This window comes from Giraffa tippelskirchi, chromosome 1, assembly GCF_054371585.1.
Source record: "Giraffa tippelskirchi isolate mGirTip1 chromosome 1, T2T-mGirTip1v1.2.pri, whole genome shotgun sequence".
NCBI lineage: Eukaryota > Metazoa > Chordata > Mammalia > Artiodactyla > Giraffidae > Giraffa > Giraffa tippelskirchi.
The window spans coordinates 195317491-195599725 of NC_137275.1; the positions used below are offsets into that span (position 1 = coordinate 195317491).

Genomic DNA, 282235 nt, shown 5'->3' on the forward strand with positions numbered 1-282235 from the left:
CAGTGACACATCCAGATAATCCAGGATAATGTCCTTGTTTTGAAGCTGGTTGGTAACTTTACATACATCTGCACAACCCTTCAGCAGTACCTAGATGAGTGTCTGAATAACCATGAATGGAAATCCTGGACACATCACTAGAGTTCTGCCAACCACACTCTTCTTCCCTTCCCCTTTGCTAACTTGGTTTTTAGTTTAATTTTCTTCTTTGCATAGATGGAGATTCAAGCACTTTTAATAAGAATTTCACTTCCTTTCCACTCTTCTGATTTGAGGGGTGTTGGAGTGGCAGCATCTCTACCAAGGCAGGTAAAGCACTAGACTTGCCACCAGATGTGTGGGCAAGTGCCTGGGCCCTGGTGTTCATATCAGGATGACCTGCGCATGTCATTTTCACCTGCCAAGACAGTCTCCTCAGCTGTGAAATGGGGTAATGATACACTACTTACAGAATGGTTACAACAATTTAACAAGGTAATATACCTGGAAGTGCTTTGTAATTCTGCACTGCTGTATATGCACGTACAGACATGGATGCACACACAAACTCTTGATTCAGTTCAAATACCACCTCTCTTGTGACGTCATGTGAAGAGTTGACTCATTGGAAAAGACCCTAATGCTGGGAAGGACTGGGGGCAGGAGGAGAAGGGGATGACAGAGGATGAGATGGTTGGATGGCATCACCGACTCAATGGACATGGGTTTGGGTAAACTCTGGGAGTTGGTGATGGACAGGGAGGCCTGGCGTGCTGCAATTCATGGGGTCGCAAAGAGTCGGACACGACTGAGCGACTGAACTGAACTGAACTTGTGACGTCTTCCCCAACCTCTGAAGGCAGAGCTCCTGGGGCTGGGCATGCTGCCATCCTGAATAAAATCAGGACCCTCTTTCAGAGGGAGAACAGAGCACGTTGTTGCCCCAGTAGTTAAGTATCGTGCAGATACAGCTGGTATCTCATAATAATCAGTGACACACAAACTTGTTTCAGAGAAAACAAGCAAAATCACACCCAAAAATCTCCAACACATAAAATACACACAAGCGGAGCTTCTCTGCCTCAGCCAGCGTTGGTGGGGGGAAGTACTTTGGACCCCCACCCGTTTAGCCTCCCCCTCACATTACCTATCAGTAAATGTGAGCATGAACCACACACACCACACACACATACCCCACGCAATCGCACATACAGATCACACCCCACACATACACACACACCACATATACATACACACACACACACACATCTCTTAACAGGAGATAAGCTAGAAACTTTCAAATTAGGAATAAAGTATATAAAAATGGTGGTATCATTTGTTCAAATAACTTGGTTATAAGGAAATTTTTCATAAAGACAGGTATTTTTCCTTAGAGAGAAGTGGCTGAAGTCATTCTGACAGGAGGAATACTCCTGCATGGCAAGGATGTCATCTCTGGTGAGGAGCTGGTTGTGGTGATGCACACTTGTGCTTGTCTTTAGGTCTTTTAGGCTCGGGTGTAGAGAAAGTCATTCCCCCACCCCCCAGAGCTGACGTCCCGGCCTTGTCCCAGCCCACTACCTACTCTCAGATCCAGAACTTGCTCCTGCTCCACTGTGGATTTAGCCAGTATTCACACTGAAATGAAGAGTTCTGAAGGCAGGGGAGATCTTGGGGAGCGAGGGGTCCTCACTCCAGGTGAGGTCTAGGAGAGTGGGTGGGGCCCCGGACAGTGAGAGGAGCGGGGCGGGGGCGGGGCGGGGCGGGGCGGGGGCGGGGCGGGGCGCAAGAGAGACACAGAGGGTGGGGCCCACAGAGGAGAGAGCCTGGTGCTCCCGTAGCCCCAAGAAGTGGAGAGAGAAATCGGGGCCGGACTCCTGTTTTTCTCACTTCCTTCTGATCCCCATTACAGGGCACAGGCACACTTCTAAACATCTCAGTAGAGATGCTGTGAAACCTCAGCAGGCTGGGGTGCATTCTCACTGGGATTCGAAGAGCCAGAGACAGGACCCCAGGTGCTGACCTGTCTGCAGAGGACCAGGGTCAAGTTCCCTCCTGGTGGATACAAAGGAGGCGGCCTGCCTCACAGATTTCCCAGAGGTGAGCAGGACGCGGATGATGGCCTGAAACAAGGCAGATGGTAAGGCATGGAGGATGGGAGCCCCCAGATCTGACCTTCCTCCTCCTTCTTCTCCTCCCTCTCCTTCTCCCTGCCCTACCACTCTCTTTTCTCCTTCCTTCCTCAGGCCTACTCAACAGTAGATGTTAAGCCAACATTTTCATTCCCAGTCCCACTAAGAGAGATTCTAGAGTTTTGGTTCTGTGAGTCAAGTTCAATGTGAGATTAATAGTAACAGTAACAGTAGTAACAACAGGCCAAAGTACTGCTCAGAACACTTGACATACATGTTCTCCATTAGTCCTCAGAGCAAGGTAATGAGGAGGCACGTCTGTCTTTGCCAAGTTGGGTACAGCCAGCTGTTCTGTCAACAATGCTGCCTGACAAACCAAACCTCGGTGGCCTTCAACCATGAGCACTTTTTCTTGCATTCACAGATCTGTAGGTGGACTCTCTGGTTCAACGGATGTAGCCTGGGCTCAGCTGGGCATCTGCTCAGGCTGCCCATGAGCTACACTGGGCTCCATGTGCATCTGCTAGGCTATAGGGACAGTGACTGCAGTGCTTTCACTTGGACAAACATCTCCTCTCCTCGGAAGCAACAGAATACAAAGAAACTATAGCACTGAAACATATATATTACCATATGTAAAACAGATGATGAGTGCGAGTTTGATGTATAAAGCAGGGCACCCAAAGCCAGTGTTCTGTGACAACCTGGGAGGGAACACATGTATACCTATGGCTGAGCCATACTGATGTATGGCAAAAACCATCACAATATTGTAAAGTAATTATCCCCCTGTGAAGGACAGGGAAGCCTGGCATGCTGCAGTCCTTGGGGTCTCAAAGAGTCAGACACAACTGAGCGACTAAACAATTATCCTCCAATTAAAATAAATAAATTTTTAAAAATAAATAAAAATTAAAAATAACTGCGCATGCAGGGCAAATTACAAACAGCAAGTTATAAAAAGGACAAAACCCAGCTGCCAGTTCTGAGGTGTAGGGAGCAAAAGCAGGGTCCTTCACATGATCCCTGCACACAGCACCACCAAGGAGTGGTTAGACCACCTAGGCTCCGCCTCCTGCCCCACCAACCAACTCCCCCACTTACCCTCACTCCATTTAAGGGACCAGCTCACTGCCCAGGAAGCGAGCAAGGAAGCCTGTTACCTGTTTTTGCTCCCTCATATTCCAAGCACATCTTCATGTCTTGAACAGAAGCACGGGTAACTCTGGTGCGACTGTCCCTGTCCATTTTCCCCCTTGGGCTATGGAGCAGGCTGCAGCAGGCCCTGGCTCAGAGGGTGGGCCTGTTTCTGAGGGCTCCTTGTGAGCTTGTCATTCACGGGCAGCTAGTGGCCTGAGGGAGCTGGGGGTCAGCTACAAACTGAACCCCAAAAATGGGAGTTGTGAGGCAAACCTAAGAAACCCAATTGGCTGTTGAATCCAAAAGTGAAATCAGGGGTTGATACCCTTCCAGTCATTCTTTATCTTTCTAAAATGTAATACTAATCCCATTATTTATTTGCTTAAGATCCTTCTGTAGCTCCCCATTGGCTTATGGATACAAACTCTGCAGCATAGCTTCCTAGTCACTTCATGACCTGAGCACCCTTCCCCCACCTCTCTTCACCTGCCCGCCACCAGCCTCTGTGCATCTCGTTCTCTCCACCTGGAATACCTCCCCACCACCCTCATCCCCGTTACCAGCTCCCTTCTCCACCTTTCAAGCCCCCACATCCTTTAAGATCCAGCTGGTCTCACATCCCTGTACCTTTCCCAGAGGCCTACTTGGGGATTGGTCATTCCCATGTGCCCCTTGGCAATCTTGTCCCTGCAAAATTAGCATCGTTGTTTATTGAAGCCAGGCCTATCTCCTCCATGGGACTCCGAGTTCCTTGTAGATAAGAACCAAGTCTTACTCACTTTCACATTCCTTTCACTTGCCACAGTACCATGTACATCATTACTTAGTAAAAGTTTGACAGATGAATGAGTGAATGAACACTCTCAACTAAGAGCTGCCAAGCTCATAAGCAGATTTTCTACATGTCTGAAATCAAAAGGCAGCTGGAATTTCTCTTCAAAGAACAGAACCATTAAATCACTGAGGCAATAGGAAAAAAACAAACAAAAATTTTTGGATAGACCCACAAACAATAGAAAGTGCAGCTTCTAAACATGGGATGCTAAGTCACTTCAGTCGTGTCCGACTCTGTGTGATCCCATAGATGGCAGCCCACCAGGCTCCTCTGTCCCTGGGATTTTCCAGGCAAGAATACTGGAATGGGTTGCCATTTAAAGCTTTGGGGGAAAAATAATCAGTCCTGAGGTTATTTTTTCTACAATTCTGCAAAATAATCAAAATCTTAACCAATATTTGGGCCTTTTGGCATTTTATGCCTTTCAAAATACAGAATGTACCAGCATAACCATGGACCAATGATCAGACAAGAAGTGTCACTGAAAAGTCCATTACCAAATCCCATTTGCCCAGATTTCTCTCATTTCACATGAGCTATCATCTTGCTCCTCTCCTATCTCACCTCTTAAAAGCCTCATTATTAGGCATGGGGAGTGCATATTTGGATGGTAGAGTATTTGCAATTATCCTTTAAGGTGCTTCCCAAAGCTATCAAGTCAGAGCTATAAATGGCAAGATGGGCAATGTAATTGTCAACAGAATATGAAACAACTCTGAAACTGAGTCAGTTCTGCTCAGCCTACACTGATGGTGTCAGTAGAGTGTATGTATCAGGGGGATCTGATAAAGGGGGTTCAGGGAGCCGAGTCAGAAAATGGGGTGGCCTAAGGCAAGCCTCTTACCCTCTCTTGGACTGAATTCATCTAAAACAGAATGAGAGACTTGGTGACCTCTGAGGGCCTTTTCGGCACTAAGGATTCTACAGAAGGACAGAAAATTTCTGAAATACTAAGTAGAATAAACGAAATAGAGTCAAATGGGCCACCACCCACAGGTTACACTATTTACTAAGCTGTTATTTTGTCCTGGGCTTTGTACTTCACACCGTACAAATCCGGGTTTCTACAACCTCACAAGCTATAACAATATTTGGTGAATGAATTAAATACACAGTAAATCCAAGCTAATATAGTACACCTATGAAAGGGCATCCTCAGCCCCACAGGTTATTTAAATCAGATTCTACACAACAGTGTGAGAGACTCTTCAAGCCCTCCCAGTAAGCCTTGTGAGGCTTACTCAAAAGGAGGCACATGGCAGGGGACAGCCCATAAACAGAGATGATACTCCTGAGAAGGTAAATGTGATGGCCATCCTGCTATAGTTCCCGAATTAGCGAGGGGCCTGAGGTTGGACTTAGTAGTGTTCCACTGTACCTGTTCCTTGGGGGTATAAGCAAAATGACAGGTCCACATACATACGCCATGCTTGAACCATACTGGTCATGAAATGTACTCCCTGGTGAGATACTGTGGAATCTGGGATGAAATTTTGTAAAATCTCTAATACGGTAGTCCTCAGTAGCCACTTTCCTGATCAACTAAAGAATCAATTGATGTCCCAACATTTATTAATTGTATGATCTTTAGCAAGTTAGCTTCCTCATCTATGAAATGAGGATAATAGTACCTGTCATAGGGTTGTTGTGAAGACTAAATAGGCATATAGACAGTACACAAGTCAGTGCCTATAACATCGTAGGTGCTCTGCAAATGCTAGCCTTTATTATCATCAAAGTGAAAAGCATTATTTTATTCACTCCAAGCGTAGGACAGATGGACATGCTTTGGAGTGGTATTACTAAAAGGTTTTGTAAATTTGATGGGCTTAAAGATGGGCCAAGAAGTCAATCATAAACTAATATAAATATAAGGTTGGAGTGTTTGGGTCATCTTATTCTTGTCTGATATTATAAAAGGCTATATTCCTCTAACTAAAATTCAATCTAGAAAGACAGGTTAAAAAACAGCTTATTTCTAAAGCTTATTGATTGGCCCTCAGTTAAAGTGATAAAAAAGAAGAAAGTATCTTCCTGGTAAAAATATAATTTTTTTAAAATGTACTTTAGGTTAAGTCTATGAGATATGACTAACTTTGCTGCTGCTGCTGCTGCTAAGTCACTTCAGTCGTGTCCAACTCTGTGCGACCCCATAGATGGCAGCCCACCAGGCTCCCTCGTCCCTAGCATTCTCCAGGCAAGAACACTGGAGTGGGTTGCCATTTCCTTCTCCAATGCATGAAAGTGAAAAGTGAAAATGAAGTCGCTCAGTCGTGTCCGACTCTGAGCGACCCCATGGACTGCAGCCTACCAGCCTCCTCTGTCCATGGGATTTTCCAGGCACGAGTACTGGAGTGGGTTGCTTAGGTAAGTAGATTAGACAAAAATCTTTTCCCTCACCATTATAGTTAGAAAAGCAGCCTTAAGAGAAAGCAGAAAAGACAGAGAAAGACTTGTACAAAACCATTACCTATTTGATTAAACATAAAATAAAAAAGACTCCAGACTCTTTCCTTAAAAAAAAAAAAAATATATATATATATATATATATGTATGTAATTGTTAGAAACAAAAACTGGATGGACTGCCGTCCTCCCAACTATCCATAAAAATACTGGTTTGGAAAATATGAGAATCATTCCATAGGCTAAAAGAGATGTTTCCATTGAGATTGTTTTCTTGAAGCACCCAGCAGAGTGCCTCAGGCACACCCGATCCTGTCAGGTTTCGCTCTGCCCACCTGCCTGAGGAAGCCTGTGATGCGCAGTGGTAACACAGCTGCCTATTTTCCCAGTGTCATCGAACTCCCTACACAAGGCTGATGGGCCAGCCTGCTCACAGAGGCGGCACAGGCCGCGGGTTACCACCTGTGAGGGAAGTGGAGGTGGTCGGCGGAGGCGCCCAAGGCGGGTCTGAGTCTCTGCTCTGCTACACACTGAAGTCCAGGTAAATCATATGGCCTGTCAAAGCCCTGGGTTCCTCACATATTAAATGGAAATGCTAATGTCTCTGTTTATTAATAGTGTTTTTGTGAAGCTCAAATGAGAAACTTAGAAAAGAACTTCTTAAATTTTAAAGAGCTGTTGAAATGCTCTTTAACTATGCATCACCTGTGGATGAAAGGCAGGGATTTGCAGTTCCAAGCAGTGGCTGGATGGAAATTGCTTTGAGATTAGTAACTGAGTAATATTACAACTTCATCCCATTATATGTGCTCCTTGGTCTAACTGATGTAACTCAACAAAGGGAGCTCTGTTGCCTCTCAGCTCGCTCCATGGGTCCACCTTGTTGTATGACGCACCACAGAAAAGGTACTCACTTTCAATATTAATAGTTCACAACATTTGTGTCCTCCACTACTACAGAGAACTTTCAAGATACTGAAAAGTCAGCTCTTGGGATAATATTCTCTTGGGACAAGCCAGTAACAACAGGCTTCATCACTGAGGAAATAATCTCTGAGTTTCAAGTAGGCAATGACAAAAATATGACTCCTTTCTTGCCTGGTATACACAAAATAAACATGAGTTTGTCGACATGAGGGGCTTCCCTTGTGGCTCGGCTGATCAAGAATTCACCTGCAATGTGGGAGATCTAGGTTCGATCTCTGGGTTGGAAAGATCCCTGGAGAAGGGAAAGGCTACCCACTACAGTGTTCTGGTCTAAAGAAGTCCATAGACTATACCTATGGGGTCGCAAAAAGTTGGACATGACTGAGCGACTTTCACTTTCTGTCTGACATGTGTGAGTGAATATCTGCTGTTTTGACCTTTCAGGTGTCTTTCCCTTGTAACTTCTCTAAAGACATGTGCTTTGCACGGAGCCACCCCTTAAGGGATGGACACTGAAGATGCCTGGGTTTTCAGGTACGTTTCAGACATATATACCTGTGTAACAGACATAGCCTTTCCAGTATCAGAAAATTCAGTTTAAATAGCCTAAACTCAGAAGGCAATTTATAGGCCCATGTAACTGATGCAATTGAGGTTTCCTGTACAGCTTGATGCGGGACTGAAGTGAGAAAAAGACTCAGTTTCTCCATGTCTTTTCCCTTTGATGTTGGCTGTCTCGGGCGCACTCTCCTCTCAGGGCTGGATGGTGGCTGCCAGCGGAATACCCTTTATTACCAAGGCAGGGTCTTTGTTCCAGCACTGCCTTCGCCAAGTCCCAACATTCTGTTTGGACTAGTTTAGATCATGTGCCCACTGCAGATGCTCAGCAGAAAGAGCAGACTGACTCGGCTCAGGTCATGTGCTCCACTCCGGAAGTTGGCAACCTCGGAACACACATTTTGAAGGCTGGTGAGGGCAAAGGGGAGACTGGGTGTGCCCTCCCCATCCTGTAAGTGATCTGGGTTAGACAGTGGTTTAGTTTTTGTTATTTTTTCATCTTGTGTAGCTCTTCCGGAGGGGGAAATAAAGGTTGGCAAAGATAGTTATGCATTGGACTTTCTTCTATGTGAAATGCAAATTATAATCCCTTAATATGATTTATTTTTTTAGATTCTGAAGTTTATCCTATCCAATCTATGCACTCTGTTTCAAGTGCTCACATTTTGAAAGAAAAAGAAAAGAGATGAAATGTCAAACATTTCTAAGAATTAAAAGGAGGAAAAACAATCATAGATAATACAAAGACTAGGAAAGTATAAATAATTTTTTAAAATGACACTGTAAACAGAGTACATAACTTGACTTTACTATTTTACCATGAGCACTGAACATGAAAATATGGTCTTAAAATTTCCTACTTAATTACACCTTCAGCTAGAGAAAATAAGCTTACAGAGAAGTTGACCTATTTTCAAAGGTGTAGACTTCATATTTATTAAACACTAGCTAGCCTTTCTACTTTAATTTTCAATAATGAGCATCTCTGCCTTTTATAATTTCTTCACATTTGTCATTTATCATGGATCTTTATGTGGTTTAAAAGTACATTAAAAGTAATTGGAAGATCAGCATCAGAATCACTCTGAGCAGATTTTTCCTGATCCTCACCTCATCTTCACTCGGCACTCTATCAGTGATGTCTTTGAGATGGATAGTATCATACATTTGATATTATAAAAATAAACCTTTCTAAATACTCAGAGCCAGATCTCTTCAGCTCTTTAAAGCTGTCTGGGTTTGCAGTTAGAAAGGTACCACAAATCCATTTCCATTTCACAGGGGTGACCATCTTCTGCACAAATGCACACCCACAGAGACCCTGTCCACACTCACCAGTGTCAACCATGTCCCAGACTCCCAAATAACACTCTGACTGGCCTGCATGATGCCTCCCATGCCACCAAAACAGGGCCATTCATTTGGATTTAGGCACTGCCTGCTTAGAAGACTCAAACTGAAAAAAAAATAAAAGGTCTAATGACTCAATACCCTCAACAACCAACCAAGCTCTGAAGACTTGATCGGATTTGACAGAGGGTGCCAGCAGGTCCAAGCTCCTGAGTATAGAGAAGAAGACATCTGAGGTGGGGCGGGAAGAATAAGTGGCCACGGACCTAAGCTACTGTTCGGGTCTAGAAAGAGAAGGGCACCCCAAAGGCAGACTTCCCACGGCCAGTGTCAGCCCAGTACAGGCAACAAGTGCTTTATAAATATCATTAATAGTGAGAAACCACTGAAGTGTAACATTTCAAAGACTAAATCTTCAAAACACTAATCATCATAAAGAAAATGACACTTTCTTCTTCTGAGTTTCCCTTTTTCAATGTGGGAATTTAAATATGCTTTCACCAGAGAAATATTTACTTGATAACTAATGATAATATTCTGTCATGTAAAGTAGAATTGATGGATGCTACTAGCTCAGTCATGTCTGACTCTTTGCAACCCCATGGACTGTAACCCCCCAGGCTCTTCTGTCCATGGAATTTTCCAGGCAAGAATACTGGAATGGGCTGCCATTTCCTTCTCCAGGGGATCTTCCTGACCCAGGGATCGAACCCAGGTCTTCTAGCATTGCAGGCAGTCTTTACTGTCTGAGACACCAGGGAAGCAATAATTAATGATAACATTCTGTCATGTAAAATAGAATTGATGGGTTAGTGTGCATGCTCAGTTGCTCAGTCATGTCTGACTCTTTGTAATCCCATGGACTGTAGCCCGCCACTCTCCTCTGTCTATGGAATTCTCTAGGCAAGAATACTGTAGTGGGTTGCCATTTCCTTCTCCAGGGGATCTTCCCAACACAGAGATCAAACCTGTGTCTCTTGAATTGGCAGGCAGGTTCTTTACCACTAGCGCCACCTGGGAAGCCTTTCAATTAAAATATCGCTTCTACAGGTTTTTCCCTAATGGAAAGAACTAGGGTTTAACCTTTCACCAAAATAAGAGAAAAGTTCACTAATTTTCAATTAATATTTTGTAATTATTAAAATAAATATAGGAAAGCAAATGGATTTATAAAGACACATTTATCATCTCATTACTGTAATTTCTGGATCATGCACAAAAACAACTCCATTAGTACACTTATTACCCATTTCAGTGCTTATATTAAATATGATTACCTTAATTTGGATAATTGATATTTAGAAGTATCATATTCACTGTGGTTAATGTACTATCCAAAGTGGAACTCCAGCTTACTTATTTGTAATTGGGATTCAGACAAATTTCCATGTTTCTAAACACCACACAAAAACTGGCAGAAGTGGCAGAGACTGATTAAGAATGATACTTAATCCAGAACAAAATCCTGTATTCAAACAACACTATGACTGCAATAAATAAAAAGCTATTGTGAAACGTAGGATTTTGCCAGATGAATTTTATAAACTCAAGAAAGACCGACCCTCAAGCTTTTAACATTCCTCACTTTCGGGGGAAAGGCAAAGGACAGCATCTCCTTTTTTGGTAAGAACATGAGACTAGTTGTCAAGAGACCTGGGCTAAAGCCCCAGCTCTGCCCCTCAGTCATCTTCTTGATCTCTGCCTATTTTCTTGATTCTACAAATTATCTTGCTCTAACTCATCTCTGGTGCTGACTTCCAAGTCATAGGTCCTGTGATTCTTAGGAAACTGTGATGCAAACAGAGCATCAGATCATATCAGCAGTTCTTACACTGTGACTCCAGTAACATCACCACCTGAGAATTTTTAAGAAATGCACATTTGGGGGCCCTGCCCCAGATCCACAGAATCAGTCAACTGTGTTTTGAGAAGCAAGTCCTCCAGGTGATTCTGATGCACACAATATATACACAATTTGAGAACCAATGGGTTAGATCAAAACTATAGTTATGAAATTCACAGTTCCAAATGTGAAGTAAATAAGTCTAAATTCATTTATTAGACTTGGTTTATCAACTACGCTTCTCAGATAGCTCAGTTGGTAAAGAATCTACCTGCGATGCAAGAGACCCTGGTTTGATTCCTGGGTTGGAAAGATCCGCTGGAGAAGGGATATGCTACCCACTCCAGTATTCCTCGGCTTCCCTTGTGGCACAGCTGGTAAAGAATCCACCTACAATGCAGGAGGCGTGGGTTCGATCCCTGGGTTAGGAAGGTCCCCTGGAGAAGGGAAAGGCTACCCACTCCAGTATTCTGGCCTGGAAAATTCCATGGACTGTATAATCCATAGGGTCACAAAGAGTCGGACACGACTGAGTGACTTTCACTTTCACTTTATCAGCCACATTCATTATCAGGATTATGGCACTGAAGGCATCTTATTTTATGAAAATCTAAAAAGATAAAGGTAAAATTTAGGGCATATTTAGCTACAAATAGCCAATGAAATTTAGTTTACCCCTAATTAGAAAAGTTCACTGCAGATGGTGATTGCAGCCATGAAATTAAAAGATGCTTACTCCTTGGAAGGAAAGTTATGACCAATCTAGATAGCATAGTAAAAAGCAGAGACATTACTTTGTCAGCAAAGGTCTGTCTAGTCAAGGCCATGGTTTTTCCAGTGGTCAGGTATGGATGTGAGAGTTGGACTATAAAGAAAGCTGTGCACTGAAGAATTGATGCTTTTGAACTATGGTGTTGGAGAAGACTCTTGAGAGTCCCTTGCGTGCAAGGAGATCCAACCAGTCCATCCTAAAGGAGATCAGTCCTGGGTATTCATTGGAAGGACTGATGTTGAAGCTGAAACTCCAATACTTTGGCCACTTCATATGAAGAGTTGACTCATTGGAAAAGACCTTGATGCTGGGAAGGATTGGGGGCAGGAGGAGAAGGGGACGACAGAGGATGAAATGGCTGGATGGCATCACCAACTCAATGGACATGAGTTTGGGTGAACTCCGGGAGTTGGTGATGGACACGGAGGCCTGGCGTGCTGCAATTCATGGGGTCACAAAGAGTCAGACATGACTGAGCGATTGAACTGAACTGAATTAGAAAAGTTAGAATTTAAATTATTTCTCACTTTTCTAAAGTTATTTATTGTTAGTCATCTCGTAACTATAAAGAACTTCTCTTCAATCTTATGAATAATTATTTAATAAAAAGCATGTTCAGGTGTACAACATACACTAAAAGATATGCCTCATCAATATACAGTATGATAGCAGCATATGGTAAGAGGTTTTTATACTGCTAACATAAGAAACACACACTCTGAGTTATTCTGCATATTCTAGTAGCTGCAGTTGCCTTTTATATAAGACTTTTCTTATTTTTAATTTCTAGTTTTGTAAGATCCAAGAAAAGTTCACATACAGACATAGTGGCTCTATAATCTACCCTCTGAAAAAATTATAGTTATATATGTAATTACTTTCTATTAATATATAAAATAATAATTAATTTTACAAATCATTAATTATCAAATAAATAATGCTTTACTTTGCTAAAGTATCCTGATATTTCCTAAATCAGGTCACCATACACTAAGAGGGCTAGTTCGACTTCACAATCTATTTAGTCTTTACTTTCTGAGATTAGTAAGAATTAGGCTATTTAGAGATAAGACCTCAATAGTATTGCCCCTTGCTATGTTTTTAAACATGGTTCCTCTGGTGCCAAAAAGAAGCCACACTGTTGGTGAAATGTCTCAAATAAGATAATGAAAATCATTGATTTGGAAAGTGCAAAAATCTGAAACACTTTTATAATTTCTTTTTCATTATTACAAGTCTCTAAAGAAAGATTTTGAAAAATTTTCCAGAATATGTGACGATAACATGCCAAAACTGAAGCATCCAAGCCCTGGCAAGTCTGTTCATACACTATCTTTTTGGATTTGTTTTGTTACAACAGAAACTTAGTTCTTAGAGCATTTATCCAAAGTCATTGGACTTGTTTTATTTTGCTCCATAAATAAGGATGAAGTCATTCCTGCAGCAGGACAGCTTAAACTTGGGAAGATGTCACTAAAAAAAAGGCTGAAATTCACTGCCTTTTCTAGGACTCAGTTACAGTGTCAGCATGCCCTAAATGAATTCACTTCAGTACACTTAATAACTGTACACCTCAGGAGATGCAGCATAAGCTTCATATATATTTAACACTGGCTCATACTTTCACTACAGTTTTAAAGCTTTTTAACAGTTTGCAGCAGCAGACTTTAGGTGCACCAATGAGACGCAATTTTGGAGAAAAGAGCTGTTCAAATATATTTTTTACAATAGGTATGCCTATACTATGTAAACAACGCTAGTAAATTAAGCATTTTTTCCACAAATTTTTATCAATGTATTCAGATGTTAGATTATTATAATATTTCCTCAAAGATTCCACATAATCTGAGCTGGTTAAAAAGGATGACAAAATGAATGCAACATTTAATATAGTTTTTATTTGTTTAATTTGGTAAATGTAGAATGTAATGGTTTCAAGGCAAACTCGGGATGATTTCAGTCACAACTCAACAGTTAACATGATTGTGAAGAACAGTCTTATCTTCAATATCTACCCATCCTTACACAGACACGTCTACAGGAATTCAGGTACATATATATTAGTTTTCAGTAACTCAGGATTCTCAACAACTCTGGAATTTAGACTTTATATTCTCACGCACTTCAAAATTATCCATTTGATGCAGGATATACAACCATAAGGAGATTAAAAACTCATGCAGTGACACTCAGGGTTTTTTTTTAAAAAGTAAATCCAATATTTGATACTTCAATGCTATGGAAAGTGCATTGAATATCTAAAATAAAACAAGTGCCAATTTTATCATGAATTAATAACATATTTATTGTCTTGAAACCAAACAGGTCCAAGATGCTTTCTGTGTTTCTGAGTCAGCTTTCTATGTCATTTCTCTCAAACTTCCTATGTAACAAAAACCAAGATATTTCACTTCCTCTTTGCAATTAATAAGTGATGGCAAGGGCTCAAGATAGGTATATTCTTGATTCAGAGTCAGAAAGTACTTCTTCTTGGGCAGAAGGTTCATAGTCTCCTGTGTTTTCAGCCAATTCAATATCTAAGTCATCATTACTTTCTGCACTGTAATCAACTTCTTCAAGGAATCGAGGTTCATCTTCATCCAAAACATAAGTGGTGGGGCTGTAGCCAAAGCATACAGAACACATAAGACTTAGTTAGGTTACAAGGCTCTAAAATAAGATTATTTGACTATACTGGATTAACTTTGATTTCAATACAATACAAGTAGTAATTTGGGTTAATTTTTAAAATGTTATCCAAATGAACGAATTAAGAGATTTGTAATAGCTGAAAATAATTACATTGATAATACAGAGTGAAATGCTAACTTTTAATTATCTGACAAGAGTATCAATATATATCCTACAATTAGATAGCTAAAAAAAAAAAAATGGACTCTCTCAGTAGGTTACTTCATTGGAGGATTTCATCAATTTGTAGGCTTAGGAGTTTATTTTGATTACTATAAATCAAGTAAAAGATAATTTCAAGAGGCTTTATAAGAAACTGTGGTATCTAATTGGCTCCTTCAGCAATACCCCGAAACCACTTATTCTAAGCCTACAATCATTTGCCATAAGAACAGCCCATATACCCATCCTCACAGTTTCCACAGGTCAAGAATAAAAATAAAAACAAGGGAACATTCCATACCCAGATTAATTACTTTCCTTTGGGACACAGAAGAAGATACTTGCTTAAAAGCGCTAAGTGCTTCTAAATATTTCATTAGGTAGGCTGTTTGGGATTAAGGCAACCCTTCCACTAGGTAACATATTGTTTCCTCTTCAAAAAAATCACATATTCTGATTTCTCCCCATTTGGGAGACTTTACACACACACACACACACACACACACACTCATACTCGAAGAAACACTACAGAAACATCTTAACATCCCCCTTTTGTGACCAAAACGATCTAAGTTTCATATAGATGTATTTTTGTTTATAACCTACCTACTTCCAAAAAAGAATTTCCTATTGCTGATGCAATTAAAAGCTATAAAATCAGACAATAAAAAGGGAACAATAATATTTTCAAATGAGCAGAGAAGCTGATGTTATTAGGCACCAAAAATGAAAGAATTCCTGCAACTGAATACTAAATTCAGTTCAAATATCTGAAGTTTAAACGGAAAAGACAAGTTAATGGATTACATGGTTCTAATTTTATGAGAAGGCAAAACTCATCTGATGAGAGTATAATTTTTCCTAGAATTGTTTTAATATTGCTCATTAAAGGAAAGAGAAAAATATATTGCAAAATCAACTTGATCTTGTATAGTCAACTTCCTCTTAAACGCTCAGAGCTTGCACCGTGACACAGTAGTACTAATAAATCAGGCTGAGTAGTTTGGAGGACTGTAAGACTTTACAACACATCTAACGTTCATAAGAACAATTTCATTGTTACACAACTAAAATATCATCACTCTGTTAGGATTTTAAGGAAAAAAGTTGAATTAATTATTTGCCTTTAAAATGACAATTATTCTTTTACTTTCAAAAACCTGTGACTCATTCTATTTTGATCACGGTGCTTCAAATTTTCAGGGTGTTTTTCTCTCTCTGCAATTTTTTGGAAGAGTTTGAGCAGATAGGTGTTAGTGCTTCTCTGGCTCTGGGCTTTTGTTTGCTGGAAGATTTTTTTGATCACAGATTTTATTTCAGAGCTTGTGATTGATCTGTTCATATATGTCTTCCTGGTTCAGTCTTGGAAGGTTGTACGTTTCTAAGAATTTGTCCATTTCTTTCAGGCTGTCCATTTTATTGGCTTATAGTTGCTTGTAGTAGCCTCTTATGATGTTTTGTATTCCTGTGGTGTCAGTTGTAACTTCTCCTTTTTCATTTCTAATGTTATTGACTTGATTATTCTCTTTTTTTTCTGATGAATCTGGCTAATGGTTTGTCAAGTTCGTTCATCTTCTCAAAAAACCAGCTTTTAGTTTTACTGATCTTTGCTGCTGTTTTCTTCATTTCTTTTTCACTTATTCCTGCTGACCTTTAGGATTTATTTCCTTCTATTAATTTTGTGGGGTTTTTGTTCTTTTTCTAGTTGCCTTGGGTATAAGGTTAGGCTGCTTATTTGATGATTTTCTTGTTTCTTGAGGTAGGGTTGTATTACTATAAACTTCTCGCTTAGTACTGCTTTTGCTGCATCCCATAGGCTTTGGGTTGTGTTTTTGCTGTCATCTGTTTCTAGCTGTTTATTCATTTCCTCTTTGACTTCTTCAGTGACCTCTTGGTTATTTAGAAGCATATTGTTTAGCCTCCATGTGTTTGTATTTTTTTTTTACAGTTTTCCCCCTGTAACTGATATCTAATTTCATAGCATTGTGGTAAAAAAAAAAATGCTTGATATGATTTCAATTTTCTTAAATTTACCAAAGCTTGATTTGTGACCCAAGATGTAATCTCTCCTTAAGAATGTTCCATGTGCACTAGAGGAAAAAACATATATTTTGCTGCTTTTGAATGGAATATCCTGTAGATATCAATTAGGTTCATCTGACCTAATGTGTTATTTAGGCTTATGTTTCCTTATTAATTTTGTTTGGATGATCTGTCCATTGGTGTGAGTTAAGTGTTATAGTCCCCCACTATTATTTGTGTTACTGTTGATTTCCCCTTTTATAGCTGTTAGCATTTGCTTTATATATTGAGGTGCTCCTTTGTTGGGTGCACATATTTTTATAATTGTTATATCTTCTTGTTGGATTGATTCCTTGATCAATAAGTACTGTTCTTCCTACATAACAGTCTTTATTCTAAAGTCTATTTTATGTGGGATGAGTATTGCTACTCCAGCTTCCTTTGGATATCCATTTGCATGGAATATTTTTTTCCAGCTCCTCACTTTCAGTCTGTATTGTTTCCCTAGGTCTGAAGTGGGTCTCTTGTACATAGCATATATATGGATCTTGCTTTTGTATCCATTCAGCCAGTCTGTGTCTTTTGTCTGGAACATTTAATCCACTTATATTTAAAGTAATTATTGATATTATGATCTTATTACCATTTGCTTTATTGTTTTAGGTTGGTTTTTGCAGGTCTTTTCTTTCTACTGTGTTTCCTGCCTAGAGAAGTTCCCTTAGCACTTGTAAAGCTGGTTTGGAGAGTGCTGAATTCTCTTAACTTTTGATTTCTCTGTCGAATCTGAATGAGACCCTTGCTGGATAGAATGATCTTGGTTGTAGGTTTAGTGATTTGCTAGGAAGATTTACAAGATTCAGCACAGAGTTATACTCAAAGCTATTACTTATTACACTGAAGCTATACAAAGCAAAATCAACCAAGAGAAAAGGTGCATGGGGCAAAGTCCAGAGGAAACCAAGGCCCAGCAAGAGGCACAGCCAAGAGGTAGAGTAGTCATCAATGCTTTCAGCAATTTCAAAAGAATGGAGGCAAAAGCTGGAGTCCCAGGCTGCCAAGTTTTCTGAAAGAAAGGAGTTACAGAGATGTGACACCCAACAGTTTTTCTCTAGTGGCATTTGACAAATTCTTAAAATACACAGAGCAAGAAGCTGAAAAGCCAAGTAGAAAGCAGCAAAACAAATACAACAGAAAATAACAGAATTTGGGCCAATCTTGTGAGAAACCTGGGCCTACAACTGTGACCTCTGGAGGGCGACAACTTAGAAAGGGGGGAGGGATGAATGAAGAATTACATGTTTCATAAGTTTTACAAACCTACCTCAAATCAGCTCAGTTCCTCACTAAATTGGGGCAATCTGCCCTACACTATGGCCTGTCAGAGGAGAGAATGAATTCTCTTCAAATGAATATGTGCTCTTCCTGATTCTAACAGTCTTATTTTGAAGTTTCAAATAGACATCTATGTGAGAAGAATAATTTTATTCTTTTTCTTAAGTTTTTTTTTTTGATGTGGACTGTTTTTTTTAAAAAGTCTTTATTAAATTTGTTACAATATTGCTTCTGTTTTATGTTTTGTTTTTTTGGCCATGAGGCATGTGGAATCTCAGCTCCCCAACCAGGTATCAAACCCACACCCCACTGGAAATGCTGCTTAATAGTATGAGGATCTCCTCTGGACAGATGATTTTAAAAAAAAATGGTATTAGATAGAGGTGATTGATGGTTGTACAATATTGTGAACATACTAAATGCCATTAAATTGTTCATTTTAAAATGGTAAACTTTATGCTGTGTGAATTTCATCTCAATTTTTTAAAAAATCCAGACATTATTTGATTATAAGATAGAAAATAGGCTTCATTTTAAACATGGCTGTATTTTTAATTACAATAAAACACTGTATACAGTTTGGTATTTTTCAACTTTACTTTCCCATAATATTTTAAAACATATACTTAAACTTAAAATCATATGCTTAATATCCTGAAATTTAGTCATCATCACAAATCCTAATGAGAAATATTATTAAATGTTTTATCAGTTCTCAAATCCTTTAAGAGAGGGTCACTAAAAATACTGTTTAATAGTTCACTTTTAAAAATAGTTTAAAAGCACTTTTGCTGGGGACTTCCCTGGTGGTCCAATGATTTAAGACACTACACTCCCAATGCAAGCAGCCCAGGTTCAAACCCTGGTTAGGAAGCTACAGCCTGCATGCTGCAACTAAGCCCACAAATGGCAATGAAGATTCCGAGTGTTGCAACTAAGACTCAGTGCAGCCAAATTTAAAAAAAAATTTTGCTAAGTTCAAAAACACTATGTGGCTGTGTGTGGTCGGGCCACTCAAGATGGCTTTACTCCTGCTCTGTGTACATCCCCACTCAAGGAGTCTTTGCCTCACCCATAGCCTGTTCACATGACTAACCTTCCCTCTTAATCATAGAGCCTAATCAATAACTTGCCCCACTTCCCATCCCTCCACTCCTAGCTAGTGACTGTTCTACTTTTTGGATCAGAATGGCTCCAGTTCAGTTCAGTTGCTCAGTCACGTCTTACTCTTTGTGACCCCATGGACTGAAGCATGCCAGGGCTCCCTGTCCATCACCAACTCCCGGAGTTTACTCCAACTCTTGTCCATTGAGTCAGTGATGCCATCTAACCATCTCATCCTCTGTCGTCCGCTTCTCCTCCCGCCTTCAATCTTTTCCAGCATCAGGGTCTTTTCTAATGAGTCAGTTCTTTGCAAGAGGTGGCTAAAGTATTGGAGTTTCAGCTTCAACATCAGTCCTTCCAATGAACACCCAGGACTGATCTCCTTTAGGATAGACTGGTTGGATCTCCTTGCAGTCCAAGGGACTCTCAAGAGTCTTCTCCAACACCACAGTTCAAAAGCATCAATTCTTTGGCTCTCAGCTTTCTTTATAGTCCAACTCTCACATCCATACATGACTACTGGAAAAACCATAGTTTTGACCAGATGGACCTTTGTCGGCAAAATATTGTCTCTGCTTTTTAATATGCTATCTAGGTTGGTCATAACTTTTCTTCCAAGGAGTAAGCGTCTTGTAATTTCATGGCTGCAGTCACCATCTGCAGTGATTTTGGAGCCCCCCAAAATAAAGTCTGTCACTGTTTCCCCATCTATTTCCCATGAAGTGATGGGATGAGATGCCATGATCTTAGTTTTCTGAATGTTGAGCTTTAAGGATGGCTCCACCCACTATGGATAGTTTATCAAAGTGGTGATGAGGAACAGGCCCTTTTGCTGGTTTCCCTAGTAACTGATGAGACAACCTGACACCAGTTCCCTGTAAAACTGGTAACACCCACCCCCACCACCATAGCAAAAACTGCTGCCATGTCCTGCTCACTGTCTGCTCTCCAGGAACTTACATCAGGCGTGTTAAGACTCACTATCGAAGAAAACCACTGATCTCTCTAGTTATCTCTGGGTGCTTTATTTGGTCTTACGGCTGGGCAATTACAAGAATTACAGGCCTATAGGGTGCAGCCCAACAAGGTTTAAGTTCTTAAATGATTTTCACCACAGTCCCAGCTCTGACCTAGAAGAAACACACTCCCTAGGAAAGATATAAGGCAGACTTGGTGTTGTATGAAATGGAATTTTTATTATACAACAAATACAGTTGGGTAAAATTAAAATGATTTCTGTGTGGTAATTTCCAACAAATGCCCTAACAATATAAAATATAATTAAATTATAATTTCTTTTCGTTTCACTGAAAAAAAAGTTGTATAACTTATGATAAACATAGTGGATCTCAAAAGCCACTAGGATGACAGAAAAAATAACTTTTTAAAAAGGATAAATACATAAAAAAAGAAAACTGAAGAGATAATAGCAAAGAAGAGATATCAACAAAATGTTGGAAGACGGAGGAAGATGGATGAAAACAGGAAGCTTGAGTTCTAACTTGCTCCCCTTTGCTGAGCATCTACAGTACGGGAGGCCAAGAAAAAAATGCCAATTTGTATCACAAAGCACTAGAAAAATTCAGGAATTGAAGATAATGGCTATCAGGGGAAATCGAAAACAGAATTGGTTAAAAGGCTTTATAAGAGCAATCAACGTTCAGAAAACTAAGATCATGGCATCTGGTCCCATCACTTCATGGGAAATAGATGGGGAAACAGTGGAAACAGTGTCAGACTCTATTTTTTTGGGCTCCAAAATCACTGCTGATGGTGATTGCAGCCATGAAATTAAAAGATGCTTACTCCTTGGAAGGAAGGTTATGGCCAGCCTAGATAGCATATTGAAAAGCAGAGACATTACTTTGCCAACAAAAGTCCATCTAGTCAAGGCTATGGTTTCTCCAGTGGTCATGTATGGATGTGAGAGTTGGATGGTGAAGAAAGCTGAGCGCCGCAGTATTGATGCTTTTGAACTGTGGTGTTGGAGAAGACTCTTGAGAGTCCCTTGGACTGCAAGGAGATCCAATCAATCCATCCTAAAGGAGATCAATCCTGGGTGTTCACTGGAAGGACTGATGTTGAAGCTGAAACTCCAATACTTTGGCCACCTCATGTGAAGAGTTGACTCACTGGAAAAGACCCTAATGCTGGGTAGGATTGGGGGCAGGAGGAGAAGGGGACGACAGAGGATGAGATGGTTGGATGGCATCATTGACTCAATGGACATGGGTTTGGGTAGACTCCAGGAGTTGGTGATGGACAGAGAGGCCTGGTGTGCTGCAATTCATGGGGTCGCAAAGAGTCGGACACGACTGAGTGACTGAACTGAACTGAACTGAAGAGCAATTGAACCTTTAGATCTCCTTGCTTAGGCCATCCCCTAATCCAAGTAGAAGGAAGCTTTTTCAAGGATGTTTTTATCAGAGATGCTATTCACTTAGAGTCAAAAGGCAGAAAGGGAGTGAAGTGAGAAGAGTAAGTAAAAGTCTCCTCCAAATAAGTTCTACTGGGCTCCCACAATGCTGGACTTAGGAGCCTAGGCAATATTTTATCAATTTTTAAAAATCATCCTCCTGAGTCTTTTTTTTTTTTTTTAGTTTCTTTCCCCCAATCTCCCTTTAATTCATTACAATTAAGAATTTTATTTTTTGTGTGCCATCTTACACTGTTGATTTTTATTTTTAATTAATTTAATTTTAATTGGAGGATAATTATAATATTGTGGTGGTTTTTGCCATACATCAACATGAATTGGCCATATGTGTCCTCCTCATCCTAATCCCCCTTCTCCACCCTATCCCAGAGCACTGGCTTTGGGTGCCCTGCTTCACACATCAAACTTGCACTGATCATCTATTTTATATATGGTAATGTACATGTTTCAGTGCTATTCTCTCAAATGATCCCACCCTCGCCTTCTCCCACTGAGTCTAAATGTTTGTTTCTTACATCTGTGTCTCCTTTGCTGCCTGAATGTAGAATCATCGGTACTGTCTTTCTAAATTCCATATATATGTGTTAATATACAGCAGTTGTTTTTCTCTTTCTGACTTATTTCACTCTGTATAATAGGCTCTAGGTTCATCCATCTCATTAGAACTGACTCAAATGTGTTCCTTTTTATAGCTGAGTAATATTCCATTGTGTATATGTACCACAGCTTCCTTATCCATTCATCTGCTGATGGATATCTAGGTTGTTTCCATGTCCTAGCTATTGTAAATACTGCTGTAATGAACACTGGGGTATATATGTCTCTTTCAATTCTGATTTCCTCATGGCACATGCCCAGCAGTGGGATTGCTGGGTTGTATGGCAGTTCTATTCCCTTTTAAGGAATCTCCACTGTTCTCCATAGTGGCTGTACCAGTTTGCATTCCCACTGACAATGTAAGAGGGTTCCCCTTTTTCCACACCCTCTCCAGCATTTATTGTTTGTAGACTTTTTGATGATGGCCATTCTGACCTGTGTGAAATGATACCTCATTGTGGTTTTGCATTTCTCTGAAAGTGAGTGCTGTTGAGCATCTTTTCATGTGTTTATTAGTTATCTGTATGTCTTCTTTGAAGAAATGTCTGTTTAGTTCTTTGGCCCACTTTTTGATTGGGTTGTTCATTTTTCTGGTATTGAGCTGCATGAGCTGCTTGTATATTTTGGAGATTAATTCTTTGTTAGTTGTTTCATTTGTCATTATTTGCTCCCACTCTGAGGGCTGTCTTTTCACTTTGCTTATAGTTCCCTTTGTTGTGCAAAAGCTTTTAAATTTAATTAGGTCCCATTTGTTTATTTTTGTTTTTATTTCCATTACTCTGGGAGGTAGGTCATAGAGAATCTTGCTGTGATTTATGTCAGAGAGTGTTCTGTCTATGTTTTCCACTAAGAGTCTTATAGTTTCTGTTCTTACAGTTAGGTCTTTAATCCATTGTGAGCTTTTATCTTTTAGTTTGTTAATTTGGTGCATCACACTGATTAATTTGAAGATATTGAAGAATCCTTGCATCCCTAGAATAAAGCACACTTGATCACAATGTATGATCTTTTTAATATGGTGTTGGATTCTGTTTGCTAGGATTTTGTTGAGGATTTTTGTATCTATGTTCATCAGTGATATTGGCCTGTAGTTTTCTTTTTTTGTAGCATCTTTGTCTACTTTTGGTAGAAGGGTGATGGTGGTGGCCTTGTAGAATGAGTTTGAGAGTTTTCCTTCCTCTGCAATTTTTTGGAAGAGTTCAAGTAGTATAGGTGGTAGCTCTTCTCTAAATTTTTGGTAGAATTCACCCGTGAAGCCGTCTGGTCCTGGGCTGTTGTGGGTTGGAAGATTTTTTATTACAGTTTTGATTTCTGTGCTTGTGATTGGTCTGTTCAACTTTTCTATTTCTTCCTGGTTCAGTTTTGGAAGGTTATATTTTTCTAAGAATTTGTCCATTTCTCCCAAGTTATATATATGTAATTCTACTACATATTAGGTCAGACATACCTGACAAGATATATAGCACATGCTTTCCAACAGAAAAAAAAAAAAAAGCATATTCTCCTCAAGCACATATGGAACATTATGCAGGGTAAATCATATCTTAGCCCACAAACAAGCCTTAATTAAGTTAAGAAGACTGAAATCATATTAAGCCCAACCACAACAATACAAAACTCAAAATCAATTGGGAATTCCCTGGCTGTCCAGTGGTTAGGACTCCGCACTCTCAATGCTGAGGGCCTGGGTTCAATTGCTGGTTTGAGAAACAAGATCCTACAAATTGTATGGTGTGGCCAGAAAAGAAAAGTAGAAATCAATTAGGAAAACTGGAAAATTCACAAATATGTGGAGATTACACAACATGTTCCTGAACAACCAATGAGTAAAAGAGAAATCAAAAAATATCTTGCGAGAAGTGAAAATGGAAATACAACATACCAAAACTGATGACATGCAGCAAAATCAGTTCTAAGAGGGAAGTTTATAACAATAAAGGTCTACATGAAGAAACAAGAAATCTCAAATAAACAACCCAATTTTACATCTCAAGGAACTAGAAAAATAAGAATAAATAAACCTAGAGTTAGCAGAAGGTAAAAAATAACAAAAATCAGACAGACATAAATAAAATACAGACTAAAAAGATAAAAAGATCCATGAAATTTAGAGTTAATTTTTTTAAAAAAAGAACAGATAAACTGTTAAGACTTTCTAAAAAAAATAATGGAGAAATGATAAATGAAAGAGACATCACAAAAGATACATAAAAAAATACAAAGGATCATAAGAGACTACTATGAACAATTATGCACCAACAAATTGGACAACCAAGAACACATGGAAAAAATTTCTAGAAAGATACAACCTACCAAGACTGAATCATGAAGAAATAAATAGAAAATCTGAACATAGCAATTATGAATGAGGAGACTGCATCAATACTCAAAAATCTCCCAAGAAAGAAAATCCCAGGGTCAGATGGCTTCAATGATGAACTCTACCAACCATTTAAAGAATAAATAATAGCAATTATTTTCAAACTCTTCCCAAATTAAAAGAAGGAACAATTCCAAATTCATTTTATAAGGTCAGCATTACCTTATTCAGAGAAAGAACTTTTAAAAAAGAAAAGGTCAATATCTCTGATGAACTTAGAAGCAAGTCCTCAATAAAATGTATTAGGAAATCAAATTCAATAATACATTAAAAGACTCATGCATAAATCATGATCACCTTGCACCTTTGTTCAACATATGCAAATCAATCAATGTGATTTACCACATTAACGAAATGAAGGATAAAAATCATATAATCATCTCAATAGATGCAGAAAAGCATTTGACAAAATTCATCATCCATTCATTCAACTCTCAACAAACCAGGTAAAGAGAAAATGCACTCTTGTATAATAAAAGCTATACACAACAAGCTCACAGCTAACCATGAAATACTAAAAGCTTTTCTTCTAAGATAAGGAACAAAGCAAGGATGCCCACTCTCACCACAGTACTGGCTTAAGCAATTAGACAAGAAAAGAAATAAAAGTCACCCAAATAAGAAAGGAAAAAGTAAATTTTCTCTATTTGCAATAGACAAGACATCATATAGAACCCGTAAAAATACCACCAGCTGCATTTCTGTTCACTAACAATGAAACATCAGGAACAGAAATCAAGAAAACAATTTCACTTACTATAGAATCAAAAACAATAGTTAGGAATAAATTAACCAAGAAAGTGGAAGATCTGTACACTGAAAACCATTAAGATACTGTACTCTTATGTTCAAAGCAGTATTATTCACATAGTCGAAGTATGAAAACTATCTAACTGACCATCAACAGATGAATGGATATATAGAAAAGATAAGATATATAGAAAAGATATAGATAGATGTAAAGAAAAGCTATGACAAACCTAGGCAGCATATTAAAAAGCAGAGATAATACTTTGCCAACAAAGGTGCATCTAATCAAAGCTATGGTTTTTCCAGTAGTCATGTATGGATATGAGAGTTGGACCATAAAGAAGGCTGAGCACCAAAGAACTGTTGCTTTTGAACTGTGGTGTTGGAGAAGACTCTTGAGAGTCCCTTGGACTAGTCCATCCTAAAGGAAATCAGTCCTGACTATTCACTGGAAGGACTGATGCTGAAGCTGAAGCTCCAATACTTTGGCTACCTGATGCAAAGAACTGACTCCCTGATGCTGGGAAAGACTGAAGGCAGGAGGAGACGGGGACAATAGAGGATGAGACGGTTGGTTGGCATCACCGACTCAATGGACACGAGTTTAAGCAAGCTCTGGGAGCTGGTGATGGACAGGGAAGCCTGGCATGCTGCAGCCCATTAAGTTGCAAAGAGTTGGACATGACTGAGCAACTGAACTGAACTGATACAATGGAATATTATTCAGCCTTAAAAAAAAAGGAAATCCTTTCATTTGCTACAACATGGATGAAACTGGAGGGCATTATGCTAAGTGAAATAAGCCAAACAAAGAGAATACTGCTTGGTGTCATTTACATGTGAAATGTAAAAAAAAAAAAAAAAAAATGAAACAACTCATAGAAACAGAGAGTAGCAAAGTGGTTGCCAGGGGGTAGGAGGCAGGCAGAGGAGGCAATAGAGAGAGGTAAAAATAATACAAACTTTCAGTTGTTGAGATAAATAAGGTCTGAGGAAGTAATGAATAACATGGTGGCTATACTAGATAACGCTGGATTGTGTAATTGAAATCTGCTAGGAGAGTAGAACTGAAAAATGTTTCCCAACACACATACACAAAAGTAAATATGTGATGCGATATATGGACATGTTAATAACTCAATGGGGGAAATCCTTTCACAGTGTATACATACATAAACCAAATCATCACATTGTATACTTTAAATATCTTACAATTTTATTTGTGAATTTTACCTCCATAAAGAGGTAACACCAACAATGAAACATTAGGAACAGAAATCAAAAATACATAAAATAAATTAAAAGGAAGCTTCTAAACATCAATGAGAACAACTTTATTCATATTTATTTAATAAATAAATATATTTATAATTATTTCCATTATTGTTTACCAAGTGTTTTGAAGTGTAGAGAATGCAGATAATCACTATCTCAGTTATCACATTATATAAAAATAGAATTCTAATTAATGTTTTACTATACTTAAAACTGTTAAGTTGATACATACAACAGAGCCTGGCAATAAATTAACAAATCTGATGTCAATGTCTATGAATAAAAACCATGAAGATTCCATAAAATGGTACTATCTCTACCTATATGTATCAAACTATAAAATGTTAAACTCTAGTATTATGATTAAGAAATATGATATCAAATTATCTCTGAGCCTGTATCTGATCAAAATTTATATACATTGAATTTTAGGAACAAAAGATTACCTACTTAGAAAATACTTGTCACATGTAGTTAAATTTTCAGAGTGATACTAAATTAGCTGTTTCTAGTAGATGTAACCAGAAGTTATTGGAAAGCCATTTGATGTGTACAGATTATCAACAAAATAAAATTTCTTTTGAAGTATGAATTTTGGCTCCAAGCATTCTTAACTTATATATTATCTGATATATGCTTGCGTTTGAGTTAAAAGTAAATCATTTAGATTACTAAAATAGCATTTCAAATATAAGGGTAATTCACTAAAATTTTATCCAAATACCAATGTTAAAAGAATCAAGAATATTATCACATTTTGGAACATACATTAGATGTGCAAACTTACTTCTATAAACTCTAAAAATGCTTTTGACTGTCAAAATCTCTGTGCCTTTCCTCTTAGTTAACTATAAAGTCTAACAGTATACTACCATATAACAAAAGAATAAAACAAGTGTGTCTTACCTAGTTACTTTGCAGCTTGATTCAATCAAGTCATTCTCAAAGTCAAGCAGGCTGGAAGGCAGATTATATTCCAATGGGGATGTCAGTCTTTTCAAACGTAACAGACCAACACAAAATTTTGCCCCCATCTCTTCCAATTCTCGAGTACCAATCTGTAAACCCTGGAAATAAAGCAATAATAAACATGTACCCAGGACATTTGCTATCCTCTGGCTATATCTCATTAAAATTACATAAAAGGAATTTGAAGCTATATTAATAAAATAAAAGCCTGTTACTTTGTATGAACCTACAACTCATAAGCACAGTGTCTTAACAATATAAGATTATTTTAAGTCAAAAAGGAAACCATCTTAAAAAAAATTTCTAAAATGTCTAATTTCATTTACTGTGTGCAAAATATTTTCACCAACACACTGGGAAGGGGAAAAAAAGCAGATAACTATCTTGAATGTAAGTTATTCTTGGAGCTCATGTGTAAAAGTATATTTTTACAAGATCTTGCTAGTACTTGTAATCTACTACTTGGATGCTGATGTTGAAATAGTGTTACAATCAAGGCTCCAACCTGTATACTTGAATATTAGTTTATACATACTTCTTCTACATGATGAATAGAAACCAGTGAGTAAAAAACAAACAAAAGAAAGGTAACTGTGTCAAAAAAAAAAAAAAGAATCAAACAAATCTAAGCCAATGAGGTAGAAGTAAAATACACTCTCATGTTTCACGTCAGTTAAGAATACCCATTTCAAATTTAGTCTAATAAAGCAAAAACAAAATTTTACCACAACACTTTTTAATCTAATAATTTCCCAATGAACAATATAAGGTTTAGCAAAAGTTAAACATTACCACATAAAGGATAAAAATTGACTATTGTAAATCAAGATACTGTTTATCATTTACTTTTCAGATAAAAATGAAACTCTAAAGTAAATAAAATCCTTACACCAACAAAGGCTGCAGGTATACATAAGAGCAGACTTGACTTTCAATGACCATCTAAAACCATACAGCAACTGAAGAGATAAATTATAAAAACTGTTATTTACTCTATGAAACACATGCCTTTAAAATAATGATTGACTGACTGTTTAAATAGTCTGGCCACCTCCAAATACTCTAGGAAATGCAACCTAACTAACTTTATTAGAAAATGCATTTGCCTTGTTAATCTAAGAGGTTTAGAAAGGCTATGCCTATTCCTGAATTAGCTCATCAAAAATAAAGAATATTTGAAACCTAAAATTCAGTAATATAAGAACATTCTTGAGGGTGAAAAGATTTGTTTCTTAAAATATTATTAGACTCACACAACTTATTAGCTAATATTAACAAGTTTGAAAAGTATACAATTATGTGGTGGGAGGGGAGGGTTTTTAAAAGTTAAAATTTTATTTTATTTTTAAAAGTTAAAACTAATAATTTTTACAAAACTTGTCTAACATTTTATGTTTCAAAATACATTTTAGATATTTTATGTGGTTTTTCAATGACCTTTATCAATGCAAAAACAGAACATTTAAAATAACCCAATGAAAGTCTATAAGTAGAATACAAATCTACTAAGAAAATACTGCGGTTATTATGCCACAGGTGATTTCAAGGGACATTCCAGTTTCAGCCTCCCTGACATCCTCTCTCCCTATCCCCAGAGACTAGTTTCACAGACACTGATGCTTTTAGTTTCCTTTTCCAACCCGACTGCATAAAGTATCTCTTTAAGAAAAAATAATTTACAATCTGTTTCCCTAAATCTCAAAGTACAAGATTTTTTTTTCCTGTGGTCATTTACAAAAGTAACCGTCAAGCTTTTCCCATCCCACACACATACAGTCCACTAAAGCAATGACCATGAGGCACGATTTGCGGGCTGCGGTACTCAAGCTCCTCTCTCACCACAACCATGACTTTGGGAGTCTAGAAGTCACTGCTTTACAATATTTGGAGAGATGTGAAAAGATAGCACATTCTGAAAGAAGAATATTCTGAGGTCAACCTAAAGTCACCAGGGAAAAGTCACTCTCCACAAAGTACTGGAATTTCACCAAGTTCTACCCATCTAGGGCCCCAAAGTTTGAACGTCAGTTGTAAAATCTACACCTTTTTTTTTTTTTTCCAGTTTGTTACAGAATGGAAAAGTCACAAAGTTCTCCACTTAAAGAGTCTGGCATCAACCATAATATGTTTACATTTTTAATACTAACCACCTGGAAGATTTTTAACTCCTTCTAAACATAAAGCTATAATTGCGTTTATGTGAGATATGTGAAAATCACCATGAGATTCACTTTCCTCTTGTACCACATCAAAAAAATAAGACACAACTAAACAGAATAACAGTTGTTTTACCTAAGGTCTACTTATTTCCTATGACATTATCAATCTTTAAAAAATTCAAAGTCACCTAACATTTGTTGTGTGTGTTAGCCACTCAGTTGTGTCCGACTCTGTGCGACCCCATGGACAGTAGCCCGCCAGGCTCCTCTCTCCATGGAATTCTCCAGGCACGAATACTGGAGTAGGTTGCCATTCCCATCACCAGGGGATCTTCCTGACCCAGGGATCAAATCTGGGTCTCCTGCACTGCAGGTGTATCTTTACCCTCTGAGCCACCAGGGAAGTTACTCTTAAATTTACTCTTAAATTTCAAAAGTAGTCTGAACTTTCTTCCAATAAAAGCCTATGGCAACACAGAAGAGTTTTAGAAAAGAAAAAAAAATTAGTGAAGGGATATGCATTGAAAGGGCTTCTCTGGTGACTCAGATGATAAAGAATCTGCCTGCAATGCAGGAGACCCAGGTTCGATTCCAGGGTTGTGAAGATCCCCTGGAGAAGAGAATAGCAACGCACTCCAGTATTACTGCCTGGAGAATTCCACGGACAGAGGAGCCTGGCTGGCTACATTCCATGGGGTTGCAAAGAGTCAAACACAACTGAGTGACTAACAAACACTTCATGCATTTATGTCACATGTGCACAAAATCTAAATATAAAAAAAACTTTATAAATAAATGTAATATGTCTATTTCTAAATGTAATGTGTCTATTTCTAAATGTATAAAAATATACTTACATTCAATAAATTTAAATGATAGAACTTTTTATTAGTAATGTACTACCTGCAGAGTTCATTATAAATCATAAACCACTAATCATTATTTAAATGTGTACTACAGTGTACTTTCTTAAAAATTATTAATATAAATAGACTCAACTAAGACTTCATAAGGACCCAAAGCAAGCTATTTAGTTCAGAGAATTAAAAAAAACAGAGACTGTTCTTAAGACTGCATAGGATTCAATTCCATTATTGCAAATTACATGTAACTCAGTATAACAAACACATCACTTAATATACACTTGAAAACTACTAGAGTATATATGAAAGGACAGTCTTGAAATATTTCTATGGTAGAGATCCTGAGATGTTTTACCTTATATTTTCCCTGGTCACAGCCACACAAAGTACTCTCCATGGTATAGCTTCTTTGCACTCCTATCTCTCTCCAAACTACAACACGAGCTGTAGATTCTTTTGATTTCTCCACTACGAAGCTACAGCTGCTCATGCAAAATGCTGGGGCGATATGGCTTAGAATCTTAGGCAAAGTCTGCAAAGATAAAAATGATGAAATATTTCAAGAGCTTTCTTTTTCTGTCAATTTTTTTTAATTTCAAAAATAATTTTTTTTATGAAAACACAGTTATTACAGCAGTCATGTGGATCTTCTTCCTATATCCCCTGCTATCCAAAACATCAAAGTAATCCTTTTACTAAGTCAGATTTTTCTGCTTTCCCAGACAAAGAGTAGTCAGAAAATAGAATGAAAAAGTAATATTCACAGTAATAACCAATAAGTGAAATAAAACTATGTAAGAAAACCATGTTTTAAAATATTAAGAAAAACATATTTTAAAATGAATATGTCATGAAGATGTTTTGACTTTAGTCATGAAGATGTTTTGACTAAGAGATTTAACACTGTAAAAGTTCAGCTCAGTTCAGTTGCTCAGTCGTGTCCGACTCTTGGCGACCCCATGAACCACAGCACGCCAGGCCTCCCTGTCCATCACCAATTCTCGGAGTTCACCCAAACTCACGTCCAGCGAGTCGGTGATGCTCTCCAACCATCTCATCCTCTGTTGTCCCCATCTTCTCCTGCCCTCAATCTTTCCCAGCATCAGGGTCTTTTCCAAGGAGTCAGCTCTTCGCATCAGGTGGCCAAAGTATTGGAGTTTCAGCTTCAACATCAGTACTTCCAATGAACACCCAGGACTGATCTCCTTCAGGATGGAATGGTTGGATCTCCTTGCTGTCCAAGGGACTCTCAAGAGTCTTCTTCAACACCACAGTTCAAAAGCATCAATTCTTCAGTGCTCAGCTTTCTTTATAGTCCAACTCTCACATCCATACATGACTACTGGAAAAACCATAGCCTTGACTAGACGGACCTTTGTTGACAAAGTAACATCTCTGCTTTTTAATATGCTGTCTAGGTTGGTCATAACTTTTCTTCCAAGGAGTAAGCGTCTTTTAATTTCATGGCTGCAATCACCATCAGCAGTGATTTTGGAGCCCCAAAAATAAAGTCTGACAGTGTTTCCACTGTTTCCCCATCTATTTGCCATGAAGTGATGGGACCAGATGCCATGATCTTAGTTTTCTGAATGTTGATTTTTAAGCCAACTTTTTCACTCTCCTCTTTCACTTTCATCAAGAGGCTTTTTAGGTCCTCTTCACTTTCTGCCATAAGGGTGGTGTCATCTGCATATCTGAGGTTATTGATATTTCTCCCAGCAATCTTGATTCCAGCTTGTGCTTCTTCCAGGCCAGCGTTTCTCATGATATACTCTGCATATAAGTTAAATAAGCAGGGTGACAATATACAGCCTTGATGTACTCCTTTTCCTATTGGGAACCAGTCTGTTGTTCCATGTCCAGTTCTAACTGTTGCTTCCTGACCTGCATACAGGTTTCTCAAGAGGCAGGTCAGGTGGTCTGGTATGCCCATCTCTTGAAGAATTTTCCACAATTTATTGTGATCCACACAGTTAAAGGCTTTGGCTTCGTCAATAAAGCAGATATAGATGTTTTTCTGGAACTCTCTTGCTTTTTCGATGATCCAGCGAATGTTGGCAATTTGATTTCTGGTTCCTCTGCCTTTTCTAAAACCAGCTTGAACATCTGGAAGTTCATGGCTCATGTATTGCTGAAGCCTGTCTTGGAGAATTTTGTGCATTACTTTACTAGGGTGTGAGATGAGTACATTTGTGTGGTAGTCTGAGCATTCTTTGGCATTGCCTTTCTTTGGGATTGAAATGAAAACTGATCTTATCCAATCCTGTGGCCACTGCTGAGTTTTCCAAATTTGCTGACATATTGAGTACAGCACTTTCACAGCATCATCTTTTAGGATTTGAAATAGCTCAACTGGAATTCCATCACCTCCACTAGCTTTGTTCATAGTGATGCTTCCTAAGGCCCACTTGACTTCCCATTCCAGGATGTCTGGCTCTAGGTGAGTGATCACACCATCGTGATTATCTGGGTCATGAAGATCTTTTTTGTACAGTTCTTCTGTGTATTCTTGCCACCTCTTCTTAATATCTTCTGCTTCTGTTAGGTTCATACTATTTCTGCCCTTTATTGAGCCTATCTCTGCATGAAATATTCCCTCGGAATCTCTAATTTTCTTGAAGAGATCTCTAGTAATTCCCATTCTATTGTTTTCCTCTATTTCTTTGCATTAACATTGTAAATGTTAATCATCCCTAAATTAATCAATAAAGCTAAGTAAATCACAATCTAAATGTCCACATTTTTGCAACTTAAAATTATTCTCAAATTCAACTGAAAATAAAATATAGAATTCCCTGCAGAATTCTCAATCAAAGGCTATGACTAGAGAAATAATCCAACAGATAAATATATATCTAACAGAAGTTAAATGGTGATACTGGTGTAGGAATAGTACATCTTTAGAAAGAGAGTTCAGAATTAAAATCAAAGGTATTTGTTAAAGTTAGTATTATTAGTTAGGAAGATTGATCATTCACAAAATGCTGACACAACTGCTCAGCCAGCCACTGAGAAAAAACAGCTAAAGTCACTTTCTATCAAATTAAACTCGAATGAGATTGAGAATTTAAATTTTAAATTAGTAAGTTAAATTTTTAAACGAAACTAAAATCTCTAAAGTAAATATGAAACTCTACTTTTAAAATCTTAGAATGAGAAAAATCTTTCTAAGCCTCAAAAGAAGAAACCACTTTAAAAAAATTAACAAATATGACAGAAGTTTTAAACTACTGCATATCATAAAAAAATTTAATATAATACATTCAAAACAATAATTAGGTGACTTATACAAAGCAAAGAGAGAATATGAAAAGGCCATTTTTAAAAAATAGAGATCATAATTGGATCAAACATAGGATCAAAAATAGGGATCAAACATAGGAAAAGATACTTGATCTCATATATTTATAATTACAGACACAAACTAAAACCATCAGATATTTTTTCACCTGGCAAAGGTGACAGTAAGATGTTTAGAGAAGCAGCACTATCATTCATTGGGGAGTATTGATTTGTACAATCTTTATGAAAGGCAATTTGGCAATACTAACGAAGTTGCCACCAACAAGGGAAACTGAATAAATAATTTATGCTATATACATACAATGATAACAAAAATACACAATGAAAATCTTGTGTAATTGTCAAAAAGAGACAGAGATGGATATAAAGATGAAAAGATGGTCATCAAAAATTATGTGAAAAAAAACTGCTGTGGAGTGTTAAAAAATTTTCAAACTTTATATACTATGTTTACATACACCTATGAACGAATGTGCTTATAGGCAAGTCTCACAATACACATTGTGAAAGTGATTAATTAGTGATTGAGGGAAGATAACTTTTACTTATTACTTTATATTTGTGAAGTGTTTCTATTTTTAATATGACTCTACTCATTTATTTTGGAAAGGAGAAGAAGAGAGAGGATACCAAAAAGAAAAAGTGCTTTGAAGTTCTGCTAAGGGTAGTGGTATGTTACTGAGACCTGTTTTCGAAAATAACCTGGGGTGCTGATTTAGGCATAAATATGGTAGGAGAGACACTGGGACAGAATGAAAAGCAGACAAGATGCAAAGCAAAGATCTCACTTCAATCCTAGGCATACCTCAAAACACACTCATACATGGGAAACAAGGTATATAACAGAAGGCTTTATAAAATCTGCACAGAAAAGAGGTACTGTTTAATAAACAGCACTGACACAACTGGTTACACATGGGGAAACAAAAGTTATATCCCTCCATCTCATACAAAAATAAATTCCAAATAGAATAAAAATCTAAGTGTGAAAAGTACTTATAGAGGAAAAGTGTTCAGTTTTTCACTGCTGAGTGTATTAGTGTGGGTTTGTTATAAACAGCCTTTATTATGTTGAGATATGTTCTCTCTATGCCAGCTTTGATGAGAATCTTTAACATGAATGGATGAATTTTGTCAAATGCTTTTTTCTGCATCTATTGAGATAATCATGTGATTTTTATCCTTCCTTTTGTTAATGTGGTATATTACAATGATTGATTTGTGGATTTTGAACCCTTCTTACAATCTTAGAATAAATCCCACTTGATCATGGTGTATGATTCTTTTCATGTATTCTTGGATTCAGTTTGCTAATTTTTTTTTGAGGATTTTTGCATCTACATTCATCAGAGATACTGGCCTATAATCTTTTCTGCAGTGTCGTTGGATTTCAGTATCAGGGCAATGTTGGTTGGCCTCACAGGATGAATTTAGGTGTTCTCTCCTCTTCATTTTTTTGAAATAGTTTGAGAAAGATATGTATTACCTCTTCTATGTATGCCTGGTAGAATTCCCCCATGAAGTCATCAAGCCCTGGACTTCTGTTTGCTAGGTGTTTTTTGATTACAGATTCAATTTTACTACTGGTGATCAATCTGTTTGGGTTATTTATTTCTTCCTGATTCAGTTCTGGAAGACTGTATATTTCTAGGAATTTATCCATTTCTCTAGGTCTTCCAATATTGTTGGCATAAAACTGTTCATAGTTTTCTCTTATGGTTTTTTTGTATCTCTATGATATCAGTTGACATTTCTCCTCTTTATTTTGTTTACTGGGACCTCTTCTTAATGAGCCTGGCTATTTTTTTTTTTTTTTACAAAAACAAAAAAAATCAACTCTTGGCTTCACTGAAATTTTCTATTTGGAGAAGATGTGGCAGGGTCTCAATTTTATTTCTGCTCTTTATTATTTCTTTTCTTTTGCTGACTTTGACCTTTCTTCTAATTAATGTGGATGGCAAGTTAGGTTGTTTATTTGGGATTTTTCTTATAAAGGATCAAGATCAGACTACAAAAATCTGCTGCTTTTCTATACACTAAAAAACTATCATTTAGTTCAGGAATCCAAAGCTAATTACACTCTAGATCTTATAAAAAAAAAATCTAGGAATAAACCGAAAGACCTATACCCTGACAATCAGAACACTGATGAAGGCAACTGAAGATGATACAAAAAAATGGAAAGACATCCCTGTTCATGAATTGGAAGAATTAATATTGCTCAACTATCCATACTACTCAAAGCAATCTACAGATTTAATGCAATCATTATCAAAATACCCAGAATACATAGGGTATTTTTCACAGAAGTGCAACAAATAATCCTAAAATTTATATGGAACCTCAAAAGACCATAAAAACAACCTTGAGGGAAAAAAAAAAGCTGAGGGTATCACTGACTTCCTGACTTCAGACTATACTACAGACTATACTACAAAGCTACAGTAATCAAAACAGGATAGTACTGGCACAAAAAAACAAACACACAGGTCAGTGGAACAGAATAGGGAGCCTTACGGAGAGGAGCTAAGTTACCTTGCTGAAATTTGAACAATAAAAGTATAAAATAAGCAGTACAGAAGTTAAATACAGGAGATATCATGAGGCAAAAGCAGTAAAACTCTGCACAAAGAAATACATACCACAGTCTTGCATAATTATGAAAGGCAAATTACAGATTTGGTGCCATGACTATAGTTTTACTCCAGCTATTTGTCTCTAATAAATAAATAGATCCTGTTACTGATTTGTATATCAGTTTTCTACTGTTTAGATCTTTTAAGTTAGAATCCTGGAGAAGGGAAAGGCTACCCACTCCAGTATTCTGCCCTGGAGAATTCCCCAGACTGTATAGTCCACGGGGTCACAAAGAGTCGGACACGACTGAGTGACTTTCCCTTCCCTTCACAATAAAACTCACAGCAGAAAACATAGGCAGAACACTTTCACATAAGTAGCAGCAATATTTTTTTTAATTTGTCTCTTCAGGTAAAGAAAACAAAAGCAAAGATAAATAACTAGGACCTAATTAAATTTAAAAGTTTTCACACAGTAAAGGAAATGACTGACAAAATGTAAAGACAACCTGTGTAATGGGAGAAAATATCTGCAAATGACTAAGGGGGCTAATATCCAAAATATATAAATAGTTCATACAATTAAATATTAAAAAATAAACAACCCAATTAAAAAGTGGGCAGAAAAACCAAATGGACAGAAAATGGGTATTTTTCCAGTGGAGACATACAGATGGCCAATAGGCACATGAAAAGATGCTCAACATCACTAATTTGTAGAGAAATGCAAATCAAAACCACACAAGCTATCATTTCATCTGGGTTACAATGGCCATCATCAAAAATTTTACAAATAATAAATGCTGGAGAGGGTATGGAGAAAAGGGAACCCTCCTACACTGTTGATGGGAATGTAAATTGATGGAGCCACTACAGATAGCAGTAAAAAAACAAAAATAAAGCTACCATATGATCCAGCAATCCTATTCCTGGGCATATACCCAGAAAACATGAAAACTAATTCAAAAAGGCACATACATCCCAATGATTATAACCGCACAATTTATAATAGCCAAGACATGGAAGTAATCTAAGTGTGCATCAACAGATGAATGGATCAAGAAGATGTGGTACATATAAACAATGGAAAATCATTCAGTCATAAAAAATGAAATTTTGCCATTTGTAACAACATGGATGGACCTGGAGAATATTATGTTTAGTGAAATAAGTCAGACAGAGAAAGACAAATACTGTATATTATCATTTATATGTGACACCCAAAAAAATAAAACAAATGACTGTATATAACAAAACAGAAACAGACTCAAAGATATAAAGAAGCTAGTTGTTACCAGTAGCGAGAGGGATGGGGGTAGTGGCAAGATTAGGATAACGGATTAAGAGATACATACTACTATGTATACAATAAACAAATAAACAATACAAGGATATACTGTACAGCACAGAGAATACAGTCAACATTTTATAATAACTTTAAATGGAGCATAATCTATAAAAATACCAAATAACCACCTAATGCATCCAAAACTAATATAATATTGTAAATCAAGCATACTTTAATTTAAAAAAACATGAAAAGCAAAAACTTTTAGAAGAAACATTTCAAACAAAAAACCTGAAACAGAATAGCAAAATGGCAACATTTACTGATTCTAAATAATTTCTATATGTTTTGTGTTCTGTAGTTTTATGCATGTTTGAAATTCAAAACTATCTGCCTTATCTATAATAATTACCCTGTATCCCACATCTTCCACAACATCACATGACGCTGCATTGTCATTTGTATGCCACACCGTCTCTTTGATGCTGCAGCCATACATAAATACATTCTTCTTTCGGGAGTGACCATGATAATCACAATAAACCTTGAAAAGACAATATATTTTTAAAATTAAAATCCTTCAAATTCATGCATTGCCAAGTAAAGCTAGCTAGCATGAAGCCAATAATCAGGTCTGTGTTTCTTGGTCATTTTATTGTAAATAAGCCACCATTTAATAGGTAGAATTCATAAAAGTAATAGTACATATCTACCTTTGGAAAGGATTTATGATTAATACTAGAATGGCTAAATCCTTTGCACACATGTCCTGCATCAAGCCATCAGTTTCACTCTTTCTTCTGTATCTACTATCCATCATTTAAAAAATAATAAATACAATTTTAGGTCAAATCTACAGCTGCATTCATCATTGCCCCAAGGGTTGTTAAAATACTTACTTAACTTAAGAGAATGTAAAAATGCTCTCATGAAAAACACTTTTTTTAAAGGGGGTGGAGGGCATGGTTTTAAGAGCATCATTTTCAAAATGGAAAACGGTCAGACCTGCATGCCAATTTTGCCGCTCTGCAAAATATTCCATCTTTCCCAAAGGAAGATTAAGGCTTAACATGATGGAAACATTCAAAACAAAAGTTGCTGAAAACAGAAGAAATACATATGCACAGGTCTCCTACCATGCCTATACTACCTTTCCTATGTGATACTCAAGACCTACCAGCTTTAGAACTGGCTAAAGAGCTCAAAAATAAGCTCCTAGTACTTTGAGAACTTGGAAGATACATACTTTTACCCTCGTGTTGTTTAAACTGTGCAGTCAAATACCTACAGCTTACAACCAGGAGTGATCAATGTTCATAAACAATAAAGAAAAATAAAAGGTTAATGAGAATTATAAAAATTAAACCTAATGAAATAAGAATACGGATACACTGTATTAGATACCACAATTAATATACAAGTGACTGATGACAAAGATACTTTAAAGAAACTGCTTTTGAAACTAACACACAGCTTTTATAATCAGACAATTATTTACAAAATACCAAGCTACTGATCAACAAAATCACCTCTTTGATTATACAAACAAACAATGCCACTTACCAGTGGTAAACGCTTCACGGCAGCCAGGTACTGTAGCAGACCCTTGGCGTGATAAATTGTAGGGTGTAAGTCTGGATTTGGACTTTGCCATTGTCTATTCAAATCCTCTCCACTTAAGGAACAGCGGTGACTATATACATGTAAACACAACAATAGATAAACACTGGTATCAATAAATTCTTATATGCACTCGATTTATTTTATGATTCTATTTCACTAAGTATTTCAAACAAGTGTAAGTGGTGGGCTCACCAAAATGCATGTTATAATCATTAAGTAAACATCTATTTAGCATTTGCCATGTGCCATATCGTGGGTTACATGCATTTAAACTGTGGTAAGCTTGCAGTTTTACAGGTCAAAATTTTCAGGCTATAGGAAAAATTCTCCATTCTGGGGTTTTGTTCCTTACACCATAAAATGTATTCATGGTCATATTTTCCATTCTGACTACATTTCTAATGCTAACATTCTGTACTTTGATTGTATTAATTATTATTAAATGTGCTTTCTGGACCCTCCTTCTAAGAAAGATAAGTATATAAAAAGTACACATTCTAATAAAAATTCAAACACATTTTCATTTAATTGTAGGTTTTAAGTATTAAACTCACTGAGCAAAAATTTAAGCAAACAGAAGGTGCTAACAGAAATATAAACAGAATTCTAACTGGTCAATATGTTTCTGAATTAAAACTAGACATAAAAGCTCATTTTAGTTCCATAATCATACTATCTAGAAAAATTATTCTATTTTTTTAATTCAAACATTTCCTAAAACATGATAAATATTCATGGTACTCTTACTGAATAAATAAAGTATACCCTCAACTTTGGAGATGCTCATGACAGCTAGACAAAATCCCACTTTTCAGAAGCACTAAAGAGACCTTGGTCTAATTAACACAATAAATGAACTGTACTAAACAATGAGCCACCTCCACTTAAAAAGTAATCTTCCAGTATTTCCACTTTAAAGAATTCTTCCTCATATCAGGAAGAAGTTAGCAGATGGAGCTAATTCTATACCAGTGGAAAGAGATCCCAGAAAATTCTAAACCTTAGAACAACCAAGATCATGCCACTGATAAAAAAGAAAGGAGACTACAAGAGGATGATGTGTTAAAAATCTTTCTCATATCCTAATTCTGTGATTTTCCTAAAACGATTCAAGCAAAACACACATTTTATGAAACTATATTCTCATGAATAGATACAGAATTTCTCAAAACATATTACTACTAGCATACAGTTTAATTTTCATTTAAAAATTTATCACAGATTAATTCTTCACTAAATTTTTTTGTTGTTCTAGAAAAATCATGAGATTTGCTTTCCAAATTAACCTGGATGCTATTATTTCAACAAGTTTACACAGGACAGCCACAAAAATCTAGAATTTCTCTATAACTATTGCTCAACTTACTTTCCATTGATGACACCATCTGGATTTAGCATAGGGACAATTTTAAAAATATAGGATTCTCGTAAGCTCTGAGCAGTAGGGTTATTACTCATGAGATACTCCAGTGTTCCTTTCATTACCCAACTTGCATTAGTTTCTCCAGGATGTACTCGAGCAGATAAGAAAATATACGGACGATTTCCTAAAGTGTACATAAAATCTCAAATTAAAATGAACAGCTACTTAAGTATACATAATGTTTGACTTTGGAGCTTTAGAAATATTTCTACTCAATTGTGAATACTGATATAAAATCAAATTAGAACTCACTATGCACCTACTATTTATAAGTACTGCACTAGGCCCTCTAGAGAAAACAGATATAAAACCCATGTAAGCCACGTCTTATATGAAAATAACACATTAAATAGTATTTGAGTCACTTGTTTATTTCCTAGTGATTAATCTAAATATAAAATTAGTTCTTTAATATTACCTTGATTTCATAAAGAATAAGTAGCTGGTGAAATAGAGATGAAATATAAGTTTTTCATAAAGTCATGGGGAAAATAAGGAAAATATCATCCTATTCCTGTTTTATAGTTACTATGATAAGCACAGAACAACAGATATATCTGCTCAGAGATTTACAAAGAAACTAAACATTTAGACATACAAGTCTACAAAATAACCACTCAGTTCACCTGCTCACATTTTCATGAATAGCAAGTTCTTTCTCTTTCTTGAAAACACCTTCTTATCAAAATTAGAACAGTTCTCTTATATACGTATATGTATCTTTTTTACCACAGCTGTACATTTGAGACAACTTAAAAAATATAAATGACGGGGAAAAACAAGTAGCTATTCATTCAATATTAGCACCAAAACACTTGGGGGTTTTTGATAGTTTTATTTATAAATAAAATTAACTGTAAATTCTTAAACGGATGGTATAACTTGTTATATTATACTTTGAGTATGACTTCTAAGAATAAGAACTACGGTATATCAATATCAAAAGAGACCTTAGAGGTCACCTCAGGCAGCTCCCTCATATTCAAGATGAGGAAACAGAGACCTAGAAGTGGGCCCAGGGCTAAGCAGCAACAAGACCCAGACTAGCACCCAAGGCTTCTGATGCCCATTCCCAGTACTACAGACCTTACATAATATTCATGAAGCAAAGAAAAGTAAGTAATAATGATTGGTATTGCGAGTGAAGAAGACAAACTTACTGAATTGACAGATATGTTCATAATAATTAGACTCTGGCATTGCTGTTATAGTCACCAAGGGACAGCTGTTTCCAGACAGGGTTTCACATAACACATCTTTTCGAAAATAGATTTGCTGAGGATTGTGTGCTGACTCCAATTTTTGAAGATGCATCTTAATAAAAATTTAAAAGCAAAGTATACAATCATTTAAAACCTCCCTATGATAAATAGGAATAAATGCATCCAGATCTCAAACAGAACTAAAACTGAATCAGATCAGGTTCCTAACCCCTTCTCCAAAACCCTCAAGGATCCAGATGCACTTTAACATCAGTATTCGGGGAACTTGAGAAAGGGGACAGATACGGTTTGGATAACGTTAATAGTGCAATATAACCAGTGGAGCTGGCGGCAGCAGCCTGTAATCAGCACGTTATTATTCCCGCGGCAAAACCTATGAAGAGTCACTCTAAGTGGAATCAATATTCTAAATAAGCTCACATCAGGCCAGGCTTTGCTGACAAATGGGTTATGAAAATACTTTTGGTTTCAAAGCCTTCTGAATTTTGAAATTTTGTGACTGCAGATCTGTTAACAGCAACCTAAAATATGGAGAATGAAAATCATGTAGCACACATTTTTAAAATTTTTTTCCTGATTTCAAGATTAATATAGGCTCATTATAAAATGTCTGGAAAATACAAAAAGTACAGGAAAAAATTTAGAATACCTGTGATTGTATCACCTAGAGTACTACTAACAATAGCCCATGTATATAAATGAAACTGTAATTACATGGAAGACTTATTATAATTTGATTTTACCACTTGGTAATTTATACATAAATATAAATATATTAATAATTATAAATACTATATCATATCATTAAATATGTTCAATATATGTCTTTTGAAAACACAAGTTTTTTATACACCAAATATAAACTGTTCACTCCATTATATTAAAGACACTTAGCTGGTTTCCAACTTTTGCCTATGTTCATTCACATAATCATGATTTACTGTGTGATCACTATTTCTTGGATGGAAACTGTGCCAGACACTGGAGATACAACAATGAATAAACAGACTCTGCCCCCGAAAAATACAGAGTGCTATGAGGGCTTATAAAAAGGGAGAGGAACCTTGTAGAATCTGGGCAGTGAGGAAAGGTCTTCCAGAAAAAATTACATTTAAAGTGAGATCCAAAGGATGAGTGAAATGGATATAAAGTGTACTGTAGGCAGAAGAAAAGTATACAGGAGGACCATGAAATAATAATTTTTAAAAAAGGACATAGCCAGAACAGAAAGAAACAAATCGAGAATTTAACACAGAAGGAAGGGCTTGGTAGACCAGTCCTTCCCAAACCACAGTATTTGCACTACTGGTAATTAAGACAACTAAATGGTATGTGGATAATCTTCAAAAATTTTAAATAGATATATATTTTACTGTGAGTTAAAAAAAAGTTTAGCACATTAAACCAGTTATTCCACAGATATTAACTCAGAATGAGGATAATCTTTAATATTCAAAGATAAATATTAAGTAAATAACAGTTCATACAGTACAAAGAAATGGCAAAATCTGTGCAAAATAGTAGAGAAATGACTAAATGTGCCATGGTAAGAATTACAGACTTCATACACATGGCAAGAGAAATCACTAAGGAGTTTTAAGCAGGGGATCTATATGACTAGACATGCCACCAAAGAGTCTTCCTGCTATAGTGTGGTAAAACACTGATGAAGGAGAAAGGGGGTACAAGCGAAATTTAGGACAAAAGTTACAAAGAGGTTGACACAAGTCCAAGTGAGAAACAATGGTAATGCCTGGAAAAGATCATGGTAGTGGGACTGGAAGAAAGCAGGGACACTTAAAATGTATTAAAAAGGTGATATTAGTAAAGAACAGAAACAAAATACTATGTAAATAACAACACTATGTTTCTGATGCTATGTTATTCAGCACAATAAAATACCTATTTATACTTTTACTGCCGATTGTAACTTTATTAAAATAAAGTGAGCTCATTTAATGCTCTCAGCCTTGGTATTTCTTTGACTCTATGGACTATGTTTTCCTCTCATTTTCCTCCTCCCTAACAACTTGGAAGCTTCTTTCTAATCATAGTGTTCCAATTTCTTTCAAATGATCATATGAAGCTTCATGATCCTTGATCATTAGGACAGACATTCTGTTCTGAGTATAAATCTGTCACAGTAATTACTTGAATTGTTTGTTTTAAAATGCAAATAATCAAAAAATCTTAAAAGAACCCACAAAACAACTCTTACACCCCATATTCTAAGCAATCTGGATCTAAGAATCCATATGAAATCATTAAAAGAAATGAATTCACTACAGAAAAACTTAAATTGCATCCACATTGTCTGCTGTTATATTTTCTATGAGATTCAATGCTTCTCATTAAACAAGTTGAAATTTCACCTAGTTAAAATTTATAAATTGGAATTTGGAGATTTCTACTCAAAAATAGAAAGCAAAAACTGTGTCATTTCTCTAGTATTTCTATTAAATAAAAATAAAGACTACATTCCGATTTTACTTTAATGATTTCAACAAATACTGTATTATTTTCTAAAATTGTCAACCCTGGACCTTTTTATTACCTTATTGATTTATTAAAGCAATATTTCTTTTATTATCTAACACATATACATACAATAACAGTGTTAATACAACTTAATGAGTTCTCACCTGTAAAGTTGAATATGTATACGGATAATGATAAGCAAAATAGCACACATCATCTTTATGTGGAAAATTGACAGTGAATGTAATTGTATAGTAGGATTTTCCCTTTTGCCCACCTGCAGCAATTGAACTTCTTGAGAAGTGATTTCTGCAATAGAAAAGCATAAAACATGTTTATTCATCCACACAAAAATTCTGACTTTTTTCTTGCTATTTTATTAAACAGAACTTTAGGGGGGAAAAAAAGAAAAACCATGGTTTGTAAAAAGTTTAATTTAAATATTCTTAAAAATTAGACTTGGTATTAATAAAGCAGTTAATTGCTTTCAGCCAACATCATGACTTTCCATTTCTGGATTTACTAATTAAACAGAGCTCCTATTTTATGCATCAATAGAAGTTTTAGACCCCCATTCTTTGACAGGTTTACACATTACTGGATCTAGGCAGTGATCAGCAATGGCTGCTAAAAACACTGGATGAAGGCTGACAGATCAGACAGCAATATCTGAGTTCACTGATCAGTTTTAAGATTACAAAAAAAAGAAATAACCAGAAATGTTATGTTTCCTGATGTGATACAACAGGAATTTCCTGCACCCTCTGTGAAGTATTCTTGTCAGAAATGAAACCTGAAGTTGACCAAGCTTCTAAATCTAACTATGAGATTAGAAAACTGGTGAGAGAGAATTTAGAAGAATTTATTAACACCACAGGGATACAATCAGCAAAATCCAAAATATGGGAAATCCAGTATGACAAATGATTTAGTTTCTTCAATACATAGAGGAGAAATTTAGAAAGAGAGAAAAATGAAGCCTATAAAGTAAGAGACTTGAGGGATATATCAAGAAAAATCAAATGCAATGTGTGGTCCTTTGGTTGGTCTGATTTAAACAAACCAACTATAAAGTTACATTTATGAGACAAGTAAGTCTGAACACTGACTGGATATTTTATCACATTTAGGGATTTTCTTTGCTGTGCTAATGATATTGCAGATAGATTGCCTTAAATATGTAGCACTAAATGAAAAAGACTTTTGAAGTATTTACGGATAAAATATATCTGAAAATGCCTTTAAAGATTCAGGGTGGAGGTAGGGGTGAAAGCATAGCTAAAATAAAACCATGTGTTGATAATTATTGAAACTTAGAGATGAATACATAGGGCCTCATCATTCTACTATTCACTTTTGTAAATGTTTGGAGATTTCAATGATAAAAAAATTGTAAAACTATATTACTTTCCAGACTTTAAATATCACTGAGATATGATGACTTAATTTCTCCCAACTTAATTTCTAAAATTCCAAATCACCTTGCATTATTTAAGCCATGAACTGAAGAAAAGCCATGCCCTAGATATTATTTACTCATGCACACAGACATTCAAAGTAGGTCACATCCTTAGAACTACCCTGGAATCAGGCTTTCTAATGTAATCTCCAAGCCAGGCTTCAACAATACATGAACCGTGAACTTCCAGATGTTTAAGCTGCTTTTAGAAAAGGCAGAGGAACCAGAGACCAAATTGCCAACATCCGCTGGATCATAGAAAAAGCAAGAGTTCCAGAAAAACATCTATTTCTGCTTTATTCCCTATGCCAAAGCCTTTGTGTGGATCACAATAAACTGTGGAAAATTCTGAAAGAGATGGGCATACCAGACCACCTGACCTGCCTCTTGAGAAACCTGTATGCAGGTCAGGAAGCAACAGTTAGAACTGGACATGGAACAACAGACTGGTTCCCAATAGGAAAAGGAGTACATCAAGGCTGTATATTGTCACCCTGCTTATTTAACTTATATGCAGAGTATATCATGAGAAACGCTGGCCTGGAAGAAGCACAAGCTGGAATCAAGATTGCCAGGAAAAATATCAATAACCTCAGATATGCAGATGACACAACCCTTATGGCAGAAAGTGAAGAGGAACTAAAAAGCCTCTTGATGAAAGTGAAAGAGGAGAGTGAAAAGGTTGGCTTAAAGCTCAACATTCAGAAAACTAAGATCATGGCATCTGGTCCCATCACTTCGTGGGAAATAGATGGGGAAACAGTGTCAGACTTTATTTTTCTGGGCTCCAAAATCACTGCTGATGGTGATTGCAGCCATGAAATTAGAAGACGCTTACTGCTTGGAAGGAAAGTTATGACCAATCTAGACAGCACAGTAAAAAGTAGAGACATTACTTTGTCAACAAAGGTCTGTCTAGTCAAGGCTACGGTTTTTCCAGTAGTCATGTATGGATGTGAGAGTTAGACTGTGAAGAAAGCTGAGCGCCGAAGAATTGATGCTTTTGAACTGTGGTGTTGGAGAAGACTCTTGAGAGTCCCTTGGACTGCAAGGCGATCCAACCAGTCCATCCTAAAGGAGATCAGTCCTGGGTATTCATTGGAAGGACTAATGTTGAAGCTGAAACTCCAATACTTTGGCCACCTCATGTGAAGAGTTGACTCACTGGAAAAGACCCTGATGCTGGGAAGGATTGGGGGCAGGAGGAGAAGGGGACTACAGAGGATGAGATGGCTGGATGGCATCACCAACTCGATGGACATGAGTTTGGGTAAACTCTGGGAGTTGGTGATGGACAGGGAGGCCTGGTGTGCTGCAATTCATGGGGTCGCAAAGAGTCGGACACGACTGAATGACTGAACTGAACTGAATTGAATGTAATCTTATGAGAATAAAGCTTGTAATTAATGCAAACAAAAGAACATTGACCTAAAAAACGGTACAGTTTTCATTAACTTAGCCACTATATTGGAGAAGGAAATGGCAACTCACTCCGGTACTCTTGCCTAGAGAATCCCATGGACAGAGGAGCCTGGTGGGCCACTGTCAATGGGGTCGGACAGAGTCAGACATGACTGAAGCGACTTAGCATGCATCCATGCATTGGAGAAGGAAATGGCAACCCACTCCAGTATTCTTGCCTGGAGAATCCCAGGGACAGAGGAGCCTGGTGGGCTGCGGTCTATGCGGTCACACAGAGTCAGACACGACTGAAGCGACTTAGCAGCAGCAGCAGCAGCCACTATATCTTGAATAGATACTCAGTGACAAGGTGCTAAGAGTTGAGGAAAATGCAAAATAAGGTCCAGAAGTAGATCTTGCCAACTCTTTTCCTCTCAAAGTGTAATATCTATTTGGGGGTATTCATGCCACCACATTACAGCTATGGATTTTATAGGTTATATTTTCTCATATACTCATGGAAGGTAGTTTTATTCTCATTTTACAGATGAGACAAACAAGCAGCAGAGGACAATGCAAAAATAGAAGTTTTTAATACCCTTATCTAGATTTCAGGCTTGAGGAAAGCAACTAGAGTAGTGTGTGTTACATAGAAAGTGGTTAATAAATATCTGTTGAATTAGCCTGAATTCCCATTCCGGATTTGAAAGTAGCCAAAAGAAAAAAATAAAAACTAAAGAAACAAAAATCCTTGCCATCACTTCTTACATAGAAAAGAAAAACAACCCGAGATGTTATGACCATTCACTTTACAATGTAAAAAAGAAAAGCATTCATTGATGATTTTTATTGTATAGAAGACAAACATGAAGGAAATAATACTTTTTGAAAACCACTGTTTCACCCTTTAACATTTTAAATCAATCTGCCAAAATCTAACCAAACACTTCCCAGACTCACTGCTCCACTTCACCTTAAAAGGAAGAAATAAATGATGAGGGTGTATTTTTATAATAGCCTAACATGAAAAGAAATATGAAATTTATTCAGGTGAAAAATAATTACATATAATATTATACTTCCATTCCTCATTTATTTACTATTTATTTTGCTAAAAAAAAAAAAATGTGGGAAACTCTACTGAAATTAATCCCAAGGAACATTTCTTTCTTAGAAAGTAACAGCACTTAAGATCTAGGTTTTTCCAAAGCCCTATCTAAATCATTAAAAACAGCTTAATTTTAGAAGTCTTCATCTACCTGGTAAAACTATAAGAAATGGCATACTAGAGCTAGTTAAGCACAATATAAAATATTAAAAAGTCAAAATCCATTAAACAGAAATCTCAGGATTAAGATTAATAAGAGCAAAGAAACAGGGATGTTAAGTGCACTCAAGAGCAGACAGAAGTTATCCTGAAATGTATTACATGCAGAAACAGTAAAAATGGGAAAGCAAAGCATATGATAATCCTAGATTACTTAGTCATGAAGTTGAGGAATAATCGAATTATGCCACTAAAGCAATAAATGATTTCTAGCACTTACTTCTAACTTGATAAATAGATCACCTGTTTGAAGTCAAAGTTGAACTGGTTAAGCTGAAGCAACCTAACTATAGACTACATCTCCAACTAAAACACTGGAAGTTAAAATGAGGTAAACATTTGTGTGAAGAAAAAAATTATACTTAATATCATCAGAACAACAACAACAAAAAACACTGTAAATTATTTCCTAGAGTTTCTAATTTTAGTCTTCCTCAATGAGGTTCCCAAAGTTTTATAGCTATAAAAGAGCTGAGAACATATCTAAGCGGGAGAAGCAAGAATGGACATATGTCTGTCTATAAAACACATTTTATTGCCACTAAATATATCCCCTAAAATGAATCTCAAATTATAAAAAAAGAAAACCTTTTCTGTTAGAAGTAATACTAAAGCATATCATAATTCAGAGAACACAGTATCTCCTTTATCCCTAAACTGAAATAGGATGAACTAATTTTCCTTCTATAAACTGTTGTCCTATTATTGTCAGAATACTTACTTATAGTAACAAATGTCAGTCCCCACACGAATCCACCATGGTCTAGCATTTAACGCTTCCTGAACCGAATACATGAGTGGTTGCATACCTTTGATAGAAAGAAAAAAGAGAGAAAATTCTTTTCAGAATTTTTGAGTTAAAAATTAATCTGGTCATTATAGAAAGCACTAAACATTCATGAAAGTTAATGAATATACATTTTGGTATTTCAACATGTATTTTTAAAAAATCTGAGATTTTGTGTGTGTGTGTGTGTGTGCACGCTCAGGCATGTTTGACTCTTTGTGACCCCGTGGACTGTAGCCCACCATGCTCCTCTGTCCATGGAATTTTCCAGGCAAAAATACTGGAGTGGGTTGCCATTTCCTACTCCAGGAGATCTTCCCAACCCAGGGATCAAACCTATATCTCCAGTGTCTCCTGCATTGGTAGGCAGATTCTTTACCACTGAGCCACCTGGGAAGCCTGAGATCTTTCAAGAAGATCTAAGAACTGATGCTTCTGAACTGTGGTGTTGGAGAAGACTCTTGAGAGTCCCTTGGACTGCAAGGAGATCAAAGCAGTCCATCCTAAAGGAAATCAGCCCTGAATATTCATGGAAGGACTGATGCTGAAGCTGAAATTCCAATATTTTGGCCAACTGCTGTGAAGAACTGACTCATTAGAAAAGACCCTGATGCTGGGAAAGATTGAAGGCAGGAGGAGAAGGGGACGACAGAGGATGAGATAGTTGGATGGCACCATGAACTCAATGGACATGACTTTGAGCAAGCTCTGGGAGATAGTGATGGACAGGGAAGCCTGGAGTGCTGTGGTCCACAGGGTCACAAAGAGTTGGGCACGACTGAGCGACTGAAATGAACTGAACTTCTTTATCCATTTATTCATTAGTGGACATTTAAGTTCCTTCCATGTGTTGGCTATTGTAGGTAATGATGCATTAAACATGATAGGGAGTTGTGTATGTCTTTTTGAGTTAGTTTTTTAAGAATAAATACCCAGAAGTGGAAATGCTGGATCAAATGCTACTAGTGCTATTTTTTCGTTTTTTGAGGAACTGCCATACTGTTTTCCACAGTGAGTGCACCAATTTACATTCCCACCAACGATGCACAAGGGTTCTCTTTTCTCTACATTCTCACCAACACTTCTTTGTCCTTTTGATAGCAGCCATTTCAAGTAGGTGTGAGGTGAAATCTCATTGTGGTTTTAATTTGCATTTTCCCGATGATTAGTGATGTTGAGTACCTTTACATTTACCTGTTGGCCATATGTATATCTTTAGAAAAATGTCCATTCAGATCCTTTGTCCACTTTTTAGTTGTTTGTGTGTTTTTTTGCTATCGAGTTATAGGAGCTCTTCATATATTTTGGGTGTTAACCCTTTACGTGATTTAGGATTTACAGATATTTTCTCCCATTTATTAGGCTGCCATTTCATTTTGTTGGTGGTTTCATTTGCTGTACAGAACACTAACCTTTATACAAATACAATAATCATAACCACATGGCACTCACATAGCTAGAACAAAAGCTCCAAGAAATATAGTGTGATTAAAAGACAGTTGTTGTAAGAATTTAAAATTCAGTTCTTGAGGCAATAGGCCTATTTGCTGTGCTCAGTAGCCACACATGGCTAGTGGCCACCACAATGGACAGTGCGGGTATGGAACATTTCCATTCTTGCAGAAAGTTCAGTTGGATGGCTCTGATCTAGAAAGTACAGCAAAGGAGAACTCTATCGACTTATGGGACATAGCTAAACTGCTATTTGGAGGAAAACTGAATGCCTTTAATAACTGCATTATTTAAAATAAAAAAGACTGAAAATAAGTTACTTTGATACTCAAGATATTTTGAGTATTAATTAAAAGCATTAAAAGTACTCAAGATATTAGAAAAACAAAAAATAAAACCAAAAGAAAGTAAGAAAATATTAAAAAATTATGAAAATGAGATAGAAATAGAACAAACAGAACAAATAGGACCAAAGAGAAATACTGAAACTGATTGAAAAAAGTAGAGATACTGAACAGACTGCAACTGTTGAAAAGGAAATTAAAAATGTATTTATTAGTCACCATATCAGGATGATATTCCAACTGATTTGTATTTACTTCTAAAAATAGATTTTTCTTTTATTCTAATAAATGATGGATACCTTTTAAATATGTTTTTCTGAAGCTAGTATAATATTATACCAATATTCCATTTGGAAGCTTTCTATTGTGCTTTTTCAACTCCATTTCTCATCCTCACAATTATGATTAACTTTATGTGTAGACATTTCTCTAGCACTATATTATATTAAATAAGCAATCCAACCAAGACAAGTTAGCATTTACTCCTCTCATATCACTCTTTTTATAACATTTTCACTTAACACAATTTATAAATTCTAAGTCTTCTATCTTGATATCTTTTTCATTTATTTTTCTCAGCGAGGGTTCAGGGTAATATATTTTCTGAATTCTACATACACAAACATGCAGTCTGTTGGCAGTGACAAACAAACGACAGATTTTGCAAAAGACATTTGGCTCTCCTCTAGCTTCCACAGATGAGGGTCCAATACTAACCTGTTTTTCACACAGAGAACAACATAGTGATTAAGAGCACACAGTCTGTAACCAGACTATCTAGGTCTGAACTCCAATTCACTACGTGCCACATGCATGATCCTGGCAGGTTACTAAATCACTCATGCCTCCTTTTTCTCTTCCGTGGATAACAATCTTACTGGATTGTTTGTTGTGTGAATGAGGAGTATCACATGTGTTAGCACTTAAAGAAGCCCTGGCACATGATACATTTTTCAATAAATGTTAGCTCTTATTACTATTATTTAAGTACTGTAGCCAGTTCTATACCCAAAACTCAAATATTTCACTGGTATGTATAAAAGATTCCTGTCTTCCTTATTTCTTTCTAGGAGTCAGTGACTTATTTCAATCTGAAACTTCAACCTCTTCCAGGCACACAAAATTCTTAATAAATGGTTAATTATAGTAAGGCAGAACAAGGTTCAGGCTGAGATCAAAGGGCATAACAGATTTATCTGAAGTGTTCTAATTTTATACAAGACAATGTATTCTGTTATTACTTTTAAAATGATGGTTAATTCTTGTCACAGTGAAGGGAGCTTTATTTGAAAATTCTGATTATAATGAAGATCATCTGAACAAAACAGGGTGTCCCAGAAAGAATCAATCAAATGAGGTAACTCAAACTGAATAAACCACAATCTATTAATACTCAAGTTGATACAGAAAGGCCATATTTGAGTAACTTATTTAATCATTAGCCAAAGGATAAACTTTCATGTATATAACATAAATATGCTAAGAACTGTCAAGCTTGTCACTTGAATACAATCAAAATATTAAATCGCCAGAGTGAAATCAGCATCTAATGTCACTGGCTTCTAATAATATCCACATAAAGGCTTAAGTTTTATTAAGCACATGCTCGGTAACAAGCACAGATACAAAGAAAGACAAGATGTTTTAGGCCCTAATCATTAAATGTACTGCCAATCACAGACAAAATTTTCAAGTTAAAGCTAACACTGTAATTTAACACATGGGGGGGAGCTAGGTTAATCTGAAGGTACCCACCACAAGCTGCATATGTTATTAGTAACTTTACAGAGAAAAAAATACATGCTTCTAATATGGCAAGTATTATAACAGAAAGTCATACTAAAAATAGGAAGATGAGATTCTTGGTCTGGAGGGTAATGGTGGCCATATGAATCGGAATCACTCCACACATCCTCACAAAAACAAAGAAATTCAACAAGTAGTGCAAATAAAAGCACACGTGCCCAGACCTGCAGCATTACTAGCAGACAGAATGTAACAAACTTCAAGTTGCTTATATGTAGAAAGATGGACAGATATACCAGGGAAGTGGAAACAAAGTAGACTGCAGGCCAAAAAATACTAAGTAAGACAAGGAATTTTATAAAGTCACAATTCACAGTGAAAAAAAATATAGCAAGACATAGTATCTACACATCAGAAAAGAACAACCTATTATATAAAGCAGAAACTACAGGAAATACAGAAGAAAGAAACATACTACTGACAGACTTTAACACTCTACTCTCATTACAAGACAGACCAATTGAACATAAGTTAAGAATATTTATATAGCTCTAAATAACATAATTAAGAAGGCAAATATTATGTAGCTATGTTGAACACTATATCCTGATAAAGAATGTACCTTCTTCTTCTAAGAATATGTGGAATATTCATAAAAATTGCTCATATATTAGGTCAAAAGGAAATGCTAGTAAGTTCCAGATAAGAGAAACATTACAAACAAAACCCTCTGATCACCATATAAAATAGAGCTAGAAATTAAAATCAAAATGAAAATAAACAAAGAGGGCAGATAACCATGCAGAGACAAGGGAGACAGGTTGACTCTGGTGTCAGACCTTGAACGGAGTGAGGAGGGCATCTGCCCAAAAATGCAAAGGAGAGACTGTTAAATACACTGGAATTGATCAAATAAGTAAATATATTAAGAACAGTATAAGCCAAAATTCTCCATTTTGGAGAAGGAAGCTGAAAATATGGAAAGAAAACTAGAATAAAACCTGTGCAACTGAAGGTATCAGTGTGACCTCATAGAGATACTATGTATATGCATATGTGTGTATAACATACACACACAGAAATAAACATATACATGTTATACATTACTACTGATGAAAATTTCTACATACATGCTTGTATATACAAATATACAGCTCCCTCCATGGACAGGTCCAATAATGTACACACTTGCACACACAAAAATAAACATACACATACCATAAATTACTACCGATGAAAATTTCTACATAAATGCTTATATATACAAATATATGTTCCCCAACTCTGTCCATGGACAGGTCCAGTAACAATGTACACACTATGCACACAAATCTTATTTTTAAAATATTATTCTCCACTAAAACAAATCAGGGCTCTTTGAAGAAATGACTGTTTCTAGTCTGGGGCAAGGAAAGGCAAGATAAGCCCTGGGCAGCTATGCCAAAACACAAGAATGGCCGTAAAGAATGACAGGGACATGTCAACAGAACACACAACCCAGCGTGAAGGGATCACAATGGCCAAATCCTGGGCAGCTGAAGCAGCAAAATAAATACTGATAGCAGCAAATTACAGCCCACTGAGTAAACAGGAAACAACTCTATACTGATATTAACATGTAGAATACTTACTGATTACAAAGAGAAAAAAGGTAACTATACAATGGAAAAGTCTGGCAGACACCAACTTAATCAGGTGATTAAATTATTACTATCAGCAATAAAACAAAATCCTGTGCCACCAACACACAACATCACTACTGTGATGCCTCCACCAGAGATGCCTGACTTTAATCAAGTCATGAGGAACAGGAGACATTTCCAAACTGAGAACCACTCTACAAAATAAGTGCTTTCATTTTCCCAAGTGCCAAGGTCATGAACATTAAAGACCGCAAACTGTTCCTGACTAAAATAGTCTGAAGAGACTTGACAACTAAATACAATATGTGGTTTGAGCTGAATTTTTGTGCTATTAAGGTCACTGATGAGAAAAACAGGTGAAAACTTAAATGAGGGTCTAAAGATTAGATGGGGTTCATATATCAATGATAATTTCCTGATGTTGACAGCTTTCCCACAGTTATATAGAAAAATGCCATGCATAAAATACACTGAAAGTGTTCTAGAATGATGGGGCATCATTTTTGAAGTCCAACATGTAGATAAAGGATAAAACTTTTCAGTAAGTTTGAAACTATTTCAAAATAAAGTATTTAGAAAATGATGATCTTTGAACTAGAGCCTTCTTGACATATGTCCATGCATGTCATTTTAAGTTCCTAATAGGATCTTCATAGTTCATTCATCCATTGCCTCGTTTATTTAACAAATACTTACTGAACATCTACTAAATGCCTTACTATGAATACAAAGGCCAGCAACAGGGATACTGTCCCTAATCTTGTGAAACATACAATTTAGGGGGGAGGGGTACGCAGTGAGGAAAGGTATTAATCAGCCACATACAAAAACAATGTAGAACTGTAAAGAGTGCCCTAAAGGAGAAAATGACAAGGAACACTTATTAAAGGGACTGACTAATCCTGTATGGGGAGTCAGGGAACAGAAAGTCAAGAGAAAGCTCAGCTCAACTTCCAAGTATGGAATTAACTAACATGAGCAAGGTGGGAATGCTAGAGTTGACTCCAAGATTCTTTTTTGCTGCCTGGTGCCATATATGTTCAATTTATATAAGGGAGTGTTTAAAAGTCTTCCTTTACTTTGGAGGTGCTGGAGAGGAAGGGCAAGGAGAGAATGAGGGAGCCTGTGAGTACAGCTAAGTTACTAAAACACAAGACTGCCATCTAGCGGTAATTTGAGCAAACCCTTTCTGAGTAAGGTCAGTGGAAGGGAGAGTGACGGATTACAATGGCTCTCGGTGTATACAGTGATATAAATTCATAAACACAAATTCACAAATAATATCACCCACTGCAAGAAAACTAAAACTAAGAAAACTAAATATTTAATATAATCACCTAAAAATTCTCCAAGAAAAGGACAACTTGTGAAACAAAAGAAACTAATTCTGCCTTTTTTGAGGGACACTGACAGAGAGCAAGACCTCCATTGGCATACCTGCTAGAAGAACCCAACAGTTAGATACTCCCCCAAGCAGCATGTCGCAACAAAAAACAAAGAGAAACTCACAATTTCCTAATTAACATTACTTCCTGACTTCAATCATGCATGGCAATCAACTAAATTCTTCCAGCTGAAGACGTTTCCACTGCAAATATTTTCAGCCATCATTACCATCCCTGAAGTGACTTCAATATGATTCTCATGACAATTAACTACATACCTAATTATTGTTTCTTAAAATGTTGAATTCTAATTTATTAAATGTTGCTCTCTTCCTTCTTCTAACTCTATTGATAACCAGGCAAACCAAGATTTGCTGTATTAGGGTTCATTTAAAAATTACATCTACCAAACAGCTCCTTCTATAGCTTTTATCAATGTCATAGTTAAGTACTTACAAGTATTAGGGTTAGGGTTCATTTAAAAATTACATCTACCAAACAGCTCCTTCTATAGCTTTTATCAATGTCATAGTTAAGTACTTACAAGTATAGGAAAATAAAAGAAAATTGGCAACAGATAACTTCCTGTCAGAATCTGGGAGGAATTTTTACCAAACTTAAGGCAGATGGAGCAGGACTGAGAGAAATCCAGTTCAGAATATGCCTCAAAATCTATTTTCAAATACATATTTTGATTTTCCACAGCTAAAAGAAGTGTTATACTACACTGTGAAGGCTCTTAAAGAATTAACACATGAAGAATATAATGAATAAAAATAGAAAACATAAAAAATATCAATTATAAGAACCTTAAATAGGTCAAAATTACATTTTAAAAGGCAAGGATCAAACAACAAAATACAACCTTTATTTACAAAAATAATCAGCAAAGACACATCAAATTCAAACCAATATAAATACAATTCTAGGCCAAAGATACGGAACAGAATAAATGTGACTGTTTTATACTGTTAATGTGCATGTATGTGTTCAGTCGCATCCAATTCTTTGCAACCCCACAGACTGTAGTCCACCAGGCTCCTCTGTTCATGGAATTCTCTAGGCAAAAACACTTGAGTGGGTTGCCATTTCCTTCTTCCGGGTATCTGTCCCACCCAAGGATCAAACCCACGTCTCCTGAGTCTTCTGCACTGGCAGGTGGATTCTTTACCACTAGCACCACCAGTGGGTATACACAAAACACAAAAAGAACATGGAAAAGTTATAAATGTCTATGTGCCAAATGGCAGAGCATTAAAATAGAAGACTAAATTTTTTTAAGTGAAGTATTGACAGAAAAGGGGCTTCTCTGGTGGCTCTGTGGTAAAAGAATTCACCAGCAATGCAGGAGACATGGGTTCTATCCTTGGATCAAGAGGATCCCCTGGAGAAGGAAATGGCAACCCGCTCCAGTATTCTTGCCTGGGAAATTCCATAGACAGAGGAGTATAGCGGGCTACAATCCATGGCGTCATAAGATTCAGACATGACTTAGCGACTAAACTACTACACTGACGGAAACATAGTAGAAGTGAAAGACTGTTTCGTTTTCTTAAGCAAACAGACAATATAAAAAATAAAAAGGATACAGAAAACTGAATAAACAGGTTTATAACAATAAATTTAACAATTTATCTTAAATTATGTTGCCAACAAAGAATACATATTTTCCAAGAAACCGTGAACACTAACACTGATCAGATATTAAGCCACAAAATTACTCCAAATCATAAATTTCACATCTACAAACAAAACTGATTAAAACTTGAATGCAATGAGAAAAATCATAACCAAAATAATTTAACCAACTAAAAAATGTTAACGAACCCTTTTCTAAGCCATTATTGGGCCAAAAAGTATATCAAAATCACACCCAATTAGAAGCCACCTAGAAAATAACAAGGAGGTCTTAGTATCAAAATCTGGAGGGGAGAGGGTATGGAATTAAGTTGTAATCAAAAACAAATTGAAAACCTAAATGCCTGCAGGCGAGTTCCCAACATGGCAGAACTGAAAGGCCCTGAGCTCACACACCTCTTCTCAAGAGCACACCAAAATCACAACTATTTGCAGAACCACTGATGAAAAAGACCAAAACCTACCAGAAAAGATCTTCTACAACTAAAGATAAAAAGAAGCAGCACAATGAGATATGTAGGAGGGGCAAAGTCATGGTACAGTTAAGATCCATGCCCCTCAGTGAACAATTCACAAACAGGAGAATACAACTGCAGAGTTTCTCCCCAAGGAGAAAGGGGTCTGAGCCCCATATCAGGCTCCTCAGCCCAGTGATCCTGCACCAGGAAACAAGCTTCAAGAATGTCTGGCTTTGAAGGTTAGTAGGGCTTAAATTCAGGAGGATTGGAGGGCTGTGGAAAACAGACTGTACTCCTAAGGGATGCACACAAAATCTCACATGTTCCAGGATCCAGGGAAAAAGCAGTCGTCTGAAAAGACCCTGGGTCAGACTCAACTGCTGATCTTGGGAAGTCTCCCAGAGATACAAGAGGCAACTGGAGCTCACTCTAAGGACACATACATTGGGGGCAGCAATTTTGGGGTGTTCATTCTACCAGGAAGACACTGGTGCTGGCAAGTATCATTGTGGAATTCTCCCTCTAGCTTATTAGCCCCAGGACTCAACAGTCTACAGACATCAGTTCTGGGACACCTAAGGCCAAGCAACTAACTGGGCTAAGACATACTCCCGCCCACCAACAGGCAGGCTGCCTTAAGCACCCCTGAACCAAAAAAGCTGCCCCAGACATGTCTATGCCCACCAGAGACGGCCCCACCCATCAGCTCCAAGACCTGGCTTCAGCCACCATTGAGTGAGTACCAGCCCCAGGATCTCCTGGACCCCAACTATGACCACTAGTGAGCCAGCACGAGCCCTAGGACCCCTGGGGTTCCACAGCCAGTTCTTTCAGGATCCAGACCTACCAATCAGTGGCTAGCAGCCTCTGCACAAGGCAGGGCCTGGCAACCAATGAGACCAAGGGCCAGTCACACCTACCATACCACCCACAGTGGTCAGCCCACCACAACAGAAGGACTCAAAAAGCTCACACAGGAGGCACCTCTAGAGCACATAGCTCTAGTGACCAGAGAGAAGTTTGTTGCTGGGACACACAAAATGTCTCCTACAAAAGGGTACTTTTCCAAGGTCAGGAAACATAACCAACTTACCAGATACATAAAAACAGAAACTTAGGGAAATGAGGTGACAGAGGAACATGTCTCAAATGAAGGAACAGGATAAAATCCCACAACTAAGTGCATAAATATACACAATCTACCCAAAAAAGAGTTCAAGGTAATGATCATAACGATGATGAAAGGACTCAGGAGGAGATGAAATGCACAGAATAAGAAATTACAAAAGTTTCTAACAAAGAGCTGGAAAATATAAATAACAACCAACCAAAGATGAAGAACACAATAAATACAATAAAAATTGTAATATAAGGAATCAATAGCAGACTAAATGATACAGAAGAGTAGGTCAGCAACCTGGAAGACAGAGTAGTAGAAATCACTGAAGCTGAACAGAAAAGAAAAATAAAAAGAAATAAGGACCATCTGAGACCTCTGGGGCAACATCAAGCACACACATTATAGGGATATAAAAAGGAAAAGACAGAAAGGGGCAAATAACATATTTGAAGAAATAATAGCTGAAAACCACCCTAATAGGTAAAGGATACAGATATTCAAGCCCAGAAGCCACAAAAAGTCTCAAAAACAATCAACCCAAGGAGGACCACACAAGGAGCAAGGAAAAAGCAACAAGTTACATAAAAGGGAACTCCCATAAGGCTATCAGCTGACTTTTCAGCAAAAACTCTGCAGACCAGAAGAAAGTGGCATGAAATATTTTAAATGAAGAAAGAGAAAAACCTACAATCAAGAATACTCTATCTGGCAAGGCTCTCATTCAGATTTGATATTTGATAGAGAGATCAAAAGTTACAAACCAGTTTTACAAGGAATGTTAAAAGGACTGCTCTAAGTGAAAAAGAAAAAAACCACAACTAGAAATATGAAAATTACTAGAAGAAAAAACTCTTCAGTAAAGGCAAACATACAGTAAAGGTAGTAAGACAGACATGTACAGAGCAAGTAGAAAGGTTAAAAAACAAAAGCAGTAAAATCAACCTATGTCCACAATAAGCAGTAGAGGAACACACAAAACAAACAGAATCAACCTATGTCCACAATAAGCAGTAGAGGAATACACAAAACAAACAGATGCAAAATATGATATCAAAAATGTTAATTGTGAGGAGAAAAGAGTACAAATGCAGGGTTGTTTAAATGCATTTGAAATTAAGATGTAACCAATCTAAATAATCATGTATATAAATATAGATTGCTACATATAAGCCTCATGGTAACAACAAAACAAAATCTATAATAGATACACACACAAAAGAGAAAGGAATCCAAACATAATACTACAGATAGTCATTAAATCACAGGAGAAGAGAATAAAAAACAAAACACAATTGACCTACAAAAACAACCCTCAGACAGTTAACAAAATGGCAATAAGTATATACATATCGATAATTACTTTAACTATAAACAGAACAAATGCTCCAATCAAAAGACAGAGAGCAGCTGAATGGATGCAAAAACAAGACCCATTATATGGTAACAATATATGTCGCCTACAAGAGACTCACTTCATATCCAAAGACACACACAGACTGAAAGTGAGGGAATGGTAAAAGGTATTCATGCAAATGGAAAGCAAAATAAAGGCAGTGTAGCAATACTTGCATGAGATGAAATAGATTTTAAAACAAAGACAGTGCCAAAAAGACAAAGAAGAACATTACATAATGATCAAGGGATCAATCCTAGAAGAAAATAGAGCAATTACAAACACATATGCACACAACTTAGGAGCAGCTAAACACACAGGGTAAATATTAACAGACATCAATGGAAAGATCATCCAGACAGAAAATAAATAAGGAAACACTGGACTTAAATGACACATTAAACCAGATGAACATAAAAGATATATATAGAACACTCCATCCAAAAGCAGCATATAACACATTCTTTTCAAGTGCAGCTGGAACATTCTCTAGGATAGATCTCATGCTAGGCCACAAAGCAGGCCTTAGTAAATTTAAGGAAACTGAAAGCACATCAACCTTTTTTTATGAACACAATGCTATGAGACTATCAAAAACAAAAAAAAAAACCCTGCAAAAAGCACAAAGAAATGGAAACTAAACAATATACTCCTAAATAACCAATGAATTGCTGAAGATACAAACAAACAAAAACAAAGACAAATGAAAAGAAAAAAAAATAAATCCAATGTCTAACTGATGCAGCAAAAGCAGTTCTAAGAATTTTAAACTAATACAGTTTACCTCAGGAACAAGAAAAATATCTCAAACAATCTAACTTTCAACTTAAAGAAAAATAACCCAAACTTACATCTAAAGGAAAAAGAACAAACAAAACCCAAAGTCAGTAGAAGAAAATAAATTACAAAGATCAAAAAAGAAGAAAATCGAGGCTAAAAAGTAGAAAAGATCAATGAAACTAAAAGCCAGTTCTTTGAAAAGATAAAATTGATTAACCATTATGCAGACTCATCAAGAAAAAAAAGAAGGCCCAAATGAATAAGTGAGAAAAAAAAAGGGAGAAGTTACAACCAACTCCACAGAGATAAAAAAGACGATTGCTATGAACAGCTATATGCCAATAAAATAGACAAGCTGGAAGAAATGGAAAAACTTCCACAAATGGACAAACTGCTAGAAATGTACAATTTCCCATGACTGAACCAGGAAGAAATAGAAGACATAGAGCAAGACCCATAATGAAACTGAATCAATAATTTTAAAACTCACAACAAGCAAGAGTCCTGGACCACATGACCTCAACAGTGAATCCTGCCAAACATGTAAAGAAGAGTTAAGATCTATCCTTCTCTGCTACTGCTACTGCTAAGTCGCTTCAGTCGTGTCCGACTCTGTGCGACCCCACAGACTGGAGCCCACTGGGCTCCCCCGTCCCTGGGATTCTCCAGGCAAGAATACTGGAGTGGGTTGCCATTTCCTTCTCCAGTGTATGAAAGGGAAAAGTGAAAGTGAAGTCACTCAGTCGTGTCCAACTCTTAGCGACCCCATGGACTGTAGCCTACCAGGCTCCTCTGTCCATGGGATTGTCCAGGCAAGAGTACTGGAGTGGGGTGCTATTGCCTTCTCCACTATCCTTCTCAAACTATTCCAAAAATTGCTGAGGAAGGAATACAACTGAACTCATTATTTGAGGATAACATCTCTCTGACATGAAAAATAAGACAGAGAGATCACAACAAAAAGAAAATTACAAGCTATTATCACTGACAAACATAGATGCAAAAATCCAACCATATATTAAAATGATCATACACCATAATCCACTGGGATTTAGCCCCAGGATGTAAGGATGGTTCAATATCCACAAATCAACCAGTGTGATACATCATATCAACAAACTGAAGAATAAAAACCATATGATTATCTCAATAGATGCAGAAGAAGCTTTTCATAAAATTCAACATCCATTTGTGATAAAATCTCTCCAGAAGGGGGTATAGGTGGAACATATCTCAACATAATAAAGGACATATATTATTAGCCTACACCTAACACCATACTCAATGACAAAAAGCTGAAAGCATTTTCTCTGAGGTAAGGAACAAGACAAGGATACCCGCTCTCCTCACTTTTTATTCAACACAGCATCAGAAGTCCTAGCCACAACTGTTAGATAACAAAAATAAAAGGAATTTGAAATGGAAAAGAGGAAGTAAAACTCACTGTTTGTAGATGACATGACACTATACATAGAAACCTTAAAGATGCCACTAAAAATACTACTAGAGCTCTTCAATGAATTCAGGAAAGTTGCAGGATGCAAAATTAATATAGCACATTATAAGTTACACATTATATAGTCATTCCTATAAATGCAAAGAGTGAAATAATATAATTCTGATTTTAAAAAATCAGTAAAAAAAATTATTCAGTAGGAGAAAGAATATGTATCTCAAAACAAGAGCAAACATAATATAATATATATATAAATATATGTATAATATATATTTGTACATAATATACATACTAGTAGCATTTACATTAAAGTCAAAATAAAACATGCTCAAAGTCTTCCTCCTTTAAACAGTCTCAATGATCTAGCCAAAAGCAATGAAACAATTAATTACATAACTAGGGATAAGAATAAATTCTAAGGAACTACCAAAAAAATTCAAAGTATCAACTGAGAAACACTGAGAGCTAATAAGAAAGTTCAGTAAGGAGTTTGATTTTCAAGTAAACATAAAAATCCTCAGCTTCCTGTCTGAGCTACCAGGGAAGCCCAAGAAAATGGGAGTGGGTAGCCTATCTCTTTCTCCAAGGGATGTTCCCAACCCAAGAATCAAACCAGAGTCTCCTGCATTGTAGGCAGATTCTTCACCAGCTGAGCTACCAGGGAAGCCCATCAGCATCCTTAATTCTAAATAATGACAAACTTGAAAATAGGGAGAAGTACTCTTTCAGAACAGGAAAAAAAAAAAAAGATACACGAAATACTTAAGAATAAATGTAAAAAGAGGTGTATAGAACTTACAAGAAGAAAACCAAAAATTTAGGTGAGGTAATAAAAAACTTGAGAAAACAAATACATACACCACATTCTTAAGTGGCAAGATTTAATATAAGAAATCCAGTTTCTTCCACATTATTCTGTAAGTTTATGCAATGGAAATTTGGGGGTGTCTGATAAAATTATCCAGAATAATACTGAGAAAAAATTACTCAGGAAAAATAAAGTTAGAAAAAACCGTTAAATCATTTTTGAAAAAAGACTACAGAATGTTAAACTATTTTATGAAGTCAAAATAACTTAAAAAACAAAGTGGTATGAGAACAACAAGGATGATGCACGAGACTGAAAAATCAGAACAATTAAAATCTAGTGATGCTAGAGCAACACAGCATAACAAAGCTCCCAAACAAATGCTAGAGCATCATGAGGGCCAGAAGCTGATGAGAGTTGTGGTGTCATTGCTTCCATTTTTCCCCTTCTATTTTCCAGGAAATAATGGGACCAACTGCCATGATCTTAGTTTTTTAATGTTGAGTTTCAAGCCAGCTTTTTCACTCTGCTCTTTCACCCTCAAGAGGCTCTTTAGTTCCTCTTCACTTTCTGCCATTAGAGTGATATCATATTTGTTATTTCTCCCGGGAATCTTGATTGCGGCTTGTGATTCATCCAGCCTGACATTTCACATGATGTACTCTGCATAGAAGTTAAATAAGCAGAATGAAAATATACAGCCTTGATGTAATCCTTTCCCAATTTAGAACCAGTCCATTGTTCCATGTCCAGTTCTAACCGTTGCTTCTTGACCCATATACAGGTTTCTCAGGAGACAGGTAAAGTGGTCTGGTACTTCCATCTCTCTAAGAATTTTCCACAGTTTGTTGTAATCCACAAAGTCAAAGGCTTTAGCATAGTCAGTGAAGCAGAAGTAGATATTTTTTTGGAACTCCCTTGTTTTCTCCACAATCCAACAAACGTTGGCAATTTGATCTCTGGTTCCTCTGCCTCTTTGAAACCCAGCTTGTACCTTTGGTAGTTCTCACTTCACATGCTGCTGTGGCCTAGCTTGAAGGAATTTGAGCATAACCTTGCTAGCATGTGAAATGAGTGCAATTGTGCGGTAGTTTAAACATTCTCTGGCATTTCCCTTCTTTGGGATTGGAAAGAAAACTGACCTTTTCCAGTCCTGTGGCCACTGCTTAGTTTTCCAAATTTGCTGACATACTGAGTGCAGCACTTTCAAAGCATCATCTTGGGATCTGAAATAGCTCAACTGGAATTCCATCACCTCCACTAGCTTTGTTCGTAGTAATGCTTCCTAAGGCCAACATGACTTCACACTCCAGGATGTCTGGCTCTATATGAGTGACCACACCAACATGGTTTTCCAGGTCATTATGACCTTTCTTCTATAGCTCTCTGTATTCTTGCCACTGATTCTTAAATCTCTTCTGCTTCTGTTAGGTCCTTTTAACTTTTCTGTTCCTTATCATGCCCATCCTTACACTAAATGTTTCCTTGATATCTCAAATTTCCTTGAAGAGACCTCTAGGCTTTCCCATTCTACTGTTTTCCTCTATTTCACTGCACTGTTCATTTAAGAAGGCTTTCTTATCGTTTCTTCCTATTCTCTGAATTCTGCATTCAGTTGGGCATATCTTTCCCTTTCTCCTTTGCCTTTTGCTTCTCTTCTTTTCTCAGCTACAAAGCCTTCTCAGACAACCACTTTGCCTTCTTGCATTTATTTGGGGGGGGAGGATGGTTTTGGTCACTGCCTTCTGTACAGTGTTATGAACTCCATTCAGGCACCCTGTCTACCAGATCTAATCCCTTGAATCTGTTTGCCACCTCCACTGTATAACTATAAGGGATTCCAGTGGCCTTCCCTACTTTCTTCAAATTGAACCTGAATTTTGCAATAAGGAGCTCATGATCTGAGCTACAGTCAGCTCCAGGTCTTGTTTTTACTGACCATATAGAGCTTCTCCATTTTTGGCTGCAAAGAATACAATCAATCTGATTTTGGTACTGGTATTTCATGGCATGGGGAAATGTTATTACCATATATTGTGTAGTTTAAAAACATAGCTTATAATGACTTTTCATATTTTGAACCCAAATGTATAAAAGGGCAAAATATAATTTTAAAATTATGTGAATATGATTAAGATTAAGGATGGATAACAAAATGCTAAACAGTGGATGTTATCTTCTATTTCCTTCTTAGAGAATCTTCTCTAAAATTTATTTACTTTACCAAATTCCCTTATTTGGAATAGTAGATCCGATATGATCCACGGTTTCATAATCCAAAATAAAAAAACCCAAAAAAACAAACAAACAAAAAACACAGCTGGAAGACAGATAAAGAAATTCCATTTCTGTGAATATGTAAGTAAATTACTATACACACAGATATTTAGTATAATACAGTAATGTTTATCTCAGTAGTAGTTAAAGTAAAAAATAATTAGATACAACCTAAGGTGTAATAGGGTCACTAAACTTTGTAATCATTTTATAAGTCAAATCATATGCTGTGCAGTTTAAACTTATACAGTGCTGTAGGTCAATTAAGCTCAATAAAACTAGAATCAAAATAAAAATGGCTTAAAAGTCTAACAAAGGAACAGTTGGATAAATGAGTTACAGAACTTCTATAAGATACCCATTAAACTCTGCTTCAGAGGGATATTTGTTTAATGACCAGAAAAATGATGATGATATAATATTTAGTTAAGATGCAGGCTATGAAACTGTATGGGTTATGAGCATTTTTTTAAAAACACATAACTATATGTATGGAAAGATCACATAATGCATTATAAAAAAAAAGCTGGAAAGAAACAACAAACATTAAAATAATCTTTGGATGATGTATTGTTGATACTTTACAACTCTTATAACTTTTTATGACTCTATTCAAAATAAAAAGTTAAAAAAGAGATTGCTTTATGTAATTCTTTTCTGGATGAACAGACTTCATTAAAAACTTTATTTTAAGTAGCATATGTTATAAATCTTTAGTTGTATTCAGTTTGGATGAAATGTTGTCTTACCATAATTAAACTGACTGTTGGACTTTTCACAGTTAATGATGTTGAACCTATAAGCAATACTTGGTCGCATTCCACTGACTTCAAAGTAAAACCACTGATGATAATGATTGCTATTTATGTCTGAGTTCAGAATAAGGTCATATTCATTTCTGAAAACAGAAAATAAACAAATTTGATGAAAATTAGGAAAATATCTGTACACAAACAAAATGAGAAGAATTTTAATAACTTACTTTCTAATTTGAATTACTTTACGCAGATTTCCAGATTCAAATTTGGAGTTAAACTTCAAAACATCTGCTTCTTCTGGAATGGTATAGCTAAATAAAATTTTAAAGTAAGAATAAAAAATACATAGCATTTAAACAAGTGAGTAAAAACAAAACTACACTATAGATTAAAAATGCACTATTATTGCTCACTCACCCTTCTCATTATTTTTAAGCCAAAGAACAAAATCATCACAAGCAAACTACAAACTCTGGCTAATATTTACAGAACAAAATATTATAATTACAAGTACAGATTTCCCCCACAGTTATATAGTGAATATTAATCACAAAAATTTTCATCTCATTAGATGCCACTTCTAAATATTAGTAATCTTATAGAAAAGACCAGAGTTATTTTTTAAAGTGCATATGACTTGTATTGAGTACCAATAATTCTAGAAACTATGCAGTTCTCAGGTAAAACTATTTTTTTAACTTATAGAGCTTCATTATCTATTATCTAATATAATTAGCACCCAGAAGGTGGAAGTATTATTCTCATTTTATATATTCCTTACTTTAGCATGTGTTTATTGAGCTCCTACTAGGTGCCAGATACTGTTTTAGTTATCTATTTCCCTGACTGAATACAAATTCTTCCTCTTCTAGAGCTTACATTCTAATGGGGGAAAATGAAGACTCCTAGAAGACCAATGCTTTCGTCCAAAGTCATTTCAGTTAGAAATAGCACTGGCATGCAACACTTCCCTGGGTCTGGAAGATCTCCTGGAGGAGAAGACGGCAACCCACTCCAGTATTCTTGCCTGGAGAATTCCATGGACAGAGGATCCTGGCGGGCTATAGTCCATAGGGTTGCACAGAGTCAGACATGACTGAGCAACTAAAGAACAAGAATATCCTACACTCAAGAGTTATTGAGGTTCTGTGTTTCCACATTTGTCTGGTCTAACACAGAATTAGAAACATTGAAATAACTAAGAAATTATGAATACATTTGTTTTTTATTTTTGAGACTGTTATTTCAAATTCAGTCATTAGCTCTGACATAACTTTACCCTGATTCTCTTAACAAAAATCTTTTTAAATATTTTATTTCCTCCAAATAAGACTAATAAAATGTAAAATCTCTCCAAAATATTAGAATGATGAGGGAGAGAGAGGGAAAACCCTCTCGTGGGCTGATTAAAGTTCTCATTACTGGAAACAAATGCAATGGCACCTAATGAATTATATATAAGTAAATAAATGAAAATGAAAAATGATGAATGACTACTATTAAATCATCTGTCTCCAGTAATAAGAAGTTTAATCATGTATGGATATGAGAGTTGGACCATAATGAAGACTGAATATCGAAGAACTGATGGTTTTGAACTGTGGCGCTGGAGAAGACTCTTGAGAGTCCCTTGGACTGCAAGGAGATCCAACCAGTCCATCCTAAAGGAGATCAGCCCTGGGTGTTCATTGGAAGGACTGATGTTGAAGCTGAAACTCCAATACTTTGGCCACCTGATGTGAAGAGCTGACTCACTGGGAAAGACCCTGATGCTGGGAAAGACTGAGGGCAGGAGGAGAAGGGGACGACAGAGGATGAGATGGTTGCATGGCATCACCGACTCAATGGACATGAGTTTGAACAAGCTCTGAGAGATGGTGAAGGACAAGGAACCCTGGCATGAGGCAGTCCATGGGGTCGCAAAGAGTCAGACGTGACTGACTGAACAACAACAACAAAATCATTAAACGCAATGGCACCAGTGATAACCCTAAACTGGAAATTACACTAAAACACTGTTGTGGTTTAGTCGCCAGGTCATGTCTGACTCTTAAAATCCCATGGACTATAGCCCACCAGGCTCCTCTGTCCATGGGGTTTTCCAGGCAAAAATACTGGAGTGGCGTGCTATTTCCTTCTCCAGGGGATCTTCCAGACTCAGGATCGAAACCCAGGCTCCTGTGCTGCCGACAGGCTCCTGCACTGCAGGTAGATTCTTTACCCACTGAGCCCCCAGGGATCACAAACAAATGGCTTCAAAAGTCAGGCAAGTAACATAAAACAATTGAAGCAGATTGTAAGCAGTAAGAGACAAAAGTGAGAAGTGGGGACTGTGGAAAATTAGGAAGCATATTTTCCTTCTAAAGGGGATGGTAATTTGTTGTCCTAAGGAAACGAAGCCTCAGTATTAGAGGACAAAATTGCAGCATTCGTATGAAATCTCCACTATCTTAAGTGGAGGTAGTTTCAGTTTTTAAAAACAAAGCATCAGTTTGTGATGTTTCCCTTATTAAACCCATTAAAAGCCCACGTAAGAAAAACTAAATATGTAGCATACTCAATTTAACCAAATAAACATGGTTTACATTACCATTACATCTCTGCTAAAAGATAAAAACAGAGTGGGGCTTAACTAGGTGGAAGTTAACTATATTTCTTTGTCTTTTAAAAACACTGAAATTTTATGATAAGAATAAAACCAATAAAACTAAGACACAAAAATGAGACTTACTTTGGGTTATCTAAGTCATACACCACTCGATCTATGATATCACTCTGATGTATTAGCCTCTCAATATCTTGGGCAATTTTTGTTCTGAAATCATAAAGAAGTTTGACCAAAATTCATTATTATATGCCAAGGCACAGCTTTCCTCCAAGTAAATTTTGAATAAAAAAATATAAAATGATAAAAATTTCTTAAAATAAAAATGATCATCCCTCTATATATTATGTGTACAAAATAAATCAGTACATAAAATTTAGACAAAAATCAGTATTTTAAAAGTCTAAGTTCTAGAAAAATAACCAGCACAAGGCCAATAGTTTTATTAAAAATACCATGAATGACTATATGCTTTTCTATATAGAAATTCTTAATCTAGCATTATATAAACATATTTATTTTTCGTTTTTATTTTACAAAAACTAACTCATCACTGACACAGCAGTCTATCAAGAAAAAACCAAGCATCAAAGGATTATGATATAAATCCTTGATTTAGTCAGTGTCATAACTTTCAAATAGCAAATTCTTTCTACAAAAGCAAAACTTTTAAAAAACTATTAATTATAATAATAAATCAAAAATTTATATCACCCAGATCTTCAACAATGAAAGACATGGTACTTACATATACTCAGATATTCCATACCAAAAAATACAAGTGTTCAAGTATGGTGAATGACTAAAAACACCCATTTGTCAAAACCATTTATTAAATATTAAATTTATGAAATACCTACCATAAATGTATAAAAAATTAATACTTACAGAAGTTTTCAGTTTTTTCTTAAGAAAAATGGTATTAAAAGGCTGATATAACATCTCAGTTCTATAGCAACATTCTGTATTGTAAAACAAGAAAGAAAAGCTCGATGCCCACAGGGCCAGCACATGATGTACCTGAGGAGGCCTGCTGGGGGATGCTGTGGCAAACTGGGGAACACAGGATCTGTCTAAACACAACCAAATGCTGCCAGGTAGGAAGAGAGGTTAAGGGTGCAATACCAAATTTACAAGAAACAAGGAAACTTGGATCGCTACATGGAGTCTCTCAACTGTTAAAGGCTGGCAATCCATTAAAAAATAAAAACAGGGAGAACAAGATGGCAGAGGAGTAGGTGGACATGCAATACATCTCTCTCCACAGATACATCAGGAATACAATTTCAGACACAGAAGGGCATACAGAACACCAGCTGAGAGCAGACAGGAGTACCTGACCAGAGGAAAAGAATATATAGACCCACACAAAACTCAGTAGGATGAAGGAACTAGGGAGAAAAACAGGAGTGTTAGTAGGACAGGACCCCCTCCTTGGTGGGTGGGGAAACTGAAGCAGGGGTCAGATTCCCACATTGGGGCAACTGTCTGAGTCAGAGGAGAAACATTTAAGGCTGAGAGTGAAACAGCTGATCTGTGGCAGCCTAAATGGAATGCGGTCCTTGCTGCAGCCATACATACCCAGGACAGGGACACAGATCCCCTGGAAGGTGTAGCGGCTGGGAGCTGGAGTTTAGGGATTATGGAGCAATCCCAGGGCAAGGGGCTGCTGTTGACTGCTGAGAGACGGATCAAGGGGATGTGAGGGAGGAGACTGTGGTGGGAAACGCCTGTGAAGGAAAGCCCAGGCAGCCATGGAAGCAAGGCGATACTGCTGAGTCACAGGTAGGGGTGGAGCCATCACCATAGACTCTCTCTCCACACTCCAGCATCAGCAGCTGAACAATAGAGAGGCTGGCCCATCAAACGCCTGACACACTGAACTACAGAGTAGTACTCCACCCCAGGGTGCCCCTTTAAGTGCCTGATGCACCAATCTACAGAGTGGGACCCCAGCCAGGGGGCCCCCTCTATGTGCCTGAACGGGCAGAGCTACGGAGAAAGACTAGCCAAAGACTAGCCTTCTGATCGCTAGCTACAAGAGGCTGGAAGGAAGACTCTGATAGGGCCATAACTCCTGCGGCGGAGGCAGTCCATGCCCCTGCACACTTGGCGCCACCAGGGTCCCCGCAAGCCAAGCAGGTGCACTACCTTCACGCTCAACTCTCATTGGGGCAGAGCTGCCACAGGCAAAAAAAAAAGTCTTGCATCTATGCGTGCAGGGTTGCTTTGGTAGCGTGTGACTCTCTGCGACCTTGCAGACTGTGGCCTGTCTGGATTCTTTGTCAGGTGGGATTCTCGAGGCAAGAATACTGGAGTGTATTGGCCAATACTGGTTGTCATACCCTTCTAGAGCACTATATTTCCTGCTGCCCTAGCCACCAACTCCCCTGAGTATCTGGTGCTGTTGGAACCCCTGTGACCCAAGTAGCTGCACCACCTCCACACCTGGCCCTCACAGGGGCAAACCTAAGTCCTCCAGGGCAGCCTCAGGAGCAAAGCCCAGTGGACGCCCCACATGCAGAGGTGGAAATAAAACCACGATTGAAACCCAGGGGCAGTGTAACTAAGGCTGCTGCTGCTGCTGCTGCTAAGTTGCTTCAGTCGTGTCCGACTCTGTGCGACCCCATAGACGGCAGCCCACCAGGCTCTGCCGTCCTTAGGATTCTCCAAGCAAGAACACTGGAGTGGGTTGGTTTCCAGTTCCTTCTCCAATGCATGAAAGTGAAAAGTGAAAGTGAAGTCGCTCAGTCGTGTCCGACACTTCGCAACCCCATGGACTGCAGCCTACCAGGCTCCTCCATCCACGGGATTTTCCAGGCAAGAGTACTGGAGTGGGTTGCCATTGCCTTCTCCGTGTGATTAAGGAAGAAGACCCAAAACCTTCCCACCAGCTGTACCAGCTAGAGATTAAATTCACATGATCAACTAGGTAGACTCTCTCTATGGAATATACAAAAGGACATTGACAGCGCCCACAAAAGACAACGCACTAGTTCTGATAGCTGTGGACATTGGAAGAAAGAACACAGAGGAGTAGGGCCAGATTAGAATCTGAGCTGCCCCCAAATCAGGTCCAAAGAGCAGCAGTGTTGGAGGGCATCCAAGGGAGGTGAGGTAGACTGTGACTCCCAGCAAGAGAAAGGACTCTGACAGCAGTGACTCAAAAAAAAAAACCAATTATTATTCTTATGTTTTGACTTGTTCTGTAGATTCTTTTGGAATTTTTTTCTTTTTTTTCCTTTTTCTCCCAGCTATGTTGTAGTTGTCGATTTTATTGGCCCTATGAAATCCAATTAAGCTTTTGAGATTTTTTTTTTTCTTTTTTTTTCTCAGTCACATTTTCTATTGTTGTCATAAACCCCTGCCTCTACACTGGGCTTTAGCAATTCTGGGAAGTTTTCCTTTTTTTTTTTTTTTTTTAATTTTTCAAACCTAGTATTACTTTTTCTACATTTAATTCTTTGTTTGCTTTTCCTACTGTTCTTTTCCCCTTACAGATAATCTTTAATGTATATAAATCTTCTTTATCTACCTCTATTTAACTTTGCATATGTAATCTTTCTATCTTTTCTTTCTTTCCTTTCCTCTCAACATATGTTAGTTTTATTTTCATTGCTTTCTTCCCCACTTGGCACCTTGCTTTAGTTTTGTTTTCCAGTTTTTTCTTTAGTTAGTTTTGTTCTGGTAGACATAATTTTTGGTTTCCTTTGTTCGCTGGGTCAATCTATTGTACTTTATTTTTGTTGGACTGTTTTGACTTTGCTCATGGGTCTATATGTATATGTGTATAATCCATTATTTTAATTATTATTTCCCTGATTTCGTAACTGACATTTGTCTGGGGTTCATCTTTGGTTTCTCGTTTTTGGATATTTATTTTAATCTCACTTAATGCCATAACAAAACACTTGCGGAATCTTCGTTCCTGACCAGAGATCAAGCCCTGAGCCTTTGGAGTGGGAGCACTAACTCCAAGACCCTAGACTACCAGAGAACTGACTGTAATGAGTATCAAATGGAACTCAGACAAAGGAAACCACTTGAATACAAAACCCAGCATCACCAACCACCAGTAGCACCCTGCCCAGGACACCTCATCTAAACAACAAACAAAACAAAAATGCAAACCCAGTCATCAGCTGACAGGATTACCACCTCACTCAGCCTTGCCCATCAGAGGAAAAACAAACAAGAAAACAAAAACTCAGCACAAATCTCACCCTATACGAAGCCTACACAACCACTGGACCAGCCTTAGGAGGGCAGAAACCAAAAGGAAGAAAGAATTCAACTCTGAAGCCTGGGAAAAGGAGACCTCAAACACAGTAAGTTAAAAAAAAAAATAATGAAAAGGCAGAAAAATACTACACAAATGAAGGAACAAACTAGAAATACAGAAGTCCAAATACATGAAGAGGAAATAGGCAAACTACCTGAAAAAGAATTCAGAATAATGATAGTAAAGATGATCAAAAACCTTGAAATCAAAATGGAGAAAATGCAAGAATCAATTAACAAAAACCTAGAAGAATTAAAGAATAAACATACAGAGACAAACACCACAAATACTGAAATTAAAAATACTCTAGAAGCAATCAATAGCAGAATATCTGAAGAAGAAGAACGAATCAGTGAGCTGGAAGATAAAATGGTGGAAATAACTTCTGAAGAGCAGAATAAAGTAAAAAGAATGAAAAGAACTCAGGATAGTCTCAGAGACCGCTGGGACAATAACAAACGCAACAACATTCAAATTATAGGGGTCCAAGAAGAAGAAGAGAAAAAGGGTATGAGAAAATTTTTGAAGAGATTATAGTTGAAAATTTCCCCAACATGGAAAAGGAAATAGTCAATCAAGTTAAGAGGCACAAAGGGTCCCACACAGGATAAACTCAAGGAGAAACACGCCAAGACACATACTAATCAAACTAACAAAGACTAAGCACAAAGAAAGAATATTAAAAGCAGCAAGGGAGAAGCAACAAGTAGCATACAAAGGAAACCCCATACGCTTAACAGCTGATCTTTCAGCAGAAAGGAATGGCAGGATATATTTAAACTGCTGAAAAGGAAAAATCTACAACCAAGATTACTATACCCGGCAAGGATCTCATTCCAAATTGATGGAGAAATAAAAAGCTTTTCTGACAAGCAAAAGTTAAGAGAATTCAGTATGACTTTACAACAAATGTTAAAGGGACTTATATAGTCAAGAAATACAAGCAAAGAAAAAAGATTGACAAAATCAACCCCAAACAATTAAGAAAATGGCAATAGGAACATATATATCGATAATTACTTTAAATGTATATGGATTAAATGCGCCAACCAAAAGACACAGACTGGCTGAATGCATACAAAAACAAGACTCGTTTATATGTTTTCTACAAGAAACCCACTTCAGACCTAAAGACACATACAGATTGAAAGTGAGAGGATGGAAAAATATATTCCATGAAAATGGGAAGCAAAAGAAAGCTGGAATAGCAATCCTCATATCAGACAAAATAGACCTTAAAATGAAGAAGATTACAAGAGATAAGGAAGGACACTCATAATGATTAAGGGATTAATCCAAGAGAAAGACATAAAAATTGTAATTATCTATGCACCCAACATAGAAGCACATAAATACATAAGAAAAACACTAACAGACATAAAAGGAGAAATTAACAGTAACACAATAATAGTAAGAGACTTTAAAACCTCCCTCACACCAATGAAGAGATCATTAAAACAGAAAATAAATAAGGAAACATAAGTCTTAAATGATACATTAGATGAGATGGATCTCACTGATATCTACAGGACATTCCATCCAAATGCAGAAGAATACACCTTCTTCTCAAGTGCCCGTGGAACATTCTCCAGGATAGACCACATCTTGGGTCACAAATCAAACCTCAGTAAATTTAAGAAAATTGAAATAGTATCAGGCATCTTCTCTGACCACAACACTATGAGACTAGATATCAGTTACAAGAAAAAAAACTGTAAGAAACACAAACACATGGAGATTGAATAACACGTTTCTAAATAACCAACAGGTTACTGAAGAAATCAAAAGGGAAATAAAAAAATTTCTAGAAACAAATGACAATGAAAACACAACAACTCAAAACCTATAGGATGCAGCAAAAGCATTTCTAAGAGGGAAGTTTATAGCAATACAATCCTACCTCAAGAAACAAGAAAAACATCAACTAGACAACCTAACTTTACACCTAAAACAACTGGAAAAAGGACAAAAACCCCCAAAATTAGCAGAAGGAAAGAAATCACAAAGATCTGAGAGAAATAAATGTAAAAGAAATGAAAGAAACAAGAGTAAAGATTAATAAAACTAAAAGCTGATTCTTTGAGAAGATAAACAAAATTGACAAACCTTTAGCCAGACACATCAAGACCAAAAGAGAGAAGAATCAAATCAACAAAATTAGAAATGAAAAAGGAGAGGTTACAACAGACAATGCAGAAATATAAAGGATCATAAGAGACTATTATGAACAACTATATGGCAATAAAATGAATAACCTGGAAGAAATGGACAGATTCTTAGAAAAGTTCAATCTTCCAAGACTGAACCAAGAAGAAATAGAAATTATGAATAACCCAATTTCAAGCACTGAAATTGAAGCTGTGATCCAAACTCTCCCCAAAAAACAAAAGCCCAAGACCAGATGACTTCACAGGAGAATTCTATCAAACATTTAGAGAAGAGCTAATGCCCATCCTTCCAACTCTTTCAAAAAATTTCAGAGGAAGGAACACTTCCAAACTCATTCTACAAGGCCATCATCACCCCGATACCAAAGCCAAACAAAGACAACACAAAAAAAGAAAATACAGGTCAATATCACTAGAACACAGATGCAAAAATCCTCAACAAAATTTTAGCAAACAGAATTCAGCAACACATCAAAAAGCTCACACACCGTGATCAAGTTGGGTTTATTCCAGGAATGCAAGGATTCTTCAATATATGTAAATCAATCAATGTGATACACCATATCAACAAATTGAAAGATAAAAACCATATGATAATCTCAACAGATGCAGAAAAAGTTTTTAACAAAATTCAGCACCCATTTATGATTAAAACTCTTCAAAAAAAATGGACATAGAAGGAACCTACCTCAACATAGTAAAGGCCATATATGATAAGCCTACAGCAAATATTCTCAATGGTGAAAAACTGAACGCATATCCTCCAAGATCAGGAACAAGACAAGGGTGTGCACTTTCACCACTATTATTCAACATAGTTCTGGAAGTCCTAGCTACAGCAATCAGAGAAGAAAAAGAAATAAAAGGAATCCAGATTGGAAAAGAAGAAGTAAAGCCCTCATTGTTTGCAGGTAACATGATACTATACATAGAAAACCCTACAGATAACATCAGAAAATTACTAGAGTTAATCAGTGAATTTAGCAAAGTTGCAGGATACAAAATCAATACACAGAAATCACTTGCATTTCTATATACCAATAATGAAAAAGCAGAAAGAGAAATTAACGAATCAATCCCATTCACCATTGCAACAAAAAGAATTAAATACCTAGGAATAAACTTACCTAAGGAGACAAAAGAACTGTACACAGAAAATTATAAGACACTGATGAAAGAAATCAAAGATGACATAAACAGATGGAGAGATATTCCATGTTCCTAGGTACGAACAATTGATATTGTGAAAATGACTATACTACCAAATGCAATCTACAGAATCAATGCAATCCCCATCAAATTACCAATGGCATTTTTCACAGAACTAGAACAAAAAATTTCACAATTCATATGGAAACACCAAAGACCCTGAATAGCCAAAGTAGTCTTGAGAAAGAAGAATGGAGCTGGAGGAATCAACCTTCCTGACTTCAGATTATACTACAAAGCTATAGTCATCAAGACAGTATGGTACTGGCACAAAAACAGAAATATAAACCAATGGAACAAGATAGAAAGCCCAGAAATAAATCCATGCACCTATGGGTATTTTATTTTTTACAAAGGAGGCAAGAATATACAATGGGGAAAAGACAGCCTCTTCAATAAATGGTGCTGGGAAAACTGGACAGCTACACGTAAAAGAATGAAATTAGAACACTTCCTAACACCATACACAAAGATAAACTCAAAATGGATTAAAGACCTAAACGTAAGACCAGAAACTATAAAACTCTCAGAGGAAAACATAAGCAAAACACTCGATGACATAAATCAAAGCTAGATCCTCTATGACCTACCTCCTAGAGTAATGAAAATAAAATCAAAAGTAAACAAGTGGGACCTGATTAAGCTTAAAAGCTTTTGTAAAGCAAAGGAAACTATAAGCAAGGTGAAAAGACAACCCTCAGGATGGGAGAAAATAATAGCAAATGAAACAACTGACAAAGGATCAGTTTCCAAAATATAAAAGCAGCTCATACAACTCAATGCCAGAAAAACAAACAACCCAATCAGAAAGTGGGAATAAGACCTAAACAGACATTTCTCAAAAGAAGACATACAGATGGCTAACAAACATATGAAAAGATGCTCAACATCACTCATTATTAGAGAAATGCAAATCAAAACCACAATAAGATATCACCTCACACTGGTCAGAATGGCCATCATCAAAAAGTCTACAAACAATAAATGCTGGAGAGGGTGTGGAGAAAAGGGAACGCTCTTGCACTGTTGGTAGGAATGTAAATTGATACAGCCACTGTGGAAGACAGTATGAAGATTCCTTAAAAAACTAGGAATACAACCACCATATGACCCAGCAATCCCACTCCTTGGCATATACCCTGAGGAAACCAAAATTGAAAAAGACACATGTATCCCATTGTTCACTGCAGCACTATTTACAATAGCTAGAACACAGAAGCAACCTAGATGTTCATCAACAGATGAATGGATAAAGAAGTTGTGGTACATATACACAATGGAATATTACTCAGCCATAGAAAGGAATGCATTTGAGTCAGTTCTGACAAGGTGGATGAACCTAGAACCTATTATACAGAGTGAAGTGAGTCAGAAAGAGAAAGATAAATATCATATTCTAACGTACATAAAAGGAATCTAGAGAAATGGTACTGAAGAATTTATTTACAGGGTAGCAATGGAGAAACAGACATAGAGAACAGACTTATGGACATAGGGAGAGGGGAAGAGAGGGTAAGATGTATGGAAAGAGTAACATGGAAACTTACATTACCATATGTAAAATAGATAGCCAACAGGAATTTGCTGTATGGCTCAGGAAACTCAAACAGGGGCTCTGTATCAACCTAGAGGGGTGGGATTGAGAGGGAGATAGGAAGGAAGTTCAAAGGGGAGAGGATATATGTATACCTATGGCTGATTCATGTTGAGGTTTGACAGAAAACAACAAAATTCTGTAAAGCAATTATCCTTCAATAAAAAAAGTAATTAAAAAGAAAAAAAAGACAATCTTGGCTCAACAAGAAAAAATAAATAAATAAAATAGAAACAAAACAAAACTCTCTGCAAGTGAAACCAAAATCACGAGCAAGCTGAATATGGCCTAGGGGCCACTGGTTTTCAACCTCTGAAACTGTATTTTAGGGGATATAACTCTCCATTTATATTAACCTTAGATTAGACATACACCAAATACTTGAGGGAAATCTTGCCCTGCTGTCAGACCTCACTAATAAAGAGGAAAAATAGTCTTTTATTCATACATTTGTGCTAAGCAGCACAACTTTCATAAAAGGATATCAATCCTTCCTTCCTTTACCTCAATCACCTATTAAAATGTATCGCTCTCCAGTTAAAACAAGTATTTTCCAGGTACCCCTGGGGACTATAACCTCAAACTTAACTAACATTCACCGTCAAAGAATAACTCAGAAGAAAATAATTTCAGCAAGGCAATCTGATAAGTTTGCAGTCCACTCAGTCTAGTTAATACTCAAGAGTTCACATGATATATGGCCAAAACCAAAATTGTACTTTTGTTAGGTTTCAGCCAATACAGAGCAATACTTATGGAAAACAATTTAACACATCTCACTGCCATATTTACTTTACCATAAGGATGTCACAGGATATGTTGTTCATTACTTAAGTGTTCTCTAAGGGTCCACAGAGGATAGTCTTCATAAGTATGGTATGCTGCTGCTACGTCGCTTCAGTCGTGTCCAACTCTGTGGGACCCCACAGACGGCAGCCCACCAGGCTCCACCGTCCCTGGGATTCTCCAGGCAAGAATACTGGATTGGGTTGCCATTTCCTTCTCCCGTGCATGAAAGGGAAAAGTGAAAGTGAAGTCGCTCAGTCGTGTCCGACTCTTAGTGACCCCATGGACTGTAGCCTACCAGGCTCCTCCATCCATGGGATTTTCCAGGCAAGAGTACTGGAGTGGGGTGCCATTGCCTTCTCCAAAGTATGGTATAACCTCATATATATGATCACTACATATGAATGAATAACAGGACAGGCTCATGACCTAGACCAGGATGACTCTTGGCTCAATCATTTACTAGCAGTGTAACCTTGGATAGTTACTCAAGAATCCTAAGCTTCACCATACTCTTCCATTAAATAAGAGAAATAATCGCTATTTCCTCATAGAGCTGCTACACCGTTAAATGACACACTTTAATAAGCATATACACACTGCATAACAAAGTGTTTTTTACTTACTTCCATATCTGGCCCATAAAAAAAACACTCAATATAAAAGTTATCTGCTACTGACACTACAATTATACTTCTCTACTGTCATCTCCATTCCAGAAATACTTGAACCATTTTAAACATGGTAAGATGAAATCCAAGGTTCTGCTTTCCTAATTCTGCTTTTGCCACAATTTCTTCACCTACTTTTAATTTTAAATTTCTGAATAGATAATATTAATACATTGACACAGTACAAAAATCAAATACTACATAAAAGTCTAAAATGAAGATTCTTCCTTTCAACACACCCCACAGATCCCTCATTCATTCAGTTAATTACTCTTACTACTTTCCTTCCACAAGCACCTTGATTATTTCATAATACATCTTATAGCTCTTTCCATTAGTATACTGTTTTTTTGTTTGTTTGTTTTTTAATCACAGCAAAGTATTCACAGAATGGATAAACCATAATTTATTTGACTGGTCTCTGATTGATGTGTTTTGGGACATTACCCACCGCAAATTCCATATAATAGTTGACAAATATTTGTAGGCAGAGTATATAAAATAAAGAGGGAAAAAAGTAACAATCTTCAAATGTCTGAGTACTGTTTTCTTATGTAATTCATAAGCATTTTAAGTACATATTTTTATATTAGTTATATCTAAAGCAATTAACATTATTGGGGGAAGTCCTACACATCTAAATATACAGAATCATATTATTTTGTATGATTCAAAGAGTTATAGAGTTATATTCCTGTCTCATATCAAATATCTGACACCCATGGAAATTTTCACAAATGATATGAAAATGAAAATTTTGACAAATATGATAAAAAGGTGTCCTCTGCAATACTCACTGTCACACAAAATATACACGGATGCAGCAAAGGAGACTAGCATTCAAAAGTTTAGATTACATTGTAATTTCTGATGATTCTGCTGCAACAAATCAGACAAAAGATATTTTTATCAAGGTCTCAAAAATCAGTGGAGTAAGAAATCTTTGCAACTTGCAGGAGACACACATCACTTAATCCTCCAAGTTCTATTAATCTCATTGAAAATCTTTTGGAGTGACTGCAGGTAACCAGGCTGTAAATTACTGGGTTTTCTATGTTTTCATTTCCTAGAGCTCCATCTCCTTTGCACTTAAACTTGTACCAACACACCCACCTTTAAGACACATATCCCAACTCCCAGGGACCTTTTGCTCTTTTATCAGGCTGTTTAGTATCAAAATTATACTTTAAAGCTTTGGTTTGAATAACATACAAACTCTGTGGTACATTACCCTATGCAGAGAGGCAATAAAAAAAGACAACTACTTCAGGAAAAAAGTCTGCAGGTGGCCTAATATAGTCAAGATGTTGAACTCTAATCTGTAGATTACATACGTAGAGCAATTTACAAGGTCTGTGTTTCAGGAACGAGGTGAAAAGTATTAATCATAAATAAGAAGAGAGAGGGGAGAGCTGAGAAGAGCAATAGTAATTCAAGTCTATATCAACTCTTCCTCTACCAGGAAAGGCACAGTGCTGGGGAGATAGCAAATAGAGTGTGGGTCTATGGGTGGAGTAACACTCTCTGAAAGACCCAGTCAGGCAATGACAAAGTCCAACACTAGTAAGAGCTGCTCAGAAAGAATTGAGGTCACCAGGACTGAAGGTTTAGCTTCCCATCTGCAGACATTTCAGGACCCACAGAATAGGTATAATAGCTATCTGTGACCATCATATAGATAACTTATTTGCAATACAGCTGCCCTTCATTAGAGTGAGTTTCTTCACTTACCAATATCAAGAAATGAATCAACTGAAAAAATGATCTAATGTTAATTAGAGGCTCTGCTTGGCAGGAATTTATCTCTTTTATTACTACAAATGGGTAAAACACCTAAATAAGAGTGTTAAGTAAAGCTTTTGAAACATAAAGTCCATGAGGGAAAATAAGAAGGATCCTTGGTAGTTAAAATTAAGGCTGAGAATCAGAGACTAACAAAATAGTTACAGCCCATTTCCACAATTTTCCCTTCTTTCTAATCTTACCTCAGACATTACAGGCTAATAAGAAAAATTAGAACTTTCAGATTGAGGCAATTTAATGAGGAAATTTGCTCTCAGGGTTTAAAGAACACAAAGTTCAGGAAGTGTCTTCTGTAGTCAAGAGGACATCTTTGACTTTTGAAAGATAGAGTCTAAGAGGTGATGCTGAAAAGGAGGAAAAACCTAGTTGCTGACTGAATCTGACTTTTGCCAGGCATGTCAGTTCAAGTCCTTCAAAAAGCAAACACCAGACACAAGCACAATCTCTTGCAGCCAACTGTGCAACACACCTATTAGGGGAAACACATGTGAAAAACAAAGAGGAAAGGGAGCAGCAGCAGGTGAGAATGGCCTTTGGGTCTGTCCAAAAAGCAGGTCGATCCCTAGGAAGAAAGAGAACATTGAGTAGGAGAGCCTCACACTGCACTGAGCTCTTCAAAAGTCTCAACCACGCCAACAGGACGCCACAGAGCAAAGACTGCCAATGAGCAGATCCCTGAGCTGGTCAGGAATGGCTCCGCTCTAGTAACCCCATCATGGTCAGACAATAACTAAAGCAATGCAAAGAGGACACAGCCTCAGCAATAACGCTGCAGGAGATCCCAAAATACAGTGGCTAAAGGCTGTGGGCAACTACAAGCTCCATGGCAGGTTCTCTCAAGAAGAGAGAGATGAGAAAACTCATTGCCGTGGCTGCCACAGCCCACCCTTGTGCTGCAAGGATCCACTCTACACCCATGTTGGAAAACAGCTGCTGCACAGTTCCTGTGGGCCTCTCCTAAGGAGACACTTAGAAGAAAACTATGAGCAGGACAAACGTTGTCTCCATTATTGCAATTATTCTCAGGGCTGCAACTTACCTCCATCCTCCAGTATCTATCAAAATTCCCCTCCCTCTCACCTATCACTTCTGCAGGTCTTAGTAGCTAGTGTGATTAAGTGACCCAAACACTCTTTAGGTCTCTGAAAGTGTTAGTTGCTCAGTCATGTCCATCTTTTTTGCAACCCCATGGACTGTAACCCACCAGGCTCCTTTTCCACGGGATTCTCCAGGCAAGAATACTGGAGTGGGTTACCATTCCCTTCTCCAGGGGATCTTCCTAATCCAGGGATCAAAGCCGAGTCTTCCACATTGCAGGCAGATTCTTTACCATCTGAGCCACCAGGGAAATCCTTAGGCGTCTGAGCCTCTGGCAATCATATCTTTGTCATCCCAGGGTAGTTGCGACATGTCCATTCATGTTAAAATTAATGGATCACTTGAGTGCCACCCATAGTCAACCTGCTGCCACTGTGCAGAAGCAATTTTACCTCTTTTAGCTCATCTGGGTCCTGTCTGTTGGTCCCTGACACAAGAGTCTAAAGCAAATCATTGCAACCACCAGTATGCAGTCAAACTATACCCTTGCTACATCCTCTATGGAAAGACTGCACCCACTGCAGGACTGGGACAACTAAGCATGCAGAGCTCAGAGGTGCAGAGATACACACAGCTACACACAGTTCCCCAGTGGAACACTGGGAGCTATAGTAAGTAGAACTACCTGTTTCCACCTCCTCCTTCCCAGACTATGCAGCATACCTACTGGGGATAGAGAATCAAGTGGAAATTTCTAATTTAGTGCCTATACTGCATCCTGAAAGATGGCAGCCCGTCCTTGCAGAGTATTTCCTCTGAGTTGGAGCTTCCTCTGTGGCTTCTCAAGGCCGTTCCAGCACTCCAAGAGGCCCACTGCCTCTGGATGATACAGTTTGCGATACAACCAGTGGACGCCAAGGCACAGCACCCCCCCAATACACACACACACACACACACACATTTCCCAACAAACTCGGTCCCTTGTTCTAATGCTGCTTTGTATGTGATTCCATACCTGTGGACCAAGGACTCAATTGGTAACATTAAACATATACTAAGTTGCCAAGTAAAAATGATTAATTAATTATATGCTAAATTTAAAAATAAATAAAATAGTTATTGCCCCAGAAGCTCACAGTCTCAGAATCAAATACCCACAGCAATATCCTCCTTCATCAAAACATACCATACTTTTAACAAGAAATATAAATGTTCTTAGGTATTGGTAAGCCATCATCAAAAACCCTTAATCATAATCACTGAAAATACTCAAGTCATAACAAAAATGTATTTTTATGCCCAATATTCATTAGTTGGCAACGGTTAATACTAACCATAATTTCTATTGGGTTGGTCACAAAGTTCATTAGGGTTCTTCAAAAAACCAAAATGAAAAATCCAAACGAACTTTGTGTCCAACCCAATAAAATTAATTGGTAATATTTAATAAGTTCAGTTCTATGAATCTTAAATTATTATACTGTATATTTCTAAATACAAATTTTACAACAAAATGATGTCTATATTGCTATTTTTAGATTATATATCTAAATCAAGTTCAAATAATAATCAAATTACTAAATTAATGTATATCACTAATACAATATTTATTCAAAGATTACTAAATAATCTTTTATATTTTCAGATTCATTCTAAATAGAAAATTTCTAATTGTCCAATGGCCAGGTTTATTATGCTGGCTTCATTTGAATAAGTAATGAACTTAGAAAATAAACCCACATGGACAATTTCAGAACAATGCAAAATGTCCAAAAGTAGGATAAAAAATGACACTAACTTTATTTTTTTCTCTTGATAGTTAAGAAGTAGATTTATTAATATAAGATGCTTGTGAGGGATACGAGTGGGCAGGTAAGGAGTTCTGCTGACACAAACTTTAATTCAGAGTAATTTTCTTCCTAAAAACCCAAAGCAGTTTTTTTTTTTTCCCATATGCCCCATATGTTGACAATGGTCTTGTTTATGAAGAAAAGGAAATCTGCAACTCACCTTTGTACACCATAAGGCCTTTCCAAAATAGGCTCTTTGAATGGAGGAGGAATGTGACCAAAATAATCAGGATAAGCCACTTCTGAATATTCTGGGACAGACTTTGTACTTTTCACAATCTCAATGTAAAGATCAGAGTCATGGAGTGTTGGTACATCAGGGACTTCAACTGATGCTTGTTCCACCGATGAAGTAGACTCTGTGTCTTCATCGTCTTCAGTTTCGACTCCGGTACAGCAGAGCTTGCCTAGCTGAACAGTTCTTCCCTCAAACAGAACATTTCCACAAGCAGCCACGTGTGAACATGCTTTAGTGCATGTAAGGACAGTGACAGGGAGACTGCAGTCCTTCATTCCTGCAGTAAAACCTGAGGCTGTTTGAGACGGAATATTCTGCAATGTAATTCGGTCCAAGGCTTTCACTATATCATTGTTTAAGCCGTGGCCTGATGAAATAGTTCTATTTTGATCACCAAGTAGCTGTTGTAATGTTCTGTCATTATCTTTAATGTCTTCTTTTGACAGATCCACACAGGCAGGCTTCTTATTACCTTCATCTCCTTTAGGAGACACAGTCGTCTTCATTACAATTCCTTTTCTTAAATTGCCTGAATTCCCAGATGCTTCCTCTCCCGCTGTGGGAACAACAATAGGACCACGAACTTTTCCCTCAAATACAAAAGGCTTTGGTTCTTTGGAGATTAAATCATAGCCCTTTGAAAATAAAAAAATGTTTAATCTTGTGTAAATATTAACACATTAAAGCACATACAAAACTAAGATCATGTTTTATATGCTGATTCAGAAACCTAACAAATGAAAATTTTAAAGATGGATAAAACAGGTACATTTTAAATTTGCTAACAGAAGATAAAATGTTTAACCAGCACAAAATTCATTACACTTATTTTATTATTATAAAAATATGTTCCTATAAATAACAAATATGGGAAGTTTTAGAAAAGCATAGACATTAGTATCATCCAAAATCTATTAAAGGAAACACAACAGCTAAATTGTTATTCACTGATTCAACAGATATTTAGAGTGTTTTGTGCCAAGCACTGTTTTAGGCACTTAAGAGTCATCAGTTTAAAAGAAAAAAAAAAAAAAAACTCTTCCCTTTGCAGCTTATATTCTTCTAGAGAAGCAGCGGAGAGGACTGTCAAAACAAAAATTTATAAACACTATACAAATATATTTTATGGAATGTTAGAAAGGGGTAAAGGAGGAAAGGGGTAATAGGAATCAGGAGTGCTGGGGGAGGAGAGGTAGGTGGCACTATCAAAGCCATTGGTTAGGGAGGCCTCACTGAGCAGATACAAGCAAAGACAGTGAAGGTTGCTGGTACCCAGGCCCCTGAGTGGGAGAAGGCCTGGTGTGGTCAGAGAACAGAGAGGAGGTTAAGATGGCCAGAACTGAAGGACCAAGATGAGTTCCAAGAGGTAAAGAGGGCCAGATATTGTAGGGCCTTGCAAGCTATTTTAAGAATTTTAGTTTTACCCTGAAAGAGACTGGGAGCCACTGGAAGGTTCTGAGGAGAAGAGTGCCATGACATGATTTATTTGGGGAGTGAGGAGCAGACAAAAACCAAAAGCTGTAGTACAGTGTTTCTTAACCACAGCATTTAAACATTTGGGGCTGAATAATTTTTTTGTTTAATTTGGTTTTGTCTTTCTGGGGAGGAGCAGGTCACCAGAGTGGGGTGGGTATAGAAGTAGGGAGATCAATTAAGAGTCTTCTGCAGGGACTTCCCTGATGGTCCAGTGGTTAAGAATCCCCCTTCCAATGCAGGGGACATGGGTTTTATCCTTGGTTGGGTAAGTAAGATCCCACATGCCAAGGGGCAACTAAGCCTGCACACTGCAACTATCAAGCCTGTGCGCTCTGGAGTCTGTGAGCTGCAACTAGAGAGAAGCCCGCGCCACAATGAAGATCCTGTGTGCCTCAAGTGAGACCCAACACTGCCAAATAAAAATAAATAAACAAAAATGTTTTTAAGAAAGATTCTTCTGCAGTTACCTACAGAAGCTGGTAAGAAGAGGTTATATTTTAAATGTACTGTGAGCCAGTACAGGACAGAGACAGGATATACTAAAATAGACGAGATACAGGGTAGACGGTACAAATAGGGATCATAGATGGTACCAAGTGTTTGCCTGAACAACTGAAAAGCATCAGGAGTTAGCTCTGATATGTTAAGTGTGAGCTACTCACATACGGACAAGGACGTAAAGCAGGCAAATGGATGTATGCTTCAAGAATTCAGAAGAAAGCTGTATACAGAAGATGTAAACTTGAGAGTCATTTACATACAGATACTATTCTAAGCTATGAGACTGGAAATTATCAGTGGAAAGAAACAGAGAAGAGGACAAAGACTATACCTTGGGATTCCACAATCTTAAAGAGGTTGCAGAAATGAAAATGAAACAACAGGATATGGAAAAGGAAAAAATCGGCTGGAAAGATAAAAAACCAGGAAAGAAAACTGTCCTGGAAGACAAGTTAAAAAAAGGATACTACCGACAGATAAGTAGCCTTTTCTCTTTCTATACTTTTAGACATTATTTTGATCTATATAACACTTTATCAAAGAAAATACCTCAATTGATCTAACCTTTATTCTATTGTTTGGCATTAAATCCTTTACAAATTGGGAAGGATTTAAGCCATTTCCAAAATTTTGCTATTATAAAGAACTCTGTAATGAACATCCTTTTGCATAAAATTTTTTGTTTAGGATAATTTCCTAAGCACTGAAATAAAATTACAGGGTCAGATACTAATCAATTTTAATGTTTAACACAGTTGTCCAAATGTTTTCCAAAAATACTTATATTAATACTGTTCCCAGTAACTTTATATGGGATTATCTAATTCAACTTCTCTATTCCTTGACAACATTAGGTACTACAGTTTTTAAAAGCTTTTTCTAAAGTGGTAGATAAGAAGTATTGTCTTACTACCATTTTAATTTCTTTGACTACTGGAAAAGCAAACAATTTTCCATACATCTATTAATCAGCTTAATTCTTCATAGATAACATATTTGTTGCTAGAATATAGGGTTTTTCTTGTAGTATAAATTCTCACATTTATTTACACACACACACACACACTCATACACATACGCACACATATACACAAATACACGTCCCTTAATCCATTTTTCGGAGAAGGCAATGGCACCCCACTCCAGTACTCTTGTCTGGAAAATCCCATGGACGGAGAAGCCTGGTAGGCTGCAGTCCATGGGGTCGCTAAGAGTCGGACACGACTGAGCGACTTCACTTTCACTTTTCCCATTCATGCACTGGAGAAGGAAATGGCAACCCACTCCAGTATTCTTGTCTGGAGAATCCCAGGGATGGCGGAGCCTGGTGGGCTGCCGTCTATGGGGTCCCACAGAGTCGGACACGACTGAAGTGACTTAGTAATCCATTTTTACAACAATTTTTCTGGATTTGCAATTCATCCTTTAATTGTGTTTAACTTCTACACACACATTATGTAGTCAAAATTAAGAATCTTATTCTCTGTGATTCACTCTTTGAATGTCCACTGTATAAAAAAAACTGAATCAAACATAATTCACTTTCAATCCCTGTACTCTTATCTAATCCCAGGAGACAAGGAGGTACAAAGGAAGTAATGGGTAAATCTCTCTGCATTGAAATGGCTGAAGAGAAGACATCTGCATTAAAAAAATCTGTTGTAGGAAACTTGCTGGGCTAGGTTATCTACCCCACAGAAACATATACAATTGTTGGATAAGATATTAAGGTATTTTGGAAGTTCCCTGGTGATCTAGTAGTTGGGAGTCAGTACTTGCACTGCTATGTCCTGGGTTCAATCTCTGGTCGGGCAACCAAAATAACCACAAGCCATATGGCATGGCCTGGGTTCAATCTCTGGTCGGGCAACGAAGATAACCACAAGCCATGTGGCATGGCCAAAAAAAAAAGAGAGAGAGATACTAAAAGATACTAAGTATAACAACAAGCAAATAAAAAAACGAGGAAAAAGACTAAATAATAAGTGAAGACAGGATCCCAAAGTTGATCCCAAACTGAAGCAGGTTTTCACTTGGAAAACAATTTGTACAAACAGGTGACCTGGGGTTTAGGTTTTCCTATCTCAAAAAATATAAAGAACAGGACAGTAACTCAGAGCTTGCATAAGGTAGGGAGTCCAACAGAAGACCCCTCTTCCCATGAAGATGGAACCACAGAAAACTAAATCTTCAATATAGAGGCCCTAGAAATACCCCACCACAAAGCAAATAACAGCAAGGAAAGACAACAGTCTCAAACCTTAGCACTAAGAGGGTGAAGAATAGCACTACTCACAAAATGATATCAAAAGCCTGCCATCAAATCACATGAATCTGTAGCCTGATTCACATTACCTGGGTGGTACAAAAACCCTCAATGAGGAATTTAATCTATTACAGTGCCTGTCAAAATCAACAACAACAAAAATTTCTGGAATTTCCACAAACGAAATTATAAAGAAAATGAGCAGTTCATGATTAAAAAATTGCAAGAAGTTCAGACACTAGAACTATAAGACTAAGAAATGCCTGTATTTAAATGTTCTAATGAATAAAAGACAAGAAACAACAAGTTAAAGATTGATGAAACATTTCTTCAAATGTTCTAAAAATCAAAAATAAATTTAAATGCCTAATGTATGTTTCTAAGGACAGATTAGATGGAACAAATAGGAAAAGGAGTACGTCAAGGCTGCATATTGTCACCCTGCTTATTTAACTTATATGCAGAGTACATCATGAGAAACACTGGGCTGGAAGAAACACAAGCTGGAATCAAGATTGCTGGGAGAAATATCAATAACCTCAGATATGCAGATGACACTACCCTTATGGCAGAAAGTGAAGAAGAACTAAAGAGCCTCTTGATGAAACTGAAAGAGGAGAGTGAAAAAGTTGGCTTAAAGCTCAACGTTCAGAAAACTAAGATCATGGCATCTGGTCCCATCACTTCATAGGAAATAGATGGGGAAACAGTGGAAACAGTGTCAGACTTTATTTTTGGGGGGCTCCAAAATCACTGCTGATGGTGATTTCAGCCATGAAATTAGAAGATGCTTACTCCTTGCAAGGAAAGTTATGACCAACCTAGATAGCATATTTAAAAGCAGAGACATTACTTTGCCAACAAAGGTCTGTCTAGTCAAGGCTATAGTTTTTCCAGTGGTCATGTATGGATGTGAGAGTTGGATGGTGAAGAAAGTTGAGCACCGCAGAATTGATGCTTTTGACCTGTGGTGTTGGAGAAGACTCTTGAGATTCCCTTGGACTGCAAGGAGATCCAACCAGTCCATCCTAAAGGAGATCAGTCCTGGGTGTTCACTGGATGGACTGATGTTGAAGCTGAAACTCCGATACTTTGGCCACCTCATGCGAAGAGTTGACTCATTGGAAAAGACCCTAATGCTGGGAAGGATTGGGGGCAGGAAGAGAAGGGGACGACACAGGATGAGATGGTTGGATGGCATCACCGACTCGATGGACATGGGTTTGGGTAAACTCCGAGAGTTGGTGATGGACAGGGTAGCCTGGCGTGCTGCGATTCATGGGGTCTCAAAGAGTCGGACACGACTGAGCGACTGAACTGAACTGAACTGAGATGGAGCTAAAAACAGAATCAGGGAACTGGCAGACCGTTCTGATGAAATTACCAGAGTGTAGCACTGAGAAACAAAAAGAAGGAAAGGCAGAATTTCTGGGGTGACAAAAACAATTCCGTATGTTAACATAATGAAAAAAATTAAAAGGTATGAAAATGTGAGTGAATCTAAAGCACTGAATCGAAACACAAAGCAGTACCATTATATGAGTTTTGTTTTTATTTTATTTAGTTAGAGTTAAATATAAATTGAAAGCATAGAAGTTGGCTTGGGAGGTGTTTACAATTCAAGTTTCCTAAGTTTCTGCAAGGAGATCAAATCAGTCCATCCTAAAGGAAATCAGTCCTGAATATTCATTCATTGGAATGACTGATGCTGAAGTTGAAGTTCCAATACTTTGGCCACTTGATGCGAAGAGCCGACTCACTGGAAAAGACCCTGATGCTAGGAAAGATCGAAGGCAGGAGGAGAAGGGGACAACAGAGGACGAGATGGTTGGGTGGTATCTCCAACGCAGTGGCCATGAGTTTGAGCAAACTCCGGGAGATGGTGAAGGACAGGGAACCCTTGAAGTGCTACAGTCCATGGGGTCACAAAGAGTCGGAGTGACTGAGTGAATGGCAACAAAATTTCCCTTTGAATTTCCCTGGTGGCTCAATAGTAAAGAATCTCCCTGCAATGCAGGAGACACAGGTTTGATCCATGGGTCGGGAAGATACCCTGGAGAAGGGAATGGCTATCCATTCCAGTATTCTTGCCTGGGAAATCCCATGGACAGAGACTGGTGGGCTACAGTCCAAGGTGTCACAATAGAGTTGGACATGATGACGTGACTAAACAACAACAACAACAAAGTTTTATTTTATAATAAAGAGAAAGAAGAAAGAAAGACTCTAATTAACTTCAGAATTTAGTAAAAACACATTTACCATTTTATCAAGATTAACTAGAATTTCTGTATATATATCAAATTTATACTTTAAATGAATACAATTTTTGTACATAAATTATACCTCAAGTAAGTTGAATAAAACAAAAATAACAAGACTTCAAAGTTTTCAAACAAAGGTGAAAAAAGTGAAATGAAGAAAAAAATAATCCAAATGAAAGTAAGAAAAAGATATAGAGATGAAACAAATGAAAATACAAAATAAGATCTCTTAATTCAAATATATGAATAATTATAAGTAATCTAAATGCTCCAGTTAAATACCAAAGACTCAGGGTTTAGCTTCAAAATCCGAGTATAAATACATGCTGTTTAAAAGATAAACAACTAAGGATACCAAAAAGTTGGTGAAAAGATTTTAAAAGATACTAGGCAAGTAACTAAAATTTATGTAACTATATCAATATTTAAAAAAAAAAAAACTTTTGCCTTAAAATCTTAGAGATAAAAACTAACTTCACTAAAAGGTTCAACTCAAAAGGAAAAGAAATCAATTTACACTTATATACAATAAATAATAAGCTCCCAAAAATATGTAATAAAAACTGACAGACATGCAAAAAGACAGAAACAAATTCACAATCATAGTGAGAAATCTTTAACACACTTTTCTCAGTAATTGATAACACAGGAATAAAAATTCATAAGGACAGAAAAGAACTTCTAAATACAATTAACAATCTTGTCCTTGTATAGGCAAATATACAATTGTGCCTAATGGGAGTGGAATGTTTTTCAAAGACATGAGAAATAGTAACAAAAGCTGACCACCTTCAAACTCATAAGATAAACCTCAAAAATTTCAAAAGATTATAATCATAAAGAGATGTCCTCTCACTGTACTACAATATGCTACAATTCAATAAAAAGATGAAAAAAATGCAAATTAAGGAGGCAACTTAAACATTACCAATGCATCAAAGAAAAAAAACCATAATGGACAAAAAGTTTCAAAACAAAGATAAAGAGAGCAATAAATAGCAAAATCTATTTGATGCAACTAAAACAGTCATTAGAGGAAAATTTGTAGCCCAAAATGTAAATATTAGAAGAGAGGACTGAAAATCACTAGATGTCTATCTTAAGTTGATAATAAAAAAGGAGAGAAAATGAAATCAGGGAAGATAAAGACATGGCACATTAAGCATATCATTTAGAAATATAGGGATTAACTTCAAAAACATATGGAAAGCTGATTGTAGGAAACAGTAGATAGGAAGGAGAAAACTTTTTTTCCAATTAAACTATGTAAAACTATTTGCTCTTTAAACTCTATCTATGCAAAAAAAAAACAACTCTATCTATGCATAATTTTAATAAAAATTTAAAACCAAATTTAAAAGAGGGGAAAAAAATAACAAAAGTCCATATGGTAAATGTCATTATGCTAATACAGATGTATGAAAGAAGAGCTGTGAAAATACAGGATTCTGATACTCTTAATATTCTGCCATCAAGAAACAAAAGGAAACAAAACTATACTTGTCACTACAAATGAATAATTATAGCTTTAAAAGCATGCGCAAGATCCCCTTGAAAAAGTCTGTTGTTAATTATGTTATTAATTTTGTTGACTTCAAATGCACTCATTTTACCTTCATCAGGCCACTGAATAGTAGCTTTAATACATCTGGAAACAAACTGGGTGGTGTTAAGGATACAAACACATCAGGTAATTTTAAGCTTCAGAGGTTGATGTTGAAAGTGACATGCAAATCCAAGTGGAAAAAGTCATAATCAATATTAATTCATTTCTGTTTAATAACTCATGATCTGCCAGTATTTGATACAATGATAGCTGAAAAGATTCTTCTAAACGCTTTCTATTTAGAACCAACCAATGATAGCTCAGTTGGTAAAGAATCTGCCTGCAATGCAGAAGACCCCGGGTCAATTCCTGGGTCAAGAAGATCCACTAGAGAAAGGAAAGGCTATCCACTCCAGGATTCTGGCCTGGAGAATTCCATGGACTGTATAGTCCATGGGGTCGCAAACAGTAGGACATGACTGAGTGACTTTCACTTTCACTTTTCACACTTTGCAAAAAAACCTACTTTTCTCTATTCCCACATCAAAACTCCTGACATTTTTATGCACAGTATATAATTCTTACATGTATATAAGACAGAGATGAAAATAGGTCATTTCTTCACAGAATAATCAATTCCTTCCCCAAATCCCTTCCACAATATTTTTTCTGTTTTGAATTGGCAGTATTTGTTATCACTGGGGGTTTAAGTGGGCACAAAAGTGTTAAAAGAGCAGCCAGATACTTCCTGTAGGTTGCACGGAAGAAAATCACCCTGCATCCTTTCCCAAATGCCTCTTCTTGCCTTCTTCTTTTTCTTTTTGACAAATATCCTCTCCTTCATTCCTGTCCTCTTTCCCGATTTCCTTTGTCCTACCCCTGATTTCAACATACCCTCCAACATCCACCAAATCTATGGGGAGTACCAAGACAGTGGGGAAGGGAGAGAGGGAGCAACTTGCTGCTTCTTCCATCCCATCCAAAGCTCATTATTTCCCAAAGAAAAACCTGAATAATTAGAACTGTGAAATGTAAACATTAGCTAGCAAGTACTTCTCTATTTTTATCTCTCAATAGCTTCACATTTAAGTCTTTTTCCTTAAGCAACTGGAAATTAAGTGTGAAACTTGGGGGAAGGGGTTTACATAAGTAAATCCAAGATTATATGATTCAAACCCTTCATTTTATAGTTTAAGATCCTGGGCAGTTTCAGGAACCCACAAGTGAGCAGGAGAGTGAGTGCAAAAAACTAGATCTACTACTTGCCATCAATTCAATCAGCTTTATCATTTAATAGCTGTGCGATCCAGGTTGTATATTATACTGTAGTAAGTAAATGAGGACTTGTTGTTGTTCAGTCACCAAATTGTGTCTGACTCTTTGCGACCCCATAGACTGCAACACACCAGGCTCCCCTGTTCTTCATTATCTCTCCGAGTTCGCTCAAACTCATGTCCATTGAGTTGGTGATGCTATCTAACCATCTCACCCTCTGCAGCCCCCTTCTCCTTTTGCCTTCAATCTTTTCCAGCATCAGGGTCTTTTCCAAAGAGTCGGCTCTTTGCATCAGGTGGCCAAAGTACCGGAGCTTCAGCTTCAGCATCAGCTCTTCCCTATGAATATTCAGGGACGATTTCCTTCAGGATTGACTGGTTTGATCTCCTTGCTATGCAAGGGACTCTCAAGAGTCTTCTCTAGCACCACAGTCCAAAAGCATCAATTCCTTGGTGCTCAGCCTGCTTTATGGTCCAACTCTCTCATCCGTACATGACTACTGGAAAAACCATAGCTTTGACTAGATGGACTTTTGTCAGCAAAGTGATATCTCTGCTTTAACACACTGACTAGGTCTGTCATAGCTTTCCTTTCAAGAAGCAAGCGTCTTTTAATTTGATGGCTGCAGTCACCATCCACAACAATTTTGGAGCTCAAGAAAAAAAAATCTGTCACTGTTTCCACTTTTCCCCCTCCTTGCCATGAAGTGATAGGACCGGATGCCATGATCTTCATTTTTTTGAATATGAGTTTTAAGCCAGCTTTTTCACTCTCATCTTTCACCCTTATCGAGAGGCTCTTTTGTTCCTCTTCACTGTCTGCCATTAGAATGGTATCATCTGCATATCTGAGTTTATTGATATTTCTCCTGGTAATGAAGTCTTTAAGTTGCTTCATAAGGAGAGTGACTTCTTGTCAACATTTCTTAGAAACAACTTCCAGCTGTCCTCTTTCCCTGACATTCCATGATTATATGGTGACTATTACGAAAAACAATTCAACTAGCACAGACTATATTTTTAATTAAGTATTTTCTCTCATCTCCGTTTCAGAAATGCCATTCTAACGATTTTTAAAAGTTAATAAAAACTATGTCAATTATTTTGATTAAAAAAATGATGAAAAAATTTTAAAGCTAGTCCAAAATTTAAATGGTCTACTTCTCTCATTTTACAGATAGCAGTTTCTCATTTTGCAGCTCAGGATGTTGAAATAATTCTCCAAAGTCACTCAGAAAAGCAATGCTACTTTCATCTTTTAGAAATGAAATGCAGAAAGAAAAGAGTGATTATGGGCCTAAGAAAAACAGAACTCTTTCTTAAAATGAGTTAAGATGCTGAATTGTCTATATTTATACCTGAAAATCATCAACAAGCTCAGGGAAAAGGTGTTCATACATTTTAAGTTCTTCTATTTTTCGTCCTGGTTCTTGCTGGGGTTTTAGTTTGTTAATATCCGTTTCAATATCATCATTCTGAAATAATAAAAATGGAATGTCATTAATTAAGAAAAATACATTTCATATTTAAAGTTTCCAAATTATTAATTACATGCACATAGAGAATAATCACTACAGAAAGAAAGGCTGCATTAATTTCACTGTAAAATAAAATTTGCTTATATTTTTTGGTTATTGTATTATTGTTGTCTTGGTTGTTTTGTTTTGTTTTCTTTTAATCATAGATTATTCTAACATAATACAGTATTTGGGCTCCTCAAGATAGAAAAACTAACATCAAGATCAATACTAAACTATGCTCCTTGCCCCCAATCTCACTAACTGCCATCATTTTGCTCAGATTAAAGGGCAGTAAAACTTCAGAAAACTAAACTGAAAAACCTAAGTATATGATGGTGGCGGTGATAATCAAAATAACTTTTATCAAATAATGAAAATAAGTGAGGCAATATGCTAAGGATTTTACCTTATGATCTAATTTAATCTGCATAAGAATACTGTAAAGCAGTATCATCATCTCCATTTAACTAAAGAAGAGACTGAAGTACAGAGAGGTTAAGTGGCTTGCAAACAGGAGCAGAATGTAATATCAATCAGTGATTTCAAAGAATACACTGTTAGCCAACATAATGCACTGCCTCAAGAGAGAGCAATGGTTATCACACAGTCTTATATTCCATGGTCAATAAAGTTCTCTTAGAAAAGATTCAGTATCATCATTCACTCTGCTGTTCAGGGAAAAAAACACTGAGGAGCGAAACAACAGCTGGAAATGATTTCCATGTCTCTTTGGGCAAAAAAAATAGAGGGTAAATGTAAAGAAATATGACCTCATAGGAACAGGATATGAACCTAGGATCAATCTGATCCAGGATCAATCTGATCTGTACCTGTATAAGGAGATAATATACATCATGATGGAAAGATAAATGTCAGTTACCTACTATCCAAGCTAGCTTCTAGGACCCTTAACAACTCTGGCCTAACATAAATACAAATCCATCATTACTAGTGTTGATGATTAAAGAAAGACAGTAAGAGTAAACTATTTATTTTTCAGATTTAAATTCATTCTACTGTCAATCCTTAAAATGCTTTATATACATGTATCTGATTATATTTATATGCTGTCATATTAACAAGTAATTTAAAAAAGAAAAATATACTATGTATTTCCCATATCTCATAATAACGAGTTTAGCTATTACTTCTTTAACCAATAAAATTATTTTTCCCATTGCCATAAATAATAAAGACTAGTTTTATTTAAAGAGCATCATATTAATTACTGTATCATTATACATAAAATATGTAATTTCATATATCCTTAAACTATGCATTGAAGAACCCAAAATATGTAATTTTCTTGATTAGCATCTATTAAAGTAGATAATACTTTCAAAATAATTAAAAAAACTTTAAAGATATTCCTTTCTCTAAACACACTAACAGTCCAATATTCAGTATTATTTTATGATGATATAGCTTTACAAAGTGGCCATTTAAAAAAAATTTTTTTAATTTACCTGTAAAACAGGCATAGTGAGGAAAGAAAACTACTTTCAGAAGTCAACAGCAAAAAAATTTGTGTTTTGGTTTGGGGAAAAACAAAGATAAAGAGCTCCTGACACATTCAGAAAAAATAAACCTCCTACTTTTTAAAGTTCTTCTAAAATTAAGGAGGGAAAAAAAGAATACATTGAAGTTTATAAACTGACGAGTTCTGGCAATCTGAAGACAAATCTTCTAGAACCTCCAAATTTCTATAAATTTTCCAAACTCTGAAAAATCTAGGGCAAAGAGAATGGAATCACTACAGGTTTAACATCTGTGTTCAAGTGTGATTGCAGTCTCTACGACTGATAACCTTTCTGTGTCTTTGGTTTCCAGTTATCAACCCTGTAAAGTGGAGGTAGTAATACCACATACCCTACAGGATTTAATGACTACTATACGCATACCCGGACACAGTTCAGTTCCAGACCACCACAAAAAAACAAATGTCGCAATAAAGCAAGTCTGGTGAATTTTTGGTTTTCCAATACATATAAAAGTTATGTTCACACTATGCTGTGGTCCATTAAGTGTTTGATACATAACGTCTAAAAAAACCAATTAATACCCTATTTAAAAATATTTAATGCTAAATAATTACAATCAAAATCACTGGTCACAGATCGCCATAACAAATATCAATATATTAATAATGAAAAAGTTTGAAACATTGTAAAACTACAAAAAAATGTGACACAGAGACATTAAGTGAGCAAATGCTGCTGGAAAAATGGCACCAATAGACTTGTTCCACATAAGGTTGCCACAAACCTTCTCCAATTTGTTAAGAACACAGTATCTGCAAAGCAAGATAAAGCAAAGTGTAACAAAACAAGGTATGTCTATACATGTAAGGCACATGGACTAGCACAGGACTATGTGTTCAATAAATTCAATCTATTACTTTTTCTTTTTACTATAACTGCTGTGTTAAGGTAAAATGGGGGAAATGTGAGCAATCTCAAATACCCTAGTGAGTAATACTGCCAATAACTCTTTTTTGTAGATGTGAATGCCAAAAGGAAATCTGCGGAAATGTTCTAAATTAAAGGAGACTTAAGAGATAAGATAATTAAATGCAATACCTGATGCTAGGTCCTGTACTGGAGAGGAAAAAAAAATCTTATAAAGGACATTATTAGATCAGCTAACAAAATGGAGTGTGGATGGCAGAAAAGATAAAAATGATATTATCACTTTAAATGTATTAAGCTGGTGACTGTATTGGGTTATATAGGAGAGAACAGCCAGTCCTCCATATCCATATGCTGCCATTCCTCAGATTCAATCAACCATGGACTGAAAATATTAAAAAAACACAATTCCAAAGAGTAAAACATGAATTTGTGGCATGCCAATAACTATATACACAGCATTTACATTTTACTTACAACTATTTACATAGTATTTACATATTATTAGGTATTATAGGTAATCTAAAGATGACAAAGTATATGGGAGTACGAGCATAGGTTACATGCAATTACTTTGTCATTTTATATAAGGAAATTGAGCATCTGTGGATTTTGGTATCCAAGGTGGGTCCAGGGACCAATTCACCCCAGGACACTGAGAGATGACTATATCACTGTCCTTAGGAAATACACACTAATATATTTAAGGATAAACAACCATGATATATAAGGTATGTTACTTACTATCAAATGATTTTTTAAAAATTTTAAAATATATATTTATGCATATACATTGACAATTTCCAAGCAGGAAAATAAGTATCACTGTTATAAATTTCTATTGAGTTCTACTTCTCTACCAATTTCCATTTTCACATCTGTAGATCACAACGTCTGTAGATATTTTTAATAAGGACCCTGAGCCAGAAAAATTAAATTATACTCAGAATACTCTGTTTTTAACAGACATGGAAACATACATAAAAGAAAGGTTTCCAACAAAATACAAAACTTTAAATTATAAACTTAGTATTAATCTACAAAATTTTACCATCTCTAAACACTCATATCCCAAAGAATCCAAACAGTTGATTTTAATATACCTCCTGTTATCTAAGGAACACTTTATATACAGAATGTAAACTCTCCTGACCTGTCCTAACTCAGATTCTACCAGTTCCTTCACTGTATCAAATCCAGAACCACCAACATACAGTTACCCGAGATTTTTCGCCTTGAACATCAGAGCCTGTGGCTTCCCTGGTAGCTCAGATGGTAAAGAGTGCCTGCAGTGCAGGAGAACCAGGTTTGATCCCTGGGTCGCGAAGATTCCCTGGAGAAGGAAATGGCAACCCACTCCAGTATTCTTGCCTGGAAAATCCCACGGATGGAGGAGCCTGGCAGGCTGCAGCCCATGGGGTCACAAAGACTCGGACACGACTAAGCAACTTCACTTTCTTTTCAGAGCCTGCACTGTTTTTCTTCTTTGTAGCTTCTTGACGCCAGGATGCATACCATCATGTTTTCTAAACTGGCTACCTTTACAATTTTGCCAAAGCTTGCCTTGGTTATCACATAAAACTGGTTCTGCATCTGTTGTTAACATAGAAATCTCCTTCCAATATCTTAGACTCTATCTCCGAAGACAGTCAAATACTCGGTGTGAACCAATTTCAATGTAGCATTTCAAGACAAAAAGGCCCAAGGAGACAAGAGTCAAACAAACTCCTTCTGCCCGCAAAAGGTACTAAAAGCTAAACAGCTGAAAAATGAAGGAATTAAACAGATGTTTTTCTACAAACACTAAAATGGCCCCGTCTACCACTTAATAAAGCAAAATAAGTTGTGACTCAAAACACTTTTATTCAAACTTAGATTTCCTTAGACTTTAAAATCTACGTCAGAAAGGTTAGATAAAATCCCTCTGGTCAGAGAGAGCAAAGATATCTTATTTTAAGGCCCTTTTCAGACAATGTATTTAAAGCAACATTATTTTCCTTTCAATAGCTTAGTGTCCACAGTTATTCATGATAAACAAGATGTGGATAAAACAAATTAATCTACTGTTCCCTGATAGCTCAGTTGGGAAAGAATCCACCTGCAATGCAGGAGACCCCAGTTCGATTCCTGAGTCGGGAACATCTGCGGGAGAAGGGATAGGCTACCCACTCCAGTATTCTTGGGCTTTCTTTGTGGCTCAGCTGGTAAAGAATCTGCCTGCAATGCAGGAGACATGGGTTCGATTCCTGGGTTGGGAAATCCCCTGGAGAAGGGAAAGGCTACCCACTCCAGTATTCTGGCCCGGAGAATTCGGGCAGAGTCAGACACGACTGAGCGACTTTCATTTTCAATAGCTATATATATCCACCCAACCTTTTTTCTACAACTGTGTATACATTCATAAAATTGACTGAAAACAGAAATTTATACCAACCTTAAAATTTTGATCTAGGTCATCTTCATTTTCAGTTTCATTTTCGGCTTCTAAATCAATATCATTGTTGTCATCACTTTCATCTACCACGTCATCCACTGTGATACAAAATGTGCTATAAGTAGGTCAGAGGTAAGCATTCTATAACATGCACATCCAAAAGTAGAATGTTATACATATGCAGCACCAGTATCTCAATTACTAAAGGAAAAGTAAATTACATTTTCTTATTAAAAAATGTCTCTAATGTTGTCCCAGGTGTTGAAAAACCTATGAGATGAAGTGAAAATACTTCAAAATTTGGAAAAGTACTCTAAAAATGTATGGGCTTTTTTATTAATGTTGGCAAGTTCTAAAAAATTAATGTCTTATATTGCAACAGCCTGAATGAAACATCTTGTTTCTCATTTATGAAACATTTCAGTAACTACTTTCATTCACTTACAATTCACTTCTCATTTATTTCCCTCAATGACTGCCATGTACCATGCACTGTGTTGTTTGCTGGGAATTTTTTAAAAGATGTGTAAATGCAGTCTCTGCCCTCAGGGAACTTATGAAGTTAAATAGAGAAAGACTAAAAATAATTTTAATATAAAAGATATATGTTAATGAAGGCACATACTTAAAAATGCCATGGGAAAAAAAGGGATGGGAAGTAAATACAAACTGCTTAGGACCAAGATTATTAGTGATCACTTCACAAAACAAGTAGTAAGCAGTATCTTAGAGGAAAATACAGCAGCTTTCTGGGTGAACTTAAGAGTGTGTGAGTGTGGCTTTTAAGAAGAAGAAATGATAACCCGAAAATAAATTTAATGATATCTTTGGAAAATAATAAGTTAATCATGACTTAACTTGTATGCTCGAGAAAGTACTAGGAAAAGCAAAGAAGAATGAGAAAGTGAAGGGTATGAGAGGCCAAGCAGTTTAGATTTTCACCCAATGGAAGACAAGTACCAAGGATTTTTAAGAGGAGAATGGTTCAAGTTAAGACTTTTGAAAAGATCACTCTGACAGGCATGAGAAACAGAACACATATGTTGGAGGGGACCAATGAACAGAGGAAAAGACAATAACTACCTGGACCAATACAGTAGTAATGAGGATGAAGAACAAACATACGTTAGAGAAAGCCCAGGAAATAGAATGCAAAAAGCCCAGGAAATAGAATGCAAAAGCCCAGGAAATAGGATGCAAAAGCCCAGGAAATAGAATGCAAAAATCCATGGGGGCATTGATGCGGGGGGACACAAGGAAAGAAGCTTAGAGGAGAGCTCTGAGAAGACTCCTGTAAGCAAACGAGTGCATTAGGACAAAGTAGAGAATATTTTTAAAGAATATGTTGCCAAACTTGGCTCTTATTTTTTATTCTATTGAGAAATAACTGACAAATATAACTGCATATATTAAAAGTGTAAGATGTGATGATATATGGTAAAATGGTAAATCATGGTAAAATGACTGTTAAGAGGAAGATAATACCTCCATCATTTCACATGGCCAACACTGTTAACACTTTGTGTGTGTGTGCACACGTACATGTGGTGAGAATGCTTAAGATATACTTGCAGAAACTTTCAAATACATAATGCCATATTAACTAGAATGGGAAAGGCTAGCAATCTCTTCAAGAAAATTAGAGATAACAAGGGAACATTTCATGCAAAGATGGGCTCAATAAAGGACAGAAATAGTATGGCCCTAACAGAAGCAGAAGATATTAAGAAGAGGTGGCAAGAATACACAGAAGAACTGTACAAAAAAGATCTTCATGACCCAGATAATCACGATGGTGTCATCACTCACCTAGAGCCAGACATCCTGGAATGTGAAGTCAAGTAGGCCTTAGAAAGCATCACTACAAACAAAGCTAGTGGAGGTGATGGAATTCCAGTGGAGCTATTTCAAATCCTGAAAGATGATGCTGTGAAAGTGCTGCACTCAATATGCCAGCATATCTGGAAAACTCAGCAGTGGCCACAGGACTGGAAAAGGTCAGTTTTCATTCCAATCCCAAAGAAAGGCAATGCCAAAGAATGTTCAAACTACTGCACAATTGCACTCATCTCACACGCTAGTAAAGTAATGCTCAAAATTCTCCAAGCCAGGCTTCAGCAATACGTGAACTGAGAACTTCCAGATGTTCAAGCTGGTTTTAGAAAAGGGAGAGGAACCAGAGATCAAATTGCCAAATCCTATGGATCATCAAGAAAGCAAGAGAGTTCCAGAAAAACATCTATTTCTGCTTTATTGATTATGCCAAAGCCTTTGACTGTGTGGATCACAATAAACTGTGGAAAATTCTGAAAGAGATGGGAATACCAGACCATCTGACCTGTCTCTTAAGAAACCTGTATGCAGGTCAGGAAGCAACAGTTACAACCGGACATGGAACAACAGACTGGTTCCAAATAGTAAAAGGAGTACGTCAAGGCTGTATATTGTCACCTTGCTTATTTAACTTATATGCAGAGTACATCACGAGAAACACTGCGCTGGAGGAAGCACAAGCTGGAATCAAGATTTCCAGGAGAAATATCAATAACCTCAGATATGCAGATGACACCACCTTTATGGCAGAAAGCGAAGAAGAACTAAAGAGCCTCTTGATGAAAATGAAACAGAGTAGAGTGAAAAACTTGGCTTAAAGTTCAACATTCAGAAAACTAAGATCATGGCATCTGGTCCCATCACTTCATGGCAAATAGATGGGGAAACAGTGGAAACAGTGCCAGATTTTATTTTGTGGGGCTCCAAAATCACTGCAGATGGTGATTGTAGGCATGAAATTAAAAGATGCTTACTCTTTGGAAGGAAGGTTATGACCAACCTAGATAGCATATTTAAAAGCAGAGACATTACTTTGCCAACACAGTCAAGGCTATGGTTTTTCCAGTGGTCATGTATCGATGTGAGAGTTGTACAGTGAAGAAAGCTGAGTGCTGAAGAATTGATGCTTTTGAACTGTGGTGTTGGAGAAGACTCTTGAGAGTCCCTTGGATTGCAAGGAGATCCAACCATTCCATCCTAAAGGAGATGAGTCCTGGGTGCTCATTGGAAGGACGGATGTTGAAGCTCAAACTCCAATACTTTGGTCACCTGATGCGAAGAGTTGACTCATTGGAAAAGACCTTAATGCTGGGAAGGATTGGGGGCAGGAGGAGAAGGGGACAACAGAGGATGAGATGACTGGATGGCATCACTGACTCAATGGACATGGGTTTGGGTAAACTCTGGGATTTGGTGATGGACATGGAGGCCTGGCGTGCTGCGATTCATGGGGTCGCAAAGAGTCGGATACGACTGAGCGACTGAATTGAACTGAACTGAAATGATTAACAGCAGTTAGTCCTGGATAAACAAAGGAGGAAATGATATTTGGAAAAAGAATTGTTAGGGAAAAAGAAGGAACTGAATTCAGAAAAGCCTACCGCAAACAAGAAAGACAACTCCTTGGATAGGAAGAAGGGAAAATGCAGCTCAACATCAGAGAGAAAACAGGTTTTTAATTTTTATTCAAACCTGTCAAATATCTTCCTTTCTAGGTATTTTCCTTTGGTTTCATACTCCAGATGTGAAATGCCATATAGCTTAGAGTATCTAAGACCTTCTTTTCTATTCCAATGATCTATTTTTATACTATCAGCACTAAAAATCAATTATTACATTAATAACTTAATCTCACAACTAAAAGCAGGGACTATAAATCATCCTTGTCAATTTTCAAAATGTTCTTGGTTCATTTATAGTAAAGACAAAGTTACAGGGGGAAAAAAACTAAAATGGCTATCAATAGGAAACCAGTTAGATAAATTATACAATATTTGTATGATTTGGAATGTATATTCCAATAGGATTTATTTTGTTGGTCCTATTGCTCTTAAAAATGTGATCTTTCCCTTCGTGTTTTCTAATGGTTATTGTGTGTGTATGTGTATCAAATTCATACACAAATAAACATACACATGCACCTGAAGGAAAGCTAGTGAATTTTATTCACTTATCTTATAAACAGTACTTCACTTATCTTTTATTTGGTCTAAGATACATTTTATAATTGATTTGCTTTGGTTTTCTACATAAACAGCAACAGACACTGTCCTCCACAGACACTGATATAACTTTATCTCACTCTTTTAATGGTTAGTATCTTTCCTTTCCCTGTCTTACTGATCTCACTAGAGCTTTTAAAACAATGTTAACTAATAATGGTTGAGAGAGGCTTCCTCTAACACTTCATAACTATTTGTGATGTTGGTTACTGATCTGAGTTAGATAATACTCAGCCAGCTTGGAAAATAGTCCTTGATTCATTAAGAAATTTAATCTGGAACTAACAATAATTTTTATCAACCCCTTTCATGGCATTTATTAAGATAATCACTGTTTTTCTTCCTTTGACATATTGATAAATTGTCATTAAAGTCTAAATATTACAATAAACTTACTTTCTAAAATGATCCTTATGTTGTCAAAGTGTCTTATACCTGAAAATGCTGCTCAATTCAATTTGCTAATATTTTAGATTTTTATATTTATCTTCATTAGTGACAATGATCTGTAAATTGTTTCCGGTTTTGATTTCAGCATCGTACTAGTTTCTAAACTTCTCTTTGTTTCCTATGCTCTGGAAAATCAAGTATGGGAAAATTTCTTGAAGGTTGAGAGAAATAACCTACTGTTTGATATCTTCACTGAAGACAACTTGATTGCATACTCAGTTGCAGGTTTTCTACTATGTAAGTCAATTTTGAGTGAAAGTCGCTCAGTAGTGTCCAATTCTTTGCAACCCCATGGGACTACACAGTCAATGGAATTCTCCAGGCCAGAATACTGGAGTGGGTAGCCTTTCCCTTCTCCAGGGGATCTTCCCAATCCAGGAATTGAACCCAGGTCTCCCAAATTGCAGGTGGATTCTTTACCAGCTGAGCTACAAGGGAAGCGCAAGAATACTGGAGTGGGTAGCCTATCCCTTCTTCAGAGGATCTTCCCGACTTAGGAATCAAATCGGGGTCTCCTGCATTGCAGGTGGATTCTTTACCAACTGAGCTATCAGGGAAGCCCGAGCCAATTTTAGTTATTTATATTTCCATAAAATATTGTCCATTTCAAATATATTTTCAAATGTATTAACAGGAGGTATCTTTAGCATCCACTTAGATTGACTGGCTCTCCTCTATATAACTTACCAAGAACTTAAGGCATATTAAAATCACTGACTAATGCTGTGTTTCTATCAATTTATCCTTATTATTTAAATAATTATAGCTTTATCTATCTTTGTTTTAGTATTTGGCACACACTATTATCTGCTGCTGTTGCTGCTGCTAAGCATAAAATCGTCTTTGCTATCTTGTTTTAAACATTTTGTTCTGCATGTATATATTGTAGGGTAGTAATGTCTTCCTCACCTGTTTTGAGCTGGAAATAACAGATATACAGTTGCCAATCTGTTTAAGAGTTCAATCTTACTATTTTAAGAGTTTCCAGGATCTATCAGCTACTTAGATTTTGTTTTTAACCCAATCAGAGAGTCTCTTTTTTTTACTGGGAGTATTTTATCCATTTAGATATCTTATTACTGAAACTGATTTGCTTGTTCTTGCTTTGCATTCAGCATTCTCAGGATTTTGTACACCTTTGAAGTTTTCTTGCTTTTCTATAGCAGTGATGGATGGACTGCTTCAAGAATTTTTTTCCAAGAAAAACATGCACATAATTTTATATAGAATTTCAAAGGGTTCTTAATCTCTCAACTGGGAACTTAGTCCGGAACTGGACTTAGTCTAGAGACTAAGAACCATGGATTCCTATGGTTCGGTAGATCCTAGTCTATAGATCTCTCTTCTAGATGTTACTTTTATATTTTAAAACACATATTTGGGCCACTATTTCTATAATTACCATTTTACAAATATAGCAATATTAGAATATTGAGAAATATATGAATATAAATTATAAAAAGACCCAGTTTGTGATAGCCATATATTATCTTTCATCAAAAATTAGTTGATATATTTCAAAATAACAGTAGAACAACTATTTAGTGTTACATAATTTAACAATTTGTAATGTTAAATACAATTACTCTACTACCATGTCTTCTGCACGCCTGATTTCTTAATTCATCACTAGTCTGGCTGGAGTCATATTTCATGTAATTACTTCAGAAAGGAGACCTGGGCAATATGCATCTGTACCCTTGCATACCTAAGAATATGTCACCTTGACATATGAGTGGCAACTAATAAGGGTTCAGAAATCTTGAGTAAGAACTCTTTTCCTTCAAATCTCCATAGAGGCTGCCTCACTATCTTTTGGCATTCAATGTTCAAGAGAATAAGTCTTGTGGCCAGTTCAATTCATTCACTAACAAATGTTAAATGCACATTCATTATGTCTCATGCAATCTAATGGATGGTGAGGATAAAATGAAGGAAAAAAACAACAGTTTTATCTTCATGGAATTTACAGTCTAACTGATGAAGATAAAAAATAATGAAAACTGATAAATGTAATAAAGCCTGATATGTGAGAAAGTGATGAAGAGGAGAAAAATGGTGTTTTCCTTATGTCTATGCAAATGTCATTAGAACCCTTCTCTCACATCTTCTCCCCAAAGGCTTGTTAGTTGATGTAAGTAACCATCTCTAGTTCAGTGATACATCAGTCTGACCCTCAATCCAGAGCCAGAGGTACTGCATTTCATAAGAGGGTGAATTAGAGCTGACATTCTTCTTTAATCTATTCTTTTCTCCACCATGTTTGTTGCATATCTTATGTTTATTCCATGAGAATGTTCCTTTTATCTAGTTTTCAGATTCAGTACAGTTTTTTTTTCCCCTATGTATAAAGTCTATTTAAGTGGAATAAGAATGGAATGGAATTAGATCACTACTTTCACTTAGCTATCTTTAATCAAGTCCCAGACTTAGTCTTGGACTTTTATACCTTTTAAAAGAAGTTTGTAAATAATCCATTTTGATATTCTGTGTAGACTAAACTACTTTAATAACTACTTTAGAAATGAAATCATAAGAATATACCCTGCGATATAGCAACGATAAAAAAACTAATTAAATTTACTTAAAAATTATCTTAAATCACTTACTTCAAAGAATGGCTTTTAATTATAAATAAAAGATCTTTTGGTTTTTTTTAAAAAGTGATCAACTAACGAGGAAATACCTTAGAAATCTTAATAGCCTAGATTACTTTCTCTTTTTAATTTGCTAGCTCTTATCAAAAAAATTCTGCTTTTTTGTCCTCACATTAAGATGTGTAAACTCTTACTTCCTTTGCTATGTACACAGTATTGTACCTAAATGACAAAGATTCAATTTATGATAATTTCGTATTTTCTATCAGGTAAGTAATGGTGCAAGTTTTGTTGAACATAAACTGTAACTTGTTTGGTGATTAGGCATTTTAACTTTTAAAAATGAAGTTCATTAAAAAGCTACAAATGTAAGCTCAAATATAATTATCTAAACATTTATAAGAATGTTTATACATTCTTATAATTTGAAAATTTACATAAGCTATCAAATACTGTTTCTACGTGGTGCGGACAGTTTTTCACAATTCACATTTACACATATGTAGCATATCCCACATTCCTTCCCTTAATCCCTCAACCTTAATTTCTTATATTTGAAGAAATATTTATTAATTAAAAAGTAATCTGAAAGCATATCATGTTCATTAAAGCCTTCCTTTGCTAGGGAGAGGAACCAAACCAAAAACAGATAAAGTCACACAATTCCAGTAACCACCAGAAGCCAGCAAGAAGCATGTGGTCCTACCTTCAGGAGGTAAACTGTAGAGCTGGGCCACAGGTCCAGTCACAGGAATAACAGGTAACTGGAAATGGAAAGAACTTTTAATCGTTGGGAGTGGCAGGCGATTTTTAGGAAAGCATTTCCTCATTATCAGACTGGAGGTGTTGACAAGAGGATCAAGGGTCCTTACTGCCAAACATTCCTGTTTTATAAGAAAAGAAAAAAAAAAAAAGATAATGTGCCTTTAGTGAATAAGTGAAACAATTTTACATTACTTCAGAAAATAATGGGTTAATAATTTTCAAAAGGCAAATATCACAAAACCCAATATTTTTAACATAATTATAAAGTAGCTTTGACTAATCTGAAATATCTCTTTGTAAGAACCTCATATGGCAAATTTGGCAGCAATTTTCCTCACACATCTTAACTTAGCAGAAATCAGTACCATGTTTGGTTCCAGAAGTCACCAAAGCACTAATACCTATGAGTGGCTTAGGGAGCATTTTAGCAAGCCTAGGGCATAAAATAAAAATTTAATGGAAAAAGAAAAAAAGAAGAAAAATTCACAAATTAAGAAAGGTATAAGAAATAAAAAGGAACGTGTATTTAGCTCAGCCTTTCTCAAAATTCTATCAGTTATCATGCATAGCACCTCTAATAAATTAGCTGTTCGACTTAGAAAAGAATAGCCTTAAAATCACAATTTTAAGTTTTAAGAATTTAATTTACTATCCTGGTATCTAATCTTAAGAAGGGCTCTTGAATAGGACATTTGAAACTATTTCATATAACACTGTTATTATTATTGACAATTGACACTTAGATGCCTTTAAATGGCACTTTGATAACCTGTGCAATTTTCAATAGAAATCTTCACATCTGACCTGTCAAAATAGCTGAAAAACTAAGACTCAGAAATGTGAAGTGGCATAAACCATCACCCAATCTCTCCTCATATACTGTCTATTTTAGGAATAGTAAAAATAAGTGCATATGATTGAACTACAATAGAAAAAGCTGAGTTAACATAAAATGTGTATTCACGTATCTTAACTACTCCCACAAAAAGATTAGTTGTCGTGTGTAAGACCAAGAGGGCACAATCAAGATGATTGGCTGGAATTTTCAAGAAGACAGATTTCATTCTAATAACTAAAGTCTTGGAAAAATAAAAGGGTTACTTTGCAACATCCCCACTCCCCATCATCGAGAACCTTCTACAGATGCTAGAATACTGTTGAGAAGGTTTATGCATATGATGGCGGGCAGATTTTGTACCTTCATTATTTAAAAATATTCTCTCCAGAAAAAAGACACAGAGAACACTCACAAATAACATACCTCCCTTATCAGTCATAAAGGATTCATGAATATTTATGAAAGGAACATACAAAACTGAGTATAGATAACAGCACACCTTAGAAAACGTGGCTATATGGAATCCATTCCTGTCCATGGAAGAGATTTATACATCTTCCTTCTACCTACGGGGGAAAAAAATCTCATCTTGCAGAGATACACACTAAGTACTTTCTCGAACTTAGTCTAAGGTCACATGTGAGAAATGATTGTGCCTTTTGGTTTTCAAATTTTTTAAATATATTTATCATACTATGTATTTTTAGAAATACTAAGTTTTCTTAAGAACCAAATCCTATCATTAATAGATAATCATAATAACAGGAAGAAAATTAAAAACTTACTTGTGAAGTGTTATAAAGAATTTTCATCCCATTGGCATCAATAAATGCTTTTCTTCCCAACTTGATGTTCGTAACACTTTTTAAACTCTGTAAAATTCCTTTTCGAATGAGCATGTTTCTATGCCGATTATCATGGCGGTGCCAATCTACATAAATTGTTAAAAGGACTTGGACATATCCTCTGTCTACAGCTCTCCTGGCATTAGTTTCTTTAACAAAAGAAAATTGAAAAAGAATATTTTTAAAATAATAAGAGACACTGGTAAATCAAATTGAAAACATAACCATAATATTGTAATGAATTCTTATAATTCCTTTTTTCCAAGAAAAAATATGGCAACCACATATTTCAGTATTTTTTAGGTAACAAAATAAATATGACAAGTTCCAGATAGCAAAGTATAATTGTCCATAAATCTGCCTATCTATTGTTTTGAGGTAAATAAATATCAAAATATCTTTAATACAATTAAGGTTGTATCTTTCCAAATGTTAATACTAATGAAACTTTCATATATTTTAAAACCTATTAATATACTAACTTTGATTACACCAAAAGGAATATATAAGCCTTTAACTTACTAGTTGTGACTATGATTTTCTTAAAAGCCACTATCATTATTGCAACTCCCATTACAATCTTTGTGTGAGATTACCTTTGTATGTAAGCACACTCTATTTTGTGTCTAGAAGAGCTAGTTTGCTAAGGTGTGGTTATCAGGCAAAGCAAACTAGCTCTTCCAAACACACGATAGAGGTATTAAAGACCTTTCACATAAGAAAGCATCCTTCCTACCCCCGTGAGCTCCTCCCAGCTCTCTAATATCAGAACTATATAATGTCTAAGAGGGCATTAAGAAGTTTGTTGATCTCAGTGTCTTTACCTATGTTTTAGGTGTGTATTAGCACATTTAAAACTAGTATTGCAGGCAACTAAAAGCAGCACAGCCTTACTGCTGCATTATCTTAATGTTCATGCCATGAGCCTGGCATTTTATAGGTAAACACAGATGAGGAAGAGACTGGTATTTCTAACTAAACAACCTCAGGTGAGTTGGTATCACATTCTCTTGCACTCTTATCATTGGCACACCCATGTGGTGCTGGGTGGCGATCTATAAAAAGTTCAAATAGATCTAACTAACAATACTTTCATGTATTTTAAACATATATATATATGTATATACATAAATATATTTTGTTTACACCAGTTGGAATATATTTCTTTAGCTTACTAGCTTTTTAATATCACCAACAATACTTAAAAGATATTACTATTGTCATGTCTTAAAAGAATGATTCTCTTAAAAGACATTACAATCACTGAAACTCCTATCACAAACTGTGTTTCCAGTGGAATTTCCAAAAGCCTAAATGGTATTTATGAGAAATATTTAAATTCTTCATTGAAGATCAAATAAGAAACCTGCCCATGACACAAACACAGTGAGTGACCCTTAAGAGAAGTACAAAGCTATCTGCAATCCAGAGTCATTCTACTTGTCAGTTACTTTTTTACCAGATATGTTTGCCTACCATCCTCCTCTGAAGGAGAAGAAGAGAGGGAGTAAAAGAAAGATTATATTTAAAACTGAAGATATCAGCATTTCAGTCATTTTAGGTTACTGATTTCTAGAAACCCTTGAAACTTATGTTTTAGTTTTTCCTGACTTAGAATTAGTGACTTTGCCATCAGTGATTCTGCAAATTAGTAAGCTTTAACAAAAATTTAGTTTAATGGCTATTTTAATCTACTCTAAATCAAAAATATATGCCTATATTAATTTAAAAGTTAATGTTTAAATGCCTTGAGCAACAAAGGCAGGGTGGACACATCAAAGCAAGGCTACAGATATCTCTGAAATTAATCCAAGTATTCTAATCTTGGTCTACAGTTTATCACATCATATATGAAAACAAAGCTATACAGCTAATCTAATTGAATACTACACATTCAAAGGACAAAACTGTCAACTGAATATAGCAGCTATAATACTAATACCTAAGGTTATTTTTAATTTAATAAATCTTATCAAATATCAGATTTTCAATCAATTAATCATTTGTTACTATTCTTCTCATAATTCAAACTTAAGGGCAAGTTGGTCTCACCCTTGATAGACAGTTTTGGAGTAAAATAATATCAAAAGCCATCAACATAGATCTTTAGGATTGAATGTCATCCTAGTTAAATACAATGTTAATTTAATCAACCAGTGAGAATAGGAGTGCTAACAAAATTAATATTTAAAATATATTTTAAAAATTAAAATATAGATACTGAGTATCATGGAGAGACAGAACCACATAATGTAGATGGTTACTCTCCAGAAGCAACGTATGATACATTTCCTCCAACATTTCAATTTCAAAGATTAAAAAAACAATGCTTTAGTTTCTAAATGCATTCAATAAACTCTAAATTTACATTAAGTCATTTTTAATGTTATAAATCTGAATTTATGGTGAAATAAAATTTCTAATAAGGAAGTTCTAATTGAAAATCATACATTATATAGAGATAGTAGTTGTCAAAGATACTTTTCATGGTAAATGTTCTCAAGGCCATGTTAGGGTCACTTTTTCAAAATGATACTATATTGTATTTACACGTTACTTTTCCCTACTAACAAGGCTTTATGTTTATATAAGTAACTTAGAGAAAGGAAGTCAATATACTTGAAGAAATTATATAAATATACTGATAAACAAGTTAGAGCTCAATAAACATAAATAACATTAGTTATACATCAATCAACTGCACTAAAAGATAAAATCAACTTTGACATTAAATTATTATGAACAAGCTTTATAACCGTAAACTAAATCTACATTTCCAGTTTCTTTAAAATAGCAGTTAGAGTACTCAGAAAAACAGTATCTAGTATTTCTAGTATTTAAAAACTTACTTGATTTTAGCAATGCAGCAAGAGTGTCTAAAGCAACCCTGTCAACATGAGAAAACACAAACAACAACAAAACTAGTAAAATTAATCTACAATAGAAAAGTCATACAATCTTTTCAGATAAGTAATCAGTATCTACTCCAAATGTCATTCCTGGGATACTCAATTACATATGGTGCCTTTTTGTACGCCTCACTTCTTTCAGGTTAAAATTGGTTATGAGGAAATATCAACAAAGAAGCACCAGAAAATGTTTCACCAGAAAATGCTTAAAAAAAGAAAAAGAAGAAAATTAACAATCTTTAAGTCTTCATATCAGAGGTTAGATGAATGGAATCATTGTACCTGTATCTGACTGGGCCAGAGTTCACAAAGGAATACTATTCTGACTGGGCCAGAGTTCACAATGGAATACTATTAACAATCAGACTCGGAGTCACAAAAAAATTAAAAACAAAAACAAGTTTTAACACAGAGTTTGTAACTACAAAATTCTATAGGTATTCATAGCTATCTGATTTCAAAGTATGTTAGTTCTATCAAGCAATAATCCTAACATTTAATGTGGTAACAAATGTAAAATATTTTGGAACAAGGAGATTAGGGACAGGATGTATGAACCCTTAACATTTTTCAGCCACATAGCACCAAAGAGAACAATGACTTAATTCATATCTCAAAAATTCTTACTGCCTATTAGAGCACTTAGACTTTCTTTGAACATAAATATGCAGTTACACACAGTGAAATCAATGCCATTTAGCACCTTTAAAAACACATATAATATCACTGTGGAAAACCTGTAATTCAAATACTTTTTTAGAAATGAGTTACTGAAGAAATGGTACTTACTTTCAGGAATTTTAAAAATATAAGACTACATACTACAGTACCTCTTAGTAAGATTTCAATAAGGATAATTAATTTGCATATAAATATGTATACGGTCAAATTTAAGCATTTCACTCATCATTAAGGATTTGTTGAATGCCTACTAGATACCCACAGTAGCAGGTTCTTCATGATTATAAAATTAGAAAATAAAATTAACTCTTACATAGATTTTTTTCCAATCTCAATAATGTAATAAAATGCACACATCTATGGAAAAACAAGAAATTAAAACCAAAAATATCTACTCAAGAAAACAAAACTGAAAATAAGGGAATAAAATTAATAAAGCTGCACACCCATTAGTGGTACACATAGCATGATAAGATGATAACTTTTAAAATGACTTAGAAGATTTAGAATGGACACTGGTTCACAGTAAAACCTGAAACAACAATCTAGGACTAGGCACAAAAGTGCTCATTTATGATAAATGCTCATTATTGTTACCCTCTAGAGCAAGCTGTTAACAATACACTTTGGTTTACTGACACAAGTAAAGCAACCATATAAAACTTTATTTATGATAACATTTGGAAAATAAAAGCAAAAGTATATGCCCTAAAAAATATAAATTCATGCGAATAAATTTCTCCAAACAATGTGCAGTTTTGGTAATGGCATGTTAAAAGTAAATGAAAAGTATAAAATTAAACCAATTCTCAGAGCACTGATTCATCAGTAAGAAATTTCGTATAACCTTGTGATTAATTACATAGTAATATGCATTTAAGACTGTAAACTTCAGGATAAGGATGACTTTTAAATTGGTCAAAATTAAATATAGAACTAAATGGGTCTTCTAAGTAAAATGGCAGTTTAGGGAAAAAAATGGAAAAGACGACTTCATTCAGCAAGACCTGACAAATGCCAAAAATTTTTCTACATACCTTGTACGTGTTTTTTAGTTGTATGTGCTTTTCAGTTGAACTTTTTTTTTTTAATCCTAGTCTCTAGAATTTGCACATTTTATGAATAAAGATACTAAAGATTTCAGAATATAATATGCCTAGGGTCGCATAAAAACTAAGTGAGATGAAAAATGACTAAAATGGTTGCTGAGAAAGAAAATTATGAAATCAGAACTGTCAGTCTCCTCCACAAAGATATGTTGAAGTCCTAACCCCTAGCACCTCAGAATGTGGCCTCATCTGGAAACAAGATCTTTGCAGATATAATTAAGATGAAGTCATGCTGGAATAGACTGCTCTTAATCCATCAAGGCTGATGCTGTAGTAAAAAGAGGGAAGACTATTCGAAGACAGACACACAAGGACAGACCACCATATGAAGACAGAGTCGGAGACTGAAATGTTGCAGTTACAAGCCAAGGAAACACTAAAGACTGCCAGCAGACCATCGAAAGCTAGGGACAAAGAGGGGTTCTCCCCTATAGGCAACAAAGGGAACACCAGCCCTGTTGACAACTTGATTCTGAACTTCAGCCTCCAGAGACAATAAATTTCTAATATTAGAAAAAACACTAAAGAAAAATTTCATAATATTTGGGTAGGATAGATTTTCCTAAACAAGACAAAATCCAGAAGCCAACACTCTTCCTCTAGAGCCACCCTCTCCTCCCCACATCCCACCCTCTAGGTCATCACAGAGCATCAGGCTGGGCTCTTGCATTATACAATAACTTCCAACTTGCTATCTATTTTACACATAATGGTGTATATATGTCAGTGCAATGCTGCTTGCTCAATTCATCCCACCCTCTCCTTCCCCTGCTGTGTCCACAAGTTCTCCACATCTCTGTCTCCATTCCTTCCCAACTAATATGTCCATCAGTACCATTTTTCTAGATTCCATATACATGAATTAATATACAATATTCATTTTTCTCTGACTTACTTCACTTTTTACTTAACAGGCTCTAGGTTCATCCAGCTCACTACCACAGACTCAAATTTGTTCCTTTTTATGGCTGAGTAATATTTGCACTGTATGTATGTACTACATCTTCTTTATGCATTCATCTCTTAATGTATATCTAGGTTGCTTCCATGTCCTGGCTACTGTAAATAGTGCTGCAATGAATATTGGGGTACATGTGTCTCTTAGAATCTGGTTTTCTCAGGGTATATGCCCAGTAGTAGGGTTTCTGGGTCATATGGTATTAACAGATTTATTCCTAGTTTTTGAAATAATCTCCATACTGTTCTCCATTATGGCTATTATCAGTTTACATTCCCACCAACAGTGCAGGAGCATTCCCTTTTCCCCACACCCCCTCCAGCAATTACTATTTGTAGATTCTTTGATGATGGTCATTCTGACTGGTGTGAGGTGATACTTCATTATAGTTTTGATTTGCATTTCTCTAATTTAAAATTTTAAAAATCTTAAGAGCACTTTCAGAAACATCTTTCTCCCTACTAGCATGTATTTACAACACGTGTGAACCAAACAAAAGTGCTCTGACATGTTCTAAGCCTTACACTGCATGTTTTTTTTTCTTGATGCTCATTCTTCACACTGGCAAAACTGGGATGTGCACCCAATTCCTTCTTCCCATTATGCCTGTTCCATAGCTCCACTAGATTAAAAGAAATTATGAAGTTTGGTATAAAGTCATCTTGATAGTCTCACCAAGAGGTTATTTTAAAGATATTTTTAAAAACTTCAGCACAAAGGAATTTCTGAAATCCTATATCACTTATAAGTAAAGTCGCTCAGTCGTGCCCGACTCTTTGTGACCCCATGGACTGTACCCCACCAGGTTCCTCCATCCATGGGATTTTCCAGGCAAGAATACTGGAGTGGGTTGCCATTGCCTTCTCCAGGAGATCTTCCCGACCCAGGGATTGAACCCAGGTCTCCCACATTGTAGGCAGACGCTTAACCGTCTGAGCCACCAGGGAAGTCATATCACTTATAAGTCTGTATGAATTTATAATATAGTCACCAAAGAGTTACAGAAAAATATTTATTGAAATGCACATTTTATTATGTTAGTTAGAATTTCTCGGCACCAATATTTTATACTTCCTCATATATTTTTCCAGTCTTCATAAGTCCTACACAGAATAACACAGCTAACAATGGCTTTAAAAGCAATCTATGGCTTATTCATTTAAGAGCAGTGAAGGAGGAAAAGCTTAAGCCCCAGGCACTCATAAAGTTATTTAAGTTGGGAGGTCAATCCTTGCAATAACCTCCAAACCTATGTGTGCTAAGCTGCTCAGTCATGTGTGACATTTTGCGACCCTATGGACTGTAGCCTGACAGGCTCCTCTGTCCATGGGGATTCTCCAGGCAAGAATACTGGAGTGCGTTGCCATGCCCTTTTCCAGGGGATCTTCCCAACCCAGAGATCCAACCTGTGTCTCTTACGTCTCCTGCACTGGCAGGCGGGCTCTTTACCACTAGCACTATCTGGGAGGCCCCTCCAAACCTGTAGGGAAACGTGAAATGACAGAGTTACAATAAATTCAGAGTTGCTTCCTTGTAGATTAACAATGTTTAAATCCAAAATCTAAAACTGGAAAGGAAAGGAAATCTAAAAGGGAAGCATCACTCTTCAAACATAAATAATAATCCTCAATCTTCTTCAATTAAATGCAGGGTACTATTTAAGGATAGGAAGAACTGTGACCCAAATGCTCCAGATGTTGACATGATTTAATTATGGGGGGAGACCCTATGATTATTCAAAATAATAAAGGAACCTTGATACAGATGTCTGGTCAATGAATGCTTTATCCTTTTTAAAGTAAAGTTAAATAAAGGTGTTCTTTTTAAAACACAGAGAAAAGAATGAAGGGATAATTTAGATAATGACATTCCTTTCTCAGAAGTTTAGACCCACTGATTTCTACATGGTTTTAGAAATATATCATGTTGTATATTATAAAGATACTTGTAAACTGTGCTTAGCTCAGAAGTTTAGACCCACTGATTTCTACATGGTTTTAGAAATATATCACGTTGTATATTATAAAGATACTTGTAAACTGTGCTTATCTCCTAGGAACATTTTATATTAGATTTGGTAATGGGTTATAATAGATGTAATTTAGATCTTAAGTAGGAGATCATAGTCATTAGATAAAAATTAATTATGAAGTACTTTAAACATCAAAAAGAGGAAAGCCATAAAAATTTTAAAGATAAAGAATATATTTTTAATATTAACTAGGATTCATTCATCCACATTACTACACTGCTTACCTAAACTAATTACACTGCATTAATATAGGTACTGTGCTAATTACAGGAATTATCTAAACCCTCAAAACAATCTTATGATATAGGCACAAATACTACTATTTTACAAATAGAAAACTGGGACATAAAAAGTTAGGTAACTGGGGCTTCCCTGGTGGCTCAGTGGTGAAGAATCTGCCTGCCACTGCAGGAGACATGGGTTCGATCCCTGGTCTGGGAAGATCTCACTTGATGCAGAACTAACCCCATGTGCCACAACAATTAAACCTGTGCTCTAGAGCCCTGGAGCTGCAACTACTGGGCCCACATGTCACTACTACTGAAACCCATGTGCACCAGAGCCCATGTTCTGCAAGAGGAGAAGCCACCTCAATGAGAAGCCCACACACCACAACTAGAGTAGTTTGTGCAGTAATGAAGATACAGCACAGCTATAAATAAATACTTTTTTTTAAAGTTAGGTAACTTTACATCATGAAGCCAGTGAGTGACAGAGCTAACATGTAAATCCAGTTTCTGCCTGCTTCCAGAGTCCATTCACTGCACCTATTCTGGAAGTTGGTCTTACTAATTATGATACAATCATTTTCTTTTATCTTGTCACATTTCATAAGATGCTCTAAGACTGTATAATCTTTATATAAGTGAATATGTTGTCATCCCACCACTTAATAAATAATTATATGTGCAAGTAAGCTCCCATTTTCAAGAAGGGAACAAGTTAAATATCTGACCTTTATTAAGAAAGGGTGAAAAGACTGGGTATACTCTGAACCTGATTCATTTGCAAAATTTAGCCTATGAATAGTTGATGTGGACAAGTTTTTCCTTATAAAAGATTCACAACCAATAGAAGTAAAAAAAATGAGAAAATTAGAAAAGTCATTATTTCCCACATTTTTAAGAAATAACAGATCTAAGCAATATCATGAAATATTGCTAAGTGATTAGGTGAAAAGAGATGGACCACTTCAACTTAACAATTTTAAGTAATGCAAAACAGAGACCCAGCACCACCTATGAAATATTCTGATAATTCAAAAAAATCTAATCAAGCCTCAAGCTCCATCAGTCTACAAAAAATTTGAAGAGTATACCTACAAGTTAAAAGACCCCAGGATATAGTCATCTTAATCTATGTTGCAACATTCTATAAGATGGCACCCAGGTCCTTCACCAAATAAATCAGAAACAAAAAACAGAGGGACAGGGGATAGTTACTGACTGCAAAAGATTACAAGACTTATCAATCAAACAGAATGTAGAGCCCTTATTTAGATCCTGATTTGAGCAAGACAACTGTAAAAACGAAAAAGAAAAAAAGACATTTCTTAGACATTCAGAAGATATTGAAAGTGAAAGTGAAGTCGTCCAGTCGTGTCTGACTCTTTGCAACCCCATGGAGAGTGCAGCCTACCAGACTCCTCCATCCATGGGATTTTCCAGGCAAGAATACTGGAGTGGGTTGCCATTTCCTTCTCTAGATCTTCCCAACCCAGGGATCAAACCAGGGTCTCCCGCATTATAAGCAGACAACTACCATGGCTACACTCCACCAGGTCACAGAGTCGAACATGACTGAGCGACTTCACTTTCACTATCAAAAGATATTAGATGATCTTAAAGAATTATTAATATTGTTGAACAAAGAAATGATACTTTGGTAACACTAAAAGAAAAAACTGTCTGATAGTGATAATACTAAAGAATTAACAGAATAAATGTCATGGCTGATATTTGCTTTAAAATACTGGTAGGAGGGAGACAAAGAAGGGAAAGATGAAATTTAAATTGCAGAATGTTGACAATTGTTGAAATTGACTGCTGGGTATATCAGGGTTCATTATTCTATTTGTATGTAGATTTGGAAATTTCCTAAATATAATGAGGAATAACATGTGTACTTTGTTTTAAACAAACCAATTGTAAAAGGGCATTTTGAGATAACTAGAGAAAAGTAGGCACACAGAATTTTAGATTGTGTTAAGCAATCAATAAATTTGTTGAGTATGATTATAGTATCATGGTTATTTTTAGGTCCCTATTTAGCAGAGTTACACAATGAAGCATTTAGGGGAGAAATGAGAAAATACCTGGTACTTGCTTACAGAAATTCATATATATGCAAATAACATATGGGATTTGCTTAAAAATACTTTAGGAAACATAAGTAAAAGTGTGGAAGGGGAACAAATGAAACAAAAATGGCAGAATGTTAATAATTGTGGAATATAATAAGTAATTAATATAAATAATTCAAGATAATTAGTTTAATATAATGTAAATGCTATATTTGTTTGAAAATTCCAAAATAATTTTTTTAAAAGAATGACCATTAAGATGGCTTAAGAAGCACTAAATATAATCAAATAACTGGAAAATGCTTTCAAGTTTTGAGGTTGAAAGAAACACAAATGAATGTATCTAACTATATATATATTTGTGGGTTTGTGTTCAGTTCAGTTCAGTCACTCAGTTGTGTCCAACTCTTTGCGATCCCATAAACCGCAGCACACCAGGCCTCCCTGTCCATCACCAACTCCTGGAGTCCACCCAAACCCATGTGCATTGAGTCGGTGATGCCATCCAACCATCTCATCCTCTGTCGTCCCCTTCTCCTCCTGCCCGCAATCTTTCCCAGCATCAGGGTTTTTTCAAATAAGTCAGCTCTTCGCATCAGGTGGCCAAATTACTGGAGTTTCAGCTTCAACATCAGCCCAATGAACACCCAGGGATGATCTCCTTTAGGATGGACTGGTTAGATCTCCTTGTAGTCCAAGGGACTCTCAAGAGTCTTCTCCAACACCACAGTTCAAAAGCATCAATTCTTCCATGCTCAGCTTTTTATAGTCCAACTCTCACATCCAACATGACCACTGGAAAAACCATAGCCTTGAATAGACAGACCTTGGTTGACAAAGTAATGTCTTGGCTTTTTAATATGCTGTCTAAGTTGGTCATAACTTTCCTTCCAAGGAGTAAGCGTCTTTTCATTTCATGGCTGCAATCACCATCTGCAGTGATTTTGGAGCCCCAAAAAATAAAGTCAGCCACTGTTTCCCCATCTATTTCCCATGAAGTGATGGGACCAGATGCCATGATCTTAGTTTTCTGAATGTTGAGCTTTAAGCCAACTTTTTCACTCTCCTCTTTCACTTTCATCAAGAGGCTCTTTAGTTCTTCTTCGCTTTCTGCCATAAGGGTGGTGTCATCCGCATATCTGAGGTTATTGATATTTCTCCTGGCAATCTTGATTCCAGCTTGTGCTTCTTCCAGCCCAGCGTTTCTCATGATGTACTCTGCATATAATTAAATAAGCAGGGTGACAATGTACAGCTTTGACGTACTCCTTTTCCTGTTTGGAACCAGTCTGTTGTTCCATGTCCAGTTCTAACTGCTGCTGCACGACCTGCATACATGTTTCTCAAGAGGCAAGTCAAGTGGTCTGGTATTCCCATCTCTTTCACAATTTTCGATACTTTATTGTGATCCACACAGTCAAAGGCTTTGGCATGTATATATATATATACACAAACATAAATATACATATATGTAATATATATTTTGAGACATACATACATATATACATATCTCAAATAAGAAAAAGAATGAAATTATTTGACAAAAAACAAATATATAAATTTAAAATATATCCAGATAATTGTGAGAATGAAGGAAACAGTCATTAAAAGATTATAAAACTGGGTAGGGAATGTAGTAGGCACTCAATAAATGTTTCTGAATGAGCGATATTCTGTAAAGGTCTTTCTTCCTATTATAGTATCTAGGAATATTCAAAGTCTAAATTTCTGCAACACTATAAATTTAGTTTTCTAATTCTGATATAGTTTTGAAGATTAAACTTTATACTAAAGAAAATCTTTATCATAATTAAATCACTAATTAAGAACTAAAGAAAGGACCCTGGACATAATTGAACTCAACCATCTCACGGTACAGATTAAGATGATAAGGCCCAAAATAACAAAGGGTATACTTCCATTTACACTTAAAACATTTACTCACTTCATAAGACTGGAATTCTTCTTACTAAATGGTCCAATGATTTTAAACATCAGTTCCACAACTCCGTTTTTCCCTAAAGATACAGAATTCACAGCTGGGAAGGGGAAAAAAAAAAGATGTAAAGTGATTTAAAAACCTCAGTGGATAGAAATGTTTATACATGTGGCATATAGCCGAAAAACATATACAAACTGTTTAGTAAATGTGAACTCTAAGTCTCTCATAAAGTCCACCTTAGTTGATACTTCAAAGGCATGCCAATGGGAAGATGAAGTGGGAAAAGTAGTAAATAGATTATGAAAGTTCCTAGAGGTCGTTAATTCTTTCTATAGGGAACTGCCCAAAAGCAAATCAGATCTGTAGGTCAAATTTTAGATGCAGGTCAGATCTAACAGCACTGTAGGAAAGATGGCTGTGGTCTAGGTGAGAAGTAATGAGGACCTTAATTAAAGTGACTGCAGTAGGCAAAAACAGGTCACAACTTTAGACAGAACATGCAAACAATTACCTAACCAGAAAACTGGGCCTAACATTTTCAATCTTGAAGAAATATTATTTAAAAATTATAGATACACCATTTACTAGCCTCCATTTTAATTAAATAAAATGCCCTAAAAATGTAGTTCCTAAAGTTTTGTATGACGATTTTAATTTCCTCTGTATCTGCTTATTGCTCCATTACCGCTTCTGATTTTAGTCTGTTTTGTCTTTTTCCTTAAATGGGCAATTTAGTGGTTCATCTATTTTTAATCCAATTGTTTTATTTTTTAATGAATTTTTTAAAATTTTATAATGTATATTTTCTATTTCATTTCTCTACTTTCCTTATGTTTATTGTTTTGTCCCTAATTTCTTTGTAAATAGCCAATTCATTAATTTCCTTATGCTCTTTTTAATTGCATAAGTGTTAATTATTTAAGTGTTCAAAACTATTTTTCTGTGAGCACACCTTTAGATATACTTTCAAAGTATAGGTGCTAACAATAGATAAATACACACACATACACACAAACCTACCACTGAGATTATCATTACTTTACAATGATGTTCTTACAATAAAATGTACTCTCCAATCTCAATCTCAAGCATCTTGTTAACCATTCCAATCTCATATCCATAGTCAGGGAATAGAAAGAAAAATGATACCTCAGGGGTTGGGACCTAATATTATATTAGTGAGAGACAGAGAGAGAGTGAGAGACAGAGAGAGAGAGAGAGTGTGTGTGTGTTGTGAGACACTTCATCTGGGAGGGTGTGTGTGGGTGTGTGTGTGTTTACGTTGGGGGACACTGCATCTGAGGCTATCTCTCCGTGTGTGTGTGTGTGTGTGTATTTACGTTGGGGGACACTGCATCTGAGGCTATCTCTCCGTGTGTGTGTATGTGTGTGTGTGTGTGTTGTGAGACACTTCATCTGGAGGGTGTGTGTGTGGGGGGGGGTGTGTGTGTGTACATTGGGGGACACTTCATCTGAGGCTATCTCTCCGTGTGTGTGTGTGTGTGTGTGTGTGTGTGTGTTGTGAGACACTTCATCTGGGAGGGTTGGTGTGGGTGTGGGGCTGGTGTGTGTGTTTATGTTGGGAGACACTTCATCTGAGGCTATCTCTCTGATCACTGCTCTCTACAGCTTCCTCAGAAGCTCCAGTCCTATTTATTTTTAGTTCTGCTACTTCCGTATTGATTGCTAAAGAAAATTAGCTCCAGGTATCTATGCCACCGCATTCCTTCTTTCTCAATTTTCCTCTCATCTGTAAAAATCCAAATAGGCGCAGCAGTTTTTCCAGTTGTCAATACTTTGATATTCTTCAACATCTTTTCCACAGGCTGCCTACTCATCAGCCTCACTACATACCTTTACAAATGGGGGGAATTAATGAGAATTCTTAAGACTTTGTCAACTCACCTTCTTACATACATCACCTTTGAGGGAGTGGTTAGAATTACAAAGAGCCATATTAAATATCCTCGTTCCTTGTTCACAACTTTTAGAGATTTATGGGGTTAAAGTACTTTAAAATTTTCACTTTGTGTTCATGTCACAACATTGAGCTAACTAAATGCTGCTCTGAAATACTTACAGTTGGCAGAATATACTCGTAAAAGCTGAAGACAAGGCAAAATCAAGCGATGATTCTGCAAATTCTGTTTGACCAAATTCAGGGTTATATTTAGAGCTCCATTAATTCTAGCTTTCACTCCAAATTTTTTGTCTGTTTAAAAATAAATGAACAAACATAATTTATTCCTATGTAACTTTTGAATAAAATGAAAATGTCATAAAACCTAAAACAATGCAATTTCTAAAATTAATACTATGAATGCATATTATCAACTGTTAATATAAAGTTGACCTGAAATAACTAAAGCTGTAATCATTTTCTTATATATTTTAATACTTCTTACACTTTTTTTTTTAGGCCTGTCAACAGAAAGTAGTTTTTATTTATTTATTTATTTTATTTATTTATTTATTTTAATAAATTTATTTATTTTAGTTGTGGGCTAATTACTCTACAATATTGTAGTGGTTCTTGCCATACGTTGACATGAATCAGCCATGGGTCCACATGTGTTCCCCATCCTGAACCTCCATCCCACCTCCCTCCCCATCCCATCCCTCTGGGTCATCCCATTGCCCCAGCCCTGAGCATTTGTCTCATGCATCGAACCTGGAATGATGTTCTGTTTCACAAATGATAATATACATGTTTCAATGCTATTCTCTCAGAATGTCCCACCCTCACCTTCTCCCTCAGAGTCCATAAGACTGTTCTATGCATCTGTGTCTCTTATTCTGTCTCGCATATAGGGTTATCGTTACCATCTTTCAAATTCCATATATATGCATTAGTATACTGTATTGGTGATTTCTTTCTGGCTTACTTCACTCTGTATAATGGGCTCCAGTTTCATCCATCTCAATAGAACTGATTCAAATGTATTCTTTTTAATGGCTGAGTAATATTCCATTGTGTATATGTACCAGAGCTTCCTTATCCATTCGTCTGCTGATGGACATCTAGGTTGCTTCCATGTCCTGGCTATTGTAAACAGTGCTGCGATGAACTTTGGGGTACACGTGTCTTTTTCAATTCTGGTTTCCTCGGTGTGTATGCCCAGCAGTGGGATTGCTGGGTCATATGGCAGTTCTATTTCCAGTTTTTTAAGGAATCTCCACACTGTTCTCCATAGTGGCTGTACTAGTTTGCATTCCCACCAACAGTGTACGAGAGTTCCCTTTTCTCCACACCCTCTCCAGCATTTATTGCTTGTAGACTTTTGTATAGCAGCCATTCTGACTGGCGTGAAATGGTACCTCACTGTGGTTTTGATTTGCATTTCTCTAATAATGAGTGACTTCTTACACTTTTAAAACATGGCTTGAAAGAAGGGGTAAGGGGCACATAGTATGACAGGGCAGGGCAACAGAGGCTGGAGCGACCCAACACTTAGACTATTATCAAAGGAATAACTTAACTGATCCACCCTACACAGGCAAGTCTCTCCAGCTTAACACAGTCAAAAGAATGCCATCACATGGTTAAGGAGAATTGTAAAGAATCTAAATGTACATTACCAACATTATTTACTTAATATTAACTGTACTGTTTTCAGACTTAGAATATGCATGCATGCATACTAAGTCACTTTAATAGTGACTCTTTGCAACCCTATGGACTGTAACCCACCAGACTCCCTGCCAATGAGATTCTCCAGGCATTAGAATACTGGAGTGGGTTGCCATGCCCTCCTCCAGGGGATCTTCCCGATCCAGGGATTGAATTTGAGTCACCTATGGCTCCTGCATTGCAGGCAGATTTGTTATTGTTGAGCCACTGGGGAAGCCCAAAAGAATATAATGAAAAAATGAACAGCTTATTAGAAAATAATCTAAAAGATATTATTAAATAAATTTCTAGAGGGAGCTAATTCTTAACAAAGAAAAGGAAGAGAAGAAGGTTCTTGACTTTTATTATTAGAGATTAAAATAGTAAAAAAAAAAATCTGGACAACAAGAATTTAAGAATGTTAAGATTTTTAACAAAGTAAGCAAGACTAGCAAGCAAAGTTATTTCATCAACAACTGAAAATTTAAGTCAAAAAACCTAATATTCCTAAGGGAAAATTATTCTCAGCTCATAAGGGAAAAATAAAAAAGTTAGAAAATCACCCAAGAAATTCAAATATAATTGAAAAATATAAAAATGTAAAACTAGGACAAATAATAAGGGAAACAGCAAAAATTTAGAAGTATAGAGGAAAATATTAAAAGAGCTACAACTTAAAAGGGACATTAAAGAAATAAAAATATAAATTAAACAATATCTTAATTTAAGCACAAGAAAGATAACAAAAGCTTTATGCTTTATTGAAAAGCACAGGAAAGATAACCTGGTTTTAAATAGAGGAGGAAGTATGATATAACAATATTCACCAATACTAAAAGGTTTTCTCATTCTATTTTTTGTTTTCAGCAGCCCTTAAATCTCAAAAATAAGAGTTTAAAAAAATAAGAAAGAGCTAACATGTTTCTTAAATAAACTGAGTATATGTTTAAGTCTTAAGGTCCTTAAGGTACCTGAAAAATTAAAGTCATCTCAGGGATACCTTAAGACAATGATTATTAACAGTATTATTTAAATATTCATACAATACAAAAAGATATGCATAAAATATACATAAGTATACAAACTGCATACACATTTTCAGACACTTTTTAGAAAAAGCACTTTAGCCAAATACTTTAAAGTTTAAAGTCACAAGGCAATGGCAGAACCCTTAAAAAAAAACACTACTCAAGAGTTTAGAGAGTCATTTCAATCTCTGTGCAGACAGACAACTATACACTGAGCTTAGGTTCTAGTCAAAGAATGCTTTTCTCTTTTAACCTAACCTAAATCAGCTTCTTCCTTTGTTTTACAGCCTATGTTTTCTCAATTTGTAGTTTTCAATATTTTGTATGTCTTACTATTGTAATAAATCAGTCTTACAATTTTTTATATCTCTTCTGATCTTAACTAGTTTGTAAGCTTTTTAAGCATTGAGACATGACTATCACTATTGGTTGGATGGATGGCATCTACTGACTCAATGGACATGAGTTGGAGCAAACTCAGGGAGGTAGTGAAGGACAGGGAAGCCTGGCGCACTGCAATTCATGGGGTTGCAAAGAGTCGGACATGACTTAACGACTGAACAACAGTGAAAAGAAAACACGTTTTATCTCTATGCTCCTCAAAGCAGTCCCACCCACACTCCCTCCTTCTAGCCTCAACAATATCCATGTTATGTGTATTCTTTACAACATATACATGCCAGAAACACACACACCAAGACACATTTCTGATTCTGACACATTTTTTCCTTCCTTTTTCCATCACATGCAACAGACATATGTGGGAATTTAGGATCCTCAATTCGTGCAGGTCACTAGTTGACTATAAAAAGCATTCCTAACTACGGCTAAGAATAAGCAGTAAAATTTTAGATTTTAAAGGTTACCAGTTTCAAGGCACACAGAACCAATGTAACAAAAGTAGTTCCACTCGATAGTCATACAAGTGAAACCCTTACCTTTCGGTCCAATCTTTGCAAGAATGGAATGAATCTGCACCATCAACTCCTCATTCAGGGGCGATTCTTTGCTGGCATTCATAAGTAACTGTAACAATATTTGTGAACCACCTTTGGAGACCAAGAAACTCGCTCTTCGACCTCCACCTAAAAAGTTTTTTGAAAGAAATCTGTTCAAACCACAAATGCTTCCATAATATATTAGATATCGCACCTTGTTAGCATTCAAGTAAAAGTGATGACTTCAGAAAGCAAACAAATAACATCAAAATAAAATTTTATTTTATTTATACTAATTAAAAAATAGCACAGACAGTAAATAAACACTGATGCAAAACTCATGTTCATGGCTCTAAACCACATGGGTTTGAGGGACACGGGAAGATATCAAAAACAAAGCAACAACAAAGAGTATGACATTCTGGATTCCAAATTCCAATACTCAGAATAGCCTCTGTATGAGAATCAGAAAATTCCAAAGTATACATGATACATTTTTGATCATTATTTACAAATAGAAATAGACCAAAGGAAACAAAAACTTACCAGCTGACACCAGTTCAACAAGAATGCTCAAGATATTAAGTGTAGTTTGAAGATCTTTTGTGTTCTGAAATAAAGTTTATTTGCTTTATTAAAACATTATAAATCTGTGGTTCCCAAACTTCTTGTCTCTGTAGGGAACTACCTACATTTACAGATGACCTTTCTGGTTTCTCTAAGAATAAATGTATTCAGGTTTTCACTATTCTCATACATCACTTCAGTCTCTTCTTACTGCTCTTAAAAATTCTTGCAAATCATCTGAGCTATTAATGTCAACAGAAATTAATTTGTGATTTGGACACATCGACTTCTACCAAGTAAATAATACAAATAGATGTATCAAAATATAAAAGGCACTACAATGTATATATGGTGACTAACCAGTCATTGAGATCCCCTCTCAAAAAGTAACTGCATTATCAATTTGTTGTGTATCCAGCAAGATAATGTACACACATAAAAGAAATCCATGTAAATATACATGTATATATAAACTTATTTCTCCAAATGATATAATTCTACCTGATATATTCCATTAGATGGCAATACCACTGGTTAGGTAACCACCTATCAATGTGACATTTAAATATTTAAAATCTTTTGCTATTAAGAAATTGTAACCAAAACTAAGTACACACATTTCCAGGGAAGCAAGTACAATTGTACATGGGAAAATTCCTGGAATTTCTGGGTCAATGATATGGGCATTTATTTTGATAGGTATTATTAACTTGCCCTTCGTGGAGCAATTTACACTCCTACCAGTAAAGTTGAAGAGTAATTATTAATATTTTCCAAAGTCTGGACAATCTAATAAGAGAAAATGTTTAAATACTGTACTATGGTTATATTTCTCTTACTAAAAGCAATGTTTACATAAAGAAAAATACACAGACAACAGAATTGTGGCCTATTCAAGAAACTGCCTGATCTCAGAATAGAAGGATTTTACTGTGTTTATTTAGACAAATTTCAGAATTGCAGTGTACCAGTGACTAGAATGGGACTCTTGTTCTAACTCTTTCCAAAAAGGAATAAATATTGTCTCTGCTTCACCATTTAAGGGCAGAAACTAATGGGTCCAAAAAGTCAAATCCAGAACAGAAAGAGGACCACACATTAAGCAGAGACCCTTGTCTCAGCACTGAAGGTATTATTAACTGGACCACTGACTCACTGGGGAGGAAGTTGGAAGAATGAGAGACAAACATTTGTTAAAGAAAAGAACGGATTGTTACAGGAGCAATATTGCTATGTGTTTATCTTCTTCCTGGGTACACAGCCAAACCACATTTTACAGCTCTTTTGTAATTAGGTTTGGGACATGTGATTGAGTTCAGGCCACTGAAACCTGAATGGAAGTTACACTGTTATCTCTAGGCCTTATCCAGATAAGTCTCCCATTTGTAATTCACCACCTCCCATCTCTGCTGACTTCAATAAATTGAGACAGGAGCAAACAGAAAAAACATGGGTAGCAATACACATATCAGACAAAAAACTTTTAAAACAAAGAGTAAAACAAAAGATAAAGATGGGAATTACATAATAATAAAAGGAACAATACAAAAAGAGGATATTAAACTTATTAACATATATGCACTCAATATACAGCACCTAAAAATATAAAGCAAATACTAACAGACACAAAAGAAGAAATTGACAATAATACTTAAGAGTAGGGGACTTTAACACCCCACTTTAACACAGTAAGGTATTGAGAGAGTCAATTCCTAGGCAGGTTGATAAGAAGTTGGGGGGGTCCCCGAGGAGAAAGAGGTCTGGAATTCTCAAGCAGGAGGAAAGGACTTTTTTCCTCTACATTCCTTAGTCTTAGTTACATAAAACTTTTTTTTTTTCTTTCTTTAGGCCCAAGACTCATGATTACACAACAAACTCAGTTCAAACTCTGTATTAAGGATTATATAACAACAATGTATCCTGCTTGAAGACAATTTCTCCTTCTTGAAAGTGAAAGTGAAGTCGCTCAGTCATCTCCGACTCTGTGACCCCATAGAGTATAGCCTATCAGGCTCCTCCGTCCATGGGATTTTCCAGGCCAAGAGTACGGGAGTGGGTTGCCAATTCCTTCTCCAGGGGATCTTCTCGACTCAGGGATCGAACCCAGGTCTCCCGCATTGTAGGCAGATGCTTTATCATCTGAGCCACCAGGGAAGTTTTCCTTCTTGAAAACCTTCTGACTAATCCTGTTCTTAGAATGTATATTATGGGAGTAGGTCTGGTAGGATCTTTCTGTGGTTAAATTCTAATCCTGTCATCCTAAAATGTAAATTGTGGGAGTGGATACGGTAAAATTTTTACAACCTTGAACATTCTTTCGATTTATCGTAATAGCTAAATAAAAAAGTATCAAATTCCCTCACTAAAGACAAGCAAGGGGGTCACTCTCCATCCCCCTTGTGATGTCTGTAACAGAAGCTTTCTCTGTCCCTTTTCATACTTTAATAAAACCGTGCTACACAAAAGTTTTTGAGTGATAAAGCCTGGTCCCTGGTCCCGAAGCTAAATTTTCTTCAGAGACCACGAATCCGACACCATTCATAATAAGGTATCAGTATCCTTATTGTACATACTTTCATGTGCCTTTTAATTTTTTGAGACTTGCTGTGTGGCCTAACATGTGATCTGTTCTGGAGAAGTTTCCATGTGCACTTGAAAAGATTATGGATTCTGTTGTTTTGGGATGTAATGTCCTGTTCAGTTCACTTCAGTTGCTCAGTTGTGTCCAACTCTTTGGACCCCATGGACTGCAGCACGCCAGGCCTCCCTGTCCATTACCAAATCCCAGTTTATTCAAACTCATGTCCATTGAGTTGGTGATGCCATCCAGCCATCTCATCCTCTGTCGTCCCCTTCTCCTCTTGCCTTCAATCTTTCCCAGCATCAGGGTCTTTTCCAATGAGTCAGCTCTTGGCAGCAAATGGGGAAAGCATTGCAGTTTTAGTTTCAACATCAGTCCTTCCAATGAATATTCAGGACTGATCTCCTTTAGGATTGACTGGTTGGACGTCCTTGGAGTCCAAGGAACTCTCAAGAGTCTTCTCCAACACCACAGTTCAAAAGCATCAATTCTTCAGTGCTCAGCTTTCTTTATAGTCCAACTCTCACATCCATACATGACCACCGGAAAAACCACAGCCTTGACTAGACGGACCTTTGTTGGCAAAGTACTGTCTCTGCTTTTAATATGCTGTCTAGATTGGTCATAACTTTCTTTCCAAGGAGTAAGCGTCTTTTAATTTCATGGCTGCAATCACCATCTGCAGTGATTTTGGAGCCCAGAAAAATAAATTCTGTCGCTGTTTCCACTGTTCCCCATCTATTTGCCATGAAATGATAGGACCAGATGCCATGATCTTAGTTTTCTGAATGTTCAGTTTTAAGCCAACTTTTTCACTCTCCTCTTTCACTTTCATCAAGAGGCTCTTTACTTCTTATTCACTTTCTGCCATAAGGATGGTGTCATCTGCATATCTGAGGTTATTGATATTTCTCCCGGCAATCTTGAATCTAGCTTGTGCTTCATCCAGCCCAGAATTTCTCATGATATACTCTGTATATAAGTTAAATAAGCAGGGTGACAATATACAGCCTTGACATACTCCTTTTCCTATTTGGAACCAGTCTGTTGTTTCATGTCCAGTTCTAACTGTTGCTTCCTGATCTGCATATAGATTTCTCAAGAGGTAGATCAGGTGGTCTGATATTCCTATCTCTTTCAGAATTTTCCACAGTTTGTTGTGATCCACACAGTCAAAGGCTTTGGCATAGTCAATAAAGCAGAAATAGATGTTTTTCTGGAACTCTCTTGCTTTTTTGATAATCCAATGGATGTTGGCAATTTGATCTCTGGTTTCTCTGCCTTTTCCAAATCCAGCTTGAACATCTGGAAGTTCACGGTTCACTTATTGCTGAAGCCTGGCTTGGAGAATTTTAAGCATTACTTTACTAGCATGTGAGATGAGTGCAACTGTGCAGTAGTTTGAGCATTCTTTGGCATTGCCTTTCTTTGGGATTGGGATGAAAACTGACCTTTTCCAGTCCTGTGGCTACTGCTGAGTTTTCCATATTTGCTGGCATATTGAGTGCAGCACTTTCTCAGCATCATCTTTCAGGATTTGAAATAGCTCAACTGGAACTCCATCACCTCCACTAGCTTTGTTCATAGTGATGCTTCCTAAGGCCCACTTGATTTTGCATTCCTAGGTGAGTGATCATACCATTGTGATTATCTGGGTCATAAAGATCTTTTTTGTACGGTTCTTCTGTGTATTCTTGCCACCTCTTGTTAATATCTTCTGCTTCTATTAGGTCCATACCATTTCTGTCCTTTATTGAGCCCATCTTTGCATGAAATGGTCCCTTGGTATCTCTAATTTTCTTGGAAGAGATCTCTAGTCTTTCCCATTCTATTGTTTTCCTCTATTTCTTTGCATTGATCCCTGAGGAAGCCTTTCTTATCTCTCCTTGCTATTCTTTGGAACTCTGCATTCAAATGGGTATATCTTTCCTTTTCTCCTTTGCTTTTCGCTTCTCTTCTTTTCACAAATATTTGTAAGGCCTCCTCAGATAGCCATTTTGCTTTTCTGCATTTCTTTTTCTTGGTGATGGTCTTGATCCCTGTCTCCTCTACAATGTCACAAACCTTCGTCCATAGTTCATCAGGCACTCTGTCTATTAGATCTAATCCCTTGAATCTATTTTTCACTTCCACTGTATAATTGTAAGGGATTTGATTTAGGTCATACCTGAAGAGTCTAGTCAGTGGGGTTTAAAGTCTCCTACTGTTAAGCATTATTGTCTACTTCTCCTTTCGTGTCCGTTAGTATTTGTTTTATATTTTTAGGTGCTGTATACTGAATGCATATATGTTAATGAATTTAATATCTTCTTTTTGTATTGATCCTATTATTATTATTATATAATGTCCTTCTTTGTCTTTTGTTTTACCCTTTTTTTTTAAAAGGTTTTTTTGGTCTGATATATGTATTGTTACCCATGCTTTTTTCTGTTTGTTCATGTCTCAATTTACTGAGGTCAACAGAGATGGGAAGTGGTGAATTACAAATGGGAGATATAAAGATAATTATTATGGTTTCCCAGGTGGCACTGGTGGTAAAGAACCCACTGCCAATGCAGGAGACATAAGAGACAGAGCTTCGAGCCCTGGGTTGGGAAGATCCCCTAGAGGAGAAAACGGCAACCCACTCCAGTATTCTTGTGCGGAGAATCCCACGGACAAAGTAACCTGGGGGGGTACAGTCAACGGGGTTGCAAAGAGTCAGACACGACTGAAGTGACTTAGCACACACACATGCAAGGACCATTATCATAGAAATGCGAATCAAAACGAGGTTTCACCTCACACCTGTCAGAATGACTATCATCAAAAGAACACAAAAAACAAATGCTGCAAAGGATGTGGAAGAAAAAAACCTTTGTACACTACTGGTAGGAATGTATACTGGTGCAGCCACTGTGGAAAACAGTATGAATGTTTCTCGAAACTAAAAACAGAACAAGTGTATGATCCAGCAATTGACTTCTGAGTATATATCCAAAAAAAAAGAAAAGCAACAAAAACATTTATTTGAAGAGATATATACACCCCAATGTTCACAGCAGTACTATTTATAATAGCCAAGCTATGGAAGCAACCCAAGTATCCACCAACAGCCAAACAATATTACTCAGCCATAAAAAAAATAATGAAATTCTATCATTTGCAGTAATGTGGATGAACCTAGAGAATTTTATGCTTAGTGAAATAAATCAGAGAGAAAGACAAATATTATATGCTGTCACTTATATGTAGACTCTAAAAAATAATACAAACAAATGAATAAAGCAAAATTGAAACAGTCTCACAGACACACAAAACAAACTAGTGGTTACCAACGCGGAAAGAGGCATGTTAGGGGTATGGAATTAAGACTTACAAACTATTATGTAAAAAATACAGGCAACAAGAATATATTGTACAGCACAGGAAATTTATAGCCATTATCTTATAATAATTTTAATGGAGTATAAACTGCAAAAATATTGAATCACTATGCTGTACATCTGAAACTATAAAAAATATAATATTGTAAATTAATTACACTTTAACTGAAAAAAAAACAAAAACACAGGAATTCCCTAGTGGTCCAGTGGTTAGGACTCTGTGCTTTCACTGCCAAAGGCACAGGTTCAATCCCTAGTCAGGGAAATAAGACCTTGTAGGCCATATAGTGTGGTGCATTCAAAACACAGACACAACTCACACACACTTTGGCCACCTGATATGAAGAGCCAACTCACTGGAAAAGACAATGATGCTGGGAAAGACAGGTCAGGAGAAGAAGGGGCGACAGAGGATGAGATGGTTGGATAGCATCATCAACTCGATGGATGTGAGTTTGAGCAAACTCTGGGAGATAGTGAAGGACAGGGAAGCCTGGTATGCTGCAGTCCATGGGGTTGCAACGAGTCGGCCACGACTGAGCAACTGAACAACAACAACACGTGAACTCACTCCCTGATCTTCCCCTCCCAGTTCTAATGAGATATAATTTGACATATAACATTGTTTAAGGTATACAATGTACTTGTAGCTAAGGTATACAATGTACTTAATCCTTATTCTTAACATTGCACTGAATAAAACATAAAATCATGATTCTGAGCATGTCCTGCTGATCCACCACAAACTTTTATACTAGCATAGAAATGTAATTAATATCAACAGTTATGCAACCAGTGTATGAAGTACACTTAATCATGAATATATAGCAACTAATACAATAAGTGAGAATTTCCAATTTCAATCATTTAAGCTAAAAGTTTATTTCCAATTAGTGTTTTATTGTTAATGTTAAGATTTAAAATAGGGTTATCATTATAACCATAGGGAAATAAAGTTAAGAGATTTACCTAATATATATCAGAATGCTTATATCCCCATTATGAATAACCTAAAAAACAAAACAAACTCCCATTCACTGGCTCTTCCACTAGGATAAAAATTCTGTACTTCAATTTTTTTTCCCTCAGTACTAGTTGGTATTAACAGCTACATAATTAAAGCATATCAATGACCAACCTCTAACGTTGACAGCAGAACCTCCATTCCTGTAGAACCTTTGGCTGTCATTTCTCTCCTTGTTTTTTCTGAAAAGTAAGGGGAAAAAAAGCTTTCTTCTAAAACATGAAAGAAAAAAAACTGCATAAAGTTTTATCATATAGTTAACATATACTAAGGTCAGATAATGTATAAAACATAATCAATGTCTCCACTGGCCCAATAAACACTCTAAATTGGTTCTTAAATGTTCCTTCCACTGATGTTGCTAGCTGTACTCTGTGTGCACTTCTAGATTTCAGTTTACAAGACCTTCCCTGCATTTCATCACAGCTGCTATCATGGACTAAGTGAATCCCTGTAAATACATCTAAAATCTTAAGATCAGTGTAATAAGACAGGTACCAGAACCAGAGGTGAAGTAGAAACAATAAAGGCAAGCCTGTTTACTATCTTTATGACAAAAACCAGAAAACATTTAATCACAACTCATGAAAACAGAAGCCTACCACCATTTTGAAGTGATTTCATTAAATTAATACTTTTTTTAAATTCTGACTTCAATTTAAAAAAAAACACAACATTGTAAATCAACTGTACCTCAATAAAAAAGTTTTTTTTAATTTGAAGCACATAGAAATAAGACTAAGGAAGAACAATTCATGACTCAGATGATCCCATTTCATCACAATAAATAGAAAAAAATCACTATAGATTATTTCTATTAATAAAGATTTCTAAATTTCTCCACAATTCTTTTCCTTTAATTAAAAAAGGGGGAAAGGGAGCTTAGAGGCAAATATTTAGGAAAAGAGATAAACTTTAAATGTATTTATATATATTTTATGCAAATTTTAAAGGTTACACTCTATGTAGAGTTAAAATAACACTGATTATACTCATTTGTACAATATATCCTTGTAGCCTAGCTTACATCAAATACTTTGTACCTCTCATTCTCCACCACTATACTGCCCCCCTCCCTCCCCACTAATAACCACTGGTTTGTTCTCTGTATCTGTGTATTTGCTTCTTTGTTATATTCCCATTTGTTATACTTCTTAGATTCCACATTTAAGTGATATCATACAGTACTTATCTTTCTCTGTCATACTTATTTCTCTTAGAATAATGCCACCAAGTCCATCCATGTTGCTGCAAATGGCAAAATCTTGTTCTTTTTATGGCTGACTAGTATTCCATTTTGCACGTGTGTGTGTGTGTGTATGTGTGTTGTGTGTGTGTGTGTATCATATCTTCTCATCCATTCATCTGTTGATAGTTAAGTTACTTCCATATATTGGCAATTATAAATAATGCTGATATGAATACTGGGGTGTAAATATATATCTTCTAAAATTAGTATTTGGGGAGTTTTTTGGAATATACTCAGGAGTGGAATTTCCGGATCAAATGGTAGTTCTATCGTTAGTTTTTTGAGAAACCTCCATACTGTTTTCCACAGTGGTTGTACCAATTTACATTCCTACCAACAGTGTACAAGAGTTTTTTCCTCCACTTCCTCACCAACATTTGTTATTTGTGTTCCTCTTATTGACAGCCATCCTGACAGGTACGAGGTGGTATCCCATTGGGATTTTTATTTCCATTTCCCTGATGGTTGGTGACACTGTACATTTCTAAAAATATGCCTATATTTCCTAGATTGTCCATTTTATTGCTATATAGTTGTTCATAGTAGTCTCTTGTGATCATTTGTATTTCTGTGGTGTCAGCTAAAATATCTTTTTCATTTCTGATTTTATCATTTTGAGCACCCTCTTTTATTTATGTATCTGGCTATAGGCTTATCAATTTTGTTTATCTTTTCAAAAAAACAGCTTTAAGTTTCACTGATCTTTTTTTTTTTTGTCTCTATTTCATTTACTTCTGCTCTGATCTTTATGATTTCTTTCCTTCTACTAACTCTGGGTTTTGTTTGTTCTTTTTTTCCCCCTACTTCCCTTAGGTGTAAGGTTAGGTTGTTTATTTGAGATTTTCGTTTCCTGAGGTCACCTGGTATCTCTATAAACTTGCCTGTGAGAACTGCTTTTACTGCATCCTATGGATTTCAGATTATTATTTTCATTTTACTTGTTTCCAGGCATTGTATGATTTTCTCTTTGATTTCTTCAATGATCCATTTCTTGTTTAGCAACGTTTGTTTAGCTTCCACATATTTGTGCTTTGCAGTTTTTTCCTTATAGTTGCTTTCCAGGCTCATAGTATTGTGGTTAGAAAAACACTTGATATGACTTCAATTTTCTTAAATTTCCCCAGGCTTATTTTGTGGCCTAGCATGCAATCTATCCTGGAGAATGTTTCATATGCACTTGAAAAGAATGTGTACTTTGCTGCTTTCAGAGGGAATGTTTTATATATATATATATATATATATATATACACACACACACACACACACTATATATATATGTGTGTGTGTGTATATATATATATATATATATATATATTTGGTTTACTGTGTCATTTAAGGCCAGCGTTTCCTTACTGATTTTCTGTCTGGATGATATGTCCACTGATGTTAAGTGGGGTGGAGTGTTAAAGCCTCCTACTACTATTGTATTACTGTCCAGTTCTCCCTTTGTGCCTAGTCTCCTTTTATACCTTTAATACTTGCTGCATGTATATAGGTGCTCCTACATTAGCTGCATATTTATTTACAATTGAATTGACCCCTTGATCATCATGTTAAGTCCTTTTCTGTCTTTAAAGTCTACTTTGTCTAATTTATTTTTTATTTATTTGTCTGATTTATTTTGTCTGATACAAATATTGCTACCCCAGCTTTCTTTTGATTTCCATTTGCATGTAATACTTTTTCCTGTAGAAGAAATGTTTAAAGTTAGCAGAGGCTTAATTCATGAGGCTTAATGAAAGAAATTGTCTCTGTAACATAAAAGTGCAAAGTAAAGCAGCAAGTGCTAATGTAGCAGCTGCAGTGAGTTGGCTACATGAAACAACTGACTTTCAACATAGATAAAATATACTTATATAGGAGGAAGAAGCTATCCAGGGCTTTCATACCTAGGGAGGAAAAGTCAATGCCTGACTTCAAAGCTTCTCTTATTAGAAACTAATGTCATCTTGTGACTTGGAAGTTGAAACCAATGCTCATTTACAATTCCAAAAACCCTAGGGCCCTTAAAAATTAAGCTCAGTCTACTCTGCCTGTACGTATCAATGGAACAATGATGCCTGGATGATAGTACATGGTCTCCAACAAGGTTTATTGACTATTTTAAAACCCACTATTGAGACTTACTACTTAAAAAAATAAAAGATTTTTTTCAAAATGGGACTGCTCATTGACAATGCACCTTCTCACTCCAGAGCTCTGATGAAGATATACAAGATTAGTGTTGTTTTCATGCCTGCTAACACAACATCCACTCTGCAATCCATGAATCAAGGAATAATTTTGCCTTTCAAGTCTTCCTATTTAAGAAATATATTTCATAAGGCTGTAGCTGTCATAGGTAGTGAGTGATTCCTCTGATAGATCTAGGCAAAGTCAATTAAAAACCTTCTAGAAAGAGTTCACCATTCTAGATGCCATTAAGAACATTTGTGATTCATTAGAAGAGGTCAAACATCAACATATACAGAAGTTTGGAAGAAGTTGATTTCAACCTTCATGGATGACTTTGAGGGGTTCGAGACTTCAGAGAAGGAAGTAACTGCAGATGTGGTAGAAACAGCAAGAGAACTAGAATTAAAAGTGGATCCTGAAGATATGACCTGCAGAATTGCAGCATTCTCATGATAAAATGTTAACAGATGAGGAGCTGTTCTTACAGAAAAGCAAAGCAAGTGGTTTCTTGAGATGGAATCTATTCCTGGTGAAGACTGAAGTGGCAACAAAGGATTTAGAATACTAGGAAAACTTAGTTGATAAAGGAGCAGCAGATTGAGATAAAATCCAATTTTAAAAGAAGTTCTGCTGTGGGTAAAATGCTATCAAACAGCACTGCATGCAGCAGTGAAAAAGTATGAAAGAGTGTGTGTAGCAAATTTCACTGTTTTATTTTAAGAAACTGCTACAGCCATCCCAACCTTCAACAACTACTACCCTGATCAATCAGCAGCCTATTATAGAGTCAAGACACTCCAAGAGCAAAAAGGTTATGACTCACTGAAGGCTTACATTTTTTAGCAATAAGGTATTTCTAATTAAGTATATACATTTTTTACACGTATGTTATTGCACACTTCATAGACTAAAGCACAGTGTAAACACAACTTTTATATGCACTAGGAACCAAAAATGTCACATGACTCACCCTATTGCGAGGTTTGCTTTACTGCAGTAGTATGAAATCAAACATGCAGCATCTCTGAGGACTCCCTGTACTTCCACATATGAGCCAAGTATCATATATCATAAATAATTAATTACTGGTTTCCAAGGCAAACCATTCAATATCACGGTAATCAAAGCCTATTCCCCAACCAGTAATGCTGAAGAAGTTGAAGTTGAATGGTTCTAGGAAGGCCTACAAGACCTTTTAGAACTAACACCCAAAAAAGATGTCCTTTCATCATAGGGGACTGGAATGCAAAAGTAGGAACTCAATAAACACCTAGAGTAACAGGCAAATTTGGCCTTGGAGTACAAAATGAAGCAGGGCAAAGGCTAATAAAGTTTTGCGAAGAGAACGTACTGGTCATAGCAAACACCCTCTCCCAACAACACAAGAGAAGACTCTACACATGGACATCACCAGATGGTCAACACCGATATCAGATTGATTATATTCTTTGCAGCCAAAGATGGAGAAGCTCTAAAGAAGACCGGGAGCTGACTGTGGCTCAGATCATGAACTCCTTATTGCCAAATTCAGACTTAAATTGAAAAAAGTAGGGAAAACCACTAGACCGTTTAGTTCAGTTCAGTTCAGTCACTCAGTCGTGTCCGACACTTTGCAACCCCATGAACCGCAGCACGCCAGGTCTGCCTGTCCATCACCAACTCCTGGAGTCTACCCAAACCCGTGTTCATCGAGTCGGTGATGCCATCCAATCATCTCATCCTCTGTCGTCCCCTTCTCCTCCTGCCTCCAGTCCTTCCCAGCATTAGGGTCTTTTCCAATGAGTCAACTCTTCACATGAGGTGGCCAAAGTATTGGGAGTTTCAGCTTCAACATCAGTCCTTCCGATGAACACCCAGGACTGATCTCCTTTAGGATGGACTGGTTGGATCTTCTTGCAGTCCAAGGGACTCTCAAGAGGCTTCCCCAACACACAGTTCAAAAGCATCAATTCTTCAGCACTCAGCTTTCTTCACCGTCCAACTCTCAGTTATGACCTAAATCAAATCCCTTATGATTATACAGTGGAAGTGACAAATAGATTTAAGGGACTAGATTTGATAGATAGAGTGCCTGATGAATTATGGAGGGAGGTTCGTGACATTGTACAGGAGGCAGCGATCAAGACCATCCCATGGAAAAGAAATGCAAAATAGCAAAATGGCTGTCTGAGGAGGCCTTACAAATAGCTGGGAAAAGAAGAGAAGCAAAAAGCAAAGGAGAAAAGGAAAGATATTCCCATTTGAATGCATAGTTCCAAAGAAAAGCAAGGAAAGATAAGACAGCCTTTCTCAGCAATCAATGCAAAGAAATAGAGGAAAACAACAGAATGGGAAAGACTAGAGATCTCTTCAAGAAAATTAGAGACACCAAGGGAATATTTCATGCAAAGATGGGCTCGATAAAGGACAGAAATGGTATGGACCTAACAGAAGCAGAAGATATTAACAAGAGGTGGCAAGAATACACAGAAGAACTGTACAAAAAAGTTCTTCACGACCCAAATAATCATGATGGTATGATCACTCACCTAGAACCAGACATCCTGGGATGCAAAGTCAAGTGGGCCTTAGGAAGCATCACTACAAACAAAGCTGGTGGAGGTGATGGAGTTCCAGTTGAGCTATTTTAAATCCTAAAAGATAACGCTGTGAAAGTGCTGCACTCAATATGCCAGCAAATGTGGAAAACTCAGCAGTGGCCACAGGACTGGAAAAGGTCAGTTTTCATTCCAATCCCAAAGAAAGGCAATGCCAAAGAATGCTCAAACTACCACACAATTGCACTCATCTCACACGCTAGTAAAGTAATGCTTAAAATTCTCCAAGCCAGGCTTCAGCAATACGTGAACCATGAACTTCCAGATGTTCAAGCTGGTTTTAGAAAAGGGAGAGGAACAAGAGATGAAATAGCCAACATCCGCTGGATCAAGGAAAAAGCAAGAGAGTGCCAGAAAAACATCTATTTCTGCTTTATCGACTACGCTAAAGCCTTTGACTGTGTGGATCACAATAAACTGTGGAAAATTCTGAAAGAGATGGGAATACCAGACCACTTGACCTGCCTCCTGAGAAACCTCTATGCAGGTCAGGAAGCAACAGTTAGAACTGGACATGGAACAACAGACTGGTTCCCAATAGGAAAAGGAGTACATCAAGGCTGTATATTGTCACCCTGCTTATTTAACTTACATGCAGAGTACATCATGAGAAATGCTGGGCTGGAGGAAGCACAGCTGGAATCAAGATTGCCAGGAGAAATATCAATAACCTCAGATATGCAGATGCCTCTGCTGCTGCTAAGTTGCTCCAGTCGTGTCCAACTCTGTGCGACCCCATAGACGGCAGCCCACCAGGCTCCCCCATCCCTGGGATTCTCCAGGCAAGAATACTGGATTGGGTTGCCATTTCCTTCTCCAGTGCATGACAGTGAAAAATTAAAGTGAAGTCACTCAGTCGAGTCTGACTCCTAGTGACCCTATGGACTGCAGCCTACCAGGCTCCTCTGTCCATGCAGATGACACCACCGCTATGGCAGAAAGTGAAGAAGAAGTAAAGAGCCTCTTGATGAAAGTGAGAGAGGAGAGTGAAAAAGTTGGCTTAAAGCTCAACATTCAGAAAACTAAGATCATGGCATCCAGACCCATCACTTCATGGCAAATCGATGGGGAAACAGTGGAAACGGTGGCTGACTTTATTTTTCTGGGGCTCCAAAATCACTGCAGATGGTGATTGCAGCCATGAATTTAAACGATGCTTACTCCTTGGAAGGAAAGTAATGACCAACTTAGACAGCATATTAAAAAGCAGAGACAGTACTTTGTCAACAAAGGTCCGTCTAGTCAAGGCTATGGTTTTTCCAATGGTCATGTATGGATGTGAAAGTTGGACTATAAAGAAAGCTGAGTGCTGAAGAATTGATTCTTTTGAACTGTGGTGTTGGAGAAGACTCTTGAGAGTCCCTTGGACTGCAAGGAGATCCAACCAGCCCATCCTAAAGGAGATCAGTCCTGGGTGTTCATTGGAAGGACTGATGTTGAAGCTGAAACTCCAATAATTTGGCCACCTCATGCGAAGAGCTGACTCATTTGAAAAGACCCTGATGCTGGGAAGGATTGAGGGCAGGAGGAAAAGGGGACGACAGGATGAGACGGTTGGATGGCATCAATGACTCAATGGACATGAGTTTGAGTAAACTCTGGGAATTGGTAATGGACAGGAAGGCCTGGTGTGCTGTGGTTCATGGGGTGGCAAAGAGTCGGACACAACTGAGCAACTGAACTGAACTGAACTGAATACTCTTCTTCTCTTGTACTCTGTCAAGGTTTGATATCCTGTGGCTCAGTGGTGAAAAATCCACCTGCCAAGCAGGAGATGTAGGTTCATCCCTGGAGAAGGAAATGGCAACCCATTCTGATATTCTTTCCTGGGAAATCCCACGGACAGAGAAGCCTGGCAGACTACAATCCATGGGGTTGCAAAGAGTCAGACACGACTTAACGACTAAACAACAACAACAGTAGTGCTAGCTTTATAAAGTGGATAAATTATGCTTAATTACAGATATCATTTATTGAACACTTAACATCACTTCTATACACTTCTCATGTAAATTTCATGCTAATTACATGATATTTCTTATCTCTATTTCAGAGTCAGTGCAACTAAGTCCCACAGGTTCAAAATGTCCCTAAGGTCACCCAATCACTGAATAACAATGCTTGCATTTCAAAGCAGGGGCGATACTAATAACATAATACCCGACATCTTTTTGTCTACATTCTACAAGTAGTCCTGGAATTAGGTGCTGCCTGAAAAATGAGGGAAGGAGGGCAGTCATATATAAGTGAAATCATAATCATTTTTAGAAACAACACTTTGAAAAACAATTTCCTCCATATTCAGTTTTCTATTTCTTGAATCTATATAGAAAGTTCAAATTTTACATAAAATCATATATTTCTCATTTTTAGCATCTACTTTTAAGCAATTAAGAAAGCATTTCAGAAATAAGAGATGAAAGCTTACCTTGACTCTGAGCCAGATGAAGAATTTTTGATGTGACATATCTGGCAGTATCTGATTCTGTAGATTCAGTATTGATCTTCTCCAGCTGAGCCAGGAGTCCCACAATTCTAGAGTTATTGGTAAGGCTAAAAAGAACATTACTTTAAATTAGGGCACATTCTACATCAATTGTAAATTCAATACTATGAAGATCAGTTGTTAAAGACAAATCCAAATTCTATCCTTCTAAAAACATTAAGTATTTACACATGTCACACATCCTTACTCTCTTTTAGAGCTTAATATTACAAACATTCAGTTGATGTAAGTGAGAAACATTCTATTCCAAAAAACCACGAAGGTGTGTTCAACCCTGCCAAGCAATCTTCCATCACATCCTGAAAGTTCACCTTTCCAGTCCCCACCCCCAAGCAGACTTTTTACATATTCTACGCTCTCCTCAGACTCTTAACCATCCCTTCTACCCGACTCCATTCTTCAGTTACACAACTATTATAAAGTCAAAGAAGAAAACACTTATCTTCACAAGACCAGCACCTTAAGCCTCTCTGATTCTCTTCCCACATTTTTTCTTCCTTATTCTCATTCATTATACATTTGCACATTTGTACCATTTGACAGTACCATCCTAGGTATTGTCAACAGTGAACAAAACGAACAACAATTACTGCCCCTCAGAATGAACATTCTAATGAGACAAAGTAAATACATAAATAACTATATAAATAGTATTAAGGTGGTGGGAAGCATTATGGAGAAAAGCAGGTTGTGGGGATAAAAGGGACAAGGAGGTAGATGGCTGCAATTTTGGAGAGCGTAGTCAGGAAAAACCTTGAGTGGGCACCATTTAGGGAAAGGCCTGAAAGGAGTAAGATAATGAACAGTGCAGATACCCACAGAAAGAGCTGTGACAATCATCAAATCACCAAGGCAGGACCGTGCCTGCTGTGTTCAGTTAAGAAGAGCAGCAGACTTAAGAGTTGGGGGTGATATAGAAAAGGGCACCATCATTCAGAGCCTTGTAGGCCACTGTAAAGATGTTGCCATTTTTCAACTAAATGAGATGGGAAGTTTTTGAGAAGAGTGATGTGATCTGACTTGCTTTTAAAAGGCTTTCTTTAGCTGGTATGTTGAGACTCAAAGAACAATTCCTCCACTTGTATGCCTAAGCCTGGCTCTTCTTGCATTGCTAGTGTATTTGCTCCCTCAGTTAATCTTCCTCTGATTCATCATTTAGCTCTTCCTGTCCAACTGCATCATACCCATTGGCACACAGTAAGATCTAGGAGCTCCCACTAATTAGCACCCCACTTCTCAGCTACTCCTTGAAGATGTCTGTACTTGCCCTCTCACATACTGCTCACTTTTTCAAAGTTTAGTTTCTAACACTGTGAGGTCTCCTCAAAACCTCCTGCAGTCACAGCTTTTCTTTTCATACTCATCGCTATCCAAGTCAGCTCCTCTGTCTTCACTTTCCTCTTTGGGCTTTAATGGCTCCACACACACCTGATTTTCATCCTATGGCCACTTCTTCCAGATCTCCTCTCATGGCTCCTCCTCCCACAAATCTCTAGATGCTGGAGACCCCCCAGAGCTCTATACTCAGCCCTCTTCTCTTCACTCTCCCTACTCTACTGCCCCAAGCAACCTCATTGCAACCCCACAGCTGCAAAATCAATATGCTGCCCAGCTCCTACATTTAATTCCAGCCTCAACCTACTCCTCTTCAATTGTAACTTTCCCAAACTCACATAAACCATCAGTTGCTCAAGACAAAAATCTAGATTCCCTTTCCCACACTCAACTCATTATCAGCTCCATCTCTAAACATCTCAAATCCATCCACTTCTCTCCATATATTATCATTATTACTACCCAAGTCCAAGCAATCGTTTCTCACTCAGCAATTACAGCATCCTAAATACTCGGCTTTCATTCTTGCTGCCCTCATACACTGGGATCCAGATGCACTTGCCTTCTATCGGTTCTTTGAATGTAGCAAGTTATTTCCCAATCTCAAGGTCTTTATACTTGCTGTCCTCTCAACCTAGAGAATAATTTCTTCCATTTCTTCATATGGCTGGCTCCTTCTCATTTCAGGTTACAACTGAAAAATGTCCCCACTTCTCCACCAGCCCCTCAAGCTTCCAATATTAAAATGTGCCCAGTGATGTAAGCTTCACAAAGGTAAAGACCTTGCATGTCTTAGTTTATATGCCCAGCATTTCAAACAGTAGCTAACACAGAATAGGTAATAACCTGCTATATTCAGAATGAATAAAAAATGTAGAAGCACATGGGGAAAAAAAAGTATACTTATATATTTTTTAGATTAACAACTAGACTCAATGCTTTAAATTTGGAGGTACTTTACCTGAAAAGATATCTAGAGGCTAAAAGAAAAAAATGAGCCTACTATTTCAGAATGCAACTAATATACCATTTAAAGGAAAATAATACAATATTTCCAAATTCTGCAAATAGCCAACATAGTATGGAAATGAAAATCAGTATGTATAAATCTCTACATGAAAAAGCTCAAAATATGTACAGTATGATATTAACATGAAGTTTTAAAATATATAAATTCAATGCAATAAATTCTTAATGTGTGTGTGCATATATATATATACTTTTCCCTACGCAACGATGGGATTATTAATATGTATGTCTATCTTTATTTTCTATAAACTGGTAGTTGAATTCAAAGGCCTAACCTGATCAAGGCCTGATTTGGTGTCATGAATTCTTTATAAGGGATACTACAATCTTCCATAAGGAGGCAGATAGGGTCTACTTATCTTAGTTTTGTAAGATAAGCAGTCACTGGTTACCACTACCTAGATCCATTACTTTATTGGAAATGGATTGAAAAACAGTGATATTCTATCATTCCCATTCTTTCTACTTCTTAACTAGGACAACTCCATAAAAAGAAAAGCCCATTATTTAATTATCCAGAGGTATAATTCATCAAATAAAAGCAAAATAAATGCTAGATTTTTAATTTATCTATATTTACTAGTTTTCAGAAGAATGGTTCCAAAAATCCTCCCAAAGTAATCAATGCAGTATTTTGATTTCATGTATCAATATTACTGAACTGAAAACGTATATGACACATTTTATCCACTACGGCTATTAATGCTCAAATTGCCCCATCTTTGATCGATGGGAGACTCCTCATGTGGACTCCCCAAGTCCTTCTGTTATGATCCCGGTCGTTGACAGCTTCCTGGCTTTCTGATATGACAAGACTCTTACTGGCCAGCAGTTCTCAATGTGTTCCACAAAGCTCTGAGTACTTGAGATTCTCAGAAAATCTGCAGGGTCAAAAACCACTTTCATAAAAATACTAAGACATTATTCACCTTTGACATAGTGCTGACATTTGCACTGTTGGTCTGAAGGCAAAGGTGGGTAAAGGGTTGGCACATGATACAATCAAGACAGTGACACCAAATTATAGTCACTGTGTAATCACTAGAAGTTACTATGTTCTTCACCAATATACATCCACGGTTAAAAACAAAAATCCTAGTTTCACCTATGAGTACACATCTTTTTAACATTAAGACATTAAGCACTTTAGGACATTTCAGTTACACAATGAAATATGATAGTTGAGGGAAAACACTTGTGTAATTATTTAAATTGCAAGCTGAACAAGTTACTTTTTTCACACAACATCATTTTTACTTAAAAAAAATAACTGACAATGATTATTTAGACTGGGGTGTTTTGGCATACATTTTCTTGGAAATAAACAAAATGAGTATCATTTCAAGGAAATAATTGATAAATTTGTTACCAATGATTAAATCTGAACATTCAACGAAAAAGTAGAATTTTGGAAAACAAAGATCTACTATCATGACCTTGACAAATTCCCCTACTTAAAAAATTTGATGATAAAATCAGTGGTGATATTAATAAATATAATTTTTAGAAACTGTGTAATACAGTGTGTCAATATTCAGATATCTGCACAATTTATATGCAGAGTACATCATGCAAAATGCCAGGCTAGATGAATCACAAGTTTGAATGAAGACTACTGAGAGAAATATAAACAACCTCAGATGTGCAGATGATACCATTCTAATGGCAGAAAGTGAAGAGGAACTGAAGAGTCTCCTGATAAGGGTGAAAGAGGAGAGTGAAAAAGCTGGCTTGAAACTCAACATTCAAAAAACTAAGATCATGGCATCCAGTTCCATTGCTGCTGCTGCTGCTAAGTCGCTTTAGTCGTGTCCGACTCTGTGCGACCCCATAGACGGCAGCCCACCAGGCTCCTTCCATTACTTCATGGCAAATAGAAGGGAAAAAAGTAGAAGTGGTGACACATTTTATTGGGGTTCCAAAATCACTACAGATGGTGACTGCAGCCATGAAATTAAAAGATGCTTGCTTCGTGGAAGGAAAGCTATGACAAAACTAGATAGCATATTAAATAGCAAAGACATCACTTTGCCAACAAAGGTCCATATAGTCCAAGCTTCTCATGTACTGACATGAAAGTTGGACCATAAAGAAGGCTGTGCACTGAAGAACTGATGACTTCAAATCATGGCGCTGGAGAAGGCTCTTGAGAGTCCCTTGGACTGCAAGGAGATCAAATCAATTAATCCTAAAGGAAATCAACCCTGACTAGCCATTGGAAAGACTAATGCTGAAGCTGAAGCTCCAACACTTTGGCCACCTGAAATGAAGAGCCAACTCACTGGAAAAGACCCTCATGCTAGGAAAGACAAAAAGGCAAAAGGAGAAGAGGGTGGCAGAGGATGTCCATTGACCACTGACTCAATGTACATGAGTTTGAGCAAACTCCAGAAGACAGTTAAGGACAGGGAAGCCTGGCATGTTGCAGTCCATGGGGTCGCAGAGTCAGACATGACTGAGCACAGCAACGTATATAATATGTATATTGATATATATGACACACTGAACTCAGAAGCAGACAAGTGAATCCAGCTGTCTTCTGTTAAGCCAGACATTAAAGAAATGGGCAAAAATTTAATAAAACATTCCACTTTCTGGATTTCCCTGGCAGTCCAGTAGTTAAAAGACACCAGGATTCCAAATTTGGGACATGGATTCAATCCCTTGTAGGGAAACTAAGATCCTACATGCTGTGTAGCATGACCAAAAAATTAAAATTGAAAAAAATGTATTTTAAATGCTACCTTCTAACTATTTTGACAACTTATTTTAGTAAAAAATATTATTACATACAATACTAATAATGTTACAATGTAATGAGTTTATTATTTTTAAATGAAATAATTTCTCAATTTTAATTTATAATATGGTAGTATTACTATATTACATATAATTATATTGATATATCATAATATAAATGGCAACATCAATATTATATATACAATATAGTAAATATCAATAGATCAAATAACCTACATCAACAAGAGCTTTCTGGAGTCTCCATTAATTTAAGAGCACAAGGGGGTTCTTAGCCAAAGTTTGAGAACTCTTGTTCCAAGCTGCTCTTGAACACTTTGTGCTCTGATCTAGAATCAACTCTTTCTCCAAAAAGCCCTGGGTTTTTTTTGGTAAGAAATGGTATTAACACACCAAAGTCTGAACACTAGAGAGTAAATACATCTTTAAAAACAAGTCTATAACTTAGATGTAAAGGAAATTTTCATTATGGAAATCAGAATTCTGAGATTTAATAATTAGGGGGTTTTTGTTTGTTTTCTCCAATAATATTTCTCTTTAAGTTCATCTCTTAGCATTTTTCAATAGATAATAAAACATCTACTATTAAAAATATCCAAAAACATACAAAACACATTGATCATAACACATCTTCTGTTCCATTCCAAAGTGAGAGCTTTTTTTGTCAGTAACTCTTAAATTTTTAAATTATACCACTACCAAAATAAAACAGCTTGCAATTAAGTGATTCTAAGAATCATGCTCTTACAAATTACAGATGTATGCATGAATTTTTTGAAGGAAGGCAAACAAAATGGAAATTAAGAACATAAGCCAGCTGATTTCCCTATTTTTTACTTTTCTCAATGACAATATAAAAACTGAACAAAATATTCCAAGCCACCTCCAACTCAGCTCTAAAAATGTAAGGTTGTTGACACTAATGTTGAGAGAACTGTAGGATGAACACCAGAGGGCAGTTCTACCTATTGAATGACTTTTTGTTTTGGTTTAATAGGACTCTTTGTGACCCCGTGGACTGTAGCCGCCCCCAGGCTCTTCTGTCCCACAGGATTTCCCAGGCAAGAATACTGGATTGAGTTGCCATTTCCTTCTCCAGGGGATCTTCCTGACCCAGGGATTGAATCTGTGTCTCCTTCTTGGCAGGTAGATTCTTTACCACTGAGTCAGTGATTTTTAGACTTTGGCAAATCCAAGCGTAAAGGAGAAAAAACAAACAAAAAAGCTATACAGCTATTCAATGAACAGTTTGAGCTACACAGCAAAGCAGAAAACTGTTAAATAAAAAGACTCAGATAAGAATTTATCTTCCCTCCCTTGCCCTATTTTTAGGTGAATCAAAATGAGACCAAAACCAACCTCGGGAGGTTACATTTATAACTGATAACGTTAATTACTTGATAGTAAGAACATTATGGAATTGAAAATATGACCAATGTGGAGTATATCAAATCAAGTGAACTTTCCAATGTCTATTTTAAAGACAATATCACTCAAATGTTTGTTTCACTGTAGTGGTCTCCTACTGCTTTTGATTCTTTGAGTTTACACACAGTCTTACAGCTATTTTCCTAAAAACATAAACTTTTTATATGTTACAAAAATCTCAATGGTATATACATGTTGTTCTGCAACAAATAATTTCCCAAACAAGTGCAAGGGCTAAAGAAACTATCTTCATATTGCAAATAAATTTTATTACCTTCTCATAATAAAATATGAATTGCATACAGGTAACAAACATGTCTTCATAAATAAGCTATAAACATCTGACAGCAAAAAATTCATTAAAATATACCAAAGTTTTAAACTTAATCAGTACTCTTAGTAACTAAGATTTAATTTCAAACAATATTGTATTATTTCCAAAATATGCACATTATCTTTCAGAAATTGTTGTTCCTCATTTCTAACTCTTTAATTTTTATTTATTTTTACTACTTTTGCTTTAATCACGTTTTTGTTTCCAAATACTGAACACAAAACTTTATTTTTCCTTTTTGTTGAGCAAAGGACAATGAAAAATGGAAATTTCACTATCATTCCTTCGTAGAAACAGTTAAATAGTTAAGTATGTAAGTTGAGAAAACAATATTCTTCTAAAATGGAAGAGAAAAATAACTATTTCTCTAACTACTTCTTATATAATAATTAAATGCAGTAAGGCGCAGGCACTAAGCTAGACATCCTGATCAACAGAACAATACTGAGTATAACAGATCTACACTTCTACAAATAACTGACTTTTGATAAAGGTACAAAGGAAACTCAGTGGAGAAAGGATAATCTTTCTAAAAATGGTGCTGCCGGGATGACACAGAGGGATGGGATGGGGAGGGTGGTGGGAGGGGGGTTCTGGAAGGGGAACACAGGTACACCCATGGTGGATTCATGTCAATGTATGGCAAAACAAATACAATATTGTAAGGTTAAAAAATAGATAAATAAACTAATTTTTAAAAATAAATAAATAAAATAAAAATGGTGCTGAACAATCAGATATCCATATGCCAAAAAAAATGTTCTATACACACCTCACACCATATAAAAATTAACCCAAATAGGAGCATAGACCTAAATGTAAAATCTAAAACAATAAAAATCTGGAAGAAACATAAGAGAAAATATTGATAATATGGGTTATGCAAATATTTCTTAGATATATCTCTAAAAGCATAATTCATAAAAGAACAAATAAACAAATGAAAATCACCTAAATTTAAAACTTCTGATCTTAGAAGATACTACATAGGAACTTCCCTGGTGGTCCAGCAGTTAACAATCCACCTTGCAATGCAGGAGACTCAAATTGAACCCTGGACCAGGAACTAAGAACCCACATGCCTCGGAGCCACTGAGCCCCATGTCACAACTAGAGAGTCATGTGACACAAGGAAAGATCCTGCATGATGCAACTAAGACCTGACACAGCCAAATAAATAAATAAATATTAAAGAGAGAGAGAGAAATTGAGAGAGAGACGACAACCCACAGAATGGGAGAAAATATGAAGGAAAAAAAGTGCAACTGAAAGAAAATGCTTACAATTCAAGTATCTGATAAATGACTTGAATCCATAATATTAAAAAAAAAACAAACCTAAAACTCAATTATTAAAACACTAAAATTTCAAAAATTGGAAGATTTGGAAAGATACTTCACCAAATAAGATATGCTAAAAGATAATGCACCAAATAACTCATGAATTGATGTTCAACATCATCAGCCATTTGCAGGGAAATGCAAATTAAAATCACAATGAGATATCAATATACCCCTACTAGAATGGCTACAATTTTAAAAGAATGATCGTAAGAATTTAAAAAGAATGACCATAACAAGTGTTGGTGAGAATACAGAACTAGAACTTCCATACACTGTTGGAGAGACTAAACGATGGTATTAATGGCTTTGTAAAACAGATCATTGTTAAGTTTCCTAAAAAGAAACACAGACCTACTATATGCTTCAGCCATTCCATTTCTAGGTATTTAATGAGCATGATAAATATGTTCATTATTTTCATTGAGATAATGATTGAACCATTATACATAAGCCAAACTTATCAAACTATGTTTAGCTTGTTATAAGATGATTATATCTCAATAAAGCTGTTTAAAAATTCATAGTTGACCTTAACACGTACTGTTGGTGCAGTGGATAAGGCAGGAACTAAACAAGAGTGATTGGAGAGTGTGAAATGAGATGTAGATTGCGTTTATAGGCTATTTAAAATTTTTTGGCTTTGGAGGAAATCAGATAAATTGAGTAGTAACAGAACTGTACTGTACTGTGCTTGAGCTACCAGGGAAGCCAGTAACAGAACAGTGCAGTCTAAATATGGGAACGTCCAGATTGGTTTAAATGATATGGGATGGAGGAATTAAAGATTCAATAGAGAAAAATACTAATGATTAAAAGACTAAGAAAAGAGACACATCCTTTGTAGCAGAAAGTAACAGGAGGGTAAGCAAAGGATAGAATCAAATAAAGGGGAGCAAGCAAATTTTGTGCAAGAAATATGAGGACAATAAATTGTATTATCTCTAAGATATCATAAGATTAGGTCAACTGCTGAGAATATGTATATATACATCTGACAATTTCAAAGGTTTGAAAAGTATAAAACAGTCATTCCAAAAATTGAGAAAATGAGCTTTATAGAGACCCAGAGTAGTTAAGATTGCTGGGTTCAGTTCAGGCTGATTATCAACAATCATTTTAGCAACATCTTATAAGTCAGTTTATCCTCCAATATCATTCAGCCACTCAGTAAAGGTCTATCCAGGAAAAAGACTTTGTCAGGTATATGTGATGAAAAAATACAAAGTGAGGTAAAAACACTTCAGGTATTTGCAAGACTGGAATGATGAACAATGGATCCTTCATTGGGTAAGAGAGGGGCTTCCCTGATAGCTCAGTTGGCGAAGAATCCACCTGCAACGCAGGAGATCCTGGTTCGATTCCTGGGTTGGGAAGATCCCCTGGAGAAGGGAACGGCTACCAACTCGAGTATTCTGGCCTGGAGAATTCCATCGACTGTATAGTCCATGGAGTTGCAAAGAATTGGACACGACTGAGCGACTTTCAGGTATGACCTAGATCAAATCCCTTATGAGTATACAGTGGAAGTGACAAATAGATGTAAGGGACTAGACCTGATAGACAGAGTGCCTGATGAACTATGGACAGAGGTTCGTGACATTGTACAGGAGACAGGGATCAAGAAAATCCCCATGGAAAAGAAATGCAAAAAAGCAAAATGGCTGTCTGAGGAGGCCTTACAGATAGCTGGGAAGAGAAGAGAAGCGAAAAGCAAAGGAGAAAAGGAAAGATATTCTCATCTGAATGCAGAGTTCCAAAGAATAGCAAGGAGAGATAAGAAAGCCTTCCTCAGCGATCAGTGCAAACAAATAGAGGAAAACAACAGATTGGGAAAGACTAGAGACCTCTTCAAGAAAATTAGAGATACCAAAGGAACATTTCATGCAAAGATAGGCTCGATAAAGGACAGAAATGGTATGGACCTAACAGAAGCAGAAGATATCAAGAAGAGGTGGCAAGAATACACAGAAGAACTGTACAAAAAAGATCTTCATGACCCAGATAATCACGATGGGGTGATCACTCACCTAGAGCCAGACATCCTGGAATGTGAAGTCAAGTGGGCCTTAGAAAGCATCACTATGAACAAAGCTAGTGGAGGTGATGGAATTCCAGTTGAGCTATTTCAAATCCTAAAAGATGATGCTGTGAAAGTGCTGCACTCGATATGCCAGCAAATTTGGAAAACTCAGCAGTGGCCACAGGACTGGAAAAGGTCAGTTTTCGTTCCAATCCCAAAGAAAGGCAATGCCAAAGAATGCTCAAACTACCGCACAACTGCACTCATCTCACATGCTAGCAAAGTAATGCTCAAAATTCTCCAAGCCAGGCTTCAGCAATACGTGAACCGTGAACTTCCAGATGTTCAAGCTGGTTTTAGAAAAGGCAGAGGAACCAGAGATCAAATTGCCAATATCCGCTGGATCATCGAAAAAGCAAGAGAGTTCGAGAAAAACATCTATTTCTGCTTTATTGACTATGCCAAAGCCTTTGACTGTGTGGATCACAATAAACTGTGGAAAATTCTGAAAGAGATGGGATTACCAGACCATCTGACCTGTCTCTTGAGAAACCTGTATGCAGGTCAGGAAGCAACAGTTAGAACTGGACATGGAACAACAGACTGGTTCCAAATAGGAAAAGGAGTACGTCAAGGCTGTATATTGTCACCCTGCTTATTTAACTTATATGCAGAGTACATCATGAGAAACGCTGGGCTGGAAGAAACACAAGCTGGAATCAAGATTGCCGGGAGAAATATCAATAACCTCAGATATGCGGATGACACCACCCTTATGGCAGAAAGTGAAGAAGAACTAAAGAGCCTCTTGATGAAGGTGAAGGAGGAGAGTGAAAAAGTTGGCTTAAAGCTCAACGTTCAGAAAACTAAGATCATGGCATCTGGTCCCATCACTCCATGGGAAATAGATGGGGAAACAGTGGAAACAGTGTCAGACTTTATGTTTTTGGGCTCCAGAATCACTGCTGATGGTGACTGCAGCCATGAAATTAAAAGACGCTTACTCCTTGGAAGGAAGGTTATGGCCAACCTAGATAGCATGTTTAAAAGCAGAGACATTACTTTGCCAACAAAAGTCCATCTAGTCAAGGCTATGGTTTTTCCAGTGGTCATGTATGGATGTGAGAGTTGGACGGTGAAGAAGGCTGAGCGCCGCAGAACTGATGCTTTTGAACTGTGGTGTTGGAGAAGACTCTTGAGAGTCCCTTGGACTGCAAGGAGATCCAATCAATCCATCCTGAAAGAGATCAATCCTGGGTGTTCATTGGAAGGTTTGATGTTGAAGCTGAAGCTCCAATACTTTGGGCACCTCATGCGAAGGGTTGACTCATTGGAAAAGACCCTAATGCTGGGTAGGATTGGGGGCGGGAGGAGAAGGGGACGACAGAGGATGAGATGGTTGGATGGCATCACCGACTCGATGAACATGGGTTTGGGTAGACTCCGGGAGGTGGTGATGGACAGAGAGGCCTGGCGTGCTGCAATTCATTGGGTCGCAGAGAGTCGGACACGACTGAGCGACTGAACTGAACTGAACTGAACTGAGCGACTTTCACTTCACAAGAGAGGAAGTGATGATGAGTCAATAGGTCAGAGCTCTGGATAAGGCAGAACTCTTGCAGTACAGACACTTGAACAAAAAAGCTAGAAAGATAAAACTCTATGGATCTCAAAATTTAACACTTCACTATATACTAGTTAAACCACTATACTGCATTTGTTCAGGTGTTCTCACCAGGTTATAAGCCTCATGTAGAAAGAGAATAGGGTTCATTTTACTTCTTTAGAACATACTCCACACTCATTTTCTGCAAAGCACTGCATTAAGTGTTATGTTTCTTTTCTACTCTCCCAGATTCAGCACTGAGTTAGGTACATAAACGTGTTTAATAGATACTTCATAGTTGAGAAAAAAATCTAAATGGGGCAAAAAATAAACTAAAAAGAGCATCCATAGAAGCCTTTAAAGATAGAAAACATATAATCAATGTTCTACAGAAACTTGATGGCTTTGATCAAGTCTTACATAAGGAAAAAAATTCAGGAGCCATACAACATACAAAATGCTATGTTCTAGTAAAATTCTATTTATGTACACTGAAATTTGAATTTCATATGATCACATTTTTATTTTTATCCTCAACCATTTAGAAATGCAAAAACCACTCAGGCCACACAAAAACAAGCGGTAGGTCAGATTCGGCCCATGTGTCAAGTTTGCTGACTCCTGCTTTAAATGAAAAATTAAACAGTAATAAACATTAACAAAATAACATAAATATAAGATGCTGCATTTAAACAAATATATTTTAAAGTAAAAGGTTTCATAGAATCACTTCATGTATTATGTCTATAATTTACACACACTGGTATTTAAAATTACAATACCTTTTCTCTGGTATCACTTTTAACTTGCTCATCTTGAATTACTTCACTTCACCATTGCAGATAATCTAAAAAGAAAAAAATGATATTAAACACAAAATTCTGTTTTCTATATATTAGATGTCATAAAAGTCATACAACTGATAGTTTTTATTATGGGCAATACAAGATAAGACTGGAAACCACAGGAGAATGTTTGAGTTTTACGTGCTTCTGGAAGGTCACTTCAAAGGGCAAGGTGTGCCTATTAAACCACTTAAAATCAGTCAGTAAAAGGTCATCAAAAATCCAAGTGCTACAAAAGTGTAAAAACATAATTTATACTATAAAGCCAAGATTTCTTTTGAGACAATTCAAATTATCCTTCCTGTTCTAATATTCCACCTTAAAATATTCACACCAATCCTATGATTAGTGTATTGTCCACCATTCACACAGCAGTCAAATATTGGTAAATATGTATGATTATTTCTGTATGAAAACATTTTAATTAACAACAAATCGTTTAGACAGAGCAAAATCTTCTCAAAAATCTCTCATCTCATTTTTTTATGCATACTTTCCTTCAACCAACAGAGGGTTCATCTTTGGAATGTACATATTATATATTTTAAAACCTTACGTCTTTTTTAATATAAGGGATCTAAAACAGGAGTCGGTTACACAGATGCTGCAAGGCTAGCAAGCTATAGAGGAAGCCTAGGGAGGCTCAAGATAAACAGCTGCAGAAGCACTTACCACCCTGGGCTAGGAGGGCAAGAGGGAAAAGAGATTTAAAACCCTAAATCTCTATTCACAATTTTTATAATTTTTCAGGTTTATTTTACAACTATTCACCCCCAAAAAAACCCCAAATATATTTTAATTTTACATATCGATGCTTATTACTGAAGCAGAATTTTGTGGCATTTTTAAACAAGAAGTTTAAAAACTATTGCCAATTCAACAAGTTACATCCTTATGCAATGTTTAGTAATGCTATATTTAAAGGAAAACAAAAGAGATTTCAAATTGTTTAATATAATAGATTCAGAAGATATAGATATTCTGGGTGTTTTACTACAGTAACAAAACTTCTCCTTTAACTAAATAAACATGACTTTTTTCTTTTTTTAACTCAATTATAATAGAAAAAACCTATTTAGGATTATCTACAAAAATTACATAGGCTGTTTCTAAAGTAGATAAGAAATTTTTTAATGCTAACTACTCCTTCTTTTAACTGACTTTTTCAACGCCCACAAAGTCAAAGTAACTTTTTCCAATTTCTAAATTAATTAAGAATCATTATACATCCAAAGGTGGGGGGAATCTTACATGTTTTCAAAAGCACCACTGCTGCCATAAACAGAATTAAGCTACTTGGTTAAGTAGTATGATTTTCTCTAAAACTACATTAACAGCAAGCCCGTCTCGCAAGGTGAAGGGGCTTGTCTCGTCTGTCTGGGATGCCCAGGGTAAAGGGAGCAGTAATGCTGACACAGGCCAGCAAACTGAAGCAGGATGAGGATCTCACAGGGTTCCGGACACCAGCCATCACCTCCAGCTCTGCTCAGAGGGCTGCTGTGAGAGACAGACTGTTAAAGAGGTTGCAGAACGTGAAGTCAAACTATATGTCTAAGCTCACTGAGAGAACATTTGGTTGATGGCACTGGGTGGGCTCCCCTGAGGACAGGGAAGGATGTTGTTTGGGGATTAAATTCTGTTTACCTATCTTCTGAATTCTGATGCTCCCCTGAATATTGAAGCTGCAGAACAAAACGTCATTTGTGGGACAAGGAGGACTTAGATAATAAAGTCAAAAACTACATGAAGAATTATGACAGGTGACAGGAGGAGAAGGCTGCAGACCCACAGACTGTCTTGTAAGTTTGTCTCCAACTTAAATCAAAGGGAAGCCCTCCTTCCCGGTCCTCAAGCTTCCTCTTTGTCCCTCTGGGTCATTCAAGTCCTGTGACCATGTTATCCTGAGGAAGAACCTCTTCACAACTGCTCGTTGTAGATGGAGCATGCTACATATATACAGTAAAACAACAACAAAAAAAGAGTCTGAAGTTCCAAAGAGTTGCCTCCTTAACCTTAACATATTTCCTTTCCTGAAACTACTAAATACACTGCTGCTGAGATTCCTGAGAAGTCGTAATGAACTCAGAATTGAGGCTAGAGCTTGCTTCTCATCCTTTTCCCAAACAAAATCAGTTCCCTGCACAAATGACACTAATGACATGCTTAGCACAGCTCGTAGCCTGGCGATAAGAAATCCATTACAAATTGTGATCGGATGTAAATTCTCAGCCCTTTCCTAGATGTCTTGAAGCTTCCGAGAATGCACAGTCACTCACTGTAAATCTCTACTGAAAAGGGTATTTTATTTAATGTCAATATATCTGGAACAGATTTATAATTTGTACATTTAATGCTTCAATCATTTTTTTCTATTCTCAGTTAGTTTGTATTTTCATTATATAGGGCCAACAGAAGGATGTTAAGTCAAGCAACTACTGAAGAGAAAAACAAACAAAAAGAAATATGAAAGAAGGGAAAAAAGTGCATTTCACTAAGCAAATATGTCCTTTGCAGGCACTTTTTCTTGCTGAATCCTGAGGCCAGAGTGCTTCAGAGAAAAGTAAAAGCCTTCTTTTTGCTGTGTAAGTTTGTGTTCATTACAGTATGATGTAATAGAAAGAGCAGGAACCTAGAAGCAGAAATGTTGCATCTCACAAAGTCTGTGGCTTTGCCAACCAAATGTGACAAAGCAAGACGCTGAGACCTTATGCAAGAGTGGCTGTAAAGCCCAAGATCAAGGTGCCGGCAGTTATGGTGTCTGGTGAGAACTGGGTATGTGGTTCACAGACCCCCGTCTTCTCATCATACTGTAGCATGGGGGAAGGGCCAGGGGAGATCTCTTGGGTGTCTCTTCCTCCATGAGAAGATGGGGGGTCCCGTGTTCCCTCTCAGTTTCTCCCAATGGTTACATGACATTTCATGCTAACTCTAGCATAGTGTCAAAGCCAGGAATCTGACATTCATACAAACATGTGTTTCTAGTTATATGTGATTTTATTACATGTGTAATTTATATAAACTACCACATTTTGCTATATTTGTATAATATTAGAAAGCATGGATTTCTATTACTTGAATAGCTTTAAAAAATAATGAAAATCACTGTAATCTCAAAATTCATTCATCTAACATTAATGGCTACACAGCTTCACCTGTGTATGGCCAAAGAAAGTACTTCCAAGGAGATCATTTAATATAACTGATCACGCCTTCTTACACTTTATTATAATGGCCATAGTTTGTTTTCTGCCTACTCACTGCCACTCTTTCTTAAATTTCCTTTGCTAGAATGCCCCAGGGCTCAATTCTTGGCCTTTTCAACTCCACTCTCTTCACTGGTGATCTCATCCAGTCTCATGACTACTCAATATCTCCACTTGGCTCTCTAATAATATCACAAACTTAACATACCCAAAACTAATCTCCTGACTTTCCTTTCCCTTCCCAATGTCCTCTAACCTCAGCTTTCCTCACATGTATTTAAGAGACAATTCTCTCTCTGCAATTGCTCAGTCCAAAACCTTAGTGTCCTTCTTGACTCCTGTTTTATACCCCACATCCAGCCCCTCAAGAATTCCTGACAATTCTACTCTCAAAATATATCCAGACTCCAATCACTTCTCCACATCTATCAATACTACCATGGTGGGCCACTGTCCCTATTAGTCCCCCTTCTATGTGTGGCACCTACAGTCTATTTTCAACACAACATCCTGACTGATCCTTTTAAAAGCCTGGAGAAAAGAGGGGGGAAAATTGCAGATAAATCTTGCCATCACTCTGCTCAAAGCCCAATGGGTGCTGCCCATTTAAATGGCATTAGGGGTCCTAAAGGAATGCCCCAGCCCTTCTCTCTGTAACTTGCCTACAACTCCTCTTCCTCACACTGCTCTGGACGCACTGGCTGGGCCTCCATGCTTTCCACCAGCACACCAGGCTCACTCTCACCTTACTGTCTTTGCCCAAGCTGTTTCCTTTGCCTGAAATGTTCTGCCAGATATCCCAATGACTAACCAACTCCCAAACTTCCTTTGCTCAAGAATCACCTTTTCAAAATACACAATCACCTTTTCAATGAAGCCTAGCCCAACCATCCTATGTAATACTGTAAAACACCTCCAGACCCCAGCAAACCCATCACCCCTTACCTCAATCTACTTTTCTCTTTTCCCAGAGCACTTATAGCCTTCTATGACATGATGATTCAAAAGTAACAGAACACTTTGAAAACTGTACTCAGTAAATGATTACATACATATGAACAGGTGTCAAAACAAATTCTTAAAGGAACAGTTTATTTTCATATACTTACAAATCCCCAACATATGCCTCCATCACATCACATACATCAATCCCGTAATCTAATTCATCCCAGACCCTCAACAGCTTATCACTACTGGTGACCACAAAAGCAACCAAAATAAGTTCCTTTATTTCCTCAAGGTTTTGAGGAAAAGAGGCAGAAACCCAAGGTTCTTGATATAATCACATAAGTCATGTAGTTTAATACCTAATATCTTGGGGCGACTGTTTTTAATCACCTTGTAAACTAGGCAATTTAACTATGTGTACTATTGATATTTATTATTTATTTCTCTCCACTGAACTAAAGTTCCACAAGAGCAGAAATCTTTGTTTTGCTCACTGTCCCCCAAGTTCTTCGTACAGTGCCAGCACATTGCAGGTGGTAAATAAATTTCTGAATGAACAAACAAATGCTTTAAGGACTTGTGAGACAACTTTACTACACAAATGAGCGAGAAGACTTCATTTTAAAAAACTCAATAATATGGTGATATGGTGTAGTGGCACACAGTATATACACTAATCTCTCTCCAGCATGCCTTCCTGTACTACAGGAATGTGAAAGCTTAAAAAAAAAAAAGTGTTTCCACTGCAGTTAGGTTCCGGATGTTTTTATACCCGCCAAACTCAATTTCACTGTTTATGAAATTTGTTAGACTGAAAGTCACACAAACAACACCTGATCCTACGGTGAAGAACCAACTTAGGCATGCTTTGTTCTACAGCAGTGTATACGGAGATCCCAAAGCCTTGTCCAGAGTTTCTCAAAGTGGGGTCCACAAGTTGTTGCTAGAATTCTTTGAGAGTTCAAAATGGAACACAAGGGGTTCTTTTTCCCTTCTCTTTTACTTTTGTGCACCAAGCAATGGCAGGTAATTAATGATTTTATTACATATCATCTGTGTGTGCTAGTACACAGAAGGACCATGTGCATTTGGTTAGAGTTGGCTGTGATAACTGGCGATTACGTGGCACATGGAGAAGATAATGGGCTAATGAGTATCAGCCTCTTCCTCAAATTACCTCCCCTAAACTCCCCTTATTGGAGAAGGCAATGGCAACCCACTCCAGTACTCTTGCCTGGAAAATCCCAATGGACGGAGGAGCCTGGTAGGCTAGAGCCCATGGGGTCGCGAAGAGTCGGACACGACTGTGCGACTTCACTTTCACTTTTCACTTTCATACATTGGAAAAGGAAATGGCAACCCACTCCAGTGTTCTTGCCTGGAGAATCCCAGTGATGGGGGAGCCTGGTGGGCTGCTGTCTATGGGGTCGCACAGAGTCAGACACGACTGAAGCGACATAGCAGCAGCAAACTCCCCTTATGCACTACCAACTGCCTTACAGGAGCAAAGTCTCTACAACTGTAATGAAAAACTGGAGGGAAATTTTAATATTAATGAAAAAAATTGTACACCCAGATGCGCCCATTCCTAACTAACACTTTGCTATTCGGATGAACATTCCAAACTGTGAACTGCATAAATTATAAGGGACTTACATTGTGAAATGTTTGAACTTTTTGTGACTTTCTCATTTAGTTGTTTAGTGTGTCCTTATGTTTTACACATTAACATTTGTAATTTACAAATATGCCTGATAATCCAATGTGGCAATTTCTGAGGCTGAGGTATGAAAGGAGGGTCAGTGGACAATTCTGGTAAGATTAGCAATGAAGAATTGTATCCTCCAAGTCATTTCACTAAATTAGTGCAACAAGAGACACACACAAAAAAAACACATCGTTGTATTGAAAACTACTTATCAATAGATTTATACAATCGAATATTGTATTCCACTCTGTGCGGGAAATGTTTCAAGTGCAGTAATGGCTCCAGCAATATTCAAAACATACAGCTGCAAATTATAGTAATTTGACACATTAAAGGTACTAATGGGATCTCCAAACACACACAATAAAGCTTTGGCTTAAAAAAAATTACATACAATGAAAAGGCTAAGGTAGCAAGTAAAACAGCGGCAGAGTTTCACTGATTAGCAAAAAGAAAGTCACTTCAATTGCTGAGAACCCAGTATGTCCAGAATGTAAAGTTATGCCAAGTGAAATGCTTTATATGAGACGTAGTAAGAGAAAATTTTAAAGTTCTACAGTATAATAACAGTAAGTCAATGTATTGACATGTCATGTGATATTAAAGACCCATGGGATAAGTAGCAAACAAGTTTTTCTGTCCAGATTGAATGATGAAATCAAGAAAACTTTTTTTTGTGAGACTTTCCTGGTGGTCCAGTGGTTAAAACTCTGTCTTTCAACGCAGGAGACTCAAATTCAATCCCTGGTCGGGGAACTAAGATCCCATATGCCACGGGGCAACTAAGCCTATGTGCTCTGGAGCCCACCTGCCACAATCAGAGAGAGGCCTGTGAGGCACAACAGAGAGCCCACATGACACAAAGACCCGATGCAGCCAAATTAATAAATACATATTTATTTAATAATAATAAGTATTTATAATATTTATATTTATTTATTATTATTTTGGGGGGTTTTTTTGCCACAGAATGCTGCCCAAAGCCAGAAAAGGACAGGATAGCTGATGTTTTATCTTCCTGTCTAGAAACAAAAGGTCCATCTTGGAAGAACGATACTGGCATCTGTGCTGACCATGCCCCAATAGCTGGCTCCATATGAGGATGTGCTCCTCTTGTTTAACAACCCCCATCCCTCCAAAAAAAAAACCTGACTTTTTAACACAGTGTTTTCTTCACAGAGAAGAGTTAGTAAATCAAAAGCTCTGGGGGATGAAATGAAAACGTTCTCTTTGAAGCTACAAAAAATGATTAACTTTATTAAACAAAAACCTGTTGACTCAAAACGTTTCAAGAACGATGTGAAAACCTGGACAAGGAGCACACAAATCTCCTGCTCTATGCAGACATCCAGGGGCTTGGCGGATGAAGAGTTCTCGACCGTGTGTCAGAGCTGAGTGGTGAAGTGCAGGGGTACTTTCACAAACGCAGTAAGCCAGATTCCGCTGAGCACTCAGAGGACGAAGAAGGGCTACTGCACCTAGCCAACTTAGCAAACACTTGTTATCATATGAAACAAATCACCCACTACTCTCTGCAAGACCTAGAGAAAGCATTTTGACCTCAAGTAATAAGATTCTTGGGCTTCCCTGGTGGCTCAGTCGGTAAAGAATCCACCTGCAATGCAGGAGATGCAGGAGACCTGGGTTCGATCCCTGAGTTGTTAAGATTCCCTGAAGGAGGGTATGGCAGCCCACTCCTGTATTATTGCCTGGAGAGTCCCCATGGACAAAGGAGCCTGGCAGGCTACAGTCCATGGGGTCGCACAGGGTTGGACACAATTGAGCAACTAAGAACACAATTTAAGATTCTTGGGGAAAAAATTCAAATGACAAAAGGATATCAAAAGATGCTCTTATTGCTGCTTTGGAGTTGAAAGTGAAAAGAGGTTTCAACAAATTTCAAATCTTGCTGACCTAGAGGAATAAAATTAGAAAATAAAACTGAACAGTATTTTCTCTTTCTTTTCAAATAAATATAAGACTAAATGAGAGGCCCTTTCTCTGAATCATCTGCTTATTCTGAGAACTTGACTGAGGAGGAATAATTTTGTGCACTGCAGTGTGACTATAAACTCAAGATGAGACTTACCTGCTCTGTCCCTAAAAAGTGCTAAATTTCTATCAAAGAGTAGTGTCCTGCACCTCATAGAACAGTAATGAACATTTTGCTGCTGGTTTTCAATTTCTAATGTGTATATGGAATTTTCTATTTAACAAGCATCAAGAGCAAGGAGGAAATCATCTCATGTTGGTTGAAACTGAAATGTGAATAGTTATTTCAAGTTCAACAAAAGAAAACAAAAACAAGCTTCATATGAAAGAGATAAACCACTATTTTTAGTTTTAAAAACTAGTAACTTTATTGTATAAAACGTTTTCATAAAATAACAAGTAATCAATATACATATATATATAATCATTTGTAACTCCTGGACCTATAACTGAACCTCATCATGCCAGTCAGGGCAAAACAAGTTTTTCAAATTCTGATACAAATTGTTAACAGGCTACATTTTTAATACTACTTTGGCTTATGGTTTTTAGTAGCTTTGCTATTTGCACTGTCAATTTTCATGTTTGTAATGAAAATTAGTTAAAATCAATTTACAATGGTACTAGCAAAAAGACAAAGAGACCAATGGAACAAAACTGAAAGTCTAGAAATAAACATATACATCTATGGTCAACTGATTATTGACAAGGGTGCCAAGTTCACTCCATGATGGAAAAAAAAAAAAGCAGTCTCTTCTATTGCTGGGACAAATGGATTTTCACAGGCAAAAGTATAAAATGGAATTCCTACTCACACCAGAAACAAAAATGAATCAACATTCATCACAATGAATCAACAACAAGAATATAGGCAGATAAAACTCTGAAAACATAGGAGTTAATCTGTATGACACGGAATTTGGCAACAGATTCTCAGAGCAACAGAAGAACAAGAAACAAAAGAAAAAGAAAGATAAATTGAACTTCAAATTTTAAAACTTCTGTGCCTCAAAGGACATTGTCAAGAAAGTGAAAAGATAACATAAAGAATGGGAAAAAATATCTGCAAATTACATATATGATAAGGGTTTAATACCCAGAAAATATACAGAACACCTACAACTCCACAACAAAAAAACAATCCACTAAGCGACTGAACTGAACTAAACCGAAAGGACCTGAATGAACATTTTCCCAAAGAAGATATTTGTTGTTATTATTCAGTCACGTCCGACTCTTTGCTATCCCCTGAACTGCAGCGCACCAGGCCTCTCTGTCCTTCACCATTTCCCAGAGTTTACTCAAACTCATCTCCACTGAGTAGGTGATGCCATCCAACCATCTCATCCTCTGTCATCCCTTCTCCTCCTGCCTTCAATCTTTCCCAGCATCAGGGTCTTTTCCAATGAGTCAGTTCTTCGCATTAGGTGGCCAAAGTATTGGAGTTTCAGCTTCAGAATCAGCCCTTCCAATGAATATTCAGGACTGATTTCCTTTAGGATTGACTAATTTGATCTCCTTGCAGTCCAAGGGACTCTCAAGAGTCTTCTCCAACACCACAGTTCAAAAGCATCAATTCTTCGGTGCTCAGCCTTCTTTATGGTCCAACTCTCACATTCATACATGACTACTGGAAAAACTACAGCTTTGACTACGGGGACCTTTGTCAGCAAAGTGATGTCTCTGCTTTTTAGGTTTGTCTAAAAAGCAAACCTGTCTGTCTAGGTTTATTATAGCTTTTCTTACAAGCATCTTTTAATTTCACGGCTGCAGTCACCGTCTGCATTGATTTTGGAGCCCAAGAAAATAAAGTCTGTCACTGCTTTTATTTTTTCCCCATCTATTTGCCATGAAGTGATAGGACCGGATGCCATGATCTCAGATTTTTGAATGCTGAGTTTTAAGCCAGCTTTTTCACTTTCATCTTTCACCTTCATCAAGAGGCTCTTTGGTTCCTCTTCACTTTCTGCCATTAGTTATTAGGGAAATGCAAATCAAAATCACAGTATTACTTCACACTAGGATGGCTATAATAAAAAACAGTAAATAAGTATTCTCAAGAATGTGGATAAGTTGAAACCCTCCTAAATCACTCGTGGGAATGGAGCAACCACTATGAAAAACACTTTGTCAGGTCCTCAAAAAGCTAAATATAGAATTATCATATGACCCAGCAATTCTACTCCTAGGTATATACCCACAAGAATTGAAAACAGAGAATCAGATAATCATATATCAATGCATATGGCAGCATTGTTCACAACACCCAAAGGCAGAAACCTAAGTGTCTACCAAAAGATAAATGGACAAATAAAACATGATATATACACACAATGGAATGGTATTTAGCCATTAAAAGGCATAAAGGTCTAACACATGCTGCAATATTAATGAACCTCAAAAACATTATGCTAAGAGAAACAAGTCAGAAACAAACAATATTGCATGCTTCCATTTATATAAAATATCTGTACATGCAAGTTCATAGATATATAAGTATATTAAGTTACCAGGGGCTGGGGGCAAAAGTGAACAGAGTGTTACTTGCTCAATAGTTACAGAGTGTGTGTAACAGGGTGATGACAAATTTTGGAAATAGATAGTAGTGACTGTTGTATAACATCATGAAAGTAATTAATGCTACTGAATTTTAAGCTTAAAAATAGTTAAAATGGTAAATTTTATGTTAAACCACAATATTTGACCACATAAAAAGATTTTTTAAATGAGCTTACAATATTTTTTAAACTGCCAAGTCTAGTTTAAAAAAATTAAATCCTATTTCAGCTAAAGCCAGCAATTTAATAGAAATTATTATCTTTACCATATGAGTTTTTAAAAATCATAGAAAGGAAACAGAATAGCTTCAGAATGGTAAGCTAAGTTTAACTACCTGTTTATTTTTCAAGTAAGATTGGTTAAAGTCTTTTTTATTTGCCTTAAATAAAGAAAAATAAAACTCTTATACAAGCCATATACCACAAGCCAGACTTTAGTAATATCTTATGGAGTAAAAATGTGTAAAACTCCTAGGCCTACTTTGAATAAAGTAAAAAGAAAAACTACAGTGGGAAATTTAGAAAAAGAAGTCTCTTTTCCTATCTGTATTACTAACTCATGTAAGAGTTTATATCATTTGGGGGGATGGATATTTATACAAAAGAATAGACTAGACAGCCAAAATAAATAGATGCATAAAAAAATATCATTCTCTATCAAAAAAGCATTAACAATCATTCCTGGAGTACTGTATCATAAGGCCTAAAATTTGAAGGGCTAATCTGACAGCTTTGAGCCTCACAGGGCCCCAAATGCCTAAGGAAAGTTCTCCCAGTCTTGCCATAGCCAATGGGAAAGGCTCCTCACCCAGCTAGGTCCACTAACAGTTAAGCCAGCTGTGTGCCTCTCAGTCCTCAGTCTAAAACTAGTTTCAGTTCCCTGCTAGCCCTCAGAATTATTTAAATAAACTCATCACATCCTCCCCCAGGAGTGGAGAGTAGTGGTTCACTATACTCCCAAGTACCATTCCCCTAGGATGTGAGTATACATGACCAAGAAAACTGCTGTCAGTCTCACCTGATCCGGGTCAGGTAGTAGCTGTCTTGTACAGTTTAGGACAGGTGATCCCTCCTTCACCAATGAAGTGAAGGGAGGTGAACAGGAGACAGTCAGACAATTACTGTATCTAAACTTTCTGTTTACACTAATATCACAGCCATAACCTGAGACCCGAAAATTAGTTCATGGCTCCTCCAGGGTATAAAAATTGGGAAAGGCTAGTCCAGTCTCTTGTAGGCAGCACTGGTCCAGGCCAGAATAGGTCCAATGTGGTTCTAGAGCTGGTTAAGTATTAGCAGACGATCCCTGACTACCATGGCCTCCTGATCACAACATTTTTCTGATTTTAAGACAGCAATAAAGATCTAGAGGCAATTTCACAATTAGACCAGAGGCCTCTTACTCAAAAAGATAATACTTCCCTGAGTTTCTCAGTTGTGTGCAGAACTCAGGTTTTGGGGGTTTGCTCCTTGAGTCTCTTTCTTTAAATGTCTAAACAATTTTGTAAAGCACTTAACACTTGTGCCAGTTATTGAGTTACTGCCCCTCCTCTCCAAAGTCACCCTTTTTGCCTGTACTGTGAAAACAAATTAATGCACTTAAACTACTAATTTCTTTGCCAACTGGCAAGATATTAAGCTTTGTCAAGAGAGCACTAGAAAGACTCTGTAGGGGTAAAGGATTCTGTTCCTGGTTCCGGCATGCCTACTTGGCTGTAGTAGGCTTGGCTTCTCCAAGACCCACTCCGACACGTACAGCTTCTCCAACATCAGTCTCCTGCAGCAAGTGCAGCTTCTCCAACAGGAGGTTATGCAGTTTTGCAGCAGAGTGCCTCTGACAAGTCATCTCCCCAGGAACAGCTTTTCCTGGCACCCAAGAGGGCACATACGCAGCAAATTCTCCTAGTGCCACACCTTAGCTACTTGAACAACATCTAGACTTCAGTGAGCCCTAGGGTTAATAACTGCTCTTTATGTTAACTAGTCCTATATTGTCTGTTATCTTGACTTCTTACTGGTAAATCCCTCACTGCTCCTATCCCTGTTAGAGTCAATACTTCTTTTTTTCAATTTTTTATTGGAATATAGTTGATTTTCAATGTTGTGTTAGTTTCTGCTGTACAAGAAAGTAAATCAACTATACATATACCCACTCTTTTTCCAGATTCTTTTCCCATATATGTCATTACAGAGTATTGAGTAGAGTTCTCTGCGCTATACAGTAGCCCTTACTAGTTATCCATTTTACATATGTGCATGCGTACTAAGTTGCTTCAGTCATGTCCGACTCTTTGCAACCCTACGGACAATAGCCCACCAGGCTCCTCTGTCCATAGGATGCTCCAGGCAAGAATACTGGAGTGGGTTGCCATGCCCTCCTCCAGGGGATCATCTCAACCCAGGGATCGAACCCACATCTCTTATGTCTCCTTTATTGGCAGGTGGGTTCTATACCACTAGCATCACCTGGGAAGCCCATTTTATAAATAATAGTGCATATATGTCAATCTCAATCTCCCAATTGATCCCTCCTCCTCTTTCCCCCAGTAACCATAAGTTTGTCTTCTACATCTGTGACTCTATTTCTGTTTTATAAATAAGTTCTCTTGTACCTTTTTTTAGATTTCACACATAAGCAGTATCATACGATATTTGTCTTTGTCTGATTTACTTAGCATGATAATCTCTGGGCTCATCCATGTAGCTGCAAGTGGTATTTCATTCTTTGTTACAGCTGAGTAATATTCCATCGTATATATGTATATATGTACCACATCTTCTTTATCCAACCTCTGTTGATGGACATTTAGGTTGTTTCCATGTCCTGGCTATTGTAAACAGAGTTGTACAGAACACTGGGACATATATATCATTTCAGAAAATGGTTTTCTATGGATAGATGCCCAGGAGTGGATCATATGATAGTTCTTAGTTTTTTAAGGAACCTCCATACTGTTCTCCATAGTGGTTGTAACAATGTAGGAAGGTTCCCTTTTCTCCACACCCACTCCAGCATTTATTGTCTGTAGACTTTCTGATGATGGTCATTCTGACTAGTATGAGGTAATACCTCAATGCAGTTTTGATTTGTAATTCTCTGATAATTAGTGATGTTGAGCATCTTTTCATGTGCTTTTTGGCCATCTGTTATGTTTTCTTCAGAGAAATGTCTATTTAGATCTTCTGCCCACTTTTTGATATGAGTTGCTTGTCTTTTGGACATAGAGCTGCATGAGCTATTTGCATATTTCGGAGATTACTCCCTTGTCAGTCACTTCATTTGCAAATATTTTCTCCCGTTCTGTGGGTTGTCTTTTCATGTTGTTTATGGTTTCCTTTGCTGTGTAGATCTCTTACATTTAATTAGGTCCTGTTTATTTTTGTTTTTATTTTTCATTATTCTAGGAAGGATCACCTGTTCTAAAAGATACAAAATACCTACTATCTGACTCTGATTAGATCAAAAAGGATATTCCTTCAATGAGTGTTCTGCCTGTTTTCCTCTGTTCTGCCTATGTTTTCCTCTAGGAGTTTTACAATGTCAGGCCTTACATTTAGGTCTTTGATCCGTTTCAAGTGTATTTTTGTGTATGGTGTTAGAGCTGTCCAGTTTTCCCAGCACCACTTCTCAGCCTTTTGGCTAAGATCAAGTGGTCTATAATTCTTTACTCTTTCCCTATTAAGTTACTACATGCCTTTTATCTCTTGACTGGACCCAGACTGATACATACTAACAATTTCTTAAGCTATTTAGTATGCCACGGTAAATATATTATGTCTGCTTAAGCCATATCAAGTGGATTCTGTTCTCTACAACTTAATCTTCACTGTTTCTCTTTTGATAAAGAATTTTTTGCTAAGGGGTAGGGGATCATACAATACTCATGACATCATTCTTTTAATTGGGAAGTGATACTAATTATACATAGACAGGGTTAAGAATGGCTACTGAAGATTATATTTCTAAGTCTGTCGATTATATACTTCAATTGTAATATTAGAGTACTATCTTTCCTGTAAGGCCTAACTACTATTTTAAAAACTTAGTCTACAGTGAGATACCACCTCACACCTACTATGCTAGAATGTCAATAATAAAGAACACAGATAATGACAAGTGTTAACAAGGATATGGAGAAACTAGAACCCTCACACACTGCAGATAAGAATGTAAAATGGTAACAGCTCCTTTGAAAACAACCTAGCAGTTCCTCAAAAAGTTAAACATAAAGTGGCCATAATGACTCAGTTATTCCATCTTTTGGTACATACCCCAAAAAATGAAACTACATCCATACAAAAACCTGTACACAAATGTTCATGGCAGCATTATACACTAAAAAAAAAAAAAAAGGAAACAACCCAATGCCCATCAACTGATGGATAAATAAAATGTGGTATATCCGCAGAATGTAACATTATTCAGTGACAAAAAGAAACAAAGTACTTATATGTGCTACCTGGATGAATCTTGAAAATATTTATGTTAAGTGGAAGAAGCCAGTAAAGAAAGATCACATAATTATATAATTCAATTTATATGAAATATTTAGGATAGGTAAATCTATAGAGACAGAAACTAGATTAGTGGTTACCGAGGACTATGAGAAATGGAGAGAGGTGTGTAGGAAATGGCTACAAGGGTGTGGGAGCTTTTCTGGGGGGTAACGAAAATGTTCTAAAATTGACGGTGGTAATGGTTGCACAACTCTGTGAATGTTTTAAAATCCACTGAATTGCATACTTTAACTGGTGAAATTGTATGGTAAGTGAGTTATATCTCAATAAAACTGTTATATTAATAAAATAACTAAATTAATAATTAATAAAAAATTAATTATAATAAAAATAATTAATAAAAACTTAATCCCTGCAGGTACTTTCATAATTCAACCATTCCTAAATTAGGGTTAGGGACTTACACTCTCTATACCTCAGTGCCTGCTTCCCATGATGGAATATGATATCCTTTACACTAAAGCAAAATTATAGACCCACCTGGCTCTAGGAGAGATGTATTCTGAGTATACCCAAAAGAAGTTTGGGGGAGAGGTGGGAAGCTTCACAATGCTGTCACATAAAAATCCACAGTATATACCTCCCTAAATTGGGGAAAGTGTCTGTATAAGTTGATTTTTATATTATTTAAAGGTGGCTTACACTAGAATTAAATGTGGGAATCTGGCCTCAGTAGAAAATCATACAAGCAAGATAAACTTGCTCAAGATAGCCCACATAGAAAGAAAAGCAAACAAGTTTGCACATGATAGCTCAATAAATGCAAACAAAGGTTTGGATCTTCTGAATTTTTGAGATTTTCCTGATCTTTTGCTCTCAGCTAGAACTAGTTCCAGAGCCTAAAGAATCTAAAACCTGAAGCCCTCAGTTCCCACTGGCTTAAGCCTGCAATCAAGCCAAGTCAGCCAATCAAGTGCACATCGGCCAAGTCAATAAGCATGTGCACACACACATCAGAATTTCATACATGTAAACTGTCCTCATTTTCATTCCACAAACATGCCACAAAAGAACTTCTGACACACAGCAAAGGTAAAGTTGTACGTTCTAATTATATAAATACTTCAATACACATGGTTTTTAAATTTATTTCAAGTCAAACTGCTTAAAAAAAGAAAAATGCCAAGAACCATATACTGTTCACACTTCAAAGCCCCATCTAAATCTTTTAAAAACAATCTGAGGAAGTATGATTCCTTTGACTTCCCTTGCTTAAACAACTTGGTCCAGTTCCCATTCAACCAGAACAACTTCATTATTTTACTCACCTGTTTACTAAAGGGTCTCCCCACAAGATATCATTAGACAAAAAGTTTCCACTATTTAAAACATTTGAGAAAAAAAAAAAACACTTGAGAAACACTGCTCTAATTAACAATGATAACCTTTGCTGTTAAATACCAGATAGTTGTTCTTGCTGAAAAGGTTGTGGGCAACAGGAAAGGACTACAGTTAAAGAAGATCTGGGTAGCTGGTTCTACCATGGGGAATGGGAAAACAAGTATGCTGCAAACGCATTTTCTTTTTTCAGCACTAATTGTTTCATCATCTGAAAGGGAGAAATCACTTTTCAAGAACTTAAGTAAGCTACGACTGTTCTCCCACACCAGCAATGTCAATGTGATGGAAAACTGCAAATCATGATTATTTAATAAGATCACCAAAAATATGATCATACCCCTTTCCCTTATTAAAGGAAAAAGAAACTTTAAAGGAAGAAGGTAAATACTATCTGCTGTTTAAAGGAAAGAAAAGTAATATGCCCAGCATTAGGAAGATAGAGCTTATTACCATTTAAATTAAGAGAGAAACATAAACACTGGACATGGCCTGTGTATGTTCAGTCCAGTCGCTCAGTCGTGTCTTGACTCTTTGCAACCCCATGGACTGCAGCACACCAAGCTTCCCTGTCCATCACCAACTCCCCGAGCTTGCTCAAACTCATGTCCATCTGTGTATGTTAACCTACTCTAAATAACAATATTAAGGTATACATTTTCATTTGGTTACCGTAAACATACGATATTTGATGATTAGCTTGTTAATGTTTTAACCTGTGGATAACAGTTAACCTATAAAAATGTTACACCTTTTACCTTTCTTCATTATGCATCCTCTTTAAAAACACAAGATTTTGGATGTTTCACACACTACTCCACAAAAGATGCTCTGACACTTATACAGGTCTAATTTGTTCTGCTATATGATGTTTTAATTATACCACAAATAATAGGGTGTTATTGTTGGAGGTAGTAAAGAAATACTCAAAATTCTCCAAGCCACGCTTCAGCAACACGTGAACCGTGAGCTTCCAGACATTCAAGCTGGTTTTAGAAAAGGCAGAGGAACCAGAGATCAAATTGCCAACATTCGCTGGATCATCAAAAAAGCAAGAGAGTTCCAGAAAAACATTTATTTCTGCTTTATTGACTATGCTAAAGCCTTTGACTGTATGGATCACAATAAACTGTGGAAAATTCTGAAAGAGATGGGAATACCAGACCACTTGACCTGCCTCTTGAGAAACCTCTATGCAGGTCAGGAAGCAACAGTTAGAATTGGACATGAACAACAGACTGGTTCCAAACAGGAAAAGGAGTACGTCAAGGCTGTATACTGTCACCCTGCTTATTTAACTTATATGCAGAATACATCATGAGAAACGCTGGGCTGGGTGAAGCACAAGCTGGAATCAAGATTGCCGGGAGAAATATCAATAACCTCAGATATGCAGATGACACCACCTTATGGCAGAAAGTGAAGAGGACCTAAAAAGCCTCTTGATGAAGGTGAAAGAGGAGAGTGAAAAAGTTGGCTTAAAGCTCAACATTCAGAAAACTAAGATTATGTCATTCGGTCTCATCACTTCATGGCAAATAGATGGGGAACAGTGGAAACAGTGGCTGACTTTATTTTTGGGGGCTCCAAAGTCACCACAGATGATGACTGCAGCCATGAAATTAAAAGATGCTTACTCCTTGGAAGGAAATTCATGACCAACCTAGACAGTATATTAAAAAGCAGAGACATTAGTTTGTCAACAAAGGTCTGTCTAGTCAGGGCTATGGTTTTTCCAGTAGTCATGTATGGATGTGAAGAGTTGGACTATAAAGAAAGCTGAGCACCAAAGAATTGATGCTTTTGAACTGTGGTGTTGGAGAAGGCTCTTGAGAGTCCCTTGGACTGCAAGGAGATCCAACCAGTCCATCCTAAAGGAGATCAGTTCTGGGTGTTCATTGGAAGGACTGATGTTGAAGCTGAAACTCCAATACTTTGGCCACCTGCTGTGAAGAGCTGACTCATTTGAAAAACCCTGATGCTGGGAAAGATTGAGAGCAAGAGGAGAAGTGGATGACAGGGGATGAGATGGTTGGATGGCATCACCGACTCAATGCACATGGGTTTGGGTGAACTCCTGGAGATGGTGATGGACAGAGAAGCCTGGCATGCTGCAGTTCATGGGGGGTCGCAAAGAGTCAGACACGACTGAGCGACTGAACTGAACTGAACTGATTGTTGGAGGAACAGAATCCCCACTTCAATTTAATTAAATAGTTTATTTAATATTTAAAATAACTCTTCCCTCAATACTGGTTCCAACTCATTCATTTTAGACTTAAACAAGTGCCAAAATTCCTAAGTCCATATAGGTGATGAATGAGAGTAAAATTATTACCTTGAAACACACATTTTCTTTGCCTCTAACCTATGACTCTAACCCATTAAAATGGTTTAAGTTTTGTTTGTTTCTTCCTGTTTGTTTGCTTAAGGAAAGTACCACAGCCCCAAGTAATCTCCCATTAACATCAAAATAGGAATCAAAATACACAGGACATGAGGGACTCAAGAAGCTATAAGGCATCAGAAACAAACAGTAAAATGACAGAAGTTCCTCCTTATGAACAATTACTTTAAATGTAAATGAATTAAACTCTCCACTCAAAAGGCAGAAATTGGTAAAAATGGATTCTAAAAACATGATCCAGGAATTTCGCTGGAGGTCCTGTTGTTAAGACTCTGCATTCCCACTGCAGGTGGCACAGGTTCAATTCCTGGTCAGAGAAATAACATCCCACATGACATGTGGCGCAGCCAAAAAATTTTAAAAATAAATAAAAATTAAAATAAAAACATGATCCAACTATATGTCCTCTACAAGAGAATTACGTTAGCTACAAAGGCAAAAATAGGTTGAAAGTAAAAGGATGGAAAAAGATATGCCATGCAAATAGTAACTAAAAGGGTGGCTCTATTAATACAAAACAAAATAGACTTTAAATCAAAAAAGGTTACAAGAGACAAAGAAGAACACTATATATTAAGAAAAGGAAAAAAGGAGCAAGCAGATATAACAATTATAAACACTCTTGCACCTAATAACAGACCACCAAAACAGATGAAGCAAAAACTCACAGAATTATCTATAATAGTTGGCAGTTTCAATACCCTACTCTCAATAATGGATGGAACAACCAGACAGAAGATAAGAAAACAGAGGACTTGAAAAACACAATAAACCAACTAGACATAACAGACATATATAGAACATTCTACCTAACAACAGATAAATTCTTCTTAAGTGCAAACAAGACATTCTCCAAAATACACCATATGTCAGGCCACAAATTAAGTCTCAATAGATTTTAAAAGACAGACAATTGTACAAAGTATTTTTTCCAACTACAACAGAATGAGTTTAGAAATCAGTAAGAGAAGAAAAACTAGAAAATTCACAAATTTGTGGAAATTAAACAATACACTCTTTTGTTTAATATTTACTCATTTATTTGGCTATGTCAGGTCTTAGCTGCAGCAGGTGTGGTATGCAGGCTCAGTAGTTTTGGCACACAGGCACATGAGATCTTAGTTCCCCCACCAGGGATAGAACCCACGTCCCCTGCACTGGAAGGCGGATTCCCAATGACTAGACCACCAGGGAAGTCCCAAGAATACACTCTTAAACAACCAAAGGATCAAAGTAGAAATCACAAGGAAAATTAGAAATACTTAAGAAACAAATGAAAACAAAAAACACAATATATCAAAATTTATTAGATACAGCGAAAGTAGTGCTAAAGGGGAAATTTATAAAATTATAAAAAATAAGAAAGACTTCGGATTAAGTTTTCTAATTTAATCAAGGAAATAGAAAAAGCAGAAATCCGAAACCAGCAGAAAAAAGAAAACAATAAAGATGACGGCACAGATAAATGAAATAATGAAGAGAGGAAAATCAATGAAAACAAAAGTTGATTCTTCAAAAGATTAACGAATTCACAAAACTTAGGCAAGATTAATTAAGAAAAAAAGAGCAAGTTACTAATCACAAAGAATAAACATTACTGATGCCACAGAAATAAAAAGGATTTAATGAGAGTACTATGACCAATTGTGCACCAATAAAGTGGATAACCTAGGTAAAATCAACAAATTTCTAGAAACCAATTGAGTCACAAAGAAAGAGAAAATTTGAATAGGCACATAAATATTAAGGAGATTGATCAAAAACCTCCCAACAAAGAAAAGCTCCAGACCTGATGGCTTCACTAATGAATTGTATCAAACATTTAAAGAACATCAATGCTTTTCAAATCCTTCCCAAAAAGCTGAAGTGGAGGGAATACTTCCTAACTCATTCTATGAGGCTAGTATCATCCTGATAACACAGCCACAATAAGACATTACAGCAAAACTACAGACCAGTATTCCTTTTGAACACTGATTCAAAAATCCCCAACAAAACACCAGCAAACTGAATTAAGCAGCAAAAATGCAAATCAAAGTCATAATGACATATCATCTCACACCCATCAGGATGGCTACTATCCAAAAAAAGCAAAAAATCCACCCATATAAAAAAAGAAGTGTTGATAAGGATGTAAACAGATTTGAACCTCTGTACAATGTCGGTATTGGTGTGAGTGTAAAATGATGCAGCTGCTATGGAAACAGCATGGTCAGTCCCCAAAAAAATTTAAAATTACCATAGAGCCAACAATTCTACTTCTGAGTATGTACCTAAAAGAACTAACAGGAGAGTCTCAAAGAAATATTTGCATACCCAAATACACAGCAGCAGCATTTTTCACAATAGACAAAAGGTAGAAGCAACCCAAGGATCCATTGATGAACAAATAAACAAAATATAGCAGCAGCAGCAGTATATACATACAGGAGAATGTTAGCGCTGAAAAGAAAGGAAATTCTGACAGATACCACAGTGTAGCTGAATTTTGAAGACACAATGCTAAAAGAAATAAGCCAATCACAAAAGAGCAAATACAGTATGATTCCACTCATATAAGGTACAGAGTAGTCAAATTCATAGAGAGAAAAAGCAGAATGCTGGCTGCCAGGGGAAGGTGGGAGGGGAGGAAATGGGCAGGTATAACTTAATGGATCCAGTTAAGTTTAGCATGATGAAAAGTTCTAGAAATGGATGGTGGTAATGGATGTACAACAATGTGAATGTACTTAATGCCATGGAACTGTACACTTGAAATGGTAAAAATGCTAAACTTTATGTTATATGTATTTTACCATAGTTTTTAAAAATAAATTTTTAAATCAAAATATGGACCAAACATATGGATGAGTCAATAATGTTAAAAATTTGAAAAAATAAATTTCAAATGTAAACACAAAATTAAAACTGATGAGATGAAATTAACAGATGAGAGACATTTTCAAGGCAAAGAAAAAAAATCCCAGAACACTAGAGTTGTAGCAAGCTTCAAAGATCTTGCGGAATTCAAATTTTTTCACAGTGTAAATTACGAGAGAAGCTCTTCAGGGAGGTTAGCTATCTTACAATCACCATCGGTCAGTTCTGCCTACATGAAACAAGAAGCTGTAAATAAATCCCGCGAGTTTTTGGCAAAATAGTATTCTTTCTAATTCATTAAACTCTATTATATGCAGGCAGTGTTCCCATTATTATTACTATTCTACCATAAATTTTTCATTGACATTATTATTATTCCCAATGTAATCTATATCCTTATAATCATAATTGTAAATCATTCTCCCCATTGAGAAGATGAGAGGCAAAGACAGCTAGTGCCTCTCATCTCTCCTTAGGACTGTTTATCCTCGGCATGAGTTAAATGAGAAATGAAAGGAGATTAAGAAGGGAGCTAAGTGGTCTTTTTTTTTTCCAGCTTATGAACTAGATGTTAACTGAGCTTTCCATACTGTGCCTTCACTATATTTGTCTAATATGTAAAACCAAAAAAAATTAGATTTGAATATTTATGTAGAAATGTAGTACAAAATCTTTGTTATTAGACAATGTATTTTCAGAACACTAATAATATAGCCCCCTTGTATCAGCACTTGACTAAAATGTTAAGAAACCTCTCAACTTTCTGTGAATAACCTTTCCTGTGCTTAAATTTTTTTTTTTAAGGCCTTTGTTGTTGTTGTTTAGCAGCTAAGTCATGTCCAACTATTGCAACCCCATGGATTGTAGCCCACCAGGCTCATCTGTCCATGGGATATCGCAGGCAAGAAAACTAGAGTGGGTTGCCATCTCCTTCTCCAGGGGATCTTCCTGACCCAGGGATCAAACCCACATCTCCTGAATTGACAGGAGATTGGCTTCACCATTGAGCCACTTCAGTTCAGTTCAGTTCAGTCACTCAGCCATGTCCGACTCTTTGCAACGCCATGAACCGCAGCACGCCAGGCCTCTCTGTCCATCACCAACTCCCAGAGTCCACCCGAACCCATGTCCATCGAGTCGGTGATGCCATCCAGCCATCTCATCCTCTGTCGTCCCCTTCTCCTCCTGCCTTCAATCTTTCCCAGCATCAGGGTTTTCTCCAATGAGTCAGCTCTTCCCATCAGGTGGCCAAAGTATTGGAGTTTCAGCTTCAGTATCAGGCCTTCCAATGAACACCCAGAACTGATCTCCTTTAGGATGGACTGGTTGGATCTCCTTGCACTCCAAGGGACTCTCAAGAGACTTCTCCAACACCACAGTTCAAAAGCATCAATTCTTCAGTGCTCAGCTTTATTTATATTCCAACTCTCACATCCATACATGACCACTGGAAAAACCATAGCCTTGACTAGACTGACATTTGATGACAAAGTAATGTCTTTGGTTTTTAATATGCTGTCTAGGTTGGTCATAATTTTCCTTCCAAGGAGTAAGCATCTTTTAATTTCATGGCTGCAATCACCATCTACAGTGATTCTGGAGCTCAGAAAAATAAAGTCAGCCACTGTTTCCACTGTTTCCCCATCTATTTCCCATGAAGTGATGGGACCAGATGCCACAATCTTAGTTTTCTGACTAGCTTTAAGCCAACTTTTTCACTCTCCTCTTTCACCTTCATCAAGAGGCTTTTTAGTTCTTTTTCACTTTCTGCCATATGGGTGGTGTCATCTGCATATCTGAGGTTATTGATATTCTCCCAGCAATCTTTATTTCAGCTTGTGCTTCACCCAGCCCAGCGTTTCTCATGATGTACTCTGCATATAAGTTAAATAAGCAGGGTGACAATATACAGCCTTGATGTACTCCTTTTCCTATTGGGAACCAGTCTGTTGTTCCTTGTCCAGTTCTAACTGTTGCTTCCTGACGTGCATACAGATTTCTCAAGAGGCAGGTCAGGTGGTCTGGTATTCCCATCTCTTTAAGAATTTTCCACAGTTTACTGTGATCCATACAGTCAAAGGCTTTGGCATAGTCAATAAAGCAGAAATAGATGTTTTTCTGGAACTCTCTTGCTTTTTCAATGATCCAAGGGATGTTGGCAATTTGGTGTCTTGTTCCTCTGCCTTTTCTAAAACTAGCTTGAACATCTAGAAGTTCACGGTTCACGTATTGCTGAGGCCTGGCTTGGAGAATTTCCAGCATTACTTTACTAGCATGTAAGATGAGTGCAATTGTGTGGTAGTTTGAGCATTCTTTGGCATTGCCTTTCTTTGGGATTGGAATGAAAACTGACCTTTTCCAGTCCTGTGGCCACTGCTGAGTTTTCCATGTTTGCTGGCATATTGAGTGCAGCACTTTCACAGCATCATCTTTCAGGATTTGAAATAGCTCAACTGGAACTCCATCACCTCCACTAGCTTTGTTTGTAGTGATGTTTCCTAAGGCCCACTTGACTTTGCATTCCAGGATGTCTGGCTCTAGGTGAGTGATCACACCATCGTCATTATCTGGGTTGTGAAGATCTTTTTTGTACAGTTCTTCTGCGTATTCTTGCCACCTTTTCTTAATATCTTCTGCTTCTGTTAGGTCCATATCATTTCTGTCCTTTATTGAGCCCATCTTTGCATGAAATGTTCCCTTGGTATCCCTAATTTTCTTGAAGAGATCTCTAGTCTTTCCCATTCTATTGTTTTCCTCTATTTCTTTGCACTGATCGCTGAGGAAGGCTTTCTTATGTCTCCTTGCTATTCTCTGAATCTCTGCATTCAAATGGGTATATCTTTCCTTTTCTCCTTTGCTTTTCACTTCCTGTCTTTTCACAGCTATTTGTAAGGCCTCCTCAGACAGCCATTTTGCTTTTTTGCATTTCTTTTTCTTGGAGACGGTCTTGATTCCTATCTTCTGTCTGGGCCACTAGGGAAGCCCAAAAAGGCCTTCAGCGGGATCCAAAAAGTCTAAAGCAAAAACAGACTAGAATCAGTCACTACCACTTCCCTTCCTAATCAGTCTGGTAGAAATCTTCTATGATTATAACAGAAGTTCTCAAAGCGTGGTCTGTGGGATTCTGGGCTCCCAACACCCTTTCAGGGGGTCCATAAGGGCAAAACTATCTTTATCGTAATAATAAAACATTATTATCCTTTTTAATTATATTAGCATTTACATGAATAGTGCAAAAGCAATGATGTGTAAAATTTCTGGCACTTTGGGGCAAATTATGAAGGTTATTAAAGTTATTAGTGACTATGTTTTCACCATCAAGTACCAGCAATTATTTTTTAAAAAAAGGCTTTTTCCACTTAAGAATGTCCCTGAAATAGTAAATATTAATTGTATTCAATCTTGGCCCTTGCACATATACTCCTTTAATGTTCTGTGTGAAAAATGGTAAGCATGCATGAGCTATTTCTTGCTATATACTGAATCATAACACTTGATGGCTTTCTCAAGGAAAAGTGCTTGTATAACTAAATTGAGAGCTTCAGTCAGTTCAGTTCAGTCGCTCAGTCATATCCGACTCTTTGTGACCCCATGGATTGCAGCACGCCAGGCTTCCCTGTCCATCACCAACTCCCGGAGTTTATTCAAACTCATGTCCACTGAGTCGGTGATGCCATCCAACCATCTCATCCTCTGTCGTCCCCTTCTCCTCCTGCCTTCAATCTTTCCCAGCATCAGGGTCTTTTCCAATGAGTCAGTTTTTCGCATCAGGTGGCCAAAGTATTGGAGTTTCAGCTTCAGTATCAGGCTTTCCAATGAACACTCAGGACTGATCTCCTTTAGGATGGACTGGTTGGATCTCCTTGCAGTCCAAGGGATTCTCAAGAGTCTTCTCCAACAACACAGTTCAAAAGCATCAAGTCTTCGGAGCTCAGCTTTCTTTATAGTCCAACTCTCACATCCATGCATGACTATTGGGAAAAACCATAGCTTTGACTAGACAGACCTTTGTTGGCTAAGTAATGTCTCTGCTTTTTAATATGCTGTCTAGGTTGGTTATAACTTCCCTTCCAAGGAGTAAGCGTCTTTTAATTTCATGGCTGCAGTCACCATCTGCAGTGATCTTGGAGCCCAAAAAAATAAAGTCAGCCACTGTTTCCACTGTTTCCCCATCTATTTGCCATGAAGTGATGGGACCGGATGACATAATCTTAGTTTTCTGAATGTTGAGCTTTAAGCCAACTTTTTCACTCTCTTCTTTCGCTTTCATCAAGAAGCTCTTTAGTTCTTCTTCACTTTCTGCCATTAGGGTGATGTCATCTCCATATGTGAGATTATTGAGAGCTTAAGCTAGCATTTTTCATTAAACACCATCTTTACTTAAAAGAATGTCTTAGGTATTTTAGCAGAGGTTTGCTCAGAAATGAATGAAGTCTTCTTGTCACTTTAGGAAACAACTGGCAATCTTATTTTTGCCAATGATAAAATTTGAACTTTCAAGCAAAAATCAGATATCTAGAAAACTCATATCCATTATCATGTCACAACAGGTACAGCTTCCCAATAACTTATTTCTGATGGAATGGGTGATATTAACAAATGTGATATATTAATAGCTTACAATGAAAAATAACTTACTGAACCAATATTGACAAATGACCAAGGCATGATGTTATACAATCCGGCACAGGCATATGATCCACTCTATGTTCAAACCTATGGATTTTAATATAACATTATTAAAAAGTCCACTGATACGATTTCAGATTCCAGACTGCAACTGTCAGGGAGGAGGAAAACTTTCCTTTACTCTTCTAGGTTCTTCTGGCTAGTCTAAAAATTAAACTTGCACAAGACAGATTAACAAGAGAAAATCAGATTTAATTTCATATGTACGGGAATTTCATACACAAGATGGGCCAGACACTCTACATACATGAGGGATTCAAAGACAGAAAGGTAAAATGCGGTATAAATGTCACCCTGAGCTACAGGATGGGATAGGGGCCTGAGGCTTCCAAGAACAGGAGGATCATTCACAGGACAATAAGCAGCAAAGCAGATGTTTCACAATGGGGCCACTAGGATAAAATTCATCTCTGGTAATAACTTTTTTTCTGAGAAAAATCCCCAATTTAAATTCTTCTAGGTAGCTAGAAAGGGGCACTAGTTTCTCTCAAACCCACAGGGTCTCAACTGCTCAAAATAATCAATCATGCAAAAGTGGCAAATTTCAAGAAGGCTCATTTCAAACTCCTACATAATTTACTAAAAACTGTTATATGCTGAGTCTTGATGTAGTTAACAACCAAATATAGGGCTTTCCAGGTGGCTCAGTGGTAAAAATTCCACCGGACAATGCAGGAGACACAGGAGTCGCTGGTTCCTCCAGTTCAATCCCTGGGTCAGGAAGATCCCCTGCAGGAAGTAATGGCAACCCACTCTTGCCTAGACAATCCCATGGACTGAGGAGCCTGGAGGGCTACAGTCTTTGGGGTTGCAAAGAGCTGGACACAACTGAGTGACTGAGCGCACGCACGCACGCACACATGCGTGCACACACACACACATCCCAATAAAAAAATATCCATAATTCCTTGGAGGCTATCAAAATATCCCTTCCTTTTTCAACCATTAACTGTGTGAGGCTGGATTTCTCTCTGTATATATACTTCAGCCCAAACAACATACTGCAATAGAGTGAATGTAGAAGCAAATATGAGAATCCTGCTCTTTCTATTAAACCAGACATTAGAGATTTACAAAAATCTAAAATGCCAGTCTTCTCACTCCTTTGTTCTTAAAAAAGTCTTTCACTAAAAAAAAAAAGTTTATATTAACATGTAATGGGTTTATACTGCTCATTTTAAGTGAATTAATAAAAAATTGTATCTCTGCTTTAATTTATAATATAATATAGACAGATATAACCCACAAAAGCTCTCTCTGTGTGCTCAATAATTTTTTAAGAGTATAAAAGAGTCCTGAGACAAAACACTTGAAAACACCTGATTTAAAGAACAGAGTATTAATATCAGATCCCTGCAAAACAAAAAGAACAAGACGTACTTTTTCTTTTCTTTTTTTTTTTTAAGTTTTCCTAAAAGAGATTACCTGAAAACTGAAAAGGGACACAATGGCAAATCAAAATTAACCTCATTCTATGTAACATCACTACAGAATTTAAAAAAAAGAATGCTTAGATCAAAGTGATTTTGTATATCCTAGAAACATAATGCAATATCTTGATCAGATAAACACATAAATATATCCATTTGATAAATAATATTTTTGATAGCTGCATATGACAGCCAAAGAAACGCGCAGTCACAAACTCAAAAACAGATGATTAAAATAGCAGCCGCCACCACCGTGAGGGAGACAATCCAAGGTCCTGTCAGAAGGGACAAACGGATACTTCAGCCATTCTTCAGCAGCATCTCAGGACACCCAGCTCAGGGTCTAGCTGTTCTATTTTAAACTAAATTACATGCTTCCAAGACAGGACAGTAACACTAAGCTCTCAGCCCCAAAAGAGCAAATGGGTCTTAGTGGGATTAACCTGGAATAACAGGACTTGATCAGCCCAAAGCCCCTTTTCGGCTACCCCATCCCCTGTGCTTAGGAAACACAGAAGCAATAACAATATTTACTGAGGATTTTCTATGTGCCAGGCAATGTGGGCTAAGCACTTAACATTCAAGATCATCTTAAGAGTATACACCATAATTATCCCCATTTTTGGAGTTGAGAAAACTGAAGCACAAAGAAGATAAATAACTTGCCCAAAGCAAAGCCAGGATTTAAGTTCAGCCTGTCTGACTCTGAGGCCCAGCCCCTTAGCCACTACACTACAGTACACACAGGCAAGTAACCAATAATAACACATAAAGTTTAAAGTCAATGTCCACTGTAGACCATTTCTGTTGTTCATACTGCCTCTGCCTAAGAGACGCTTCCAATTTGCAGAGAGCCCTCTGACAGGTTCATCCATTACTCTGCGGGTGCTGTTCAACTTCCAAGTACCAGAGGACCTCAGGCAAGAAAAGTAGATTTTGGAAGGTAAAACCGTGGAGGACACTTTTCTTTAGTCCAAAATATAGAATATAAGTTAGATAATTTCACAAGTCTTGGACCTCTTTGCTTTCTGCAATTGAAGATAAAACCACTATTATATAAGAATCTAACTAGACTATTCCAAATAGAATAATGCCTCGATTCAAATCAATTGATAGAGCTTTATAAAAACTGCTTTTACAAAAGTTCAAACTACACTATACATCTAAATGTTTTGCAATGTGGCTAATTACAAGGGTAGCTCTATGTCTACGCCTTTCACTTCAGTGTTCACAGTGAGAATGCAGTTCCAAATATGTGTTGAAGCAACTCAAGGCAGAGTTTTAAGGTTATTAAAGATGAGCCTAGAACTTCAATGTAGAAATTAAATCAAGCAAAGTGGAAAGGGAAGCAGAATAAGTCATGTTACAAATCAGCCTTAAGGATAAGAAATAAAGAGTGGATAAGCACTGCTAACTATCTCACAGTAATTACAGAAGAAAATACTTAGAGATATTTCAGAGTTTTTGTTTAGTTTTAACAGTTGGCACGCGTTTTAAAATATGTACCATACAAAGTGCCTTAAATAAACTACTATTTTTTTGGCCTACTGAACTGAAAACATTCCACAATACAATTACAAAAATAACTTTCTGGTTTTCTCAGGGATAAAAAAAAAAAAGACAATTTATAAAACGAATTCAGAGGACAACAAAGAGATAACTCGATTTACATAAAGATTCCAAGAAAGACATAAATGGTAAGTGGAAATGAGTGATCCAGCAGACTGTTAAAACTCCTTTCTACCCACAAACTGTACGAACTACATCACAGACACTGCTACAAACTTACATCATAAACACTGTTACAATTTTGAATACCTGAAAATAAGAAGAAAAAAAACAAACCCACGCAGAATTAACATTGCCACAGAAAATTTCTACTGAGTCTTAAAACATATTAAGTCATCAGCAGTGCTAGACCTGCAGGCACTTAAGGAAGTATCTTAAAAAAGAGAAATAAGCTTTATGTTATCAACACGTAAAACTCTAAGATGGATAAATGCCCAGGAAAGGAAACCGACCGACTCAAACCTGCACTGGTACATTAAGAAACTTAAAGGCGCAGGAGGGTAACCACCGTGGAGCCCAACAAGCCTTTGCGTGGGGTTGCAGGTGCCCCTGCACACACGCATGAAGAACCCGCAACTCAGGAAGGAAGGCTGGAGGAAAACTCTGCACTGTCATCTAGGGCGATCTCCTTAATGACCAAATCAAACCCACAAGGCGACAAGTTGTAAGGAGAGAACACACGTCGGGTCAAGTCAACCATAGAGAGGAAGCAAGCACGGCCATCGCCATTACCACACCACCAGCCACCTTGAAGCCGGGTGCACTTAGTGAGTGAGAGCTGGGTAGGTGCGGAGGCAGGGCGCGCGCCCGGCCCCTGCCCACCGCCCCTCCGCGCCGCTCAGCTCCGCGCTGCACCGCGGTCACCGCCAAGAGAAAGGAAGAGCAGGGCAGGGGGCCGCCTCTGCTCGGACACCTCACCGGGCACCCTCTGCGAGGGCTGGAGAGGAGACGACCGAGTGACCATGGGTGGGGGCGGGGTTGGGCGTTTTCCAGAAATCGGCCAAAGCCCCCACCCATCAGGGATTCCCTTCAAGACCCGGTCCACCCCAGAAAGACACGGGTTACACAACCTGTCAGGTAAGGGGCCCAGAGGTAGCAGGGTGCAGACCGAGGAGGGCCGGGGGTCGCTCCTTCCTAGCTTCTCCCGTCCCCAAGACACCGCGGCCGGGGAGAGCGAAGTGGTGGCTGACTGGCGGATTCGCCGCGGCCGAGGGGCTGCCGGCCAGGACGCGCGGACGGCGGCGGCGGCGGCGGCGGGGAGCTCACCGACTCAGGATGGGGCGCTGGCAGAAACTAGGCAGAGCCGCAGCACCCGGCTCGGCGTCTGCAGCGCCGGCAGCTGCTCTCCCGGCGCACCGCAGATACCTCGCCGGCCGCCGCCGGGTGTTTTCATACAAACCCCGGCAGCAGGCGAGGAGGAGGAGGAGGAGGAGGAGGAGGAGGAGGCTGCGGCGGCGGCGGCGGCGGCGGCGGCGGCGGAACCTGCCCGCATCCCGGGCAACGTCAGCGCGGCGCCCCGCCCACCGCACTCCTCGGTCCGCCGGCTCGCTCGCGCGCGCCGGGTGGGCGGGAGGGCGGGGCGCGCGTGCGCGCGGGCCGGGTGAGCGCGCTCCGCGGAGAGGGCGGGGTGAGCGCGGGTGGGAGCCGCGGCGGGGGGCGCGTTGGGGAGCGCGCGTGAGGACGGGGGGAGCGCGCGCAGGGGGAGGGCGGGGAGCGCGCGCAGGGGGAGGGCGGGGAGCGCGCGCCGTTGTTTGGGGGCGGGGGAGACCTGGGCGGGATTTTGGAGCGGGTGTTGTTCGGGACGCCGGCTGTTGTACCCTGCAGCTGCTGCCCTACCCAACCAAATGGGTCTCCGGGCGGCTGCCCACGTCCCGAAGGTCACCTTCCTGTACGCTCCCAATTAGATCCTCCGCTTTTTCCCAAAACTAAGCTGGAGCCCACCCCTACCCTCTTAGTAGCGTTTTGCGGCGCCGGGCCAGCGGTTCTTAACTCTCGGACCCACGTGAGGTCGCAATGGACCCTGAGGAGCGCGGTAAAATTTAGCCTTTTCCTGACCTCAAAGAGAGCTCACGATAAGACGATAAAGACAAGCAGCTATCACAGCTGAGCTCCCAGAAACAATGAAATTTCACCTTGTGGCCTCCATAAATCAGATATCTAGCGCTGCAACGAGCACAATAGCGTGCTGATTTATTTTTTGCTTTTTTTTTAACGTGCGTACAGAGGTCTCAAAAATGGTAATGCTAAGTTAGCCGCTGAAGGCAGAGATGGAATGTTTTTATCTGAGCCAAAGTAATGTGTCGGACAGATTAAGATACTAATACACTCCCTTCTGTTTTGGCTGTAGGTAAATGCGCTATAATATATTCTTAATAAATACTGACATTTACTGTTTTTCAAGAGCATGGATCGTCTTTGCTGCTGTTTATAGTAGCTGGTAAGGAATGTAGAATTGTTACAACCAGATAGGCAGATAAATTGAGAGCTCTAGGGTTTGGTTTTGTTTTCTTATCATCCTGTTTAAAAGAAAGTAAGCAGGTGTGAAGGCCATTCAAAAGGTAATCCAAGGTACATCCTGCAGTTTGCCCTTGGCAAGTGTCTTACTCGGATAAACAAAAGACTAACATTTTAACTAAATCCTGTAGTTTCCTTGACTGTGAGCACCAAAGGTAGGTTACAGTACTTTAAATAATTTTAAAATAATTGCCACCCCAAACCACCCAGCCTGAAAAGCATTATCTGAAAACACCTAATTATCTAAATACTTAATACTTCACAAAATTAAATATATGTGATATACACGAAACTTTATTCAAAGAACATCTTCCTAAATGAATTAACCTGCAGTGTAAAAAGGTATGGGCTTCTCGGTTGGCACTAGTGGTAAAGAACCCACCTGCCAATGCAGGAGACATAAGAGACACGAGTTTGATCAATGAATGGGGAAGATCCCCTGTAGGAGGGCATGGCAACCTACTCCAGTATTCTCTTCTGGAGCATCCCATGGACAGAGAATTCTGACAGGCTACAGTCCATGGGGTCACAAAGAGTCAGACATGCCTAAAGTGACTTAGCATGCCCACTTAGCATGCACATACCTAGAAAGGTATAGATATATATGTGAAAGTGTGTTTTGTGGAATTAGCATTCAACTTTAACAAAATGCCATTCATATGGTTTAATGGCCAGGAGACAGACCCAGTATATTAACCCACACAAGTAAGTAAAAAGCAGAACCAATCCCTGTTGGTCCCTCAGCTTTCTCAACACACCCTATTATGCTATATAAAAAAAAAACCTTGATGTTTCTAACTGTGATGTAAACCAGAGACTAACCATAAATCATATTCATTTAATGATACTATTCAAATGAGTCTAGCTCATGCCTTGTTGTTGTTGTTGTTTAGTTGCTAAGTCATGTGCATCTCTTTTGAGACCCCATGGATAGTATCCTGCCAGATGCCTCTGTTCATGGGATTTTCCAGGCAAGAACACTGGAGTGGGTTACCATTTCCTTCTCCAGAGGATTTTCCCAACTCAGGGATCCAACCGGTGTTTTCTGCATTGGCAGGTGGATTCTTTACCACAGAGCCACCAGGGAAGCCCAGCCTGTATGTTGTAGGTATTCAATAAATGTTTGATTATTTTAACTTTGGACTAGACTGAGAGAGAAAGTGAGCGTGAAGCCCAACTATCTCAATCTCCTCTTTTCTTAATTTCCTTACCTCCCTATTAGAGAAACATACAAAGGGTAATAAACTTTATAACAAAACTGTATAGCCATAAGGTTTAGAATAATGATACTTCTCTCAAAAGTATAGTCATTTCCATCTGAAACCATAAATGTTAGATGCACAAGCTCAATTATGAAGTTTCTGAAACATATCCAGTCTTCTGGAGTTGCAACCTCAATCACAGGGGTTCCCAACACAGGTCTCCAACAGGTACCAGTCTGAGGCCTGTTAGGAACCAGGCCACAGCAGGAGGTGAGTGTCAGGCAAGTGAGTGAAACTCCATCTACTGCTCCTCATTGCTCCCCATCTCTGGCATTACCACCTGAACCACTGCCCTTCCCACCACCCCTCACCCCATTTGTGGGAAAATTGTCTTCCACGAGACAAATCCCTGGTGCCAAAAAGGTTGGGGTCTGCTTCTCTATAGGATTGTTATAACTATTCAATATCATTCAACAGTCATCAATTTATTGAGCACCTCCTATGTGCCAGACGCAATCCTCCTGAAATCTTCTGTGGAGTAAAACAAATGATAATGCTCAACATAATACCCAAAAGGTTTTCTGTATCAAATTAAAACGTTTCCCTACATATGGACATCACCAGATGGTCAATACCAAAATCAGATTGATTATAGTCTTTGCAGCCAAAGATGGAGAAGCTCTATACAGTCAGAAAAACAAGACCGAGAGCTGACTGTGGCTCAGATCATGAAATCATTATTGCCAAATTCAGACTTAAATTGAAGAAAATAGGGAAACCACTAGACCATTCAGGTCTGACCTAATTACAATTATACAGTGGAAGTGAGAAATAGATTCAAGGAATTAGATCTGATAGAGTGCCTGAAGAACTATGGACGGAGGTTTGTGACATTGTACAGGAGGCGGGGATCAAGACCATCCTCAAGAAAAAGAAATGCAAAAAGGCAAAATGGTTGTCTGAGGAGGCCTTACAAATAGCTGAGAAAAGAAGAGAAGCGAAAAGCAAAGGAGAAAAGGAAAAATATTCCCATTTGAATGCAGAGTTCCAAAGAATAGCAAGGAGAGATAAGAAAGCCTTCCTCAGGGATCAATGCAAAGAAATAGAGAAAAAAAACAGAATGGGAAAGATTAGGGATCTCTTCAAGAAAATTAGAGAAAACAAGGGAACATTTCATGCAAAGATGGGAACAATAAATAACAAAAATGGTATGGACCTAACAGAAGCAGAAGATAATAAGAAGAGGTGGCAAGAATACACAGAAGAACTAAACAAAAAAGATCTTCACAACCCAGATAATCACAATCATATGATCACTCACCTAGAGCCAGACATCCTGGAATGAGAAGTCAAGTGGGCCTTAGGAAGCATCACTACGAACAAAGCTAGTGGAGGTGATGGAATTCCAGTTGAGCTATTTCAAATCCTAAAAGATGATGCTGTGAAAGTGCTGCACTCAATATGCCAGCAAACGTGGAAAACTCAGCAGTGGCCACAGGACTGGAAAAGGTCAGTTTTCATTCCAATCCCAAAGAAAGGCAATGCCAAATAATGCTCAAACTACCCCACAATTGCACTCATCTCACATGCTAGTAATGTAATGCTCAAAATTCTCCAAGCAAGGCTTCAGCAATATGTGAACCATGAACTTCTAAATGTTCAAGCTGGATTTAGAAAAGGCAGAGGAACCAGAGATCAAATTGCCAACATCTACTGGATCGTTGAAAGAGCAAGAGAGTTCCAGAAAAGCATCTACTTCTGCTTTATTGACTATGCCAAAGACTTTAACTGTGTGTATCACAAAAAAACTGTGGAAAATTCTTAAAGAGATGGGAATATCAGACCACCTGACCTGCCTCTTGAGAAATCTGCATGCAGGTCAAAAAGCAACAGTTAGAACTGGACATGGAACAACAAACTGGTTCCAAATAGGGAAAGGAGTACATCAAGGCTGTATATTGTCACCCTGCTTATTTAACTTATATGCAGAGTACATCATGAGAAACGCTGGGCTGGGTGAAGCACAAGCTAGAATCAATATTGCTGGGAGAAATATCAATAACCTCAGATAAGCAGATGACACCACCCTTATGGCAGAAAGAGAAGAAGAACTAAAGAGTCTCTTGATAAAAGTAAAAGAAGAAAGTGAAAAAGTTGGCTTAAAGCTCAACATGCAGAAAACTAAGATCATGACATCTAGTCCCATCACTTCATGGCAAATAGATGGGGAAACAGTGGAAACAGGGACAGACTTTATTTTGGGAGGCTCCAAAATCACTGCAGATGGTGACTTGCAGCCATGACATTAAAAGATGCTTGTTCCTTGGAAGAAAAGTTATGACCAACCTAGACAGCATATTAAAAAGCAGAGACGTTACTTAACCAACAAAGGTATGTCTAGTCAAAGCTATGGTTTTTCCAGTAGTCATGTATGGATGTGAGAGTTGGACTATAAAGAAAGCTGAGCACCAAACAACTGATGCTTTTGAACTGTGTTGTTGGAGAAGACTCTTGAGAGTCCCTTGGACTGCAAGGAGATCCAACCAGTCCATCCTAAAGGAAATCAGTCCTGAATATTCATTGGAAGGGCTGATTCTGAAGCTGAAACTCCAATACTTTGGCCGCCTGATGCGAAGAGCTGACTCATTTGAAAAGACCCTCATGCTGGGAAAGATTGAAGGTGGGAGGAGAAAGGGCCAACAGAGGATGAGATGGTTGGATGGCATCACCGACTCAGTGGACATGAGTTTGAGTAAACTCTGGGAGTTGGTGATGGACGGGGAGGCCTAGCATGCCGCGGTTCATGGGGTCGCAAAGAGTCGGATAGGACTGAGCGACTGAACTGAACAGAACTGAATAGAGTGAGCAGTGAAGCGCTCTCTTAACCCTTCAATTGTGCAGGGTCCTGTGGTGCTGAGTTGCTCAGGCTTAGAGAATTTTCTAGGCATTTAAGGGGAAGCCAAGTTGGGATCAGGAGGCATTTCTGCATAGCATGTCTAGTAAATTCCCATATGGGTCTCACTTGAAAAGGGCCTGAATCTCCAAGACACCAGAAAGATACTGTGATTTCTCATTCTAAATAAATACTCACATTATATATAATTTTGTGTTTTTTCTTTGAGAGGGCTTCCTGCAGTGTGAGAAAGAGGGAACTTCCCATCATTTTCAGGTCAGTTTCTCAATCCTACCATCTAGACAAGTGTTTTGATTTGTTTCATTCTTAGTAACCAAAATAATAAATTTTTATATTTATTATAAATATACTGAAAGTATTCTAAAATACTGAAAGTATTTTGTATACTGAAATACTGAAAGTATTCTGTTTTCTGTTTAATAAAACTGTTTGGCATTTCCAAAAGACTAATAATTAACCAATTTTAAAACGTTACAGAAATAGGTTTTGTACCAGCTAATCATTAATTAGATTGAAATTTTAAAAATGGAGAGTCAAAATTAGATTCATTTTCTCATATTTAAGAAATTCTTCAATGCCCAGCATGTCATTAAGTGAGAAAAGCAAGTCATTGAACTGTATGGATTATATGGTGCAAGTTGTATTTTTTAAAAAAATCAATACTATAATAATTATGATGCATTTATAGTTTCATAAATAGGGTGCTGTAAGGGAAAATACCCTTCTACTTACTAGAATTACTTGGGGCCAGGTTGGAGCAGACCACTTGGTATATTTTGCATTGCTTAGATGTTTTAAAAGTAAGCATGCAACCTAAGAAAATATAAACTTGAAAACAAAAAACAAAAGAGAATCTCCAAAATCACATAAACTTCAAATCCCATAAATCCTAAATCCTCCTCTATTCATTAACTGATACATATTACTTGGGTATTTGTATAGCTGCTTTTTCTGGGGCTTAGGGAACATAGCTTTCATTAGATTCTTCAAGAGGTCCAATTACAAAAGGATTAAGATCATGGTTTAAGAGGAATACACTTAATGACACAAAAACATATTCATGATGCATTGTTATACTAGTTAGCAGATTATGTGCAACATTATTCCATTTTTATAAAAACATATGTCTTTATAGGTATAAAAACAAGAATGGAACATTAAAGTTTTAATGACAGTTATCACTTGATAGTTGAATTACAGATCATTTCAAATTTATTCTTTTTGTTTCTCAATGGTCTTTAAATTTGCTACAATAAAAATATGATATTTTAGTAAGCCAGAAAGAAAAACACCAATACAGTATACTAATGCATATATATGGAATTGAAAGACGGTAACGATAACCTTATATGCGAGACAGAATAAGAGACACAGATGCATAGAACAGTCTTATGGACTCTGAGGGAGAAGGTGAGGGTGGGACGTTCTGAGAGAATAGCATTGAAACATGTATATTATCATATGTGAAACAGAACACCATTCCAGGTTCGATGCATGAGACAAATGCTCAGGGCTGGGGCAATGGGATGACCCAGAGGGATGGGATGGGGAGGGAGGTGGGAGGGGGGTTCAGGATGGGGAACACATGTAAACCCATGGCTGATTCATGTCAATGTATGGCAAAAACCACTACAATATTGTAAAGTAATTAGCCCCCAACTAAAATAAATAAATTTATTTAAAAAAAAAGAATAAAAAGGAAAAAAAATAAAATAAAATAAAAAAAAATTTTAATGATATTTTAGCCAAGTGGTTACAGTACTTAAATTATCAAAACTTATTTTGAAAGTTATTGAGTAGATTAAAAGTTATAGTACATATAAAAGCATGTTATAAATCATAAGACACAAAGGTTAATTATTGTTTTTCTGGCTCGAAAGCATCCACAGAACAGACACCAAAAGACTGTATTAGTCTGAGACCAAGACAAGCAGTGGGAAGTCTCATTCAGAAAACAGTCTCAATTCTCTCTTCTGTCACAATCAACTTTGTGAACAACATCTTTTTTCCATTTTTTTAAATATCTATTTATTTATTTGGCTGGCATGCAGGATCTAGTTCCCAGACCAGGGATCAAACCCAGGCCCCCTGCACTGGAAGTGTGGAGTCTTAGCCATTGGACCAGTAGGGAAGTTCCTACACCTTTTTAAACAACAGCTAATGCAAATATAAAAGATTTGGATTTTTTTTAATTACAAGGAAAAGTCATGCAGAATTATCTTTGGCTTGAAATAAGAAAGGATTTTTTATGAATTACTGAAGAAAATTATTTCTTATTTTTAGATGTGTGAAATTTGGGGATACCTTTACAGTCTTAGAGCTTAACTAGACTTAAATTCCTCTCGTCACAAAGAAATGGAAATTTCAGGACAATAATCAATCAAATTAATAAAAGGGTTTATTTGTTCTTTATCTGTGTCAGTTCCCAGGTTCAAGATCCAGATCTTGGAGAGAGCACAGCAGTGACTCACCGAGATGACGGAGAAGTCCCTGTGGTACTCTGCTGGCAGTACTTGCTGGAAACCTGTCCTTTGGAACTTATTGGAACTCCATCATGTAGAGTGCTAGGAAAAGCTCTTCATGGGAAGGTATCTCACCAGAGACACTCCACTATGCAACTGCCTGAAGGGGAGCCAGCTGCTGGTCACTGGGTGCCATGTGTTGGAGAAGCCACCCAATGGGACTTAATGTTGCTCTTTGCTGTTTGCAGGTTAGGCAATCAGAAGTAGTGTTAGCCGGGTCAGCCTTAGTAAGCAGAAGTCATGTTACTGAGCCCACGCATAGCCTCCATTCAAACCACCGCAGCCACTTTGCTCAGGGGCCCACTGAGCAAACACTGCAGTGTCTGGGGAAAGTATCTGACATCTCAGAAAGCATAATTTTGTCCATCTGATAATTAACCTTCTCTACAGTAGAAAGCCCTTAAGTGGGTTTTCAAAATGTGGAACACAAATGTCTTCGTGGTTTGTGCCCATTCAGAGAAGGCCATCCACATAACCTCCTTTCCGAGTTTCTTCATCACCAATCTCTCAATCCTGTTTCTTGAAAGAGTGAACGTGAAAGTGTTAGTCACTCGGTCGTGTCTGACTCTTTGCGACACCGTGGACTGTAGCTCACCAGGTGCCTCTGTCCATGGGATTTCCCAGGCAAGAACACTGGAGTGGGTTGTCATGCCCTTCTCCAGGGGATCTTACCAACCCAGGGATCAACCCCATGTCTCCTGCACTGCAGGCAGATTCTGTACCATCTGAGCCACCAGGGAAGCCCTCAAGTCCCTAACTCACCAACCCAACAATTGGCAACTGCCCAAGAAGCTTTGTAGATCCATACTTCAAGTCATCTCTCACTCCAGACATGGACAACCAATCTATTACTGAAAATTCTGCACATTAGAGGGATTTTTCTTCTCTGTTGTCCTTCAGGGTCACCCCTGCTGTGGGCTGTAATGCTATAGCTGTCCACTTTCATATGATGCCAGCATATTGTACAGACCAATCTGTAAACTGTTTTGATTTTTTTTATCTTCAGAAAACTGGTCATATATAATGTCCCCAAAATACCTGGATATTACATGTAGTGCTTTTGGTCTTCCTCCTATAGGTGGGAATCTTGGATTTGTCAAAGGACTCTAGACCTGTGAGTCCTCCCTGAGAAACTGAGATTTAAGAAGTTTCAATTCTGACACACTGGCAAAAATACTTTCACAACTTGCTTTTGCATTGTTTAAGATGCAAAGTGACAGGCTTATACTTTCACTGTTTATAAAGAAATGCATGTCGAAAAAGTAAGAAAACAATTCATGAATAAGAGGGATTTTTAACCAAAGGATTAGTGAATACTGCTCAATGAGACATGAATATATTTTACAGAAAAAGACTCAGTGATTCTGCCTTGCATTGTTTGTGGACAATGGTCATGGTATGCTAGTATATTATTCCTAAAACAAATGATAAGTTGCTAATTGGCTAGAGTCAGCCATCTCAGACTCCATTTGGGGATTTTCCCAAGAATTTTGCATAACACAGGACAGCATAGAAGGAATGCTTTATTTTTCTGGGAATTAATTTCTCTTGATCCCTGTGGTAGACAAAACAGTGCCCCCTCCCCAAAGGTATCATAATCCCCAGAACCTATGTATTACCTTACATGGCAAAGAGACTTTTCAGACTTTATTAAATCAAGAACCATGAGACAGAAAGATCACTCTGGATTATCTGGACTATTCTGAATTATCTGGGCCCAAGCTAACCATATGAGACCTTAAAAGCAGAGAGTCTTTCCTGGCTGTGGTCAGAGGAAGATGTGACTACAGAAGACAGATCAGACAGGTGTGACATTGCTGGCTTTGAAGTGGAGAATAGAGGCTGAAACAGGCAAGGAAACGGAACCTCCCCTGGGTCTCTAGAAAGGAGTGCTCCACTGTCAAAATTGTAATTTTAACCCAGTAAGTCCTGTGATGGACTTCTAATCTACAGAACTATCATATAATAAATGTGTGTTATCCTAAGCCACTGTGGTTTTTCTCACTTGTTACAGCAGCAACAGAAAACTAATACCACCTCCATGTTGATTATACATAATGAGAACTACATATCTACACTAACTTCTTAAACACACATAAACTTCTCAATTCTGAATGGGATGATACTGGAATTTTTTTCTTTTAAACTTTCCAGTCAGAAAATGTAGATATATTTCTTACTTCTGAACTGGAGAAAGTTTCATTATTATGTAATTATCATCATACCAGCCTGCCTTTACCCCCAAACTCAGGATGATTCACTCTCTAAGAGAAGGTACTCTTACAGTAACCTGCATATTGTTGTTGTTTGAGTTGCTAAGTCACGTCTGACTCTTTTGCAACACCATGGACTGTAGCCTGCCAGGCTCCTCTGTCCATGGGACTTCCCAGGCAAGAATACTGAAATGGGTTACCATTTTCTTCCCCAGGGGATCTTCCCAAGCCAGAGATCAAACCCACATCTCCTGCATTGACATGCAATTCTTTACCACTGAGCCACCAGGGCTTAATTCATGTTTGCATGAGCTCAGAATATCTCTGAAAACAAACAAGCAACTGATAAAGGTAGCTGCCTCTGGGGAGAACTGATAGACGGTGCAGAGAAACTTAAGTTTATTGAACACCACATTATGCTTTAAAAAGCAGAGACATCACTTTGCTGAAAAAGGTCCATATAGTCAAAGCTATGGTTTTTCCAGTAGTCATGTATGGATGTGAGAGTTGGACTATGAAGAAAGCTGAGCACCAAACAACTGATGCTTTTGAACTGTGTTGTTGGAGAAGACTCTTGAGAATCCCTTGGACTGCAAGGAGATCCAACCAGTCCATCCTAAAGGAAATCAGTCCTGAATATTCATTGGAAGAACTGATGCTGAAGCTGAAACTCCAATACTTTGGCCACGTGATGCGAAGAGCTGACTCATTTGAAAAGACCCTGATGCTGGGAAAGATTGAAGGTGGGAGGAGAAGGGGATGACAGAGGATGAGATGGTTGGACATTATCACCAACTTGATGGACATGAGTTTGAGCAGGCTCCAGGAGTTGGTGATGGACAGGGAAGCCTGGCATGCTGCAGTCCATGGGGTCACAAAGAGTTGGACACAACTGAGCAATTGAATTGAACTGAACTGATATTATGCTTTTAGATTATACTGTATGTGGTACCTAATAAAATAACTACTTGATTTTTGTTTTTAATTTGAACCTTTTACATTACCTTTTATTTAGAATTTTGTATAGATAAAAGGCTTTCATGTAGTGATCAACCTGTATCCATAGATTAACAGATACAGAAACTGTGATGTCAAATGTCATTGTCTGCAAGCTCAAACTTCTTTTAAAAAAGTCATGTGTATGTGGGTGAACATGTGTGTTTGTATAAATTATTAGAATATACACCAGAAGTAATAGTGACTGTCTTTGGGTGGTAGATAGAGTGATTTTCATTTTCATTTTCTTCTTTTTGCTTTCCTAAAAAAATTTTCTTCTTTTTGCTTTTACTAAAATAATTTAAAGGACATAAGGTCACTTTTGTAATTAGAAGAGGAGCCAAAGACAGAAACTTCCAGTGACTTGAGTTCAGCTCACCTGATTGACTACATTTTCCAGTTTCCTTGTAGCAAAGAGAAAGTTGCCCCATGCAAGAGAGGGCTGTTGGAGAGGTCAGCAGCCAGACCCTGATCAAAATCTCAGAAGGCATTTCTGCACAAGTCTGGTCTTCAACATGAGAAGTCAAGAAATTTGAATTTTCAGTTGGTACATCACAACCTTATCAGTTAATAGGAAGCTAATTAAGGTTAACTAATCTCACAAGTGGGCTTCCCCGGTGGCACTAGTAGTAAAGAACCCACAACCCACCTGCCAGTGCAAGAGACGTGAGAGATGTGGGTTTGATCCCTGGGTCAGGAGGACCCCCTTGAGGAGGGCACAGCAACCCACTCCAGTATTCTTGCCTGGAGAATCCCCAGGGACAGAGGAGCCTAGTGGGCTACAGTCCATGGGGTCGCACATAGTTGGACATGACTGAATCAACAGCACACATGCAAACTCAGAAGTAGCTGGATTATATCCAGAAAAATAAATTAGCTTTAATAAGGGATGTGCTTTTCTGGTAAACAGAGTACTCTGGCCTACTATTTTCGAAGGTTTTTTTTTTTTTTAAATGGTGGTATGCTTTCTCCAAGCAACTCTTTTGTTTTGGATTGTGGATGTATGACCAGTATGTAAAACAGAGAAAGTGAAGCTGCTCTGGTTAAAGTTGAAAGGCCTGCTCAGCCTGGCATGATCTTCACCTCCTTTCCCCAGATGTCCTCCAGGATGGTTCCTTAGAATCCCCAAGACTTGAAGGAACTCCTTCTGACACCAATCTATCTACTAGGACCAAATAAATAAGCAGAAGGTTGCTTAGTGAGCATGGACGTAAAGCAAAGAGACTTGGAGCAATACTCCATCCGAGTTCTGGGAAATGTCTGGTGAGCTGTCCCAGTTCCACACAATACATGCCTCACTGAGATGCAAATTTATGTTTTCCTGACAGGCTCTCTTTGCCTTCAGGAGAGCTAGACAGTGGTGGATGGGTAAACCAATTCTATGAACACTAAGCAAAATTAGCAAACAAAAATCCATGTTCTATAGCAACTGCCAATTTCTGTGGTATAACCACTTTCACCGTGGCTGATTTTAAAGCCAATGGAATTTACTTGAATACTTAACAATCAGTTCTGTAAAAGCTGTACTGCCAACTTCAGCAGAACACTGCTATACATGCTGTTGCTGCTAAGGCACTTCAGTCATGTCCGACTCTGTGTGACCCCAGAGACGGCAGCCTACCAGGCTCCTCCGTCCATGGGATTCTCCAGGCAAGAGTACTGGAGTGGGTTGCCATTGCCTTCTCCGTGCTATACATGGGCTCCATGCAAAACACAACCTGCTGTTTCTTCTCTGTCTGTTCACTCATTTGGGTTACAATGCAATTCAGGAGACCGAGCTTTCTTTGGTAATGTTCCTGACTGGATGATATATGCTGATCAGCTTTATAAAATTTAGACGTTTCTTGAATCTCTGATAGTCACACATTTACAAACCATCTCTGGATGGTTTCTGCCAAAGGTAAATCTATTTGTCATGTGTTCATTTTTTCTGCTTTTATTCAGAGGACAACCAAATTCTGAAAGTTTCACTATTTATTGACAGCAGTGATTCTGACAAAATGTCTGACAAATTCTGACAAATCTCTTTGGTCTGATGATGATTTAATCCTGTATAGCCTTTTCTTCCCTTATGAATCATCCTGCTGTTTCTTCCTGGAAATGAGAGGGACAATCTTTAATCAATGTTGTATTCATACAGCCACAGAAACAAATAACTTGTTGAACCAGAACAAATAGCTGAGTTAGTCCCTTTTTCTGTTTATTATCCGTACATTCTGATTTCACACTGTGGACCTGCATGACCAGTTCTGCTGTCCAGGATAAGATAGCTCCTGGTTTAATTTTTCGCAAAATCATGTAAGTTTACCATCTTGTGCAGAATCATATGCACTGTGAAATATTTCTACTCACTTCTTAGGAAGGGTTACCTAGTGTCAACTGAAAAAAAATGCACAACCTAAAAGTTGAGAGTTATGTTTTATTCAGCAAAACATTCTGAGGACTGAAGTCCAAGGATTCTCAGATCACGCTGAGTGACTGCTCCAAAAGGGCTAGCGGTGGGGAGGGTGGTGAACCAGGATATGTAGGAGTTTTTGCGACAAAAATCAGGTAGTGTGAACATCAAAAGATTACTGTTAAGTAAAGAAAACTAAATATCTCAAGTTAAGGAATTTAGTGCTTTTCTATGTATGGGAAGATGCAAGAGTCTGGACTTATTGAAATCATTCCTTTGATGTGCACCTCGACTATCTAGTCCATATAGTCAAAAGTCTATGTGTGTGTGTGTATATATATATAATCTGTCTAGTCAAAGCTATGGTTTTTCCAGTAGTCATTATAGATACAAGAGTTGGACCATAAAGAAGGTTGAGCACCAAAGAATTGATGCTTTTGAACTGTGGTACTGGAGAAAACTCATAAGATTCCTTTGGACAGCAAGGAGATCAAACCAGTCATTCCTAAGGGAAATCAACCCTAAATATTCACTGGAAGGACTGATGCTGAAGCTGGAACTGCAATACTTTGGCTACCCGATGTGAAGAGCTGACACTTTGGAAAAGACCCTGAGGCTAGGAAAGACTGAGAGCAGCAGAAAAAGAGGGTGACAGAGGATGAGATGGTTGGATGGCATCACTGACTCAACAGACATGAGTTTGAGCAAATTCTGGGAGATAGTGAAGGACAGCGAAGCCTGGTGTGCTGTGGTCCATGGGATTGCAAAGAGTCAGACACAACTTGGTGACTAAACAATGACAACCAACTATCTGTGGCCAGTATTCTGCTTTTCTCCATGCTGATTCCGCTTGAGGTACACAGTTGGGAGTGGCTGCAGAGGCTGAGGGCTTGGCAGTGGGCAGCCCTTTTGTCTCCATTCTGAGTTCCCTCAGGGCTCACCATCTGGGCAGCTGTAATGTGATGACTTGATGGCTGCAAAATCCTTTGTTTACTGATATGGCGGGCAATATTTCTCATTCACACTAGCCTGAGTGGCTGATGTGAAAGAAAACTTAAAAAAAATGCCTACCTGAAATATTTCCAGCTGCAGGTTCATCAAGTTACCTGAAATTCTCAACCTGGGAATCACTTCTCTGAAGTAAATTCTAATTCTCCAAAGGAACTTAGAATTATGAAATATTTAACTTATGAGGGAGATACATTTAGCAATACATTTCTAAGCATTTAGAAATATCACTTTTAGCTATTTATGAATTTAATGAAAATAGGCCACAAAAGACAGATTACCATGAAGGAATGGGAGAAAGGTTCAGAACTTGGAAGAATGCCAAGTGTGAACTCTGGGCAGAGCAAAGCGCAGTGAGCTCTGAAACTAAACGCAAGTCCACAGTAACAAGAAGTGAATTGCTCAAAAACAAACTGTAATTCTGTGACTTTTATTCGCTTACTGGCTTTGATTCTAGCACATATATGATTCTGGAAAACAAAATGCAGTGTTCTCTTTTCTGGTTGAAGTACCTTCAGGTCCTTTGGCACTGCAGTTGAAATTGAAAAGTAGATGAGAACTCTGAGATGTATCAGCCCAGTACAGAGCCCTGCCCTCTATGAATTAGCAGTAATCGTGAGTGTTAGTCAACAGAGTGTGCCTGGAAGGCCACCACCATGTAATGGGATCAGGTATCATTAATAATTATAGAAAAATGAAAGGAGACAGTAGCTAAAGGAGGAATTTGAGCTGAGACAGGCTGCCTGAAACAACTGGAAAGCCAAGTCATTATATGTGCAAAATTGAACCTTCCGGTCAGTCTTCAGGAGACTCACTTATTGCCAAGAAGGGTTTAATTCAATTAACAAAGAGCTGTGGGGAAAACGCTTGTGCAACCTTGAGCCTGGCTGGATATCTTTAGCTCTAAAGCAAGGTTATTTTGGGAGGATCATCATAATTTGCTTGCTTCAGTACCTAAACCCATCCAGGATGTGCTCCCTGAAACTCAAAGAAACGCTCTCACATCCACTGTTTCAGCATTTAACTGTCCATGAATTATACTACTGCTCCCTATTCCAGTCTCTCCCTGACTTCCTACCATAAGCTCTCCTCTCCCTGAATTAACTTAAGAGCATTGTAAAAGGACCTTAAGTGCAGGAGAGGAGCTATTTCTAAATGGAGCTATGGAGAGAAACACCAATTCAGTGTGCTCTTGGGTAAGCCATGATACCTCTTGGAGCCTTGGTTCCCACTTTTCTAAAACTGAAAGTCTGGAAAACAAACTACAGGGCTAGGCTAAACAATCTCTAAGGTAGTATTCTCAAACAACTGTGCCAGTGACATAAATTGGACTGAAACAGCTTATAGGCAAGCTGACAGTCATTGGGTTGCCCTATCTAGCCACACTAGCACGCAGAAGGATTGAACCCTTTTGCCTTTAGGGCAGCTGGAGCCCCGGAGTTTGCCACTTCTAGATGCAAACCTTCTAATCCATTTTGGTATGCTGTATATATACTAACTTCTACAGAAAACGCTAGAAAACATTAAAATCCCTTTCAGAGAGAACATTCTGTGAATCTGTAAGAATGGGTTTGCATTTCCCAGAGGGAGAGTCTCCAAAACCCTCAGGACATATGGATGAGAGGCCATGAAAAAGACCAGATGAGGGTTTTCTTTGGGGACTCTCAGATGTTTATAGCAAAGGTAGAGAATTTGCAGGTAGTTTTAACAAGAGTTGGCCTTCGGAGGTGAGTCCGCTAGATGGCATTTCTGGGGCCTCTGAGGAGCTCTGGTTTTTCATGTCTCAGCACAGAAAGAATTCAGTGAGAAGCAACGTGATAGAGAAGAAGTGATTTGTTAGAATAGGACACTTGTGAGGCTTACAAGTGGATGGATGAGGGGATGCCAGAAGCTGAAAACTTAGTGAGGTACAGTTTTATAATCAAAGGAAAAGTGGGGAGGGGGAAAAGACCACCTTCTTCTTCATTCTTGAGTAGACATCAGCCTTCCATTATCAGCTCCTCCTTCAGATTGGGGACAGAAGTGTTTTTTTGTCCCTCCAGGGTCAATCCAGGAGTCATGGCATGATGGAAAAATTATTTCAGGTCTCAGTACAATGAGGGTCTTTCATTTTGAAGTATCACCTTTCCATAAATTACTGTTTTTATGTATGCTGAGAGCATGCCCTAAGGAATCATTAACTTATTGAGCTCATTTGGATAGGATGTGGGTCTCATGTCACCATTGTTTTATTGTTTGGCGGCATGTCTCATGTTTCTGCTGTATGGTTTTGTTGCTAAGCAAGCCTGCTTGGTTTTGTGGTCAGGCAAATCTGTTTTCTTGAGTGATCGTTAACTTACAGGGGTCTTCCATACTTTTTTCTTTGCTTACAATCTTCTAGTGGGATTAACTGTTTAATTACCTACTTTGTCCCTTTACTCTGTCTCTATCAGAAATACATTAATATTCTGTACCTGTATAATAGTAACAATAATAATTAAAAGACAGTCCCTCATACAGGTCTGGTATAAAGGGTATGCTCAGTAAAAGATGAATAAATATATGCCGTTTACTGAGAGGTCACAAGGAACTAGGATTATACCTGTAATCCCAAAGTTTCCTTGGTTAGTCTCAAGATTGCTAGCTATGTGTATCTGTTGCCTGCACTAGACTCTGAGGGCCCCTTGAGCAAGTCCAATTTGTCTTGTAGCACTTAATAAGTACTACAAGTACTTTAGATATAGCGTATGCTCAATACAAAAAAATATGCTGAGGTTAATTTAGAGATATCAGTTTCAAGCAATTCCTGCTTTCAAAAAATTTACATTGCATGAAGAAAACAAGGCTAATCAGCTTTAATAATTATACACATTATATTAATTAGCAAAATTAATTATGGTTATTCATATGGAATGGTTAATCTAAGAATGGTTCTTAATATAAAACTAGAGAAACAATTCAGTTTTTCCTTCACCGTATGTGCTTTTAATTTTCCTTTCATTGTTCTCCCCTGTAGCCTAAAATTGACATGTTTCTCCTATTTGATGGGAGACTTCTACTTTCCTTTTCGAAACCACAGTCTTCCGCCTGCTCTCTGCGTGGCTTGCTCTGTCGAGCCTTCAGGTCTCAGCTGGGTTTCGCTTTAATATCTCCTGGGCTGAGACTGACTTAACTTAGGAAGGGATTCCTGGAAGCACTAGAGAGGGAGTGGTAAAGAATGAGACAGGGAAGGAGTAAAATCCAATAAGGGATCCACTTATTGGCTGGGTACCCTCTTACGGGCTACTGCGGCTCCCTCTCTTTAAGAGCCCTCTGCTCCACCATGTAGAATGTGCTTCAGAATTGTTCTCTAAAAAGGCTGGAGTCTGAGGCCTTTATCCACTAACTTGTCTCCTCTTTTGGTTAAGGGCTGCCCCTGGTGAATACTTCCAGATTGTCCTGTACCTGGCAGAATAGGCTCCCGAAGAATTTCTGCCCAAAAAGCCCTGAGGCAGAATTAGAGGTGGGATGCTGTCCATACACAGGGGAACTGACCCCTTCAGGTACAGCTCAAATCCGACGCAGGTGAACCCGGCATGAGGCTTTGCTAAATAGGCTTCCCTTAAGGCATTTTTCATGACAGTATTGATCAGCTTTAATTTCATCATGAGGGTATATCATTTTTTATCTCTGTTCGTAAGCGTCTAGTGTTTTGGGGGCTTCTTTCTTCTGGAAAATGTACTACAGTTTTTCTCTAGAAAAGTCACTTCTCTATGGACAGCTGTAAGGGCCCACTCCCAGATCTAATAATGGTCAGGAAGCAGTGTGGTCCACAGTCCAGTGGATCTGTCTCTTGCTTCAATAATGTTTGGACAGAACAGACCCAGAGACTCTCCTTCCTCCAGTCCCCAACCACTCTTCAACCTTTTAATCACTTGCAACCTTTGGACCAACCACTGAGATATCCTCGGCCTTAGGGGCCAGCCAATATCACTTTCTGAGCTTAGTTCCTTATTGCCAGTCAACCATGAGCTCCCAGATTTATCAGAATTATTCCACGGAGGTGGAGGCTGTTGTCAACTGCCTGGTATACATGCATCTGTGGGCCTCCTACACAGACTGTTACGTGAAAAACTGAGTTTGCCTCTTGATGGGTGTCTAGCCAAAAGACAACTCTGGAATATGTTGCCTGCCATATCAGTAAACAAAGGATGTTGTTCACCATCAGCCACTGCAGCCTCCCTTGACTGTGCATCTGACTCTCTATGGAGGCCTTAGACAGTAGGTACATATCAAAGGAATTATTTCAATGAGCTCACACTCTTGCATCTTTTCCTACATAGAAAAGTGAAGATGTCATGTTTTTCTTTAATTAGCAATAATGTTTTGATGTTCCAACTGAGGCAGGAGGTAGATGACTCCTCCCACCCCCCAGGGTAGATACTCCAAGACAAAAATAGCAGGACAGTCAAGAGAGGAGGCTGGACTCTGCCCAGATAGAAGATAAAAGACTACTTATTACTCATTCTCAAAACTAGGAGACCTCCCTGACTACACAGGCACAGAAAGCCTCCTTGGAAGTCAAAAGGGGAGTGATGCTAACTGATGACAACTACCCATAGGACTCTTCAATGGAATCCATCTTGGCGAAGAGATGCGTGCACACACATGGGAGGATCCTGAGGTAAACCAAGTATGGACTCTGAACCAGGCAAATAAAAATGATTGGCCAGAGGAAACCCAGAAAACCCAGTAGAAATACTCCAAATAAGTGATGTAAACTGCCACAAAGGCACTGCTCTCTGAGTCTGCTTGTGTGTCAGTCCACATGTATTGTACTCTTCTTTCTAATAAATACTTTACTTGTTTCACTGCTTTCTGTTTTTCTAGGAATTCTTTTTCTGCAAAGCTCAAGAACTGGGGCCGTGTCACTGACCGCTGGTCTAGTGGCTAAGATTCAGTGCTCTCACCATCACAACCTAACTTCAATCTTTGGTCGGGAACTGAAGCCCCACTTCAAGCCACTGCAGTCTGAGGCCACCCAAGATCAAAAGTAGGTTTTGTTGTAAAAATCCTTCCATATCCTGCTCTCTGCTTTACCCTTCAAGAGCAGTCCCACCAGAGCTATCCAAGAGGATGTCTTCTGGGTTTAAGTCCTCAGAAAGTCTTCCAAAATTCTCAACTTCTATGTTGTACCATTTTTCTTCAGTTGACACAACAAAGCCATAGATCAAGAGAAGGATGGATTTTATTATTTGCAGTAAGGAGAACACCAGGGATCTTTCCCAAAGCAGTGTTTCCCCAAACAGTAAAATTGGGGAAGCTAAGGGTACATGCTGGGACATATAGGAGATTTTGCAATGAAAAAAAGGTAGTTGAAACATCAAAAGAAGACAGAGACATTAGTGTCTCAATCACCATTGTATAAGCTGATATGGGCACAGTGCCTGGCACATAGTAAGTGCTCAAGAAATATTTGTTGACCTAAATAATTTATTTGGCTCCAACTTTGAGTAGGGTAAATTACACTACCAAAGAAAATTATGTATGAAAATAGCATGCATCTAAGGTGAGCTGTATTCGTTCAGCTCCTGGCAGGAAATTAGGTCCAGATATTTTAACAAAGAAGGCTTTAATAAAGGGATTAGTTAAAGAATCCCTTTATGAAGGGACTATGCAAGAAAAGTTGAGGGATCTAGAGCTTGCAACAATGGACATTTGCTACCATGCCTAGGGCTGAAGGGACAAGTGTAGGAAAAATTGTCATTAGAGCTTAAGGAGAGCAAGGGTAGAGAGGACGGGCTGTCATGTAAGAGCTAGAGCTCAAGGGAAGTTACCACTGTCAAAACTGCAGTGCCCCAGGAAGGGAGAAGATGGTAGAATTAATACTCTGACCTCTATCTCCTCCCCACAAACCTGACGAAACCTAATCAGAAGTCAGTCTGTAAATGAGCCTGGGTGATACCATCCCTAGAGGCAGCCTCCAGAAATATAGAGAAAGGCAAAAGAATGAATCTTGTGTGGCAGAATGGAGAACAATTATCATAAATACAAGAGAAGATTCTCTCCAGAGAATAAAGAATAATAGACCACAGAAAAGAAGAAGGATATAAAATATGACAGAGATATTCAAATCAAGTGTCAGCGCTGTTGTACTTTCCTCTCATGTTTTTTTTTCTCCTTGTGTATCTCTCTCTTGTAGGTATATCTCTCTTCACTTTTCCCACTTGAAGTTTATGATTGCCTTCATCCTTCTAATGTTGTCTTTATATACGACTATTTTTTATCGAAGTATAATTGATATACAATATCAGTTTCAGATGTGTGTGTGATCTGATATTTATATACATTTTTGAAATGGTCACAACGGGGTCCAGTTAACATTTGTCACCATACAAACTTATTACAGAGTTGTTGACTGTATTCCTTGTGCTATACATTACATCTCTGTGATTTAGCTTTTTTGTAACTCAAAGTTTGTCCCTCTCAATCGCCTTCACCCATTTCAGTTGCCTCCCCCCAACACCCTTCCATTGGAAACCACCATTTTGTTCTCTATGAGTCTGGTCTGGTTTTGTTTGTTTTGGTTTTTGGATTCCATGTATATGAGAAATCACATGATAATTGTCTTTCTCTGACTTATTTCACTTAGCGTAATAACCTCTATGTCCATCCATGTTGCTACAAGTTTTCTTTCTTTTTTTTTTCAGCTGAATGATATAATACTAACTATATATACTAACATCTTCTTTATCCTTTCATTTATCGACACTTAGGTTTCTATATCTCAGCTATTGTAAATAACGTTTCAAAAGATGTATACATACAGTTGCATTTATCTTTTCAAGTTAGTGTTTTCATTATCTTTGAATAAATTTCCAGAAGTGAAAATGCTGTATCATATCTTAGTTTTATTTTTAATTTTTTGAGGAACCTCGATACTATTTTCTATAGTGGCTGCACCAGTTTACATTCCCAGTATGCAAGGATTCCCTTTTCTCCCCATCCTCACGAAAGCTTGTCATTATTTTTGTCTTTTTGATACCAGTCATTCTGACAGGTATGAGGTGATATCTCATTATGGTTTTACTTCGCATTTCCCTGATGACTGGCGATGCTGTGCATCTTTTCAGGTGCCTATTGACCATCTGTATGTCTTCTTTTGAAAATAGTCTATTCAGATCTGCCCAGTTTTTAATTAGGTTGTTTTCTTTTTCTATATTAAATTGTATAAATTCTTTATATATTTTGGATATAAACCACTCAAATATGTGATTTGAATATATATTCTCCCATTCAGTAGGTTGCCTTTTCATTTTTGTTTTTGGTTTCCTTATCTGTGCAAAAGATTTTTAGTTTCATGTAGTCCTGTCTATTTTTGCTTTTGTTGCTCTTGCCTGAAGAGAGGTCAAAAAAATATTGCTAAAACCAGTATCAAAGAGCTTACTGACTACATTTTTTTCCTAGGAGTTTAATGGTTTCAGGTCTTACATTCGAGTTTTTAATCTGTTTTAAAATTTATTTTTGTATATGTTGTAAGATAGTGGTCCAATCTGATGTATTTATCTAGTTTCCCCAGCATCATTTATTGATTACATTGTCTTTTCTCCATTGTAAAGTTTTACCTTCTTTGTCGTAGATTAATTGGCCATATAACCATGGCTTTATTTATGAGCTCTATGTTCTGTTCCATTTGCGCTAGTATCATAGTGTTTTGATTACTATCATTTTGTAGTGTACTTTGCAAATCAGGGAGCATGATACCTCCAGCTTTGTTCTTCTTTCTCAATTGTTTTGGTTATTTGAGGTCTTTTGTGGTTCTGTACAAGTTTTAAGATTACTTGTTATAGGTCTTTGAAAAAATGTCATTGGTATTTTGATAAGGATTGCATTGAATCTGTGGATTGTTTTGGGTATTATAGACATTTTAACAATATTAATTCTTCAAATGTATGAGCACAATGTATCTTACCATTTGTGTCCTCTTCTATGTTTTCATCACTCTTATAATTTTACAGATTTTTCACCTCCTTGATTAAATTTATTATAGGTATTTTATTCTTTTTGATGCAGTTGTAAATGGGATTACTTTTTAAGTTTCTCTTTCTGAGAGTTCATTATTAATGTATAGAAATACAATCAATTTCAGTGTATTAATTTTGTATCCTACAACCTTATTGAATTCATGTTTTACTTATAGTAGTTTTATGATGGAATCTTTAAGTTTTTCTGTATATAGTATCATGTGTGTCATCTATAAAGAGTGATGTTTTACTTCTTTTTAATTTGAGTGCCCTTTACTTCTTTTTTTTCCCTAATTGCTGTGGCTAGGACTTCCAACATTATGTTGAATAAAGGTGGTGAGAGTGGCATCCTTGCTTTGTTCCTGATCTTAAAAGAAAAGCTTTTGACTTTTTTATCATTAAGTATGATGTTAGCTGTGAGTTTGTCATATATGGCTTTTATTATGCTGAGGTGCACTCCCTCTCTACTCACTTTGTTGAGTTTTTGTCATAAATGGATGTTCAGTTTTGTCAAATGCATTTTTCTGCATCTGTTGAGTAATCAGATGATTTTTATTTTTTGTTTTGTTAGTGTTGTGTATCATGTTGATTGATTTGCTGATGTTGAACCATCCTTGCATCCTTGGAGTAAACCCCATCTGATCATGATGTATGGTCCTTTTAATATGTTTTTTAATTCAGTTTGATAATATTTTGTTGAGGATTTCTGCATCTATGTTCATCAAGGATATTGGCCTGTAATTTTCTTTTTTTGTAATGTCTTTGTCTCGTTTTAGTTTCAGGGTATCACTGACCTCATAAAATGAATTTGGGAGCATTTCCTCCTCTTCAGTTTTTCAGAATAATCTGAGAAAGATAGGTATTATCTCTTCTTTAAATGTTTGGTAGCACTCACCCTGAAGCAGGCTTGTCCTGCAATTTTGTTAGTTTGGGAAGTTTTTAATTGCTGATTCATTACTAGTAGTTGGTATATTCAGATTTTCTATTTATTCATGATTCAGTTTTGAAATATTGTGTGTCTAGAGGAATTTATTTATTTCTTCTACACTGTTCAGTTTTTGGGGTACAATTGGTCAGAGTAGTCTCTTATGATCCCTTGTATTTCTGTGGTATCAGTGTAAGTTGTCCTCTTTCATTTTTGATATAACTTAGTTGGGCCTCTGTCTTTTTTTGATGAGTCTGGCTAAAGGGTTGCTACTTTTATTTATATTTCCAAAGAACCAGCTCTTTGATTCATTGATCTTTCTATTATTTTCTTAGTCTCTATTTTATTTATTTGCAAAATCTGATCTTTATGATTTCTTTCCTTCTATAAACTTTGGGATTTTTTTGTTCTTCTTTTTCTGGTTCCTCTAGATACAAAATTAAATTGTTTATTTGAAAACTTTCTTATTTTTTGAGATAGGCTTGTATCACTATGAACTCTCCTCTTAGAGTTGCTTTTGCTATGTTCCATAGATTTTGGACCATTTTGTTTCTGTTTTTATTGTCTCTAAGTATTTTTCTATTTCCTCATTGACCAACTGATTGTTTAATGGCATGCTGTTTAGCCTCCATTTGTTTGTGTTTTTTCCAGTTTTATTCTTGTAATGATTTCTAGATTCATACTGTTTTAGTTGGGAAAGATGCTTGATGTGATTTCAGTGTTCTTAAATTTATGGAAAATTGTTTTATGGATTAACATTCATTCTATCCTGGAGGATTTCCCATGTGCACTTGAAAAGAATATGTATTATGCATTTTTTGAATGGAATGTTCTGTGCATATCTGTTAAGTCTGTCTAATCTAATGTGTTAAAGCCAATATTTCTTTATTGATTTTCTGGATGATCTATCCATTGATGCAAGTGGAGGTATTAAAGTCCCATACTAATATTGTATTACTCTAATTTTCCCCCTTCATGTCTGTTAATATCTCCTTTATATATTTAAGTGCTCCTATGTGGGTTCGTAAATATTTACAAATGTTATGTCTTCTTTTTGGATTGACCCCTTTATCATTATGTAATGCTCTTCTTTGGCTTTTGTTGCAGTCTTTACTTTAAAGTCTATTTATTCCAAGTATTGCTACTCAGGTTTATTTTGTTTTCCATTTTCATGGAATATCTTTTTCCATCCCTTTACTTTTAGCTTGAGTGTGTCTTTGAATTTAGTGTTAGTAGGCAACATATCGATAGGTCTTATTTTTTTTAATTATTCATTCAGCCACCTTATGTCTTTTGATTAGAGAATTTAGTCCTCATACTTAAAGTAACTATTGATAGATATCTACTTATTGCCATTTTGTTCATTGTTTTCTGGTTATTCTCCTAATCTGTCTCTTCTTTTCTTCTTCTCTTGGTCTTTTCTTTGAAGAGAAGTTTTCAGCTATTATTTCTTCAAATAAGTTTCCTGCCACTTTCTTTCTTCTCCTCTGAGACTCCTGTAATGTAAATGTAAATATGCTTAATGTTGTTCCAGAGATCCCTTAAACCATCTTTATTTTTTTAAATTCTCTTTTCTTTTTGCTGTCTTGATTGAGTGATTTCCACTACCTTGTCTTCCAGATTGGTGATCCATTCTTCTGTATCACCTAATATGTTTTTGGATCCCTTTAGTTGTACTTTTCATTTCAGTTATTGTATTCTTTAATTCTGGTTGGTTCTTTATTATATTTTCTAACTGTGCTGAAGTTCTCACCATATTAATTCTTCTTCCAGGTTCAGTGAACATTTTTATGACCATTACTTTGAATTCTTTCTCAGGTAGATTACTTATCTCCCAATCAGGGTCCTTTTTAAGGTTTTGTTCTATTCTTTCATTTAGAACATATTTCTCTGTTTTCTCATTGTGCTTACCTCTCTGTGTTTGTTTCTATGCATCAGGAAAAACTGCTGCCTCTCTGTCTTGAAGGAGTGGTCTTGTGTATGTGATAATCCTTCTCATTCAACTCTGACCTAGCTCTTGGTTGTCTCTCAAATCTTTGTTGTTGTCTATACTAACCTGATTTATTCCTAACATAACCCTGCTGTTGAGGGTGTGCTGTCACTGTTCCAAGGAAAGGAATATCATTTTGCACCTAGTTTCAGGCTGATTGGATGACAAGCCCTTAGGCAGCTTTTAAAGTGTGCAGATATGTACAGTCCTGTGGAACTGCAATTGTAATCCCGATGGCCTCCAAACCAAGAGATCTGGAGGTGCCCCTGGGCAAGAGTTGCAAAAATCAGGGCTCCTGACAAATGTGTATGCTTCTTCCTAGGGAGTCTTGTCAAGCTGTAGTGATCCCAAGTGAGTTCACAAGGATAGTGTCTCCCTGCTTATATTCCGTGGGAGCACCTCCCTAGCCTGTAAGTATGTGAGACCTAAACCTTCTCCCTCAGGGTGAAGCTCCAGTGTCACTATGATCTCATGGATTTTAAATACATTTGCACCATTTTTACACCTCGTGATTATCATCTTTATTAGTACTCAAATTTCTCCATTGTTGGCCAATGAAAGTCTATTCAAGTTAGTTCTAAATCCCTTTGATTCAACCCCAGTATCAATGGTAGTTTTTCTATCGTCCGGTATTAAAAGATATTCTAGGCTCATCTTGTACTTCTCCTGTCCCTAACCTGGAAGCAACCATTTCTCCAAGGAATCTTGGTGTTCTTTGCTACTCAGTGAAAATATCTAAAAACAATAACCCACTGGATAGCAATGAGGACCTGTGGTGGTCGAATCATGGTCTCAAACTAGCACTTTTCAGTACATCATTATCTCCATGTCTTTTAAGTAATGATATGAAATTGTAATAAATGCAAAAACGGGCACAAATGCCTCCCCTTCCTCTATACAACATGTCTCTGACCTTAATACTCTCCCACTGAGATGTGGATCTATTTCTCTAACTGTAGAATCTGGGTTTGACCATGATACTAATGCGGAACAGCAGAAGTGCCTTGGCTAATGGGCAACAGCAGAAGCGACAAAAACATGGACTTGAAAAGCACAGGTGCAAAGGGGGCTTGCTCAGGTATTGCTGGGAACACGCTTGTGTCAGTTTCCTTAAGGGAAAAAGACCACATGGAGAGAAGCACCCACCATCACAGATGTCCCAGTTGAGACCCCAGACATGTGAATTAAGCTGTCAAACACAATCCCTCCCCAAACTAGCTTCCCAAACCAGAAGAACCATCCAGCTAACCCACAGAATCATGAGAAATAAAAACACTGTTGTTTTAATCCATTAAGCTTTAGAATGGTTTTGTTAAGCAGTAGAAGTCAACTGATACAAAAATATGCATTTTAAAGCTAACATATATCATCTGTTCACATTAATACTTGAAGCTAAAATCTAATTTTACAGCTTTTACTTAAGCCTTGATCCTTCACTGAAACTTCTTTGTCCTACTCCAAAAATTCTTTTATAAACAAAATGAACATGATTAATTATTTGCTTTATCCCAAACTACATATCTAAAGGCCTTAGAACAATAGTACAGTTATCCTTCAAAATCCATGGGGAATTGGTTCCAGGAGCTCCCATGGTATCAAAATCCACAGATACCTATGTTCATTATATAAAATAGTGTAGTGCAATGAATCCAGTGGGTCCTCCATAACTGCAGGTTGTGTATCTGGAGATTCAACTAATTGTGGTTGAATCCACAAATGCAAAACCTATAGATACTAATGGCATGCTGCAGTCCATGGGGTCACAAAGAGTCAGACATGACTGAGCAACTGAACTGAACTTATAGATACTAAGGGCCAACATACTAATGCTACCTCTGTCACAGATTGGGTTTTCTGGAAGCAGATACTGAGATGGAATTTAGAATACGACATGAGAAAGGAAGGGGGAAGGAAAAGAATTGGGCAGCAGCCAGATCAATGTGATGTGATGTGATGTGATTAAGTCCCTCCAAACCTTGGCTAATGCACAGGAGGTATGGGATGGATAATGCTCATCCCAGAGGTCTCACATTGGACTGATCTGACAAGACTTTTATATGCCTGTCCTGCTTAGTCACCAGATGTGGACTGTACAGGAAAGGCATGACGAGGCAGGGTGGCTCTGAACCTACAGGAATTGATATCCTAAGGCTGTCCACTGACCACATTCCTTTCCCTCAAAGGGGGTCTGAGCAGCACTTATTTATGTCTACCACAACCTCCAACAATATGACTGAAACTGAAAACAGCTTAGGATTATGTTTGTAGTTCTTTTTGTCCCTGGGGTGTTTAAGCAATCGATTAACACCAATTAATCAATTAATCTAGGTATAAGCAATTGATTTATATTTTAAAGACATTTGGAATAATGTCTTGTCTGAAGTTAGTGCTAACAGCTGGTTTTCTTTTTAAGTTTATTTGTTTATTTTTTAATTTTTACATTTAATTTTATGTTATGATTATGTGAGACATTTATACAGTTCTAAAATTAAACATATGAACAAAATATATTTGAAGAAATCTAACTTTTTTCTCTGTCCTCACCTTATAGGTGACCTATTTTTAAATATAATGATTTGTCCTGCCATTTCATTGTTACTTTTAAATCACTTCACTAACTAAGCAATTTTAGATAAATTGTTTCATTGGGCAATTAGAGTAATTTTGTTAATTATACTTACCTAGAACATCAGTTTATAGAATTCTTTGATGCACGATTGCATTGTATAAAGGGATTTCAGAAGAGAATGTACCGTTGGCTCTTTATGAACCTGTTCTTAAGTGAGGTGTGCTTCTAAAAGACACACATTCGCCTCTCCTGAAAACTAAAAAGATTTAGGCAATTTGTACTTTTCGGTCCAAGTCATCCCATAAGTGTATGTATGCCAATATATCAGAGTTGAGCCCTCTGAAAAATGAAATACATAGGCTAACAAATCTTCTTTCCAAGTGTTATTTGGCTCAGGCCCCTCTATCCTCTCTTGGTTCCACTCCAACAGCTAAATTAAATGAATAAGAAGTTGTAATTCACGTAATGCAGCACATACGATTTGAAAGTTGGCTGCTAGGTACTATGGAGATATGACAACAGGCAAGGAAAGCCCAATGCCTGACTTCAGAAGGTAGGAATCCAGTGGATTTTTAAAAAGCAATCCAAACAACCTCCCAGAATTTCTGTGCATTGAAAAGAGTCCTGTTTCACATGATTTATTTTCTAAGAAGTTTCATCAAAGGTAAGCCTTTGAACCAGAGTTTAGGAATATCTTTAAATGATACTACTTCTTTATTTTTCTTCAGAATGATTGTGGAAAAACCACCTTCTGACTTTATGATCATACCCATGGTTCTGTAAAACCATACTCAGAGGTCTTTACCCGACAGAGTATTTCGGTGCAGGGTGGCAGCAATAAGGTATCACAGTGGCTCCCTCCAACACAGAATGTGCCCTTTGTGAACAGAGCCTAGGAAAAAACAAGCTAAACGTGCTGTCAAAAAGACCTATATAACATTTCCACATAGCAGCAGCTGTTTTCTCTCTGAGATTTTAGCCCAGAATCTCCAGAAAATGTTCTCTGTACATTTGTACTAAAACAAAGCTGGTTGAAACAGTTTCACAAAGGATGTACTTTAAAAATGAACTCTCTAAATAATTTTTTACTTCCTGTGTTATTCCCAAAACCTCATAATTAGAAAAGAAACCAAAGAAAAGGCAACATGATTTTATCTTATTTTCTGTGTTTTCAACCCTTCAGAAAGTTAAGAGCACAAAGGTCTGACATTGAAAAATTTAGGGTCTGTAGATAAGAAAGTACTGTTTTCGTATTTTTAAAAAGGAGGTCAATGAATATATACAATTGAAATTATCAAGCCATATCGCATGAGTTATAAACATTCACTTTCTAGCTACTACAGAGATAACAGAAATAGTTGATAATACTAATGTTGCTATTGTATCAATATGACTAAATACCTTTTGAATTTAATGAATACTAACTTTGTTCTAGACCAGGAATCAGCAAACTATGTCCTATAGGCTAACTCCAGCTCACTGTCTGAATTTAGAATCTTAAAAAAATTCTATCCTCATTACTATTTCAGTTTCTTCATAATCTGTTCATTTCTCTTTCTTCTTTGGCAGTTTAAAGAGCTTAGCTTCTGGCTAAATTACTTTGATGTGTGGGAGTAGATATGCAAGGGGTCTGGAGTGAGCTTCAGATCCTGCCTAAGAATGGTTTTACATTTTGAAATGATAGGGGGGAAAAATCAAAGGAAGAGAGAGTAATATTTTGTGGTACATGAAAGTTTTATACGAAATTTAAATTTTGGCCTCCATAGACAAATTATCATTAGTCACTCAGTCACATCCAACTCTTTGCGACCCCATGGACAATAACTCACCAGGCTTCTCTGTCCATGGGATTCTCCAGGCAATGAAGTTTAACTGAAACTTTATCACACCCATTCATTTACATATTACCTAAGTCTGCTTATATGCTGCCACAGCAGAGTTGAATTATTGCAACAGAGACCCTACAGGTCTCAAAGCTTAAGATTGCTCTCTGGATCTTTACAGAAAACTAGGGAAGAATAGGGGTGAGAATCCATTTATGTGCCATAGAAGACAAGATACCTTGCCTCGTGGATGCCAAGATACTATCTCATTTAAATCTCACAACAATTTTAGGGGAGAAGGTACAATATTATTATCAACTCCATGAAATTATGAGACATGCTGTTATTATGTCCACAGGGCAACTGAAGTGGAACTTGTCACATCCTAAAAGATGCTGAGGGAAGTGGGATCTTCGGCTCACTCCAGAGCCCTCCCACATGTACTGCTCATGAGATGGGCTGCTTAGGAAGCTAAGTTCTTTAAGTTGAAAAACAAAATAAATCTTACTATGAAGAGAATAAAATAGCAATGAAGATATTATTTTATCAACAGGCTTTATTTTTGAACAGTTTTTGATTTACAGAAAAAAATTGAGTATATAGTACGGAGAGTGCTAATACATTACCCTCCACCTCTGCATACATTGCTTCTATTTGTGACACTTTATATTAGGGTAGTATATTTGTGATAATTAAGAAACCAATATTGCTGTGTTATTATTAACTTAAGCCCATATTCTATTCAGATTTCTTTAGTTTGTCCCTAATGTCCATTTTCTGTTCCAGGATCTCATCTAAGACACTGCATCTAATCGTTATGCCTCGTTAGGCTCCTCCTGGCTATGACAGTTTCTCAGACTTTCCTTGTTTTAGAAGACCTTGATGTTTTCAGGAACACCGGTGAAGTGTTTTGTATACTGTCCCTCAATTTGAATTTGCCTGCTGTTTCTATCATGATAATGAGGGTTCTGGGAGGAAGACCTCAGAGGTGAAGTGACATTTTCATCACATCGTATCAACAGTGTAGATGATCAGCATGAGTTGTAACCACTTGATATTGACCTTTGTCACCTAGCTGAAGCAGTATTTGTCAGGTTTCTCCAGCATAAAGTGACCTTCTTTCCTCCCTTTTCTGTGGTGTACTATTTGGAAGGAAGTCACTATCACAGCCCAGACTTAAGGGATGGATCATCACATTCTCCTTTAGGGTGGAGTATCTACACACATTACTTGGAATTCTTCATGGGAGACTTCTCCCTGCTTATTAATTTACTCAATCATTTATTTATATCTATACAGACTCTACAGATAGTGATTTTATACTTTGGGTCATAATTCAATATTACTTTATTTTCCTGCTCAAATTTTCCCAGGTCTGGCCACTGAGAACCCTTCTAGTTGGCTCCTTTGTCACACTGAAATACTCCCACAGATATGTTGCTGTTGTTATTTGAGAACTGGCAGTACAAGGCTTGCAAGCATCCTTCTGCCATCTTAGAATCCACCATTGATCCAAAGAGCCCCAGTTCCTTCTACTGGCTCATGGTATTAGAAACCAAAGTGTGGGCAAGGGACTACTTGTTGCTACTAGGTGTCATTCGTTTAGGCCTTCTCAACTGGCAGAGACAAGAAATATGTGTGTGTATAGTAATCTGTGTGTGGTAGGCTGAAAATGATCCCCCCCGAAAAAAAATAAAGATATCTACCTACATCTCTGAAATCTGTGAATGTACATTATTTGGGAAAATGAAATTTGCAGTTGTGATTAAATTTCTTGCAATGTGGACATAATCCTGGATTGTCTGGTGGGCCATAAATGCCATCACATATATACTTATGAAAGAGACACAAAGGGGAAAGACATACAAAAAGAAGGAGGTGATGTGATCGTGGAGGTGAGATTGGGGTGACGCAGCCACAAGCCAAGGAAAGCCTGAAGCCACCAGAAGCTGGAAGAAGCGGGAAGAGACTCTCCCCTAGAGCCTCCAGAAAGATGGCAGCCCTGCTGACATGTTGATTTTAGACTTCTGGCCCCCAGAATTTTGCTTGCTTTAAGCAACCCAATTGTGGTAATTGTTATATGTGTGTGCCTGCTGCATGCATGCTAAGTCACTTCAGTCTTGTCTGACTCTTTGAGACCTTATGGATTGTAGCCCACCAGGCTCCTCTGTCCATGTGGTACTTCAGGAAGGAATACTGGAGTGATGTGCCACTTCCTTCTCCAGGGCATCTTCCTGATGCAGGGAACCAACCCATGTCTCTTACATCTCCTACATAGACAGGCAGTTTCTTTACCACTAGCGCCACCTGGAAAGCTGAATTGTTACACAGCCACAGCAAACTGTGGAGATGGAAATGGCAACCCACTGCAGTATTCTTGCCTGGAGAACCCCATGGACAGAGGAGCCTGGCATGCTACAGTCCATGGAATCGCAAAGAGTCAGACATGACTTAGCAACTGCAAAACAACAACAACACAGCAAACTAAAACACCTATGTATATACATAGGGTACATTTCTATCATCTGCATCCAAGTTAAATGTTAGTCAACTTATTAAGTTAAACGAGTTCTTCCTGATGTCTCCAACTCTAATCCATTACATGGGTCATGCTAAACTCCTACCCTTGCTGATTCATAAATTCCTACTTCATTGGTAAGAAACTTGGTTCCCACATCTGTCATCAATTTATTAAACTGTTCAACTCCAATATACATATAGAGCAGTCTCACAATTCCATCTCTCCCAAAGGAAACAATTTTATCAGCCAGAGTACAGTACCACATGCAGTTCCTTTTGCCCTCCGTTTTACGGACTCCATTCACTTTCAAAGTTATTTGTCAGCAACTTCCCTGCCCCCCAATTCCTTCAGTGAGATTGTTTCATATATTGTAATACAGAGTCTCTTGAACCTACATTAGAATCTGCATTTTTTTCATGGTATGTACCCTGACCTCTCAAGTTAAAAAAAAAAAAATTGCATACATTACATTTCACTCTTTGTGTTGTAAGGTTCTGTAGGTTTTGACAAATACATGATATCACATATGCATCATTACAGTATCATGAGAAGAGTTTCATCACTCTAAAAGTCCCCTATGCTCCACCTATTTCTCCCTGGAAACCACTGATCTCTTTATTGTTATATCTATAGTTTAGCCTTTCCCAGAATGTCACATAGTTGGAATCCTACAGTATATAATCCTTTCAGACTGGCTTCTTTCCACTTAGCAATATGCATTTAAGATTCCTCTATGTCTTGTAGTGGTTAAGCGATTAATTTCTTTCTGATGCTAAATAATGTGTGCACATAGGTCTTCAATACAAATGGGTAAATATCTACTAGTGATTCTGGGATCATATAGTAAGACTATATTTAGCTTGAGGAGGTCATTTTGATGGATATTCTTATTCTAGAAAAGAAAAGTATTTTTTTGATAGTCTTACTCTTTTAACTAAGAGAATCCAGGTCCTATGTTTTAGTATCTGATTGTCTACTCTATGCCTTTTTATCCTCCATGTCATTTTATTGCATCAGCAATAAAATCTTGCCCATTTGGAAGTCTCAATTTGAAATAAGAAAAATCCTGACAGATATTTTTAAAATAGCTTTATTACTTGGGCTTCCCTGGTAGCTCAACTGCTAAAGAATCTGCCTGCGATGCAGGAGACCCAGGTTCAATTCCTGGGTCAGGAAGATTCCCTGGAGAAGGGATAGACTACCCACTCCAGTATTCTTGGGCTCCCCTGGTGGCTCATATGGTAAAGAATCTGTCTGCAATATAAGAGACCTGGGTTTGATCCCTGGGTTGGGAAGATCCCCTGCAGGAGTTCATGGCAACCCACTCCAGTATTCTCGCCTGGAGAATCCCCATGGACAGATGAGCCTGGCAGGGTATAGTCCATGGGGTCACAAAGACTCAGTGACCAGGCACATTACTTTCATGTATGTAGAGTTATGAAATGAATGGCCAAATTTGCACTGACTAATACAGTTCTCATTGATTAATAAAGGAATTGCTTTCCACTAACAGATAAGAATTGTCAAACATAATAATATATGTATAATTTGGAAACTGCTGCTGCTGCTGCTAAATCGCTTCAGTCGTGTCCAACTCTTAGCGACCCCTTGGACTGCAGCCTACCAGGCTCCTCCGTCCGTGGGATTTCCCAGGCAAGAGTACTGGAGTGGGGTGCCATTGCCTTCTCCAATTTGGAAACTACGTGAAAGCAATATTCTTACTAATATATGCCTAACATTCATTGTATTAGGATAATAAGTTTGCCTTTTCTCCCCAACCACTAATGGGTTAACAGTCTATCTGCTCCCATTATTTTCTTTATTCATAATTAATGCCACATATTTCCTAATTTCCTTGAAGTAGGGACTATAATCTTTTCAATCCTGATTCTTAGTCCATTCTGACATATATTGGCTGCTCAATAAATGTTCATTGGGAGAATGGATGAAATTAATAAGAAAACTGTTGAAGAATTTATGACACTCAGCACCTTTTACATTTTACTTCTCCTCAGTATTTATTGTTTATTATGAACTCAGGGATGTATAGTTAAACACAACCTGGACAGCATACCTACCCAACTACAAGAAAGCCATTGCACCTGTGGTAATTGACTACCTGACCATCAGAGCCCTAGGCTGATGGGTTTCCACAAAGACCACACCAGCCAGAAAGACTCTGGGAAAACAGGAATTTTCCAAAAGCCAGAGAAATGTGAGATTAGTGGAAAGAGAGGATGTGGAAGATGTGCCATCGGAACAAAGGAAAACCATGAGAGAGGAGAAAAGGTAAGGCCATATCTCAGATGGAGATCAGCTTTACTCCCAGCTGAGGTTAGCCACAGTGGAGGGCTCCGCCGTCTGAGAGGAGACTGGTTGGCAGTCTGCAGCAGAGTCAGCAACTGACCTTGACAGTGCACGTAAGAGAAAGGGAGAGACAAACACTGTCAGGATTTCTCAAGTTTTAATGTGCATAGAAATCACCTGGGAATCTTGTGAAACTGCTGATTCTGATTCAGGAACTGTTGATAAGATCTTGATTCTCACTCGGAAGATCGGAAGATCGTGGTTGGGACAAAGAGTTTGCATTTCCAGCAAAATGATGTCCACAGACTACACCTTGACTAGCTGTGTATAACTGAATTTCAGTGGAAATTCATAAGAAATCTCTACATGTGAGTTTATTTGGAAGTATCTAGATTAGATTTTTCTGATATTAGTCAGAAAGAGGAGCTTGAGCTAGAAGTCCAGTTCAGTTTTAGCGGAAAAAATTCCACTGCTTTATACACCTGATTTTATGACTTGAGAAATGCAGGCTCACTTTTACTCTTTAGTGTCCAATTCAAATACACCCTCCTCCCTGAAGTCTTTCCACATATGTCCCTGCTTGGAATTAACTGCTCTTGAAAACTTATCTCTCATGTGTTAGGGACTGACTCAAAATCCATGTTGAAATCTAATTCCCAAAGTGATGGTATTTGGAGGTAATTAAGTTATAAGGGTGAGACCCACTTGAATGGGATTAGTATCCTTACAAGAAGAGGCCAGAGAAGCAGCTTGCCCCTTTTTTGCCGTATGAAGACCCAGTAAGAAGTCAGCCATCTGCAGCCCAGAAGAGGATCCTCTCCAGAATTTGACCATGCTGGCATCTTAATCTGGGGCTTACAACTCCCAGAACTAAGAGAAACACATTTCTTTTGTTGAAACATCATCCAGTTGACGGTATTTTGTTATGCAGCCCAAGCCAAGACATCATGTTTCTTTTAAATCTTATTTTAGTGTACATTCCACACATATCATATATCACACTGTTGAGGAGGAATAATTTTCCTCTACCCTTCTAGGTTCTTCTGGCTGGTCTGAGAATTAATCTGACATGAGACAGATTAATAGGAGGAAAACAACTGTTTAATAATATATATTCAAGGGAGAGAGAGACCCAGAGAAACACGCCTAGTTTATACTACACTTGTATCTACAGTGAAAGCACCCTTCCGGGAAACAAAATCCTGTATCTACATTCTTTAAGGCAGTTAGGGGGAAGGTCAAAGGTTCTCTTGGATGTTGACTGTTTCCAGTATGAAATAGTTTGCACACCAAAAAGACATTTCAGAGTGGCAAATTTTGTTCCCCTACAACATATATTAAGTATGATAGCAGACATGTGGCTATCTCCTCTCATTCTCCCCAAAGTGATTCACAGAAAAGTAGTTGTGATTGCTTCTTGAATTGAAAATACTGGTTTAAAATAGACTAATGATAAAATGAGAATAGTCTCAAAATGGATATCAAGCATTAATCCAAACCATTTGAAAAGACAAAAAAGAAAACATTAACAGTTGGCTGGGAATTTCTTTAAGGAGCAAGCAAAAATGTTCTCACATTTTGAAGGATAAGGACGACTCAGCCAAAACAAGTCAGAGTTCTTTAGATAATTAAGTATTTAATCTTTAAGGTGGTTAAAAGACTAACTTCAGTAAATCTAAAATTATCTTATAAAGACTGTAAAACTAATAATTGTTATCACATGCAAACTTTAAAATATTATCAAAGTTAGTTTTTACCTTACAGAAAGCTTCCAAGTTTCAGTTTTCTTTTAGCGATCATATTTCAAAAAATTAGGTACAGTTGAATTGTTTCAGACATGAAAGTTAAGTTCTAATACAAAAGACTAAAATTGAGGTTAATCCAAATTCCTCTTTTAAATCCTGTAAGACATCAGTAATGTATGTACTTGTCATCAATTTTCTTTTTTGTCAAGTACGTATAGTTGAATTCCTATAATTTATATTCACAACATAAGCTAGATTTCCACTACAGCACTAGAAAAATAAAAATGTTGAAAATGTATTTTATTAATAGCCATTTATAATTTGTCCTGTTTTTATTCAGAACAGTAAAGAGTTTTTCATCATTTTGCAAATAAATCTAGCAAGAACAACAAAGAAGTAAAGCTCATCTTGGTTAGAAAAATATCCCTCCATTCCCTGGAATTATTGTGTGCATTGGGCATGAATTAGGTAGGCCTCTAAGGATTTGAGCAATAATACTGTACACTCATCCATTTGCTCACATAGGAGGAGAAGACATGAACTGTGAAATGATCATTGAAAATCTAGAACATGTTTTTTAACCATGAAATCCTGACATAATGATCATAGTCCTTAGAAAAAGAAAAAATAGGCACTCAAGTGTTTTACTAGTCTTATAAAAGTAAAGAGTGAACTTTAACACTGCTTTTAGGATTTCCTGCTATCCACCAGCGGAGAAGGCAATGGCACCCCACTCCAGTACTCTTGCCTGGAAAATTCCATGGACGGCGGCTGGTAGGCTGCAGTCTATGGGGTCGCTCAGAGTCGGACGCGACTGAGCGACTTCACTTTCACTTTTTACTTTCATGCATTGGAGAAGGAAGTGGAAACCCACTCCAGTATCCTTGCCTGGAGAATCCCAGGGACGGGGGAGCCTGCTAGGCTGCTGTCCATGGGGTCGCACAGGGTCGGACACGACTGAAGAGACTTAGCAGCAGCAGCTATCCACCAGTGAGCTTTTCTGAAATTGTTACTGAACAGCTGCATCTACCAGACCATGATCTAGAAACTGGAGAGAGAATCCATGGTTAGCCCTGACTGTTAGTAAAACCAGTTTTCTTCTGGACTTTTATTTCTCTTGATTTTCCAATTCTTGTGACAATATCAGTGTCTTAATTGCAGTAGAAATAGCAGTATCTTCATAGCTGATGTTGCAAGTCCTTTTACCTATTCTTCTAGTGCCTTGACTATTTTGGGACCTTTTTTTCATTTTTAAATTTAAATTTATTTTTTAATTTTTAAACTTTAAATTTTTTAAAATTTCTTGTACTATTTAATGGTTATTTCCCATTTACAGTTACTATAAAATATTGGTTCTATTCCCCACATTGTACATCATATCCTTGAGCCTGTCTTAGCATCCAATAATTTGTACTTCTCAACCCCACCCCCACCCCTACATTGCCCCTCACCCCAACATAACCACCATTTGTTCTCTGTAAGTCTGCTGCTTTTCTGGTATATTTGCTAGTTTGTAGTATATTTTAGGCTCCACATATAAGTGATATCATACAGTATTTGTCTTTTGTTGTTGTTCAGTCACCCAGTCATGTCCGACTCTTTGCAACCCCATGGACTGCAGCACACCAGGCCTCTCTGTTCCTCACCATCCCCTGAAGTTTGCCCATGTTCATTGCATTGGTGATGCCATCCAGCCATCTCATCCTCTGATGCCCTCTTCTCCTTCTGCCTTCAATCTCTCCCAGCATCAAGAACTTTTCCAGTGAGTCAGCTGTTCACATCAAAAGACCAAAATACTGGAGTTTCATCTTCAGCATCAGTCCTTCTAATGAGTATTCAGGGTTGATTTCCCTAAAGTTGACTGATTTGATCTCCTTGCTGTCCAAGGGACTCTCAGGAGTCTTCTCCAGCACCACAGTTCGAAGGCATCGATCCTTTGGCACTCAGCCTTCTTTACGGTCCTGCTCTCATAACCATACATGACCCCTGAGAAGATCATAGCCTTGACTCCACGGACCTTTGTCGGCCGAGTTATGTCTCTGCTTTAAAACACTCTGTCTAGGTTTGGCAGTTTTCCTGTCAAGAAGCAAATGTCTTCTGATTTCATGGCTGCAGTCACTATATGCAGTGATTTTAGAGCCCAGAAGAGGAAATCTGTCACTACTTCCACCTTTTCCTCCTCTATTTGCCATGGAGTAATGGAGCCAGATGCCATGATGTTAGTTTTTTAATATTTAGTTTTAAGCCAGATCTTTCATTCTCCTTCACCCTCATCAAGAGGCACTTTAGTTCTCTTCACCTTCTGCCATTAGAGTGGTGCCACCCGCATATCTGAGCTCGTTGATGTTTCTCCCACCTATCTTGATTCCAGCTTGTAACTCATCCAGCCTGGCATTTCTCACTATGTTCTCAGTGTATAGATTAAACAAACAGGGTGACCACAGACAGCCTTGCAGTATTCCTTTCTCAATCTTGAACCAATCAGTTGTTCTATACAGGGTTCTAACTGTTGCTTCTTAATCCGCATACAGGTTTCTCAGGAGACAGGTAAGATGGTCAGGTATTCCCATCTCTTTAAGAGCTTTCCACAGTTTATTATGATCCACACAGTCAAAGGCTTTGGCATAGTCGATTAAACAGAGGTAGATGTGTTTCTGGAATTTCTTTGTTTTCTCTATGATCCTGCGAATCCTGGCAATTTGACCTCTGATTCCTCTTCCTTTTCTAAACCCAGCTTGGACATCTGGAAGTTCTTGGTTCCAATAATGCTTAAGTCTAGCATACAAGATTTTAAGCATGACCTTACTAGCATGGGAGATGAGTGCAATTGTCTGATGGTTAGCACATTCTTTAGTCTTCCCTTCTTGGGAATTGGGATGAGGATTGGCCTATTCCAATTCTGTGGCCACTGCTGGGTCTTCCAGATTTGTTGACATAACGAATGCAACACCTTGATGGCATCATCCTTTAGGGTTTTGAATAGTTCTATTGGAATTCCATCATATCCACTAGCTTTATTAACAACAGTGCTTCCTAAGGCCCACTTGACTTTGCTCTTCAGAATGTCTGGCTCTGGGTGGCTGACCACACCATTGAAGTAATCCAGTTCATTTGGATCTTTTTTGTACAGTTCTTCCATGTATTTTTTCCACCTCTTTTTGATCTTTTCAGCATCTACTAGGTCTCTACAATTTATGTCCTTTATCATGCTCATCTTTGGGCAAAATGCTCCTTTGATAGCTCCAACTTTCCTGAAGAGATCTCTAGTCGCTCCTCTTCTGTGGTTTTCTTGTAGTTTTATACACTGTTCATTGAAGAAGGCCTTCTTGTCTCCCTGTGCTGTTCTTTGGAAATCTGTTTAGTTTGATATACCTTTCTCTTTCTCCCTTGCTTTTCACTTCTCTTCTTTTTTTAACTATTTGTAAGACCTCCTCAGATAACCACTTTGCCGTCTTGCTTTTCTTTTTCTTTGGGATGGTTTTGTTCACTGCCTCCTGTACAATATTACAGACTTCTATCCATAGTTCTTCAGGCACACTGTTAACCAGATCTAATCCCTTGAATCTATTCATTACCTCCACTGCATATTCATAGGGGATTTGGTTGAAGTCGTACCTGCTGGCCTAGTGGTTTTCCCCGCTTTCTTTAGTTAAAGACTGAATTTTGCTATGAGAAGGTGGTGATCTGAGCCACAGTCAGCTCCAGGTCTTGTTTTTGCTAACTGTATACAGCTTCTCCGTTTTCAGGTACAAAGAATGTAATCAATTTGATTTTGATATTGGCCATCTTTTCAACCCAGGGATCAAACCTGGGTCTCCTTCATTGCAGGCAGATTCTTTACCATTTGAGCCACCAGGGAAGCCCAAGTTACATATATGCATGAATCTAATTTCTTCACTGTTAGAATATAAGCGAACTGAGAAGTACTGTCCTGTACTATACTTTAAAGTAAAAGAATGAATGCTCATTTATTTGAGCATAAAAGAATATTCATTTATCAAAAAACATACATTCTAGATAATTTTTGACAATATTTGGATAACTCTTTTACAAAAATTTGAGAGCATCCAAAAATAAAAATATAAATTTTACCTTTCTTTTGAAACAAATTATTTTGTGTTACTTAAAAACTTAAGTTATAAAAGATTTATAACAAGTTATAAAAGATATAAAACTTAAGTTATAAAAGTTATAAAAACTTAAGTTATAAAAAGACTTATAAAATAGAAGTTATAAAAGTGTCTTAATTTATTCAAGACATTAGATGTCCATGTTGATTACCCTTATTTGCTGTTGTTCAGTTGCTCAGTCGTGTCTGATTCTTTGAGACCCCATGGACTGCAGCACACCAGGTTTCTCTATTCTTCACCACCATGTCCCACTTATATATGCAGAAAAAAAAATTCAGAAATGTCCATTTTAGGGTTCCTCTCAGGTCCTTCTGGCGTCACCAGAGTGAATTGATCCAGGAGTTGAAGAGGGCTTCAAAGGTGGGAAATGAAGTCAGTACCTCAGTAGCCGGTCAATATATGTTTTGTGCTTTATTTTTTTATCACAAAAAAAAGAGAAGAAAGACTGCTGTGAATGAAGATTCCTCTGCATTTTAGCACTGCTTTTTCTACTGTAGCTGGCTTTTGAATGAGGATGACAATGGAAGAGATGAAGAATGAAGCTGAGACCACTTTGATGGTTTCTATGCCCCTCTATGCAGTCCATGTATCCTGTGTTTAATGAGCTAGAACGAGTAAATCGGTCTGCAGCTCAGACACTGAGAGCAGCTTTCATTAAGGCTGAAAAAGAAAATCCAGGACTCACACAAGACATAATTATGAAAATTTTAGAGAAAAGAAAGTGTAGAAGTCAACTTCACAGAATCCCTTCTTCGAATGGCAGCTGCTGATGTAGAAGAGTATATGATTGAACGACCAGAGCCAGAATTCCAGGACCTAAATGAAAAGGCATGAGCACTTAAACAAATTCTCAGTAAGATCCCAGATGAGATCAACGACAGAGTGAGGTTTCTGCAGACAACCAAGGATATAGCTAGTGCAATAAAAGAACTTCTTGATACAGTAAACAATGTCTTCAAGAAATATCAATACCAGAACCGCAGGGCACCTGAACACCAAAAGAAAGAATTCGTAAAGTACTCCAAAAGTTTCAGTGATACTCTGAAAACCTATTTTAAAGATGGCAAAGCAATAAATGTGTTCATAAGTGCCAACCGACTAATTCATCAAACCAACTTGATACTTCAGACCTTCAAAACTGTGGCCTGAGAGTTGAAAATGTTAAGAGATGTACTTCTCAGTGGCAGTATTGGACTGCCTTTAACTGTACATTTTAAAGTTTGACTGTATAAATTATCAGTCCCTCCTGAAGGGATCTAATAATCCAGGGTGTTGAATGGGATTATTGCCATCTTACACCATATTTTTGTAAAATGTAGCTTAATTGTAATCTCACACTGAAGATTTTGCATCACTTTTGCTATTATCATTCTTTTAAGAATTATAAGGCAAAAGAATTTATGCCTTAATGTGTCATTATATAACATTCTTTAAAAGAATTGTAAATATTGGTGTTCGTTTCTGACATTTTAACTTGAAAGCAATATGCTGCAAGATAATGTATTTAACAATATTTGGTGGCAAATATTCAATAAACAGTTTATATCTGTTAAACATTTCTTTACTTGGAAAAATGCATATATATATATATGTGTGTGTGTGTGTGTGTGTATGTGTGAATATATATATGATCAGAAGACCAAGATGACTTGGTGTAATGTTTAAAGAACATCTAACGGGAGCTTATTAGCAGCTTATCGGATAATAAAGCTACAAGAATTCCTATTTTTTTGTCCTTAATCACTATGGGCAAAAAGTAGTTAATGGAGATATTTTTGTTAGTTACTATATTTGAGGTACTGAGTATCTTTCCAACCTTTGTTTTAAGAGACTTATGAGAAGCAGATGGCAGTTTATAGTGTCTTCACATTTTACATGTCTACACAGAGCCATGTTTGAGCTCTGTGACAATGTAAGATTAAGTCTTTCTGGCATGTGGGGCCCTAATAAGCTTTGTGCCTTTTTTCCATAAATAGCCACAACTAATAGTAATTTGAAGCTATACCAGTGCTAGTTGGTTTGAAATTGTCATGAGTGTTAATATTATATATACTCTAAATATGTACAGTTTTGTTTCACCACAGATAAGTTCTAAGGAAATTATGTATCAAGTATTCATGTTAAGTGATTTCATTTTTCAATTATGATAAAATAAAGGAAAAAAATCAGAAAAAAAAAGAAATGTCAATTTTAACATTATCTTCAGAGTATGGTGTTAGGGTAAGCAAAAGTGCTGTAACAAAGAAACCCCAGGAGGTACAATGGCTCAAGCACAATAGAACTAGACTCCTCATTTGTGTGCCAGTCCTGGTTATTGCGACTCTGATGTTGTTCTCCAGGAGGTAACTCAGGAACCCAGACTCTTTCCATCTTGTGGCCCTTAGGGGCTCATTATCTGTAACCAGATTGTGGAAGTGGGACAAGGGGCAGAAGGTTTACACTTATTTCTATAAAAGTACTTCCGCTCATAAGCCACCAGCTAAGTTCAGTCACAATAATCACATCTACCCTGAAATGTAGTCTAACCACAGCCATTTGGGAGGGGAAATCAATTTCCTGTGAATAGCTAGTAGTTCCAGCTACATCAGAGGCCCCCTGATGGCTCAGACAGTAAAGAACCCACCTGCCACTGCAGGAGATGCCAATTCAATCCCTGAGTCGGGATGATCCCTTGGAGAAGGAATTGGCAACCCACTCCAGTGTTCTTGCCTGGGAAGTCCCACAGACAGAGGAACCTGGTGGGCTACAATCCATGGGGTCATGAAGGGTCGGACAAGACTGAGAGATTAACACTTTCTGGCCGTATCAGGTCAGACAACCACACACAATTACAGTGATTTGGGAGAATATTTTCTAGGTTTGAAAGTTACTCAGATTAGGATTTAGGTGAGCCTTTCACTTTGTAGATGTGAGTCTGGGACACTAAGTTTGCTTTCACTGTTGGAACAGAGATGTATATTATGGAGAGACACATATGGATGCGTGCTCAGTCACTTCAGTCGTGTCTGACTCTTTGCAACCCTATGGACAGTACCCGCCAGGCTCCTCTGTCCATGGGGATTCTCCAGGCAAGAAGATTGAAGTGGGTTGCTGTGCCCTCCTCCAGGTGATATTCCCCATCCAGGGATCGGACCCACAGCTCTTATGTCTCCTGCATTGGCACAGGCAGATGCAAAACTAGAGCTACTAAGATTGCCACTTTCTGGTAAGAGGGATTGCTGCCACCTGGAGGATGAACACCGGCAAGAAAATCCAATTCTTGGGAAGCTCAGAATAGTTGTGTGAATGCTGGCTCTTATGTTTTAAAATCTGAACTTCATGTGAAATCGTGCACAGGCACAAAGCCTTTTCATTCCTAAACTGTACCCAAGCAACCTGAAGTTGGTCCAGGACCAATCTATTTCTTTCCCATAGAAGAAATAGATCAAGCTCACAGAAACACAATAACCAGCCAAGTCAAGCTGAGAGGGAAAAGCTTTGAGTGCTAGTTCTAAGGCTTTGCTCTGGGGCTTTGAAATCTTCACATTAGGACCTGGGGCTTCCCTCATAGCTCAGTTGGTAAAGAACCTGCCTGCAATGCAGGAGACTTGGGTTTGATTCCTGGGTCGGGAAGATCCCCTGGAGAAGGAAATGGCAACCCACTCCAGTATTCTTGCCTGGAGAATCCCATGGACAGAGGAGCCTGGCAGGCTACAGTCCATGAGGTCGCAAGAGTTGGACACGACTGAGCGACTTTCACTACTACTACTACTTCTACTAATGAGTGGAACTGGTCTAATCTATTTTCTAATTGGTCACATTCATTTTCTAAATGCATAACGAATAGAGACAAATAAGTTCTATTATAAACTGTTCATTTAAGAATTCCCTGAGTCAGAGACCTGTCCTGGACAAGAATCCAGCTCTGATGTGTGGCTATTTTATGCTGGCTTGACATCTACCTGAATGTTCAGGCATCTGCCATTTACACAGTTGAACATTTTAAGTATCACCCTTGCTAAGATCCCCTCTCAAGGAACATTCTCCCAGGTTTAGGGAGACTCCTGGCCTCAAAGGAAGGCCTCCTTTAAAGTCAGATTCTGATAGGATGCTTCTGCTTTGTAAATGTTTTTCCCCACCTGGGTAAGGAGTCTGTTCATTCAGGATTGGAATGGCTATGCCACACTGTTGGTGCAGGAAATGTGTTTCCCTTGAAAGTTGCCTTTGAATAAGATACGATGGCCCACCTTCACAGGGAATTGCCAAGTAAAGTTGTGTAGTCTCAAATTCAGTAGAACTCTTATTTTGATTGGTTCTAGACACTATCAGGTACAATGCAAATCTAAAATAAGAGGTGTCAAAGACTCCCAGAAAAAAAAAGTAAATAAAACAAATGAAGCCAAAATATTTATACTTTTTATGAGCATAACTTTGAGAAAAACTGTTCAGGATGATAGAAGTAAAAGTGTGGACTTCATGAAGCAATCAATCAGTAAATTAGATACTATCACCTGCACAAATACTTTGAAACAGATTAAAGAGATAAGGCTTTAGAGATCTAAATTTTATAATTATTCTACCTGGAAAAAATTCCTTTTCTTTTCTAAGTGACAATCAGTTACTCAATTGAGTTTTGAAACCTAAGCTTAAAGGTATGTATTATCTTTACCAAATAAAAATGTAATTTTGGTATATAAAGTATTCCTCAGAAACCCTGCTACAGAGTTATAAGATTAGGATCAAAGAGATACAAGTTGGCACCTTTGGCATCAGACAGACAATCAATAGATGTAAAAATTATTTAAGGAACTTTTCCTTCTGCTAGGATCTTTTACTATAATTTGAACAGTTTTAACGGGGCCTCCCTGGTGGCTCAGTGGTAGAGAGTCCACCTGCCAATGCAGAAGACGGGAGGGTTGATCTTTGGGTTCGGAAGATCTCCTGGAGAAGGAAATGGCAACCCACTCCAGTGTTCTTGCCTGGGAAATCCCATGGACAGAGGAGGCTGGCAGGCTCCAGTCCATGGGACCACAAAGAGTCAGATAAAACTTAGCAACTGAACAATAACAAAAGGGCTTAATACTACACCATAAAATTAATTTGAAGAAGTTTGTTTTAAGCACTACTGAAATTTACTTACATCTTTTAATACTGAGAAATCCAAAACAAAATTTATTTTTATGAATTTGAGTAAAAGAACGGATAGACATCTTCTCCCTGATTTTTATCACAGAGCAAAAATTAAATGCAAACATGACACTGTAGTTTATGTAAAGTTTGAATTTGTTTTTGGTAAAAGGCTAAAACTGTAGCTTCCTAACTTTGTTACATTCTTTACACCATTATTCAAAAGTACTATATAAAAGGAAACATGGATTCAGTTAAATTGAATTTTTAAAGCCATTGTTATACAATTGACTCTGGTAAATTTTCAACACTACTGAATTGTGTGGACTTACAGACATTTTCTGTTTACACTATCTGAGGGATGTTTTAAGGTGTTTTATTTTTCTGATGTGTTCTTAATATTTTTAAAAAATTTTACTTGTTTGTTTATTAATTTATTTGGCCTTGGTGGATCTTCATTGCTGCACACAGGCTTTCTCTAGTAGGGGCTACTCTTTCGTTAGTGAGCACGGGCTCTAGCGCGCACGGGCTTTAGTAGCTGCAGCACTTGGGTTCAGTAGCTCCCAGGCACGTGGAATCTTCCCAGATCAGGGATCAAACCCGTGTCTCCTCCATTGACAGGTGAATTATTAACCACTGGACCCCCAAGGAAGTCCTGATAGGTTCTTAATATTAACAGTGAGTTAAGTGATTTAATGTCAACTTGTAAGTTCTTACTGGCTTTGATATCTTGGAATAGCAGTAACAGTGAGTATTCCTGGGTTGCCAGGAAATTTTCTAAAGGTAACGTTTTAAGGGGCAGAGAGGATGGCTGTTGCGTGTGTTTTAATGAATTTTTTCTTTTAGATAACTGTAGATTCACATACAGTTGTAGGAAAAAATAGAGATCTCACTCATCCTTTACCCTAATGGGATCATCTTGCAGATGTCAGTGCAATATTCCAACTAGGATATTGACATTGATGCCATCAAGATACGAGGAGTTCCACCACTGTGTTGCACTTTGAAAGTCACAGTCACTTCCCTCCAGCCCTCACCCCATTCTCAAACCCTAAGCAACCACTACTTTGTCCTCCAGTTCTATAATTTTGTCACTTCAAGAATGTTATATAAATGGAACCAGATGGTACCTAACTATTTTGGCTTCTTTTTAGCACAATTCTTTGGAGTTTTGTCCAGATTGCTGCATGTATCAATAGTTCATTCCTTTTTAATGTAGAGCTGTATTCTGCAGTACAGATGTATCACAATTTAACTATTCAGCCCTTGAAGGACATCTGGATTGTTTCCATTTTGCAACCATTATGGATAAACTGCTATAAATATTTATGTACAGAATTATGTGCAAACATAGATTTACATTTCTCTGGAATAAATACCCAGGAAAAAATGAAAGCATTAATTGCTCAGTTGTGTTCAACTCTTTGCAACCTCGTGGAATGTAGCCTGCCAGGCTCTTCTGTCCATGGAATTTTCCGGATAAGAATACTGAAGTGGTTTGTCATTTCTTTCTGCAGGGGTCTCCCCAACCTAGGGATTGAACCCCGATCTCCTGCATTGCAGGCAGATTCTTTACCATCTGAGCCACGAGGGAAGCCCCAGTGGCCAGGAGTGCAAATGTTAAATTGAAGGTTAGCTGCTAAATTGAAAGCTAGTTGCATTTTAAGAATCTGCTAGTATCCCAGAGTGACTGTGCCATCTTTCTTTCGCATCAGAAATACACAAGTAATCTAGTTTATCTGCATCTTCAACAGCATTTGGTGTCACATTTTTATTTTAACCATCTCTTAGATGTGTGATTCTCTTAGGTATGTAGTGATTTCTCATCATAGCTTTTATTTTCATTTCCCTAGTGAGTAATGGCACCCCACTCCAGTACTCTTGCCTGGAAAATCCCATGGACGGAGGAGCCTGGTAGGCTGCAGTCCATGGGTTCGCTAAGGGTCAGACATGACTGAGCGACTTCACTTTCACTTTTCACCTTCATGCATTGGAGAAGGAAATGGCAACCCACTCCAGTGTTCTTGCCTGGAGAATCCCAGGGACGGGGCAGCCTGGTGGGCTGCCGTCTATGGGGTTGCACAGAGTCAGACACGACTGAAGCGACTTAGCAGCAGTAGCAGCAGCAGTGAGTAATCATGCTGAACACTTTTCAAGTACTTGTTTACTATCTGTGCATGTTCTTCAGTGAAATGTCTCTCTGTGTCTTTTGCCCGTGCTTTTTTGTATTGTTTGTTTTTTGTACTGTTGAATTTTGAGGATTCCGTATATATTCTAAATAGTATTCTTTTGTCAGATTTGTGGCTTGAAATTGTTTTCTGCCAGTGTGTTTGCATCATTTTATCAGGCTCACAGAATGGAAGTCTTGAATTTTGATGGTGTTAACAATTTTCCTTTTTTGGATTAAATCTGAGAACTTCTTGCTGGTACTTGTGCTCAGTCGCTTCAGTCATGTCCAACTCTGTGACCACATGGACTCTAGCCTGCCAGTGCCAGGCTCCTGGGTCCACAGGATTTCCCAGGCAAGAATACTGGAGTGGATTGCCATTTCCTTCTGCAGAGGATCTTCCTAAACCAGGGATCAAATCTGCATCTCCTGCATTGGCAGGTGGATTCTTTACCACTTTCCATCCAAACTGTAATACTTTGGGAAGTATTCTTTGAGCCACCAGGGAAGCCCTTGTTGAAAATTAGTTAACCATAAATGCATAAGTTTATTTCTGGGTTCTCCATTCTGTTCCACTGGTCAATGTGTTTGTCTTTATGCCAGTACCAGCTGTGTAATATAGTTTAAAACCAGGAGCATGGTGCTTCCAGCTTTGTTCTCGCTCAAAACTGCGCTAGCTATTTTCAGTCTTTTATGGTTTCATAAGAATTGCAGGGTTGTTTTTTCTTTTTCTGTGAAAAATGCCACTAGGACTTTGATAGGAATTTCAGCTTAAAGAAAAAAACTCCAACTCATCTATTTTATTTGTGAAACCTATGCTTTCACATATTTGCCATCCATTTGGTTCATTTCTTGTCTTGTAAGTTTAAGTTTGCACAGTACCATACCAGTTTACATTTGATAGATCAGTATAATAATTACTAGCGCCCCCTTATGCTGTCAGAAGTATTACAGCTTAGATGAGAATTTGTATGTTCACCTTGTCCACACAAATTGTAATACCTCCAACATGAATTAACTCCCAACTCTCAATATTGAAAAGGTGCTATGACATAAATAAAACACTACAGTTTAAAAGAATAAAATAATACAATTTCTACCATATGAAGTTTTACACTTTATTCAAAGATTGAGGAGTGAGTAGGCCTTTTGAGAGCAGGGAAGCAATGCCTTGACTGCACCTAAAATCTGCTCACTTCTGCCGGTGTGATCATTGTCCTTTGGAATTTCATGGCTCCAGATTTCACCTTTGCCAACAAAGGATCAATGTGTGTTCTTATTCGGCAAGGAATATGGTGCCAATATTCTTGTTAATTAGAATTTGTTTAGGATTATTGATGATGCTGTGAAAGTGCTGCACTCAATATGCCAGCAAATTTGGAAAACTCAGCAGTGGCCACAGGACTGGAAAAGGCCAGTTTTCATTCGAATCCCTAAGAACGGCAAAGCCAAAGAATGCTCAAACTACTGCACAATCACACTCATCTCACACGCTAGTAAAGTAATGCTTAAAATTCTCCAAGCCAGGCTTCAACAATACATGAATCGTGAATTTCCAGATGTTCAAGCTGGTTTTAGAAAAGGCAGAGGAACCAGAGACCAAATTGCCAACATCCGCTGAATCATTGAAAAAGCAAGAGAGTTCCAGAAAAACATCTATTTCTGGTTTATTGACTATGCCAAAGCCTTTGACTGTGTGGATTTTTCCACAATAAACTGTGGAAAATTCTTCAAGAGATGGGCATACCAGACCACTTGACCTGCCTCTTGAGAAATCTGTATGCAGGTCAGAAAGCAACAGTTAGAACTGGACATGCAACAACAGACTGGTTCCAAACAGGAAAAGGAGTATATTAAGGCTGTATATTGTCACCTTCCTTATTTAACTTACATGCAGAATACATGATGAGAAATGCTTGGCTGGATGAAGCACAGCTGGAATCAAGATTGCTGGGAGAAATATCAATAACCTCAGATATGCAGATGACACTGCCCTTATGGCAGAAAGTGAATAAGAACTAAAGAGCCTCTTGATGAAAGTAAAAGAGGAGAGTGAAAAAGTTGGCTTAAAGCTCAACATTCAGAAAATTAAGATCATGGCATCTGGTCCCATCACTTCATGGCAAATAGATGGGGAAACAGTGGAAACAGTGGCAAACTTTATTTTGGGGGGCTCCAAAATCACTGCAGATGGTGACTGCAGCCATGAAATTAAAAGACGCTTACTCCTTGGAAGAAAAGTTATGACCAACCTAGACAGCATATTAAAAGGCAGAGACATTACTGTGCCAACTTTGCCAACTAGTCAAGGCCATGGTTTTTCCAGTAGTCATGTATGGATGTGAGAGTTGGACTATAAAGAAAGCTGAGTGCCGAAGAATTGATGCTTTTGAACTGTGGTGTTGAAGAAGACTCTTGAGAGTCCCTTGGACTGCAACGAGATTCAACCAGACAATCCTAAAGGAGATCAGTCTGAGTGTTCATTGAAAGGACTGATGTTGAAGCTGAAACTCCAATACTTTGGCCACCTGATGCAAAGAACTAACTCATTTGAAAAGACCCTGATGTTGGGAAAGATTGAAGGTGGGAGGAGAAGGGGCTGACAGAGGATGAGATCATTGGATGGCATCACCGACTCAACCGACATGAGTTTGGGTAAACTCCGGGAGTTGGTGATGGACAGGGTGGTCTGGTGTGCTGCAGTCCATAGAGTTGCAAAAAGTCGGACACAACTGAGTAAATGAACTGAACTGATTGTATACTCCCATACAAAAAGAAGCTGCTACATTGCAACAGTCTGAGAAATGGGACCTAGATACATAGACTAGTAGGCTTTGGGGAAATTTAGAGGTAAAAGCTTAATATTAACAATATTGTGAAATATAGTAAGCCTGAATATAGTGATAACACTGATAAAATGTTGCATACATTGTAGTCTTAAAGGAACACATCAAAAGCTTTCTTGTAAGGATTGAAATGTGCACAGTTTGTACTTAAGAGATAGAAAATCTGGAACTCAAATGATGAGCTCTCATGCGAATTTAAAGCTGATTTTAAAAAAAACTGAGCCTGGCAAAGAAAAATGCCATAAGCTCCTTATTTCGTTGTTAGTAGGTAATATCCTATTCATCATATCTCCATATCGGGAGGAAATTTCAACATTCATAGGTTTTTTAAAAACACTCTTATTTGAGTCCTTGTAATTAACTAGAAGTTTATTTAAAAAATAAAGGTGATGTACCTTCGCCTCTGCAGCTGTAGAGAGAATTTTATTTTGTACCATAAATCAAATTCAAAGAATCTTATTCCATAAGATGTTAAGCCAAAACTTTCACGAAAATACCCATCAACTTCTTCTTGTGAAATATACAGACTTGTGTGAATTTGCATTAACATTTTCTGGGTTTTGTCCACTATTCATGTAAAGTCTTCCAGGAAATATTATTTGACCAGAATTCTTTTGAAAAACCCAGTGGAAATTATTGTCATATCCTTCGAAAACAGCCTCCAAAACAGTCTGTATTTTTTTCATTATTCTTCATACTCGATAAATTGTAGCTCTGAGTGTCATGTTGACTTCAAGATACAGCGTGGACACTTTAGAAATATCTCTGTATTCCAAAAGTATAAAAATACTTGTCAGATTTCCTTATCAACCCAGAAAAAGATCCCTGCCAGCTTGATTCTGTTGGCACATAATTGAGAAACTGCTTTTCATTTAATTTAGCATGAGGTTGGTGATTTAGACTTTCATTGGAAACCCACATGCATTTTAGTCACCATTGTTTTATATTTAGGTTTTTAGGTTTTTTAAAAAATATCATTTTAGAGAATAAATACCAATCTGTACATCTCTTTACAGCTAATCAAATTTTCACTGATTCTTGATGAAAGGAGAAAAATAATAAAAAAAGTAATGACCTTTACATAACACTGATTTACCCAATTTAAAGGGTCATCTTTTATGAGACTATATCCTTTCCCGCTTTTTTATATCAAAATTCTTCCTTTTATGAAATAATGATGGTGATTGACATTAGTTTTTATTATTTTTAGTGTACTTGGTAAAATAAAGACTTCCACATTTATGTTTACTCTGGAAATTAGAATTAAAGTAGAATTTTTATGTTCTATTTTGATATGGAGAGCTGACTCATTGGAAAAGACCCTGGGGCTGGGAAAGATTGAAAGTAAAAGGAGAAGGGGGTGGGAAAGGATGAGATGGTTAGATAGTATCACCAATTCAATGGACATGAATTTGTGCAAACTCCAGGAGATAGTGAAGGACAGGGGAGCCTGGCATGCAGCAGTCCAAGGGGCTGCAAAGAGTCAGACATGACTTAACAACTGAACCAACAACAAAAACTTCTGAGAACTTAAGTTCACATACCCTGTTATCATCAAAAGGCACACATTACTACCATTTTCCTATTCATAAAGTATTTTAAATAACACATATATACCCAAAATACCTGCCCCAAGTTAAATTTACTAATCAAAAATATTGATTTTAGTCAAGTGAAGATGCTCAATGTATATATAGGTTAAACTTTAGAATTTCCCTTCTAACTTGACCAGTACTCCTATTGATGATGGTCAGAAAAGTTGGACAAAATATAGAAAGCATCTACTTGAAAGCTTTAAAAAGTTAATAAGGTGGTGGATAATTGCTGGGCCCAAATCCAAGAGAAAATAGGAATCTTGGCAGTCAGAGTCATTTCCTTTGTCATTTGAAAGTCTGTGTGATGCTTTTGACATATATATATTAGAGGGACAAAGTTAAGAGTCCAGTTCCCACCAAGAGAAAAGTCTGATTAAGTCCCCCACTTTGGGACAGTACCATAAAAGATGGTACTCTAGGAATAATGGTGAATCAAAAGCAAAACATGCCTTATTCAGAGTACAACCTGGCTCCCAGTTATCTAGGTGGCCCATAAGTATTTTAAACTCTGATATTGGATTAAAGTGATCCAAGAGGAGAGTGGTCATAGGTACCTGCTCAAAAACAAATGCAAATCTTTTCTGGGGGAAGAAAATAACGTAGGGCTCATTCAAATAAAGTGTCCAGCACATACTCATAGAGAACTAGGAACATAAAGAGAGAGGACAACATGAATGAAGACCAATAATAATCATAAGCAACAAAACTAGATCTGTAGGGATTCTGGATACTGGAACTAGCAGGTAGAGATATTAAAACAAATTTTAAGACAGAAAATTCAGCCAAAAAAAACAAAACCTGAAAACTGTAAGAAAAATAAGAAAAAAAATCTGAAAACTACACCAAAATGGCATAGAAGACTTTTTGTATGAAGTATACAGAAATCTTAGAACTTAAAAGTTACAGTGTCTGAAATTAAGAGAGATTTGACACAGCTGAAAAGAGAATTATGACAAGATAAGTCAGAAGAAAAAAAAATAGCCAGAGTGAACCATAGAGAGACAAATAGATAAACATTTCCAAAAAGAGAATAAGAAACCCAGAGGAATATCGAAAAAACAAATCTAACATGCATTCCACTGGGATTTCAGAAGAAAAGTAAAGAGGATGTAGGTCAGAAGTACTTGAAGGGATAATAATTGACTATTTTCCGAGCTGATCAAAGACATTGTCATAGCACAGATCACCCAGAAAACAGAGCCTGAAGCAAATACTTCTTTGTTTTAACAGTTTACTGGGGAGTGTTATCCCACAGGAGCTGCTGCTGCTGCTAAGTCGCTTCAGTCGTGTCCAACTCTGTGCGACCCCATAGACGGCAGCCCACCAGGCTCCCCCGTCCCTGGGATTCTCCAGGCAAGAACACTGGAGTGGGTTGCCATTTCCTTCTCCAGTGCATGAAAGGGAAAAGTGAAAGTGAAGTCGCTCAGTCGTGTCCGACTCTTAGCGATCCCATGGACTGCAGCCCGCCAGGCTCCTCCATCCATGGGATTTTCCAGGCAAGAGAACTGGAGTGGGGTGCCATTGCCACAGGAGCAGGAAGAGGTAAAAGTGGTGGAAGACAAAAAAGGAAATAGTACAGATATAAGGACTGTGTTTTTACTAACATGGCCATAAACTCACAACAAGCTTATCATTTAGCCTCACAAGGCATCTTCAGTGAGGAAACATGAGCCACTGTTATTATAACAATCTGGTTGGGAGGAAGAAGGAAGAGAAAATTATTCCATTCTCCTCTTGCATGGGGTATTGTCCACCACAGAGCTGATCACTCACGAACTGCAGGTGAGTGTCTGTGAGTTCCCAGTGGGTGCAATAACTCTCATCTCAGCCACACAGGGAAGCCCCGGGGCAGGAGATAAAAGTACATAATGCATGAATGAGTGACACTCCACAGAGGGCAGGGGTGGCGGTTGAACTGGAGACTTTGACCTGAACTGGTAACAACAAGGTTAAACATGGATCCAGGATGACACACAAAGTAACTCTTACACAGATACGAGTTTAGTCGGTTCCAGAAGTCCTGCAAACCCCAAACCCCGAGCAGGATAAGAAAAAGAAAGCCCATCTAGGCACATTGGAGTAAAATTACCAAAACCCAGGACAAAGAGAAAATCTTTAAGGAAGACAGAGGAAAAAGGCAGATCATCTTAAAAATGAGCAACTAAATTGATAGTTTATTTCTCAATTGAAATAATGGAAATAAGATGACAAAGAAATGGCCTCTTCAACAGGCTAAAAGAAAATAACTGCCACAGTTACTTGGAAAAATCTATAAATAGTGGAAACACCGCTTGGAAGTCACATAGAAATAAAGACATTTTCAGGGGAAAAACGTGAGAGTTTATCACCAACAAGCACATACTATAAGTCTTAAAGGGTGCACTTCAGCTAAAAGAAAATGAGTTGATGCAGAAAGTCAAAGATAGAGAAAGGAATAAAGAATAATTAAAATAGTGCTAGTAAATCTAAATGCATATTTACTATATAAAACAAAACAATAATATCTTGTGCAGTTTCAAATATTTACAGAACTCAGTGTAAGTACATAGTGGATTGAGGAGGGAGGTACATGGAGTTAATGTTCCCGAAAACTCCCTTTGTACTGGGAGAGAATAAAAGTACGAGTTAACATTAAACTCTGACAAACCAAAAACTGCATGTTGTAACCTCTAAGATAAACAGTGAAAGAAGAGTAAAATGTGTCTAACTTCCTAGCAAATAGAGAATAAATGTAAAATTAGGAAAAAAAATAACAACAATCAATCCAAAAGTGGTAAGAATGCAACAGACAGAAAAAAATATAAATCATGTCATAATTGCACAAATACATAATCACATAATCAAATATATCAATAATTATAATAAATATAAAGTGATTAAAACACCGGTTAAAACACAAAGAATGACAGGCTTATTTAAAAAACAAACCCCAAGGAAGAGGGTTTAGAATTAATTTCTTCCCAATTTATCTATAAAGTATATATTTAGATATATTTATACAACCACCCGGAGAAAGCAATGGCACCCCACTCCAGTACTCTTGCCTGGAAAACCCCATGGACGGAGGAGCCTTGTGGGCTGCAGTCCATGGGGTCGCTAAGAGTCGGACACGACTGAGCGACTTCACTTTCACTTTTCCCTTTCATGCACTGGAGAAGGAAATGGCAACCCACTCCAGTGTTCTTGCCTGGAGAATCCCAGGGACGGGGGAGCCTGGTGGGCTGCCGTCTATGGGGTCGCAGAGAGTCGGACACGACTGAAGCGATGCAGCAGCAGCAGCAGCAGCAGCATACAACCACTTGGCTACTGCTTGGACTTGTAAACTGTAGGAATCTCACTATATCACTATGTCCTGATCCAGAAAGTTCTTTTCTAATTCAGTTCCTTTGCCTCAAAATGTTAAAGTCTTTTCACTATTGAGCCAAAAATTTCAACCTAGTTTTATTGTATGGAATTCCATGACAGTCCTTTAAATACATAAATATGGCTATCTACTTTTCCCTTTTACATATCCCAATTTTTTTCAACAGTTTTTATGTGATCTTCACCATCTTTTTATATTGTTTATGAAAACAGCCTCCTCTAAATTTGGCTCATTGATTCACCTTGCTCAGTTATTTTTGGATTCTGCTTGAGTTACCCATCATATTGGCACTTTCTTCAGTTTCATGTCATTGGGAAATGATACAAAGTCATCCTTCCTGTGTTTTCATCTTATCCGATGAGAAAAACATTGAATAGAATATATCTGATGACAGTGCTTTAAAGCAGGCATTGGAGAAGTTTCTCTAGGTTGACTTTCATTCACTAATCAGCATTCTGAAAGTCTTAGCATTTAAATATTTATATCAAATATGAATCAATAATAGAAATAACAAATGTAAATCAATAGCCAGCTCACCATTCTCCAACTTGTCTGCAAAGTCAGCACTGAAGGCTTTGTTAGACATCTTGCTGAGACTCAGATACCCTAAGCCTAATTGTTAGACTAGAACTACCAATTTCAGTGGTGACAGTAAATCTCCATTTCCATTTGTTTATGAGGACAGAATTATTGTTGTTTAGTTGCTAAGTTGTGTCAGACTCTTTGTGACCCCATTGACTGCAGCACAGCGGGCTTCCCCATCCCTCACCATCTCCTAGAGTTTACCCAAGTTCATGTCCATTGAGTCGGCAATGCCATCCAGCCATCTCGTCCTCTGACACCCTCTTCTCCTTTTGCCTTCAGTCTTCCCCAGCATCAAGGCTGTTTCCAGTGAGTTGTCTCTTCGCATCGGGTGGCCAAAGTATTGGAGCTTCAGCTTCAGCATCAGTCCTTCCAATGAATACTCAGGGGTGATTTCCTTTAGGATTGACTGGTTTGATCTCCTTGCGGTCTAAGAGACTCTCGAGAGTCTTCTCCAGCACAATTTGAAAGCATCACTTCTTTGTTGCTCAGTCTTCTTTATGGTCCAACTCTCACATCCATACATGACTACTGGAAAGACCGTAGCTTTGACTATATGCATCTTTGCTGGCAAAGTGATGTCTCCGTTTTTTTAATAATCTGTCTAGGTTTGTCATAGCTTTCAGAGGCAACTGTAAAATACAGCCTGCAGATTTACATTATTTTAATATAATAATCTGGCCCCTCATGCATCTACAAGCACTGAAATTGCTGGATATTACTTTTCTAAGAAGAAGACACATTGGAATATACCGGATCTTTAAACCTTTGGAGAAATCCAACTTGTCTCAAATCATGAATAATCAATAAGTAAAACTAGTCATAGCTTTCAGAGACCCCAAGGACCCGTTGCAAAGAACGTCAAGCTAGACTAAGGTCTCTGACAGTCCAGAAAGTTATAAAGAGGCTCATCTGAGGTTCAGAGGAGAAGATATTCCATGGAACATTTTATTTATGTGGTACCAGAACTCCTAGTTCCTTCTTAGTGAATTGGAATCCTGGCAACAGACTCTTTTCTTTGGGGACCTATATGCATTAGAATGCTTTCTGCTATGTGTAACAAAAGCCTGACTCAAACTGGCTTCAACAATAAAGAAATTCATTATTCCACCAAATCAAACTCCAGGAGGCAGAGTAGGCTTCCAGGTTCGTGGATTCTTTAGGGAAGCACGTTTATCAGCAACCCAAGAAACTTTTTGTCACTCTGTTTTGGAAGAGAAATAGAATTATCTCAACTGGCCTTGAATATTTATCGGGGATTGAATGAATGCGATTGTGAATATGTGAATACGAATCAGTCTTGTTTACTGCAGGGTGTTTTAACCCTGAATGTAGACTAGAACTCCTAGTTCTAATCCAGGGTTTCTTTCCTGACTTTTAAGGTAAATTCATAAAATTGAAATTAAGGGTGTGAACTGGCAGGGCAACTACTTACCTACCTATATGGTCTTCCCTGGTGACTCAGATGGAAAAGAATCTGCCTGCAATGTGGGAGACCCAGGTTCAATTCCTAGGTTGGGAAGATTCCCCTGGAGAAGGAAATGGCAACCCATTACAGTATTCTTGCCTGGAGAGTTCCATGGACAGAGGAGCCTGGCTGCAGTCCTTGGGGTCACAAAGAGTCAGACACAACTGAGCTACTGACTCTTTCACTTCTTTCACCTACCTATATGCAGTCCTCTGGAGACTCTCCAGTGTAGTCCTAACGTAGTTCTTGAATTCTAGAAAGCCTGAGATGAGGTGTTGTGGAAGAGCATGAGTTCCAAAAATATAATGCTTGAGAAAAAGCCTTTTTCATTTTTGGAAGCCTGTGGCAGAAAATCTCCCAGAGGGGAAGGACACCTAACCTGATTTTAATCAATCTAGCTTAATTTTAACAAATAATAAAACATAAATTGATGAAAGATTTTGTATTTCACTGGCTAGTCAGTAATGGATTCAGTGAAAAGAAACTGGAACTAATGAATAAACTAAAATGAGCATTAATTTACCTTTCGTCAAGAATATATGAGCTAGCTAGCTATATAATATGGGCAACAACATTTTTATTTATTTTATTTTGTTTTTGGTCATGCTGTGCAACTTATTGGATTTGGGATTTTAGTTTCCTGACCAGGGACTGAACCCAGTCCTCAACAGTAATAGCTCAGAGTGCTAACCACTGAACCACCAGGGAATTCTCAACAACATTTTTCTTAACTTATTTCTTATTTATTGAGGTATTTTTTAAAACTGGGAAATATTTTGATAACCCAATTTATTACATATGCTAAAACCTACAATGCATGCTAAAAAGAGAAACTCTTAGATGAATTACTGAAAATGAAACACTGATGTTACTATAGAATTATGTTAGTGTTTTTGGACATGTACATTTGTCTCAGTCATGTAAATTGCTTTTTCAAAGATAAGAGGATGGAAAAGTAGAGAATTCCATTTCTAGAAGAAGATGAATGTGTAACTTCTGTTGAATAAGAATAAAAATTTCCTCTAGTTGATGAAACTCTCATTCAAGCCACATATTTTCTGTCTAGTCTCCCTAGCTTTGGATAGCATATAAATTTCTAAGAAATAGACAGGGAGAATGCTGGATTTGCATACAAATGTTAGTGCTTTTGCCAAATGTAGTTATTCAATGCAGGAAAGCTATCTCAGCAGCTGACAAAACAGATTTGAATAACGGCATCTTGGGATTAGAAAAGACCATGTATTTCCATATGATGCCTGCATTGCATTCTGAAAATAATTACAAGTTAATTTTTGGCGATTTAATATTTTAGTGCAAATATTTCAGTGAAACTTTGAGACTCAGCATCCTGTGTATTAATTTAGTTGACTACCCCTTTGACACTTAATAATTCATTAATTTGTTCAACAAATTTGATATCTGCCAGCCGGCACTGCCCCAGGCCCTGGGAACAGAGCAAAAGACAGAAAGGATACAATCCTTGTCCTTGGGTAGATTACATTCTTGCCAGGGTGGAGGTGGGGCGGGGGTGGGGGTGGTGGCAGGAAATAGCCAAGCAAATGAACTAATGAAATAGCCAAGCAAATGAGGCAATGGGACAGGATGGTAAGATTGAGAGTGATACAAGAAAGCAACACAAGCTGGTTAGAGAAGGCCCCTGAGGAAGTGATCTTGGAGTTGAGACAGAAATGATGCAAAAGAGGCAGTCATGTGCACAAAACCTTCATTCTCACCAATATCAATAATATGTACGAAGGAATATTTCTGCAGGAGCACCAGGCCTTATTCCTTACAGCTGATTGGCACTCAAAAACTTGTTTAATTGAAAAATGTCACATTTATAATAAAATACAATTGTAGATGTTCATTTATTGTGCAAAATATGAACACGTTTAGCAGGTGCCTCAAGTTGCTATAGTCTATTGTCTGGATTGGGGATCATTTAGAACTAAAGGAAGAACTGGGAATTCTTAACTTCTATAATTGTGTGCTTAGTTGCTCGGTTGTTCTAACTCTTCTTGACTCCATGGACTGTAGCCTGCCACAGTCCTCTGTCCATGGGGATTATCCAGGCAAGAATACTCAGTGGGTTGCAGTGCCCTCCTCCAGGGGATCTTCCCAACTCAGGGATCAAACCCAGGTCTCCCACATGGAAGGTGGATTCTTTACTGTCTGAGCCACCGGGGAAGCCCAAGATTACTGGAATGGGTATCCTATCCCTTCTCCAGGGGAACTTCCTGACCCAGGAATCAAACTGGAGTCTCCTGCATTGTAGGCAGATTATCTACCAGCTGAGCTACCCGGGAAGCCCAACTTCTATAATAGCTCGTTTTGCTACTCAGTTTCAGGTACTATAATGTCATTAAATGCTTTGTGAGAATATATCTTTGGCTGCTTTTTTGTTGTTTGGTCTTAGGTTGAAAGACAAGTTATTTGACAATAATAAAAATGTGGACAGTCAGTATCTTTCATCAGCCTCAGACACATCTCCCTTAAATATTTTCATTTGTTTTCACTTGCACTAATAACTGTGAAACAAAAACAGAATAACAATCTGCTGTTGTCTGAAGAAATATCAATAATCTCAGATATGCAGATGACACCACACTTATGGCAGAAAGTAAAGAAGAACTAAAGAGCCTCTTGATGGAAATGAAAGAGGAGAGTGAAAAAGTTGGCTTACAGCTCAACATTCAGAAAACTAAGATCATGGCATCCAGTCCCACCACTTCATGGCAAATAGATGGAGAAACAGTGGAAACAGTGGCTGACTTTAATTTCCTGGGCTCCAAAATCACTGCAGATGGTGACTGCAGACATGAAATTAAAAGACGCTTACTCCTTGGAAGGAGACTTATGACCAACCTAGACAGCATATTAAAAAGCAGAGACATTACTTTGTCAACAAAGGTCCTTCTAGTCAAGGCTATGGGTTTTCCAGTAATCATGTATGGATGTGAGAGTTGGACTATAAAGAAAGCTGAGCTCCGAAGAATTGATGCTTTTGAACTGTGGTGTTGGAGAAGACTCTTGAGAGTCCCCTGGACAGCATATCTAGGACAGATAATGAATGAGGGAGAAAATTAATGAGGATGATTAAGACATGAGAGAAGCTTCAAAAGAGAATAAATTAACCACCCAAGGATTAAGAAAGTTCTCTTGAGAAATCTGATGACATTCTTAAGTGTTTTGTTAAAACACTTACGGTTGTGAAAGTCAATTATAAAAGATGGTATCTCCTACAATCCTATAAAACTCAACACTTGAATTATTTTTATTTGTTCTATGAGTCAGTGTTTGTTAAAATTATAATCATGTCAATGTATGGCAAAAACTATTACAATATTGTAAAGTAATTAGCCCCCACCTAAAATAAAAAAAAAAAAAAGAAAAAAAATTATAATCTAAATTTTGTTTAATTTTTGATAAAGTGGTTACATTTTTAGTTTTATATCTCAGGATAAATTTCCAATTAAATCTTTTTTCCTACTATAACTGAGCAGGGAGGCTTATTGTCGTATAATAGAAAGACCAAATACTGAGGCAACAATCCTTTGCTTTGCACAAAAGTCTTTACTGCAGAGCAGCCAGTTAAGGACATAAGATCTGTTAGATCTGTCTCCCCACTGGCTTGTTTTTGAAAGTTTTGTATGGTTTTTAAAATATTTATATATTTATTTTTATTCTTGGCTGCACTGAGTCTTCATTGCTGCATGCAGGTTTCCCTTAGCTGTAGTGAGCAGCTCCTTGCAGTGGCTTCTTTTGTTGCAGAGCATGGGCTCTAGAACGTGAGGCTTTCAGTAGTTGCAACACGCGGGCTCAATAGTTGTGGCGCACAGGCTTAGTTGGTCCTCAGCATGTGGGATCCTCCCCAGCAGGCGACTGAACCAGTGTCCCCTGCATTGGCAGGCAGTTTCTTATCCACTGGACCACTGGGAAAGTCCCCCAGTGGCTTTTGAGTGAGATATTTATCATGGGAGTAGGGAATAGAAGGCTTTGGGGGCTATCAGATGAATGGTGGAGGGGTAAAGGGAAGTTTCAAGAGTCCACTGTGCAGGCGTAACTGTCTTCCGTGTCTCTTCATGGGTCATATATGCAAATTTGGGGGATTTCCATATGTTACATGTAGATTTTTGGTTCGTGATGTCCAGAGTTCACTTCTAGGTCATTCTAGTCCTTTAACCTGTGTGATGTTTAGTCAAAAGGACTGTCAGTGAGTTATTTTCTTATCTGCAGTTTTCTTGGTTTCACACTCAATGGTAAATACTCACCAGTTCCAAGATGAGGCCAAGACTTTGGGTCTGGGCTCTCATGTTGAATGATTGTCAATATCAATTGGGGTTTGGGGCTTAAAAGATACATGACAGACAACAAATATAGAAATTTGCAAGAAGGAATATAAATCCTACCATGCATAAAACAATAATACCCAGTTTAAATAATCCCTCAAATATAGACCTCATTCCTGATGGGATCCATGAGATGATATTTTCTAAAAGATTGAATCCAGGTTCTTGTGATGACACTTGTTAGAGCCAAGATGCTTCTTGTCTAATTTTATCCCGATGAGTTTCTACTTCCTAGGAAGTGTTAGTATAAACACAATATGATGAGTTAGCTACTGCACAAACACCTCCTTGTTCAGCTAGAATTCAGTCTAGAGCAATTCTGTTGTTTAATGCTACACTGGCTAAGGAATCTAGTGCCTTCTTCTAGATGGCAGTGGCTTGAGTTGTCTCTTTTGCTACTATTCACAAGGTGAGGGAGAGATTTCTAATCATGTGTTCTTGGATGGCAAGCCCCCATCATGGTTTTAGAGTCATCCAAAGAAATATTTGGTGGAGTCCAGTAGCCCACTTGGGCAAATACTTATCTGGAACTCTGCAGGTTGAATCAGCATCTAATCTGGGCTTTATAGCTCTGGACGAAAGTTTTAAGGAACTAGCCCAGAGTTGAGAGTCATCAGACTTTTGGATGGAGAAAAGAGTGATTCAATACCCTAGCAAGGAAATACCTCCCATATACCAACTGGTACATTCACAGGGCTAAGGCTGACCATCAGAACTGCAGACCAAGGTGTACCCCGAGGAGGTACAGAGAATGCAGGACATATAGTTAAAATGTATGCTCTCATTTGGGGGGATTTTACCTGAGACATGGCCAGGCAAAGGCTCGGTGTAAGGCATAGTCCAAGAGGAACAGTTTAATCTGCAGATAGGCAAAGGAGCATGTGTTTTTTCTTGTCTTACCATCATGCATATTTGAGTAGCTTGATTTTATCAGTTTAGTTGAAACTCTTACATATTAAATATGGGAGGGAAGCAGATTGAGAAAGATAAGTATGGGGTTTACAATATCCTGACCAAGCGGCACTGTGGCAGGAACCTTGACAAGGGCAGATGCTAGGGTCATCTTTTCTATCTGAGGACATGAGAAGAGGATCAAATTTAGGCTTAGTCGAGAATAAAAGCAGGGGACAGGAAATTCTTTGTCGACAGGAAAATTTCTGTTGATTAGCCTGACCTGATAGGCTACATCTGAGGGTGTTTCATCACTCGTCATGGTGAAATTGGGTATGCTCAAGAACTTGGTTATTGGTATCTCTGTATTAGCACCATGATCACATATGGAGTTGGGCTTGGGATGACATACCCAGTCATCAGTTGGGTTTCCTTATTTTGAAAGAGCTTGTTAAGTTCTTATTAGGGTATTATCTTAATGAGATAATTGAGGCTTATGAGAGGCTAAGGCAAACAAGAGGAGGTAGCAAAATAGGGAGCATTGGGGGCTTTCTTAGAAGACCTAGAAGCTATATTTAGCCTGGAAGCCAATTTTCTTCTTGTTCTTTCTGAAAGGCAATTTAAGATCAGTTAAGTGTTTGCAGTCATAGTAGGGAGTGGAAAAGTTGGTGTTAGGATTCTGCCACCAATCCACTTCTGATGGCCTGATGTTCTGTGATGCTCATCCCGTCGTTTCTGCTCTGTCTTACCTTGATGGAACAGTTTCAGCGGTTTGGTGGGCTTTATCCCACAGCCAGATGGTCTCTGGATTGGTTAATTACACATAAGATGATCATCATATCAGTTTGTCTCAGTCCTAATTTTACTTATGGTCTTCCAATAATTATTAGTAGAGCTCCTTTTGTTCTCAGATATGTCCTGGTTTAGATGATAAGTCATGTGGTCATCCTAAGTATAAAGAAGAACTCTTATTTAAGAGAGTTCTTAGTCCTACACTTTCATAATATTAGGCAGAAGAAATAGATATTATGGCATAACCCTAGAAATGACCACTTCTTAGGCTGGACACTATGTCACTGCATTTAGTACTGGAATCTCTAAGGGAAACTGATATTAAGAAGTTTTGAAAAATACTTGGTGAGAAAGAAATGCACCTCAAATAAGACCTGGAAATTGGAACTGCTATTGTTGCAGATGTTTTAACTTTGCAAGAAAGTGAAAGCTGTCAAATGTCTTTAAGACAGAAGGAAGAATCCTTTTTTTAATTAAAAAATTTTAATTTAAGTATATTTGATGACAATGTTGTGTTACTTTCTGCTGTTGAGCAAAGTGAATCAGTTATACACACATCCTCTCTTTTTAAGATTCTTTCCTCATATAGTTCATTACAGAATATTGAATAGAGTTTCCTGTGCTATACAGTAGGTCCTTATTAGTTATCTATTTTATATGTAGTAGTGTGTGTATGTGGGCTTCCCTGGTGGCTCACGCGGTAAAGAATCCACCTGCAATTCAGGAGACCTGGGTTCAATCCCTGGGTTAGAAAGATCCCCTAGAGGAGGGCATGGCAAACCACTCCAGTATTTTCGCCTGGAGAATCCCCATGGCCAGAGAAGCCAGGCAGGCTACAGTCCATGGGGTCCCAAAGAGTTGGACATGACTGAACAACTAAGCACACACACAGTATGTGTATGCCAATCCCAGTCTCCCAATTTATCCCTTCTTCCTTTCCCCTTTCATAATCCTAAAATTGTTTTCTACATCTGTGACTCTATTTTTTGTAAATAAGTTAATTTGTACCATTTTTTTAAGATTCTATATGTAACAAATATAATGCAACATTTGTTCTCTGACATATTTCACTCAGAATGACAATCTCTAGGTCCATCCATGTTGCTATAAATGACATTATTTCATTCTTTCTTTGGCTGAGTAATATTCCACTGTGTATAGGCACAACATCTTTATCCATTCCTCTGTTGATGGATATTAAGGTTGCTTCCCTGTTCTGGCTATTGCAAATAGTGCTGCAATGAATATCAGGATGCACACATCCTTTCAAATTCTGGTTTTCTCTGGACATATACCTAGCAGTAGAATTTCTGGGTCATATGGTAGCTTTATTTTTAGTTTTTTAAGAAACCTCCATATTGTTCTCCAAAGTAGCTGTACCAATTTACATTCCTACCAACAGTGTTCACTTTTCTCCACACCCTCTCCAGCATTTATTGTTTGAGATTTTTTGATGATGGTCATTTTGACTGGTGTGAGACAGTATCTTACTGCAGTTTTGATTTTTCTTTTCTCTAATGATTTAGTGATGTTGAGCATCTTCTCATATGTTTTTTTGCCATCTGTATGTCTTCTTTGGAGAAATATCTCTTTAGGTCTTCTGCCCATTTTTTTTATTGAGTTGCTTGGTTTTTTGATAAGGGGCTGCATGAGCTGTTTGTATATCTTGAAGGTTAATCACTTTTGGTTGCTTTGTTTGCAAATAATTTCTCTAAATCTGTAGGTTGTCTTTTTGTCTTGTTTATGGTTTCCTTTGCTGTGCAAAAGCTTTTAGATTTAATTATATCTCATTTATTTTTGTTTTTATTTTCTTTACTCTAGGAAGAGTGGTGAGTTATATCCACAGATTTTTAAAAAAATTTTTTCATTATTATGAACAATGCTGCAGTCAACATCATCTTGCCTCATATTCTAGTAAAGAAATTTTCATTTAGTTTGGTGAATTCAGATTGTAAAAAGAATTCAGACTCAGGAGAGGATTTTACATCAAATGAAAGAAAAAAGACCACATCTTTGGAGGAGATGCCTTTGATCATGGGTGGTGGGAGCAATAGCAATTCCCAGGGCATATCTTTTACTTGGAAGTACTCTGAGCCAAAGTTTTGTTTAAAAAATAATATTGAATTGAGAGATTCTATGGCAGATGACTATGATAGAGTAGTTGTTCAATCTCGTCACATTGTTCCCTGGGCTGAGCAACTAGGATAGTAAAACAAAAATATCTAAAACAACAAAACTGAGTGACAAGCTGTCCAAAACAAGAGTGGGTGGGTAGAGCCTACCAACAGTTTAAAGAACTATGTGGTAGCCACATCTGTGTAGTAGTTTTCCGTTCTCAGAAGTCAGATGGTTCTGAAAACAGAAGACCTCACAAATCACCAGCAGGTATTCCCTGGAAAGTGAAATGGACTGATCTGAGAAAGGTATCAGGAGCTGGGTGAGGCTTTTCCAGGTGCCCAATTTGTGAGCAAATGCAAGAGGAATGATATATAACAAGATTTCCATTGCTGGACAAGGCTTGGCCCTTTAACTCTTGAAACTGACTGAATGAAGCTCCTTTCAAAGACAAGTATCAACATTGAAAGCTATCAGCTGAGAGTAGAATACAAGAGGAGCAGGAGTATGCATAGGGGTATGCGGTAGGCTGAATTATGCTCCCAAAGATATTCATGTATTAATGCCTAGAAAGGAGACTGTGAATGTCATCTTTTACGGCAAGAGGAATTTTGAGGATATGGAAGACTATCCTGGATTATCCAGTGTGCTCTAAATGCAATCATGAGAAAGGGAGGGTGGGACTTAACTTGTGAGAAGAAGGTCATGAGGGGAAGCAGAGTCAGAAGATGCTATCCCACTGGCTTTGAAGACAAAGGGGGCCTGAGCCAAGGAACGCAGCTCTACATGCTGTAAAAGACAAGGAAACAGATTCTCTTCTAGTTTTCTGATGTTTAGTTTTAGCCTTGTAAGACTCACTTCGAAATTTTAGTCTACAGACTGTAAAAGATGTTTCTATTGTTTTAAACCACTGAACTAGTATTGATTTGTTACAGCAGTAATTGGGCTTCCCAAGTGGCATTAGGTGGTAAAGAATCTGCCTGCCAAAGCAGGAGACAGACACAAGAAGGGCAGGTTCGGTCCCTGGGTTGGCAAGATCCCCTGGAGTAGGAAATAGAACCCCACTCCAGTATTCTTGCTTGGATAATTCCATGCGGTAGGTGGGCTACAGTCCATGGGGCCACAAAGAATTGGACACAACTGAGCACACACGCTAATGGGAAACTAACATAGGGCAAATGTAAGAAGACCTAAATAAAAGTTGGTGAGTAGAGTAAAGAAGGCAGAACTCAGCAACGTTTGAGGTCTTATCTGTGATCACTTCATGACAACATCAGAAGAAGGAACTCTAAAAGCCAAGAAGCTGGAAAATCTGTCCTGGCTCCTCTCACCCTCCTGTGATTCCAGGACACCTCCTTTCAGTTAAAAATGATCCACAGATTTTTCAATAGATGAATGGATTCTAAAAAGGTAGTATACACATCCAATAGTTTATTATTCAGGCCTAAGAAGGAACCAAATCCTGCTACATGCTGCAGTGTGGATGAACTTCAAAAACATGATGCTAAGTGAAAGAAGCCAGACACAGAAAGTTATACACTGCATGATTCCATTTATGTGACCTGTCAACAATAGGTGAATCCATAGAAACAGAAAGCAGATTGGTGTTTGGCAGGGACTAGAGGAAGTGGGGAGTGAGGAACTCAGTGGATACCGAGTTTCCTTTCAGGGTAATGAGAATGTTTTGGAATTAAGTAGAAGTGGTGGTTTAACAGCATTGTGATTGCACTAAATGCCATGAAACTATTCATTTTACAAGGATTAGATTTTGTTATGTGAGGTTCACCTCAATTAAAACAAACAAATTAAAGCCAGTAACAAATTTTGATGAAGATGGAACAGCTTGGAGAATATCAGTCCAATGGCCCCTTCCTGAGAAACTTGGAAGACAAACAGCTTCAGACAAACAAAAAGAAGAGAGACACATTGACATAAACCTTGTGAAGAGTTTTAAGTATGCATTTTCTGTATAACCAAAACAAATGATACTAATAAGGGATGTGGTACAGTATCTAGCAGTAGCATGCTCTGAAAATATAAACACAATTATTTAAAATGAACAGAGAATTCACGGCCTGTATAAAAAAAATAGAACCAAGGTACTGATTACCTTATTGGTATTTTTTAAAAGTCACAGTATAAAGGTTTGTTGTTTGGAGAAAAAACAGTATCTAATTAGATCTGGCACAGATTCCAGAAGTCAGGTGTTCTCTTAGGTTCTTCTAAAGAATCTGTTCTGGTGTGATCTAAGAATTTCAGTTTAAATCAGATTTAAGTGACTTGTGGATGCTGTTGCTTACCTGATTCAATATCTTCCTCTCCTTTCTTTCTGAGTGCCTTCTATACAGAGGCTGGAAACTAGTATTTATCCATTCCCTACAGTTGCTGGTTATCCCAAACAATGCTTCGGTGAACATCCTTGCACAGGTACCCTTTGTGACCCGTGTGTATGCTTTTCCAGGTATACTCAGTACGGAGCGGATCATAGGGGATATAGCACACATAACCAATTCACCAAGTGCTCTTGGATTCCTCTCCATAGTGGTTGTGACCAAATGACTCTCCCAGAAAAGTACAAGGTTTCTATTTTTCCTACATTCTCACCAGTATTTGATGTTTTCTAATATTTTATCTTTTTTCAGTCTAATGGGTGTAAAGTGGTATAACTAGTATGATGAAAAAACTGGACTTGTTTCAAGGATTGTAATCCTTGAAAACACCTTCCTATCCTTCTCACTTTCTTTTTTTTCCAGCTTTACTGAAGTATAATTAACAAATAAAAGTTGTATATATTTAAGGTTATCAGAAGAAAACTCAGAGAGCTTTACCTTATATGACTATTTTTATTGAGTGAGAAACAAACTGTTGGGGAGCAGGGAAATTTCCAAAACAAAAATAGACAATAGTATTTACAACTCTTTTTACAAAGCATGAATTGATTACATTGTTTTCTCTTGTAATTTACTAGAAACAAAAATTCCTTTTCATGTATATAAGCTTACTTGTTTGTAGCTGATTAGCTGAGAAGCAGTAAGGTCGTGCTGACATGAGAAAGCTTGCATTTTGGTTCAAGCCAGAGTCAGCATTTCAGGGAAATCAGGACAGCTGTACGTTTTGGTTGTGTGACTGTTTCATCTAGCAGGGTTCAAACTGTGACCTCTGTCTTGTTTTTTCTTTAAAAAGTTTACAACTTGATGTTTTGATATATATATAAATAGTGAAATGACTCCTTAAATAAGCTAAACAACATATCCACCACCTCAACATATGATTTTTCTTTTTTTCTCTCTCTTTCTTTCTTTTTGTGATGAGAGCACTTAAGATCTACCCTCTTAGAGAATTTTAAGTATACAACACAGTATTGTTAACTATAGTCATCACCATACTATATATTAAATCCCCAGAACATGGTTATCTTATTCCCGGAAGTTTGCACCCTTTGACTGACATCTCCCTATTTCTCCCATTCTCCAGCCCTTAGTGACCACCATTTTAGTCTCTGTTTCAGCTTTTTTAATTTCCACATATAGTGATATCATACAATATTTGTCTTTCCTAGTCTAGCTTATTTCACTTAATGTAATGACCTCAAGTTGTTGTACAGGACTGGATTTCCCTCCTTCTCATGAATGAATTATATACATATATATGTATATACTATATACACATATATATTCATATATACAAATCACATCTTCATTCATTCATCCATAGATGGATACCTAGGTTGTTTCTATATTGTGAATAATGGTTCAATGAACATGGGAGTACAAATATCTATAAAATTCTGATTTCATCTTCTTTAGATAAATATATGTATATACCCAAAAGTCTGGTTGTTGTGCCACATGATAGTTCTATTTTTAACTTTTTCAGGAACCTCCATACTGTTTTCCATAATGGCTACACCAATTTACATACCTATCAACAGTGTACAAGTGTTCCCTCTTCTCCACTTTTTTGCCAACACTTATTTGCTGTCCTTCTGATAAAAGCCATTATAACAAGTGTGAGGTGATGTCTTATTGTGGTTTCAAACTGCTTGATTAGTGATGTTGAGCACTCTTTCATACACTTGGATATTTGCAGTCTTTTTAGAGAAATATCCATTTCTAAAGTGAATTTTTGTTTCTTTTGGTTTGGTTTCGGTTTCAAGGGGTTGGGGGTTTTTTGTTTGCTTTTGCTATTGAGTTGGCTTCCCTTGTGGCTCAGCTGGTAATGAATCCGCCTGCAATGTGGGAGACCTGGGTTTGATCCCTGGGTTGGGAAGATCCCCTGGAGAAGGGAAAGACCACCCACTCCAGTATTCTGGCCTGGAGAATTCCATGGACTGTATAAAGTCCGTGGGTTCGCAAAGAGTCAGACACTACTGAGTGTTGATTCAACTGATTGAGCTGAATGAGTTTCTTATAATTTGGGGGTATTAGCGCCTCATCAGGGCTTCCCAGGTGGCACTAGTAGTAAAGAACCTGCCTGCCAACGCAGGAGACATAAGAAACAGAGGTTCAATCCCTGGGTCGGAAAGATCCCCTGGAGAAGGAATTGGCAACCCACTCCAGTCTTCTTGCCCGGAGAATCCTATGGACAGAGGAGCCTAGTGGGCTACAGTCCATAGGGTCGCAAAGAATGGGACACAACTGAAGCGACTTAGCATGCATGCAACCCCTCATAAGATATATAATTTGCAAATTATTTTCTTCCATTCTATAGGATGCTTTTTCATTCTGTTTATTGTTTGCTTTCCTCTGCAGAAGCTTTTTTAATTTGATGCAATCCTATTTGTCTATTTTTGCTTTTGTAACCTTTACTTTCGGTGTTATTTAAAAAAAAAACATGCCCAGGCCAATGACAAGAAGCATTTTCCTCAAGTTTTCTGATAGTAGTTTTATTGTTTCAGGCCTTATGTTTAACACTTAATTTTGAGTTGATTTTTCTGTATAATATGTGATAAGGATCCAGTTTCTTTCTTCTGCATGTGGATGCACAATTTTCCTAATGCACTTTATTGAAGAGACTATCCTTTCCGCATTGTGTGTTCTCACCAAACTTGTAGATCAGTTGACCATAAATGCAAGCTTGTATTTCTTGGTCCACTGCTCTGTTCCATTGGTTTATATGTTTATTTTTATGCCAGTACCATGCTTTATTGATTCCTATAGTTTTGTGATATATTTTGATATCAGGAGATGTAATGTTTCCAGATTTGTTCTTCTTGCTCAAGATTGCTTTGGGCAGTCAGTTCTTTTGTGGTTCATGTGAATTTCTAGGACTGTTTCTTTTTTCTCCTTCTGTAAAGAACATCACTGGGATTTTGATAGGGGTTGCATTGGCCTATAGATGACTTTGTATAATATGGACCTTTAAACAATATTAACTCTTCCAAACTTATGCGCTTGGGATGTTTTTACTTTTATGTGTGTCTTCTTTAAATTCCTTCATAAATGGTTAAATTCCTTCATAATTTCCCATATACAAGTCTTTCAACTCTTTGGCTATGTATATTCCTAAGTATTTCATTTTTCTTGTTGCTATTATAAAAAGGATTGTTTTTTTCAACTTCCTTTTCAGATAATTCATTATTTGTGTGTAGAAATGCCAATGATTTTTGCATGCTGATTTTGTACCTTGCAGTTTTTCTGAATTTATTTGTTAGTTCTAACAGTTTATTTAGTCTTTAGAGTTTTCTACATCTATGATCATGGCATCTGCAAACAGAGACAGTTTTACTTCTTCCTGATTTGGAAGCTTTTAGTTTAGTTGTTTTTTTTTTTTGTCTGATTGCTCTAAGACTTCCAGTACTATGCTGAATAAAAGTGGTGAAAGTGGACATCCTTGCCTTGTATCAGACCTTAGAGGAAAAGTTTTCAATCTTCCCTTGTTGATCATAATGTTAGCTGCAGGCTTTTCCTATACGGCCTTTGTTGTATTGATATAAGTTCCTCCTATTCCTATTTTGTTGAGTGCTTTTTATCATAAATGAATATTGAATCTTGTCAAATGCTTTTCCTGCATCTATTGAATGATCATGTGGTTTTGTCTTTCATTCTGTTAATATGATGTATTACCTTAATTGATTAGTGTATGTTGAACCATTCTTACTTCCAAGGATAAAAGCCACTTGGCTATAGTGTATAGTTCCTTTCATGTGCTTTTGAATTTGGGTTTGTTAGTGTTTTATTGAGGATTTCTGTACCTTTATTCATCAGGGATATTGGTGTATAGTTTCCTTTTCTGGTGATGTCTTTGTCCAGCTTTGGTACAGGACAAAGTAGCCTTATAAAACGAGTTTGGAAGTCTTCTTTCTTCTATTTTTTGAAAAGTTTACGGAAGATTGGTATTCTTTGAATGTTTGGTAGAATTCACCAATAGTGGTCCTCAGTGTTCTTTGTTGGGCGGTTTTTTATTACCAATTCAACTTCCTTATTTATTTTTGGCCTGTCCAAGCTTTCAATTTTCTCCTGATTCAGTTTTGGTAGGTTGTATGTATTTAGAAATGTATCTATTTTTTCCAGGTTATCAAATTTTGGCATATAATTATTAGTAGTAGTCCCTTGTGATCCTTTTAATTTCTGAGGCATCAGCTGTAATGTCTCTTCTTGAGTTTCTGGTTTTGTTTATTTGAGTCTTCTCTCACTTTTCCTTAGTCTAGTTAAGCATTTACTGATTTCATTCATCATCTTTTCAAAAAACCAACTCTTGGTTTTGTTTTTCTATTGTTTTTCTTTTCTCTCTTTTATTTATTTCTGCTGTAATTATCATTATTTACTTCCTTCTGCTAACTTTGGACTTAGGATGTTCTTTTTTTAGTTCCTTGAGGTGTAAATTTATATTGTTTATTTCAGTTTTTTTTAAGGTATAGTCATTTATTGCTATAAGTTTCCCTCTTAGTGCTGCTTTTTCTGCATCTCATAAGTTTTGATATGTTGTATGTTCATTTTTGTCTGTCTCTAGATATTTTTTAATTCCTCTTAAATTTCTTCTTTGGCACAATTGTTGTTCAAGGATGTGCTGTTTAGTTTCCACATATTTATGAATTTTCTGATTTTCTTACACTTCTTGGTTTCTAGTTTCAATCCATTGTGGCCAGAAAAGATACTTGAAATGATTTTGATCTTCTTAAACTGTTAAGAATTGTTTCATGAACTAACACATGATCTATACTGGATAATGTTCTATCCAGTGCACTGGGTAGACCACTGTGCACTTGAGAAGAATGTGTATTCTGTTGTTGTGTGGAAAGTTTTGCAGGTCTGTTAGGTTTATTATGTTTATAGTATTTTCCAGTCAGACATTTCTGTATTGATTTTCTGTCTGATTGTTCTAGCCATTATTGAAAGTGTGGTATTGATATCTCCTATTATTGTATTGCTGTAAACTTTTCCATTCGTATGTCAATATTTGCTCGATGTTCTCTTGTTGAATGTGTATATATTTCTGTTATACCTTCTGATTTAATTGATCTTTTAATCATTATATAATAACCTTCTTTATCTCTGGAGACAGTTTTCCCCTTAAAGTCTCTTTTGTCTAACATGAATAGACAAAAATCATGCTTCTTTTAGATCACTATTTGCATCAAATAATATTTTGCATCTTTTCACTTTTATCCTATGTGTGTCCTTTAATCTAAGGTGATTCTCTTGTGCATGGTGGATCACTGGATCTTGTTTCCTTTGTTGATGTTGTTTGTTTTTAATTCATTCAGTCACTTTTTGGTTGAGGAATTTAATATATTTGCCCTTAAAGTATTTACTGATAGTTGGGGATGTATTGTCATTTGTTAATTATTTTCTGTATGTTTTGTGCTTCTGTTCTTCTCTTACTGCCTTCCTTTATTATTTGATGGTTTTTGTAATAATTTATTTTCTCTTTGTCTTTATCTTTATATGTTTTCTCTTTGTGCTTACCTCAAGGCTCATAAAATCTTATAACTGTCTATTTTATGTTGAGAACAACTTACCTTCAATTGTATAAAACAGTTCTACATTTTTACTTCTCTACTATTCTTTGTGTTCTTGTAGTCAGAATGTGCTTCTTTTTATCATTGTATATCTATTAACAAATTTTTATGCTTATACTCATTTTAATGGATTTTTTCCTTTTTTCAGACTTAAAAAAAAAAACGTTTTTTAAATTTTAAAGGCCAGTGTCAGGCCTAAGGTGCATGAAGCAGGCGGGATCCTAGTTCCTCAACCAGGGGTCAAACCCTCACCTCCTTCATTAAACGTGTGGAGTCTGAACATCCGGATAAGCAAAGAAGTCCCTATAGTCATTTTTAGTATCTTTGTCTTTTGATTTTTATGTTTATATACTACTGTTACAGTGTTACATTATTCTGTATTTATCTAATAAAACTTTACTGGTAAGATTTATGCTTTCATATTTCTGTTTGGCATGTTTTGTTTCTATTTGAAGAACTCTGTTAAGCATTTTGTAAGGCAGGTCTAATAGTTAAGTTCTCTCAGTTTTTTCGTTTGTCTGGGAGAGACTTTCATCTCTCCTTAATTTTTAAAGAATTGTTTTGTAGGCATAATATTCTTGTTTGATTTTGTTGTTGTTTAGTTGCAAGTTTTCTTTATTTTAGTACTTTGACTATATCATCCCAGACTCTTCAGGCCTGAAGTTTTCTGCTGAGAAATCTACTGATAGCCTTGTAAAAGAATCCCTTACATGTGCGAAGTCACTTTTTTCTTTTCTTTGCCTTTGAAAGGAGGCAAGAATACACAGTAGAGAAAAGATAGTCTCTTCAATAAGTGGTGCTGGGAAAATTGGACAGCGACATGTAAAAGGATGAAATCGGAATGCTCTCAAATGCCATACACAGAAATAAACTCAAAATGGATTAAAGACCTAAATGTAAGGTTGGATACTATAAAACTCTTAGAGGAAAATATTGGCAGAATACCCTCTGACATAAATCACAACAAGATCTTTTTCAATCCATCACTTAAAGTAATGAAAATAAAAGCTAAAATGAACAAATGGGACCTAATTAAACTTTAAAGCTTTTGCACAGCAAAGGAAACCATAAACAAAATCAAAAGACTACCCTTAGAAAGGGAGAAAATATTTGCAAACAAAGCAACTGACAAAGGACTGATTTCCAAAATATACAAATGGCTCAGATAGCTCAATATAAAAAAAAAAACCCTAATCAAAAAATGGACAGAGGACCTAAATAGACATTTCTCCAAAGAGGATATACAGATGGCCAACAAATATATGAAGAGATGCTCTACATCACTAATTATTAGAGAAATGCAAATCAAAACTACAATGAGATATCACCTCACACTGGTCAGAATGGCCATCATCAAAAAATCTACAAACAGTAAGTGCTGGGGGCTGAGGGTGGAGAAAAATGAAACTTCCTATGCTGTTGGTGGAAATGCAAATCGGTATAGCCACTAAGGAGAATATAAACAGAGCTACCATATGACCCAGCAATTCTACTCCTAGTCATATATCCAGAGAAAACCAGAATTCAAAAGAATGCATACACCCTGATGTTCACTGAAGTGCTATTTGCAATAATCAGGACATGGAAGCAACCTAAATATCCAGAGGAACAGATAAAGAAGATGTGGTACATGCATACAATGGAATATTACTCAGCTATAAAAAGGAATGAAATAGTGCTATTTGCACCAACACGGATAGACATACATCATGACAATAGAGATTGTCATACAGAGTGAAATAAGAAAGAGAAAACAAATATTGTATAATATCACTTTTATGTGGAATCTAGAAAAATGGTACAGATGAACCTATTTGCAAAAAATAGTCACAGATGTACAAAACAGTTACCCAGGGGGGAAAGGGAGATGGGATGAATCAAGAGATTGGAATTAACATATATACACAACTATGTATTAAATAGATAACTGATGAGAACCTACTATATAGCATAGGGAGCTCTACTCAATGCTCTGTGGTGACCTAAATGGGAAAGAAATCTAAAAAAGAGTGGATAGAGGTATACATATAATTGATTCACTTTGCTGCACAGCAGAAACTAACACAATGTCGTAAAGCAACTATACTCCAATAAAAATTGATTTAAAAATTCTTTTTGCCTTTGAATTGACAATTTAATTAAAATGTGCCTTGATGTAGACCTCTTTATATTCATACTATTTGGAGTTCTTTGGGCTTTATGGATGTGAATGTCTATTTCCTTTCCTGGATTTGAGAAGTTTTTAATCATTATTTTTTTAAATAAAATTTCTGCTCCCTTTCTTCTTCTTCCAAGACTCCCATAATGCATATATTGATTTATTTTAATTGTCCCCTAAGTCCTATAGGCATTCTTCACTCATTCCGTTTCTCTCTTTCAAGTGGATAATTTCAAATATTTTATTTTTAAGTTCATTGATTCTTCTTTCTGCTTGAGTGAATCTGTTGTTGAAGCTCTCTACTGCATTTTGCATTTCATTCATTGTATTCTTCAGTTGCAGGATTTCTGTTTGAATTTTTTTTAATGATATATATCTCTTGTTAAACGTCTTTATTTTGTGTATGTGTCATTCTCCTGCTTTCACTTAGTTGTTTATCTGTGTTCACTTGTAGCTCACTGAGCTTCTTTAAAACAATTACTTTAAAAAATAATTTATCACTAAATTTACTCTTGCCTGGAAAATCCCATGGACGGCGGAGCCTGGTAGGCTGCAGTCCTTGGGGTCGCTGAGAGTCAGACATGACTGAGCGACTTCACTTTCACTTTTCACTTTCATGCATTGGAGAAGGAAATGGCAACCCACTCCAGTGTTCTTGCCTGGAGAATCCCAGGGACGGAGGAGCCTGGTGGGCTTCCGTCTATGGGGTCGCACAGAGTTGGCCACGGCTGAAGCAACTTAACAGCAGTATAGATCTCCATTTCTTTTTCATCTGTTCCTGGCAATTTATTATATTTTTTTAGTGGTATCATATTTCCTTGAATTTTGTGTTTCCTGTAATTTTGCATTCCTGTCTGTACATTTGAAGAAGCAGTTACCTCTTCCAAACTTTAAAGACTGGCTTTAGTAACGAAAGACCTTCACTTGTGGGTGGGCACAAGGGTCCTACCTGGGTGGGATGTGTGACAGCCCTGGGTCTGATGCCACATGTGGGACACGTGATGATGCCAGTTCTGGAGACACACTCTGGGTTCCCTTGAGTTCATGATACCACTGGGTCTGGTGGGAATATAACAGCTCTAGGTCTGGAGGGGTGGGCATGTGGTGGTGACAAGGCTGTAGGTGTGGCACATCTTAGGGGAGGGGGTGAGTTGGCATGGGGGTCCTGGGGGCTCAAGCAGCTGAATTCACCATTGGCTAATGCTGTGGGATTCCTTGGCAGCAAAGGCTGTGGGAACCCAAGAGGACAGCAAGGGCTGCTGCAGTCCTTGGTGTAAAGGCTGCTGGGGCACTCTTTCTCTCTTTTCCCCCCTCAGAGGAACTCACAGTGTAGGGTATTCCTCTTGGCACTGAATTATACTGTTCTGGAAGGTAGGATGATGCGCATAAAATGATTTCTACCTTTTCTATATGGTCATCCTTAGTTTTTATGCTCCACTGGGTTATTGGAGCTTCTTAATTAAAATCCAGAGTTCTCCCAGAGCTATTTTCATCCATGGATAACTGATAAATTGTTTGGGATTTGTGTGTGTTTGAGTGTGTGCATGTATAGGAGGAGATGAGACCTGGGGTCTCCTGGTCTGCCATTTTTTGATCTCACATTTATTCTTTCTTGTTTTCCACTTTTCCTGTAAATTTATTCAGTAGGAATGAACTTTTGCTGTTCCTATTTGGAATTTTCAGCATTCCCATGACATTTCTCTTACTTTTAAGAACTAAAAAGATAAAAGATAACATGCATTAACTTGTATTCTAAAGAAGGAGCTGATCTTAGAAGACACTTAACTAAATAACCATGAAGGAAAATAAAGCACTTTCTTTCCTTTAGACTTACTCCAATACTTAAAAAGTAAAAACGAAGGGCAAAATGGCTCTTTTGGTCTTTTGCTTCTTGACAACCACCAGAAAAAAATAATTTAAAGAAATAAAGGGCTTCTTTGTTCTTTCCTTTTATGACACTTGAAAGTATAAAATGTTACATTTCCAAAAATATGTTTATTTTTTCTGCACAAGCACCCTTACATAGTAAAAGTATCTACTTTTTGCTCATTTGTTTCAATGCACTACACTTTATCTACAACTTCATTACACATATACAGCAAATAGGCAAGCATGGCTTTTATATCCTTAATGATTTTTTTCTCTACAGGTAGGTTTAAAAAAAATAGTGGAACAGTTTGCCCAGTAATGTGACATGTAATGCATGTACCTTGTTCTCATATTTTTTAAAATGTGTAAAATAGAGGTTCAGTAATTTTAACTCAGTATTTATCTTTTTAAAATTGTGTTGCAATTTTGTTCTTTGCACATGTAAGATAATGTATTTGTAGCCATTGTTACAAGTTTATAATGTATTTTTCTATCTTGTTTTATATGAATGCTATATGACGTTCAAAAAGAATTTTTCTTGATTGAGAAAAGGACACAAAATGCAAAATCCACAATTTTTATAACTGAAAATTGACAGTTGTTTTGCAGAACTTTATTATACTGGGTATCATCTTTCTTGGGCTTTTAGTTAGCTAATGAATGAATACTTTAGACACTTTTGGGTTTTAGTTGGGATTTTACATAGCTTGCATTTTAATTCTTTAGTTCTTAGCTGTTTATATTAACCCATAGTATTATTTTAATAAATGTTATAATACCAACCTTAGAAAAGATGAAAGATATAAGTAAAAAGATAAAATAGAAAGATGAAGCCTTCTGAGATTAGTTGTCAAGTATTGTTTTCCTTTTCAATGAACTCAGACTAAATGGGCCAGCTCTCTGCTAAGCCACCGAAAGTGTGGAGGGAATCAGCCTCCAGGGCCATGCAAATTTGTCTTTCCTACGCAGTTTGCTTAGGCATCCCTTCCCCTGACAATCTCTAATGGAGGCCAATTCCAAGTCAGCTTACTTCTCCTTACCTTTAAATTTTTCCAATGGACAATACCAGGCACTGTTTCCCCCCTCTATGTCAGATGAATAAAAACGTCTCTGTATAAAATTGCCAAAGCCCTTCTTTTTCAACTAAGGTAAAGGAGAAGGCACTTTCCATACCTCTTGGGACAGGAATTACAGAACAACTCTCTCCAAAGAGAGAGAGAATTTCTTCACAAATTCTCTTTTGACTTTACATCAGTTCAGTTCAGTCACTCAGTCCTGTCCAACTCTGTGACCCCATGGACTGCATCACCGTACATAGCTTCAATTATTTTTGACACCTACTTAGAAATTCTTGCATAGTGGGTTCTTTTAAATGAAATCTTTTTTTTTTCTTTCTAGAAATTGAGTATGGAAGAGTCATGAAGACTTTGACAATGGTTCTCAGTGTTGGCTGGATATTAGAATCACTAGAAAGTGAAAGTCACTCAGTCATGTCCAACTCTTTGCAACCCCACGGACTATACAGCCCATGGAATTCTCCAGGCCAGAATACTGGAGTGAGTAGCCTTTCCCTTTTCCAGGGCATCTTCCCAACCCAGGGATCGAACCCAGGTCTCCTGCATTGCAAGTGGTTTCTTTACCAGCTGAGCCACCAGGGAAGCCCAAGAATATTGGAGTGGGTGTCCTATCCCTTCTCCAGCAGATCTTCCCAACTCAGGAATCTAACTGGGGTCTCCTGCATTGCAAGCGGATTCTTTACCAACTGAGCTATCAGAGAAGCCCTTAGAATCACTAGAAAGGACCGTAAATATCCCCATGCCCCGAGTGTGTTAAGTCACTTCAGTAGTGTCTGACTCTTTGTGACACTATGGATTATTACCTGTCAGGCTCCTCTGTCCATGGGATTCTCCAGGCAAGAATACTGAAGTGGCTTCCCATCCCTTCCCATCCCCTCCCATCCCCCTCCCCTGGATCTTCCTGACCCAGGGATTGAACCCTCATCACTTTACATCTCCTGCATTGGTAGGCGAGTTCTTTGCTACTAGTGTTACCTGGAAAGCCCATGCCCTGGCTACACCCTGACCAATGAAGTCAGAGTCTTTGGAGGTGAGCTCCAAGCATCAGTAGTTTTTCACGCTCTCCAGGTGATTCCAATGTTCAAAGTTGAGAGCTGCTGCTTCTGTAGAACGGAGAAGGCGATGGCACCCCACTCCAGTACTCTTGCCTGGAAAATCTCATGGACGGAGGAGCCTGGTAGGCTGCAGTCCATGGGGTCGCTCAGAGTCAGACATGACTGAGTGACTTCACTTTCACTTTTCACTTTCATGCACTGGAGAAGGAAATGGCAACCCACTCCAGTGTTCTTGCCTGGAGAATCCCAGGGACGGGGGAACCTGGTGGGCTGCCGTCTATGGGGTCGCACAGAGTCGGACACGACTGCAGCGACTTAGCAGCAGCAGCATCAGCATCAGCAGCAGCTTCTGTAGAAACAAAGAATTACTTTTGGTGCTTAAATATAATTTCCACCAGCTTGCACTCTTGGTTGTGGATTTATTCAGTTCATCTAGTGCACATCTTATAAAAGCAGGCACCCCAACTCCCTTCATGTTTCAGTTGGTACATGAGTGTAGGCTGTAGCCCACAGCTGTATTTCTAGGAGCTGCCCAGAATACATGTTTTGCTTTCTTTCGATTGTTTCTGTTTTCTTTTGACCACTAAATTTTGTCTCTGAATTTTCAAGACGTGCTTCCCACCTCTTGGTTTGGAAAACCCTTTACAGCTACCTTAAACAATGCTTTGCTTCCCTCATCCACTGCCTTAGCTGAGTGACTCCTGGCCTGCTTTGTTTGATGGACTCTTTAGAATTCCACCACTGGCTGTGACCTCTCACTCCCCCTTTCCCATACCACCTCTAAGGGCCAAGACTCAGGCATCTATTTGAGCCAGATATTGTTGAAAATAATTTTTTTATATTCCATGCTTTCCACACATAATCTTACTTAATCTTCTCAATCATGCTATGAAGTGGAATATCATCCTTGTGTTGTAATGAGAATTTTCGCTTTAATAAATTCAGGTTGACAAAAGGCCAAAAAAGTCTTTACATATATTTTTTTCTCCTACAAGACAACTAAACTTTTGAAAAGTAGCTATTGTAGGATCTTGAACATACTGGGCAGTTATTAAATGCATAACTGCTTGAGGCATAGATTCTGCCCTCCAGTGCAGTGCCAAGATGTGATCTGAAGACTGGCAGGAAGGCAATATTTGGAAGCTGGTTATAAATGCAAAACTGGTTATTAAAAGCTTCCCACGTAGCTCAGTCGGTAAAGTATCTGCCTGCAATGTGGGAGACCTGGGTTCAATTCCTGGGTCGGGAAGTTCCCCTGGAGAAGGAAATGGCAATCCACTCCAATATTCTTGTCTGGAGAATCCCATAGACACAGGAAACTGGCAGGCTACAGTTCATGGGATCACAAGAGTCAGACACGATTTAGCGCTATCTTTCTTTCTTTGTTTATAAATGCAAAATCATGGGCAACACCCATGACCTACCGAATCAGGATCTTGGGGAGAAGGGGCAGGACTGTACATGTTAGTTAACAAATCCCTCCACCACCAGGTAGTAGGTTTGAAACGCTCTGCCTCTGTGACTTTCAGTCTGGTAGAGTAATGGGAGAAAAAACATTTAAAAATAAGTGTTCACAATCTAATCAGCCAAAGGCATGTGGGTGCTTCATTGCTCATTCACATGTCCGACTCTTTGCCACCCCATGGACTGTAGCCTGCCAGGCTCCTCTGTCCAGTGATGTCTTATCAGAATAAAAGAGGTGCTGCTTCACCTCACAATTTGGACTTTCTCTGTCTTCTCCTGTCCCCTATTTCTTCATCCTTTCCTCCTTTTCACTTCTGTCTGTTCAGAAATCCAGGCAGGAGTTGACTGATGTTTCACTACTTTGTGTGAGATGCTGAGCGAGCCCACAGACAGGGATCTGAAACTGTCTTCCCCCATATCATGTCCAGGAAGAAAAAGGAACTTTAGTTTGATTGGATGTAGTCAGTCCAACTCTGAGGAAGCAGAGTAGGCTTTATCAGCACGAAGCTTCACAGACAGGCATCAGCCCCACCTGGAAGCTTTTTAACTGAGTAGGTTGGGGGTGGGGCCTGAGAACTTGTTACATATGATAGTGTATGTATGTCAGCGCTACTCTCTCAGCTCATCTCACCTTCTCTGCTTCCCCTGTGTCTTTTCATTACTGAGTTGTAGTAGTTCTTTACATACTCCATGTAAAAATTCCATATTAGATACATAACTTAACAAAAATTTTCTTCCAATCTTTGAGGTCTCTTTACATTCTTCAAAGCTTCTATCACTGTTGTGGCTGTTTCCTTCATTCTTGGTCATGGTCGTCCAGTTCAGTTCAGTCGCTCAGTCCTGTCCAACTTTTTGTGACCCCATGGACTGCAGCACACCAAGCTCCCCTGTCCATTACCAAGTCCTGGAGCTTGCTCAAACTCATGTCCATCGAGTTGGTGATGTCATGCAACCATCTCATCCTCTGTTGTCTCCTCCTCCTCCTGCCTTCAATCTTTCCCAGCATCAGGGTCTTTTCTGGTGAGTTAGTTCTTCGCATCAGGTGGCCAAAGTTCTGAAGTTTCAGCTTTAGCATCAGTCCTTCCAATGAATATTCAAGACTGATTTCCTTTAGGATTGACTGGTTTGATCTCCTTGCAGTCCAAGGGACTCTCAAGAGTCTTCTCCATCACCACAGTTCAAAAGCATCAATTCTTCAGCATTCAGCTTTCTTTATAATTCAACTCTCACACTGATACATGACTACTGGAAAAACGATAGCTTTGACTAGACTTACCTTTGTCGGCAAAATAATGTCTCTGCTTTTAATATGTTGTCTAGGTTGGTCATAGCTTTTCTTCCAAGGAGCAAGCGTCTTTTAATTTCATGGCTGTAGTCACCATCTGCAATGATTTTGAAGCCCAAGAAAATAAAGTCTGTCACAGTTTCTATTGTTTTCCCATCTATTTGCCATGAAGTGATGGGACCAGATACCATGATCTTCATTTTTTGAATGCTGAGTTTTGAGTTTTAAGCCACTTTTTCACTCTCCTCTTTCACTTTCATCAAGAGGGTCCTTAGTTCTTCTTCACTTTCTGCCATAAGGGTGGTATCATCTGCATATCTGAGGTTATTGATATTTCTCCCACCAATCTTGATTCCAGGTTGTGCTTCACCAGCCCGGCATTTCGCATGATGTACTCTGCATATAAGCTAAATAAGCAAGGAGACAATATACAGCCTTGATGTACTCCTTTTCCTATTTGGAACCAGTCTGTTGTTCCATGTCCAGTTCTATCTGTTGCTTTTTGACCTGGATACAGATTTCTCAGGAGGCAGATAAGGTGGTCTGGTATTCCCATCTCTTGGTTGTACTTAGTTGTTAATATGCAACCCGCTCCCTTGAAGCTAGCTCCCTTGAAGCTCCCAGGAGCTAGTTGAGGGTCATGATTTTATTTTGTCTTATTTGGTACACTCTCAGAAACCTAGGTAATTCTTTACACATATTTGGGATTTGAGCCTAAATTCTAGGTCCTGTTATTTGAAATATTTCCAATAATATCACTAAAGCCACAAATTGTTTTTCAAACAAAGATAACCCAATTGCCTTGTATCTGGATGAAATAAATAGGTAAACACAGTTGATTCTATCCATTGATAATTGCTCCCTTTAACCAGAAAAAAATAGCATCACTATTATCAGTCAACACATTAAAAATAAGTCATATTCCAATAATTCATGTCTATGGCAGTTATTTGTAATTATGAACATATTTTCACCTAGGACCAGTGTGATAACAATGGTTCAGTTTATGAGTCTAGCACCCAAAGCCAATTAATTTTTTAAAATAATTTTATTTATTTTTATTTATTTTTGGCTATGCTGGGTCTTTGTGGCTGTGCAGGATTTTCTCTAGTTGCAGCACTTTGGCTTCTCATTGCAGTGGCTTCTCCACCATCTGAGCCACCAATGAGGACCCTTGTAGTGGATTCCCTTGTTGTGGAGCATGGGCCCTACTGTGTGTGGGCTTCAGTATTAGTGGCATGTGGTCTCAGTAGTTGTGGCTCCCGTGCTCTAGAGCACAGGCTCAATAGTTTTGGTCCACAGACTTAACTGCTCTGCGGCATGTGGGATCTCCCCAGATCAGGGATTGAATCTGTGTCTCCTGCATTGGCAGGCAGGTTCTTTACCACTGAGCCACCAGGGAAGCCCCAGTTAAGTTTCTGAGGAAATTTAGTACATCATGACAGTGACAGTGATAATCACTCAGTCTTGTCTGACTCTGTGTGACCCCCATGGACTGTAGCCTGCCAGGCTCCTCTGTCCATAGGATTCTCCAGGCAAGAATACTGGAGTGGGTTGCCATTCCCTTCTCCAGAGGATCTTCCCAACCCAGGGATCAAACCTGGGTCTCCTGAATTGCAGCAGATTCTTTACCATATGAGCCACTAGGGAAGCCCCAAGTACATCATAGGCAAAACAAAAACAAAAAAAACAAAAACAAGCAAACAAAGAAAATCCTCATGATCTGGATTGGTCTAGGAATTTAAGATTATTCATCGTGCTATTTCTTTGGAAACGTGTGTCATAGCATAAATACATGTCTCCTTTCTGTGTAAATGTGTTCTCAGTGACCTCTGGTCAGCAAGTCTGAAGTTAAAAGAACATTTGGAGCTATCAGGAGCTTTTCTTACCAACTCCAGAGTAGACCAGTTATTCCTAAGGATGGGATATGGTGAATCTGAGATCTTACCCAATTGCCAATGCCAAGAAACAGTAAACATTTGAATGTTATAAAATGATGGCCATGAGAGTTATGCAGATACATGGACAGATATTTATAATTGCAAAAATGCAGGTTCTGGTATGTTAAACAATACCACGCCCTCTCCTCAGCCATACACCCAAAAGGGAAAACAACAGCAACAGATTGTGGTAAGAAAAAAAATAGCAACACAGAGGCTAAAATGCTAATAATAACTGTGTTTGGGTTGAATTAGTGTTTCCTGCTTTTCTTTCTTCCCAATTACCTCTAGTTTGCTTAATTTATTTTGTAATAAAAATACCAGAATAATTTAGCTATACGTTATAATTTCTGCAAAAGCAGAAATCTTATTTGTCTTACATACACAGATACCATCACTACAGAGAAAACTGTGCAAAAAAAAAATCCTTAATGAATATTTGTGTTATATAAGTAATCAGTCAAAAAGCTACAAGACTGAAGAATCAGAGTTTAGAATGCAGCTATGGTAAAAGTAATTTTTCTTCCTTGCATTTTTCTCGTATGGAGTAAAGAAAGATCAGCACCATGTGAAGATGCAAAGCACCATGTAGGTTTTAAAGGTCTGTGTTGTGGAGAAAGAGTCCACAACATGAAGTAGTCTACCTTAGTGAAAGGATGTGCAGAAGTAAAAATTGTATACAAAAATCCTAATAAGTAGGCAAGTCCTACCTTGCTCAGTCTACTTTAACTTCCAGAAAGGATGAGCAAATAATGAAAGAAGAAGAGCATTTGCAGATGTCTTTAAGTTGTCTCTGTTTGCTTGCAATATCTTGAAGAACCTTGAAGTTATGATGCTTTTTTGAATCTTTTAGTAAAATTCCATGTATTCCAACACTTGTGTGTTATACTGACAACTGTAAATTTCATATATTGGTATATCTAGTCCTTGAATGTCTTTAAGGACATTCCTAGTTCTTGAAGGTCTCTAAGGAGAAAAAGAGTAGAACAGTACTGGAAAAGTTACTTGTCTTACTTTGTAACAGATCTTTTTTTCCCCCTACATACATTACCAGTATATGGTAAACATACTTACCAGTATATTTAGCCCCTGTGTTTATCTGGATTATTTTCAACTAACTTTGGTAATAATTTTGTAAGAAAGATGGTTAGAGTAGATTGCATTTTGCATTCTTTGCTGCCTGTTTCACCTTCCAGGTTTGAATGAATCATATTATATGTTAGCTTCATGTTTTTTTTTTTAGCTTCATGTTTTATATTCCTACTTAATAATACCAATGAACACAAATCTCATTAGTTTGTACTAAGGCATACTTCAAAGTGTAGCTGGCACAGAAATACAGAAATCTACTATTCTATAAATAGCAATGCTCTTCTCATGTTTTTCTACATTTGAGTCTCCCAAACATTTTTTTTTAACATTGACAGAATTCTCCAGAGATTTCAGATGTTTAGGGACAGCACAGGTTAAAGTACTATTTCCTATTTCTTTTCTAAAAGATAAACATGACCATTTATAGTTCTTAAAAAAAGTCATGTGTAAAGGATAGGGAGAACTTTATAATATGTCTCACATAAGCACCTATATTTTTGCTTCAATTTAGTTTAGAATAAAAGTGATTTTACACTTATCTCAGGGCTGACAATCATAAGAGGCTTACTATAAATCTTCAAGCTTCTGAAAGGCTGCTTTTTGGGCAACTAAAAAGTACTTCTGCAAAGAGCTGAAGCTGATGTGTGAGTGCCTTTATAGTTTTATAAACTCAAGTCATTGACATGGATTTTTGAAGAGATGAAGATATAAAATAAAGACTCTTTTGCTCAAAGATGTTTAAAAATGGAATAAGCAACCATGAATCTGGGTGTGACAAAAGTGAAGTACAAGAACTTTACTTTCAGTACTAGATAAATAGCCGTCAAGTATCACAAAATAACTGAGATATCAGAAGAATAAGAAAAAGGATTACATTATGTAATTTTATAATCCTCTAAACTATGATTCTTGCAACTCTGTAGGCGATGTAAGGTCATTGTTTTTGAATGAAGACACTGGAATTTAACATGTTCAGGAGCCTTGTTCCAGATTCCTTTGTTAGACTTCCTATTAAATATGGAGGACTGGATATTAATGTCTACAAAATGAAAGTGAAAAGGCACATGCTCACAAGGACAAAAGAAATGGATGAAGTAAAAATAATACCTTTGATGACATAAGGCAGATGGATGAGGGCATGCACTTAGTAGACCCAAGAGAGCTGGATCAGGAGGCAGTGATGGGGAAAGCCCAGAAACCACCCACTGTGTACCACAGAAACACCTAGAAGACTCAAGAGCAGACAGAACCAGCTATCTCCCAAGGTGAAGGTTAGGATGAGTCTAAAAGAAGGGGAGTATGTTTGGGAATTACCAGGATCTGACATCTCCTTCCCAATTCTGTTTGGCTGTGGTTGCCTCTCCTCAGTCCCTATAGAAGATTGGAAAAGATAAAGAAAAGAATCTCTGGCAATGGAGGTGCTTATGAACAAGGGAGATTAAGTGAAAATGTTATAACAGATATTGATTCTCTCTCCATCACCTTCCAGCCTTCATCCTCCACTCCCAATGGCTACTCAGCTAGTAGAATTTTGGAGCGGAGCTGCTAAGTTACTCAGTTCTGGGGAAGCCTTTCATACACAGAGTTAACATGAAAGATACCCCTGTTGTGCAGTGCCCAGCTTGTATAGCTATACACGAAGGCCCTGGATCAGAAGCTCCTTTGAGAAATCAGACCAGTCCAAGCACAAGGCCCAAAGATGATGCTGTCAGAGATTCACTGACTGAATGGCCCAGCCAGGCCTTCTTATAGCGAGGACAACATCTGACAAGCCCTTCCTGGAAGCAAAAATCCTTAGTGCTACTCTTTGAAAAACATTCTTCAATATGCACTTCTAGCCAGAAACCACCAGACTGAAGAAATTTCTCAAATGAAAGATAGAGACTGTAAAAAATTAGAAAAAAATACAGTATGTAGGGAGAAAATTATCATTTACAAGAGAAGGTACTATATTTGTGGAAGACAGTATTATAAGAAAATTTAGGAAACAAAAAAGACCTCTTGGAAAAGCATCTCACATTTCCTCATTATTAATATAAAGAAAGAAAATTAAAGGTACCAACTACTCATCTTATTATTTTAAATTTATTTATTGAGTACAGTTGGTTTACAATGCTGTGTTAGTTTCTTCTATACAACAGTGATTCTGTTATACACATATATACACTCTTTTCCATATTATTTTCCATTATGGTTTATCACAAGGTATTGAATATAGTTTCCTGTGCTCTACAGTAGAACCTTGTTTATCCACTCTATATATAATAGCTTACATCTGCTAATCCCAGACTCACAATCCATCCTTCTCTACCCCTCTCCCCTTGCTAACCACAAGTCTGTTCTCTATGTTTGTGAGTCTGTTTCTGTTTTTTCGGATAAGTACTTTTGTGTCATATTTTAGATTCCATATATAAGTGATGTCATGTGATATTTGTCTTTCTCTGTCTGACTTTGCTATTATGATAATCTCTGGGTCCATCTATACTGCTGCAAATGGCATTATTTCATTCTTTTTTATGGCTAACTAATAGTCCATGTGTGTTTATACCATTCAGTGTGTCGACCTCTTTGCAACCCCAAGGACTGTAGCCTGCCAGGCTCCTCCATCCATGGGATTTTCCAGGCAAGAATGCTGCACTGGGTTGCCATTTCCTTCTCCAGGGGATCGTCCTGACCCAGAAATTGAACCTGGGTCTCCAGCATTGCAGGCAGATTCTTTACCATGTGAGCCATGAGGGAAGCCCCACATTTTCTTTATCCATATATCTATCGATGGATATTTAGGTTGCTTTCATGTCTTGGCCGGAGAAGGCAATGGCAATCCACTCCAGTACTCTTGCCTGGAAAATCCCATGGACGGAGGAGCCTGGTAGGCTGTAGCCCATGGGGTCGCGAAGAGTCGGACATGACTGTCTTCACTTTCACTTTTCACTTTCATGCATTGGAGAAGGAAATGGCAACAGACTCCAGTGTTCTTGCCTGGAGAATCCCAGGGACGGGGGAGCCTGGTGGGCTGCCATCTATGGGGTCACATAGAGTTGGACACGACTGAAGCGACTTAGCAGCAGCAGCAGCAGCATGTCTTGGCTATTGTAAATAGTGCTGCTATGAAACTCATCTTACAAAACTAGAAGAGAATTACCAAAGATACTGAGAGAGCATTAATCAGGAAAAAAAATAAGAAATTAATTACCTATAAAAAATACAAAAAGGACAAAAAAATTAAAGCTGTTTTCTTGGGGGGGGGGACCCACAAACAGGAAAATTACAGTCACGATCAAAAAAATCACAAAGGACAATGAATGAGATTTAAAAGAATCCTATGAGAGGGGAAAATATTGGAGTGTGTCTGATTGTTTCACAGTAATTTTTATTAACGTGAAGGACATAATCCATTTTGAAGTTAATAGAATACAAAGCAACATGTACAGTGAGAACCCACTTTTAATACAACAAAATAAAAGCATAAATCTGCATGGAAAATGAACGAACAGTATAAACAAAGGTCATCTTTCAGTCTGGAATTATGGGCAATTTTTATAGGTTGGCTTACATGCATGAGTAATTTTTTATATTTCATTTTAAAATAAGAAAAATACTTAATGGTTACGGTAATAAAATTTTAACGAACATTAAAGAATTTAGGTCACTTAAGAGTAACTGTTTAGTGTAACATTTACAAGAAGACAATTTTATTTAATAAATTTCCCAATTTATTTTGCAGTTTTCACACCAAGATGTTTTATTTTGTAACAACATACTCGTTGCAATGTTTCCTGTTACTCACATTGCTAGGACTATGATAATACAGAAAAGTAAAGACCATTTTTTCTTTCAGTGAGATAAAGCCATTAGGGACAGACATTTGACTATTATTTTATTCTCAAAGAAACCTTTTATTATGGAAAGTTAAACATACACAACATAAAATAGTATAATGAACTCATATCTATCTTCCACAATTATCAACAAATCTTATTCTTTCTATCCATTTACCTCCAAACCCACTGGATGATTTTGAAGCAAATATCAGGCATCAAATTTTTTCATTTATAATTATTTCAGTATGGATCTCTCAAAAAATTAAGACTGTTGTTCTTAAAAGGTTAATACAATACCATTATACTACCTAAATTTAAAAAATATATATTATCAAATATCCAGTCTGTGTTCAGATTTGCTCAATAGATTCGAATTGTTTCCAATATATTTCAACTGGGACCTAAAGTTTATCTAATCCATACTTTTTTTCACTATTTCTCCTTTCACTTTCTCCTCTAATTCATTAATTTCATAATCTATCTGCAGTAGGTTGATATGTCTTCTGTGTTCACTTCTCTTTTGATAGAAGTTTAAGAGTTTCAATATTTATGCATTAGACAACTTATTGATGGCCTCGTAAGCAACCTACCTTTGTAGTTAATCTTTTTCTAAGTAAAAATTTGACTTGATAGATCCCAAGAAACTGCTTGAAAATCATACATAAAAAGGAATTTTGAAGTTTTTTCATAAAGAAAGCAATTTATAAGTTATGCATGTGTGTTGTTATTAAATGGATAATTGGACATTAGCATTTTCTCTCAGATACAGCGAAGCACCCTCCTGATTTTTCTCCTGCTTCAGTCTTAATTCTCAGAGTCCTGGGTCCTGAGTGCTTTCCTCTACTTGATCTCTAAGTGTGTGAGGCTGCTCAAACTCAATTTTGAGCTCACTTCCCTCTGGACAGCATCTTCTTATGCGATCTCAATAATTCCCATGGTTTGAAAATGACATCTTATTAATAAATTTGACTTTAAAATATTTTCAAACGGCAAATCCAAAAACAAAACAAAACAAAAACTGAATAACCAAAAACATAGTAAAAAGACAAATGACACACGGGCTTAAAAAATTCAACTTAAATTAAAAGTTAATATATAGAGCTTCTTAAGAGAAAAAAGAAAATAATCAATTCCATACACAACAGGCTAGAGATGAAGACAGATCACAGAGAAAGGTGCACATTGTCCTTAAAAAGATTTCCTACCTCACTCATAATAAGAAAATGCAAATTAAAACTATACTGAAATATCATTTTCATCACTTAGCAGTTTGGCAAAATTCTGAAACTTTGGCCACATACTGTATTGATGAGGTTATGGAAAAGGGAGCACTCCCATACATTGCTAGTTTCAGGGAAAGAACCCTTGAGGGGGGGAATTTGGCAATAGCAAAGTTACATGTGTTGCTATAAAAATTTAGCCCAAAGATATACCGGCAAAACTATGAAAAGGCATATGCACACTGCTATTCATGGTAGTATTATTTACAATGGTAAACCCCTAGAAACAACCTAAATGTCTACCAACAGAGAACTGGTTGAATAAATTATAGTATATTCACTAAGTGAAGTGAGGTGACTATCTTTATAGTTTGTCAACCCAGGACACAGCCACATTAGGAGAAGAGATACATAATAAATATACACATACATATTAAACATAAATTTATGAAAATAGATATTTGAAAGTATATAGTCTGCATTCAATTTTCTGTTACTTAAGTGTTGTAGTCTAAACAATCAGACTGTTAACAGTGGTGATTAGTAGTAACTGATAGTAGGAACAACAAATTATTGTGTGAGAAAAATATAACTAGAAATATTATATAGAGGATACTCACACATTATCTCCTAACACAGTTTATTTTTTATAACTCTTTATTACTGTATAGCAAGATACACAAAATGTAAGACTTTTTAAAGGAGAATGTAAATATGATAGAACTAACTAAATTGATATTATTGTTGTTGTTTAGTTGCTAAGTCATATCCAACTCTTTGCAATCCCATGGACTATAGCCCGTCAGGCTCCTCTGTTCATGGAATTTTCCAGGCACGTACACTGGAGTGGGTGGCATTTCCTTCTCTACAGGATCTTCCTGACCCAGGGATCAGACCATCATCTCCTGATTGGCAGGCAGATTCTCTACCACTGAGCCAGCAGGGAAGCCCAAACTGATATTACCTATACTTAATAAAATATAATGCCATGTTTCTTTTTGTCACAGAAACATGGTGATGCAGTAGGATATTATTATTTCTATTTCTTTTCTTTTTCTTTCTTTTTTTTTTTAAAGAGACATCAATGGTTAAATGGGTGGTGGGAATCTTACATGTGTGAAACAAGGTCCTGGAACACACCTCACTGTGTGCAGCTGATGGCAGGCAGGACACGGTGGCAGTCTTTGTTAGGCTCTATTTCCTTCTCAGAAAGCATTGCTCTAAACTGCCTATACCCTTTAGGATATCCTTAGCTTTTATGTAGTGGTAAACTGATGCATTCAAACATAAAGTTCACTTTGGCAGCTCTAGTTTTATCAAAATCATGTTTTACTGATTCCTGATGTCTGTAAAACATAAAGGCATCAAGTTAAATTTCCTCTCAACACAAATGTTTAAGAATGGAATACTTAAGATTTTACAATTCAAGACTTAGACTCATGGTTTCCAGCTCTCCAAAGATGCCCATCTACTCTGTGTCTACTGGAGAAGGAAATGGCAACCCACTCCAGTATTATTCCAGGGACAGAGGAGCCTGGTGGGCTCCAGTCCATGGTGTCCCAGAGTCGGACACAACTGAGAGACTCTCACTCACTCACTCACTCTGTAACTATAGACTTGTTTGGGCACACCACTACTTGTCAATCAATAGTTGTTTATTCAATATGTAGTCTGCTGCTGCTGCTGCAAAGTTGCTTCAGTTGTGTCTGACTCTGCGTGACCCCAGAGACAGCAGCCCACCGGTCTCCCCCATCCCTGGGATTCTCCAGGCAAGAACACTGGACTGGGTTGCCATTTCCTTCTCCAATGCATGAAAGTGAAAAGTCAAAGTGAAGTCGCTCGCTCAGTCTTGTCTGACTCTTAGCGACCCCATGGACTGCAGCCTACCAGGCTCCTCCATCCATGGGATTTACCAGGCAAGAGTGGGTTGCCATTTCCTTCTCCAAATATGTAGTTTACTTAATGTGTAAAATGCTTACTTTTCAACTCTATGAAGTATATGGATATCATTATAAGTTAAACCTCTCCTCAGGGAAAATGTTTTAAAAGCAGAGAGATAATTAGAACTTGTGAAAATAAATTTGAATTTCAAGTAGATTACAATTTTAGTGAAGAAATTAAGAAAATCCTGTTTCATTTGGTTACTTTGTTCTGATGATTTTTCTTTTCTTTTTAACTCTTTGTTTGAAGTTATTTTGGAAGCAGTCTAATTTTGAAAATTTGCTGTTTTGTTTCAGGTTTTTTATGTGCTATATTGGTGTTTGTCACAATCTACATATAATACTGAATAACTCAGATGAAGTTAGTTCATGCTTTCCTAGATTTCTCATGGCCTCTGTAAAGGACTGGAAAGGGTCAGTTTTCATTACAATCCCAAAGAAAGGCAATGCTAAAGAATGCTCAAACTAGTGTACAATTGCACTCATCTCACACGCTAGTAAAATAATGCTCAAAATTCTCCAAGCCAGGCTTCAGCAATACGTGAACCATGAACTTCCAGATGTTCAAGCTGGTTTTAGAAAAGGCAGAGGAACCAGAGATCAAACTGCCAACATCCGCTGGATCATCGAAAAAGCAAGAGAATTCCAGAAAAACATCTATTTCTGCTTCACTGACTATGCCAAAGCCTTTGACTGTGTGGATCACAATAAACTGTGGAAAATTCTGAAAGAGATGGGAATACCAGACCACCTGATCTGCCTCTTGAGAAACCTGTATGCAGGTCAGGAAGCAACAGTTAGAACTGGACATGGAACAACAGACTGGTTCCAAATAGGAAAAGGAGTACGTAAAGGCTATCTATTGTCACCTCGCTTATTTAGCTTATATGGAGAGTACATCATGAGAAACGCTGGGCTGGATGAAGCACAAGCTGGAATCAAGATTGCCGGGAGAAATATCAATAACTCTGATATGCAGATGACACCATTCTTATGGCAGAAAGTAAAGAAAAACTAAAGAGCCTCTTGATGAAAGTGAAAGAGGAGGGTGAAAAAGTTGGCTTAAAGGTCAACATTCAGAAAACTAAGATCATGGCATCCGGTCCCATCACTTCTTGGCAAATAGATGGGGAAACAGTGGCTGACTTTATTTTGGGGCTCCAAAATCACTGCAGATGGTGACTGCAGCCATGAAATTAAAAGATGCTTACTCCTTTGAAGAAAAGTTATGACCAACCTAGACAGCATACTAAAAAGCAGAGACATTACTCTGTCAACAAAGGTCCGTCTAGTCAAGGCTATGGTTTTTCTAGTAGTCATGTATGGATGTGAGAGTTGGACTATAAAGAAAGATGAGCACTGAAAAATTGACGCTTTTGAACTGTGGCGTTGGAGAAGACTCTTGAGAGTCCCTTGGACTGCAAGGAGATCCAACCAGTCCATCCTAAAGGAAGTCAGTCCTGGGTGTTCATTGGAAGGACTGATGTTGAAGCTGAAACTCCAATGTTTTGGCTACCTGATGCGAAGAGCGTACTCATTTGAAAAGACCCTGATGTTGGGAAAGATTGAAGGCAGGAGGAGAAGGAGACGACATTGGATAAGATGGTTAGATGGCATCACCAACTCAATGGACATGAGTTTGGGTAAACTCTGGGAGTTGGTGATGGACAGGGAGGCCTGGCCCGCGGTTCTTGGGGTCGCAAAGAGTCGGACGCAACTGAGTGACTGAACTGAACTGAACTGAACTGTAAAGATCATCAGATGTTTTTGGAGAAACAACATAAATTTCTGTTTTATTGTAATTCTTTTCTATATTCTCATCCTCAGTGTATTTAGTGAGTACCCATTACATGTCAACCACTGCTTTTAATGGTAGGGATACAACTTTGTTCAAAATAGGCAAAGCTCCTGCCCTTAGGAAACATTATTCTATATGAGACACAAAGATGTATTTTTTTGTTTTTAAAATCAACTTCATTGAGGTTTGATTTGCACAAAGTAAAATGCACATGTTGTAAGTAAGTGTACTTAAATGAACTTTTACAAGTGAATTCAGCCATATAACCACCATCATAATCAAGATACAGAATGTTTCCAACACCTCAAATCACCTAGCCTTATTCCAATTAATTCCTCCTTGATACCCACCTCCACTCCTGGCGCTCACTGTTCTGTTTTGTCACGATAGATTACATGTCTTTTCTAGAATTTCATATAAATGCAATCACACTGTGTTGCTCATACTCTGATATCCTTTGCTCAGAATAATGTTTTACAAGATTCACATATTTGCATGTCAAGTAGTCGTCCTTGTTTGTCGCTAATTACTATTCACTATATGGATAATTACATATCATTGTATGGGTATGCCACAATTTGTTTATCCATTCATCAGTTGATGAACATTGGGGTTGCTTCCAGTTTTTGATCATTAAAAATAATGCTATGAAAATTAATGTACAAATTTTTGCATGGGCACATTTTCATTCCTAATTAAATACCTAGGAGTGGAATTGCTGGATCA

At 37.4% G+C, this 282235-nt stretch overlaps 1 protein-coding gene and 2 pseudogenes across 9 annotated transcripts; 2 read left to right on the forward strand and 1 right to left on the reverse strand.

Annotated features, from left to right (window-relative positions):
• Nucleotides 1-14220: 14220 nt before the first annotated feature.
• On the reverse strand, nt 14221-187305 carry AGTPBP1 (ATP/GTP binding carboxypeptidase 1). 8 transcript variants are annotated; one of them, XM_081521836.1, is made up of 26 exons: nt 187067-187305; nt 156519-156583; nt 143807-143931; nt 135472-135539; nt 128367-128430; nt 127821-127908; nt 124325-124456; nt 122248-122341; nt 113161-113198; nt 110252-110460; nt 108570-108747; nt 100762-100859; nt 95758-95874; nt 84995-85707; nt 69560-69643; nt 67053-67139; nt 66820-66968; nt 49505-49592; nt 44761-44905; nt 42056-42209; nt 40839-41019; nt 39413-39542; nt 38262-38393; nt 31038-31214; nt 27598-27758; nt 14221-14561 (listed from the first exon to the last, which is right to left on the reverse strand). In XM_081521836.1, exons 6-26 carry the CDS (start codon nt 127900-127902, stop codon nt 14387-14389), a joined length of 3324 nt encoding a protein of 1107 aa, XP_081377962.1. In that variant the 5' UTR covers nt 127903-127908; nt 128367-128430; nt 135472-135539; nt 143807-143931; nt 156519-156583; nt 187067-187305; the 3' UTR covers nt 14221-14386. The 8 variants fall into 8 exon arrangements, with proteins under 8 accessions (XP_081377962.1, XP_081377890.1, XP_081377911.1 ...); XM_081521764.1 differs by having other exon boundaries at nt 127821-127967; XM_081521785.1 differs by having other exon boundaries at nt 127821-127967; nt 186909-187305.
• Nucleotides 157988-161560, forward strand: LOC145518129 (NEDD8-conjugating enzyme UBE2F pseudogene; annotated as a pseudogene). Its single transcript, XR_014062629.1, has one exon. The product of XR_014062629.1 is annotated as an NEDD8-conjugating enzyme UBE2F pseudogene (transcript).
• Nucleotides 187306-228009: 40704 nt separating the features above from the next.
• LOC145518131 (programmed cell death protein 10 pseudogene) lies at nt 228010-228705 on the forward strand (annotated as a pseudogene).
• The last annotated feature ends 53530 nt before the right edge of the window (nt 228706-282235 follow it).

Coding starts and splice junctions, on each gene's coding strand:
- AGTPBP1 (XM_081521764.1), bottom strand. CDS start 156,550: ATGAGCAAGTTAAAAGTGATACCAGAGAAAAG. Junction 100,860..108,569: donor CTACAGTTTACCTCCTGAAG/GTAGGACCACAT, acceptor TTTGTATCACAG/TGGATGACGTGGTAGATGAA. Junction 85,708..95,757: donor AGCTTGTTGATGATTTTCAG/GTATAAATATAG, acceptor TTATTTTCAAAG/GGCTATGATTTAATCTCCAA.